Genomic DNA, 288,358 nt, shown 5'->3' with positions numbered 1-288,358 from the left:
TCCATTATTCAAAATACCTTTCTAAGAATAACTCAAAGATAAATATTTACTCATTAAACTGATCATCATTGACCCTTAATTAACTTGTTCTCTTAACTATGATCCATGTTACTAATTGAATAACTCTTCCTTTTCGTTACTTAATCTTAACATAATCAAAGGATCATTATTCATTAAATTATAAGAGAGTTAATTATCAATCTTCGAATAAGAAGATTATAACTTTATTAAAATGATCAATTTAATCAATCAATTAACATAGGTGCACAATCCATGGTCCTTTATCATTTAATAATTTTCAATTCAATATTACTAAGTCTCACCATTAAACATCTAAGGTCATTATTCAAGTCATCAATATTTTTTTACAATCTCGTTAAAAGAATTATATCAATTAAATCTCTATTACATAACTTAATTATTAATTAAATCTAATTAACTCTTATTAATTGATTTAATTAATAATTGCATAACAATAGCAACGTTCCAATTAATATCAATTGACTAATAACTAACTAGAATTCTGTAAGATAAAAGTCAACTATAATTCAATACTCAAATAATCATATTAATAATTCAATAATAATAACTTGTTAATATTTAATAACAAGCTATATTGAAAATCTTAATAATAATTCAGTAATGACCACATTCATCATTCTTATATGAATACTGATGTTTCCTTAATTAATCCGTATTATCCATAATCATTTAGATCATTACTCTATTATTTATTAATAATTTGCTAAACCCAACAACATTAATAAATAATAAACTTATCACAACTATAAATAATTGATCTAGAGAACCTTTACATAAAACTTCATTGGCTAACTCTAATTGCCATTAAGGTATATTGGCAAGCTATTTAATAATACATAACATAACAATTCTACTTATAGTAATGTTATAACAATGACTCCATGTCAATTAATCCATTATCATTACAGTCTCTTCATTTAAAATTACCATTTCTTAAATTATTTAATATATATTAAAAAATATTTAATATATATCAAAAAAGTCATCCATTCTCTATTGAATTCAATATCTCTTTCCATCAGCTCTATCTACAATCTTTCCCATTAAAAAATTCATTAATTTATTTAGAACATTCTTATTAGTCTTTAGACTAATTAAATAATTGTTAAGTTCTAACTATATTGCTTTATTGAAATTTCAATAACTTAAATAAAATTTTATTAATATTATATATATATATATATATATAATTACATATACACACACACATATATATATATATATATATAATGATTAATATCCAATACTTCTTTATAATTACAAATTGAATTACAATATTAATTTTATATATATATATATATATACATTTATACACATATATTTATACATATAATATTTAATAAAAATTGAATTTACAATTAACACAACTTAATATATTAAGATGTCGAGCTTTAAAAATTTCTTGGTAGAGTGTTTAGTTTTAAGCAAATTTAAATTCGCTACATGGCACACACAAGCCGTGCAGCACCGCCCTCTAACGCAAGGCCTACGACTGCAGTCGCAGTACCTGTGTTAGCAGGTATAGGCAAGTGCCGATGCCAACTAATGAAGGTAGGTGGGGGCAGGGGGTGGATGAATTTGGCCCTCCCCAAATTCATTTTGCATTATTTTTTTTATAACTTTTTTAACAAATGCGTTTCGGATTCTAACTAAGGTTTTCCCATTGCATTTTTTTTAATCGCAATTATATATGTATATAAATGTATGTATGTATGTATGTATGTATGTATGTATATGTATATGTATATGTATATGTATATGTATATATATATATACACATAGAATTAAAGCATTACAGTATTTCAATCATAATATATAAAATAAGAACATATACTAGTTTCAAATAAAAAGGGTCTTCTAACTCTTTAAATTAAGAATTTTTTTTTAAAAATAATGGTCTCTAAATTACTCATAATAACCGTTCCTCAAATTTACCTATTAATTTTTCTAATAGGTTTTAAAATACAAACCCTTCTCTAATCAAATCTTCGATTCCAATACAATTCGAACCCAAACCTGATTTCTTTCTAAATTGAAGCTAGGGTTTTCTATTGTTTTCTTCTCAACCAATTAAAATATCTAGATTCCAATTTCAAATTATAGATTCAATCATAGAGAAGATTTAGACACATATAATAGACATGATGAAGACAGGAAAAGAAAGAGTGCCAAGGGACTATGAGAATATCAAGAGTGCACCTGGACACTGATGCTAATTTTCTTTGCCTCAGAAGTTCATAGAAAATCCCTTCATTCTCCATCATTCGTAATACCTCCAAGATCCAAGCCAACCAAAAACCTCCAAGTGACTAGAAGTGCTAGAAGAAGCATAGAAGCATGTAGGAACATATGAGCATGTAGAAGCATATGAGCTTCTCAAATGCATGTAAGCTTTGAAGCTTGAAGCTTCCATTTTTGCTTGCCCAAACACACTAGGAGAGCCTCTATTTAAAGGCCTCTAAGATGCATCTAGAATGTGTCTAGAAACAACTAGAAGATAAGCATGACAACTAAACATGAGTCTTCTCCAACCTTCTAGATAAGTCATAAGGTTGTAGACACCATGTGGTCAAATAATATGCTAACTCCTAAGTGTAGACAACTAGTGCATTCGTAGAGTGCAAACTCTTGTGTTGTCTACATGACAAATCTCGAGAATTTGCAAACTCTTAAATATTAAAATAATGCACATTAATTAATATAATATTTACTTTACTCTTTTCAATTTTATTTATTTATTTATTAAATCTCATGCACTAACTTTAATAACTCCACTTGTTTAATGTTAATATATTTATATTTTAATCAAGTGCACACATTATGCAACCTTTAATCTTTTAATAATTTTAAATATATTTTTCACTTTTAAGTTTCATTTTCAAAACTTAATTGCTAAAATATTAATTAGCTTTAATAATAATATTATTTAGTCATTTATTTAAAAATGAACTCCAAATATATTATTATTAAAATAAATATTGTCACATTCCAAATTAAAACTTATAACTTTTATCTTCACATTTAATTATTTAATTTAATTAATTTCTCGATTAATTAAATAAAATAAATATTAAAATACCATATTAATTTTTCATTAAATTAAACCATTAATTAAATCTTTTTAATCAGGCTTAATTAATAGAAAATACTCCAAAGACTCACAAGGTAAAAATATGAAAACTCATCATAGCCAAAATACATACAAAATCAAACCAAGGGTTTATATCATGAATTATGTCATCTGACATATTCAGAGGGTACTCAAACTCAGGTACTTGTCCTAATTTTCAATTAGAAAAAATGGCTTAAAGGGTTGGGATTTGGACTTGAGAATTTATCTCCTCTCTCTTATCATTGAGATGATGTGATAGGGTACGCTCATCCTAGCAATTCAGGGAAGTTGACACCTGGCACCTGCAATCTTCATAAAAACCACACATGTACAAGCACAATATATACTAAACTAAACAGACAATGGCAGGAAGTGGTGCATCATGTAGATCCTGACTAGTAGGTGACTACGACTCCCTTCCTTAACCACATCAGACATGCCAAACATAAGAACAAACACGCACACCATACACATGCAAGTATGGGGTAAGTATCCATAAGAAAACACATATGATAAACCATCTTACTAATCATCATAAATAAATGCAAACACTAAAAATAATCATCATGCATACATAAAATGTAAAGTCTAAGTGATCTCATCACATATCAACTAAATATCTAGCACAAATCTAATAGTTTCAAAATAATGCTGGTAACTATCAACATAAAACTAGTCTAATATAGTCTAACCATGATAGCAAAAATGTGACCTAGGGGCAGGCACTATAGAGATTGACACCACAAAGTTATTTATAGATGGTAACTCCTATAAATTTGATCTAACAATTGTAGATCTCATGGACAAGAATAGATCACAAGTTGAGGAGATTAGAAATCTCAAGTTGGAACAAGAATCACAAGCTATATTACTATGTGAGGTGATTAAACAAAAGAAGAAAGCTATAGAAGACAAGACCATGATTGAAGAAGAAGAAATTTTTTTGTCAAATATATTGTAAGAAAAATTAGTAGAGCTATATAGGATCTCAAATATTCAATTGGACACCTTAAGTCAAATGATGAATACTCATCATGAGTTGAATGCACAGGACATTGAGATAAATTCATTGAAGTTTAAGAATGATTAGTTACAAAATGACCTAAAAAGAGAGGAGTTTGCCAAAAGTTTCAACAAGCCAAATGAAGCCATCAAGTACTTTGAACAACTTCTAAAATCCCATAGATCTAGCAAATTCACATTAGGATTAGGCTACACAAGCACTGAAGAAGGAGAATCATCCAAAGTTGTTGAAGAAAGAAACAATAAAAGTAAGAATTCTAAACCTACTTGTCATCATTGTGGAAAGAAAGGACACACAACTAATGTTTGCAGGAGCAAGAATGCTAGTCAGAATGCCAAGCCAAAGAACATGATTCATTGTCACAAGTGTAACAAGAAAGGTCATCAAGCACATGAATGTAGAACCAAAATCATGCATGCACCAAAATTTGAAGGATGCTACTACAATTGTTTGAAGTTTTTACACAAAGCCTTTGAATATAGATCCAAGTCAACATGGTCATCAAACAAGGGAAGAACCCATGGAAATTCCTATAATTGGGATTACAATACAAGACATAGCTATCAATATTGTCAAGGGTATGGACACATCCTTGAGAATTTCATAAGAACATACTTCAGTGGGAGCTATAACAAGTAGTTGGGTCAAACTACATGCTTTAGTTTTTTGAAGATTGGTCATATTAGCAAGCATTGCCCAACAAGGAAAAAGGCACCTAACTTAGAGTTCAATAAGAGAAAAGGAAAGGTAGATGTTGAGCACATCAGAGGAGAGATGAACAAAACATGAAGGAAGAAAGATGGATACAACACATCAAATGAAGGGATCACTTCACCTGAACGGTCAAGTGATCACATCTCATCAAACTAAGCAAAACAAGGTATGTGGGACTGATATTCAAATACCTCATCATACATTAGTTCCAGGATAAGTTAGTACTAAAAAGGATAAATTAGTATGAATAAATATGCAAGTCAACAAGGAAAGACCAAGGTCAAATCATTAAGTTTTCATCTTACTGTCAAGTGTGAGAAATCTTCTTCAATTGTTGAGTAAAATTCCAATGTGTGCCAAGTTGTCAACCAAAGTTAGTTGAAGCTAAGTTAGTAGCATTTGTTGAGTGATGGAAAACCAATAGATACTGAGTGAAGTAGAAATTGCATAGAAGCTGAATTTATAGCTGTACAAGTACCATGCATTAAATGCTATATTTTGAAAGGGTATAAGGTAGATTTTCACTTATTTTTTCATCATTACAAACACAAAGCAAGAGAAAACAAGAGCAAAGAAGTGATTTTAAAGAAAGAATGAAAAGGACTAAAGTATTTACATGGATTCCAACAATAATCAAGCATCATTCCATCGATCTAAAGGTATTATTCATGTGCTAAATTATGTAGTTATGTAGTTTTATATTTGTTGAAACCCTAGTTTGCAAAATGACCTCTAGCTCTAAGAATTGTAAGGAGAAGAAGCCATTCAAAGTTTAGTTGGTTAATAATGAGGTAAAAAAACCAAATTTTAGGGCTATTCCTAAGGTTGCATACAAAAATGACCTAGTAGGCACTTTATAAGTTATTCCACCTAGGGTCATAATGGTTTAGGATGTAAGAAAGTGTTATAACTACAAGGTTGGAGGAATTGGAGACATGGAAATTCATTAGGAATATGATAAATTATGTGAAAACGGAGTGTTGAAAGAAGAATTCAAATTTTTGGAATGTAAGGGACTACTCTATGCCCTAGATTTCCCCATTGTCTTTAAAACGAAATGGATAAGAATTGTCTTGAGTAGAATCCATGATGAATGCTTATGGCTAGAAGGAGAACCTATGATATTGTCAAAGAGAATTGTGCATAGGGTTACATGATATCCAACCCTAGAATGAACCAAGACCCTAAGGAGTGACTCAAAAGAAGAAACTAAGAAAAAGATAGAGGCAAAGTGGAACAAGAGAGGAATGACCATTGATACTATCAAGGATCTACTTCTTGAATTTACAGTTAGGTTCATATCTGACAAATTCTATTACTTAAACCAATTGAATAGTGTTTAATGTACTGAAGTTGATGTAGGATACAAGATTGTGAAGAAAGATCATACTTATGATCTGGCAGAACTATAGTTGTAGCAAATAATGGAAAATTTAGGAGCAATAAGGAGATCTAAAAGTTCTCAATGTAAGTTTGGTTCCATATTCATATGCATATTCTTTTATGTTCAAAATGAGTTTCCCTCTTTTGGTAAGATAGAATGGAAGACTAATAGGTCTATGGCTATAAAAAACAAATGAGTACATTGAACAAATGGGAGACAATTTTAAGTCTATGATGACTAGGTATTTTGAGGATTTCAAGTAGTCAATGAAACAAAGGTTGAGAATTCTAGTTTCCCTAGTGGAGAAGTACTACAATGATATTTATTTCTTGGTAGACATTAATTATACCTTTATCTAGGCTGTAGTACCTGAAGTGAGGTGGCTAAGGCCTTTGAGCTATGAAATCAACATAGACAAAGCATCAGCTACCATCACTACACTACTCGCACAAGAAGTTGACAAGTCAACAAAAATATTTGGTAATTATGATGTTGTCAAACCTAAGGTTGAAATGGAGTTGAAAATAGCCTCAACTCAAAAGAAGAAGGATAAAATGGAAAAGAAGCTTAAATTGAAGTTTGGCGAAGGAGCTAAAGTCAATGATGATAATGATAACGAAGAGGAGGAAGAACAAGAGTAGGTCCAAGAACCTCTTGCCCTAACCCAAGGTATGGGTGAAGATGAAGAAGGAGAAGGTGTTGAGGATGAACAAGCCAAGGAAGCACTAGTAAAACAAGAGTCCAAGAAAAGAAAGGCTAAGAGATAGCTTGCAACTCAGCCAAAGTGTAAGAAAATTACAAAACCAAGCCCTGCAAAGCCTACTACTCCAGCTACAAGAGCAACCACAAGGGTCGCCACTGAAAAGGCTAAGGAGAAAGTAAAAGAAAAGAAGAAGGCTATTGAACAAAAGGTCTTGTGCAAAATAAATTAAGGAGAAAATATGTTTCAAAACCTAAATCTAATGATGAAAGGAATGAGTCAAAAGATACAAGCCAATTCAGAGTGGTAAATCATGCTCTCAAGTCTAATATTGAAAACATTTGTGATAATGTTAGGGACAATGTAGATTTAACTAGTTTGAAAAACATTGAATTTAATAAATTAAGTAGAGAAGATCAAAATAAGGTTAAGGAATTAGTATATGCCATGATGGAAAAATTCAAGAATACCCCACTTGAATTTGACACTGCAATGCCAAAAGATTTATATTCAATTGTTGAGAATAAATGGCATTATTTCCTAAATATGGAAAAGGAAATAAGAGAGTCTGTACATTGGCACAAGTAGTGCCAGAATTATCAAAAGGGAAAATAGAAAAGGAAAAAAAGAAACATGGTAGCAAGTTTACACCCAAGTATAGGGCATTCAACATACTTCAAAACAAGATTGAAGATGTTGTAAAGAAATCAACTCAAATGTAGAATTTGATATATGGCTTGACTACTATCAAAAAATGAGAGGAGGATCCCTTTGAAGGAAGGAACAATGGATAAGATGATAATGACAAGGAAGGTGAAAATGAGAAAGAAAAGGAAGGTAACATAGTGGAGGAGACACAAAAAAAGGGAGATGAAATGACAATAGTTGAGGAGCAACAAACATAGCAAAGTGTGTAAGACACAAAATTGCCACGAATAAGCCCTCCACATGACACAAACACACCTAAAAACATAATAAAATTAAAAGATGTTCTTGACAACTTAGGTTAAAACATCAATCAATTAACTATAAAGGATCTAAAGAGGATCCTTGACCAATCCACATTGTAGGAAAAAATGTGCCAAAATCAAGTGTTGGTCAATGTGGATGAGTTATAGAAAGCAGTAGCTAAAATAACTAGGGATAAGGTGAATACACAAGAACCACCTTCTACCATCCCTATGGCTACTAGCAGTTAACCTCAAGAGCAAGCATCAAAAGATACATCAACAAAGGCTTACAATGTAGTGATAGTTGTTATGATTCAACAACAAACTAAGACTGCCAAGGAGCCTACAAAGGAAGAAACGGGATAGATAGAGGTATCTATACCTATTGTACAAATACAAGGTGCACCATAAATAATTTTGATTGATCAAGGATGATTAGAAGAAGACAAGGACATTCCAAAGGAAAAGGAGTAGGAATCCATTTAGACATTGGTTAATTTAAAAACAACTGACACTCCTACCAAAGTCCTTCAGAAGTTTAGCACTAATGTAATGCCACTTCAAATTTCAGCACCAGGCTCAAGCTCAAAAAAGGTTGCAAGGGTACTTCACTATGGAGTCCCAACATTAGATGAGGAAATTGTTATACCAAAATATGACTATGCAACCATGAACCTTGAATAGATCAATGAGATGCAAGAGGCATTGGAAAGTAAGAAGCAAGAAATACTCACAAAGGAGTATAAGCAAAGGAAAGCACTACATGAGATGAAAGACATATTTTTAGATGCATTCAACTTGTAGACACCTGATGAAACCAAGCCTATATTGGAAAAATTGGCAGAAATTGTTGAATAGGTGACAAATGAAGACTAGGAAACTAATGAAAAACTCATGGAATGGTCTAAAAATAAGTTTCAAGGAAAAATAAATGAGAAGATATCTAGTGGAATAAGACTTTCACAAGTGGAATTGACTACAAAGATTGAAAAAGTGAAGAAGGTACTTGAGAATATATTCTCACTATACACTAAATTATGTGACCTCACACTCTTCACACAAGAAACAAGCCAGAGGCTTTCAAGTTTGGAAAGAAACTTGAAAATATCTAGTATGAAATTACCACAAAACCTAGCTCAAAGTGAGAAGCACTTTCATTCAATGCTTCACACACAAAAGGAACTAGCTATATTAATAGTAAAAGAGGCTAACACAAGAGCTAAGGTAGTCCAAATTCAAGCTTCCCTAACCCCTCACATGGAAATCCTATAGAAGGAACTAGCCTATGCTAAAATAGTACTCAAGAAAGATCCTAACCTTTCAACATCAGGAAACTTAGTTCACCTTGTAGTAGAGACAACCATCCAAATCCAATCACTAGATGTTGCAACATACAAATGGGATGCTACTCTCAAGATTGTAATGGAAGTAAATAAGAACTTCTTGGATAAATACACACTTATTGTATAGACCCTTTGACATTAGTGTCAAAAAGGGGGAGAAATATTAAAGGGGGGGATATATGCAAGGGGGAGACATGTAAAAGGGGGAGTTACAAAATAAACAGAGAGAAGAAAGGGGGAGTAAACAATAGGAAATCAAAAATAGGGCATATCAAAACATATTAGATAAAGAGTATTAGAATGATTGAAGAAAAATGGTTATAGCAGAGGCAAATCTACTCAGAGAGATTTTGGATATAGAAAGGACACATAAACTCAGGGGGGGTCACAATTTTTTTGAGGTATATTGTTCATTACAAAATTTTGAACAATTTTGAGGTTTTGTATATATGCTAAATCAAATGTATATTATACTCGAGGAAATTAGATTCATCATGTACAGTTAAGTGTTTTTGCAACTCATGCAAAAGGGGGAGATTGTTGTTCTTAGATTGGTTCAATTGAGTGTCAACACAATTAAGTTTTTTTCCAAGTTCATGCCAAGCTAGTAATACGTGCCAAGCATAATATGTATAGATGCCAAGTTGTAATGAGTGTTGAGTCATTCATATACTGAGTAAGTAGTAAATGCTAAGCAAATAGATAGTGCCAAGCAAGTTTCAAGTACTAGGTGAACAATAGATGTCGAGCAAGTTCAAGTGTTGAGCCAAATAGAATTATAGTATGTGTCAAGCATCAGTATTAACAAGTGCCAAGTAATATAGAATTGACCTAGTTGTTTGTGATGGAACAAACAAATATGTAAACCATTTTTCATCCAACATATGGATAGATCTCAAACCCTAGAAGATAAGATTGAATCTATTTGGATTCCCAATGTGATCAACATGCAACCAATCAAAAAAATGGAAGGAATTGAGTGGGAAAAATGGATGAATATCAATTGTAGATTCATACCTAACCCTAAGACACCAAAGTCTTTAAAGACAGATGAAACCCCATAATTTAGTATGAGAGAGAGAGAGAGAGAGAGAGAGAGAGAGAGAGAGAGAGAGAGAGAGAGAGAAAGAGAGCATTACAGAATGCATGTGAGGAGATGATGCTAGTGAAGATTTGAAGGAAGTGAAAAGGGGTGAATTGATCAGTATATATTTGAGGTGACTTAGAGGAAGGACACAATTGCAGAATCAGTTATCAAAACAAAGGATGGAGGATACAACAATTTCATATAAGACTAGAAAGGATCAAGAAGGACTAAATTGAGATCTAAAATCAACAATACTAGATTGTAAGTGTATCAAGTCAAACATTCTACTATATTTTCTAACATCTATATCAGCAGGATGAAATCCTTTGTATTAAGGTTGATTTAATAGTCATAGTTAAATCCTTTAATAGGGTGACATTTCAAGTGAGTGTTCTAAAGTATTTTAGCCAAGCACACTTTTAATAGGGTGTTAAAATCATTTAATAGGGTAGGATCTAAAAATCCTTGTAAGCCTTTAATAGGGAAAATCATGAGAATGGTCAAATTATGTTACCTTAATAGGTGAACTTTATTGCTGCAGTACTAAAGAATTTTGGGTGTCATCCCCACCCCAATTTTACCTTCTACTTGGAGGGTTTCTAGATAATCATATTTAGTGTCAAGTTTTTATTTGGATGCATTTACTTTACATTTTATTTTAGTATGTTTATGCATGCATTGTTTTAAAGTTAGAAGTTTTAGTGGTTCAAGGTTAGTACTTTTAATTCACCCCACCACCACCCTCTTAGAAGTACATGTTTCTCATTATATTTCCAACAACATCCTCCCAGTTGAAAATATTTAATTTGTTCTTTTCCTCTGTACCTAACCAAAGAAAATTCCTCTGTATTTTCTCAATTCTATCTACCATGTTCTAGTTTATTTTAAAAAGGGATTGAAAGTAGATTGGAATACCCTAGAGAGCCATAAAGATTAGTTGTAGTTTTCTAGCATTACTAAGGATTTTCCCCTTCCATCCTACTAGATTCTTCTAGATTCTTTCAACAATGGTATTCCAGAAATTATTTTTCATCTCCTTAGTGGTTAATGGGAGGCCAAGATAAGTATCATGGAGGTTGGCTAACTGACAGCATAACATACTCCTAATATTCCATTGCATACAAGCATCAACATTAAAGAAATATAATTTACTTTTAGAGTAGTTTATTTTTTGACCTGAGTTGTCTTCATAGTTTGTAAGAATATTCTTCCATACCTTAGTTTCCATAATAGAGGATTCTCCAAAAAGAAAGGTGTCATCAGTAAATTGTTGTAACACTTCAGTTTTAGCAGTAGCAGTAGGTTTAATTCCTTTGACACACCTTGTATTTACTAGTTTGGAAAATGATCTCCCTAGCACTTCTTCCACCATAATAAAGAGGTAGGGAGATAGTAGGTCACCTTGCCTTAATCCTCTCTCTACTTCAAAATTACCCCAAGGAAAGCCATTTAGTAGAATTGCATATTGGATAGTACTCACCATCATCCTAATAACGTTAATGAATTTTTCATTAAACCCCACTCTTTCCAAAATATCATAAAGGAAGTCCCACTTTACCTTATCAAATGCCTTGGAGATATCCAACTTGAAGGCCATACTAGGTATTTTACTTCTCTCCATTGTATGTATGATCTCATGGGTAGTTATTGCAGCATCCGAAATTTTTCTTTTGAGCCAAACCCCTTTTATGGTGTTCCTATGATGTTCTCAATGAAGGGCTTAATCCTATTTACCATTACTTTGTCAAAAACCTTATAAACTATGTTACAAAGGCTTATAGGTCTAAAATCCAATAAACTTGTGCGTGTCTAAGTCTTAGGGACTAAAGAAATAAAAGTCTTATTTATCCTTTTTAGCATCTTCCCTATTTTAAAGAAATCCCTAGTAGCCCAAATCAGCTCCTTCTTGATGACCTCCCAGAATTGTTGAAAAAATGTTGGGGGGAAACCATCTAGTCCTGGGGCTTTAAATTCTTTCATAAAAAACACAACACTTTTCACTTCATTCTCCATGATGTTTCCTAGAATGCTATTATTTTCCACTTCTCCAAGCACTTGTAGGGTCATATTAATGAAACTTCTTATTACTTGGTTTCCTATTCTATTTTCCTTTTTATAAGCCTTCCTAAAGTATTCCATAGTATGTCTTCCCATCTCCTTCTAGTCCTTATATTGTCTTCCCCCTTCACCTTCTAATGTATTGATTGTGTTTCTTCTCTTATGATTTGAAGCTGACCTATGGAAAAAAGTAGTGTACCTATCTTCCTTTGTTAACCATTGAACCCTTGATCTTTGCTTCCAAAATATTTCCTCCCTCAAAATGATGTCCTTCCATTTTTTTTCTATACTCTTCTTCTTCTTAAGTAGCTTCATCCAAATTATTACCCTTGGCAGTCTCCTCTTGCAACTTTTTAATTTTTTCCTCCACTTCTCTTTTGACTTTGAAAAAATCTCCAAAGGAAATCTTAGCCCAACCCTTGACATTTCTTCTTATATTATCTAACTGTTGAGTTAGTTTACACATAGCAGTACCATCTATCCTTATATTCCACCATTCTTGTATTTGATCTTTGAATTTTGGGTGGGAATGCCACATTATTTCATACCTGAAAGGTTTTAGACCTCCTTTTATATCATCCTCCTAATGAAATATTAAAGGGGAATGGTCTAGAGTAGTTCTTGTGAGTTTCTTCAAAAGGGAATTACTCAACCAATTCTAGTTCCTTGTCACCATCAGTCTATCTATATCATGGTTTTGAAGGAAAAAAATCTACCCACAACACATAGTTTGAGGCCAAATGTAATGCTATCCACCAAGGTATCTGGAGGAAAATTACTGGTCCATTAGTATTGTGTGCAATCTTGGGATCCTCATGTGATCTCTAGCCGCCTAGGTACCCACAAGTGCATTCTTCCAACCTCTAAGGGTCCCATTTGTTAGCTTTTTACTACCTTCCATAGGATCAGCATTAGGTTTTCCATTTCAAAAGGGGGTAAGGCTAGAGAAAGTCTTCCTCTCCCCCTCAATAGCCCCACACTAGTCTATTATGACTTCCAAATCTATGTGCAAGGTTAATACCATCTGCAGATGGGCAGTAGAGTTACAGAGCTAAATGTTGAATATCAAAGTTTGAAAATATTATTACTAGTGTTATTTATATGGTTTTTATTATAATTATTTATATAAATGTTATTTACAAACTTGTTTATTGTCTATATGAAATTAAAGGAGAAGCTATATATTAAATCTAAAATGATTTTATTTTATATTAGTGAACCAAATTATATATAATATATTGGTTATGGCTCATGAAAATCCACCCCTTCCAAATTTACTTCTCCTCAAGCAACTAATAGTAGAAATTGGAAGCTACACTCATTTCCTCATGTATCAAGAAATGATTCTTTGTTAATCTTATATGGTGCTAATTAAATTTTCGATTTGTCATGCTTTGAATCCTCTCATTATAATTAATCTAGAGTACACTTGAAAACATGTATAAATATATGAAGACATGAAGCATACATATTGATTGAAGAAGACACATAGCATACGTGATGTATACACATTGATGTATGAAGACACATAGTATACACAAAGCATACACATAATACACATATTGTTGGAATCCTTTTTATTTTATTATAATTTTTCCATGTTTAATATCTTATTCCAAAAGGTGGTAGGATTGTGCTATGATATCACCAGTAATGACGTTTAATAGGGTTTTACTTAATTTTCTCTAAAATTATCAAGCAAGGTTTAGATTAAATTTTTTTCATACTATTAGTACTTATAGTTTTAACTCACACCTTGGTATGTCATGGTCCCATTTTTTTTTTCATTGAAGTTGAAGTTGAAGTTGTGTTTAGTTCTACTTCAACTTCAAGTTCGGTGTCAGTTATCATCTGTGAACCTAGTTCCTTTCCTCGAGTCTGCCTTAGCAAAGCTGAAGTAGAAGGTGAAACCTGACCACCCAAAACTTCAACTTCAGGTTTGGTGTTGATATTATGCACTAAAAAAAGTTGTATGCAGGTTTCAATTCTTGGAATCAAATCAAGGTGGGTCCCAGTGCAACATTTCCCATATGTGTGAAGATTATGAGTAAAAGGGTTTAAGGCAGTATGTGTTTGGTTGTGGTGAGATTTGATTGAGGGATAAAAGTGTCATGTCATGATCACCTAGTATAGCAGCACACATGCAGATTCGATGTAGTATTTAAAACAAAGCACACGATGCATCTCTTCAAATCCATGCCACATGAGTGGGTAGTTATTGAACTTACTTGAGAATCTATCCCTACAATTTTCCACACAAATCATTCCTTAAATGTATTCATTTTGGCCCCTTTCCCACTCTTTCCATTTTCTCCATAGAAATTTCAGCGTTAACCAGTAGGAAGGGCGAATTGCAGGCTTTGTCTCTATCAAACTGTAAGTGGATTTTTTCATTCCCTTCTGTATTTCAAGTTGTGTTTGCTTTGTTTTGGGATATCTCAACCCTTTTTATTTTCGATAATCATGACACTTTTTTGCCCAAAATTGCCCAAGTTTGAAAAACCACCTTTGCTCAGTTCAGTTCCTGAGATTTGTGACACTTTCATGGTAAATATAAATTTATCTGAAGTAATAGAACAAACTAAGAACACCTCATTGAGTCCTATTTACTAGAGATTAGTGAATAGTGGGTTAATAGAAGCCACTACTTTTCTTGAGAATTTGTCCTTAAGTGCGCAATCATTTCGACCCTGTTTCTGGGTGTATTAAGAAAACCTCAGGGGAAGTAATTGTCAAAATCAATAGAACCAATGTCAATTCTACCCTCAGGATCCCTCATAAAGAACCCTACAAGCCATGGATGTTCAAAGAAGCTAAATTCATGTACGCTACAAAAAAAAGTAGCTATGATACCAAGATTGTTCAGTCCTAGCTTTTAAAGCCTGCAGATGGAGGTTCTAGGCTGCCTAAACCCTTGACTATTGAGCACTTTATCAAAGAAATCATAGACATTGTCCTCCTGCTGAATAGAATTAAGGGAAATGAACATGCTTTCCACTGGGAGTCTTGGATGTACTTTTTCATATAGAAGATAGTTGAGGGAGCCAAATTCATTGATTGGTCAGACCTAATAGCAAAGAACTTGCATAAGGGTTTGATAAATGTCAATATGGTTCATTTTTCTTGTCTTCCTATTTGATTTACATCCTAGCGACATCTAAAGATTGGGACTATCTTCCACATACACCTTGGGTCGATGATATGCCTATCTATCAATACTATAGGGATCTCTAAGAAGACACAATATGCAAAGAGTTTAAGAAAGTCAATGATGTCTTTTTAGGAAAATTGGTATTTGAACTACAAGATCAAGAGAATGATAAAATGTCTGAAGAAGCTACGCAAGTTGTGCAAATTTATGGTTGTTATTTTATTCAATTTCCCAGATTTACATATATCAAAGTGGGTGGTTTTCTTGGCAAACCTTTGAAATTGTCATGCTATTGTTCAGACTCTATAATGTTATCTGAGATGTGTAGACAATTTGTCTCTCTTGTTGAGTCCTTTCAAATTTCAAAGAAATCTTCTTCAATATTCTTCCCTATTGAAATTGGACATTATAGATGCCCTAGTTTAAAAGAAGCCATATTGTTAGTAAAATTATTAACCCATTTATGTTTTAAGCCTTTCTCCTCTCAATTAGATTTTGACTAAACTGGTTTTATCAGAAACAATGTCAAAAATGCAGTCCCTCTATTTCATTCCCCACAATTAGAGGATTTTTGAGCAAACTGCCATAATGAATTTGAAGTAAGAAAGAGGTTGTGGTCATGTTTGACCATTAAACAGGTCATTATGTTTATTGTGGAGTTAGATACTTATGGGTTGAAAGATGATGATTCTGAGAAAGTACTTGATCAATTTTACATGGATCAAATCGAATACATGCCTATCCCTGAGATTGACTGGGAGAAAAGGGAAGAAAATGATGTATATGCCTACAACAAAGATGTAATAGCTAGAACTGCTAAATGGATGAAAATAAAGGCAACAGTTACTCCAAGCTTTTCTGAGAAGTCTTCAAGAAGCAGAGATAAAAAGACTACCCAAAAGAAAACTAATCGAAGTTTCCCTGATTACGTTGCAGGTCCACTTGAAGTTGAACTTGAAGTAGTTTTGAAAACACTTCAACTTTAGGTTCAAGAGGAGACTCCGAAAAGCAGAAGGATAACTCGCTCGAGCACAAAAAAGTCATCGATCGCTAGAAGCAAGACCACCATAACTGTTGATCTCAAGGTAGTGGAAGATTTACCTATGGTAGACAATTTACCAGAATCTCAGAGCATGTCAGTAACTATCAAGAATTAGTAGAGTAATCTCTTTCTAGTCAAACATTCCTCCACTATAGAAAAAGATCAGGCAACACCTAAGTGGCTAGAGACATCAATGGAGAAGAAAAGGAGCATAATCCCAATATCCATGCCAATCGATGATCTAGTTAGTAAGTGTCTTGGTAAAATTCCTAAGATAAAGAAAGTGAGAATAGAGGTGAGGATCAATTTTGATATATCTTCAGGACGATGGGCAGCAGAGATAGCTACACCACCAGAATTAAGCTCTCATGATTCTGTAGCTCCTCAAGACTATTAGATAACCAAGGTTGACCTGGGAAAAGGGAATCGTGAGATGGACATGGAGTTCTTTGAGGTGTCCAATTAGAATATTGTGCAAAGAGTATGGAAAGATGGGCAGGATAAGTAGGAAATGAAAGAAATGATCAAAAACATGGCTCAGTATATTAATGCTATCCTTCACCCTAAGGCTAACCCAATCAGTGAAATGTCAAAAATCATTGATGTGTCCTCTGCAACCAATTAGCGATCACTAAAAAATTTGCACAAGTGTAAAGTGGTGGCAAAAATAGCAGGCGAATGGGTTCTGGATGTTTTGCACAACACTGTAAAACACATAGGTCACTTGGACTTCAAAAGAAATATCGAACATTTCAAAAAAAGTGGAAACAAGCAATGAGGGATATAAAAAGGAAAGGAAAAACAAGGCCAAGGTAGCTATGTGGCTAGAAGACGTATAGGAGCTCAGCTTGCAAAAATTTCAAGCTGAATACCTCATGGCTGGTCTTGATGAAAAGGCCCTGTATGTCATCAAAGACTATATTGAATGGAGAAATGAAGTATTGACATAGGGGATATCCAAAATCAAAGAGGCTCTACAAGAACTTAAAGTCATTCATCAAATTATCTAGAATGATCTCAAATGGTTTGCCAAACAATTCATGGAAAAGGAAGATGACTCCGTTGCCCAATCAGATGAAATAATCAAAGAACTCCAAAAGAAATTTTAGGAATAGCAAGACAAAAACACACTAGTGAGGCATGACTTCTCCAATGTGGCACATATCATCAACTTAAAGCACATAGAGATGCATGCAGAAAAGGTCACTGAGCTAAAGAAGATAAAGGATATCTAGAAGTAAAGATTCACCTACATTGGCTTGCCACACTAGTCAATTATCTCGGCCTTTTCAGTTGCTTATGAGATGTGGAAAATGGTGAAAGGTGTGGCTAGTGGAGAAAGTGCTACATGATCAAGACAAGTAGTTACGCTTGCAAGTTTTTCAGTTATAGCTTCTTGATCATTTTCTTTTCAGTTACTTTTTCAAGATTAACGGTTGCTTTGCAAAGGGACACTTAACTCCTAGCAGGGTAATTTTGGCTTAAGTCTAGCCCCATGCCTATATAAATGTAATAATTAGTATTGTTAGGGGGTTAGAATTCTCCAGTAGATCAATAGACAAAACTATTTTTGTTTGTGGTTTTCCAAGTTAGAAGTAACATTTCAAAATTTCTGTAGATGCAATGAAACTCTACAGTTTGATTTAAGGTTGAAATCTTTGTAAGTGGATACTATTATCTACCTATTTAAATCAATGTTTCTAAAGATACTAGTTAAGCTTTTAGCTGTGTCTATTATTTGTTTTGAAATTACCAATTCATACTTGGACGCTATGAGAGATCAGTTTTATCAATTTTCCTACTCGGTGGTTTTAATTTTCAAATATGTGGATCATCTTGATAATTAAAATCGAGTGGTTCTTTTGAATTAAAGTTTATTTTGTATTGATGAGATAAAAATAAGTTGATTCAACATTTTCAGTAGATTGTTTTCTCGAAAAGGTCTTTTTGTTGAGTTATTAGATCAAAATATCATTGCAATAAAGGTAGATGCACCTGTTTTCATTGAAGAAATCTTAAGCAGAGAATTCCTAAGCCTCTCGGATAGGAATTCATTTGTTAGTTTACATGCATTTTTGAAGTGTTCTGTCGCATTATGAAGTGTTCCCAGTACTTCAACAAGTCTTAGGGTTTGATAATACACAAGAGGATATCATTTCCAATTTAAGTGCACAAGCCTAGAAACTTAGAACAAGCCTAGAAAAATTTACAAAAGTTAACCAAGCGCTTGAAAGAGAAGAAGAAAGAGCTGAACTCATTAGAGATGTACCCATTAATTACAAAGAAGAAATAGTTGATAGACTATTCCCAAGGACTTTCTGAGTGTTGAATGTTGGCATATTCAGTAATAAACTAGCTAGTAGAAGATATTCTCAAAGTGAAGAAAGAAAGGGGTTCATTGATGAGTCTTATGAATTTATAGAAAACCTCAACTTTGCCCCTGATCTCTCCTAGAAACGGAAGAAGCTAATCAAGAGTAAAAGTAGGTCAACTTCTCCTAAGAAGTCTACCGCAATAGCTGTGAACCTTCAAGCCTTAATATTACCAAGGACATTAATACCTTCTCATTTAAATATCCAACCTTTGAATTTTGCCCTCCCTAGAATGGTTGCTAATCCATGGGGTGCGCAAGTAGGTCCCTTGGCTCTTGGAGGTAATCTAAAGTCACTTTCTAAAGGTGTTAGAGAAGTGTTGCCCAAATTCTATGGCGATGGAAAGAAGTCCACTGACGAGCACCTCAATGCCTTTAATACTACATGTGTCATCCTAGCTATTGCACATGAAGATGTAGCTGTGAGGTTATTTGTGCAAACTTTGAATGATGATGTAGCAGACTGGTTTCATCATCTTCCTCAAGGGTCCATTACTGACTGGAATCATATGCATACTACTTTTGAGGATAGATTTAAATCCTTTGAAGATGAACATACCTTACTACTGTAGTTAACTCAGTTGAAGAAATAAGTACATGAACCTATGAGAGATTTTGTACCAAAATTCAATAAAATAATTCATAAAATTCTCGCTACCAAGAGACCTAATGATGAAAATTGTAAAGGGTTCTTTGTTAATGCAATGCCCTCAAACATCAGTTTTCACTTAACAAGGAATAGAGTAGCAGATGTTGAAGCCACCTAGAGACTGGCAATTGAACTAGAAGATGCAAAATTCTAAAACTCAATCACCTTCATCCAAAAAATCAGACCCATTGGTTCAAAAACTCATTAATGATGTGATGACTATTAAGAAGCAACTTCCTAAAATGAACACTCACTATCAAGATATTCCAAGGAAATTCCTAGGCCAAAGTAGTTTGTATGGAAAACAACTGAGCTTACCCTCAAGTCAACAAAGATTACAGATTGAAGCCCCACCTAGCAAAAACAACATGGTGTTTTTCATCTGACAAATGATCATGAGGGAACTTCTTGTCCTAAAAATATTAGATATCAACAGCTTGAAGCAGAAAAAGTGGCTTCCACTAATGTAATAATAGAAGAAGAATCTCCTGAGGAGCTCAGTGGTTTTAATTTTCAAATATGTGGATCATCTTGATAATTAAAATTGAGTAGTTCTTTTCAATTAAAATTTATTTTGTATTGATGAGATAAAATTAGTTGATTCAACATTTTCAGTAGATTATTTTCTTGAAAAGGTCTTTCTGTTGAGTTATTAGATCAAAATCTCATTGCAATAAAGGTAGCTGCACCTATTTTCATTGAAGAAGTCTTAAGTAGAGAATTCCTAAGCCTCTCGGATAGGAATTCATTTGTTAGTTTACATGTGTTTTCTCTATTTTTTACATATGAATATATGTGGGAAAAATTGTTCACTAACACATACTAAGAGAATCCTAAATCTCTATCATTGCCATAATTAAAAACATTAATTGATTTTATTTTTATTTTTATCAGTAATAGGTTTTTTTGTATTAATTTATAAAGCATCACAACAAGTTCAAATCTAAATAACATCTACCATTGCCTCTCTACCTCCCCACAAACCTTTCTCCCCCATAATTTCTTATCATCCTTATAAGCTAATCCTCTATACTACATATTAACTATTAAAGCAATGAAATTTTATACATTTTACATTGATGCATAATCAAAAAACCTTATGAGCAATTATGTTTCACAAAATTAAGCTCAGTAGCTTTGTTGATCATGGCTTCTTCCATTCTCCATACTTTTGCTAGACAATGCCAACAAAAAAAATCTTTCACTTTAGATCTCCTCCATTCCAAAGCCCCTAAAAAATTACTTTTATCTATCACCTAGCCGTTACACTCAATCACTGCTTGAGATAGATCAAGACCCAACATTGCTTCTTCATTGGTAAGAGAAATTTCTCTAGGGTCCCAATATAGCTACATTTTATACTTGTTCCACTATTTGCAATTCTCTGATAACCCTCAACCATGCCTCCTTGACTTTATGAAATAGTAATGATTTATTTGCTTGTGCTTTCTAATATAAGAAGGGCACATATCCATAATAGTGAGCATAATCTTCATACTCAAAGAACTCACTTATATCTTGACCTATTCTAGGGATTGACCACTCCATAATTGATCCCATCCCATCTAGCATATCATCTACAAATAGCGAACATGTCATAGATTCCACCTCAAAGGTACTTTTATTTAGCTCTAGACCCTACAGGATGAATATTGAAATCACATCCAAATTTTTCCTCCTCTTAATGGATGTTTCCTAGAATTGATCTCCAATCACCCCTCACACTACCAAAACCATCTTATTAGTCTTTATTTTTGTTGTGGTTTCATAATGCACACCCCATTTTGACTAGAAATGGGGACAAACTACTTTATTTTTTGGCTTTCTAGAACCCTAATCTAGGGTTTGAGTCTTTTTAGGGTTTTATTTATTATTTCTAGTTAGATAAAGGTCCTATTTCAAAAACCTAAATCTTAAGAATCAAATTTCAGAGTGCTAATTCATTGTTTTGCAAAAAAGAGACACACGAATGCACCTCATCAAGTGCACTAGTGTGCTAAATCACTTAGAAAGAATCATCATCACTTGGTGATCCATATTAGTTTAACGATGTATCTATGTAGTACCAAGTGGTGCACTTGTTCCCTAGGTTTATATAACCTAGGGATCCCCCACCCTCATCTTCATCGGTCTTCATTTTCTTCTATGAGTTCTCCAAATCCATAGTGCTGCACTTATTAAGGTGCACATCTCCATTCTTCTCCTTGCCATTTGTAAAGATATACACATAATAATAAAAAAATACATTAATAACACTCTAAAAGGTGTGCATTGGTGCACCTACTCGGGTGCATTAATGTGCACTTTTTTACTTCAATGAAAAATAAAACAAAACAAAAACACAAAAACATTTCCTATTTGTGCTTAAGTTCATAAGGTGTGCATCAACACACCTCATGAGGTGCACTAATGTGTCCCATAAATTAAATTTTACTAAGGAAGTAGTGCACTAGGTGTGCCCTTTCTTGCACAAAAGAGTTATAAATTAGCTTTTTTTTGTGTTTTTGAGTAGTCAATTTTTTTGGGTTTTGTTTGAGTCAATTTTAGGGTTTGAATTTATCCATTTTTTCTTTGACACTAGACTAATAGGAATTATTTTTGTGTAGATTAAATGGCTACTTCATCATCCTCCCTCACCATAAAGATGGTACAAAAGCTCATAGTATTCAAGTTTCAAGGTGTTTTGAGTAGGTCACAATTTTAGGATGATTGCTTAGAGATCTAGGACACCAAACTAGGTCACACAAATTTGAATGTATTCCTAGAATTGTGCAAAAAAACCTATAGAAAGGTCTCTGATAATATCTGCATTGATCTAATTAGGACTTCTCAGTATAATCCTTAGAGCTAATTATGACACTCATAGAGAATTACGTTCTTGAAGAAAGAATTGTGAAGAGTATAAATAGAGAGATCATCCTATATCTTTGACCCAAGAACACTAAGAAGGTGTTTCATCTCATGTGGGTAGATCAATTCATTAGATTGACCTATCAACAAGGAAAGAGGTGGTATAGGGAATATATTGATGAAGCTTATGAGATCATCCAGTCTTCATAACTTATTAAGAAGACTCCTCTAGGGTAGAAAGTAGGAAAAGTAGATATGACACAAGGATATATAAATAAGATATTGGATATTTAATTATACTCTTGAGCATAGTTATGGGTTTTCCAATAGCTGGACACTTGAACATTTTTATAATGCATTTTATTAAGATAATCAAAACCATAGAGATACTAATTGATTGGTCTTCTATTCTTAGTGAGAACTTGGGTAAGTAGCTGCTGGTGGTTAAGAATAACCAAAAATTCTATATGACATCATATTTGGGCTACTTGCTAGCTACTAGGGTGAAAAACTATCCAGGGTTGTATAAAAGGGGCAGTATGCAAGATACAAATGCATGGCCATATATAGTATATCCTTAGCTAGTAAAGAACAAGCCTCAAGATCATAATAAGGAGTATAGGATAGTAAATAATGCTTTTATATTCACAATAATCTAGTTCATCAAAGGAGATTATGCAAAGAGGATGTCAGAAGAGGCAGTGACTAATATTTTAGAAGTTGGAACCTACTACATATAATACCAAACATTTGCATATTTGGGGGTAGTAGGTACAACTATCAATCCTAAGAAGCTCCCTAGGTATCCTAGTGACAAGCTTATAATATTAGAGATTGCTTGACAACTCTTGTCTACATACGATAGAGTACAAAGACAATATAAAATGACTTGGTTGTGGCCTATTGTTATAGGACCATTCAGTGTGGATCAGAGATAAGATATTCCATCTTTTGAGTGTTAATGGGATCAATATCCCTTAGAAGAATATAATTCTCCTTGGCCCTACTTTGATAATATCAAAAGAGTGCAACATCTATTTGGTAAGACATTTTAGCATGAGGATGCGATTGAGGATCAATGGATGAATGTAGTGGATGACTATGATATTTGCATGATGGATTATTGTAGGATGGCTCTATATTTGGAAGAAAGTTCTTGAAAGATGAAGTTTCCATTGAAGATTGTGCAATAAGATATAGAGGATATACTCAATCCTTTGCTCAATAGGGACAATATTGGTGACTGAACTATCATGAATGCCAAGGTTGATAAGGAAGAAAATACAAACATCAATTAAAGAGTGATGCATGTCATCAAATGGACAAAGGATTGGATCAAGAGACCTTTAAAACATGATCCAATTCCTCAAATGGTGGTCTTTCACACTCAAGCCTACCTAGCTAAAGGTCAAGAAGCTAAGGTCATAATGCCTACATTTATAGCGCAATCACTAGTAAGATCAAATAGTACACCAACTTGATAGGTTAGTTGGATATTATAGGGCTTAGAATGGTAAAGGAAAATGAAAGGGGAAGATGACTTCTCCTCAACAAGTTGAGCTAGAACAAGAAACAACCCAAGCACCTCCATAGATAGGAAAAGAAGATGTGCAAGGATTAAAGAATGTAGAAGTTGCACAAGCTTAAGATAACCCTCAAGTGCCACTAGTAGAATAAGGCCACTTAGGAGAAGTTGATATTGAAATAAAAGAAGTGCCTTCACAAGATGTACAAGCCTCCCCATCTACTCCTAAGAAAAGAAATATCAAGACTTTTATTAATTGAAGATAAAAGGTCATCAAGAGAGTGATTCCTTTCCCATTAGTCCTTGAACCTATCCCAAAAGAAGTGAAATAAGAGGATGATGAGGATGAAGAGGATAATCTACCTTTGAAATAGAGGACTCATCTTGCAAGATCCACAAAATTTGAATGGAGAAGAAGCTCCACAATCACACTACCACCCATTCCTAAGTAGGCTATTTAGACTAGAACATCAGAAGATGAATAGGATGTAGAGGGCACTAATTTCTTTTAAATATAAGATTTTGATTTCATGCCCATGGGTACTGAATTAGTTGGGGATAAGATAAGAGAAACTCCAACCAATCAACCTCAATAGGAGGATTGAAGTTAACTATCACCAAAACCATAATGACTTGAGGTAGTTCCATCATCCCTAGTACAAGTCACATTTTTTGTAAATAAGGAATCAACTACCCCTCTACCTCCAAGCACCAAAGGAGAACATGTTTAGGTAGAAAAAGAGGAAGATCCACGACAAGAATCTACTGAGGAAGTGTAAGAAGAAGGATAGATAACTAAACAAGCTTAGAAAACTTCCCAATACACTAAGGTAAGGATTGTGGACTCTATAGACACAAAGACTCCTAATATTGATCTCACACAAAAGGAGAGGACTCCAAAAAAGGGAGATAAGGGAAAAAGCATTGCTGAGAAAACTCCTTCATCCTCAAAAAGGAAAATCTTAGTGGGAACATATCCCAAGGTGGCTAAGGAAAGAAGTAATAAGAAATAAGAAGCCACAATTTACCATACAGGAAGAGGATATGATGGAATTGATTAAAGTCCTAAGGAGGCATAAATCACCCCCAAAAGTTCCATAAGTATTAGCCTTCATCATGAGTGATCAAAGCCAGGACTTATTTTCTCACATGGCTATCCCTCCTCCACATTCAAACATTGAAGAATTGATTCCACAAGATTATCAGATCAAGGAGGTTATGCTTGGGAAACCTACCATAGATGCTACTAAGCTTATGGCTACAATAGGAATTAATGAAGTGTTCAGGAGCTTAGAGTAGGAGCAGGTGGAATTGATAACACTTCAAAGGCAAAATGAGATCCTAAAAGGATATCTAAGTGAATTTGTTGGTCCCTTAGACCTTGAACACCCTATGGAGACCTTGAACATGACATTGGAAAGAAGAGATAAGGGTACAATACAGTTGCACCCATTTTTGAGAGCTTGTCAGCAGTGGAGAGAGAGTTTTGAGGAAAATAGTGTACAAATTATACAAGAGAATTTAGAGATTTTACATGTTATGCTAGAAAATGCGGATAGGCTAGTCACCATTTTGAATCAATATTTTGGTTTAATGGATGAAGTACATACCTAGGGAAAACATTTGTAGACATTATAATCTATCAAAGGACAAAGGCATCTGATATTGATGGAGGTATATACAGCTAAGGAATTAGACAAGATTGATGATTGGACTGAAAATATTGTAGATGGTAATAAAGTAATGGAGACATTACATGTAGAGATTCATAGGCTCAAGGATCAAACCCAAGAGAAAATTTTGGAAGTTGAGAAGCATTATAGTGATGTGTGTTTAGACATTTTTGAGATGATGCATGGGAGAAATTAATAAAGGTAGAAGTAGTAGTAGTAAAATTTTGGAAATAACTTGAGGAAGCTACTAATGATGGTGATATTAGGAAAGCATTTAGAATAGAAGCATTATTAGAGCTAGATGTAAAACTTGAAGATTTTGTAGAGACTCAAATCGAGGTGGGCAACTACAAGAAGAATGTAAAAGAAAAATATGAAGCCTTAGATTTTCTAGATGTGGCTCAAGAACTTTAGATCATTGAGAAATTCAAGGTAAAATAACCAGAGATGACTCAGGTATAAAAGGGAACAAAACCTAGAAGTTAGAATTTCAATTTTGACACTTACTAAAATTTTGTATTTTTTGGAACCTGCTTTCAAGGTGCACTAGTGTGCTAGTGTGCTAGGTGTGTAGGTGTACTTTTTTAGAGGCTTGCCACAAGTTTTGAAGAATTCAAAGGTGTGCTAATAGTTAACATCCAGTTCTAAACTTAGAGCTTTCCATGAATCAAAAATACATTCTGACAATAGTTTAATGTCGACAGACACCTAGTGAAGATGGAGCTTCTATTTTTGGCACTTTTAGACACACCTACATCAACTAAAGGATTTATCTTTCTTTTTTTCTTATGATTTCCTTTTTCTATGACATGTAAAGGCTAATGCATCCAATTAATGATATAAATATGGATGGAGTCCTACTTAACACCAGTTAGATAATTAGTTTATACATAAATAGATTTGTTTTATTAGTTTAGAAGCATATGATTGCATAAAGATATCTCTCACTTTCAACACAAATTGAGGAGAATATTTCCTATAAATTTAGGAATATAATATGTATTCAAGCCCACTATTATTCTAATGCAATAGTATATGTTGTTGGTGCTCGCATTTAGAGTGTAGTGATTTTTTCCTAAGTGTGTTATATTTTTGTGAATGTATGTTCATGGGATATAATTGAGCCAAAAGTTTTATTGTGTTGTTTTGTTTGTGTGATCTTTTAATTTTGGTGTTTACTATAGGCCTAAAAATTCCACTCTAATACATAGTTCAAGAAGAGATCATGATATTGTTCCTGCATAGCTTTCCATCTCGCATGAGCATACTTTATGAGGCCTTGCAGTCTGATGAAAAGTGAAACATCTTATGGTTACTAAATTCTCATCAATGATTGCATCAATGGAATAAAGGAAGTGCTACTCTTATTTTCATTGTTAGATTTTTAGATTGCATTGTTAGATTGTTAGATTGCATTCATGATCAAAACAAAAAATATATTCCTTTTGTGTGGTTATTCTTTTGAGACAGCAAGCAGATTCAAAATTTTATCCAAATTATTTAGAACTACCAAAGTCATCCTTGTGAACATTCACATTTCTCTTCAACTAAGTGGATTCCAATAGGTCACAAGATCACCTAGAACCTTGGAGTTGATCTATAGGTTAACTTTTCAAGAGAGGATTTCAAAAGGATTCATACCATTAAGCATCATTTAAAATGACAACTCAACAATTTTTAACAACACTTTCACTCTTTCCTTTCTAGTTGGTCCTTTAAACACCTTCATTTGTCTCTTTGAGTCTAGATGCTATTTTTATTGTTTCGTTACATATTCCTCCCTACAAATAGTTAATTTATAAAAGAATTCAAAGTGACTTACACTTCACTCCACCCTTCACATGCTTCTATTGGTGTTTTGAAATGCTACAGGTTTGAAATTACCCCAATGAGAACAAGACACATCTAGGGGCAGCTAACTCCCATCCTTAATGTATCATTTTAGACATCAGGCCAACTATAAGGCTAGACCCTTCTTCTACTTCAGGCTCTGCAAAACCTAGGCGGGTTGACCTTAGATTCAATTAATATGATACCAATTCTAAAAACATTTTCCTGAATCTAATAGAGAAAATAAAACCCTTAATCTCCTATTGACTCATGCAGTAACATAGATCTACAATAGCTAAATGAAAATCTATGAAATTCACAAGTTGAGTGAGAGCATCCTTTTCAATTCTATAACATGAAAGGGAAAAATATTTGATTAATGATGTTGATCTCAGAAAAACATGACATGAACAACATAACCCTATGATCCTTCAAAATGATCAGTTCCTTATCTATTGGGTATTCACACAAATCCCTAACACACATCCCTGAAAGTCATTGACATATGCCATACATTAGGACTTTCTGATTGACATATGCCATACATCAGGACTTTCTGATCTATCTATCCAATTTGTGAATTAGACATCTACATCTTTTTGAATCTCATACTTGACCTATCCCTTCATGAAATCTACAATCCTATGATGATGAATCAAGCATTTACATAACACTTTGAGTCATAAGTAAAATAAATCAACATATAAAACCATCAAATTGTAATAAATTTCATACTCTTTGTTTAAAAGAAACAAAATATCAAAACAATGTTAATGGGAGACAAGATATTAAAAATGAAGACTAACTTGCTGCTAAATTTTATTTATTTCTTTGAAACAAATACAAGAGATGCATGAAATTGAAATGCCAAACTACCTAATAGGTCAAAACTATCTACAAAAAACTCAAATGTTGCTCAATAGAAGAGAAATTGCTGAAGTTAATTGGTTTCATAGTGGTGAGAACACATCAAGACTGGAACCATGGTTTCATAGATCTAACTAACCTCTAGATTAAAACACACATGGTATTACAACAATGAGTCATCTTTTCTCCAAAACTGGAAACTATTACAATGAAAAAGAAAGAGAATGATATAGAGGAAATAATTCTTAGATCTGTTCTACATCTAACATTTGTCCACTTGAGAAACCTCCTCAAGAAGTGAAAAGAATCTCTCTAATCCCTTTGTGTAACTACATATCAAATCCTTGATCATTTCGGCTCCTAAAAGAATAAAGTATCTCAAAATATTTGATGAAAAGTGAAAAATTAGTTAAATGGTCTCTAGAGGCACAATAAAATTATTAGAATTGATTTTTTACACAATCAAGCTTTAACAAGCTTTTATATGTGCCTCCTAATTGAACTTGACACTCAATGGTGAAATCTACCTATTCTATAGAGAATGCCCAAGAAAACATAAATATACTTGAAGCAAAAACTGATGAATATCTATGCAAAATCTAACCTCATATTCGAAAAGTTCATTTCCTCCTAGTTCCAATGATATATTGAAGTGTCTATTTAAGGAAAAAATACCCCCTTGGCAACCATTTAAAAATTTAGTTCCCCAACTATACCCTTGCATAGCATTATTGCATAAATTTGTCTTTTTCAAAAGTTTGAACTATATTATAAATTCAAACTTTATTTAAAATTTAATCCATAATTTTCTCATTAAAATTTATGCCTTTTGAAATTCCTTCAATTTTTCAATTTATATCATAGCTATTTTGACTTGAGGTATCACAAACACATCACTCAAATGCCACATCACCAATACATCTCAGCTACCACATTAGCACCATGTCACCATCACCTAGCTAGTCACTAAATGACCATGTTGATCATTGAGTAACTTTATCTTGGTGACATGGTGAGTACCGTCAAATCTACCACATGTCACCATCTTGTGCACCATTGAAATCTAATTACCACACAATGCCACTTTTCATCATATAGTTGGTCAAAAAACCACACAAGAATCCAATCACTACACACCTTGTTCTTGTCAGATTTCAAGGTTTTTCCATAAGTTGCTATATCACTACTAGAAAACCTCATCATTTTCTAGTGGTGACATAATGTCTACTAGAATATGGTGATGATGTCAACACATTTGTCCAAAAATTATCTCGTTGTTTCCTCCAAATATGAACGACTGGGTTGGGACCCACAACATAGCTTGTGGCTTACAAAAGCCTCTTTTTCTTGTTGACAACATGTGATGTGAGTAGAATAGTATTTAAATACATAAGAAGGATGACCCATAATAGATGTGGGATAAAAAAACAAAAAGTTTTCCTATCGCCAATGCCCTATTTTTGTGTGTGAAACTCCATGTTTGTCACTAGCTTTATCCCTTTCAATTCTTTCAGCGTGTGGCTTTAAATGCTTGCAAATTAATTTTTTAATGCTCCCGTGCATCCTCTCTTTTCTACAAATTTCTAACTTGTGGCTTCATATTTTTCTGTGGCTTATCTTTTAACATGCTACTCCACTTCAGTGTGGAACTCATCTTTATTTGGCATGAGGTGCTCTATCTTTCATGTGTGGGTTCCTCTCCTTCTCAAAATTTGGCACATTCCTTCTTTTAAATCTTCTATATGTTGAAGATTTCCTTCTGACCTTGCATGTGGGTTTTTTGATCTAGCTTCTTCAAAAAATGTTTTGAATTTGGTGAATTGAGAGGTTAATGTGAGAATTTCAATTTTGTATACATGCCCATAGCCTTAGCCATTTGAGACCTCTTTCTATACATTTCCTTTGCAAAAATCTATTCAATTGTAAGTTTGCGTTGTTGCTGAGTCAAGTTATTTTCCATCTGCCTTTTCCTCCTAGTTGGCTACCCCTACCTTCAAAGTGGATTGACCCATCACTTTCATTCCATTGTGGGAGCTCTTTTTTTGATCCCTAGCTGTGTTCTTGTCCTGCAGATGACATGAGCTCCTTGACTCAGCGATTTATCATTGACCCTGCTCACAACTTCTAGAATGGGGAACCCTTGCAAGGAGAGGTGTTAATACCTTCCTGTGTTCCCTCTTGGGCCATGGTTATTAAAGTGGACCTAAGTAAATGATAACTCCAAGCTCTCCTTGCCTATGTTGACCTGCAACTTCCCTCTTATTTGTTGGTTGCTCTATTTCATCAGCTTCTTCTTTGGTGTCAGTTACCTTTGCTCAATGTGGACTATCTTCCTTCCCCTAGTAGCTTCCCTCTTGGAACCTACCTCTACCTCTCTTGTTTTCTTTTTGACATGGGATCCATTTGTAGATTTTGTTTGACTCTTGCAATTTGGGAGAGAAAGGAATTAAAAGTTTTTTCTACCATGACATTTTCTTTCAAATTGTTGGAACTATTTCTTTGAGCTTTCTCCCTTTTGACATTTGAGTTTTCTTTGAGCCAAGCCATTTTGGATGTCACTATCTTACAAAAGTTTACTTAAGTGATATGAAACTTCAAGATGAAAGGGTGATTGCTATTGCCTACAACCTCAAGAATATAGCTCCATCTTTAATTCCAATAATGTTTACAGTCCCATTCAATTCTGGAGAGATTTATCAGTGAAGGACTATAGATCATGTTTCTTTCAAGCAAGGAAATAGTTGGTGTAGTGTTTTTCTTCAAGACAAGGAGCTCAGGCTATGTTAGGAAATGATCATTTTAATGCTAAAAAATATTCATCCAAGACATAACCATAGTTCAAAATGATGAGGGTTATCAAAAGCTCAAAGCTATTTTCAATACTCGGGCAACAAAATACAATAATAGACCTTATTAAGTAAAAAAGAGACAAAACATTTCATATCTATTGAATTGAGCACTCTAGCTACCATACCCTTAAGTTTTTCCAAGTATCTATTGTTACTATTAATTTGAGCATTATTGTTTGATCCATTATATTATAATGTCATGAAGCTACAACACTTACATCCTTATATTTCTCTATAAGGAAAAAATCAAACATTTCAATAGCCTTACAAATACCACTTAAAACTATTTCACATTTTAAATAATCTAGATGCCATAACAAATTGGTGAATTTAGTTAGGCCCCAAGTAGTAGGTCTGACTAAAATAATTTTTGTTCTCAAAAAATTGACATCTCAAATTTATTTGATAAGCACCTAGTACTAGTCAAGATTGGATTTGATCATTGAAACAATAGGTAAAACTCAACCTATCATTTTCTACAAACTGTTAATTTAATGCTAGAAGGTCCTTTGACTAGCCTAAGAAATTAATAAAAACACCTAGCCAAGCTCTAAAATCTAGCACATTGGTTCTCTATTCTAAAAACTTCAACCCTATCAAATTTCATGCCATGATGAATTTAGAGTTAGAAGATATTAACTATTAAAGTTGTCCTCTTAGAACTACCTACAAGAAAACAAGTCAGAAAACCATAAAATGCTTTCAGATTCGGCTTCAAAAATTGGGTTAACTGACACTTGGGAAAATGAAAACCAAGGCATTGGTTCACCATTAGAAGGACAATATAAATTATTATTAGGGCTCATGATTAATAATAGGGAAAATTTGGCAAATGGTCAAAGTAGGCTACTCAAATTTGTAGACTAAAAGCACTGGCATAAAATCATTTTTTGCAAAGAAATTGACCTGGGAAAGTGTCCAGATAGATTCATCAAGACTTAAAAATTGGAACACTTAAAATATTTTTAGTATGGAATACAATGGTACAATCCATTTGATCTCAGCTATTATGGATTCATAGATATGACATCACAAACATGGGTTCTAACAAATTTGCAGTTCTTGACACCAGTAAAAGTTACAAGTTACATTTGGAATCACATTTGAAAACTAATTATAAGGATTTTTCATAGGCTCAAAATTGAAATATAGCAAGTCCTTGACCTCTAAAATGAAACTCAGAAGGAATTTTTTCATTTTAGTCAATTGGATAAAAATATAACAAGTCAAACATGACCTAGAATTCAGAACAATTCACAACAACATGACATCAATAAATGACCAACTTTGAGGGATTCAAAACCTAGAAAAATGTATTTAAAATGGGCTGAAAATTGGAACGCATGTTCTTTGATATGCATACTAAACATCCCCAAAGTGGTAGGTCATGAAACATTACTGCATGTGAGATATTCAATTGCAAACAAGGCCTCCTATCACTATTTAACACTTGGGGAAAAAGTTGGACATTTTCTCAAAATAGGATGTCAAAAAATAGCTTAGAATGTCAATTTATCTTCATGAAATATATAGATGCATTGAATAAATGGTTTTACAAACATGAAACACCCCATGGGTTTCAAATGGATAGTCAGGTACATATGCATTAAAGAGTACTTATAGGGCCTAATTTCATCAATGGTACTTAAAATTGGGGCTTCAATTTTGAGCCCCAATAGTGGCTATATTTGTGGATGCATGCCCCTTGTAGGTATGGAAAGGATTTAGATCTATGGAAGAAGCAGACCATTCCAAAAACAACAAAAACTTCTCTCGAAAAACTTTATTGAAAGCAAGAAAAAACTACTCCTACTATGTACAAACGATGGCCTTGGGCCATCAAACTTCAACAAAGTTCTCTACCTCTATCACAAACCTAATTTTCATCTGAATGTGCATGAGATAAGAGAGAAATATTTATTGTATCAATTTCACCAATCAGATTAGCATCTTGAAACAACTCACTTGGCAAAACAAAGTCTACACCTCCTCCATTTTCATAACGCATATGAAAACTAGCTTCATTTTCTACAATTTACTCATTATGAAAGTTCTAATCAGCATGCTCAAAAATATTATACCTAAATTGAAACCCTTCTTCACTTAATGAACCATGCATGCTATTAGTCTTGAATATGAAGGCTTCATACTCAACATGGGGAAAAAGGTCACATACCTTGAAAATATGCATCCTTATGTATAGCTAGATTGTATTCAAATGAAAAATCAGATTTGTACTCACACATATCAGCAATGTCAAAATCTAAAAATAATCTGGAATCTTCAAATGGCTCTTTGAAATTGGCAAATGGATTAGTTTTTATATTAGAGCATTCATCATAAAACTTAGTACAAGGTGCATGCCAATTTTCAACAACTTCATCAAACACCTTGTCATCCATCTCATAAGATGCAACATCATCATCTTTACCATCATGCTCAGAAGAAGAACAATTTGACCTCTTACAATAGTAGGATAATGTATCATCATTAAAATTATCCTCAACTAAATCTAAATATTCGATGTCTTCTTCAAACAATGGATTGATAATTCCATATAATGATCCTTTTTGAACATCTTGACAAAATATAGTCTGATCATCATCAATATTTTGATGCAGGAGCATCCAGAGGTATAAGGACAATCCTATGTCACCCAAAAAAAAAAGTACTTAGACTTAGTTTCTGTTTCATGTCTTTACATTTTTGGATACCCATTTGGCTCAAATAAAGGTTCCAACTCTCATAGTTCAACTATCAGTGCATTGGAAAATCCTGAAAAAATAGGAGCATGCAATTTGGCCATCATTTTGGTGACCTAGAAGGTGCGACTTGGCCAGATGAATGTAATTGAGATTTAGAGCATTCCAAAAAAAGAATCAGGTCAAAAGGCCCCACAGTTTGAAAGTTATTGTAGTTTTTTGGGTTTTGGAGACCTCCTAAGAATGCTTCAAAGTCAGGTTTGGGGCATTAAATGACCTCAAAAAGGGTCAAAAAATGGGGGACGAGTGCAGATTGTCCATAGGGCTATAGAGTGCTTTGAGAGCTTTCCGAAAATGTAAACGGTTCGTCAATCGGAGCTACGGTTCAAAAGTTATGCCTCCCGGAAGTTCGGCTACCGTTTCTGGATTCTTCTAGATTTGCACCGACTTCTAATGCGGCTTCTGGAACCTTCTATTTTGTCAGTAGATGCCTACTAGCACTTTCTAGAATGTACTCCTAGTCCTTAACCCTCCGGGGTCTATTTAAGGAGATTTTGGCATTGTAAAAGGCAGTTCGGGGTGGAGTTTGAGAGGAGGTGCTATAAGGAGAAATATTCTCCAAATTTATGCTATTGTAAGCCCGTAGGGCATGTTTTGAAGTTTGTTTTCTCTGCACTGTTTGTACTAGCATATTTTCTCAGTTAATATAATTCCTCTTTCTATTGCATCTATTCTGTTGTTGGGTCCTATCCCCATCAAGTGGTATCAGAGCGGGTTTTCCTGAGTGTGTAGATAGAACGCCGACTGTGAGGCAGTTTGCACCAAGACTGTGTGGTTGTGGGTTTGAGTTAGAAGATGCCTCCACGAAGAGAGCATGGTGGAAGGGCCAGAGCTATTGATCCTGAGGAGGTTAGAGCCCTCCAGAGACAGGTACAAGAATTGCAAGAGGAGCTTCGTAGAGGAGAAAATATTGCCGCAGATGACAATAGTGAGGATGACAATGAAGAGGAAGTAATGGAAGTTGACGGGGAAGTTCTGAATCTTGTAGAGGAAAGGATCTTTAGGGCCATTACTAGGTTTGGGAAAAGACCTACAATTGAAGTGGGTATATTTTTGGGAAATTTGAAACCAGATGAGTTGATCGACTGGATCAATGAACTGGATGAATACTTTGAGTATGAGGATATAAGGGACCCAGATAGGGTTAAGTTTGCAAAGGCCAAACTAAAAGGCCATGCCAAAATCTGGTGGCAAGAGGTTCAACTGGAAAGACTTAGAAGAGGAAAGGAGAAGATCACAAGATGGGATCGCATGGTGGACAAATTGAAGAAGCAGTTTATTCCTGTGGACGACGAGCTTGATCTGTTTAAGAAGGTGCATGGGTTAAAACAAGCAGGAAGATCAGTCCAAGAATATACAGAGGAGTTTTACCGACTCCTAATTAGAGCGGGGCATGCAGAAGCAAATAAGGAGAAGGTGGCACGTTATATCAGTGGGTTGCGACCTAGCATCCAGGAGTAATTAAGTCTGGTAAGAATGACCAGCGTTGAAGAAGCATACCAGTTTGCCCTACGAGTTGAAGAGAAGCTGAGTAAAAGGTTTGAAGGAAGACAAAGAGGGCGTGGTCAAGGAGGAAGGGGAAGCGGTAGATCATCTGGAGGCCACAATGAAACTCAAAAGAAAAATGAAGATGAGGGTACTAGCAGGAACCAGAGGAATGAGGGTTTCAATCGCTCCCATGATCAAGATTTTGGAAATCAAAGAGGAAGAGGTAGAGGACGTGGGCAAGGAAGAGGAGGCTTCCATGGTACTTGTTTCCATTGCAATGAAGAAGGTCATCGTGCCTTTGAATGCCCTCAACGACAAGGAAGGACAGATAGGAGAGCTGAGGGCCAAGCTAGGGTTGCTCATGTGGATGAGGATGCACAATCATCACATTTAGAGGATGCAGAAAGAGGAGAGGCCTTGGTAAATGAAAGAGTCCTACTAAGTGGTGAGAATGAACGAGGGCAATGCAGGAGTTTGTTCCGTACCAGATGCAAGTGTGAGGATAAATGTTGTGATGTGATCGTTGATGGTGGTAGCACTGATAACTTGGTATCTGAAGAGATGGTCTCTAAGCTAAAGCTCAAGAGGGAGAAACATCCCCAATCCTATCGGATTTCTTGGGTAAAAGATGATCATAAGGTCCTGGTAAGTGAAAAATGTTTAGTAAAATTCAAAATTGGGAATTACCATGATGAAGTTCTCTGTGATGTTATTTCGATGGATGTTTGCCATCTATTGTTGGGTAGACCATTGCAGTTTGATAGACATGCAATACATGATGGACATGCAAACACATACTCTCTGACAAAGGATGGTGTTCACCACAAATTGAAGCCCATGAAAAAGGAAGGTGAAAAGGTATGTAGCAGTGCTAGGATTTGTCGTGTTGATGGAAGGAAGTTTTTAGATGGCATGAAACATCAGCGTATGTGCTATGCTTTGATTCCTAGGAAAGATAAAGAAGTTAGTAGTGAAATACCATTTGAAGTTTCAGATTTACGAGGAGAATTTCGAGATATTATCTTTGATAATGTTCCAGATGGATTGCCACCAGTAAGGCAAATCAATCATCAAATAGATCTGATTCCAGGAGCTAGTTTGCCTAACAAGGCTGCTCACAGGATGACTCCTACTGAAATAGAGGAGCTAAATAGACAGGTTCAGGAGCTGTTGAGGAAGGGCTTGATTCGAGAAAGCCTGAGTCCATGTGCAGTACCTACAGTACTCGCACCAAAAAAGGATGGAGAGTGGAGGATGTGTACAGATTCTCGAGCTATAAATAGGATAACCATCAAGTACCGATTTCCTTTGCCAAGGATGGATGATCTTATGGACTGCTTGAGTGGAGCTGAGTACTTCACAAAGATAGATCTGAAGAGTGGCTATCATCAAATACAGATTCGAGAAGGAGATGAGTGGAAAATAGCCTTCAAGACCAAGGAGGGTCTTTATGAGTGGTTAGTCATGCCCTTTGGATTGACGAACGCAGCAAGAACCTTCATGCGGCTCATAAATGAGGTACTTAAGAAGTTCTTGGAAAAATTTGTTATTGTCTATTTGGAAGATATTTTAATTTTCAGCAAGACTTTGGAAGAACATTTACTGCATATTCGTAGTGTCTTTGAAAGGCTAAGGGAAGAGAAACTGTTAATTAATCTAAAGAAGTGTGTCTTTGCAAAAAGGGAGTTAGTCTATTTGGGATTTGTTATATCACCAGAAGGTCTCAAAATGGATCCAGAGAAGGTAAAAGCCATCTTGGAATGGCCTACTCCAAGGTCTGCTACTGAGGTAAGATCATTTCATGGTCTGGTTAGTTTTTATAGGAAGTTTATTAAGAATTTCAATGGCATATGTGCACCCCTAACTGATACAATAAGAGGGGATAGAAAAGAGTTCAAATGGACTGCAGCAGCTGCGAGAAGTTTTGAATTGCTGAAGAAGAAGGTGACTGAACAGCCTGTGTTGGCACTTCCAGATTTCAGAAAAGTATTCCAGGTGGATTGTGATGCTAGTGGTAGCGCTATTGGGGCTGTATTAAGCCAAGAAGGTAAGCCTATTGCATATTTTAGTGAAAAATTGAATGATGCAAAGAAGAAGTATTCTGTCTATGATCAAGAGTTCTATGCAATAGTTCAGGCCTTAAAGAAATGGAGACATTATTTATTGCCAAAGGAATTTTTTTTATATACTGATCATCAGGCATTACAGTACCTAAATAGCCAAGGTAAATTGAATCAGAGGCATATGAAGTGGGTAGAATTCTTGCAGAGTTATACATTTGTGTTGAAGCATAGAAGTGGAAAATCTAACAGGGTTGCAGATGCATTAAGTAGGAGACAGTTGTTGCATACAACAATGCAAGTTGAAGTAGTTGGGTTTGATGAAATCAAGAATTTATACCCTGAGGATCCTGATTTTGCTGAAGCATGGAAATCTTGTAAAGAACCTGTTGCTGTAGATAGAACCAAGTGGTTAGACTATTTGATTCAGGATGGCATGTTGTTCAAAGGTAGTCAATTGTGCATTCCAAGGAGTTCCATGAGGGAAAATCTGATTAAGGAGAAACATAGTGGAGGGATGGCAGGACATTTTGGTCGGGATAAGACCATTGCCATTCTTAGAGAACATTATTTTTGGCCTCAAATTACACAGGATGTGAAAAAGTTTGTACAGAGTTGCTAGGTTTGTCAAGTTGCCAAGGGGTTTAGTCAAAATACTGGCCTATATCAACCATTTCCTGTTCCATCAAGGCCATGGGAGGACATAAGTATGGATTTTGTTCTTGGATTGCCAAGGACACAAAGGGGTAATGACTCAGTATTCGTGGTGGTTGATAGGTTCTCCAAAATGGCACATTTCATTCCATGCCTCGAAACTCATGATGTTGTCCATATTGTAGACTTGTTTTTCAAAGAGGTGGTAAGACTACATGGTCTTCCAAGAAGTATAGTTTCTAACCGAGATACTAAATTTGTGGGGTATTTCTGGAGGACATTGTGGAAGAAGTTGAGAACAGACTTGAAATTCAGTTCCACGCATCACCCACAGATTGATGGCCAAACAGAAGTGGTAAATAGAAGTCTGGGCAATTTGCTGAGATGTTTAGTTGGAGATAAGCCCAAGGTATGGGATTTGATTCTACCATAGGCAGAGTTTGCTTATAATAACTCTATAAATAGGAGTACTAGAAAATCACCATTTCAAATTGTATATGGAAATAGCACAAGGACTGCACCAGAATTGAGGAAGATAGAACAAGTGCTGAAGCTAAAGAATTTGCTGAACACATCAAGCGTCTACATGAGGAGGTTCAAGCACACATTATCAAGATGAATCAAGAGTATAAAGCTAGGGCTGATGCAAGGAGAAGACATAAGGAATTCCAAGTAGGGGATCTAGTCATGGTGCACTTACGAAAAGAAAGATTTCCCATTGGTACTTACAACAAGCTGAAAATGAAGAAATTTGGCCCCTGCAAAGTTTTGAAGAAACATAACTCAGGAAATGCATATGAGGTGGAGCTGCCAAATGGTATTCACATTTCTCCCATTTTCAACATTGCAGATTTGACAGAGTATCATGATGATGGTGCAAATGAAGAGCTAGTTTTAGAGCCATGTCCAATTCCTGCTTCTAAGAAGGAGGAGATAGAAGACATTCTAGATCATCGTGTGGGTAGGAGTACCAGAAACAGGCAGTATGAAGAGTATTTGGTCAAATGGAAAGGATGACCGATTGAGGACTCAACTTGGATTTCAGCAGCTGAGGTTTCCCATTTGGGATTTCCTCTACCATCCATAAAGTGACAGGGTCACTTTTCAATCTACCCTAGGTGTCTGATGTAGGAGCATCCAGAGGTATAAGGGCAATCCTGTGTCACCCAAAAAAAAAATGTACTTAGACTTAGTTTCTGTTTCATGTCTTTACATTTTTGGATACCCATTTGGCTCAAATAAAGGTTCCAACTCTCATAGTTCAACTATCAGTGCATTGGAAAATCCCGAAAAAATAGGAGCATGCAATTTGGCCATCATTTTGGTGACCTAGAAGGTGCAACTTGGCCAAATGAATGTAATTGAGATTTAGAGCATTCCAAAAAAAGAATCAGGTCAAAAGGCCCCACGGTTTGAAAGTTATTGCAGTTTTTCAGGTTTTGGAGACCTCCTAAGAATGCTTCAAAGTCAGGTTTGGGGCATTAAATGACCTTGAAAAGGGTCGAAAATGGGGGATGAGCAAAGCTTGTCCATAGGGCTATAGAGCGCTTCGAGAGCTTTCTGAAAATGTAAACAGTTCGTCAATCGAAGCTACGGTTCAAAAGTTATGCCTCCCAAAAGTTCGGCTACCGTTTCTGGATTCTTCTAGATTTGCACCGACTTCTAACGCGGCTTCTAGAACCTTCTATTTTGTCGGTGGATGCCTACTAGCACTTTCTAGAATGTACTCCTAGTCCTTAACCCTCCGAGGTCTATTTAAGGAGATTTTGGCATTGTAAAAGGCAGTTTGGGGTGGAGTTTGAGAGGAGGTGCTATAAGGAGAAATATTCTCCAGATTTATGCTATTGTAAGCCCGTAGGGCATGTTTTGAAGTTTGTTTTCTCTGCACTGTTTGTACTAGCATATTTTCTCAGTTAATATAATTCCCCTTTCTATTGCATCTATTCTGTTGTTGGGTCCTGTCCCCATCATATTTTCATCATATAAAGTGTTAGTATATAATTTAAACTCACTACCCATTTCATTATCACAAAAACTTGCAGCATATGACAAAAAATCAGAATTATATGAAGACTTGCTTTCTTCTTCATCTACCACACATATAGTATCAATGATTACATCACTTTCATTATTGTGCTTAAGATGACCTCTATGGATAGAGTATGACTCATCACTAAAACCATTACCATATGTTGCAACCTCATTGTCTAACATAAAACCTTTTAATAATCTTTCACTTAAAACTTCATGTTCAAACCCATTAGCATCAATTTGATCAACCATTTCTTTATCTTGAAACTTTGAGGACAATCCACTCTCAAGCTCTTCATATCCAAACTGATTTGTATGACATAATGACTAAGATGCATTATAATTTTTAGACTTAGAACAAGAAATCATACATTCATATTCATGAGAAACTACACTCTAATCATTGCTCTCTTCTTCCCATGTCACATCCAATTCATAGGAAGATGGATCAACATCACTTCTTCGTCACTTGAGTACTCACTTTCAGCATTCAACCCATTGGACAATGATTTAAACAAATGTGAATTACATTCATTTTGATATATTTTTGCATCTTGAAACTTTAGATTAGCAACATTAAATTCATCACATGAGAGAGAACTTTCAGCCACTCCAATTGCACAAGACCAAGATAAAGATGCAACAACCTCACATTTTGAAGCATTAGTTATGCCATCATACATATAATTACTATGAGAAGAACTAACTATTGTAACTAAACCTTGATTCATAAAATCAACATAGTTCTCAACCCTATCAAAGTCTAAAATGTTTCTTACTGATGTAGCATCAAGAACATGTGTAACTTCATTTGTAACTAAACTAACCTTCCTTATACACACAATCTGATCTAAATTTTCCACTTGATTAAAACTTATAGTTGAGGTATTAATAAGCTGATATGAAATTAAAGCATCAACACCATATTCATCCTTTCTTTTAAACATATTATACTGACACACATTTCTAACAAAATGACTTCTAGTTAATCCATATTTTAGATTATTTTTAATCTCTATAACAGTCATAAAAGCTTGATATAATGTCCTAGATAGTTTATCCCTCAATAAATAACTCATTTTCTTGTCAAATTCATTGAAACAAAGAACTAAACACATTTGATCATCTAGTCTATAATTCTTAGTGATATCATCCAAAACTTTTACAAATTTGATATTGAATTGAGGCACAAGTTCATCACACTTAACATGAATCTTCAAAAATTTATCATAAGAATCAAATATGCTTACTCTTTCTCCAAATTGCTCCATGAAGGTGGAATGCAACTCACCCCAAGATGAAATAGAACATGCTAATAGAAAAGAAAACTAGTCTCTAGCATCACCTTCCAAAGTTTGAACAAATAACTTCATGTCTGAATCCTCATGAGCAATCTCATAGTCACCCATCAAATTACTGAACAACTCAACATGATGACTAGCTAAAACAAGATAGTTCCCACTAAAATTAGGCAATTTATTTCTAACATCATTAGGAATGACCTGCTAGAAACCATGAATACCATCAAAACATAATGGCATATACCTCTTGGTAGAAATAGATCTAGAAATTTTATTGACGGGTTGCATACTAGATGAAAGGAAACTTGACATTCTTCAAAGATTTGAAACTCATTCACCAAGAATAAACCTTAGATTCACAACTTGCAGAGGATCTATACAAACTTCTACCAAATAAATCTCTTCAAATACACTTCACATACTTTATACAACAAGCTAAAACTCAATCCAATGAAGTGTATGAAACTTGTCAAACTATTCTCCTCCTCCTAGAGCTGAAAGTTACTTGATCGAGAAAATTGCCTTTTAACAATCAATTTTCATGAAAAGATAATACATGAAAATAAAAATACCTCAAGATCCAAATGGATGAAAGTTATTTGTCCACTATTTACATTAGTCGACCTAAAATCTCAACAATTCTTTACTAAACTATTTGAACTAGCACATCACAAATCTGAGCAAGCATTTGAATCTTTCAACCTCTTCGAATCTGCTCTTCTCCTATAACAACTAATCACAATTCATGTATAGAACTACACTGGTATAGAAATTAACTTCAAGCCACCACTCACATTAAGTGAGACATGAATTGCATTAGTCTTGAAGATACCACAAACTGATTTGAAACAACAATAGATAGAAGACACCTCTTCAGATTTATCTTGAATTTGAAACATCTACACAAAGCTGAAACATAACTTTCTTAACCCTAAAATTATAACAAAAACCCACACCAAATTGAACTGATTGAAGGCATACTCATTTCTCAATAGAATTTGCATCCAATTTAAGAACTACTACTATAAGAGAATAAAGATTACTAGGGAACATAAAACCTTGCATACAAAACTAAATATGCAAAATATATCAAAGGTTTCCAAGTCCATAATTTATTCATTTACAACCTTTGTCCCTAGTAGAGTCACCATTTTTTTGGCTTCTGATTTAATAGATTTTGAATAACCAAGTATGTAAGGAAAGAATGCATCTATGGGTAGCTATCTCCAATAATGGACACAATTTTTAAAGAACTCAAGCCAACTATAAGGCTACACTCCTTCACTTCAGGCTTTGTAAAACCTAGGTGGGTAGACCTCTTAAGATCTAATTATGTGACTAGTGTAATGAGCATAATCAAGATCTATAATAATAGATGAAATCCCTAAATCTTCTATACTTAACCAAGAAATCACAAGCATGACATAGCTAATGGCATGATTCATGAAACTAGTACGCTAAGTGAGGGTTAAACTTTGAATAAATTTTGACATAAAAAGATAAAAATGATTTAATATGTTGACATCAGCAAGATCTAGGTATGAACAACAAAATTGAATGACCCTATTATTGACCAGTGCATTATCCATTGGAAAATTACATGAATTACAAGCATACTATTGGTGTTTTAAAATGCACAAAAACTAATAAGCAACAACATGCTTAATACCAAGATGACAATACATACACAATCTAAAGACTAGCCAATTCTTATTAACAATTGCATATGCAAAGTACTTGGACCCAACTTCAACAAAACCACAGATGGTTTTCTACTCTTTTGGCTCTGTAAAACTAGGGTGGGTATACCCAGGGATGATTCAAAACTAAAATAACTGTATGAGGTTTATTCTTAGTTTCATTCTAATTCTCATTTCAAAATCCTTAGACATATACATAATTCCCACTAACTTGATAAACACATCCCATAAAATAGATATGCCCAAGAATTCTTCTATAGATCTGTAGATGTTCTTAACAATAGTGGGTAACTGGAGCTAAAACATTCCATATAGACAAGTACTAGCCAGCTTTGAAGATCTACAGGAAATAAAAATATAATTTGATTTGATGCTGCATTTTGATAATCATTTATGATATATTTCTCCTTTAGCTGAATCAATTTGATCAGTGCCTAATCCATTGGGGTTCAGAGTCTATAACGAGTTCTTAGATCTAGTTTGTTGCCTTACAACAAATTCTATCAGTAATTCTTATTAAAATTTATCATTCAAAATCCTTTCCATTACCAAAGAAACCTCATCACATTCATCAAAGCTTTTATTTAATCCATTGAATTAACTACAATGATAAATAGATATACAACCTAATTGGATTGCATTCAATTGCACGACCCTTTACTCATACAATATCAAGGTAGCCAAGTACTTAAAAGGAGATAAGATTCAGAAAGAACTGATATGGGGATAGTTCACAATTGTATTTATTTTCTTTGAAAATTTCATACCATTTACAATAGACTCATAATACCTTCAAAAAGAAACATAGCTCATTCTATATTCATGTGTTCTTAGAGCATTAATAGAGAAAATACATCACAAACTTGTTTTCTAAAAAAAAAAACTTGGACCAAAAACAGACTAAGGATATTCCTCTTGAAAAATAAAATTTGGACCCTTCTTTTTCCTTGGAATCTCACTTAAATGGTGTGAGATGCAACAAGCTTTAGGCTAAAAGAAAGTGACTGGTATCCTTTACAAATAATATTTACATACACCTACCACAAAAAGACAAAATGCGGGTAACAGAAGATGTCTAGATCAAAACATTCTTTTAAGCGAGTCAGCTTTTGTTATACGATTTTGTGTTGTGTATTGGTTATTGATCTATTTTCCCTACATAAGTAACTACCAAATTAGCCAATGATGAAGATTGTTCTGAAGATGGCACATTAACTTCAACCTGTAGGCTTTCTTTATCTTTATCTTGGGCAACAGGAACAACTTCTATCTTGTCCTTTTCTCTAGCCATATCAGCATCTTGTGGTCCTAGGTTTGTAACTAAAAATGACAGGTTTTTCTTGTCTTCTTCTTCTAATTGGGTTTGAGAAATGATAGTATCAGTGATTTGAATTTCTTCATCTTGCACGTTATCACTGCTAGTTTCATCTACATCCAACTGTTCACTAGAAACCATTTCTGCCATCCACCTGTCAAATAATGCATCATCTGGCTAGTTGAATTGCAAAATGTCCTTCTATGTTTTTATTAGATAATTATTCACATTATTAGTATCAATGAAATCTTTTTTTAAATAATCAAAGAATATTTTGTCTTTCACCATCTCCTCTGTTGTGGTGGCCCACCATGCATGCCCAATTTCATATACTACTTGATTCATTCTTAAACAGAATGCATCATCAAGTTCTTTTGTCCATTCCTCTTTGCTTTTTAAATTATTTTTCTCATCTAGGGCATGAGGAAACAATTTGAAATTTTGACTCTTATATTTGTCTAAGTGGTTTATTGTTAGCTTCTATAAATGTGTCCTTTTATTATCAAAGTCAGCAAGGTCAGAAACAATATCAAAGATTTTTTCAATCTGATCATGGGAATTATCTATAATAGATAAACACAAAAAGGTTATTGATTTTTCCCTTCTTACCCACTTGTTCACAATAGGCTTTAGAGCCTCATCATTTCCTTTTAATTCCTCCCAAATGTTAATCACCCTGACCAATTGATGATGGATTAATGGCCATTCAACTTTGTCTCCCAGATATGTAAGAGCTTTTCTTAGTTTATCTTCATACTTAGATTCCAACTCTATATGTAAGTCCCATAGTTTAGCCTTTTCTTCTTCAAATTCCTCATCAGTGTAATATCATGGCCCCTGGGGTGTATCTGGCATTTCAATGAGGGGGGTAGACTTAAAAGGTTCTACTAGGGGATGAGGGTAGGTTATTCTAGGCTTGGTGGATTGTTCCAATAGCTTATTTTCAAGCTCAATCCTCCTCTTTACCTCTTTGTTGTATGCATCTACCACTGTCTCATACTTGCTTTGTAATTCAAACATGGCCTATTCCTCCTTCTTAGTAGTGGCCAAAAGAAACTGGGAAGACTCCACATTGTAATAGGCTGCCTATACATGGGAGGTGTCAGCAACCCTTCTTACAAGTATGTTGCCCATCAGTCCAGACTCATCTGGTTGTGATGATGTGGCTCTAGATCCTCTTTTCAACGACCAACTGACCAAAGTAGCTTGATCCTTAATAAATGTAGTTCCTTGGAAATCATTTTTATTTGGGTCTTGCAATTCCAATTTACTTGAAACAAAATTAATAATTAAGGCATCTGCAATATCCCAATTTGGCAACAATAATATGTTAGAGGTCTTTACCATTTGCCTTCCTTCTTCAAGAGTAATGTTCTGGAATTCCTTCATCATTTCTTCTTTAATCTGGTTTTGTATGGAAGTTTCATCCATTTTTGGATGCTCTGTCTTCATCCTTTTACATTTCTCCTCGAAGATGTCATGTTTGTCCTCGATGCAAATTGCTGAAAAGCTCTTGATTTTACAAAATTGTCATCAGTCAAAAATTGATGACTTGCTTGTTCTAATACAGGGTCCAATTCCCTACCTCTATAATCAGCTCTTGTTAGATCCAAACTTGGGAGAGGAGGCTCTAGAGGGTTACCTTCATCGAATTTTTCTTGGGTAATAAAAACACCTCCCTATGATCCAATTGTCATGCCCAAACTACGAGAGCAAAAACACACACAATTTTTTTTTAAAAATATAATTATTAAATAAAGTGCTTAAAGATGAAATGATTGAGATAAAATTTTACGTACAGGTTCTCTACATTATGAATTAAGATTTTAATATGACGACGATTATATCTTATGTGATAAGATTGATATCGATCATTAATTTAAACAAAATGTTAATTAGTCTACTAAAATATGATACAAGGGACTAACCATCTTAATTAAACCCATTAATATTTACATCTGATGCTAACTATCTTTTACAAAGTTAATTTAATAAATCAATTTATTTAAAACCAAATTAACTAGATTCTATTCAATACTAACATCTCTAAAATCTAAGATTTAACTTAAATCTAAATAGAATTTAACTTAAATTAAATACCATATTCAGTTTTACATATATCTAAATTGAAACTAAAAATATTAAAAAACTAAATAAATTAACATTAATATATAAACAACTAATTTACTCTAAAAAATAAAGCTAACTAAATCTAATATAATTGACTAGTCATAGTTCTAAACTTAATTACATTTAAGTAACTTTAATGATTTTTTTCTAAAACATGCTAAAAAAAAGATACTACTACAATATATATATATATTATAACAAGCATAAATAACTAACAAAAAAATTAAATCTAACATTAACTAATCTGAACTTAAACTAATTCTAACAAACATAAAAATTAACAAACTAACTCTATAAAACAACCTTAATATAAACTAACCCATACTACCCTAACCCCTCCTCCCTACACCTACCCCAACCCTACACCTACCCCCTACCCACCTCTATGGGCAGTGTTTCCCAAGGAAGCACTTCCCAAGCGTTGTCCTTGGGACAGCGCTCTCCCCAAAATAGACTTAGCGCAGACCCAAGTCAGGTGAGAAAAAGGGCACGCAAGGAAAGAAACAAGTTTAAAACAAAGTTAATTCCCCCCTCAATAAATTGCAAGCACATTAATGGTGAAGCCATAACCATGGAAGGGATAGGGTGACATCACCCTCCAACACAATTTGATTTGCAAAATTAACACAAATCTATCAAATCTCCAGCAAAGAGGGCTACGCTCCAAAAAGGAAAAGAGGTAGCATTAAAGACATAACGTTATATGGGTAGACTAGGATATTTAGGAGAGTAAGATAGATAGTTATTAGTTTATGCAAGTGTGTATTATCATAAATATATATTTATTATTATTTATTCTTAAAATTCAATTTCAAATTTGGGAATATTCTCTGTTCATAAAATTTTAAATCTCAAGCCCATACAAAAGGCAGAGAGTTTTTACTCTCTTGGAGCACATTTTTGCTTGTCATAAAATTTTCTAAGTATATATATATATATATATATATATATATATATATTTTAAATTTATTATTATTATTTTTTTTAAGGTGTATATATTTTTTGACAAGCTTTAAACATTGATACAATGGTTTATGTTTTTCAAAAAAATACATGATTAAATTTGATCTCCTAACATCTTGAATATAACTATTAACTATAATCCTCTCTTCTTTTCTTAACATAAATTTTCATTTTAATCATATAATGAACATATAAAGAACTTGAAAATTTGCTCAAATAAACTGAATCTACATCCATGGTATAAGTTTTGTTTCAACATAAAGGAAAACTTAAAATTTTATCAAATTGACATCCTCAATTCCATCCTATTTTTGAGATTCATCCATCTAAATTTAAACCACGAATAAATCACATGACAAAAAAATTATTCTCAACACCAATTTTATTGGAAAACCTGATTCAAAGGCTCAGCCGGGAAAGAATCAGGAAGAAAACCCAGCTTCATTGCCATTTACAATAAGTTTAAAATACAATTTACAATAGGATCTCAATCCCAAATTTCAAAAATTTAATATAATTTTCTCCACGATCCTCATCAAGGGATTATAATGTTTTCTGCAATACATTTCTAGAACCAAGGAGGAAGCAAATTTTGATCAGGTGACCCAAAAGCATGACTAAGAACACTTCAAACACATGCATGCTCATACAAGTTTTTCACAAAAAGAGCCACAATGAATCAACACTAGGGAAAGGTGGATTCTTCCAACTAGGAGAAGTCAAGCACAACACCAAATCAGATGCGCAATCGGGGCTATTAATCAAGAACTTCTGTTCTATCATTTAAACATGCCATACTCATACCAAGTTTGTGCTGATGGGTAGGGGCCCATAACACCCTATCCTTTCTCCCTCTTCTCATCCTGAGAAGAGACTCTACACTAGTTGGAGTCCAACTAAACAGACCTTTCCTAAAATTGGTCACTTTTTCCCTCTCCAAGGGTGAGTAATACCAAAACACCCATGCAAGGAAGACTCAAAAAAATTGTGAACATAAACATGAAAGGAAAACAACCAAAATAACATAGTTTTCAAATCTTCCCAACATACCCACAACCATACAAATAGTGAAAAAACAACAAGGTAACATGAACATGAAACAAAACATAAAAATTGAATAAGGGAGATGAGAATTTCCTACCTTCACAAAGAGGTAATGGCAATGAACAAGTTTGAGTAGAGTATCCCTTTTCCTTCCTTCAACCTTCAAGAATTCCTCGCTAAATGTAGAGATTGGGTAACAACCTCCACAAGTCCAAGAAGGGCCTCCAAATAAGCCTCCAACTCAACCACCCAAAAGGAGCAATAACTATTTCCACCCACTAGCAATTCTAGAAACTCCTAACTCAACCTACACTATGGTTAAACCCTAAGTGGAGATGAGGTGAGGCAACACAAGATACCCATGGTCAACTTTCGCACAAAGGAAAAAAGAGACTTTTTGAGTGACCTCAAAAGTCAATAAAAGGGGCTTAGGGGTTGGAAAAGACCCCTAACCCATACCCATACCCTTTGGGTAGAATAATTTCATGTTTTAAGCCTTAGGAAAAAGGTTTAGAGCCAAATAAAATCTAGGAATAAAATAGCACCTTCTAACTACTCTAACATGCAAATAAGCACTAATCCAAATTAGGGATGACTAACCTCAATTTAAGAACCTAATAGTAATCTGACACTAACTTAAACCAACTTGGTCCAAAGGTTAAACAATTAAACCTAAATAGCACACCAAAGCACATAAACATTTTACGAGTGTCAAGCGACACTGAAAGAACATAATTATGAACATTAACATTCATTGAACAAAGAAGATACATACATATATCTCACAATACAATACATCAATTACAAACAACAAGGCTTCCAAAATTAGCACAAAGAGATTAGTTTTGTTCCTCTGTAGGGTTTCTTGGCTAAATATCTACACACTCATTGCACACATCAGTAGTCCCATAAAATCACATGTACATAAATGTATACATATTCAAAAATTCACATAAATTAAAACATACATCAATAAGGGTTTCGTCATCCTACATAATTCTTAACCATTTAAAATATCTTAAATCAAAGTCTCAATCCTACATTTACTGATTTCATCAACATACATATACATGAAACATTAAAAGACAATCATCAAATATATTTGAAAGTAACATGACACCACACGAAATAATAAATTATGTTCTAAGCATCAGATAATGTCTTGACATCTCGAGCCATGAATATCAAAAAATAATAGTAATGCATCACTATGCTATGATGGGTCAAGTTGAGGCCTCACATCCTCCCCCACTAGGCATGAACTTCCTCCTAGAGTTCATCAAAAAGGTACGGATACTGAGATTGCATCTGCGCTGCATCCTCCCATGAAGCCGTGACCTCATCGTAACAATCCCATTGGACCTGAACCTAGTCCAGCTCTCAGCCTTGAAGTGCTAGGGTCCGTCAGCCAATAATGCGGATAGGCTCTAGTGCTAGCTATCCATCTGATTCCACCTGTAAAGCATCCCAATATATAATATGAGACTCATCATAAATGTATCCTCTAAGTACTAAAATATGAAACACATCGTGGATGCGTGATAGGCTAGGTGGCAAAGCTAAATGGTATGCAACAGGTCCTATCCTCTCAAGGATCTTGAATGGCCCAAAAAACTAGGGTGCCAACTTAGAGCCCTTTCCAAAATGAATCAGACTCTTGTGTGGTCGCTCCCTTAGGAACACTCTATCACCAACTTGATACTCTCGATCTATCCTCCTTGCATCATCATACTTCTTCTACCTATCCTGTGCCTCTCTCAAGCACTATCTAATCAGAGTCACCTATTGTTCCATCTCCTTTACTAACTGGGGACTAATAGATACTCGATCCTGATTCTATCCCAACTCAAGGGTGTCCTGCACGGTCTCCCGTATAAAGCCTCATAAGGCGGCATACCTATGGACGAATGATGCCCATTGTTATAGGAAAAATCAACAAGGTGAAGGTATTCCTCCCATTTTACCTGATGATCCATCACGTACATACATAGCATGTCCTCCAAAACCTGATTCACTTGCTTGATCTGACCATCAGTCTGAGGATGATACGATGTACTAAAATTGAACCTAGTGCCCAATGCTAACAACAACTCTCTCCAAAATGAAGAAGTGAACAAAGATTCTCTATCGGAGATGATCTTATGGGGAACACCATGAAGTCTAAAAATGTCCTACAACAACACCTAAGCTATGTCTCGTGTTGTGTATGTAGTACGCATGGGTGAAAAATGGGCAACCTTGGTCAATGTGTCAACTATCACCAAAATGGTATCATGGTGACGAGATGACATAGGAAGACCAACAATAAAATCCATAGATATAGTGTCCCATTTCCACACTGCAATCTCATGCGGCTGAAGAAGTCTGCCAGGATGACGGTGCTCCGCCTTCACCCTTTGGCACTCAAGGAATCTCGCAACTATGCTAGCAATCTGCACGCTCATGCCTAGCCAATGATACAACTGCCTCAAATCTACATGTAACTTCTTAACATCGGGGTGTGCTGCATAAGGTGCTTTGTGAGCCTCAAGTACAATGAGCTCACGCAAACCCCTAATGGAAAGTACATACATACATCCCCTATGCCACAAAAGTCTATCAAACTCCAAAGAATACTCTGCAAACTTCCCTTCCAAGGGTCTCTAAGAATGTACTAACTGACTAACTTCTGCATAAAGCTCATCAACTAGTAAGTGCTGCAAGATCCATTCTCTCAAGTCAGTGCAAGTAGTCACAGATGAAAGCTCATGGCACCTTCTACTTAAGGCATCTGCAATCACATTCTCCTTTCCCTTGATATAATGAACATCAAAATCATACTCACACAGAAACTCCATCCACCTTCTTTGCCTAGCATTAAGGTTAGGCTGAGAAAATATGTACTGCAAGCTCTGGTGATCGGAATGAAGCTCGAATCTATGACCCAGAAGGAAATGTCACCATCTCACCAAGGCATGAACCACTGCCACTATTTCTAGGTCATGAGTAGGGTAATTGAGTTCATGAGTCTTCAACTTCCTAGACTCAAAAGAAATAGGTCATCCTTCCTACATAAGGACTGCCCCTAAACCATCTAAAGATGCATCGGTGTACACCACAAAATCTGCAATAGGATCTGGTACTGCAAGAATTGGTGCACTCATGAGGGCTCTCTTGAGCTCTTCAAAAGCTCTACCACACTTCTCTGTCCACTCATACTTCTTCCCCTTTCTTTGAAGAGAAGTGATGGGGTGTGCCAATCTAGAGAATCCTGAAATGAAGCGTCGGTAATATCCTACTAGTCCCATAAAGCTCCTCACTTCAGTAACACTGGTGGGTGCTGGCCAATCCATGATAGCCCTAATCTTTGATGGGTCTACTAAGACACCATCACCTGATATGACATGAACCAAATAATGTATCTCGGGTCTAAAGAATGCACACTTCGATAAGCTGCCAAACAACTAATTCTCTTTTAGCTTCTGCAATACCTGTCTTAGGTGCTCTTCATGCTCTCTCTCATCATGAGAATAAATTAGAATGTCATCAAGAAACACAACCACAAACTTATCCAAAAAGGTATGAAATACTCCATTCATGAGGCTCATGAATACAATTGGAGCATTCGTAAGGCCAAAAGGTACCACGGTGAATTCATAGTGGCCATACCTAGTACGAAAAGCTGTCTTGGGGATATCACTATCCACAATCCTCAATTGATGGTAACCCAACTTTAGGTCAATCTTTGAAAATACTCAGGCACCCTGCAACTGATCAAAGAGGTCATCGATTCTAGGAAGAGGATATCAGTTCTTGATGGTCACCTTGTTCAATTGTCGATAATCAATACACAACTTAAGTGATCCATCCTTCTTCTTGATGAAGATCACCGGTGCACCCCAAGGTGACACACTAGGTTGAATATGCCCCTTCTCTAAGAGTTCCTCCAACTGAGCCTTTAGCTCACTAAGCTCATGAGTAGTCATCCTGTATGGTGCTCTCGAAACTAGCTCAGCTCCTGGCACTAGGTCTATGTGAAAATCCACTACTCGCGGTGGAGGCATACCAGGAAGCTCTAAAGGAAACACATCTGCAAACTCCTGAAGGATTGGAAAATCATCAAGGGATGGCTCCCTTTCTGAATCTTCCTCTCTGTCACTAATAGTTATAGCAAACAACTGACAACCCTTTCGCATGCACCATCTAAGCTACAAAGCAGAAATCATACAAAGGGACACTGGTCTCTTCACTCCGAAGATCTCCCTAGAGATACCCTCATCATCCACACATTCCACCCTCTTCTATCGACAATCCATCTTGGCACTGTGGGCATAAAACCAATCCATGCCAAGAACAACATCATAAGAACCTAAAGAGGTAATGCGTAGATTAGTCCTAGTGGACATGTCTCCAATCTGCATCTGACAACTTCGCACCATGGAACTAACTGACACTCTAGCTCCCGAGGCTAACACTACCTCCCAACTAACATCCTGTCTAACTGCCACTAGCCAGCAATGCTCCACCAAAAATGGAGATATAAAAGAGTAAGTAGCCCCAGAATCAAATAAAATTACAACCATATGGCCCTATATAATACCTGTAGCCTCGATAACTGTGGCTTGATGCTCAGCCTAGTAGTTGTCAACCACTACAAAAACTCTATGGGATCTACCCATGTCACCAACTGTCAGCTCTGAAAAAGCCCTGCTCTGACCACTGGATGCCTGTCCCTGCGAACACTCCCTAGCTATATGACCCATGCCACCACAAGTGTAGCATGGTCTGCGAGTATAAGATCATGCAACCTATGACCCAGACTATTGTGTGCCTCCTTACCTACTAGATCTACTGAATCCACCCCTAGAAGACTACTGAGTCTTTACTGACTGAGACTATGGGGCCTGTACTTTCTGATCCTGCCTAGGACCCTATGACTGCCACTACTTGGGCTTGGAGCCCTGATAACCTTGAGAAGGTTTCTACTACTACTGTTGCTAGGGTTTTGGCTGCAGAGACTGCTAGCCCTTAGAGGACCCTGCTATATAGTTTTGATTCCCTTTCCAAGGGGATTTTTGCTAGGAAGAGTTTTGGTTCTGAGACCGATCCCGTGACTCCTGCCTACCTCGAGTATCCTCAACAACTAGTGCTATTGCCACTACCTATCTAAAGGTGGTAGGGAATGCCATCCTAACTGGGCCCTGAAGTGAGAAATTTAGACCCATGATAAAGAGATGTACCCTAAGTTTCTCGTCCTTCATGTATTCCACATAAGGAAGGAGCTCAAGAAACCTACTCTTGTACTGAGCCACTGAAAGGCCTCTCTAATAAAGAGAATGGAACTCCTCAATCTATTTCTGTCGAAAATACTCTGACAAGTACCTCTCCCAAAATCTTTCTAGGAAAGATTCCCATGTGAGGGTGTCCATCCTCACTCCACCTATGATCTCCTCCTGATGCCACCAGTTGTGGCATCCCCTCTCAACTGATGAACTACTAGGTGTGCTTTTAGATTAATCCCATAAGGGCATAATCCAAAGCACCACCGTAGGCTCTGCAACCATGCCTCTGCTACTGAACCCTCAGTGGTACCGGTAAACAATGGTGGTCCGAGTCGAATCAATTCCCTGATGTCATCTCCTACATGTCTAGGAGGTCTGTTAAAAGGGGGTCCTCTCTGGTTTATGGACTCTTCCTCATGTTCACCCTGACCCTCTAATTGCCTTGGTGGGGGACTCCTAGTCCTCTCTTTGACTTTGGGCTCGCCTCCTCTGAGTCCCTCTACTTCTACTGCTGGAATCTGCTGAACTGGCTAAACTACAGGTACTACTCTCTACTGAACTACATTGATCAAAGTCTGAAGTGCATCTATAATATCTTGGTTTAGGTTTGGTGGTGGTGGAGGTGGAGGTGGTCCATCCTCCTGTCTCGCTCTACCACCCCTAGCCCTATGACCTCTGCCTCGCCAGCTATGAGTAACAAGCAGCATCTACACAATTAAAAGTTTGAGTTAAGTTTAGGAATCACAATGGTTTAAGGTTCCTAGTGTTGAAACATGGGCTCTAATACCAAACTATCATGCCCAAACTACAAGGGCAAAAATGCACACAATTTTTTTTTTTTAAAATATAATTATTAAATAAAGTGCTTAAAGATGAAATGATTGACATAACATTTTACATACAGGTTCTCTACATTATGCCTTAAGATTTTAACATGAAGACGATTATATCTTATGTGATAAGATTGATATCGATCATTAATTTAAATAGATTGTTAATTACTCTACTAAAATATGATACAAGGGACTAACCATCTTAATTAAACCCATTAATATTTACATCTGATGCTAACTATCTTTTACAAAGTTAATTTAATAAATCAATTTATTTAAAACCAAATTAACCAAATTCTATTCAATACTAACATCTCTAAAATCTAAGATTTAACTTAAATCTAACCAGAATTTAACCTAAATTAAATACCATTTTCAGTTTTACATATATCTAAATCGAAACTAAAAATATTAAAAAACTAAATAAATTAACATTAATATATAAACAACTAATTTACTCTAAAAAAATAAAGCTAACTAAATCTAATATAATTGACTATTCATAGTTCTAAACTTAATTACATTTAACTAACTTTAATGACTTTTTTTCTAAAACATGCTAAAAAAAAGATACTACTACAAAACAAATATATATATATTAAAATTTTAACAAGCATAAATAACCAACAAAAAAATTAAATGTAACATTAACTAATCTAAACTTAAACTAATTCTAACAAACATAAAAATTAACAAACTAACTCTATAAAACAACCTTAATATAAACTAACCCATACTACCCTAACCCCTCCTCCCTACACCTACCCCCACCCTACACCTACCCCCTACCCACCTCTATGGGCAGCGCTTCCCAAGCACTGTCCTTGGGACAACGCTCTGCCAAAAATAGACTTAGCACAGACCCAAGTCAAGTGAGAAAAAGGGCATGCAAGGAAAGAAACAAGTTTAAAACAAAGTAAATTCCCCCCTCAATAAATTGCAAGCACGTTAATGGTAAAGCCATAACCATGGAGGGGACAGGGTGATGTCACCAATTTGATTTAAAAAATTAACACAAATCTATCAAATCTCCAGCAAAGAGGGTTGTGCTCCAAAAAGGAAAAGAGGTAGCATTAAAGACATAAAGTTATATGGGTAGACTAGGATATTTAGGAGAGTAAGATAGATAGTTATTAGTGTATATGAGCAATGTTAGTATGCTAATAGAAACCAAATTTAAATAAAGCTTTTACAAACTAAACAAAATTCATAAACTTCAAGATAGACTAAGATGAGCTCTCAATTGAGAATATGAGCCATTAATGGGCTCTCTCAATAAGAAGCTCTCTTGTTGAGTAGCTTTATCTAAATGGATAGGATGTATGCTCAATATGCTTCCAAAGGCTTCAATGGATGATTGTGGATTTTTGGTGTGGATAGATGGCTTTAGTATGGATTTGGCTCTCAAAATAGCATTATAACTTTACTTCATAGATTGTGTTATTTTGCAAAGGGGAAGGATCCAATTTATAGGCAAGAGGCTTGAGGGATTGAGGGCTAAGATGCAAGGATGGGAAAAAGCTTATGGAGGGCTCAGATTGCATGAGAGGAGAGCACATGGATTGTACTTCCTTACAACCAATCAAGGAGTGACACATGTCACATGGTGAGAGGATGGAGGAAAGGGGAAAGATGAGTCAAAAAAGGATGCTCAAGGGATAAAATCTTCATAAAGACCCTCATAATGACTTGTAAGAGCAATAAAAGGGCTTGTAAGAGTCATTTATGACCTAGTGGACTTCATAAAGTTTTATGGTTGAGATATTTTGAGGGTGATGAGAGAAATTTTGACTTGGACTTGATTAGGAGGGTTTTAAGCTTGTTTAGGCTTGTGCAAATGATTAGAGGATGGATTAGGATGGTTTAGGATTAGCTTAGGGATAGGCAAGTGGATGGCATTTAATGAGGGTGGGTGAAGGAGGAGATATTTGTTAACTTTTGCTTGGGTTAGTAAGTTTTAACCCATGTTTAGGGAATGTGACAAGGTTAGGAGGGGATTAGGATTAGGTTTAAAGACATCTTCTAGAAGAGTCTAGATTTTGGATGAGGATAAAGACTTTCTAGAATAGTCTAGAATTTCCTAGGATGAGGATGAAGACTTTCTAGAAGAGTCTAGAACTTCTTAGGATAAGGATAAATTAGATTTTTAGGAAATAAATAAAGTTTTATTTATTTCAAGGGTTTGGGTTGAGGAGATATTTATTAAAACTTTTTTAATAAACATGAGGATTAATATTTAATCTTAATTAAATATTTTGAGTTGGGATTAGGGGTAGGAAATGATAGGATTAGCCTTTAACCGAAATTAAAGAAGGATTAGAAGATTTTGGAAGAGGTTATTGGTCATAAGGAAATTGGTCAAGTTTTGGGAAAAAAATAAATTTTTTATTTATTTTGGGTTTTTTGGTCAATTTATTAATTAAATAATTAATAAATAAGGAAATAATGTTTAAATAAGATTTAAACATTTTTGGGAGGGATTCCTTAATTAAATATTTTTAATTAAGATAAAGGGATTTAATGGCATCAAAATTAATTAATTAATTAATTAATAAATGATGATGTCATTAGGACTTTTTCAGAAAATAAAAATACTTTATTTTCTAAAGGTTTTTAGGTGTCTACATTTTTCCCCTCTTTGATGTGATGCCACAAGTGGCATGGCATCAAAGATAAGAAAGTAAGATGCCCAAGGCTAGAGCAGAAGAGGAGAGAATGGAGTGCAAGATGCCCCCTCAAGAAGGTGACAGGGAGGGAAAGTGAGGCTCAACGACTTCTTGAAAAGTACAAGAATCTGAGATGAGCAAGAAGACTCAGATGGGCAAAGAGAAGGGGCTAAATTAGCTCAAACTCTCACTATGGGAGAATGATAAAGGAGAATCAGATGCACAAGAGGAAGCAAGCTTAAGACTTTAGGGAAGGTGGAGGATGAAGGAGCGGAGTGCTATAAAAAGGAATCTAGGATAGCGAGATGGATGAGGGGATTATAAAGCTGATGCAATAGGATTTCAAAGAGTTAGATTGGCGGAAGATGGGTTTTGGAGATCTCTAGGACTAGGATTGTGGATCTCGAAAGATGAGGCTTGGTGGATTGATTTGGATTGGTGGATCCCTAAGACTAGGATTGTGGATCCCTAAAGCTAAGAGTGATGAGTGATTCAAAGAGATACTGATGCATCAGATGGGGTAGGAGAGACAGATGTTGGATATGGATGGGGGATAATGGAGATGAAGGAAAACCATTGAAGCTTTTTGAGCAGGGGGATACTTCAAAGAGAAGTACCACCATGTAGTTGAGCACTAGATTTGCTATTGGTTAATTGCCAAGGTTACCAAGAACATCAAGGCCTTTTCACCAACCGTCCAAAGGACTGATAAACTAACTCAAAAAAAACACACAAAGATTGCCCCAACATCACACATGAATCCTAGAGGAAGTAGTGTGGAACCAACACTGGGTAACCCACAAGCAAAAAAGAAACAAACGAAAGACTTGATCAAAACTGTACACTCTGATTGCCCCATTCGCAGTATACCATGATACGAAAGATCATGGAAACCTTGAGGAGGGAACAAGGAGATTGCTTGGAAAAGATATTTCAAGACCCAACAGGGAAGAGTCCAAATCAAAAGAAAGCGAAAATCCAAAAGAGAACCGTTTGCCAACGAGATGGGTAGGATGAGGTACTAACGGACCAAGTTCAGACATGAGGAAAACTATATCCTGCAAGGACCTATCGGAGAGCACCTAAGCTGGTAGATTTGGATGAGTGATGCATCTAGCAAGCTGAACTAAGAAAGATAACACTTTGGTGATAGGAGATCTAGCTAAAGGATGCATTGGAATAGCTAACCAAGATGTGTGATGTGTGCAAGATGTTGATCAAGGAGGAACTGACACAAACATTGGATAGATACAATGGTACTAAGCTAAAGAGGATGTACAAGCTGATGGACTAAGATATTTACAAGCTGAAGCTGACCAAGATAGTTACAAGCAGGCAAAAGCTCAGGATGATAGGATAGCGGGATGGTTCGATGTTGTACAATATGCAAAAGCTAAGGGTGGGGTGATAGTGAAAGATATGGATTTGGCAGGATGCATCCAATGATGATGAGAGATTTTGTGACCAAGGATAGCTAGAGGAGCAGGATGAGATGGCTAGATAGGATGGTAGATAGCTAGGATTATGATGGATATAAAGAGATGACATGGGGTTTGCATGAGGATAGCCTAGAGCTAGATACCAATGACAAGGGAGGATGGACAAGACAAGATCTCCAAGGAATATAGTGCCCCCAATCAGAAGATAACATGTGGAAAGAGGTATTATGATGGATGTGATAGGATTGAAGCTAGGATGGAAAAAGCTGAAGGGGCTAGGGAGATGGATGATAGCTGAGATGATTGGCTGAAGCTGCATAAGATTAGTGGATGGTGTGAGATGGAAGCTGGAGGATGGAGAATAGGTGGATAGATTGGAATATGGAGTTGGATGTCAAGAGATGACCAAAAGCATGAGGGTGATAGGCTAAGCTTGGGATGGCGGGATTATGCATGACGCTTGCTTGTCAAGTTTTCGTCATGGTACTTGTCCAAGGCGCTTGAATTGCCAAGTTTTCACCAGTGGACGCTTTATTTTTCTTTTCTTTTTTGACTTTTTGACATTGGACTTAGCTAGAATGATTTTGGCTTTCTTCAGCTATTTTGGATTTTTTGGGATTTTTCACTAGTTGTTGGAATGTTCAATTTTGTTCCTAGCTAGTGGTACACCAAATGTGTGATTTATGCAATAGATTGGATTAGATGGGATTGATGGTAGGAGATGGAGGGATGAAAAAGCTGGAAAGGAGCATGAGATGGGGATGCTTGCAAGAGCAACATTGGCACATGTTGGAACGGGTGTGAAAAGAGCATATGGGGGATAGATGGTAGATGCGGGCATGATGGAGGATTTGTGGAAGCGTGCTTGGGGATATAGGCACCCAAGATGGAGTTAGGAGATGGGGGACATGAGTCACTAGATGGGGGATTAGCAATGGTGGATGCCATTATGCATTGGGTTTCAACTTTTTTCTTTGGGATCCACATGGTTTTGGATTTTCTTTTCATAGGCTTTTGCATTGTTTTGCATTCTTTGATTTGATTTTGCCTTTTTGGAGTATGTCTTTTAGAATAGACATATGATGCCTAGGATGTGGATTTTTAGCTTTATGAATTTTGAAGTTGGCATTCACATTGCTGTGGTAAGCTTTGGGAAGATGGTTAGGAGAAGCTTTGTGAGATGGAGAGGATATGAAAGAGCATGTAGGGGGATGATGATGGATGATGTGCCCCGATATGTGCCTTTGTTGATCTTGCATAGGAATGGATGGAATAGGATTTTTATGATGGCTAATAGGAGGATGGAGGATGGTAGATTTTGGGACATAGGGACCCAAAATCGATTTAGCAGATGAAGGGGGGATATGGTAGGTTGTTTTGGGTTGCAAAGATGGTGGAGGGGGGATGACATAAGATTTCTTGAAGGAGTGATGGGAGGCTGGCGTGGTGGGCTTGGAGATAGGCTTGGTTTGGGGGTGTGGTGTAGCAACACCTTTAGATGGTGAGCCTTTGGATACATATCCAAGACCATGAAATCCTAGATTTTTTTGTGCAATAATAGGCTCTCTGATTCCTTTCTCTTGTGGTCCTAAACCTTCACCTTGATAATGCCATCAATTGAGCATTTGAACAAGCTGAGGAAAATTTTTGCTTGCAGAAAATGGTAGAAGTGATTTATTAGGTGTATTGCAATGGGGAGATATTGTTCTTAATTCTTCTGCTGAGAGAGGGCCACTGTGGATGAATGTAAGTGAACCAAGAGGGTAGATTATAGATGGTGGAATAGCTTGGATAGGTGGTAAGATGGAAGCATGGAGTGGGGGAGATGGAAGGATAGGATCTTGATGTAGCTGGTGGGATGACAAGATATCTTGTAGTGGAGGAGATATGGCTTGAGGTTTTAGAGATGGAGGAGATGGTGACTGCACTATGGATGGAAGACATGGTATGATGATATCTTCATTTATGCTTTGGGGGATGTCAACATGCTTTTGGGCAGGATCTTGATAGGATTGGTTTGGAGTGGATGGTGCGATAGGAGGTGAAGGGATGGATTCTTCAAAGGCAGCAGATGTATAGATGGGAGATTCAGTAGTGGAGATGGGTGAGTATAAGATGGATGCATAAGGGTCATTACGAGAGATTTGGGAAATGCTTGGAGGCGACGTGGATAGGATTTGGAGGGATTTGATAGGTGGTGGGATTTTGATGCTTGCGAGAAGTGGAAGGATTTTAAGCAATTTGATGGATGGTATGGGGATGATATCTATGGGAGATTTAGGTGATATTATAGATGGGGAAGCTTCATCACTGACTACTTCACATGGTTGGATTAGATGACATGGCTTATCGACTGTTGGAGGTGACTTTTCTTGTATTTCCTCTAGGAGATTCCTTGGAGACTCATGTGTCGAAGGTGGAGGTGGATTGACAGGAATAGCTAGTGTGATGGGGGTGGAAGATTGGAAGCTTGGTTGATGGGGTGATGGAGGGGAAGCTGGAATATCGGATGGCATGACTAGATAGTTTGGAATAACTCTTGGATTTTGGGGGATGCTTGGGGGAATTTTTCTAAGGCTTTCAATATACTCGTCATAGTCAACAAGATTTTCATCATCATTGGAATAGGAGGTGGCGGGAGCAAGGACAATGCGACCAAACACATCATGATAGGATTGGTACTTCATGCTTTGATGATGAGTTTGATGGGGATGGGGTCTTTCATATGGATGAACACGGAAGCTCATGGCTGGATTTAGATTAAGCACAGATTTTGGATTGGCTGATGAAATATTTCCTAGGGAGAGTCAAAGTTGCATGACAGACCTAAGGAGGATTGGCTAGAGATTTTTGGTTTTCCTGTGGATGGAAGAAATCAAGGGCATGCTATCAAAAAGTGAGAGTTTTGCTTTCCTATGCATTGGATTGGTGGAGATTGTGTCAAATTAAGGATAGACTAATGATCCTATGGGCATGATAGGAGATTGACCACTTGTGGATCCCAACCTTTAGCTCAAGGTGATGAGGGATAATAGGTGACAAAGCTAGATTACCCTAGACAAAGCTCTGTCAAAAGGATAACCGTGGTGAGGCTGGTGGATTGGTCGGATTGATTGGATAACAAATTCTAGCAGAATGACAACAACTCTCTAAAGGCATGGGTGTGATTTTGTATTGGGTTTCTAGCTGGCTAGGGGGGAAGGATTTGGAGAGACTTTGGATTTGGGATTGTTCTAAAGCAAGGAACTAGATAGATTTGGTTGTAGCGGGGGAGCTTGGATGATTTTTTGATGAGGCAGTGACTATGCTAAGTATGCCTTGAGATAGGAGAATTTTTCTTTTTTGGGATTTTGACCAAAGTTGGCAAAACATTCATTCAAAAGCTATGAACAAATAAGAAGACAAAAGTTTTGAGCAAGCACGTCAAACACACCAACATCCTAGGAAGCTTTCTACAAGGATGAAATTTGTTATAGCTAGGGAGTCCTCGATATATGCAAGCTACATGAGGCCGAAATCCGTAGATGAAACCAAAAAGATGTCACACAGCCAAGAGGAGCGGTAATCCACTTCTCCTCTTTCACTTCTCAAGGGTATAAAGTTTCGTGAGGCTTAGCTTGAGTGACAAAATTTTGATCCCAAGAGAGGTGTCTTTGGATTCACCTCCTGATCTTTATACTCCACCAGAACGCTGGAGTTGAGGTCGTCTCAAGTGGTGATAAAATCCCCAAGCAGGCCTCCTAAAAAGCTAAGACAAGATTTTGGATCCTAATCTTATGCACCCAAGATGGCCTCGAAAGACGACAAGTGGAGAGAAGACTTGGATGATCTTGGGCTAAAAAACATGCTTGTTCATTTACCCACTGATGCTTAAGTTTTCTGATCTAGACTTTGCAAGCACTAATGTTTAAGATACAATGTTTATTCCAACTTTGAAGCATTGACAAAAATAAAATTGATCGAAGAATGTGAACAAGAAGAAGAGTTAGGGTCAACAAGAAGGTAAACCCGTGCGCTCGGAGGCCCTCCATGTCAAGTATCGATTGATTTTTCTTTAAGGTATTCAAGATTGAGTGTGAGTTTATTTTAAGCCCAAAACAAAGGTGTGTGAGATTAAATTTCAAGCGCGCGCCCGGAGGCCCTCCATGTCAAGATTTGTCCAATTTTTATGCCCAAATGAAGTTTGAGCGAGATTAATGCACATTCAAGGAATTTTCTAACTTAGAAAAACCACTAAAAACCCAAGTGAGTGGAGTTTGATTTGCATGGAGCACTTAACACCCTCTTAGGTGGACCCATCCCCATAGATGGCACTGATATTGCAACCAATAGTTAAATTGATGGGTGATTAAAGAGGGTGAGTCCAATGACAAACTCACTCAAAGCATTTTTATAACTTAAAAGATTACAAAAATGTAGATTCTTTTTATGCTCCAAAAGATGATTATTTGATCTATGGCATTCAAGATTGGATTTATTGTTTTAATCATGCATTCATAAAAAAACAAACTTTGATTTTAATCCATGGCACTCAAGAGTGATTTTAGCAACATGCATTCAAAGACAGGTGATTAAACATTCAATTTTTTTCCTTTGAGAATTCAAGATTAAGATTTTGTATGTTGTTTTAAGAACTTTGAAGTGCTTTGTTTTAACCTTAGATCATTCAAGATTGTTTTTGGACTCAAAAGTGAAAATGACTCTTTGGACTTTGCTTTTCATTCAAGATTTTGTATTCTAGTTTGCATGTTTTAAGCCCAAAAATGATATTCCTAGATTGTTTTGATGCATAAAAAATCTAAGAAACATTCAAGATTTTGCAACAAGACATTTGTTTGGAACAAATAACAAAGCTTTCTAAGACAATTTTGGCAACCATTTAGGACTCTTAGTTTTCATGAGATTTTTAAAAGAACTTTAACATATTTGCAAATGAGGTTCATTTTATCCTTGATTGATGCTTTGAGTTTGATTTAGATTTTAGTGTGCACTTAGTGTTGATTTTGAACCTTTTGAAATGGAAACTTGAAGTTCTTTTTAAATTCCCAAAAATGAAGTGTTCCTAACTTTGCATGAATACATCTAAAACCTTGATGTTGCAAAGATGCAAATGATTAGATTGGTTTAGTTTCACTTGTTAAAAGATTTTTTCTTTTTTGCAAATTTTTAATTTTTTAATGGATTTAAGTATGATTTAGGGGTTCATTTTAAGCACTAAAAAGAAGTGTGTATGATTTTTCTTCTTTTAAAAAAAAATGGCCAAGATCTCCCACAAGAAGAAGAAGAAGAAGTAGATGGAATAAGAAGAATATAGACAAGAAGAGGAAGAAGAATTCCAAGTGCTTTGTCCACCTATAAGCTTGAAAAATCTGCAAATACTATGAGATAGACTATGAGTTCCTTTGTCTTCTTCATGCTCATGTGGACCTACAAAACGAATTTATACAATCCTACCAATCACAAAAATAAGAAAAATTAGCCAAAATCAGCAAATGACATACAAAACTTGACTAAAAAAGCTAATGAAGATGACCCATGCGGGGTCCCACCGGGTGTGCCAAAATTTATATGAGCAATGTTAGTATGCTAATAGAAACCAAATTTAAATAAAGCTTCTACAAACTAAAAAAAATTCATAAACTTCAAGATAGACTAAGATGAGCTCTCAATTGAGAATATGAGCCATTAATGGACTCTCTCAATAAGAAGCTCTCTTGTTGAGTAGCTATATCTAAATGGATAGGATGTATGCTCAATATGCTTCCAAAGGCTTCAATGGATGATTGTGGATTTTTGGTGTAGATAGATGGCTTTAGTATGGATTTGGCTCTCAAAATAGCATTATAACTTTACTTCATGGATTGTGTTATTTTGCAAAGGGGAAGGATCCAATTTATAGGCAAGAGGCTTGAGGGATTGAGGGCTAAGATGCAAGGATGAGAAAAAGCTTATGGAGGGCTCAGATTGCATGAGAGGAGAGCACATGGATTGTGCTTCCTTACAACCAATAAAGAAGTGACACATGTCACATGGTGAGAGGATGGAGGAAAGGGGAAGGATGAGTCAACAAAGGAGGCTCAAGGGATTAAATCTTCATAAAGACCCTCATAATGACTTGTAAGAGCAATAAAAGGGCTTGTAAGAGTCATTTATGACCTAGTGGACTTCATAAAGTTTTATGGTTGAGATATTTTGAGGACGATGAGAGCAATTTCGACTTGGACTTGATTAGGAAGGTTTTAAGTTTTTTTAGGCTTGTGAAAATGATTAGAGGATGGATTAGGATGGTTTAGGATTAGCTTAGGGATAGGCAAGTGGATGGCATTTAATGAGGGTGGGTGAAGAAGGAGATATTTGTTAACTTTGGCTTGGGTTAGTAAGTTTTAACCCATGTTTAGGGAATGTGACAAGGTTAGGAGGAGATTAGGATTAGGTTTAAAGACATCTTCTAGAAGAGTCTAGATTTTGGATGAGGATAAAGACTTTCTAGAATAGTCTAGAATTTCCTAGGATGAGGATGAAGACTTTCTAGAAGAGTCTAGAACTTCTTAGGATGAGGATAAATTAGATTTTTAGGAAATAAATAAAGTTTTATTTATTTCAAGGGTTTGGGTTGAGGAGATATTTATTAAAACTTTTTTAATAAACATGAGGATTAATATTTAATCTTAATTAAATATTTTGAGTTGGGATTAGGGGTAGGAAATGATAGGATTAGCCTTTAATCGAAATTAAAGAAGGATTAGAAGATTTTGGAAGAGGTTATTGGTCATAAGGAAATTGGCCATGTTTTGGGCAAAAAAAAATTTTTTTATTTATTTTGGGTTTTTTGGTCAATTTATTAATTAAATAATTAATAAATAAGGAAATAATGTTTAAATAAGATTTAAACATTTTTGGGAGGGATTCCTTAATTAAATATTTTTAATTAAGATAAAGGGATTTAATGGCATAAAAATTAATTAATTAATTAATTAATTAATGATGATGTCATCAGGACTTTTTCAGAAAATAAAAATACTTTATTTTCTAAAGGTTTTTAGGTGTCTACACCAATAGCTTCAACATTCACTCTTTCTTAATTCCTCTTTATGTTATTCTACTTCTGAAAACCTCTTTGTGTAATTTACATCTTCCACATTTAATGAATCATATCATTGCATTTTTTCGACACATCTCTTGCCTTCTTATGAGTGTTGTTAACATTCAAGCATCCCTCATTAGGTTGATCACTAAATATATCCATCAATATATCACCAAAATTAGGTTAATATATTGCATAGTTTTCTAATTTATTAGCTTCTAGGTTCGCCTCTCTATAAGTCTAACTTCTTCCATCAATACAATTATTTCTTCCATTTTTCTCTCTAAAAATGAACTATGTGATTGTATTTTTTCCAGCATATTTAGTAATATTTCTAAGTCCCTTTCCAAATGAATATTATTTACCTTCAAGTTTGCTCCTAATTGTATAGCTAGAAGAGTTGCATATGCTTCCACTACATTGCCGGATCCATCTGATAGTCTTATTGCTGCTATAGCTAAAATTTCTCTATTAACCATTCAAGAATTTTCCCTTGCACTAGAAACTCCTGTGTACCCTTTCAAAGAACCATCAAAATTAATTTTCATCTAATCTTTGTTCGGCGGTTTCCATAAGGTAGTCTCCCTTCTTAAATTTTTGTCTACTCTCTTAATTCCATTTGTAAAACAATTGATTCTAATCTCTGGCCAATATTTGTGAATAAAGCAATCCCAAGAAGAAAAAATCCTATTCACCTACCTTGTAGAAGTGATAACTTGTAGAGTTTTACCTATTTATCTATGAATTTGATTCCAAAATCTCTCCATTGATTCTATTTTATCATGAAATTTTTTCATATTTCTCTTATTCTACACCTCCCATATAACTATTGATGGGCTTATAATCCAAACCTTTTAAAAGGAATACTTTTTGAATTCTTTTGGCCATCCTTTGAATAGAGGCCATAGCTTATTTGGTAGTGGGCTAGACCAATTTAGATGTTATCTTAATTTTTTCTAGCACTCCTTTGCAAATTCACACTAGATTAATAAATGATCTATATCTTGCTCCTCCTTCTGACATAAGATACATCAAGTTGATCTAATGAACCCATATTTCTTTCTTCCTTTACAAGTTAAAATCCTTTCTTGAATTGCTAACAAAGAAAAGTCCCCTACCTTTCGCAAATAGTCTTTATCCCAACATTATGTTAATTCCCATTCTTTTATACATTCAACTCTACTAAGCATATGATATCCCACTTTTGCTAAGTAAGCTCACTTTTTGTTACACACCAAATGATCCTATCATATGTCTCTCTACGAATCACACATCTATCACTAAAGATCCTTTGCATCACTCTATTCTAATATACTATTAGTCCCAAGGCAGTCTAGTCTTTCCAGCCCCAATAAGAGCCTACAAGAGATTCCTTTCCTTCCATATAGTCTATAGCTTTACCCCCTAAGATCTAACTAAAATATCTTTCACTCCTAAAACCTCATATGAGTCTATGATAACTGGTGCTCCATTCCTAGAGTCATCCAAAAAGGAGGCCATTTTACAATCCCCTATCTGCTAGGATAAGTAATATGTACTAACTATCTATAATATAGAATGAAATTCCAAACAACAAAGCCTTTTGGTGGATTTCTAATTGTTAAAATTCTTGATTCCTCTCTAAAATCAAGATGCTTAGCCTATAAAATTTGCACCCACAATTGAGAAGGGTTAGTATACATCTCCCACACCAATTTAGCTTGAACTTATTTGTTTATCATGTGTCATTTTTTGAGGCCTACTCCCCCTTGCTTCTTTGGGTTACAAATCCTATCCTAAGCTATGAGTGGAATTTTTTCCTCCTCCTAAGCTCCATTCCAAAAAAAAATTGTCATTCTTTGTTCAATATACCTCAACACTTTAAGGGGGATCTTTAAGCAACTCATTGCAAAGACTAGGGTTGCCAAGGTAACTGATTGTAACATGAAGATTCTACCAGCATATGTTAACCTTTTTTACTTTCTAGCTATCCAATCTTTTAACTTAGGAATCTATCAGATATTTCTGTAGATAAACTCTATTAGCTCCATTGAAAAGATTAATCTCAAGATATTTATTTGGTAATGAACCCTGCTTCATACCCAAAATTCTACTAATATTTTCTTGGGTGGGATAGGGGTGTTAAAGAAAAAGATTTCAGATTTAGTCCAATTAATGAACCATCCTTGTGCTTTACTATACTTCTCCAAAACTAATTTAATACACCTTTCTTCCAAAACATAAGCTTACCCCAACAAAAAAAGTAGCATCAACAAATTGCAAATGTGTAATTGAGTGAAGCCCCTTGCCTATCTTTAAGCCTTTCCACATGCTATTCAGATTAGCACTTTTGGTAGACCACAACAAAACCTCTACCCTAATAATAAAGAGAAAAGGGGAGAGAGGGTCTTGTTATCTAATACTAGTAGTAGTCTCAAAAAACCTCATGGACTACCATTGATCAATATAGATAGCCTTGGTGTAGAAATATAGCTACATATCCAATTACACAAAATAGGAGTAAACGCAAACCAATTAAAAATTTGAAGAAGGAAGGCTCTATCTATATTTTCATATGCTTTCTTGATGTACAATTTGATCATCATTCCCATATCTCTAGAAAATTTTAGAGAATGGATTGCTTCATGCACCACAATAATCCCTTCACAGATAGATCTACATGGAGAAAACCCACTTTTCTCCCCTGATATAATAGTTGGTAGTACTTTTTTCAATCTCTTCATAATCACCTTGGCTATGAGATTATGTGTAGTATTGTAGAGGGAAATTGGTTTGAAATCCTCAAATGAATCCTTGGCACCTTTTTTTGAAATCAAATTAAAGAAGAGGTTATTAAATTTTCTGAAAATAAATCCTCCTCTTCAAGATTCTTCCACCACCTCCCAAAGGTCATTTCTAATCACATTCCAAGCCTTTTGAAAAAAAAGATTTGAGAACTCATTTGGCTCTAGGGATTTATCACTTCCCATACTAAAAACAACATTTTTAACCTACTCCTCCAAAATGGGTTTCATTAACATAGAATTTTTTTCCTCACTTATTATTTTGGGGATTCCATTCAACAAATATACCATTTTACTATGCTCCTGAGTGTTTTTAGAAAATATCTCCAAGAAAAAATTATATATTCTTTATTAATATCATCGTTCTCCTCTAACAATCTACCTTGTTTGTCCTTGATAGTAATTTTTTTATTGAATTCTCTTCTCCCTTTAATTGATCTATGAAAAAAATTTGTGCTTCTATCACCTTCTCTAAGCCAGAGCTCTTACCTCTTCATTTTAAAGGGATTCATCAACGCCCCCCCCCCCCCTACCCAAGTGAAAATGCTAAGCAGTAACTTAATGAAGAAAGGCTACAAGTTCCCTATGAAGGTGGGAACTTTCAGTTACAAATCCCATTCTAATATGAAGAACATGATCAAGGTGTTTAAGATGAAGAAGAAGTTGGAATCTATCAACTACACACTTATAGAGGCTTCCTTACATAAGATACATAGGCCTTCAAAGGCATCCTCTACCTCAACAAATAAACTTCCCCACATCCTAAATATTTTAGCAAAGGATTGAATTTTTTCCCCATTTAACTTTGTTTCTTGAAGAAAGATCAAGTTTGGTTGGGTTTGATCAAGGCCTCATTCGATCAAACACCTTTTGTTAGAGGCATTGCAACCTCTAACATTCTATAAAAGGGTCTTCATTTCTACTAGGAAGAGGTATATCCTCTTCCTGATCTCAACAACTTTGACTAGTTTTCGTATTACCAGCTAAGGCTAATTTAACTTTAGCTAATTTAGGGCCTCTTCTTCTTCTCCTTAAACTTTGGTTTTAAATTTGGGAGAGTGTTTGAGAATTAGTTCTATTTACCTCTATATCTACTTGATCCTCCATTCCACATTCATCTTGATTATGCTTCTCTTCATTTGAATAATAGTTTGACTCTGAAACTAAGCTATCACCCTCACTATCTCTATCTCCTTACAAGGCCATTCCCAAATTTCTAATAGGTGAGATTTGTGTATCTTTAAATCCATCTACATATTCCTCCCTATTTCCTTTCAGAGTAGACACATTTCTTGTTACTATATCTAGTCCTGATTTGAAATCTAGTTTCTACACTCTATCCTCTTCAATAACTTCTAGCATGGGAGGACCTATTCCACTTATTTTAATGTATTTGACACAATACAAGAAAATTGGTTAAAATTAGATTTATAGTTGATGAAATGGATTTCAATCCATTAGTCCTCCCAAGACTATAGGGTGTCACCTTGACCGCTTGAGTTGATCCCTAGGGATTAGCTATAGCAATTATCTACTCTTGATGTGGATTATTACTAGTTCTAATCACTTCATACACTATTTCCTCAAAATTGTGTCAATTTTAAATCATTTCCTCTTCAAAAGAGACAAACTAGTGAGGAATGATTTCCATTTGTTCCTCAATACTTTTGATATTATCCACACAAAAGTTTTTGTCAATGCCTTTACCTTTTTGGCTATGGATACCTTTGCTAAATTTCACATCAGCACAATCCACTTCTAATTTAAGCCTACATTCCCCTTCAGATGTAATAAGCATTACAAAATGTGGAACCATATAACAGTCTCGCATTCTTATCAGAATTCTTGCATATTGATAAAAATGATAGAATCCACCATCTTCTCATATAAATGATATGATCCAAAGAAATACCATATTTATTTAGGGATTCATCATCCTTAAAATCCCATGGTAAATTTTGTTTATCCATATAACCATCACATCCTTAACCTACTCTAAATCTGGGTTAAAATTAGGGTACTAGTCACAGATGTAAACACCTCTACCATCTATCATGTAAGGCCCTCCCTTCAATATGTCTTCCTTTTCCAATTTTGAGGGGAACATGATCATCATGAAATAATTTCAAAGTAGTTTCAAGGTCATATTCTATCCCCAGTTTTAATCAATCCATGCCTGAATTTTTGTTATAGTTGACCATGCTCCAAACCATTTCATAAAGAAAGCTTGATTTCTTAATCTACTCATTGAATCCTCCCATGCATAGTTATTAATAAATAAATTAGAGCCTCTTTGAATCTCTTTAAAATTTGACTCATTACCTACCTTATCCATCAGTGTGTTCCTCTCCTCTTTGGATGTGATCTTTGCCCACTCCTTTCTCCATAATTTTTGTTCAATATTTTTGAATTTAATGTTGTTGGGCACTGAGTAGATGTAACAAAAACATGTCCCAACATTTCAGCCATGGTTTTCTTCCCTTCCATACCCACAAAATCCTATCCAACTTAGTGCTTTAACTTTTGGAGCATTTTTACTTGTCCTTCCTAGTAATCTATAGCTAGTATCAAAGTATCCCCATTTGGGCCTTTGAAAGAACCTGACAACTACTTTTTCATTAGGTTTGTTCCAAGCCTCATTTTGATTGAAATATTTATAAAGAAACCCGCTCTAAGACTAAAGAAAGAGGTTCCCCCATGGTACTTGCCGCTTGCTTGGGTTTATTCTTCTATCACCTTCTTGATCATTGTTGCCAAATCTCCTTCCAAAACCCTGATCACCAAGGTCTCCATTTTTAGTTGCCATGATTCCACTATTATTCTTTAAATAAAAATTGAATTATAATACATACTTAACCTTTAATTATTTATTTCTCATATAACCACCAACCCTAAGTCAAATGGTAGAATTATTGTTGCTTGAGTATGAAAAAAGGTTTACTTGAGGTTTCCTCATGAACATAGCCCATTTTGAAAGGCTTTGCCTTAATGTGACCAAATTACTCCTTTCTTACTGCAAACTCTCTATCCACTTGGTTGTGTTAATGAATGATTAAATAATTAATTTAGTACATATTATTATAAATATATGTTAGATGTAATGCATCTGATCAATTTTCATAATTCATAATGCATTTAGTAATTAATATTTTTAAGTTTCGATGCCTTATTCATTTCCTAAACACAACCCTTAAGAGAGGATGAATTTACTTGTCATATGATGCTTGACACTAGAAGACTCTCTAGATTTACTCTACCTTTCTATACACACCACCAACTATCAACTCTCGAGACTACAACAAGAGAATAAGGAGATAAACTCAAAATATTCTAATTCCATTACTTTACAAAATATTCTCACTTTAATTAATTAGCAAATTTCTCATCATTATAATTACTTATTAATTAATTTATATTATTACAATTACTTATTAGTAGTCAGCCTATCATCATTTTTTGAGTTCTTAAATTTAACTGGTGATTAAAATTATTTACTTCCACCAATTAAAATCAATTATTTTTATGTTTTCTTATCAAATTAATATATTATATAGCATAGATGTAATTTTTTTATGGTTAAAAATGAACAAAAATAATTTATAGCTATCTCATTGGCTAAAATATTTAGCCTCTTATACATGCTTTTCTAGAAACACTACAAAGTGCAGTTTTTGAGGCACTTTTGTCAAAGGGGTTGCATCACATTTATAAAATTATTGTAATTATATGCCAAATACCATCTATGATACACATTTATAATGTTGGCATATAACATTAACAATTATAGTATAATACAATATTATAATCTACATACAATTTTAAAAATTATTTCTATATAAAATATAATATAATAGTATATCAAATAAAGTATTAATGATGATATATTATTAAAAATTTCAATACTAAATTATAATTAACATTACTAAATAATACAACTAAAATATGTTTAATTAAAATTAGAATTTTGTTTTAAAGGAACACATGTAAACTTTTACCATTATCATTAGGTTTTTGTTCTAGAAATTTCAACTATCTACTATAATTTTAAATAATATCATAATAATTAATTAATTAATATATGTAATACTCATGATAATAATTATTTAAGTATAAGTTTATAAATAGAATTAAAACTATAATTTATTACAACTAAAGGAAAGTACTTAGCCGATACATGACACTTGGTTATAATTATTTATCAATTATATACATGTGTGACTGTATGAATACATATATTTATAGATATGTATTATGTATATAATGTATTTCACTAAAATAATATATCTCATTTTGGATTTAATGTATAGTTCTTCCTTTGATTTTATATAAACAATGGTCCAATATAATCTACAGTGCACACATGCACCGACTATAGTGCAATCATGCTATTATTTAAACTGGAGGAAACAAAATTGGAAATTTTTTGGCTCCCCATCTTTGTTCACTTACCTAAAAGATAAATCTACAATTTAGTACATTCACTCATGTTACTCTAAACCAAGATATGCTTTTGTGATAGAGGGATTGGGTAGAGGATGCACTTCAGTTGACTTTTGAGATCTTGGTAATATTTATTTAGAGTGATTAGACCATATTAAGATGCATTCTCTTGAGATTAGAAAATTTTAGTAGTCAGAGGACTATGATTCATGAGATGAATGTGTGATATTGCTACTAGGATTTAGCCAAGTAGTTTTTGAGTGAAACTCACTGACCCATATTTCATGAGTAGTGATTCATAAAAATCTATCTTTCATGAGAATAAATGGGATCTTAACACTCATTGTATCTAGGTGATGTTTATAAATGTGAAGCACTAGGACCTCTTATGAGGTCACCCATCCCAATCCTACTCTGAATTAAGAACTCTTAACTACATAATTTTCTCTATGGTTAAACCCACTCTTCTTGCAACCCCATTTCAAAAACCTTCACCATGGGATGTATTTATAAGTGTGTAGATTGAAAGGCCTTTATGTGAATGCCTAAAACATGGATACTTGGTATACTATTCATTGAGAGTACACTATCACTAAAGATCTAACAACTTATACTTTCTCCAAGCCTTCCATCCAAGTAAAGTTTCTAGATTATTGAAGTCATGCTTGGAGTTATCAATCAGATCCCTTATTGTGAGGGAGTGTTAGCATCAATGATTATTTGATGTATTTAATATGTCCTTTGTAAGAGGGAAGTTTGAGGCACAAAAACCCTTGTTCCAGCCTCTAGGAATATCCACATAGTGGATCCATCTACTAGTATGGGTCATGGTGGATGTCTTGTGAGTTACTACATGATTTTGTAGAAATTTCATGAAAGGTGATGATCTTTTGTTGACATCTAATTATGGTTACTATTATAAGGTGACAATCTTAAAAATAGTTTAAGTTGCTATCATGATAGATTCCATATGGATGATGTCTATGGAGATCATGATAGTGCATATCTCTTATGTAACCAAGTAGTGTTCATGCTACTATAAATTATATTATTGAGATATGACATGGTGAATACTATGAGATGTAGTATTAGTGAAGACACTATGAGTATTTATCTTCTCTGGTAGGCATCATGACATGTGATGTCACTGCATATACTATGAAAAGATATGAGTATGGTAAAATATCATATGGTTGATATTCTTGGGTAATACCATATTTGTGATATAACTATGAGGTAAGAGTAGTAAATTATGTTGTTTATTTGGATATAAATCATCTTCCCTAGCTAAGAGGGATTGTTAATAATTTTAGCTTCAATCAGATAATTTTAATTGATCAAAAGAAATGTTTCAATGACCTATCAATCTTAAAAATTTGATATATATCGTATAGAGGTTGATGAAAACTAACTTCACAGCTCACCAAGATCACCTACATGCAAATAACCTACTGAAGGGAAACCAAAGAAGGAAGAGGTGGAGCTTGGAAAAACTAAATGGACTGAGAGAGAAGATATTGCAAACAAAGAAAAATGTATTGCTATACAATATGCCTTGAAAGTGAGTTATGAGTTACAATGAGAGAGTTTGAATATAAAGGTCTCAAGGAGCCTTCTAGAACAAGCTAGAAGGTGGTAGGAGATAAGTATGACAACTAAGCATATGTCCACAAAAGGTGAGATATCCTCAATCAAGGTGAGAGGATAAGTATGACTTAGATAGGAACAAACTCTCATGTTGTCAACAACTCATCAACTACAACTATTAAATAAATGCATTAACCTTGGCAAACTTAAGTAAAAGCATAAATAACAATTATTTACTCTAACATATCCTTCTCTATTATTATCATGGAAAATTATTATTATTGATAACAAATTATTAACTATATATATATATATACAAAAAATATCAATGAGTAATATTACAAATTACAATAGAAATATATTATACCATCTTAAATAAAAAGCATTACACTATGTATTTAAAAGATAGAAACTAAAATTGAAAATTTCTTAAATCTAAAATTGACCTAATCTAGCCTAGCTTTAACATGAAAGACTCACCGACATGGACTTTAAATTGAAAAAGAAAACATTATCAATAATGAAAAGGTTTTCATTTAGTTTGGGGATGGGAAATTTTCGTAGAAATATTCACACTCAGTTGTAGAGACATTGAGGAACATGGAAAAGAAATAGATATTACGAATTATCAAGATTCTTCTAAATTTTTTTACCAAAATTTATTTATAGTTGTACATGTATTATTATTATTTATATTCTTTTTTATAGATAGAAGATATCCATGAAATGAAGGAAAGAATTTGATATAGATGGTTAAAATCTCAATATTGAAGATGTTATAGTATCATAAGGTTGGTGCAAGTTTTCCTTGTATTTTTGAAGTGGTTTTTTGTTAAGATAAGGAATTTTTTGGAATGTGTAATTTCCCCTCAAATGAAATATAAAGCCATAATAGATGTTTCTAGATTATTAGGTTGTGTCAGCTGAAGTATTCTCCAGAAGCTTGAGCTAGCTATAGTATTTTCTAGAAATATGTAGATATTTTGTCTTATCAGCTAATGCTAGATTTCTCTTGAATATTGTACACTTTCCTATAAAAAGGCACTATGTATTCATTTGAAATCATAGTGAATAGAATATTGTACAGTTTTATTGTGCCACAACATATTGTGTTTGGTGTTTTGTATTTTCCTATGCCTCTCCCATCTATTAGATTGTTATTAGAGCCTAGTTGGATAGAAGGTTAGACAAAATTTCAAATTGTGATAAAAGAGTAAGTGGTATGTTGGTGCTGCTAAATGGAGGAGGATTTTTTATGTTATGAGAAAGATAATTGTTTTGAAGAAGACCACATAGGAAGTGTTGAGTAGGAAAGAGGGCAAGTCGGCAAAAAAGGTATGGTGTGAAATCTTATAATTATTTAATTACATTTGAGAAATTATAAAATTAGAAAAATATTGTGAGGAGTCTAGTTGTCTAAAGGTTTTTTTCAAGTTGTTTGAAGATTTAATTCTAGAAGTAACAAGATATTTAGAATTTTCTAAAAGATAGAGTAAAGTGTGTTAACTTGTTGATTTCAATGGGAGAAGTTGGTAGAGTTCAAAAAAAAGAAGACAAATAAGTTAGAAGAAGAATTAGTGACAGAAGAAAGAAAATGCAAAATTATTGTGTGAAAAAGATATTTTGTAATTTTTTTTAGAAAAAGTAAGAAATGAAATGGGAGAAGAAAAGTCTAAATTGTTAAATGAAATTAGTGTCCATGTAGAGGAAATTGAAGAGCTAGAGGATAGGATAAAATTTGTGGAAGAAGTACATAATTGGTAGGTGAAGGAAACATGTAAGCTTAGAGAGAAAAATAAAGAATTAGAAGAAAAGTTAATTTTTTTTTATGATGCTGAGAAAAAAAAAGTTTTAGAAGAATATGTGACGAATTGGAAGAGAAAAATAATATGTTAAAGAAGGAATTGTTTACTTTGAAATAAGCGAAAGAAAATTTGAATGTGAAACCATTTGTATGTGATGAAAAAAATGATTTGAGTGATTATGGGATTGAGAAATGTGATTTTACTAAAGTTGTTTGCAAAAAGGAGTGTAATGATGAACATGAAAATTGTATTGATAAAACTTCTGCCTGTGAAAATATTGGTTTGAAGATTATGGAAAGAATGGGTTTTAAAGGTAAAGGTTTAGGAAAGGATGAATGGGAATTAAGGAATCTGATTGAGACTATAGTGAAGCCAAAATATGAAAATCGTGGATATGATGCAGGCAGTGGAAATATGAACAAAGGTTCAAGAGAATAAATTGAAAGCATAATGATTGTGCAATGTTCACATTGTAATAGGAAAGGGCATACAAAGGATAGATGTTGAGATATACATCCTTTTAATATTTGTGTCTTGAAAATCATTGTGATAAGACATGTTAGAATAGAGAGTGCAATAAAGATTTTATGGTAGGTTGCATCAAAATGGATTGTGGATGGAGCTATGGATCTAATTGGCAAAGAATTACAGGAATGATCAAAGGTTTATTCAAGTACAAATGTTCAAGTGTAAGAAAAAATGCAGTAGCAATGGGAAATAGATTAGAGAAAGGCATCAAATATGCAAAAGGTTATTGACATTTATGACAAATGAGGAAATATTATTAGTGGATCTAGTGAAAAGAGGAAATTGTTGGCGGCCAATTGCTTACAAAATTTTTGTAGAAATTAGAGGCTGCAACCTTGGGAGATACCATTAATGAAGACATTAATAGATATGAAGATTGTTAAATAATAGCATTTTGGCATCAGGCAAAAGAAAGGATTTGGAATTTGTATGCAACAAAATTTGAGGTTGAAATTAGTAGGGAGTGTGGGAATGTGTAATTTCCCCTCAAATGAGATTTAAAGGCATTATAAATGTTTCTAGATTATTAGGTTTAGGTTTAGGTTATGTCAGCTGAAGTATTCTCCAAAAGCTTGAGTTGGTTATATTTTGTCTTGTCAGCTAATGCTAGATTTCTCTAGAATATTGTACACTTGCCTATAGAAAGGCACTATGTATTCATCTGAAATCATAGTGAATGGAATACAAAATATTTTTATTGTGCCACAACACATTGTGTTTGGTGTTTTGTATTTTCCTATGCCTCTACCCATCTATCAAAATTTTGTGTCTGAGCCTACATGTGGATGTTCTATCCCCTCACCTTTTTAAATAAAGACACACTAGTATAATATTTTCAAAACTATAGTTTGATATATCTCATAAAATGATTGGCATTTCCATTTTATTAGTCTTCTTAATGTACCAAGTTATTTTTAATCTACTTTTTCTCTTCACTATATTGTTGAGCAAGTGAGGAATTTGTATGAATAATATTTCTCAAAAGCTAACCATCTCATGTATACAATGTCACGTGGAATAGTGTCATGCCCAAACTATGGGCAAAAACACAAACAACAATTGAATTGATTTTCTTCATGACCCTCATCAAGGGATTTATAATTTTTTTTGCAACACATTCTAGAACCATGGATGGAACAAAATTTTGATCAGGTGACAACAAGCATGACCAAGAACCATTCAACCATACATATTCACAAAAAGGTTACCACTATATGATTCACAATGAATCAACACTAGGGAAAGGTGGATTCTTGCAATTAGGAGAAGTCAAGCACAACACCAAAAAGATGCCCAATCGGGGCTATATACCAAGAACTTCCGTTCTTCCATTTCAACATACCATAATCATACAAGGTTTGTGCTAACAGGTAGGGGCCCATAACACCCTACCCTTTCTCACTCTTCTCATCATGAAAAGAGACTCTACACTGTTTGGAGTCTGACTAAACAGACCTTTCCCAAAATTGGTCACTTCTGCCCTCTCCAAGGGTGAGTAATACCAAAACACCCATGCAAGAAAAATCTCAAAATTGCAAACATAAACATGAAAGCAAATCATCCAAAAATAACATGGTTTTCAAATCTTCCCAACATACCCACAATCATACAAACATTCAAACAACAACAAGGTAGCATAAGCATGAAACAATAATGAAATCTAAACAAGGGACATGAGAATTCCAACCTTCACAAAGAGGTAATGGCAATGAACAAGTTTGAGTAGAGTTTCCCCTTCCTTCCTTCAATCTTCAAAAATCCTCTCTAAATATAGAGATTGGGTAACCATCTCCACTAGTCCAAGAAGGGCCTCTAAATAAGCTTCAAACACAACCACCAAAGGGATCAATAACTTCTCCCACACACTAAAAATTCTAGAAACTCCTAACTCAACCCACACTATGGTTAAACACTAAGTGGAGGTGAGGTAAGACAACTCATGGTAACCACTTGCAATTTTAGGTAAAATGAGACTTTTTGAGAGATCTCAAAAGTCAACAAAAGGGGCTTAGGGGTTGGAAAAGACCCCCAACCCATACCCATACCCCTTGGATATAAATATTTCAAGTTTTAAAGCCTTAGGAATAGGTTTAGAGCCAAACAAAGGTTAGGAAATTAAAATAGGACCATCTAACTACTCTAACATTGGAGATTAAGCACTAATTTGAATTAAGGATGACTAAACTCGATTAAGAATCCAATTAGCAAACTGACACTAACTTAAACCAACTTGGGTCCAAAGGTTACACAACTAACCCTAATCAGCATACTGAAGAACATAAACAACTTACGAGTGTCAAGCGACACCAAAAGAACATAGTTACGAACATGTACATTCACTGAACACAGAAAGAAAATACATACATCTCACTGTTAAAATACTTGAATTATGAACAACAAGGTTTCCAAATTTACCACATAGAGATCAGTTCTATTCCTTTGTCAATTTTCTTGGCCAAAATATCTGCACACTCATTACACACATCAGTAGTAACAAAATTCACATGTACATATTTATATATGTATCAAAATTTCACATAAATTGGAACATACATCACTCAGGGTTTCTTTCATCCTACTTAATTCTTAACCATTATAAATCTCTTAAATCAAAGTATCAATCCTACATTTATCGATTTCATCAACATACATATACATAAAACATTAAATGAAAAACATCAATATATCTGAAAGTAACATCACACAACATGAAATAATATAATATGTTCTAAGTATCAGATAATGTCTCGACATCTCGAGTCGTGAGTATCAAAATGATAAAGTAAGATCTAAGGCTACGAAGGTTTAGGGTGAGGCATCACATCCTCCCCCACTAGGCATGAACTTCCTCCTAGAGTTCATCAAAAGACAAGGGTATTGAGATCGCATCCATGCTGCATCCTCCCAAGAAATCATGACCTCATCGCAACATTCCCACTAGACCCTTAACTTTGTCCAGCTTTCAACCTCAAGGAGCTAGGGTCTGTCAAGCAATAATATGGATAGTTTATAGAGCTAACTGGCTGACCAATTCAACCTGTAGCCTCAATAACTATACCCTAATGCTCAATCTAGTGGTTGTCAACCACCATAAAAGCTCAATGGGACCTTCCCATGTCTCCAACTATTGGCTCTAAAAAAGCCCCTCTCTGACCACTGGATGACTGTCCCTGTGAACACTCTCTAGCTATATGACCCATGCCACCACAAGCGTAGCATGGCCCTTGAGTATAAGATCATGTATCCTATGATCCTAACTGTTGTGGGCCCCCTAACTTGCTAGACCCACTATATCCACCCCTCGAAGAATGTTGAGTCTACACTGACTATGACTGTGGGGTATGCACTTTCTAATCTTGCTGTAACTACCACTACTTGGGCTTGGAGCCCTGGTAACCATGTGAGAGTTCCTGCTGCTACTGAGACTATTGGCCCTTAGAGGACCCTAGTGTATATTTTTTATTCCCTTTCCAAGGGGGTTTCTGGTGGGTAGAGTTTCAATTCTGAGATTGATCCCATGATTCCTATCTACCCTGAGTATCCTCTACCACTAGTGCTATCTCCACTACCTATCTGAAGGTAGTAGGGAAGGCCATCCAAACTGGACCTTGAAGTGAGAAATTTAAACCCATGATAAAATGATGTACCTATAGTTTCTCATCCTTCATGTATTCCACATAAGGAAGGAGCTCGAGAAACCTACTGTCATACTATGCCACTGTAAGACCTCTCTGATAAAGAGAATGGAACTCCTTTATCATTTCTATCGAAAATGCTCTGACAAGTACCTCTCTCAAAATCTTTCTAGGAATGATTCCCATGTGAGGGTATCCATCCTCACTCCACCTATGATCTCCTCCTGATGCCATCAATTGGAGACATCCTCTCTCAATTAATGAACTGCTAGGTGTGCCTTTAGATTACTCCCATAAGGGCATAACCCAAAGCACCGATGTAGGCTCTGCAAACATGCCTCTGCTACTGTCTGAAATGTCCCTTTACTGATTTTTATTGATATTTCTAGCCTCAAATCAGAACTTTAAAATCAAACAACCAATATTACAAAGATCTGCCAATTTTCCAATAAAACCCAAATCGGGTATGTCCAAATTAGTGCCAAAAACTTCACAACTTCACAAATTATTAATAAATTTGAAAATGAGCATTTTTACAGAAATTTCAGCAGCATAACAGCCTACAAAATGAAATTTCTAGATTTTTATAGCCTTTACACAACAGCTCACAAATGTAGGGCAAAACTATGCTCAATCGGGCTCCCGAAATTAACACAAAAATGCCCGGAAACACCACAAAACACTCATAAACTATCTCAGAAGTTTAATCATGACCCAATACATATATTCAAATCTATTTTAACATCATAAAGTCTGAAATACAGTAGCAAACCAAACTGATATGAAACACTCAACTGAAAAGCCAAACTCAAACCAAAAACAACCCCGAAAACACCCAAATCGACACTATTCAGCACAAAGGCAAACTCTGTATGAGGATGCACATGGAATGGATTCAAAATCCCATCCTTAGCCTTCTTGGAAACCTACAAACTCCCATTCTTGGGTCTCCTTCTCCACAGGTTTGGCAGCCTCTGAAGAACAACAAGAAAATTAGCAAGAATCAAGATGTAGAATGAGCCCAAAATGCCTCCAAGCCCCTTTTAAAGAGGGCATAACCCTAACTCACATCCAAGAGGGGTTAATAAAATATAATTTAATAATAATTTTTATTTATTAGTCCATTGTTTTCCAAAGATTAACCCCTTTTTCCAAAATTTCACCTTTTTGGAGCCTGCCTGCCTTAACAAAGTTTTTTTTTTTTTTAATAATTTGAATAGGGGACATGACAAGTCCTCCCCTCCCAAATATTTCTTGTCCTCAAGAAATTAAGGTTGGAATTCTCAAGAATATGTTCTCCTTCCCAAGTTGCATCCTCTAGTGGTAATCCTTTCCATTTGACCAAATGCTCTATGATGCTCCTATTTCTCAACCTTTTCTCTCTTGTATCCAAAATCTCTTCTGGTATCAAAACTAATTTCCCTTCATCATCAAGAGGTGGTAATTTTGTAGATACTATGGTTTTCTGGCCTAGAACCTTCTTTAAGCAAGATACATGAAAAATATTATGTATTTTGCTGTTTCGTGGGAGCTCCAATTCATAAGCTACCTCTCCTACCTTCTTGATGATTTTATAAGGCCCATAGAACCTTGGCTTGAGTTTCTCTACCCCACTTCTCTTCAAGGTGCTTTTCTTATATGGATGCAACCTAAAAAATACCAAATCTCCCACCTCAAAAGATCTTTCAATCCTTTTCCTGTCAGCATATATCTTTTGTTGGTTTTGTGCATGTTGTAGATTATCCTTGAGGGACCTTATTATGTCTTGGCTTTGCTTGATGAAATCACTTGCTGCGGGTACTCTGCTATCGAAAAGTATTAGATCAACAAAGGAAAGGGCATCATAACCATAAAGAGCATGAAAAGGAGGCATACCAATAGACATGTGATGAGATGTATTGTAACAATACTCCCCTAGGTGTAACCATTTCACCCAAGCATGTTGTTGATTTGAAACATAGTTCCTCAAATATCCTTCTATCCATTTATTAACTATCTCTTTTTGTCCATCTATTTGAGGGTGATAGCTAGTACTGGGAGTGAGTTCAGTTCCTACCAAATGAAAGAGCTCCTTCCAAAAAGAGCTGAGGAATCTACTGTCTCGGTCACTAACAATGTTTCTAGGCAAACCATGTAATCTAAAAATTTCCTTGAAGAACAATTCGGCCACTTGTGATGCCTTGAAATCAGATGTGATAGGAAAGAAATGTGCATACTTAGTTAGTCTATCTACCACCACATATATGCAATCCTTAACTTGAACCTTGGGTAACCCAGTGATGAAATTCATGGAAATACTTTCCCATTTTTGTTCGGGAATAGGAAGTGGCTGCAACAACCCTGCAGAAAAATTTTGCTCACTCTTGCTTTGTTGGCATACCATACATTCCTTAATGTGTTTAAGGACATCCTCCTTCATACCCTTCCATGAAAACCACTCTCGAATTTTCCTATATGTCTTGAAGTATCCCTGGTGACCAGCCAAAGGTTATTCATGAAAGGCCCTCAATATCCTCTCCTTAGTTTTTGACCCTGGCACTAAGAAGATCCTATTCTTGTAATAAATCAATTCATCAAAAGCCTTGTACCTGTTATCATCCACTAACTTATCCAAAATCTTGGTGGCAAATGAATCTTTAGCATACTCTAAAATTATGGAGACTTTCCAATCAGCAGAGATAGATGATAAGGAACACAAAGTGGGCTTTCTTGAGAGAGCATCAGCAACCACATTATTCTTTCCTTTCATGTATTCAATATCAAAATCATAAGCTTGCAATTTGCTTACCCATTTTTGTTGATGATCATTCAAATCCCTTTGGTTCAAGAAGAACTTGAGGCTATTATGGTCTGTCTTTACAATGAATCTCCCACATACCAAATATTGTCTAAACTTACGAAGTGCATGCATGATTGCCAACATTTCCTTATCATAGATGGAGTACCCTTTCTCTGATTGATTTAATTTTTGACTCTCAAATGCTATTGGATGTCCCCTTTGAGTTAGGACAGCCCCTATACCTTCTCCCGAAGCATCACATTCAACAACAAAAGGTAAAGAGAAATCTGGAATTGCAAGCACAGGGCATGAACTCATTACCTCCTTAAGCTTATCAAATATTTTTTGTGCCTCTTCTATCCAAACAAAAGCTCCTTTCTTTGTCAAATAAGTCAAGGGGGCAGCAAGCTGAGAAAATCCCTTGGCAAATCTCCTATAGTAGCTACACAACCCGAAGAAACCTCTCAACTGTGTAAGATTAGTGGGTGGAGGCCAATCCAAAATTGCCTGGATTTTTTGTTGATCAACTTGTACTCCTTTAGAGCTTATAATATGTCCCAAATATAGGATCTCTGTCAAACCAAACTCACATTTAGGTAGCTTAGCATAGAAGGATTGCTGCTCCAAGATTCCCAAAATAGTGTCTATGTGCTTTAGATGCTCTTCCCATGTTTTACTGTATATCAAGATATCATCAAAAAATACCAAAACAAATTTTCGAAGATGCTGACTGAATACCTTATTCATACAAGATTAGAATGTTACAGGTGCATTAGTGAGTCCAAATGGCATAACAAAAAATTCAAAGTGCCCATAGTGACATCTAAAAGCAGTATTTTCCACATCTTCACTCCTCATTCGGATTTGATGGTAGCCTGATCTTAAGTCAATTTTTGAGAAGTATACAGCACCATGTAACTCATCAATGAGTTCATCTATGCGTGGTATGGGATACCTATTTTTTATGGTCTTCTTGTTTAGATCCCTGTAGTCTATACACATTCTCATTGTACCATCCTTTTTCTTGACAAGTACCACAGATGATGCAAATGGACTAGAGCTAGGCCTTATGAATCCCATGTCTAGGAGTTCTTTAATAGTTTTTTCAATTTCTTCCTTATAACCTCTTGGATGGCGGTATGGGGTTGTTATAACTGGTTTGGCACCCTGTTCTAACTCTATAACATGCTCAAAACCTCTATCTGGTGGTAATCCTGGAGGCAAATCATTGAAAACTATACTATGCTTATCAAGAATATTTTGAATTTCAAAATGAAAATTACCTTGATTCTTTGGAGAGCTTGTTGGTTGGATTATGACTCCTGCTGCCCATGTTACTTGTCCTCTTCGAAAAGTCCTCTCCATCCTCTTTGCAGAGACTACCTTAGGTGCTCCATTCGATAACCCTCTCAATATGAATTCTCTCCCATTGGAATGAAATTTAAACTCCATAGTTTGATGGTTCATGTAATAGCCTCTGATAGAGTGCAACCATTGAACACCCAATACAAGATCTGTCTCCCCAATACCAACCACATAGAAGTCATCACATAACTCATAATCTCCTAAGGTCATCTTGAGTTGTTTCACCACCCGTGTGCAAGGCATAGTGAATCCATTAGCTACAGTAACATTGAATCCCTCAAAATCTTCTACTTTAAGCCCTCTTTTCATGACAAATCCCTCATCAATAAAATTGTGAGTTGCCCCACTATCAAGAAGAATAGTCAACCTTTGCCCTGCTAGTACCCCTCGAATTCGGAAGGGATGGTATCTTGGGACTCCTAATAATGCTGCTAAAGTGTCATCCTTGCTAATTTCTTTTACTTTCTCTTCTTCTACCTCCTCCTTAGTATCATGAAATTCCTCATGCTCATTTGAATTAGATTCTGAAGCAAGTTCAATATAGTGCACTTGACCTTTCCCCAAACATCTGTGTCCTGGAACCCATGGTTCTCTACAAGTAAAACAATGCTTTTTCCTTCATAATTCACTCCTAGTCTCTTCATCTACCTTCTTTTTTGCCACATTTGTCACATCTTTTGGTGGTAGTGTTGGGAAAGTCTTTTTCTGAAAATTTCCCTTATGTTGCCAAAGATTTGGGGGTTTTTGATTAGTGATTGATTTCATAGGCACACAAGTTTCAAGTTGCAAGCTTCTTTTGATAGCTTCCTGTAAGGTTGAGAGTGAGAAAGCCTTAACCAAACCCTTAACAGAATCTTCTAAACCATCAAGAAAAAGATAAACGATCCTCTTTTCACTCATATCAGGTACCATAACAGCCACTTTTTGAAATTCTTCTATATACTCATTAACTGATTTGGTTTGCTTCAACTTTGACAATTCTTTAAAGTACTCTTCATCATCCTTGAGGTCAAATCTATCTATCACCCTTTGACTGAAATCTTCAAATGTAGTTACCTGATCATGACCTTGAGTAGTCATTCCATGATACCACCAATCATAGGCTGCATCTTCCAAGTGTAGACTTGCAAATTGAATAGCATCACTCTCTTTCATGGGGTTAAGTGTGAAGAAAGTTTGTAATTTTTGTAGCCATGCTCTAGCTGAAATTTTATTTGTTCCATCAAAAGTAGGTGCTGTAAACTTGCTTATTTTATTTTTGAGCTCTCTTCCACTTGTGTCATGCTCCCTCCTGTTCTCTTTCTTGGGCATCAAAGCGTTCATCATATCCACATGTTCTCTAAAAGGAACTGAACTATGAAATTCATCATCTAAGCCATTGTAAGTAGCTCTTAATGTAATCAAATTACCTGTAACCTCTTCCACTAAATTAATGGTTGGATTTGGTGCTGGTGGCTCATCTGCAAGTAAGAAAATAGATTTGGTTGATTTAGATGGTGTGGATCTCCCATTTCTCGGCTCCTCTGAACTGCTCCCTTTCTCATTAATAGATGCAATTCCTTGTAATTTTTCTGTCAATATTCGCAAAGCCTCTCTAGTTTCCGCCAAACCATCCACTATTTGCTTCTAAGTATTTTGAATGTCTTGGAAGAATTTCTTTGCCATCTCATCTGGATCAGCCATACTTTTTTTTTCCTTGGATTTTGTATTTTTGCTTTCAACTGGGGGTTTGATCAAAATTTCTTTATTCTTTTCTCACTGCAAATATCTTTTTTCTCTTTCACTTAGTTGCATGCAATCATAAAATATGACATGCAAGATCTGGGTAGTTATCAAAACTTGACATGCAAGATCTGGGTAGTTGTTAAAACTGACATGCAACTTCTACAAACCCTCAGGCTGGCAAGATCACGGCTTTGATACCATTGAAATGTCCCTTTACTGATTTTTATTGATATTTCTAGCCTCAAATCAGAACTTTAAAATCAAACAACCAATATTACAAAGATCTGCCAATTTCCCAATAAAACCCAAATCGGGTATGTCCAAATTAGTGCCAAAAATTTCACAACTTCACAAATTATTAATAAATCTGAAAATGGAAATTTTTACAAAAATTTCAGCAGCATAACAGCCTACAAAATGACATTTCCAAATTTTTATAGCCTTTACACAACAGCTCACAAATGTAGGGCAAAACTATGCTCAATCGGGCTCCCGAAATTAACACAAAAATGCCCGGAAATACCACAAAACACTCATAAACTATCTCAGAAGTTTAATCATGACCCAATACATATATTAAGCTCTATTTTAACATCATAAAGTCTGAAATACAGCAGCAAACCAAATTGATATTAAACACTCAACTGAAAACCCAAACTCAAACAAAAAACAACCCCGAAAACACCCAAATCGGCACTATTCAGCACAAAGGAAAACTCTGTATGAGCATGCACATGGAATGGCTTAAAACTCCTATCCTTAGCCTTCCTATAAACCTACAAACTCCCATTCTTGGGTCTCCTTCTCCACAGGTTTGGCAGCCTCTGAAGAACAACAAGAAAATTAGCAAGAATCAAGATGTAGAATGAGCCCAAAATGCCTCCAAACCCCTTTTAAAGAGGGCATAACCCTAACTCACGTCCAAGAGGGGTTAATAAAATATAATTTAATAATAATTTTTATTTATTAGTCCATTGGTTTCCAAAGATTAACCCCTTTTTCCAAAATTTCACTTTTTTGGAGCCTGCCTGCCTTAACAAAGTTTTTTTTTTTTTTTTAATTATTTGAATAGGGGACCTGACACTGTCCCCTTAGTGGAACCCATAAATAATGGTGGTCCAAGTTGAATCAATTCCCTGATATCATCTCCTACATGTCTAGGAGGTCTATCAAGTGATGGTCTTCTCTGGTGTATTGACTCACCTTCATGCTCATCCTACCCCTCTAACTGTCTCGATGGGAGACTCCTTTTCCTCTCTTTGCCTCTGGGCTTGCCTCCTATGGGTCCCTCTACTTCCACTAATGGAATCTGCTGAACTGGCTGAACTATTGGTACTACCCTCTGTTGAACCACATCGATCAAAGTCTAAAGTGCATCTATAATGTCCTAGTTTGGGTTTGATGGTGGTGGAGGTGGAGGTGGTCCATCCTCCTGTCCCGCTCTACCACCTCTCGCCCTATGACCTCTACCTCATTGGTTGCTCTGAGTAATAGGAGGCATCCTACACAATTTAATATTTTGTTTTAAGTTTTCAGAAGCGTAAGGGTTTAAGATTCCTAGTGTTGAAACACGAGCTCTGATACCAAAATTTCATGCCCAAACTACGGGCAAAAACACACACAACAATTGAATTGAATTTTCTTCATGACCCTCATCAAGGGATTTATAATGTTTTCTGCAACACATTCTAGAACCATGGGTGGAACAAAATTCTGATCAGGTGACAACAAGCATGACCAAGAACCATTCAGCCATGCATATTTACAAAAAGGTTATCACTATATGATTCACAATGAATCAACACTAGGGAAAGGTGGATTCTTCCAACCAGGAGAAGTCAAGCACAACACCAAACAGATGCCTAATCGAGGCTATATACCAAGAACTTTTGTTCTTCCATTTCAACATACCATAATCATACAAAGTTTGTGCTGACAGGTAGGGGCCCATAACACCCTACCCTTTCTCCCTCTTCTCATCCTGAGAAGAGACTCTACACTGGTTGGAGTTCGGCTAAATAGCCCTTTCCCAAAATTGGTCACTTCTGCCCTCTTCAGGGGTGAGTAATACCAAAACACCCATGCAAGAAAAATCTCAAAATTGCAAACATAAACATGAAAGGAAATCATCCAAAAATAACATGGTTTTCAAATCTTCCCAACATACCCACAATCATACAAACATTCAAACAACAACAAGGTAGCATAAGCATGAAACAAGAATGAAATTTGAACAAGGGACATGTGAATTCCAACCTTCACAAAGAGGTAATGGCAATGAACAAGTTTGAGTAGAGTTTCCCCTTCCTTCCTTCAATCTTCAAAAATCCTCTCTAAATGTAAAGATTGGGTAACCACCTCCACTAGTCCAAGGAGGGCCTCTAAATAAGCTTCAAAATCAACCACTAAAGTGATCAATAACTTCTCCCACCCACTAACAATTTTAGAAACTCCTAACTCAACCCACACTATGGTTAAACACTAAGTGGAGGTGAGGTAAGACAACTCATGGTAACCACTTGCAATTTTTGCACAAAGGTAAAATGAGACTTTTGAGTGATCTCAAAAGTCAACAAAAGGGGCTTAGGGGTTGAAAAAGACCCCCAACCCATACCCATACCCCGTGGGTATAAATATTTTAAGTTTTAAAGCCTTAGGAATAGGTTTAGAGCCAAACAAAGGTTAGGAAATTAAAATAGGACCATCTAACTACTCTAACATCGGAGATTAAGCACTAATTCAAATTAAGGATGACTAAACTCGATTAAGAACACAATTAGCAAACTAACACTAACTTAAACCAACTTGGGTCCAAAGGTTACACAACTAACCCTAATCAACATACTGAAGAACATAAACAACTTACGAGTGTCAAGCGACACCAAAAGAACATAGTTACAAACATGTATATTCACAGAACACAGAATGAAAATACATACATCTCATCATTAAAATACTTGAATTACGAACAACAAGGTTTTCAAATTTAGCACATAGAGATCAGTTATGTTCCTCCATCAATTTTCTCGGCCAAAATATCTGCACACTCATTGCACACATCAGTAGTCCCGAAATTCACATGTACATATGTATATACGTATCAGAATTTCACATAAATTGGAACTACTTAATTCTTAACCATTAGAAATTTCTTAAATCAAAGTATCAATCCTACATTTACCGATTTCATCAACATGCATATACATAAAGCATTAAATGACAAACATCAATATATCTAAAAGTAACATCACATAACATGAAATAATATAATATGTTGTAAGCATCAGATAATGTCTTGACATCTCAAGTTGTGAGTATCAAAATGATAAAGTAAGATCTAAGGCTATGAAGGGTCAGGGTGAGGCCTCACAAATAGTACACATATTATGTATTTACACAATTGTATTTATTTTTCTAACAATCATGTGTTTGTGGAAGATCTCGACAGAAAAAAATTGTCTCATAAATATTTTCGTCTACATGTAATTCTCTTTTTCTCATAAGTATTTAATCTTCTTTTAGAAGTAATTAAAAATGTTTTTTCTAGTGATAGTGAAATTAGGCATATGTGTTGTCTTTTGTTGAGATTGAAAGCTAATGTAAATGTTTAATATGCAGTTAAGTATTGTAATCAGATTAGATATTTGAATAATAAAGATTTCCTTGCAAGATTGTTGATGTAGGCAAGTTTTGCCAAACAACTATAAACAATATGTTCTTATGTTTTATTTTTAAGTTTTCATTTTCACTTATCTCTCTCCTTGTTTCTATTTATAATTGGTATTAGAGCCAAGGTGAGGCTAGAGTAGAGATGGAAGAAGAAGCTAATTTTATCATTAATGAATTTCTTGGAAATTTGGGGTAGGTAGAAAATGAGGTTATTCTTGCAAAGAGAAAACAATCCACAATGTGCACTAGTAGGATGGTTGGAAAATTAAACATGACACTATATTAGAAGATTTAAAAGCCCTTAAATTTGGGGCTTAATGCAATTCTTGAGCACATGGGTACTCTTAAGAAATTTTTCATGGAAGAATTGTGAAAAAGGACAAGGGTCTAGACAAGACTTTAACATGCATGTTATTGGCATATTATAAAATTACTTCTCTTATTTTTGGTTTCAACCTTGATGACCCAAATGATTTTTCTTCCAAAATTTATAAGATGCTACAACTAGAGTACTTTTTAGACCAAGCAATGTTCTTAGTAGAAGAGGATGAAAGGGAAAAAAGTTTATTGTGGAATAATATGGAGGGTAAAAAGACGTGTCTAGCATGATAAAGGTTATAGTTGAATGAAAAATCTTGTATAGAAACCAAGAAGAAGATTAGGAGGCCAAATTTGTTCCTTATTTTATAGATGAGGAGGCACATAGTATGTTGATCTTCATCTTTTGAATATGAAAGAAGTCAAAGAGAACAAAGTGTGGGATCTCACAAGCAATTGAGCAATGTTGAACAATACTATAGTCTTCATGTTGACACATCAATGTTTTATTCACCCAATGTTGAATTAGGAGGACATGGTCACTCTTCTCAAGGGTTTGAAATTTGTGGTGGGCTTTAATCACAAAGTAGTGCTCTACCAAGTGTGTAACTCCTAGCTACAAATTGTGGCAACAAAATACACACCCATGATGATTTTGGTGGCTCAAAAATTCCCATGCTCAAATCTTGTGAAATTGAATTTTTAAATCTAATGGGCTCATGGTTGAGTGTGTGATTAGGGGAATTGATTGGGGCCTTATGCATAAGTTTTTACCTTTAAATTTTGAAGATGAGAATGATTATTTTCCATATATTGATACATATTCTTGTGATGAAGGCTAGGATAATATCTCTACAGATTCCAAAAAAGTGAGCAAGCTAAGAAAGAACAAAAATGTAAGATATCATGAAGGATGTTCAATATGCATAGCCAAGGACACACTACAACTCTTGTATATGGATGATGAGAATGCTAGTGAAGACCTTGAGATGAGGGTATTGTTGACTAGAGGAAGTTTGTTTCATTGGCATAAGTGAGAAAATTTAGAAAGTATATAACTCGTGGTGGTCTTAGATCAAAAAACCATAGGTCAAAGTTAACTCCTACAAATGGCTTTAGTTTGGACCATTCTCTCTACATAGAGGTTGTGGTGTCAAGAAAAATGGAATAAAATTTGATGTCTCTATTGTTATGTGGAGCCTAAATAGACTCAGAGGTTAATTTTTCCCTACTTAATTTGGCATGTTTCCCCACCAAATTTTACTATGGGGGTAGCAACCCCAAGATAGATTCAAGAGGTAACACCCCTTGCAAGGTTCTAGGGTAGAGCTCCAGGCATGCTTCCTATCATGATACAAGGTGGGGTCAAGGGGTAATGCCCAATAAGGGTTTTTAGGGGCAGCACCCTTGAAAGCTCAACTAACTTTATTATTGTACAAAAGGCATCAGTTACTATTTCTATATTGGACGGCTTATTCTAGCCCTAATTTTGTAAACAACAAAAAAATTGTATAAAATAGCTTAGGTATTATGATTTTGTAGCTTCTTGTAGTGGTATTGAGCTATAAGGGATTGCATATTATAATCAAGTTGTACTCACTAGATAATAAGATTATTACATTTTTTGTTTGATGGATGTATCCTAGGGATTGGGTGAACCACATTAAATATTTGTGTCATGTTTTCTCTTCTATATGCTTTATTATTTTTTAATATTGGATATGTTTGCATATAATTGCTATATATGCCACATTAATCCTATCAGTTTCATTTAAAGACATGAATTTTTAGAGAAGAAGTTTTATATAATTTTGACGTAACTTGGAGAAGATTCATTCAAAGTGTGTTGAAATGTAGTCTAGCAACTTTTAGATCTTCTCAAGGTCTCATTATTCTCTAAGATTTGAAATAGGAAGCAAGGGGATGCTAACGTACATGACTACACTAGTTAGACTTCATCAGAGAGATTCTTAGGATATGATGCCTAATAGTCATACTAATTGTTCATCTTCTTATGTATCTTTTGTTGAAGGCTAATGTGAATGTATAATATGTAGTCATGTACTATAATAATGTTATATATTTGAATAATAAAGAATACCTTACTAGAAACACATTTTGGGGTGAGTGGGGCAAAACTAGTCCTCCTTGGGGCACGCGCACACACACACACACACACACACCCATAACACATGTATATCAAGTAGATAGACTTGGGATGATCTCAATATCAAGACCATGGGGGTAACCCACAACCTCAAGCTTGACCAATACACCAAACATGATGGGCTATTCACGTATTATTATATTATAAATAGCTCAGTTTACTTTTGTTTGTATATATATCTTTGATATTATGGAATTGTGTTAAAATCTAAAGGAAACTATGAATATTTTGTTGGATGAACAATAAATCTTAAAGTTTTTTTCAATTTTATTTGTATTTGAAATCAAAGTAAGGAATCAGACATCACTATTTTTTTATTTAAAATTATTTAGTTTTGTATTTTAAAGTCTAGACAAGTTTTTGTATCACCAACTTGGGTGTATCTTTTTTAACATTTTGATCACATAATTAATTTTTATTTTTATCTAAGAAGCATGTATTTATAAAATATTCTAAATTTAATTTCTATAGAAATTAATGAAAGTGATTTTAATATTTAGTGTGATTAAATAATAGCTCTCTTGTAAATGGTTGCCTACAGTAACTTTTTTTCTTATAGGTAACCTACAATAAAATAACTTAGAATCCATCTTATTTGACAACAAAGATCCTAAGTAGGTAATTCTTCTTATATCATTTGTGATTCTTTAAGTTTTAACTTCTAATTTTAATTTCTATATTGAAGGCTTTACTTTTTTCAATATCAAGTTGTACATATTTTGCAACTTAAAAATAATAAGATCAAATTGTTAGAGAAATAAATCAAGAATATAACCATAAACTTTAATTGACTGTCTTTAAAAAAAAGGTACCATTTCATGATTTATGATTAAGATGCCTTTTTACGTGAAGCTATCAATATTTGAGTAAGATCTAAAATTATTTTGATTTTATTTTTGAACATAGAAAGTTGACAAGGATTTTATTCAAACTTCTTTTACATTAGAGAATGAGAAGATAGTAATTAGATTATTCAGTATTGGACTCTAAATTAGATATTTCATCATAGGGATTGTCAAGCTTAATATATTTAAGGTTGGTTTTTTCAATGTCTTCCCACAAGCCAACATGGTCCTCCTTCATAAATTGATCTATCCATTCATGTCCAAAGGGATATCCATCATGCAAAAAATACATCAGGAAGTCCATTTTTCTTCTAACAACAAATTTCCATTTGTTGAAATTCCTATACTCTTTGATAAATACAATAGGAAAGAGGGGAACATTATTTATTCCCAATGTATTAATATCATAATTAAATGGCCTAGAGATTATACAATATTCATTTATGTTGATCAATGCCCTTTCTAGATCACCTAAATACATGTTCTTGAAGATTGTTCTACACAAAAGATCTATACTAAACTATTTTGCTTCTACTGAATAGACCATAGCTATGAATATTGATGTGATATTAGTAGGAAATCTATATATAACTAAATTGAAGATGAAATCTTTACTTAATATATGGTAAACCACCATTGTAACAAGAAAATGGGTTGATAGTAACATATCTTTGATATTACTTGTTATAGGCCAATCGAAGGCAGTTTGAATTGGTAGCCCACGAAGCTTGATTATGGTTTTCATAAGTTATCCTAATATACTATGAGGTTATACACATGTATCTAGTTTCCAACTACCCTTCATATAATATTAAAACCAAAATTGATGGAATGTGAAGGGACAAAAACTCAAATGGTCTTGATTGATTGTGACTCCAAAATATGAAGAGTTAATGAGTATTATAATGATGAAATTGATAATATAAAATTCTAGTAGATTTACTCAAATTGATTTTATAGTTAGATTATCAAAGAGATAAATCATCTTCATACTTCCATACTAGGAACAATTAATGTATCTTGGAAATATAGTGTTACCATTTATATGTCAAATGCATGAAACTTAAGCAACATAAAAGGTATTAAAGAAAACCAATTTGAGATACCTAGAGCCAAACTTATTTTTACACTATATCAATCTAAAATCATTCCTGAAAAATTCTACATATTAAATATTAAAAATAGAAAGAATGAAAAAGCTTAAGCACACTCATTTTCTGAATAGGAAAAGCTCAAGAATGAGAGAGAAAAAGCCATACACAAGAAATATTTTAGTGGATATCATTATGTTTGGGAAAAAATTTCTCAAACATATTATGCCCCTTGAAATGTTATTCCTAGAATACAGATCGAAGAAGAAAGACCAAAGAAACAAAAATGACTAGTCAAGGGAGAAAAACAAGGGGGGAGCTAGATACTTACTATTCAGAATCTGTAGAAGAGACAAAGATAAAGAGATTTTAACCATTAGATGAGTTAAAATAAATACTAAATCAAGAAATTACATTCTCTATAAAAAAATGAAGATAACATAAGGATGAACACATAAGACCACCAAAAAATTGGAAAAAAGCCAAAATAGAAAGGATAATAGGTTGAAAAAGAAGGCAATAGGAGAAATAAAATCATGGAAAGAAGAAGAATCCAAATTTAAGATTAGCTAATAGGTTTTAAAGATAGATCACTAGAAAGCCTAAAAATATTCTATGATAGGTCATGATGACTATTCATTTGAGGAAATAAAATTTTGAGCCTATAGATACTAATAACTAAAGTGATCAACATGAATAATTGTCAATGAATACTTATTTTAACCCAATTTATATAGTGCTAAAATCTATTAAGTGATTCAAATAAGGTCCAATAAAATATTCTACAAATTTCCAAGATTAAAGAACTGAATAATCTATTCCTCACACTTAGATAATTAAGTTAATTGGAAGGCAAAAGCCCTAATTATATAATTTTAGAATACACTTATATTCAAAATTATTACCATATTTATTTTCTTTCTTTATATCTGCTGATAAAGAGTTGAAAGCCACTAGACCCTAAATTTATAAATTAGGATATCACATATAATTTTTTTAATTTGGTAATCGAAAATTGAATCAATCTTAATCTTACCCTATTAGAACTAGATTATTTTTCACAAACCTAAGGAAATGTAACTTCAAAATTATTTTTGAAAATGAAGATCAGACCAATTTCTATCAATCAAATCTTATTGATTTATTCTATCAAATAATAAATTCCTATTTAATACATTAATTCACTCAAGAAAATTTCTAAATTTCTAAAATGAAGAACATGGCCATTAAAATTTTTCATATCATGGAAAAACTGAAGCCTCGTTATAGAAGTTATATGAGAATTAAACTCAAAGTTATATTATAACTATATTTATATTCAATTATACTTTCAATAGAGAATACAAACTAGTTTTCATATACAAAATATCTAACCAAAACAATAAAGCTTCCTTATAAACACTCTTAAAGATATTGTTCTTATAAAAGGAAAAGAACATTATAAAACCTAGAAACCCTAATATTTATAGTATCTAACCTCCTAGGACCTACTCTTAGAAACCTACCAAGATAATTGCATAATATAGACTAAGAACTAACTTTACATTACTGAGTTAGATTAGTTTATAAGTCCAAATATATAATTTGTAATTTGAAACTATCAAAGTCCCTTTGAAATTTAGGAAAACCAAAAAAACCTAATGTAAAGAATCCTTCACATGTCCTTTTGTCACAAAAATAAAATCTTCATCAGTATCTTCACTATTGACCACTTTCCCTGAACCATATGTTGCTTCTTCCTTAGCCTTCTTCAGATTGCTTGATGTTTTCAATCTTTAAAGAATGAAAGGGAAAGCATTATGATCATCATCCATTAATAATGGAGGGTCAAATTTAGCCTTGTTGAAGATTGGAAGAAGCCGAAAATTCTTTATTTCTTTGACTATATTACACCATCACAACAAAAAGTAAACATTTGGTTCTATTTCAGGACAAACCCTATCAAATAAATTTTGGTCTCTTATAGTTAAAACTAGACATTTAGGAACCTTTACCCATTTAATATTCCCTATAGGATAGTCCATATACTCCTCATGATATGGAATTTCCATCTTATGGTTGGTATTAAAGACAACTTGATGTAAACCTTTCATCCATGTAGGATTAAAAATAGTTTCACAGAGCTTCACCATATCCGATTAGGTAGCTCCAAATCTCAAGGAAATTGATATAAAGTACCCAATGATTTCAATATTTTTCCTTCATGAATTAATATAGTTGAATTCCTTTTACCCTAATGTTTTTCCTACCATAAACTGAACTATATCATCTTAGAGTTGGTGAATTCTACTTCATCTTTTTGGTTTCATTGAACCTAGAAAGGCCATAGTTCAACTATCATACTAATGGAAGAGAAAAATACTAGTTTCCATGGCTCAAAACTATAGTTATAGATAATATAAAAAAATTCCAAAATACAGTTTTTACTCCACCAAACATCAAGATACCATTAAAGTAGGACACTTAAAGGAGGAGACAATTTAGTAAGAAGGACATCTAATAACTAATAATATTTTATTATACTAAAAAAATACCTCAAATTGATCATAGGATTTGGAAATATGTATTTGATATTGATAGGTGTTATTTATTACACATAAAGAGAATAATATTTAATAATGAATGACTCTAAATGAGTTAAAAAAATATTACAGTGAAAGGCTGATGATTTCCAAAATGAACTGTAATTATTCTCATCCTAGATATTTTATCGAGCTTTGTTTGGTATTAATGAAACCCTACTCTCTTATGATTATCTGGGCATGTGTAAGATCATAGTAAGCCAAACTATACCCTTTAGTGGTAGTGTAAAATCAACAAATCAAGTTTATGTCAACTTGACACGTAATTTTGTACTAGATATGAAGATTACACTAAAAAAATTTAGAAATAGAATCTGTAGGAAATTGAATGCAGTTTCTAAACTACTAGGTATTATCTATAAATAATTTAATTTGATTGGTAAGTATTCATATTTTAATATAGTCTTACAAAAATTTTAGGACAAAAAAAAGAAGTGTATGCCTAACCTCCTTAATCATAATTAAATGATAATATTACTTTTATTAGATATTAGATATCACAAGTAGACTCTTTCATAGATGTGACACATATTTTTGGGTATTTTTATTTTAAAGAAATAATTAATTATGATTTTTTTGCTACAAGATTATTAGGGAAAAAAACGTTTGTGTCTAACCACCTTAACTAATTCAAAGCATTTCCAAATTTGATTATTATTTTTAATTTTGTTAGGCAAAACATAGAATGTGACACATCTTTCAGATTACAAAAATGTTTTATGATTTTAAAGTTATAGCTATTTTTCAATAAGTATGTAAATCAGCATCTTATAGATCTTCATTTAAAAATAAGTAATAAATAATTATCGAACTAATATCTTGACAACAATTATATCACTGTAAAGTTGAGAACATCCTTTACATACCCTTTTTGGTCTCAATGAATTCCATTAGATTATAAGTCATTAGATACCTCATAGAAGTCTAGAACACCCCTAAACATTACAAATTCATTTTTTTTAGTTGACCAAGGAGGCTTGGATTATTACCAAGCCTAATCAGATACTTGATATATTGGGTGTACGATATATCGGTATATTGGATACTTGATAGCCTCCTACCCAAATATGTCAAAGAACATGAAAAATGGATGATGTGGATTTAAAGCTAAGGAGTGGTCCTGATTATCTCCTCCATGATCCATGTGATTTCAATGTTGTGTATCTTTTATTGTTACAAATGAGGCCCCAATCAAAAAATAATATATACTCTTTTTAAATACAAACTGTGATATTTAATAAATATAGTTTAAATAAGGTATATATTGATAATATATTATATTATACATAGTATAGTATATTATAGTATAATATATTTTATTATACATAGTATACCATTATATGATATGATATGATATATATAGGATATTCAACCCATATTATATAAAGGGGCATATGTTGTCATAAAATGTGTTGAAATGGGTCATAGGTTATCCTATAATCCCTTTTGACCCATATGAACAAATCAAATAGGTCCCTACATGTCCTAGGACTCGTAGGATGTATGTTTTCATGAAATGTGTCGAAAGGCATCATATGCTTTTCTATGAACCCTTTTGACCCATATGAACAAATGAAATAGGTCCCTAGGGGACCTAGGACCCTTAGGGACATATGTTGTCATGAAATATATCAAAAGAGGTCATAGAGTATCCTTTGATCCCTTTCAACCCATATGAACAAATGAAATATCCCTATAGGGGTCATAGGACCCCTAGGGACATATTTTATCATGACATGTGTTGAAAGGGATCATAGGGTATCTATGACCCCTTTTGACCTATATGAACAATTATAATATGTAACTAGGGGTCCTAGGATCCTTAAGGACATATGTTATAATTAAATGTGTTGAAAAGGGTCATAGGGTATCCTATGACCCCTTTTTACCCATATGAACAATTGTAATATGTCCCTAGGGATATATGTTTTCATGAAATGTGTCAAAAGGGATCATAGCTTATCATATGGCCCCTTTTGACCCATAAGAACAAATAAAATATATCTCCCTATGGATCCTAGGAACCCGAGGGACATACATTGCCATCAAATATATCAAAAGGGGTCATAGGGTATGCTATGACACCTTTTGACCCACATGACTAGGATCCCTGTAGACATATTTTGTCATGAAATGTGTCAAAAGAATCGATGATCCCTTTTGACCAATATGAACAAATAAAATATTTCCCTTGGGGTCCTAGGACCCCTAGGGACATGTTATTATGAAATGTGTCAAAAGGGGTCATAAAGAATATTATGACCCATTTCAACCCATATGAAAAAATGAAATATGTCCCTAGGGATCCTTGGCCCCCTAGGAAAATATGTCATCATGAAATGTGTTAAAAGAGGTCATAGGTTATGCTATGACCCCTTTTGACAAATATGATAAAATTAAATATGTCCCTAGGGGTCCTAGGACCCCTAAGAACATATTTTGTCATGAAATATGCCAAAAGGAGTCATAGGATATCCTACGACCCCTTTCAACCCATATGAACAATTATAATATGTCCCTAGGGGTTTGAGGACACCTAGAAACAATTTGTGCTTGAAGATAGAAGGAGGTAAAGGCATTTTACTAGCTAAATTTTTTGTTGATGATATCATATTTGGAGGTCAAAATACATTATGTAAGACATTTGCAAATGAAATGAAGAAAGAATTTGAGATGTCTATGTTTGGAGAAATCAAGTTCTTTGTTGGTTTGCAAGTATATCAGATGAAATATGGTATATACATTACTTAGTCTAAGTATCTGAAGGAAATATTGAAAACATTTGGTTTGGAGGATTCAAGACCAGTTAGCACTCCTATAGTGATAAAACATAAACTATCAAAGACTGATAGTTCTACTAAAGTGAATCAAACATTGTATAGGTCTATGATTGGCAAGTTACAATATGTAGTACATACAAGACCTAACAATGCATTAGCTATTGGGATTATTGCAAGATTTTCTACAAATCCTAAGGAAAACTATTTGATGGTTGATAAGAGAATTATGAGATATCTAAAAGAAAAAAAAAGATTATAGTCTATACTACAAGAAAAATGACAAATTTGAGTTAAGAGCCTATAAAAATGATGATTGGGCTAGAAACATTGATAACAAAAAGAGTACAAGCAGTGGAGGATTTTTCTTAGGAAAGATATTGGTCAGTTGGACTGGTAAGAAACAAATATGTATATCTTAGTCTATTGTTTAAGCTGAATTTTTGGTTGCTGAAGTAAATTGTACAAATGTGGTATGGATCAAACAACTACTTAAAGGAATGAAGGAGGAAATTATTGAACCTCTAGTATTTTATTGTGATAATACAAGTGCTATAAACATATCAAAGAACCTTGTGATGCACACAAAGACAAAGAACATTGCAATCAAGTATAATTACTTGAGAGAGTTGGTTCAAGACAAAGAAGTGAGAATGGAATATGTGAATACAAAAGAACATATAGCTGATATATTCACAAAATATTTACCTAAGGATGCACATGAATATCTTAGAAGTAAACTAGGGGTGATACCCCTATCCAAAGCTACTTAAGAAGCATCAGTAGTGCCCTACATCAACTAAGATGAATGTTGTGTTTTACAACTTGATGTAGTGGATCTTACTTTAGGAGCTGCCTAAAGTAATGAAGGAGTTGAATTAGAAGATTTATAGTCACATACAAGGTGATAGAGGGAGAACCTAAATTGACTATATTTGCCTATAAATATCACAAGTCTTTGGCATTGTTTTCAAAGAGGGTTATATAAGTGTTGTCTAGGGTGGAGTTTGATTAGTCCCCAAGTGGGAGATTGTTATTTTTTGGTGACTAATCAAAGAAGTATTTTGCAATTTTTTTTTTGATCATATTCTATTAATCCTTATTTAGATAGGTATATTGTAACCCTAAAGTGGGAATATATTATATAAGATAGCTTAGGGTTAAGAATTATTAAGAATGTGATGTATAATGAGATAGGTCATTCTTGTGGTGATGTTGAGCTATAAGGGTTTGTACTATAATCAATGGATAATTAGAAAGGTCAGATGGCTATGTAAGTAGATGTAGCCCAAGTTTTGGGTGAACCATGTTAAATCTGTGTGTTAGTTGTGTTTTATGGTTTTCTTCTTTTGTTTCTACATTTAAATGTTTATTCATAGATTATTCTAGATTTTTTGAATCCAAACAATAAGTAGAGGGAAATTTAAGCATAAATAACCTACAAGTGGGAGATATAGAGAGAGATACACTAAAGAGTGAGATAATTATCTAATAAGGGAGATTGATAAAGGTTACATTACCTAATAGAGAGGAGGGATATGTACTTTAATAGACGGAGAAATTTCAAAGATATTATTCTCTTTTTGGTATTGTTATTGGTATTGGTTTTCTATCAATGCCAAAAAGGGATATTGTTGAAAAGAGATTGTTTTGAAGTGTAGAACATGTAGTGGAACAATCATTATTTTGTCAATAATGTCAAACATACTACCTACTAGTGAGATAATTTATTTTTGGTCTATATCCTAACATGTGGTTGGTTGATGAAGAGGATTTGAAAAGATGTGATAACAAGAGAACCTAGAGAAAGGTTGAGTTATGTCGTGTATAAAAGGTACACTAAGACCAAGTAAGACATTGATAGTATAGTGTGTTTCTTATCTACTTATAGTCTAAAATGAAAGATTACTCAAACAAAGACTGGAAGAAGATCAAGTAATAAAAGTGTTTTCTAAGCCTTGTCAAGCAGTTAGTGAAAGCCAAGTAGAAAATAGTAGAAGTCAAGTGAAAATCAAGAGTTGTCAAGAAAATATGACAAACAATGCAAGCTGAGTGAAAGTTAGTATATGTCAAGTAAAGTTTAGTTGGTGTTAAACATAAGTAAACTTTAGTGTTTTTCAAGTGAACTAGTGTTGGTTGAGTGACAGAACAATATGGATGTCGAGTGACACCAAATAGTGTTAAATCAAAGATTTTCCAAATCCAAACTAACTAATTTGATTTCTTGAATTATGTGAAGCATATGAAAGATGACTATGATGAGTTGGTGGCATGGAATTTGAGATAAAAAATTTTGAGGTGAATTCGAGGAACATTGTAGAGGAAGTTTCTAGAGAAACTACAATGGAAAAGTGGATAGATTCATTGAATCTTACCTAACCCTAAAATGGACAATTGTGGTTAAGCACCAAAAGATCTAAATTCTCTATTTACAAAGAGAGTTGGCTAGAATAAAATATTTTCATGTGTGAGAACCTAAGGAAGACAATGAGTCTAGGTTATTTCTTCATCTAGTGGCTGAATAGAAGAGACTGCAAATGGCATACAAAGAAAGAAGGTTTAAGGGGAAGAATGCTTGAAGGGTGACCAAGCTATCAAAGCTAAAGACTATGAATGCCAAGTAGAATGGAGGAATGAACTAGAGATCTATAATCTACAAGTGAGTTGTAAGTTTTTATCAAATCAATTCCTACTGTTGCTTTCTAACAACTGTACTAGTGTGGATAAAATCCTTTGGATTAAGGTTGACCTAACAATAATTTGTAAATCCTCTAACTGGGTGATGTTCTAAAGTCCTCTAACAAGGCTCACTCCTAACAAGGTGATTGAAACCCTCTAACTAGGCCACATTTAATAGTGTGTATTGTAACCCTAAACAGGGTTGGCTTTTCATAGGGCATCACTTCAAAAGAGTGAAATTGGGTAGCATGTTGGTGGTGGTTTTTCCCAAATTGGGTTTCCATGTTTAAAATCCTTATGTCAAATTGTATGAATCTACTTATGGTATTTCATGTTTATATTTCCACGTAGTTATTCTAACCTAGGATAGTAACCTACTTAGTTAAGGTATTGTATGATCTAATGGATGCACGCATGTTATGGTTTTATGGATATGGATTTGTTAAGCACTAAAAAGTTTCATTTATACATCTAGACTTTGGATAACTAATTCACCCTCATCTCAATTATTCTAAAGAGGTCTAATAGACTCTTCCCTTAGAGCATTTAAAACCATGTCCTCATCCATCTTGGAATCTACCTATCTTGAGAAGATTTACTCTAGTTCTCACATCTTGATGATAAATTATTGTATTCAATAGTTTGATCTTTTCATTAATTGAAATTTTTATAATTTTATTCATGAAATATGCATAATTTTATTCACCATATAGAATGGAAAGATTCCTCTTTGATTTTTGGAATTACAAGTTGGATATCCAAGCTTTTTAGGGCAGGGGGTGAATTAGAAGTTAAAACATGAACCCATAAAACTTTTCACCTGAAATCCACCTTATGCATTCAATAGATAAATTGGAATAATATGAAAAGTAAATTCATCTAAAATATGTAAGCAATTAAGCATGTTGGTCTAAATTTTTGCATAGTAAGTTTCCGTTGTCTAGGTAAATATAATAATTTTAGATTGAGATCTATTAATGGTTAGTAGGGTTCCTAGAGAAGTCATATTTTTGTTAGCCTTGAAAATTTTGTTAAAACCATGTATCCCATTCCATTTAAATTTTTCTTGGCATGAAAATTTTAAAAATAGGAGGATAAGTGAATATTCTTTTCTTGCCCATGTTGAGCTCATTGTTCAATCCTTGTGAAAGAGGTTTTACCCCATCGTCAGATCCTTTTGAATCTATGGTCATTGTTAACTCACTATGGAGAAATGATCGACTGTTACATATGGTGAGTTAGCAAGATTGATGACATGTATCTATGATACTAAAAAGTGAGATCTAGCACCGAGAATTATGTTAACACAAGGTAAATTTTGGCACATGTTGTGTCCTAGGCTTGTAAGTTTAAGAATAAATATATGTGAAGAAAACTATGAATGATTTCACTGGCATCCATGTTTTTTTGGCAATTCGCTAAGTTGCTATCAGAAAAATCCATGCGAATTGCTAGTGGTGACATAGCGAATGCCTAAATTTTGTAAAAAGACAATGTTCTTTTAAAAAATTGATATAACCTCAGAAGTTCCCATGCAGTATTATAAATGTGCATGGCCACCTTCTCTAACACCAGCATTAATTGGTAGGGTTTTCAATTAATGTGTTTTTTGTTTTCTATCACCAGAACTAAGAATTTGTCAAAGGTCTCTATATATCGCTAGCCAGAATAACACCACTTTTCTGGTAGCGACATAGAAAGGGCTTGATCATTGCAAAAATGGCATTCTTTTATAACTAGAAATGATTTTGAGGATCCCAAAGAAAATCTTGTGCAGACTTTACTTTTACTTCTGCGCAAGTGGAGCTTTATTTCTCGGCATCTATTTATCAGGAGGTCACTATATCATTTGATGAATATTTAGTGTTTTGCCGATAGTGATGTAGTGACCCACCCGGAAGACAAAAACATGGCAAGGCCAACAGCATGTGATGTCATTAAAAGATTAAAAAAGGAGTACATGTGTGTGCCAACGTTTTTAGCCATGTCAGCAACAATAGTATATGGACCCACTCCCCATATATAAAGCACACAAATAATTTTGATCATTAGATCAGACCAGTATCCAAGGCCATTATTAATTCGCTATGGGAAAATGCTTGAAAGTTAGGCATAGTGAGTTAGCAAGAGATGGCCCACCACTGTGCAGTAAATTGATGTCCACAAGATCAAGTATTGATCGGCAATTCTCATTAACTCACTATGAAGAGATGTTTGATAAATAAGTATAGAAAGTTAATGAGCAAGAGACCCACCATTGATTTCTTAAAAGTCATTTCAAATATCTACCATATGATCAAAGCAAGATCAGTGGTTATTGCTAGCTCGATATGGAAAGTTGCTCGAAAGATAAGTATAGCGAGTTAGCGATTCAATGACATGTGTCCTTGGTCATCCATGTGCCTAGTTTGAAATGACAGCTTTGAAGGGAAGATATAGATGGAGGCATTTTATTGGTTTGACTGCCAGCATCCTAAAAGGAATAATTAGTCAACCTAGTTTTCATTCCTGGATTGTAAGATTTTTCAAGGATCAACGACACAAATTTAAAAGGGAGTGTGATGCTACTTTATTTTTCTATTATGCACATTTATGATGAATGAAAAATTTGTATGTGAAAAATAGAGTATAATACAGACAATTTTCATTCATTCCAGTCCCACGCCAACAAAGATTTCATATTTTCTGAGCATAAGAACCTATCGATCACATTGTGCTAAGCTTGGTAAAGACCTGAAGCAATCCCACATTTGTTCGCAAGCAACTACAAAAGTTCAAAGAAGGATAATTGTGGCAAATCAAGTAAGTACTCACACATAAGCTCTGTGACATTCCAGTTCCCATTACTACAATCAAGATGCCTCCTAAGAAAGCATTTTCTGAGCAAGTTAACTATATGGATAGGAATATCCATGATGATTTCTTAGAATTACTCCTAGGATCCACTACAGAGCCTACATAGGTTAAAAGATTAATTTCATTAAACCCTAGGCTTAAAATTGTTGATGGCTTATATGACAAGGGGAACTGGGTAAGGGATGCAATAACTACTAGAACTAGCCTTGTTTTATTTAATAAGTGGTTTTCAGAAAGGAAGTTGTTTGCCCTTCACAAAAAATATTTGGAATTTTGATTTGGGAAAGCTAGTAGTTCCAAGTGTTTTCATGGATTATGATTTTTCAGAAGACATTGCCAAAAACTATGATCAAGCCATTAGGCTTGTGAGAAGAAATGATGGTGTGCCTCTGATCTCAATTAGCCCTAAAGAAATTAGAGAATTTTTTCACTTAGACCCATTATCAAATTACCATGTGCCAATAAATTTCCCAAAATTAGAAAAAGAATACAAATCAAAGCGAGATGTAATTAGGGGAGGTGCACTGAGGGCACACAATGGTACTATAGGAACTCTGCCAGTAATTATTGCAGCCTCTAGAGAACCTTTTAAGAAGAGTCTTTTCACTTCCTAGGCTGTAGAGATATACGGGACCCTATGCTATGTTTTTGGTGAGGATGAGTAGCATTTTGTGCCCATTGGCCTAATGTATATGATGGTTCAAATTGCTTCTTTCAGTGTAGATGTTATCTTTGATTTAGCCTCCTTTTTAGTTGAAGAAATTCACATTGGTTTGGTTGGAATTGCGAGAGGCAAAGTGGATAAAACTTTTGGCCACTACTCTTTATTGATGCATATGTTCTTGTTCAAGGGGGTGACATATTTCAATAATAAGATAGAATTGAACAGAGAGGAAAATGGGGAAAGACTGCCAGTCTAGTTGTGGAGCACAAATATGACTTGGGATGCAAATAATGCTAGTTTTGTTAGATTTGATAGATATTTTGCTTCTAAATTGAGATGTCTCATATTGGGTGACAATCCTAGAATCCCTAAGGTACTAATGAGCCTCATTAGGCCTATGGATAGCCCCCACAATTTGAAAGTTTCACATAATTGTGGAGATATTATTCCTTACCCTATTTCTACTATTTTCAAAAGCTATGGTTTTAAGGGGAGTCCTCATGTCTTGCCTTACCAAGTATCTCTAAAGGTAGGAATGGCAGAAGTCTTGTGGCAACTAGGAGGAATAGAAGAAATGTTTTTGTTGAAGAGGCAACTGGGGTCAATTTTCCCTACCTACATAGTTCCTCATCAGTTTGCAATTACCAAAGGGGGTTGACTCTTTTTATATAAAATTTTGGATTAGTATATGATGGTTGTCCCCCATTCCCATTTTTAAGATTCTTAGGGGTTTTTCAATTAGAATTTGAGGCATAGGATAAAGCTGGAACAGGTCAAACATGATTCATATTATCCAAAGGATATTATTAGTAATGAATTCTCATTACAAGAACAAGAAACTAAAAAAGAAAAATGGAGAGTTTACTCTCAGATCCTAGAATTCATTCATTGTTTTGATTAGAATTATAGTTCTTTAGATAGTGCTAATATAAAGGCTGATAGAATAAATAAACTCATGAGTAACTTCCCTATAATAATGGAAGCCATGAATGAGAAGAAATTTTTTTAATTTGATTTTCATCCTGACAAGGCCAAAGACATCATGAGGATGTTGGTCTTCTCTCCTAATAGAGGAGCTGGTCAAATAATTATATAGAGGAAGCCTGGTTACACTGTAATTCAAAATAAAAGGGCTCCTATAGATAAGGGCAAACAAATAATGGGATCGACCAGTACAACCCTAGAGAAGAGACCTGACGAGCCTAGTCCCAAGAGGAAAAAGGTAATAAGAGAAGAGAGGCCTCAAGTGGAGGAACATTCACCCACTCAATCTCCTTTGAGAATTGGAGAAGAACAGCTCACAGGTGAGCAAGTTGACAAGATTGGATCACAGGAAGGTATTTTTATTACTCAAGTAGAATTGGACGAAGGTAACCCTCCAAAGCCTACTCTATTGATTCTGGACCTAAGAATAGCTGATTATAGAGGAAGGCAATTGGATCCTGTATTAGAATAGGCAAGTCATCAATTTTTTGCTGATGATAGTTTTGTGAAATCTAGGGCTTTTCAACAGTTTGCCTGGAAGGAAAATATGAATATATTTGAGGAAAAGTACAAAAAATTGAAAATAGATAATTCAAAAATGGATGAAGCCTCCATCAAAAAAATAATAAAGGAACAAATGATGCAAGAATTCCAAAACATTACCCCTGAAGAGAAAAGGCAAATGCTGAAGACTTCTAACATACTATTGTTGCCTAATTGGGATATTGTGGATGCATTAATTTTCAATAATGTTTCAAATAGATTGGAGTTGCAAGACCCAAATAAAAAGGACTTCCAAGGCATCACATTTATTGAGGATCAAGTTGCATTGGTCAGTTGGTCATTGAAGAGAGGATCTAGACCCACATCATCACAACTAGATGAGTTTGGATTAATGGGGAATATACTTGTGAGAAGGTTTGCTGATGTAGACACCTAAAAACCTTTAGAAAATAAACTATTTTTAGTTTTTGAAAAAAAATTGATGACATCATCATTTATTAATTAATTAATTATTTAATTTATTTATTTATTTTTATGCCATTAAATCCCTTTATCTTAATTAAAAATATTTAATTAAGGAATCCCTCCCAAAAATGTTTAAATCTTATTTAAACATTATTTCCTTATTTATTAATTATTTAATTAATAAATTGACCAAAAAACCCAAAATAAATAAAAATTTTATTTTTTGCCCAAAACTTGGCCAATTTCCTTAAGACCACTAACCTCTTCCAAAATCTTCTAATCCTTCTTTAATTTTAATTAAAGGCTAATCCCATCATTTCCTACCCCTAATCCCAACTAAAAATATTTAATTAAGATTAAATATTAATCCTCATGTTTATTAAAAAAGTTTTAATAAATATCTCCTCAACCCAAACCCTTGAAATAAATAAAACTTTATATATTTCCTAAAAATCTAATTTATCCTCATCCTAAAGAGTTCTAGACTCTTCTAGAAAGTCTTCATCCTCATCCTAGGAAATTCTAGACTATTCTAGAAAGTCTTTATCCTCATCCAAAGTCTAGACTCTTCTAGAAGATGTCTTTAAACCTAATCCTAATCCCCTCCTAACCTTGTCACATTTCCTAAACATGGGTTAAGGCTTACTAACCCAAGCCAAAGTTAAAAAATATCTCCTCCTTCACCCACCCTCATTAAATGCGATCCACTTGCCTATCCCTAAGCTAATCCTAAACCATCATAATCCATCCTCTAATCATTTGCACAAGCCTAAGCAAGCTTAAAACCCTCCTAATCAAGCCCAAGTCGAAATTGCTCTCATCTCCCTCAAAATATCTCAACCATAAAACTTTAAGAAGTCCACTAGGCCATAAATGACTCTTCCAAGCCCTTTTATTGCTCTTACAAGTCATTATGAGGGTCTTTATGAAGATTTTATCCCTTGAGCTTCCTTTGTTGACTCATCCTTCCCCTTTCCTCCATCCTCTCACCATGTGAGATGTGTCACTCTTTGATTGGCTATAAGGAAGCACAATTCATGTGCTCTCCTCTCATGCAATCTGAGCCCTCCATGAGCTTTTTCCCATCCTTGCATCTTAGCCTTTAATCGCTCAAGCCTCTTGCCTATAAATTGAATCCTCTCCCAAGCCATTTTAACACAATCCATGAAGTAAAGTTATAATGCTATTTTGAGAGCCAAATCCATACTAAAGCCATCTATCCACACCAAAAATCCATAATCATTCATTGAAGCCTTTGGAGGCATATTGAGCATACATACTATCCATTTAGATAAAGTCACTCAACAAGAGAGCTTCTCATTGAGAGAGCCCATTAATGGCTCATATTTTCAATTGAGAGCTCATCTTAGTCTATCTTGAAGTTTATGAATTTTGTTTAGTTTGTAGAAGCTTTATTTAAATTTGGTTTCTATTAGCATACTAACATTACTCATATACATTTTGGCATGCCCGGTGGGACCCCGCATGGGTCATCTTCATTAGCTTTTTTAGTCAAGTTTTGTATGTCATTTGCTGATTTTGGCTAATTTTGCTTGTTTTTGTGATTGGTAGGATTGTATAAATTGGTTTTGTAGGTCCACATGAGCATGAAGAAGACAAAGGAACTCATAGTATATCTCATAGTGTTTGCAGATTTTTCAAGCTTATAGGTGGACAAAGCACTTGGAATTCTTTTTCCTCTTCCTGTCTATATTCTTCTTATTCCATCTACTTCTTCTTATTCTTCTTGTGGGAGATCTTGGCCATTTTTTTTAAGGAAGAAAAATCATACACACTTCTTTTTAGTGCTTAAAATGAACCCCCAAATCATACTTAAATCCATTAAAAAATTAAAAATTTGCAAAAAAGAAAAAATCTTTTAGCAAGTGAAACTAAACCAATCCAATCATTTGCATCCTTGGAACATCAAGGTTTTAGATGCATTCATGCAAAGTTAGGAACACTTCACTTTTGGGAATTTAAAAAGAACTTCAAGTTTCCATTTCAAAAGGTTCAAAATCAACACTAAGTGCACACTAAAATCTAAATCAAACTCAAAGCATCAATCAAGGATAAAATGAACCCCATTTGAAAATATTTTAAAGTTCTTTTAAAAATCTCATGAAAACTAAGAGTCCTAAGACTTTTGTTATTTGTTCCAAACAAATGTCTTGTTGCAAAATCTTGAATGTTTCTTAGGTTTTTCATGCATCAAAACAATCTAGGAATATCATTTTTGGGCTTAAAACATGCAAACTAGAACATAAAATCTTGAATTAAAAGCAAAGTCCAAAGAGTCATTTTCACTTTTGAGTCCAAAACAATCTTGAATGATCTAAGCTTAAAACAAAGCACCTCAAAGTTCTTAAAACAACACACAAAATCTCAATCTTGAATGCTCAAAGAAAAAAACTTGAATGTTTAATCACTTGTCTTTGAATGCATATTGCTAAAAACACTCTTGAATGCCATGGATTAAAATAAAATTTTCCTTGAATGCATGATTAAAACAACAAATCCAATCTTGAATGCCAAGGATCAATTAACCATTGCAATATCAAACACTTCATTTGGAGCTTCTAAGATTGAACAAAATAAATCTCTTTTCCACATGCAATTTAGGTAAAGTTTGATTTTTGGATATTTAAGAGACTTTGTTAAGTTAAATAAAAATTTGCAAAAATCAATTTGAGTAGTTCCTTGGACTCACCTCTTTTCTAATCACCCATCAATTCAACCATTGGTTGCAATTGTATATGACCAATGCTAGTATGCTAATAGAAACCAAATTTAAATAAAGCTTCTACAAACTAAAAAAAATTCATAAACTTCAAGATAGACTAAGATGAGCTCTCAATTGAGAATATGAGCCATTAATGGACTCTCTCAATAAGAAGCTCTCTTGTTGAGTAGCTTTTTCTAAATGGATAGGATGTATGCTCAATATGCTTCCAAAGGCTTCAATGGATGATTGTGGATTTTTTGGTGTGGATAGATGGCTTTAGTATGGATTTGGCTCTCAAAATAGCATTATAACTTTACTTCATGGATTGTGTTATTTTGCAAAGGGGAAGGATCCAATTTATAGGCAAGAGGCTTGAGGGATTGAGGGCTAAGATGCAAGGATGGGAAAAAGCTCATGGAGGGCTCAGATTGCATGAGAAGAGAGCACATGGATTGTGCTTCCTTATAGCCAATCAAGGAGTGACACATGTCACATGGTGAGAGGATGGAGAAAAGGGGAAGGATGAGTCAACAAAGGAGGCTCAAGGGATAAAATCTTCATAAAGACCCTCATAATGACTTGTAAGAGCAATAAAAGGGCTTGTAAGAGTCATTTATGACCTAGTGGACTTCATCAAGTTTTATGGTTGAGATATTTTGAGGGTGATGAGAGCAATTTCGAGTTGGACTTGATTAGGAAGGTTTTAAGCTTGCTTAGGATTGTGCAAATGATTAGAGGATGGATTAGGATGGTTTAGGATTAGCTTAGGGATAGGCAAGTGGATGGCATTTAATGAGGGTGGGTGAAGGAGGAGATATTTGTTAACTTTTGGCTTGGGTTAGTAAGTCTTAACCCATTTTAGGGAATGTGACAAGGTTAGGAGGGGATTAGGATTAGGTTTAAAGACATCTTCTAGAAGAGTCTAGACTTTGGATGAGGATAAAGACTTTCTAGAATAGTCTAGAATTTCCTAGGATGAGGATGAAGACTTTCTAGAAGAGTCTAGAATTTCTTAGGATGAGGATAAATTAGATTTTTAGAAAATAAATAAAGTTTTATTTATTTCAAGGGTTTGGGTTGAGGAGATATTTATTAAAATATTTTTAATAAACATGAGGATTAATATTTAATCTTAATTAAATATTTTGAGTTGGGATTAGGGGTAGGAAATGATGGGATTAGCCTTTAATCGAAATTAAAGAAGAATTAGAAGATTTTGGAAGAGGTTATTGGTCATAAGGAAATTGGCCAAGTTTTGAGAAAAAAAAAAAATTTTATTTATTTTGGGTTTTTTGGTCAATTTATTAATTAAATAATTAATAAATAAGGAAATAATGTTTAAATAAGATTTAAACATTTTTGGGAGGGATTCCTTAATTAAATATTTTTAATTAAGATAAAGGGATTTAATGGCATAAAAATTAATTAATTAATTAATTAAATAATTAATTAATAAATGATGATGTCATCAGGACTTTTTCAAAAAATAAAAATACTTTATTTTCTAAAGGTTTTTAGGTGTCTATATTTTGCCCCTCTTTGATGTGATGCCACAAGTGGCATGGCATCAAAGATAAGAAAATAAGATGCCCAAGGCTAGAGCAGAAGAGGAGAGAATGGACTGTGAGATGCCCCCTCAAGAAGGCAGTGGAGAGGGAAAGCGAGGCTCGGTGGCTTCTTGAAATGTACAAGAATCTCGGATAAGCAAGGAAACTCAGATTGGCAAAGAGAAGGGGCTAAATTAGCTCAAACTCTCACTATAGGAGAATGATAAAGGAGAATCAGATGCAGAAGAGGAAGCAAGCTTAAGACCTCAGGGATTGCAGAGGATGAAGGAGCGGAGCGCTATAAAAAGGGATCCTAGATAGGGAGATGGATGAGGGGATTATAAAACTGATGCAACAGGATTTCAAAGAGTCAGATTGGTGGAAGATGGGCTTCAGAGATCCCTAGGACTAGGATTGTGGATCTCGAAAGATGAGGCTTGGTGGATTGATTTGGATTGGTGGATCCCTAAGACTAGGATTGTGGATCCCTAAAGCTAAGAGTGATGAGTGATTCAAAGAGATATTGATGCATAAGCTGGGGTAGGAGAGACAGATGCTGGATATGGATGGGGGATAATGGAGATGAAGGAAAACCATTGAAGCTTTTTGAGCGAGGGGATACTTCAAAGAGAAGTACCACTATGTAGTTGAGAACTAGATTTGCTATAGGTCTGTTGGTTAATTGCCAAGGTTACCAAGAACATCAAGGCCTTTTCACCAACTATCCAGAGGACTGACAAACTGACTCAAAACAAACACGCAAGGATTGCCCCAATATCACACATGAATCCTAGAGGAAGCAGTGTGGAAACGACACTGGGTAACCCACAAGAAAAAAAGAAAAAAAGCAAAAGACATGATCAAGACCTTACGCTCTGATTGCCCCATTCACAGTATACCATGATATGGAAGATCGTGGCAACCTTGAGGAGGGAACAAGGAGATTGCTTGGAAAAGATATTTCAAGACCCAATAGGGAAGAGCCCAAATCAAAAGAAAGTGAAAATCCAAAAGAGAACCGTTTGCCAATGAGAAGGGTAGGACGAGGTACTAACGGACCAAGATCAGACATGAGGAAAGCTATATCTTGCAAGGACCTATCAGAGAGCACCTAAGCAGGTAGATTTGGATGAGTGATGCATCTGGCAAGCTGAACTAAGAAAGATAACACTTTGGTGATAGCAAATCTAGCTAAAGGATGCATTGGAATAGCTAACCAAGATGTGCGATGGGTGCAAGATGCTGATCAAGGACGAATTGACATGAACACTGGATAGATACAATGGTGCTAAGCTAAAGAGGATGTACAAGATAACAGACCAAGATATTTACAAGCAAGCTAATCAAGATATGGTACAAGTAGGCAAAAGCTCAGGATGACAGGATAGCGGGATGGTTCGATGTTGTGCAAGATGCGAAAGCTAAGGGTGGGGTGATAGCGAAAGATATGGATTTGGCAGGATGCATCCAATGATGATGAGAGATTTTGTGACCAAGGATAGCTAGAGGAGCAGGATAAGATGGCTAGATAGGATGGTAGATAGCTAGGATTATGATGGATATAAAGAGATGACATTGGGTTTGCATGAGGATAGCCTAGAGCTAGATACCAATGACAAGGGAGGATGGACAAGAAAAGATCCCCAAGGAATATAGTGCCCCCAATCAGAAGATAACATGCAGAAGGAGGTCTTATGATGGATGTGATAGGATTGAAGCTAGGATGGAAAAAGCTGAAGGGGCTAGGGAGATGGATGATAGCTAGGATGATTGGTTGAAGTTGCAGGAGATTAGTGGATGGTGTGAGATGGAAGATGGAGGGTGGAGGATAGGTGGATAGATTGGAAGATGGAGTTGGATGTCAAGAGATGAACAAAAGCATGAGGGTGATAGGCTAAGCTAGGGATGGTGGGATTACGCATGATGCTTGTTTGCCAAGTTTTCATCATGGTACTTGTCCAAGGTTCTTGAATTGCCAAGTTTTCACCAGTGGACGCTTTATTTTTCTTTAATTTTTTTTGAATTTTTGACTTTGGACTTAGCTGGAATGATTTTGGCTTTCTTCAGCTATTTTGGCTTTTTTGGGATTTTTCACTAGCTGTTGGAATGTTCAATTTTGTTGCTAGTTGTTGGTACACCGGATGTGTGATTTATGCAATAGATCGGATTAGATGGGATTGATGGTAGGAGATGGAGGGATGAAAATGCTGGAAAGGAGCATGAGATGGGGATGCTTGCAAGAGCAACATTAGCACATGTTGGGACAGGTGTGAAAAGAGCATATGGGGGATATATGCTAGATGCGAGCGTGATGGAGGATTTGTGGAAGCGTGCTTGGGGATATAGGCACCCAAGATGGAGTTAGGAGATGGGGGACATGAGTCACTAGATGGGGGATTAGCAATGGCAGATGCCATTATGCATTAGGTTTCAACTTTTTTCTTTGGGATCCACATGGTTTTGGATTTTCTTTTCATAGGCTTTTGCATTGTTTTACATTCTTTGATTGGATTTTGCCTTTTCGGAGTATGTCTTTTAGAATAGCCATATGATTTCCTAGGATGTGGATTTTTAGCTTTATGCATTTTGAAGTTGGCATTCACATTGTTGTGGTAAGCTTTGGGAAGATGGTTAGGAGAAGCTTTGTGAGATGGAGAGGATATGAAAGAGCATGTAGGGGGATTATGATGGATGATGTGCCCTAATATGTGCCTTTCTTGATCTTGCATAGAAATGGATGGAATATGATTTTTATGATGGCTGATAGGAGGATGGAGGATGGTAGATTTTGGGACATAGGGACCCAAAATGGATTTAGCGGATGAAGGGGGGATATGGTAGGTTGTTTTGGGTTGCAAAGATGGTGGAGGGGGGATGACATAAGATTTATTGAAGGAGTGATGGGAGGCTAGCATGGTGGGCTTGGAGATAGGCTTAGTTTGGGGGTGTGGTGTACCAACACCTTTAGATGGTGAGCCTTTGGATACATATCCAAGACCATGAAATCCTAGATTTTTTTGTGCAATAATAGGCTCTCTGATTCCTTGCTCTTGTGGTCCTAAACCTTGACCTTGATAATGCCATCAATTGAGCATTTGAACAAGCTGAGGAAACTTTTTTCTTGCAGAAAATTGTAGAAGTGATTTATTAGGTGTATTGTAATGGGGAGATACTGTTCTTAATTCTTCTGCTGAGAGAGGGCCACTGTGGATGAATGTAAGTGAACCAAGGGGGTATATTATAGATGGTGGAATAGCTTGGATAGGTGGTAAGATGGAAGCATGGAGCAGGGGAGATGGAAGGATAGGATCTTGATGTAGCTGGTGGGATGACAAGATATCTTGTAGTGGAGGAGATATGGCTTGAGGTTTTGGAGATGGAGGAGATGGTGACTGCACTATGGATGGAAGACATGGTATGATGATATCTTCATTTATTCTTTGGGGGATGTCAACATGCTTTTGGGCAGGATCTTGATAGGATTGGTTTGGAATGGATGGTGTGATAGGAGGTGAAGGGATGGATTCTTCAAAGGCAGCGGATGGATAGATGGGGGATTCAGTAGTGGAGATGGGTGAGTAGAAGATGGATGCATAAGGGTCATTACGAGAGATTTGGGAAATGCTTGGAGGCGATGTGGATAGGATTTGGAGGGATTTGATAGGTGGTGGGATTTTGATGCTTGCGGGAAGTGGAAGGATTTTAAGCAATTTGATGGATGGTATGGGGATGATAGCTATGGGAGATGGAGGTGATATTATAGATGGGGAAGCTTCATTACTGACTACTTCACATGGTTGGATTAGATGACATGGCTTATCGACTGTTGGAGGCAACTTTTCTTGTATTTCCTCTATGAGATTCCTTGGAGACTCGTGTGTCAAAGGTGGAGGTGGATTAACAGGAATAGCTAGTGTGATGGTGGTGGAAGATTAGAAGCTTGGTTGATGGGTTGATGGAGGGGAAGCTGGAATATCAGATGGCATGACTAGATAGTTTGGAATAACTCTTTGATTTTGGGGGATGCTTGGGGGAATGTTTCTAAGGCTTTCAATATACCTGTCATAGTCAACAAGATTTTCATCATCATTGGAATAGGAGGTGGTAGGAGCAAGAAAAATGTGATCAAACACATCATGATAGAATTGGTACTTCATGCTTTGATGATGAGTTTGATGGGGATGGGGTCTTGCATATGGATGAAAACGGAAGCTCATGGTTGGATTTGGATTAACCACTAATTTTGGATTGGCTGATGAAAGATTTCCTAGGGAGAGTCAAAGCTGTATGACAGACCTAAGGAGGATTGGCTGGAGATTTTTGGCTTTTTTTTGGGTGGAAGACTTCAAGGGTATGCTATCAAAAAGTGAGATTTTTGGTTTCCTATGTTCAGGATTTGGCGGTGGCTATGTCAACTTGAGGATAGACTAATGATCCTATGGGCATGACACAAGATTGACCACTTGTGGATCCCAACCTTTAGCTCAAGGTGATGAGGGATGCAAGTGACAAAGCTAGATTACCCTAGACAATGCTCTGTCAGAGGGATAACCTTGGTGAGATTGGTTGATTGGTAGGATAGATTGATTGGATAGCAAATTTTGGAAAAGTGACAACAACTCTTTAAAGGCTTGGGTGATTTTGGATTGGGTTGCTAGCTGGCTGGGGGGATGATTTGGATGGACTTTGGATTTGGAATTTTTCTAAGGAAAAGAACTAGATAGATTTGGTTGTAGCGAGGGAGCTTGGATGATTTTCTGATAAGGCAGTGACTACGCTAAGTATGCCTTGAGCTAGGAGACTTCTACTTTTCTGGGATTTCGACCAAAATTAGCAAACATTCATTCAAAAGCAGTGAACAAACAAGCAGACAAAAGTTTTGAGCAAGCACGTCAAATACACCAACATCCTAGGAAGCTTTCTACAAGGATGAAATTTGGTTTAGCTAGGGAGTCCTCGATATACGCAAGGTACGTGAGGCCCAAATCCGTAGATGAAACCAAAAAGATGTCACATAGCCGAGAGGAGCGGTAACCCACTTCTCCTCTTTCACTTCTCAAGGGTATAAAGCTCCTTGAGGCTTAGCTCGAGTGAAAAAATATTGATTCCAAGAGAGGTGTCTTTGGATTCACCTCCCAATCTTTATACTCCATCGGAACACTAGAGTTGAGGTCATCCCAAAGGGTGATGAAATCCCCAAGCAGGCCTCCTAAAAAGCTAAGACAAAATTTTGGATCCTAATCTTATGCACCCAAGATGGCCTCAAAAGAAGACAAGGGGAGAGAAGACTTGGATGATCTTGGGCTAAAAAACATGCTTGTTCTTTTACCAACTGACGCTTAAGTTTTCTGATCTAGACTTTGCAAGCACTCATGTTTGAGATACAATATTTATTCCAACTTTGAAGCGTTGAAAAAAATAAAATTGATCAAAGAATGCGAACAAGAAGAAGAGTTAGGGTCAACAAGAAGGTAAACCCGTGCGCCCGGAGGCCCTCCACGTCAAGTATCGATTGATTTTTCTTTAAGGAATTCAAGATTGAGTGTGAGTTTATTTTAAGCCCAAAACAAAGGTGTGTGAGATTCGATTTCAAGCACGTGCCCGGAGGCTCTCCACGTCAGTTGTTGTTCAATTTTAGTGCCCAAACTTGAAGTGTGATCGATTTAATCTAGAGTTTTGATCATTTAAGAATTTTGATAAAGTTAAAGCAAACATTCAAAGACCAAGTGAGTGAGTTAGATTGTGGAACATTTAACACCTTTTTCAAGTAGACCCATCCCCATAAATGGCACTGAGATTGCAACCAATGGTTAATATTTGATGGGTGATTAGAAAAGAGGTGAGTCCAAGGAACTACTCAAATTGATTTTTGCAAATTTTTATTTTAACTAACAAGGTTTCTTAAATGTCCAAAAATCAAACTTTACCTAGATTGCATGTAGAAAAGAGATTTGTTTTGTTCAATTTTTAGAAGCTCCAAATGAAGTGTTTGATATTGCAATGGTTAATTGGTCCTTAGAATTCAAGATTGGATTTGTTGTTTTAATCATGCATTCAAGGAAAATTTGATTTTAATCCATGGCATTCAAGAGTGATTTTAGCAACATGCATTCAAAGACAAGTGGTTAAACATTCACGTGTTTTCTTTTGAGCATTCAAGATTGAGATTTTGTGTGTTGTTTTAAGAACTTTGAAGTGTTTTGTTTTAACCTTAGATTATTCAAGATTTTTTTGGACTCAAAAGTGAAAATGACTCTTTGGACTTTGGTTTTCATTCAAAATTGTGTGTTCTAGTTTGCATGTTTTAAGCCCAAAAATGATATTCCTAGATTGTTTTGATGCATGAAAAACCTAAGAAACATTCAAGATTTTGCAATAAGACATTTGTTTGGAACAAATAAAAAAGCTTTTAGGACAATTTTTGGCAACCATTTTGGACTCTTAGTTTTCATGAGATTTTTTAAAAGAACTTTAGTGTGCACTTAGTGTTGATTTTGAACCTTTTGAAATGGAAACTTGAAGTTCTTTTTAAATTCCCAAAAATGAAGTGTTCCTAATTTTGCATGAATGCATCTAAAACCTTGATGTTGCAAGGATGCAAATGATTAGATTGGTTTAGTTTCAATTGTTAAAAGATTTTTTCTTTTTTGCAAATTTTTAATTTTTTAATGGATTTAAGTATGATTTGGGGGTTCATTTTAAGCACTAAAAAGAAGTGTGTATGATTTTGCTTCCTTAAAAAAAAAATGGCCAAGATCTCCCACAAGACGAAGAAGAAGAAGTAGATGGAATAAGAAGAATATAGACAAGAAGAGGAAGAAGAATTTCAAGTTCTTTGTCCACCTATAAGCTTGAAAAATATGCAAACACTATGAGATAGATTATGAGTTCCTTTGTCTTCTTCATGCTCATGTGGACTTACAAAACCAATTTATACAATCCTACCAATCACAAAAATAAGCAAAATTAGCCAAAATCAGCAAATGAAATACAAAACTTTACTAAAAAAGCTAATGAAGATGACCCATGCGGGGTCCCACCGGGCGTGCCAAAATGTATATGAACAATGTTAGTATGCTAATAGAAACCAAATTTAAATAAAGCTTCTACAAACTAAAAAAATTCATAAACTTCAAGATAGACTAAGATGAGCTCTCAATTGAGAATATGAGCCATTAATGGACTCTCTCAATAAGAAGCTCTGTTGTTGAGTAGCTTTATCTAAATGGATAGGATGTATGCTCAAAATGCTTCCAAAGGCTTCAATGGATGATTGTGGATTTTTTGGTGTGGATAGATGGCTTTAGTATGGATTTGGCTCTCAAAATAGCATTATAACTTTACTTCATGGATTGTGTTATTTTGCAAAGGGGAAGGATCCAATTTATAGGCAAGTGGCTTGAGGGATTGAGGGCTAAGATGCAAGGATGGGAAAAAGCTCATGGAGGGCTCATATTGCATGAGAAGAGAGCACATGGATTGTGTTTCCTTATAACCAATCAAGGAGTGACACATGTCACATGGTGAGAGGATGGAGGAAAGGGGAAGGATGAGTCAACAAAGGAGGCTCAAGGGATAAAATCTTCATAAAGACCCTCATAATGACTTGTAAGAGCAATAAAAAGGCTTGTAAGAGTCATTTATGACCTAGTGGACTTCATAAAGTTTTATGGTTGAGATATTTTGAGGGTGATGAGAGCAATTTCGACTTGGACTTGATTAGGAAGGTTTTAAGCTTTCTTAGGATTGTGCAAATGATTAGAGGATCGATTAGGATGGTTTAGGATTAGCTTAGGGATAGGCAAGTGGATGGCATTTAATGAGGGTGGGTGAAGGAGGAGATATTTGTTAACTTTTGGCTTGGGTTAGTAAGTCTTAACCCATTTTAGGGAATGTGACAAGGTTAGGAGGGGATTAGGATTAGGTTTAAAGACATCTTCTAGAAGAGTCTAGACTTTGGATGAGGATAAAGACTTTCTAGAATAGTCTAGAATTTCTTAGGATGAGGATGAAGACTTTCTAGAAGAGTCTAGAATTTCTTAGGATGAGGATAAATTAGATTTTAGGAAATAAATAAAGTTTTATTTATTTCAAGGGTTTGGGTTGAGGAGATATTTATTAAAATATTTTTAATAAACATGAGGATTAATATTTAATCTTAATTAAATATTTTGAGTTGGGATTAGGGGTAGGAAATGATGGGATTAGCCTTTAATCGAAATTAAAGAAGGATTAGAAGATTTTGGAAGAGGTTATTGGTCATAAGGAAATTGGCCAAGTTTTGGAAAAAAAAAAAATTTTTTATTTGTTTTGGGTTTTTTGGTCAATTTATTAATTAAATAATTAATAAATAAGAAAATAATGTTTAAATAAGATTTAAACATTTTTGGGAGGGATTCCTTAATTAAATATTTTAAATTAAGATAAAGAGATTTAATGGCATAAAAATTAATTAATTAATTAATTAAATAATTAATTAATAAATGATGATGTCATCAGGACTTTTTCAGAAAATAAAAATACTTTATTTTCTAAAGGTTTTTAGGTGTCTACAACAATCTCAACACCATTTATGGGGATGGGTATACTTGAAAAAGGTGTTAAATATTCCACAATCTAACTCACTCACTTGGTCTTTGAATGTTTGCTTTAACTTTATCAAAAATTTTAAATGACCAAAACTCTAGATTAAATTGATCACACTTCAAGTTTGGGCACTAAAATTGAACAACTATTGACGTGGAGGGCCTCCGGGCGCACGCTTGACAATCAAGTTTAACACATCTTTGTTTTGGGCTTAAAACAAACTCACACTCAATCTTGAATGCCTAACAATCAATGAAAATTGCATGGTTTGGATGCATTTTCAATGGTGCTCACACTTCTTATGTTGATGATCTCTTGACTTTCATTATGCTGACGACGCTATCAAATTGGAATGAACATTGTATGCCATAATCACAAGTGTCTTCAATCATAGCTTACAAAATCTAAATCATCAATTGTAATAAACGCGTGTCTTTTAAAACCCAAGATCATGTATGTTGTCTTGTTTTACACTTTTTAGGAGGCCTGCTTGGGGATTTCATCACCCCTTGAGACGACCACAACTCCAGTGTTCCGGCAGAGTATAAAAATTGGGAGGTGAATCCAAAGACACCTCTCTTGGAATCAAGATTTTGTCACTCGGGCTAAGCCTCAAGGAACTTTATACCCTTGAGAAGTGAAAGAGGAGAAATGGGTTACCGCTCCTCTCAGCTGTGTGACATATTTTTGGTTTCATTTACGAATTTGGGCCTCACGTACTTTGCATATATCAAGGACTCCCTAGCTAAACCAAATTTCATCCTTGTAGAAAGCTTCCTAGGATGTTGGTTTGTTTGACGTGCTTGCTCCAAACTTGTGTCTGCTTGTTTGTTCATAGCTTTTGAATGAATGCTTGCCAACTTTGGTCAAAATCCCAAAAAAGAAAAAATCTCCCAGCTCAAGGTATACTTAGCGTAGTCACTGCCTCATCAGAAAATCATCCAAGATCCCCCGCTGCAACCAAATCTATCTAGTTCCTTGCTTTAGAACAATCCCAAATCCAAAGTCTCTCCAAATCATCCCCCCCTAGCCAGCTAGAAACCCAATCCAAAATCACACCCAAGCCTTTAGAGAGTTGTTGTCATTCTGGTAGAATTTTTTATCCAATCAATCTGACCAATCCACCAGCCTCACCATGGTTATCCTTTTGACAGAGCTTTGTCTAGGGTAATATAGCTTTGTCGCCTGTTATCCCTCATCACCTTGAGCTAAAGGTTGGGATCCACAAGTGGTCAATCTTGTGTCATGCCCATAGGATCATTAGTCTATCTTTAAGTTGACACAATCTCCACCAATTCAGTGCATAGGAAAGAAAAACTCTCACCTTTTGACAACATGCCCTTGAAGTCTTCCATCCACAAGAAAGCCAAAAATCTCCAGCCAATCCTCCTTAGGTCTGTCATGCAGCTTTGACTCTCCCTAGGAAATCTTTCATCAGCCAATCCAAAATCTGTGCTTAATCCAAATCCAACCATAAGCTTCCGTGTTCATTATATGTAAGACCCCATCCCCATCAAACTCACCATCAAAGCATGAAGTACCAATCCTATCATGATGTGTTTGATCGCATTGTCCTTGCTCTCGCCACCTCCTATTCCAATGATGATGAAAATCTTGTTGACTATGACGGGTATATTGAAAGCCTTAGAAACATTCCCCCAAGCATCCCCCAAAATCCAAGAGTTATTCCAAACTATCTAGTCATGCCATCTGATATTCCAGCTTCCCCTCCATCACCCCATCAACCAAGCTTCCAATCTTCCACCCCCATCACACTAGCTATTCCTGTCAATCCACCTCCACCTTCGACACACGAGTCTCCAAGGAATATCCTAGAGGAAATACAAGAAAAGTTTCTTCTAATAGTCGATAAGCCATGTCATCTAATCCAACCATGTAAAGTAGTCAGTGATGAAGCTTCCCCATCTATAATATCACCTCCATCTCCCATAGCTATCATCCCCATACCATCCATCAAATTTCTTAAAATCCTTCCACTTCCCGCAAGCATCAAAACTCCACCACCTGTCAAATCCCTCCAAATCCTATCCACATCACCTCCAAGCATTTCCCAAATCTCTCATAATGACCCTTATTCATCCATCTTCTACTCACCCATCTCCACTACTGAATCTCCCATCTATCCATCCGCTGCCTTTGAAGAATCCATCCCTTCACCTCCTATCGCACCAATCCTTCAAGATCCTGTCCAAAAGCATGTTTACATCCCCCAAAGCATAAATAAATATATCATCATACCATGTCTTCCATCCATAGTACAGTCACCATCTCCTCCATCTCCAAAACCTCGAGCCATATCTCCTCCACTATAAGATATCTTGTCATCCCACCAGCTACATCAAGATCCTATCCTTCCATCTCCCCGGCTCCATGCTTCCATCTTACCACCTATCCAAGCTATTCCACCATCTTTAATCTACCCTCTTGGTTCACTTACATTCATCCATGGTGGCCCTCTCTCAACAGAAGAATTAAGAATAGTATCTCCCCATTGCAATACACCTAATAAATCACTTCTACCATTTTTTGCAAGCAAAAAGTTTCCTCAGCTTGTTCAAATGCTCAATTGATGGCATTATCAAGGTCAAGGTTTAGGACCAAAAGAGCAAGGAATTAGAGAGCCTATTATTGCACAAAAAAATCTAGGATTTCATGGTCTTGGATATGTATCCAAAGGCTCACCATCTAAAGGTGTTGGTACACCAAACCCCCAAACCAAGCCTATCTCCAAGCCCACCATGCCAACCTCTCATCACTCCTTCAAGAAATCTTATGTCATCCCCCCTCCACCATCTTTGCAACCCAAAACAACCTACCATATCCCCCCTTCATCCGCTAAATCCATTTTGGGTCCCTATGTCCCAAAATCTACCATCCTCCATCCTCCTATTAGCCATCATAAAAATCCTATTCCATCCATTCCTATGCAAGATCAACAAAGGCACATATCAGGGCACATCATCCATCATCATCCCCCTACACGCTCTCCCATATCCTCTCCATCTCACAAAGCTTCTCTTAACCATCTTCCCAAAGCTTACCACAGCAATGTAAATGCCAACTTCAAAATGTATAAAGCTAAAAATCCACATCCTAGGCAATCATATGTATATTCTAAAAGACATACTCCAAAAAGGAAAAATCCAATCAAAGAATGCAAAATAATGCAAACGCCTATGAAAAGAAAAACCAAAACCATGTGGATCCCAAAGAAAAAAGTTGAAACCCAATGCATAATGGCATCCACCATTGCTAATCCCGCATCCAGTGACTCATGTCCCCCATCTCCTAACTCCATCTTGGGTGCCTATATCCCCAAGCATGCTTCCACAAATCCTCCATCACGCCCGCATCTACCATCTATCCCCCATATGCTCTTTTCACACCTGTTCCAACATGTGCCAATGTTGCTCTTGCAAGCATCCCCATCTCATGCTCCTTTCCAGCATTTTCATCCCTCCATCTCCTACCATCAATCCCATCTAATCCGATCTATTGCATAAATCACACATCCGATGTACCAACAACTAGCAACAAAATTGAACATTCCAACAACCAGTGAAAAATCCCAAAAAAGCCAAAATAGCTGAAGAAAGCAAAAATCATTCTAGCTAAGTCCAAAGTCAAAAGGTCAAAAAAGAAAAGAAAAATAAAGCGTCCACTGGTGAAAACTTGGCAATTCAAGCGCCTTGGACAAGTACCATGATGAAAACTTGGCAAATAAGCGTCATGCGTAATCCTGCCATCCCCAGCTTAGCCTATCACCCTCATGCTTTTGGTCATCTCTTGACATCCAACTCCATCTTCCAATCTATCCACCTATCCTCCATCCTCCAGCTTCCATCTCACACCATCTACTAATCTTATGCAGCTTCAGCCAATCATCTCAACTATCATCCATCTCCCTAGCCCCTTCATCTTTTTCCATCCTAGCTTCAATCCTATCACATCCATCATAAGACCTCCTTCTGCATTTTATCTTCTAATTGGGGGCACTATATTCCTTGGAGATCTTGTCTTGTCCATCCTCCCTTGTCATTGGTATCTAGCTCTAGGCTATCCTCATGCAAACCCAATGTCATCTCTTTATATCCATCATAATCCTAGCTATCTACCATCCTATCTAGCCATCTCATCCTACTCCTCTAGCTATCCTTGGTCACAAAATCTCTCATTATCATTGGATGCATCCTACCAAATCCATATCTTTCACTATCACCCCACCCTTAGCTTTCGCATCTTGCACAACATTGAACCATCCTGCTATCCTCTCATCCTGAGCTTTTTATCCATCTGTATCATACCTATCATTAGTCTGTTAGCTTGTACCATATCTTGATTAGCCCACTTGTAAATATCTTGGTCCATTAGCTTGTACATCCTCTTTAGCTTAGTACCATTGTATCTATCCATCTTTCATGTTAGTTCCTCCTTGATCAGCATCTTGCACCCATTGCACATCTTGGTTAGCTATTCCAACACATCCTTTAGCTAGATTTCCTGTCACCAAAGTGTTATCTTTCTTAGTTTAGCTTGCCAGACACATCACTCATCCAAATCCACCAGCTTTGGTGCCCTCCGATAGGTCCTTGCAGGATATAGCTTTCCTCATGTTTGATCTTGGTCCGTTAGTACCTTGTCCTACCCATCTCATTGGCAAATGGCTCTCATTTGGATTTTCACTTTCTTTTGATTCGAGATCTTCCCTTTTGCATCTTGAAGTATCTTTTCCAAGCAACCTCCTTGTTCCCTCCTCAAGGTTGCCATGATCTTCCATATCATGGTATGCTACAAATGAGGCAATTAGAGCATAAGGTCTTGATCAGGTCTTTCATTTGTTTTTCTTTTCTGCTTGTGGGTTCTCCAATGTCGTTTCCACGCTGCTTCCTATAGGATTCATGTGTGATGCTGGGGCAATCCTTGTGTGTTTGTTTTGAGTTAGTTTGTCAGTCCTTTGGATGGTTGGTGAAAAGGCCTTGATGTTCTTGGTAACCTTGGCAATTAACCAATACTCCTATAGCAAATCTAGTGCTCAACTACAAGGTGGTACTTCTCTTTGAAGTATCCCCCCGCTCAAAAAGCTTCAATGGTTTTCCTTCATCTCCATTATCCCCCATCCATATCCAGCATTCGTCTCTCCTACCCCAACTTATGCATCAGTATCTCTTTGAATCACTCATCACTCTTAGCTTTAGGGATCCACAATCCTAGTCTTAGGGATCCACCAATCCAAATCAATCCACCAAGCCTCATCTTTCGAGATCCACAATCCTAGTCCTAGGGATCTCTAAAACCCATCTTTCGCCAATCTAACTCTTTGAAATCCTGTTGCATCAGCTTTTTTATTCCCCTCATCCATCTCCCCATCCTATATTCCTTTTATAGCGCTCCACTCCTTCATCCTCTACAATCCCTAAGATCTTAAGCTTTCTTCCTCTTGTGCCTATGATTCTCCCTTTATCATTCTCCCATAGTGAGAGTTTGGGCTAATTCAGCCCCTTCTCTTTGCCAATCTGAGTCTCCTTGCTCATCCGAGATTCTTGTACTTTTCAAGAAGCCATCGAGCCTCGCTTTCTCTCCCTGCCGCCTTCTTGAGGGGGCATCTCATAGTCCATTCTCTCCTCTTCTGCTCTAGCCTTGGGCATCTTATTTTCTTATCTTTGATGTCATGCCACTTGCGGCATCACATCAAAGAGGGGCAAAATGTAGACACCTAAAAACCTTTAGAAAATAAATTATTTTTATTTTTTGAAAAATTTTTGATGACATTATCATTTATTAATTAATTAATTAATTTTTATGCCATTAAATCCCTTTATCTTAATTAAAAATATTTAATTAAGGAATCCCTCCCAAAAATGTTTAAATCTTATTTAAACATTATTTCTTTATTTATTAATTATTTAATTAATAAATTGACCAAAAAACCCAAAATAAATTAAAAAATTATTTTTTGCCCAAAACTTGGCCAATTTCCTTAAGACCACTAACCTCTTCCAAAATCTTCTAATCCTTCTTTAATTTTAATTAAAGGCTAATCCCATCATTTCCTACCCCCAATCCCAACTCAAAATATTTAATTAAGATTAAATATTAATCCTCATGTTTATTAAAATAGTTTTAATAAATATTTCCTCAACCCAAACCCTTGAAATAAATAAAACTTTATTTATTTCCTAAAAATCTAATTTATCTTCATCCTAAGAAGTTCTAGACTCTTCTAGAAAGTCTTCATCCTCATCCTAGGAAATTCTAGACTATTCTAGAAAGTCTTTATCCTCATCCAAAGTCTAGACTTTTCTAGAAGATGTCTTTAAACCTAATCCTAATCCCCTCCTAACCTTGTCACATTCCCTAAACATGGGTTAAGACTTACTAACCCAAGCCAAAGTTAACAAATATCTCCTCCTTCACCCACCCTCATTAAATGCCATCCACTTGCCTATCCCTAAGCTAATCCTAAACCATCCTAATCCATCCTCTAATCATTTGCACAAGCCTAAGCAAGCTTAAAACCCTCCTAATCAAGCTCAAGTCGAAATTTCTCTCATCTCCCTCAAAATATCTCAACCATAAAACTTTATGAAGTCCACTAGGCCATAAATGGCTCTTCCAAGCCCTTTCATTGCTCTTACAAGTCATTATGAGGGTCTTTATGAAGATTTTATCCTTTGAGCCTCGTTTTTTGACTCATCCTTCCCCTTTCCTCCATCCTCTCACCCTGTGACATGTGTCACTCCTTGATTGGCTATAAGGAAGCACAATCCATGTGCTCTCCTCTCATGCAATCTGAGCCCTCCATGAGCTTTTTTCCATCCTTGCATCTTAGCCCTCAATCCCTCAAGCCTCTTGCCTATAAATTGAATCCTCTCCCAAGCCATTTTAACACAATCCATGAAGTAAAGTTATAATGCTATTTTGAGAGCCAAATCCATACTAAAGCCATCTATCCACACCAAAAATCCACAATCATCCATTGAAGCCTTTGGAAGCATATTGAGCATACATCCTATCCATTTAGATAAAGCCACTCAACAAGAGAGCTTCTCATTGAGAGAGCCCATTAATGGCTCATATTTTCAATTGAGAGCTCATCTTAGTCTATCTTGAAGTGTATGAATTTTGTTTAGTTTGTAGAAGCTTTATTTAAATTTGGTTTCTATTAGCATACTATCATTGCTCATATACAGCTGACACCTCCCATATATAAGCAGCATACTGGAATGTGGATTCTTCCAAGTTTCTTTTGGCCACTACTAAGAAGGAGGAACAAGTCATGTTTGAACCACAGAGAAAGTATGAGAAATTGGTGGATGCTTATAATAAAGAGGCAAAAAAGAGAATTGAGCTTGAGAACAAGCTATTGGGAAGATCCATCAAGCCTAGAATAACATACCCTCATCCCCCAGTTGAACCTTTCAAATCTAGCCCTCTCATAGAATTTCCAGATACACCCCAAATGCCACAATACTAAATTGCTAGAAATTTTGAAGAAGAAAAGAGTAAACTATGGGCCTTACGTGTGGAGCTGGAATCCAAATATGAAGATAAACTAAGAAAAGTTCTCACATATCTGGGGGACAAAGTTGAATGGCTACTCATCCATGATCAATTGGCTAGGGTGATTAATATCTAGGAGGAGTTAAAAGAAAATGATGAGGTTCTAAAGCCTATTGCGAAAAAATGGGTAAGAAGGGAGAAAGTAATGATCTTTTTGTGTTTATCTATTATAAATAATTCTCATGATCAGATTGAAAAAATCTTTGACATTGTTTTTGATCTAGCCGATTTTGTCAATAAAAGGATACATTTATAGAAGAAAATAATATGCTACTTGAACAAATACAAGAGCCAAAAATTTAGTTTATTTTTGAAAAGCAAAGAGGAATGGGCAAAGGAACTTGATGATTTATTTTGGTTAAGAATGAATCAAGTCATAAATGAAACAGGGCATACATGGTGGGCCACCACAATAGAAGAAATGGTGAAAGCCCAAATATTTTTTGATTCCTTAAAATAGGAATTTTTTGATATTAATAATGAGGCTGATTATATAATAAAAGGACATAAGAATATTTTTCATTTTAATTGGTCAGATGACACATTATTTGACAAGTGGATGGAAAAAATGGCTCCTAGTGAACCATTTGATGAAGATGAAACTAACAGTGATAAAGTACAGGGTGGGGAGATCCAAATAATTGACTGTATCTCTACCTAGGCCCAAGTAGAAGAAGAATACAAGAATACTCTATCACTTTTAGTTGCAGACCCAAGACCACAGGATGTCAATACAACCAAAGAAGGGGAAAAGGTAGAAGTTACTCCCACCATATAGGATAAAGATTATGAAAGACCACAGGTGGAGGTTGACATGCCATCATCAAAAAAAGTTTCATCGATGGCTAATTTAGCTATTGCATACAAGGACATATCAGAATGATAGCCAACACAGTAGTGAAGGAAGATGTGACAAAAGCTAACCCACCAAAAAGAATGTTTTGATATCTTCTGTTAGCCACATTTTTGTCATTTTGTGATAGGTGCATGTGAATGTTTCTTGTGAAAGACACTTGTTATTTTCTCTTAGCCTGAAGCTTTTTGCATCTCACACTATATAAGTGAGATTCCAGGGCTAGAGAAAGGGTCCAAATTCTATTTTTCTAAGTAATACTTAGTCTTTTTTTGGTCCATTCTTTTGAGCAAATTGGTGGTGTATTTTCTCTCTCAGATCTTGATGATACATGAATATATATTGATCTGTGTTTCTTCTAAAGGTCATTCTGAGTCTATTGTAAATTGTATACAATTTTAAAGGAAAATGAAAATGAATTATGAACTATTCCCATATCAGTTCTTTTTGAATTTTGTCTCCTTTTGATTACTTGGTTATCTTGGTGTTGTATAGGTAAAGGCTTGTGCAATTGAATGCAACCCAATCAGGTTGTATATCTGTTTATCACTACTATTAATTCAATGGATTAAGTAAAAGCTTTGATGAATGAGATAAGATGGTTGTAGTAGTGGAAAGGATTTTGAATGATGAATTAAAATAATAATTGCTGATAAAAATTTGTTATAAAGCAACAAATTAGATCTAAAAATTTGTAATAGACTCTGAACCCTAATGGATTGGGCACTGATCAAATTAGATCCATCTGAAAGAGAAATGTGTCACAAATGGTTGTCAAAATGCAGAATTAAATCAATCTTACTTTTATTTCCTAAAGATTTTCAAAGTTGGCCTATACTTGTTTGCATGGAATGTTTTAGCTTCAGTTAGCCATTATTGCTAAGAACACCTATAGATCTATAGAAGATTTTTTGCCCTATCGGCTATATGGGATGTGTTTATCAAATTCTTAAGACTTATACATGTATTTGAGGATTTGAGATGAGAATAAAAATGAAACTAAAATAATCCTCATGCAGTGTTTTCCAGCCTTGAATCATCCCTGGGTATACCTACTATAATTCTATAGAGCCAGAAGAGTAGAAAACCACCCGTGGTTTTGTTGAAGTTGGGCCCAAATGATTTTGCACATACAATTGCTAATAAGAATTGGCTAGTCTTTAGATTGTGTTAGTATTATCATCTTGGTATTAAGTATTTTGTTGCTTAGTAGTTTTTAAAACACCAACAAAATGGTAACTCTGTTGGGGAGTTGTCCAACACATCTGTGAAAAGTACTGCAGTTTCTTTGCTCCTTTTATGTACATGTGTGTCAAGTTATCTAATTTTTTCTCATGGTTATAAGGGAATATTTTAGTGACAAACCTTGGGAATTTAAAGAGGGTATAGCCCAAGTACCATAGCTACACACTGATGTATCCAACCTATCCAGGTGTCTTATCTAACAAGCAAGAGTTGCAGTCTTATGATCTCAATGATTAGTCTATCTATGTCAGATATTTCTATTTCTATTTGTTTGCTATTTTCTTTGAGTCAAAAATAATTATCATTGTGTATTTTCCCAAGAATAGGGTGGCGACTTAGTCAAGGTTTTGAAGCTAGTGCTTATTTTAACAAAAGGTGAATATGGCTAACAAGAGAAGGAACACAAGAGCTTAGATGAGAGCCAATCCTGATGTACCAATGTATACTAATTTACCCCAAGGTGGTAGGAAGAACCAAAATAAGAAAAGGACAGATCCAAATCCCACTTGGAAACCCAAAGGTAATGCATCCATCAATTCCTAGTATCAACCTATATTAGGGAGAGAGTCTTCTTCACTCAGTTCTAAATTTGAAACTACAAGACTCTTAGGAGGCATTTTTAGTACCCTGTTACCAAATGAGAGAGTTTTTCAAGACAAAGATGTGTCCATGGTAGGAATTGCTTCATCAAGGCCAAATCCTATAGTAGCTATGAACTATAGGCTAGGATTTAGGAGTTCATTTGATGATCCTTTTAGTCCTAGAGCAGCCCCATACATGGAGCCCAATCTTATTGATCTGGACAATCCTATTGATTTAGAGACTACTTCTATAGATCCTAAAGAAGTGCATTCTGAGATAGGAGTTTTGAAGAAATGGATTGCTAAGGAAGAAGCTAAACACATTCATCATGACAAAGAAAAGGAGCAAGCCACCTTGGATGCCATAATAGAAAGGGATGCTTTGCTAAGAAGGATGGCTACCTTGAAGGAGCAGAATAAAAAGTTAGAAAAAAATACGACAACTCTTCATACTAATGTATTTGGAGATGTAGACAATCTAAGAGCTAAAGTTTAAGAACAAGAAAAACACATGAATCAAAGGCAAGAACCAGTTATTGTTCAAGTCCAAGCCTATAAAACTGTTCAAGTGAACCCTATAGGGCCCACTGCAAAAGCTCTAGATAAAGAGGCAAAGCTATAGGAATCCAAATAAATGAACCTAAAGCTCTACCAAGAAAACCCATATAACCCTCCATGTCAAAATTAGATCTAGATCTGGAGAAGGCTAGAAAAGAGAAGGAAGATCTTGCAAAAGAACTTGAGAAGGTTGAGAATGAAGCTCAAGCTGTAGAAACTAGGAGAAAAATCCAATTCATAAAATTTAATTTTGCATTGACTTCATGGCCCAATTTGTCCATACCACCTACAACTCTTGCACCAGCTAGTGGTCCAATAATCTTGACTCAGGGAATATCCCAATTTTCCTCTGCCTCATCATCCACTATTAGCACCCAAGTCCCCTTTGTCCAACTTCAACAATCCCAAGCTGCTCCTCTAAACCAAGCTAATATAGCAAGTACCTCAAATGTTCCTGGTTTTTAGAAGAAACCTGTATACCTAGAAAAGTATAGACAAATATCATTTGTTGGTATTCTTGGTTCTCCACATCCCATATCATTTGATTTAATAGACAAAGTGCTTAAGTTCTTTGGGAATAATGCTATTACTGGTGAAGAACATTTGAGAATTTTCATTGATATGTTAAATGATTATGAAGTTGAACATGAAGATATGGTAATGAAATTATTTGTGCATTCACTAACTAAGGATGCAAGGGATTGGTTTAGGAGGTTGCCTAATGATAGTATTACCTCATGGAGTGACTTGGAGAAATTATTCAAGGAGAAATATGGAGACAAAACTAATGTAGGATTCATGTTAAATGAATTCAACAACATCAAGAAGAATCCCAATGAGTCTGCATTTGAATTTAATGTAAGATTCCAAAAAGGTATAAATAGACTATTTCAAGTTATGAGGTTAAATGAGGATGTCTATCTTACAACATATTTCAATGCTTTTGATAGAAAAATGACTTATCAATTGAGGGATAAAGATCCCAAGACTTTAAGGGATGCCTATAAAATTGCAGTAAATATAGAGAATAATAGGAAGGCATCTGGAAAACTAGGTAGGAGGGATGATCCAAAGCTTTTTAACCCCAAGAACAATAAAAAAAAAGGAGGGTGATAAAACTCCTATAGGAAAGAAGCCAGAAGAACTCACTATAGGTCAGGTTTTGGAATTGCTCAAGAAGATGAACCCCACTAATTTCAATAAGCCAAATGTTACTAAGAGAACCCCTATGAATAACAATAGTTTCAATAGGCAACCTAGAATGTAAAATTATCCTTACACTACCTGGTGGAAAGATGGTAAGCCAATCCCCAACCAAACAAAAAATGTGAAAGATAAGGGTACCCCAGATCCCCTACAAAGGAACACTATGAATATGAATGATGATATACCATGGTGTATTATATGTCAATCACCTCATTATGTTGATTATTGTGTTGATTCTCAGTCATTTGCCTAAGATCAAGGTGTGCAGCTTGAAGAAGGAAGTGAAGAGAAAAACCATGATGATATAAGTTGCAATATGGTGAGCATGTGTGATGACCTTGTAGATTCTGATTCTGAGGAACTTGAAAATGATATTATTGGTTAGAGAATTGCTTATCATTTACATCATCAGCAAGTACTTTCAGATGATGAAGGTTATGATACAAATAAGGTATGTGTTACATCCTCTGATGTAGGTCACACAAGCTTAAGAATGCCTTCCAAAGAAGAGATTGACAAAATTATAGCATAAATGATTTCCCAAGTTCATATAACTACAATTTGAGATGTAGGATAGTAAATAATGATGCTTGAAAGCCATCCAATGTATTCATCAAAGATATCACCCATAAGATGAATGATTAAAATAAGAAAGTCATTATGGATATGCCTAAGATCAATGACAACAAGGGAAAGAAGTGGGAACCAAAAAAGAAGGTTTAGTTTCAAATAAATGAAACAACGAAAGTAGTTGCACAATCAAAGAAATAAGAACTTGATACTATCAAGCAAAAAGTGGTGCCTACAGTCCAAAAGACCTCAACTTCAGGTACTCTTGTAAAACCCACTATTTTTGAACCTATTGATATGATATCTACGTTGTCCCAAATAACTATAAAAGTGCCCTTGTCTGATCTTCTTAGAATTGAAGAGCATAAGAGAAAGGCTTTATCATGGTTGGGTAGGATAGGAAACAATAATACTATTGTAGATCAAACTGTCAACAAACCCCATTATAGTAGAGGATAGTGGTATCATATCCTAGATTCCCCAAATGTTTTTAGATGATTCCTCAGTAGCATTTATAGAAGATATTGGCCCTTTTTTCCTTAGTCTTATCATAAGAGGGAAGACCCTAAAAATTGTATGATAGACTCAGGAGCTTCCAACACCATAATGCCTTTCAATGTAATGGAAGCCTTAGGATTGAAAGTGGATACCAAGCAGGGAAGATGCAGAGGAATGGATGCTAGGGAAGTCCCAGTCATAGGTACTATAAATGCTTTACCATTCAAATTAGTTGCATATCTTGAATCAGAGTTAACCATGTTTGTCCTTGTAGTGGATATACCCCCACACTATGGAATGTTGCTCTCTCACAAATTGAGTGCTACCATGGGGGGAAGCCTGCAATGTGACTTAACCTATGCTACTTTCCACATTGGGGATAAAGTTGTCAGAGTAAATAGAGAGCCAAGGGTTAATCACATTTTAGGGAAAGAAATTGACAAAGACGCCACTTGTTTCTTAGATATTGGTGTCAATGCTTTTAGAGCTGAATTGATTATTCAAGAAGTTGAAAATTTACCTGCTATCATTGAATATGAAGTTGAATGTTGCACTAACTCACTAGTGTTATGGACAATGTTTTTTGATCGGGAAAGTTCAAAAGAGGGTGCAAGGGCAGGTGTAGTTTTTGTTTCCCCTATGAAAAATACTTTTAGATATTCATTTACTTTGAAGTTTTCTTGCACAAATAATATTGCAAAATATGAGGCATTGTTGCTAGGATTGAAAGTTGCCACACATCATGTAACTAAGAAATTACATATCATAGGGGATTCTAAATTAGTCATCTCCCAGATAAAAGAAACTTATGCATCCAAGAATAGGAGATTAAAGTAGTATACAAATGCAATTTGGGATTAGATAGAATCTTTTGATGAATTTGGTATCTCATGGAGAGATAGAACTCAAAATAAGATGTCTGATTTGTTAGCAAATGTAGCAATCAAGCCTAAGGAGATATCATTTGCAGGAATATCTCAAATTGAGGTACCAAATAGACCTTTCATACCTAATAACATTGAAACTTGGAAAGTCTTTGAATATGACAAAGACATTAAATTTCTTTTGTTAAATGAAGACAAGTACCATGGTTAGGAAATGGATTGCAGTGAAATAATTGAAACCATAGATGGTAAGGAAACCATTTTTTGCCAGGAGATTATGCAATTGAAAACTAATAAGGTGCCTAAGGGGTTAGTGGTCTTGGAAAATATTTTTGATAACTAGGATAGAGCAAAAAAAGGAGTTAAGGACCCTCAACCTCAAGAATTAGAAGAGATAAACCTACGTACTGATGAAGCTCCCAAAAAGGTTTATATTGGCCAAAATTTGCATGCTAAAATTAAAAAAACATTGATTGACTTGCTTAGGAAGTATAGACATGTTTTTGCATGGTCATATGATGACCTTAAGGCTTATAGGAAAGATTTTTTCCAGCATGTCATACCATTAAAAGATAATGTAAAACCTTTTAGACAGAAAAAAAGACCAGTAAACTCTACCCTAGCTCCCAAAATGCAAGAAGAGTTGATGAAACTAAGGGATGGGGGGATAATCAAACCAATTAGGCATTCCACCTAGGTTTCAAATTTGGTACCTATCAGAAAGAAGAATGGAGATATAAGATTATGCGTGGATTTTAGGAATTTGAACATTGCATCTTTGAAAGACAATTATGGGTAACCAAATATGGAATCAATGTTGCAACAAGTGACTAGTTTTGAGCTAATGTCAATGATGAATGGTTTCTTTGGATACAATCAAGTTCTAGTAAAGAAAAGTGAACAACTCAAGAAAGCCTTCACAACCCCATGGGGAACATATGTATATGTAAGGATGTCATTTGGCCTAATTAATGTAGGAGCTACTTTGCAAAGAGCCATGGATGTGGCATTTTATGATTATATTGAAAAATTTATGGTTGTATACCAAGATGATGTTACATCATATTCTAAGAAGGCTGAGGATCACTGTAGGCATTTGGAGAAAATCTTTATCAAAAGCTTTGGAATATGGAGTATCCTTGAACCCAAAGAAATGCACATTTGGGGTGACAGAAGACAAATTACTAGGACATATAGTGTCCAAGGACGGGGTGAAAATAGACCCCGAGAGAGTAGCAGCTATTGTTAAAGACCCCAAGCCAAAAAAAGTGAAAGGAATTCAATCCTTTTTTGGCCAAGTTAATTTTTTTAGAAGGCTTGTTACCAATTTTGCTGAAATCAGTAGACCTATCTCAAAAATGCTCAAGAAGGGAGCTACTATAGATTGGAATGGTGAGCCTTCACAGGCATTCCGGGATATTAAAACTACAATAAAAAATGCTTCAGTACTAAGAACTCCAAATTATTCAAAGCCTATGTATATTTTTTCTTTTGCATCCTTTCACATTGTAGTTGCAATCTTGTTGAAGAAAAATGAAGAAGGATATGAATAGCCCATTGCCTTTTTTAGTAAGTCACTACAACCTGCTGAACTAAAATATGAGATAAATGAAAAATAGGCATATGCTTTAGTGAAGGTTGTAAAGGCTTTTAGATGCTACCTAGTAGGTGCTACTGTCATTGCCTTTGTACCTAGTGCAATAGTAAAATATATATTTTCTCAATAGGAAGTATCAGGTAGAAGATGTAGATGGATCAATAGGATCCAAGAATTTAATATTGAAATGTAGATAACTAAGTTGGTAAGAGGTCAAGGTTTGGCTAAACTCATGGCTGAATCTAATTTAGATGCCAATCAGATAAATGTGGTAGTTGATGACCTTAGACCTAGCTAATGTGACATGGAACATTGTGATTGGTTCACCAATGTTATATATTACCTGCAACACATGGAAGCTCCTCCCCCTTTTCCTAAAAATCAAAGGAGAAGTATTAAATTACAAGCCATCAGATACATAATTGTCCAAGGCATTTTATGGTGGAGAAACTTTGAAGGGGTATTGTTGAAGTGTGTTGACCAAGAAAAAGCAAAAGAAGTTTGGAGGAAATGCATGTTGGAGTGTGTGGAGGGCACTATATGGCCAAGACCACTGCACATAAATTGATGAGGGCTAGATTTTGGTGGCCCTCCCTTTTCAAGGATGCCCAAATTATGATTAAGAAATGTAACCCTTGTCAGAGGTTTGCTAGAAAACTGAAGTTCTCAGGCCATACTCCATTGAAGCCAATGGAGGTTCAAGCACCCTTTCAACAGTGGGGTATGGATTTCATAAGAGAGATTTCCCCCAAGTATAGCACTAGCTATTCTTGGATTCTAGTGGCTATTGACCACTTTACAAAGTGGGTAGAAGCTATTCCCACAAGAAATGCAACAAGTAAAGTTGTCAATAATTTCCTACTAGATAATATTATTTCTAGATTTGGTTGTCCTTTGAAAATTGTAATAGACAATGCAATGTGCTTCAGGTTTGAGGAATTCATTAAATTTTGTGATAAATATGGAATGACAAGATCATCATCCTCTCCTTATCATCCACAAGGAAATGGAAAAGCTGAGTCCGCCAATAAAAGCCTATTAAAAGTCATTAAAAGAATATTGGATGATAACAAGAAAGCATGGGATTCCAAGCTACAATTAGCAATATGGGCTGACAAGGTAATTGTGAAGAAAGCCATTGGTGTAGCTTCATTTGATATGGTGTATGGAATTCAAGCAAGAATGTTGTAGAACAACCTAGTAGGTTTGTATAACTACATACAAATATATGTTGAAGATATCATTGATGGTATGCAAGAAAGGTTGGATGAACTGGTATGACTAACAGAAACTAGAAGAGAAGCATCTCTGAAGAACCAAAAGTTGGAATTGTAAGTTAAGACACTCTATGATAGAAGAAAGGTAATCAAAAAGTTTGAAGATGGAGATCTAGTCTTAATGTGGAATGCCAAAATTGAAGATAAAGGAAAACATGAAAAATTTGATCCTATCTAGTTAGGCCTTTATTTGATCAAAACTACTTGGGGTGAGGATTCTTATGTACTCAAAGATCTATTTGACAATATTCTTGAACTGCTAGTTCATGGATAGTTCTTGAAGAGGTATTTTTCTTGAAAAGATACTTTTTATTTCCATGAATAGTAGTTTAGGGTTTTCTTGTACATATCTATAAGTCCTTTCGCCTATGTATAGTTTCCTGTACATAGTTTTCCCACTTGTATTGTTCTCTTAGGAAGTGGTTGATTTGTTGGGAGCCTGTATGTGGTCTTCTTATCTTAGAAATTATGAGCCCTCAGTTGAATCCACAACATTCAATGTCCCTAGATAGAGCCACTGTTGGTCTGAATTTTTGGATAATAAGTTTTCAATTATCCAAGTAAAAAAAAAATTCAAATTGAGATCCATTAATGGTGAGTAGGGTTCCTAGATAAGTCATATTTTTGTTAGCCTCTAATTTTTTTTTTAAAACCATGTATCCCATTCCATTTAAATTTTCCTTGGAGCAAAAATTTTAAAAATAGGAGGATAAGAGAATATTCTTTTCCCACCCATGTTGAGTTTGTTGTTCAATCCTTGTGAAAGAGGTTTTACCCCATCGTCAGATCCTTTTGAATCTATGATCATTGTTAACTCACTATGGAGAAATGCTCATTTGTTACATATAGCGAGTTAGCAAGATTGATGACACATGTCTATGATACTGAAAAGTGAAATCTGATGTCAAGAATTATGTTAACACAAGGTAAATTTTGGCAATTGCGATGTCCCAGGCTTGTCAATTTAAGAATGAATGCATGTGAAGAAAATTGAAAATGATGTCATTGACGTCCATGTTTTTCTAGCAATTAGCTATGTCGCTATCAAAAAAATCCATGCAACTTGCCAGTGGTGATGTAAAGAATGCCCAAATTTTGTAAAAAGGCAGTGTTCTTTTGAAAAGTTGATAAACCATGGAAGTTCCCATGCAGTATTATAACTGTGCACATCCACCTTCTTTGACACCATCATTAATTGGTAAGGTTTTCAATCAATGTATGTTTTTTTTTCCTGTCACCAAAATTGAGAATCCATCAAAGTTCACTATATCACTAGTCAAAATAACACCACTTTTCTGGTAGCGACATAGTGAGGGCCCAATTATTGTAAAACACAGCATTCTTTTATAACTAGAAATGATTTTGAGGATCCCAAAGAAAATCTTGTGCAGACTTTGCTTTTACTTCTGCACAAGTGGAGCTTTATTTCCTAGCGTCCGTTTACTAGGAGGTCACTGTATCATTTGATAGATATTTAGTGCTTTTTTGGTAGTGATGTAGTGACCCACCTGGAATACACAAACATGACAAGGACAACAACATGTGATGTCATTAAAAGATAGAAAAGGAGTACACGTGTGTGCCAGCATGTTCAACCATCTTAGCAATAGCAGTATATGGACCCACTCCCCATGTATAAAGCATACAAAGAATTTTGATCATTAGATTAGACTAGGATCAATGGCCATTGTTAATTCACTATGGAAAAATGCTTGAAAGTTAGGCATAGCAAGTTACCGAGTGATGGCCCACCACTGTGCAGTAAATTGCTGTCCACAAGATCAAGTATTCATCAAAAGTGCTTGTTAACTCACTATGAAGAGATGTGTGATGAATAAGTATAGCGAGTTAATGAGCCAGGGACCCACCATTATTTTCTTAAAATTCATTTCAAATATCTTCCATACAATCAAAGAAAGATTAGTTGTTATCACTAGCCCGCTATGGAAAGTTGCTTCAAAGATAAGTATAGCGAGCTAGCGATTCAATGACATGTGTCCTTGGTCATCCGTGGGCCCAGTTTGAAATGTCGACTTTGAAGGGAAGATATGGATGGAGGTAGTTTATTGGTTTGACTACCAATATGTTGAAAGGAACATTGAGTTAGCTTAGTTTTCTTTCTTGGATTGTAGGATTTTTCAAGGATCAATGATGCAAATTTAAAAGGGAGTGTGATGCTACTTTATTTTTCTATTATGCACATTTATGATAAATGAAAGCTTCATGTGTGAAAAATAGAGTATAATATAGATGATTTTCATTCATTCTAGTCCCATGCAAACAAAGATTTCATGTTTTCTGAGCTTAAGAACCTATCGATCATATTGTGCTAAGCTTGGTAAAGACATGAAGTAATCCCACATCTGTTTGCGAGAAACTACAAAAGTTCAAAGAAGGATAATTCTGGTGAATGAAGTAAGTACTCACACATAACCTCTATGACATTCTAGTTCCCATTACTACAATCAAGATGCCTCTTAAGAAAGCATTTTCTAGGCAAGTTAACTATATGGACAGGAATATCCACGATGATTTGTTAGAATTACTCCTAGGATCCACTATAGAGCCTACATAGGTTAAAATATTAATTTCATTAAACCCTAGGCATAAAATTGTTGATGGCTTAAATGAAAAGGGGAACTAAGTTAGGGATGTAGTAACTACTCAAACTGGCCTTGTTTTATTTAAGAAGTGGTTTTCATAAAGGAAGTTGTTTGCCCATCACGCAAATATCTAGAATTTTGATTTGGGAAAGCTAGTAGTTCCAAGTGTTTTCATGGATTATGATTTGTTAGAAGACATCGCCAAAAATTATGATCAAGCCATTAGGGTTGTGAGAAGAAAAGATGGTGTGCCTTTGGTCTCAATTAGCCTTGAATAAATTAGAGAATTTTTTCACTTAGACCCATTATTAGATTACCATGTTCCAATCAATTTCCTAGAATTAGAAAAAGAATACAAAGCAAAGAGAGATGTAATAAGGGGAGGTGCACTAAGGGCACACATTGGTACTAAAGGAACTCTGCAAGTAATTATTGCAACCTCTAGAGAACCTTTTAAGAAGAGTATTTTCACTTACCGGGCTGTAGAGATATATAGTACCTTGTGCCATTTTTTTGTGAGGATGAGTAAGATTCCATGCCCATTGGCCTAATGTATATGATGGTTCAAATTGCCTCTTTTGGTGTAGATGTTATCTTTGATTTTGCCTCCCTTTTAGCTGAAGAAATTCACATTGGTTTGGTTAGAATTGTGAGAGGCAAAGTGGAGAAAACTTTTTGCCACTACTCTCTATTGATGCATATGTTCTTATTCAAGGGGGTGACATATTTCAATAATAAGATGGAATTGAATAGAGAGGAAAATGGGAAAACATTACCAGTCTAGTTGTGGAGCGCATATATGACCTGGGATACAAATAATGTTAGCTTTGTTAGATTTGATAGATATTTTGCTTCTAAATTGAGATGTCTCATATTGAGTGACAATCCCAAAATTCCTATGCTACTGATAAGCCTCATCAGGCCTATGGATAGCCCCCATATTTTGAAATTTTCACATAATTGGGAAGATATTATTCCTTACCCTATTTCTACTAATTTTAGAATCTATGGTTTTAAGGGGAGTCCTCATGTCTTGCCTTACCAAGTACCTCTAAAGGTAGGAATGGAAGAAGTCTTCTGGCAACTAGGAGGAATAGAAGAATTTTTTTTTGTTGAAGAGACAACTAGGCTCAATTCTCCCTACCTACACAGTGGCCCATCAATTCATAATTACCAAAGGGGGTTGTCTCTTTTTATATAAAATTTTGGATCAGTATACAATGGTTGTCTCTCATTCCCATTTTTGTTATTCTGAGAATTTTTTCAATTAGACTTTGAGGCATAAGATTAAGCTAGGACTGGTCAAACATGATTCATATTATCTAGAGAACATTATAAGAAATTAATTCTCATTACAAGAACAAGAAACTAAAAAATAAAAATGGATAGTTTTCTCCCAGGTCCTAGAATTCATTCATTTTTTTGATCAAAATTATAGTCCTTTACATAGTGCTAATACAGAGGCTGATAGAATAAATAAACTCATGAGTAACTTCCCTACAATAATGGAAGCCATGAATGAGAAGAAACAATTTTTATTTGATTCTCATCTTGACAAGGCCAAAGACGTCATGAGGAGGTTGGTCTTCACTCCTAATATAGGAGCTAGTCAAATAATTGTACAAAAGAACCCTGGTTACACTATAATTCAAAATAAAAATGCTCCTGTAGATAAGAGAAAACAAATAATGGGATCCACCAGTACAACCCTAGAGGAGAGACCTGATGAACCTAGTCCCAAGAGGCAAAAGGTAATAAGAGAAGAGAGGCCTCAAGTTGAGGAACATTCACCCACTCAATCTACTTTGAGAATTGGAGAAGAACAACTCATAGGTGAGTAAGTTGAGGAGATTGGATCACAGGGAGGTATTTTTATTACTCAAGCAGAATTGGATGAAGGTAACCCTCCAGAGTCTCCTCCACCAATTCTAGACCTAACAATAGCTGATTATAGAGGAAGGGAATTGGACTGTATATTACAATAGGCAAGTCATCAATTTTTGGCTGATGATAGTTTTGTGAAATCTAGGGCTTTTCAGTAGTTTTCTTGGAGGGCAAATATGAATATATTTGAGGAAAAGTGCAAAAAATTTAAAACAAAGAATTCAGAAATGGATCAAGCCTCCATCCAAAAAATAAATAAAGGAATAAATGATGCAAGAGTTCCAAAACATTACTCCTAAAGAGGGAAGGTAAATGGTAAAGACTTCTAACATACTATTGTTTCCTAATTGGGATATTGCCAATGCATTAATTTTCAATTCTATTTCAAATAGATTGGAGTTGCAAGACCCAAATAAAAAGGACTTCCAAGGCACCACATTTATTGAGGATCAAGTTGCATTGGTTAGTTGGTCATTGAAGAGAGGATCTAGAGACACATCATCACAACCAGATGAGTCTAGATTAATGGGGAATATACTTGTGAGAAGAGTTTCTGACACCTCCCATGTACAGACAACATACTAGAATGTGGATTCTTCCAAGTTTCTTTTGGTCATTGATAAGAAGGAGGAACAAGTCATGTTTGAATTGCAAAGAAAGTATGAGACATTGGTCGATGCTTATAATAAATAGGTAAAAAAGAGAATTGAGCTTGAGAACAAGCTATTGGGAAGATCCATCAGGCCTAGAATAACATACCCTCATCCCCCAGTTGAACCTTTCAAATCTACCCCTCTCATAGAATTTCTAGATACACCCCAAAGGCCATAGTACTACACTGCTGAGGATTTTGAAGAAGAAAAGAGTAAACTATGGGCCTTACATGTGGAGCTAGAATCTAAATATGAAGATAAACTAAGAGAATCTCTCACATATCTGGGGGACAAAGTTGAATGCCCACTCATCCATGATCTATTGGCTAAGGTGATTAATATCTGGGAGGAGTTAAAAGAAAATGATGAGGCTCTAAAGCCTATTGTGAAAAAATGGGTAAGAAGGGAGAAAGTAATGATCTTTTTGAATTTATCTATTATAAATAATTCTCATGAATAGATTGAAAAACCCTTTGACATTGTTTTTGATCTTGCCAATTTTGACAATAAAAGGATACATTTATAGAAGAAAATAATAGGCTACTTAAACAAATACAAGAGCCAAAAATTTAGTTTATTTCCTCATGCCTTAGATAAGAAAAATAATTTGAAAAGAAAAGTGGAATGGGCAAAGGAACTTGATGATTTATTCTATTTAAGAATGAATCAAGTCATAATTTAAACAGGGCATGCATGGCGGGCCACCACAACAGAAGAAATGGTGAAAGCCCAAATATTTTTTGATTCATTAAACCATGAATTTTTTGATATTAATAATGAGGCTGATTATATACTAAAAGGATAGAAGGATATTTTGCATTTTAATTAGCCAGATGACACATTATTTGACAAGTGGATGGTAGAAATGGCTCCTGGTGAACCATTTGATGAAGATGAAACTAATAGTGATGAAGTACAGGGTGAGGAGATCCAAATCATTGACCCTATCACTACCCAGGCCCAACTAGAAGAAGAAGATAAGAATAATCTATTACTTTTAGTTACAGACTCAGGACCACAGGATGTCGATACAACCAAAGAAGGGGAAAAGGTAGAAGTTACTCCCACCGTACATGATAAAGACTATGAAAGACCATAGGTGGAGGTTGACATTCCATCATCAAAACAAGTTTTATCAATGGATAATTTAGTAATTTCATATAAGGAGAGATCAGAATGATAGCCAACTCGAAAACGAAGGAAGATGTGATAGAAGCTAACCCACGAAAAAGAATATTTTGATATCTTTTGTTACCCACATTTTTGTCATTTTGTGATAGGTGTATGTAAATGTTTCTTGTAAAAGACACTTGTCATTTTCTCTTAGCCTGAAGCTTTTTGCATCTCACACTATATAAGTGAGATTCCGAAGCTAGAGAAAGGGTCTGAATTCTATTTTTCGAACTAATACTTAGTCTATTTTTGGTCCATTCTTTTGAGCAAATTGGTGGTGTATTTTCTCTATCATATCTTGATAATACATGAATATAGAATGATCTATGTTTCTTCTGAAGGTCATTCTGAGTCTATTTTAAATTGTATACAATTTTTAAGAAAAATGAATACAAATTATGAATTCTCCCCATATCGGTTCTTTCTAAATTTTGTCTCTTTTTGATTACTTGGTTATCTTGATGTTGTATAAGTAAAGGCTTGTGCAATTGAATGCAATCTAGTCAAGTTGTATATCTGTTTATCACTGCTATTAATTCAATGGATTAAGTAAAAGCTTTGATGAATGAGATAAGATGGTTGTAGTAGTGGAAAGGATTTTTAATGATGAATTCTGATAAGAATCGCTGATAAAATTTGTTGTAAAGCAACAAATTAGATCTAGAAATTTGTAATAGACTCTGAACCCTAATGGATTAGGCACTAATTGAATTATATCCATCTAGAAGAGAAATGTGTCACAAATGGTTGTCAAAATGTAGAATTAAATCAGTCTTACTTTTATTTCCTGAAGATTTTCAAAGTTGGCCTATACTTGTATGCATGGAATGTTTTAGCTTCAGTTAGCCAGTATTGCTGAGAACACTTATAGATCTATATAAGACTTTTGGCCATATCTACTATATGGGATGTCTTTATCAAATTCTTAAGAATTATACATGTATTTGAGGATTCGAGATGAGAATTAGAATGAAACTAAAATAATCCTCATACAGTGTTTCCCAATCTTGAATCATCCTTGGCTATACCCACCCTGGTTCTGCAGAGCCAGAAGAGTAGAAAACCACCCGTGGTTTTGTTGAAGTTGAGCCCGAATGGTTTTGCACATACAATTGCTAATAAGAATTGGCTAGTCTTTAGATTGTGTGAGTGTTGTCATCTTGGATTTAAGCATTTTATTGCTTAGTAGTTTTTAAAACACCAACAAAGCACACACATTTTGACACCAAAATTGATTACCCATAAACCCTCCAAATGAGAAGGTAAAACTTGGGTGGGGATGGCACCCATAAATCTTCATTACTATAGTTGTAAAGTTTAGCCAATTAAGGTTACAATGGTTTGACAATGAAACATGATCTACCCTATGAAAGGCCTACACTATTAAAGGCTTACAAAGATTGTTAAGTCCCACCTTGTTAGAGGATTTCAACACCCTATCAGAAGTGTGCCTAGTTGGAGGATTTTAATCACTCACTTGAAATTTCACCTTGTTAAAGGATTTGATAAGGCCTATTAGGACCATTCTGCTTAGGAGATTTAATTTAAATCACCTATAAAAATGTCTCCGCATAGATCTTGTGATTGGCTCTAAATTGCTTGAGTAAAGATTAAATCTGCATAATATACTTCTTGATCCTTTATGACTAGATGTACCAATGCTATATCTTTATCTATCCTTTGTTCTCTTCTAACTGACTCTAGAATTCAATCTCACTGCTAACTCACCGTGAATGCTCTGCAAAATTTTTGGTTTTCACTTTTGATCATTCACCTGTTCTTGTCATGTCCCCTTTTCAAATAATTAAAAAATAATAATCTTTGCTAAGGCGGGCAGGCCCAAGAAAGTGAAGTTTCGGAAAAAGGGGGTTAATCTTTGGAAACCGTTGGACAAATAAATGAAATTATTATTAAAATATGTTTCATTAACCTCTCTTGGACGTGAGTTATGGTTATGGCCTCTTTTAAGGGGTTTGGAGGCATTTTGGGGAGGGAGGAGAACTTGATTTTTGCTCATTCTTTGTTATTCTTTAGAGGCTGCCAAACCTGTGGAGAAGGAGACCCAAGAACGGGAGTTTGCAGGTTTCCAGGGAGACCCAAGAATGGGAGTTTGCAGGTTTCTAGGAAGGCTAAGGATGGAATTTTGAATCCATTCCATGTGCATGCTCATACAGAGTTTGCCTTTGTGCTGAACAGTGTAGATTTGTGAGTTTTTGGGTGTGTTTTTTGCATGAGTTTGGTGTTTTCAGTTGAGCATTTCATATCAGCTTTGGTTGTTGCTGTATTTCAGAATTTAAGCTATTAAAATAGAGCTGAATATATGTATTGGAACGTGATTAAACTTTTGAGATAGTTTATTAGTGTTGTGTGGTGTTTTCGGGCATTTTTGTGTTAATTTCGGGAGCCCGATGAGCATAGTTTTTGTCCTATATTTGAGAACTGTTGTGTAAAGGTTATACGGATCTGTAAATGTCATTTTGTAGGCTATTATGCTGATGAAATTTCTGCAAAAATTTCCACTTTCAGATTTATTAATAATTGGTGAAGCTGTGAAGCTTTTGGCACAATTTCTGGCATACCTGATTTGGGGTTTCTTGAGAAATTTGGAGGATCTTTGTGATATCAGTTGTTTGATTTTGAAAATCTGATTAGAGGCGTGAAATACCATATCAAATCAGAAAAGGGGACATTTTAGTGGTATCAGAGCCATGATCTTGCTAGCCTGAGAGTTTGTAGAAGTTGCATGCCAGTTTTGACAACTACCCAGATCTTGCATTTCAATTTTTAGAACTACCCAAATCTTGCATGTCATTATTTATGGTTGCATGTTGCTTCTAATCAGCTGCATGTCAAAATTTATGGTTGCATGATACTTCTAATCATTTTCATGTTAGTTCTTGGTCAATTTGGTGGTTGCATGTTGCTTCTAATCAGCTGCATGTCAAAATTTATGGTTGCATGCAACTAAAAGAGAAAAAAGATATTTGCAGCAAGAAAAGAATAAAGAAATTTTAATCAAACCTCCAGTTGAAAGTAAAAGTACAAAATCCAAGGAAGGGAAAAGTATGGCTGATCCAGATGAGATGGCAAAGAAATTCTTCCAAGACATCCAAAATACTCAGAAGCAAACAGTGGATAGTTTGGCAGAAACTAGAGAGGCTTTGCGAATATTGAGAGAAAAACTACAAGGAGTTGCATCTATTAATGAGAAAGGGAGCACTTCAGAGGAGCCAAGAAATCTGAAATCCACACCATCTAAATCAACCAAAACTATTTTCTTGCCTGCAAATGAGCCACCAGTACCAAATCTAGCCATTAATCCTATGGAAGAGGTTACAAGTAACTTGATTACATTAAGAGCTACTTATAATGGCTTAGATGATGACTTTCGTAGTTCAGTTCCTTTTAGAGAATATGTGGATATGATGAGCACTTTGATGCCAAAGAAAGAGTACAGAAGGGAGCATGACATAAGTGGAAGAGAGCTCAAAAATAAAATAAGCAAGTTTATAGCACCTACTTTTGATGGAACAAATAAAATTTCAGCTAGAGCATGGCTACAAAAATTACAGACCTTCTTCACACTTAACCCCATGAAGGAGAGTGATGTTGTTCAAATTGCAAGTCTACACTTGGAAGATGCAGCCTATGATTGGTGGTATCATGGAATGACTACTCAATGTCATGATCAGGTAACTACATTTGATGATTTTAGTCAAAGAGTGATAGATAGATTTGACCTCAAGGATGATGATTATGAGGATGTTGTTGTGCATGATGATGAGATACCTGGTGTAGATGAGCATACATTGAGCATTCATGACTTTTTTGAGAGAGAGTACCAGGCACAGTTAGATTCTTCGTCACATGAGGTTGAGGCTAGTAGTAATTCACATGATTTATCCTGCCAGCTGAAGGTGTGTGAAGACAGTATTGTCACTACATTATCTCATCATGACAGGTATGTGGAGTTAGTTGGTATTGGTCATATTACTCAAGTCAATATTTTTCTTGAGTTACCAGCTAATTCTAGTTTACAAATATGGACTCGAGATTCTTATATTGGAATTTGTGGTTCAGTTGGCTTTAAATCATTAACACTTTTTGGTAGCAGTGATTGTTTGGGTGCTACCATGGATTTGATTAGCAAATTGCATGGTGTTGTCTTTTCTTGTGCCAGGAGCTTATCTGATGTTTGTATTAGTTTTTATACATCGGTGTTGGGCTTTGTTCATATATCTAGTTGACCATACTTGCTGGAATGTGTTGATGATATTTCATATTTGGCACTGTGTACAGATGAGTCCCAGGATCATATTGGCATTGATGACATCTAGGAGGATATAGTGGGCAGTTTTGAAGACTTAGTTTCCTTGGGTACAGAGGAGTTGGACAGCAGTGCTAATGTTTTTGATACTCTGTATGTTGATATGAGCTTTAGATTTAATTCACAGGGTATGGATTGTAATACTCTAGAGACTAGTGACTTTGAGGATACTCCTTTACACAGTGCATCAGAGGAGGTTTGTAGGAGACAGTCAAGCCAGTGCCATCATGTGCCTAATCAGTTAAGATTTAGTGATCGAGACATTGCTATCGCTTGCCAGCATTTTGATGTTGCTCGTCAGTTGTTAGCAGTTTATGGATGGGGTTCTCCTACTAGTGATGAGAAGGAAGGCAGTTATCTTTCCTTGACAGAGATCCACTCTTTATGGCAGGCTATTTAGATTTTGAGACAGAATTATATGCAGTTGGTAGTTGATAGAGATTATCTTGTGGAGTGGGGCAGTACAGCATATGATGCATTGTTGGCCAAGGAAGATGAGGTGAGTGAACTTACTGAGAAACTTGAGGTGACTTCTGAGATTCTTGAGAGTACACAGTTGGCTTTCAAGGAGTCAGTTTCATTTGGCTAAGGCGACCATGTAGTTAGAGTGGCTACAGTCTTTACCTAATTCTATACAGTCACAAGCTATGGTGTTTGGTGATCTGAGGATGTCCATGGCTGAGATTTTTAGAGACAATGGAGATGGGGATGCATCCATCCTTGATACTAACATTGTCATATCAGGTTCATTCCCACTAGAGTCAGGTTCAGTTGAGTTGGGTTTTGTAGCAGATTGTTGTATGCCTGACATGGTGGTGGCCTCTAGTACTGATGGCACAGAGACTAGAGATGTATCAAAGATCGTGTGTGATGTTGGAGAGTCGACAGTTGGCATGGTTCCTGCTAGTAATACTACTCCCTTGGTGATATCTTTGGAGGTAGTAGTCAGTTCCAACATGGTTAATGATCAATTACAGTTGGTTTCATCTGGATTATAGTCTGAGCCACTGACTGAGATTGGCGCATTCTATCAGCATTATACTGTGAGTTTGATGCCTCAGAATGAGAGTTGTGATGGGCATGACATGGCGATAGGTCCTGCAGTTGATAGCTTGATAATACATGACTTAGAGCAGGAGTTTTGGAGTGATGCTTCAGCAGGGTATGTACATCAGTTAGCAATTGATCCTTGTGTTGAGGAGTTGATGGCAGGAAAATTTGCTTTGGGTTCCATTTCTTGTTGTTTATATTGTGATGGCTTTTCACCATCAAGGGTGCATGGGAGTTATGGTTATGAGACAGTGGTCAATGATCTACAGAGTTGTGTTGACTACAGGAGTTGTAGAGTGTGTGGATTCTCCATACTTGGTATAGTTTCATTTGAGAGCATTCACCATTGTTGCAGAGTTGGATTGTACATTCCGTATAGGCCAGTAGAATGCATTGATGGTATTTACTATGTTGGTAGTCCACTTTACTTGGGTTTTGATATTCTGAGAGTTTGTCTCTTGTGAGTTTCTGATTATGGAAGTTGTGATTTTGGAGTTTGGTTGAGCTATAATTGTCAGTTTGATTATGGATTTGTCTTGGTCATATTGCAGAGGATATTGCAGGAGCCTATGTTAATTGGTAGTAGTATAGTTCATGACTACATTTGGGATCCAGGTGGATTGATTGGTTTATTGTTCAGCCATTGCTTGAGGAAAAGCAATTTTTGAGAGGGGAGGACTTGTCGTGACCCCTTTTCAAATAATTAAAAAATAATAATCTTTGCTAAGGCAGGCAGGCCCAAGAAAGTGAAGTTTCGGAAAAAGGGGGTTAATCTTTGGAAACCATTGGACTAATAAATGAAATTATTATTAAAATATGTTTCATTAACCTATCTTGGACGTGAGTTACAGTTATGGCCTCTTTTAAGGGGTTTGGAGGCATTTTGGGCAGGGAGGAGAACTTGATTTTTGCTCATTCTTTGTTATTCTTTAGAGGCTGCCAAACCTGTGGAGAAGGAGACCCAAGAACGAGAGTTTGCAGGTTTTCAGGGAGACCCAAGAATGGGAGTTTGCAGGTTTCCAAGAAGGCTAAGGATGGGATTTTGAAGCCATTCCATGTGCATGCTCATACAGAGTTTGCCTTTGTGCTGAACAGTGTAGATTTGTGAGTTTTTTGGTGTGTTTTTTGCATGAGTTTGGTGTTTTTAGTTGAGCATTTCATATCAGTTTTGGTTGCTGCTGTATTTCAGAATTTAAGCTGTTAAAATAGAGCTGAATATATTTATTGGGACGTGATTAAACTTCTAAGATATTTTATTAGTGTTGTGTGGTGTTTTCGGGCATTTTTGTGTTAATTTTGGGAGCCCGATGAGCATAGTTTTTGTCCTATATTTGAGAACTGTTGTGTAAAGGTTATATGGATCTGTAAATGTAATTTTGTAGGCTATTATGCTGCTGAAATTTCTGTAAAAATTTCCACTTTCAGATTTATTAATAATTGGTGAACCTTTGAAGCTTTTGGCACAATTTCTGGCATACCCGATTTGGGGTTTCTTGAGAAATTTGGAGGATCTTTGTGATATCAGTTGTTTGATTTTGAAAATCTGATTAGAGGCATGAAATACCATATCAAATCAGAAAAGGGGACATTTCATGTTACCTTCCTATAACTTGATCTCTCTTGCTAAAACCTTTGGGGATTCATCTGACTTATAAATACTTTGGTGGCTTAGGGTTAGGTATGAATATATAGCTAAGATACATTCTTTTTGCCACTTAATCCTATCTATTTTCTGATTCGCTACATGAAAATACATAGGGATTCTACAAAAAAATTAGTTCTTATCTCCAAAGAATCAAAATCTAACCTTAGGTCAACTTGAAAATGGTTTACATAGTTCTTTGTGTAATCACAAACAAATATGTCCAATCTATGTTACTCGACACTCAAAGTTATTGATGCTCAACACATACTATAATTCTATTTTAGACCTAGCACTTGAACTACTTGGCACCTAATATTTACTCAGCACTTGAACCACTCGGTACTTGAGTGACTCAACACTCATTTGAACTTGGCATAGTCTTTAATTTACATATTATATTCAGCACGAATTACTATTTTGGCATAAACTAAGTAAATATCTTGAGTCTATTAACACTCAATTATCAAAACCAATCTAAAATAACAATCTCCCCCTTTGACATGAGTGTCAAAAACACTTTAATATATGCGAAGAATATATTCTTCTTGAATATAACATAACCATGACTTGACTTATATATAGAACTTCAAAATTTTCAAAATTTTGCAATAACTTATGTACCTAAAAAGTGTGTAATTCCCTCTAAGTTAATGTGTCTATTGTGTATCCAAAATCTATTCTCCATTCTGAGTAGATTTGTCTCTATTGTCTAATACTCTTTGTCTTTAATGCATGTATACTCTTTATGCTCTATCTTTAGCTGATATCTGCTCTACTCTATGTCTATTTCTACATTGTATTCCTCAAAATGTATATCACTGGGGTTAAAATTTGATTAGATTCCCCTTTTTACATGCTTCCTTTTTTTTATTGATCTCTCTATTTGTTTAAATTGTATCTCTCCCCCTTTCATTATTCTCCCCCTTTCTCCTTGCATATTTATTCCTATGATTTATTTCCCTTGCTTTTTAAAAAAATCTCCTCCTTGCTTATTTATCTCCTCATTTTTAACACTTATGTTAAAGGGTTTATATGCTTAGGATGTATTTGTTAGAAGATGATTTATGGACTTCCATGATTATTTTTAGAGTAGCATCCCACTTGTCACATGCAACATCCAATGACTTTATTTGGATGGCTAGCCCTACTACAATATGTACTAGGTCATCTAAGGTAGAAAGATTGGGATCTTTCTTCAAAAAGGTTTTTGCATAGTCTAATTCTTTATGAAGTATTTCCATATGTGGGTTAAGAGAGGATTGAATGTGTGCCTATTTGGCTTGTATATTAGCCTATTCTACTATTAACACAACTAGTTGACTCTGTGACTAAAGAAATATGCGGAAATGCTTTTCACTCTAAGATAGGTTCTAAGCTAGTTGCATGCTTGAGATGTTTAGATTCCTCTCTAGACTCAAAATTCTATGTCTGGCATCTTGGGTGAAGAGTGTGGTATCAAAAAATTTGGTGTATTTTGAGAAAATTTTCCCAAGTACCTTCTTCACATCCTCAACCTTATTTGCCAAAGAAAATTGTGACAGTGTTATATCATCAGATATCTTTTCATTCACTTTTCCTTGAAACTTTCTTTTAGACCATTCCAAATATTTGGCATTTGTATCTAGGTCTTCATTATTAACCTTTTCCACAATATATAAAAACTATTCCATTAGTGGCTTAGTTTCTTCTAGAGTATGCAAGCTAAATGCATCTAAAATGATGTCTTTAATCTCTTATAATGCTTTCTTTTGTTTGTACTCCTTTCTAAGAATTTCTTGGTGTTTCTTCTTCTCTAATGCTTGTTGAAAAATACTTATTTCTTCTAGTGTGATTGTTGTATAATCAAATTGAGGTATCACTATTTCTTCATCTAAAGTTACATCTCCATAGTGAATTACCTTTTAAATCTTAGAGGAGCTTGATCCTAGTGCTAAAATTTGTAGGGGTATAGCTTCCATGCTCGACTTTCGAAGGACTTTTGTAGGAGTGCCTAATGTTTGTAAGGTTACCAATGCTTGTATGGTTTCTTGCTCCTTTTCCCTCAACGCATCCTTACTTTCTTTCAATATACTTTGGTCAATCACAATGATTGGACTTGTACCTTGTGGTTGTGCATTAGGTTGATCATTGGTTATTTCTTTCTCTTCTATTGTAATTTATCTCTATTCAACCAAATCAATTTTAACAGTTTTGTCAACCTTTGTGGATGTGTCTACTAATGTTTGAATCAGAGGTTGATCACTACTAGTTGAAGAGATGGTAGAAGGTGGTTCTTGTGCATTCACCTTATCCCTTGTGATGTCAGCTACTATCTTTTGAAGTTCACCCACACTAACCAATATTGGCCTTTCACACAATCTTAACTAAAGTGTAGATTACTCCAATATCTTTTTTTAGATCTTGTATAGTTAAAAGATTGATGTTCTGAGTTGAAATCTCAAGAACACAATTGACAATTACAATTTTTGTAGTTAAATTTGTATCATGTGGAGGGTTGACACTTGGCATTTGTGTTTCTTGCACACTTTGTTCTTCTTATTGCTCTTTAGCTATTGCCATGTGTTCATCTTTCTTTTGTGTTTCCTTTTCAAAAATATTTTCTTTTTCCTTGTCATCCTCCTATCATCCTCCTTAACATCATTAACATCACCATTATTTCTTCCCTCAAAGGGATCTTTTTCTCCTTATTTGACTATTGTTAACCCATAAATCAATTTCCACATTTGGGTGAATTTCTTCACAACATCTTCAATGTTTTTCTAAAGAATGCTAAAAGCTTTGTATTTAGATGCAAATCTTCCACCATATTTCTTGTTTGCCTTGGTAATCTATCTTTTTTTCAATTTTGGCATAACTTGTGCTAATGTAGATTCTCTGTTTTGTTTCTCCAAGTTTAAACAATAATGTCATTTTTGTTCAACAATGTCATATGGACCTTTTGTTAGAGTATTGTCAAACTCAAGTGGAGTATTCTTGAATTTGGACATCATTACATATATTGATTCTTCAACTAAAGTCTTTTCTTCCCTTCCAAGTTTTTCAAAAACAATATTTATCAAACTAGATAAATCTACATTATCTCAAACATTCTCATAGATGTTTTCAAGATCAAATTTAGGTGTATGAATTACCACTTTAAATTGGCTTGTATGCTCATATTTTGTTCTCTCATCATTAGTATCTGGTTGTGTAGTGTATTTCCTTTTTTATTTCTTCTACTCTTGACCTCATTGTTTTGTAGCCTTGGCCTTTTCTTTGGCTTTCTCCTTAGCCTTTGTGTGGTGGCTTATGTACTTGCTTTGGTTTTTTGTGCTATTGGCTTTTTTGAGCTTGGCTTAGCAATTTTCTTTGCCTTTTTCTTTGCCATAGGCTATGCCTTAGCCTTTCTCTTCTTAGGCTCAACATGTGCCAGTGTTTCCTCTACTTCCTCTTCCTCAACACCCTCTTCTTCTTCTTTATCCTCACCCATGACTTAGGTCCATGCAAGAGGTTCTTTAGTTTTCTCTTGTTCTTCCTATTCATCCTCTTCATCTACTTCTTCTTTAGCATCATCACCAAATTTGGCCTTTAATTTCTTCACCACTTTATCTTTCTTCTTTAATGTGGAGGTTTTCTTCAAGTCCATTTCTACTTGGAAATTCATCACACCATAATTTCCAAATATTTTTTCTATTTTATCAACTTCTTTAGTAAGAAGTGCAGTGATGGCAGTTGAGGCTTCATCAACATTATTCTCATATCCTAAGGGTCTTAGTCATCTTACCCTAGGTTTGCAAGCCTATAAAAATGTATAATCAATATCAAAAAGAAAGCATATGTCATTGTAATACTATTTAACCAGTGAAATAGGTATTCTCATCCTCTACTTCATAGACTTCTTAAAGTCTTCAAAATAATTTTTCATGATAGTTTCAAAGTTTTCACCCATTTGCTCAATGTATTCATTGATTTACATAGCTACTGACCTATTCATCTTCAAACTAGCCTTGCCAAAAGATAGAATTGTATTCTATACATAGAAAAATATGCAAATTAGGATTGATCCAAATTTTCACTGAGCACTATTGGTTTTGCTAATGGCACCTAGGTTCTCCATTATTTGTTGCAATTGAAGTTAAGCTAGATCATAGGTATGATCCCTCTTCAAAATTTTGTAGCCCACATCTACTCCAATATAGGGTACACTGTTCAATCTACTTAACTGATAAAACTTGTGATAAATTACCCTTGTGGAAAAGTCCAATAGAGGATATGTGATGGTATCAATTGTCATTTGACATTTGTTCCATTTAGCTCCTATGTTTTTCTCTATAACCTCTTTTGAGACACTTCACATAATCTTTGGTCAATCTAGGGTTGGAAAACTAGTCACCCTAGGAATTATTCTCATTGAGATTTTGATTAATTCATCTTATAACCATAGGGATCCATCATGTATTTTACTTAATATGATCTTTTTTTTGCAATCTAATTGAAAGGATCATTGATGAAGGTCAAAGAGGGAGATGTTGATTAAAAGAATGTTTTCGATCATTGTTTTGTCATTATTGTCAAACCTACTATTTGTCAGAATGACAATTGCTTATAAGATCCAAGGACTATCACTTAGTTGATTGATGGAGAGGATTTAGTCAAGAAGATGTAACAAATTTACCTAAGGGAAAGGCTGAGTTATCATTTTGTAATGAAGTGCAAGGATTAGTTAAGATAATGGTTAAATAATGTATTGATAACACACTTGCAAAGACAAATGTTGGTCACACCTAGAAAAACTAGAGGATTAAGTTGTAACAAAGCTTGACTGCAAAGCTTAAACTAAGTTCATCAGTGAGTGTCAAGCAAGCTAGTTCAAGCTGAGAAAATTCTTAGTTTGAGCCAAGCAAAAGCAAAATCTAGTGTGTACCAAGTAAACTTTAGGTGCCGAGTGAAGTTCAAGTGCTGAGTGATATAGAAGAAGCTGAAAAAATAGAAAACATAGTAGATGCCAAGTGTATTCACAATACGTGCTAAGCATTAGTAAAATGTAGTTGGTGTCGAGTAACATAGTATGCGTCAAGCACTAGAATTTTAATAGCACAAAGTTGCTGCATTATTGAAAATGTCAAAGATTTGCCAAATCTGAGCCAACCAGTTTGTTACCTTGAATTTTGTGAACTAGTTGGAGGATAAGGATGATGAGTTGGTGGTACCAAATTCTATGTAAACCATTTTTGAAAAAATTCTAGAGGTTTATTCATGATTTTTCTAGAAGGAACAAACTATGGCTTAGATTCAATGGATCCTACCTAATCCATATGAATTAAAATTAAAGGAGGGAAGAATCAAGCAAGAAAAGAAGTTCTAGATTTCTACTTAAGGAGTCATAGAGCAAGAAGCTACAGCTGCTAGTGTGCCAAACTATGAATTGGTTGAAGGGTGTCAAGGAGAATACATCTAGGAGAAGGATGAACAAAGCACATAAACTCTACTATGATTAGTGGTTAGAGAGAGATGATTGCAATGGTACATTGAGAATGAAGACTCCAGGATATCAATCTTGAAAAGACCAAAAGCTATCAAGAGTTGTAGAGACTGAAAGTCAAGCAATATTATGAGTTGAATGGTGATCTAAAATCTATAGGTTAAGTTGTATGTTATAATCAGGCCAAAACCCCATATTGTTACTCTATACCAATTGTACAAGTTAGGGTAAAATAAAATCCTATGGAATTAGGTTGGTTTAATAGCCATTTGTAAATCATTTAATAGGGTGACATTCCAAGTGAATGTTCTAAAGTCCTCTAACTAGGCCCACTTCTAATAGAGTGGTTAAATCCTTTAACTAGGTCACATTTACTAGTGTGTTGTAGCCTTTAATAGGGCAAACCTTTCACAGGGCATCATTTAGAAGAGTGAGAATTGAGTAGCATGTTATTGGTGGTTTTTACCAAATTGTATTTCGACATAAATCACTATGTTATGTGTTGATATTTTCATGTGTTATGCTTGCATGTTGATTTACAGTAACTTATTGAATACGAATGAGTAAGCTTCGATGAATGAATAGTTTAATGGGCACACTTTACTTGTTGAAAAATTTGAAGTAGGAAATTTGGACCTTGAATAACTAATTCACCCCCCCCCCCCCCCCCCCCCCCCCCACCTTAGTTATTCTAAAATTATTTCTAACAATTGGTATCAAAGCCATCTATTGACTTAGTTTCAAGGTGCTAGAAGCAGGAAGATCAAGATGTCCAAGATAGAAGTTTCCAAGCTCAACAAAGACAACTTTGTTGCATGAAAAAGTCTAATGAAATTACACCTTGGACCAATAGGTGACTATGAAAAAACTTGAATTAGAAAAAAGCATCTAGATCTAGTTGGACCCCTCTCTATAGATGATTTGAACAAAAGGAAGAAGCACAATCAGACAATGATGGGAATTGCCTCTACACTTAGCTATGTTGAATTTGATGACATCAAAGGATGTGAAAATTCATTCAAAATGTGGAAAGTCCTATTAGATATCTATGGAGGAGATCAGAATGTTCAAAGAGAAAAAAGAGAAAGCCTTATAGGAAAGTTTGATGACATGAAAATGGAGAAAGGTGAAAATGCTGCTTAATATGCTTCTAGAATGAAAGAAATGGTAAGTGCAATAAGAAGTCTAGGTGGTCAGTTGGAAGAAGAGACTTTCAATAGAAAATAGTTGAGAACCTTGCTCACTATCTATGTTATTAGAGTTTCATCCATCTAAGAGGTAAGGTGTGTACAAGGAAACACACTAACCTTTGAAGGAATAGTGGGAAGACTTATTACATTTGAATTGTCCAAATTTGATAACTAAAAACTTGAGAATCTTAAATTTTCTTTCAAGGCCAAGCTAACAATAAAAGACACTAAGGAGGTGAAGTAAAAGACAAAGAGTAGAAAAGGAAAACATGCATCTAGTGACATTAGTATAGATGAAGAAGATGTGGAACAATTGGAAGCACTATACGCAAGAAGATTTCTGTTGTCACTTAGGTTTGCACCCTTGTCCAGAGCCTATGCATGAGGATAACCTAGTTAAACATGGAAACAACCTGTAAGCTATGGGACTTGAACTATGAGGTTGAGTTGCTGGAGAAGGCTAGCTTCCTCTTACTATAAAGATGCACCTAACTACTCTTGGAGAGGAAAAGGGAGAAAGAGAACATGAAAGAAAATCTACCTAACCTAATCTAAAGAGGTGATGCACCAAAATAGAGTGTTTAGACCAAACTCTGCCCATATATGCACTGTTGAACCAGAATGAAACTAAGGATATATACATTCAGACTTTCGTTAATCAAATAATTACATGCAAATTAGAAGGCCAAGATGAATAACACAAGGAAAGGAATAATCACTTATATTATCATTCATGGGTCAAAAGAGATACAACCATGCAGATTACAGACTTCCACAAAGCATCAATGAGAGGCAAGGGATTTGTGCACTTTCACACCAATGGCTGAAGGAGATACAATAGAATGTCATATGGTTTAGAGGTAGGGGAATTTTACACAGGAGTTATAGAGCAACAGAAAAAAACAACAAAGAATGTTTCGACCGCAACAAAATCTACAAAATTTTCCTTTATAGTGCAGGCATAATTGAGATTTTCCCTCCAAAAAATATCATGCAACCACTGGCATCAAGTCCTGTAGGGAACAATCATGGGGATTTGAAGAAAATATGATCTAAGTATAGCTCTAGGTACCATGAAATCTGATTCTTAACTAAAAAAAGGCCTTGAGAAGATAGAAGCGGCACCATAACTATGCTTTGATAAGGTAGATGGATCAACTAGGATGGTGGAGTGTTCTTGCTCATTCAACATTCATTTATGGTGGTTGGAAATGATTGCAAAGATCAAATCACATGGAAAAATCTAATCTCCCCTATTTTTGGTTCATGAATCAGCATGATCAGTAGGTCAACATAACCTTGGCACCAGGATGAGCCATGTGGACCAACTAGTTTATTTCATTTTGCCACCCAGCAAAGTCTTCTTGTCTTGACCACTCTCTTTCTTTACTAACCATGCCATCCTGTTAAAACTTAACCATGATAGCTTACAACCGCTAGCCCAATCTAACTGTTACTGCCTCAGCTAGACCCACGAGGACACGTGTCCTCAAATCGCTACCTCACCATGTATATCTCCTGAGCATCTTTCTATAGTGATGTAATGACGGTCAGTGATCTATCATCATCTGACGGCCCTAAAGGTACCATAAAATCTGTCAAATAGCTCACAAGGAAACAAGCCCCATAATCCATGTGTCACTAGGTCATTAACTCACTATACCTAAATAGCATGCATCTTCACATGGCAAGTTAACGAGGACCATTGATTCATGTTGATCGAACGATGGTGAAATATGTACTAAAGGGAGTGGCCCACTTTTTACACCATAACCAACTACCAATGTGTACACTCATCTGTACATTTATTCCTAATGCATCATCAATTTGGGGTCCACCATGTGGCTTATGGAACAAACCTAGCCCCACAAGACACGGGAAAATGAATTTCCAACTCGCTATACATAACCTTCGAGCATCTTTCTATAGCAAGCTAACAAGAGCCATTGATCTAAGGTTGAATCAAAGGTGGGGAAGCTGCACAAAAATTTTTGAAAAATGGTGGGCCCAATTCTTGCTAAGTTTCTATACGTAAACAACATGCAACTCTTCATGGTGAGAAGATGATGGTCATTGATTCCATTTTGATCCAACGGTCAGAATCCCTCCCGAGCACTGTTACCCTTCCATGTCACATGAGGTCCCACCAAACTTATTTCACAATGACTCGCTAAGTCGCTAATGGTGAGATGCTTGAGTTTTCTGATAGTGAGGTAGCAAGCATCAGTGACCTTATCCAAACTTGGTGCCGAAGAAACAAATCAGACCACCACTACCAGACTAGGCCCATCGATCCACATGGCAAAAAATCGCTAAGTCATTATGCATATCTATTGGGCAGCTTTTCTTAGTGACATAACGAGGGTCATAGATCCTTAGGAGATTCAATGATGAGGAACTTGCAGGCCCATCGAAACATATCAAGTTTGATTTTTTTATTTTTTCGATATTTATCAGGCATTAAAATAACATAACTCTAGGAACTAGCTATTGGCGGGTAGGCATTTAAAATTTTAATATTGGTAGGGCACAACAAATGGTAACATTTCTGGCAACTCATAGGGGATGCAAACTAGCTACACATAAGACCAGTGGCCTAAAACATCCATTGGGCTACAGAGTCATAAAATGCATAGATTCTAAGCACTATGAAACCCTAACCCTTCGTCTGAGAGGAAAACCCTAAAACCCCTATCTCTACAACTGGAACCAAAGACCAAAACTTTCATCTGCAACCTTCAAAATTTCAAAAATTGGCTATCTAAGGGAGACAACTGTACCCGTGCACTTCTTGGAAAAAGCAGGGATCAACTGGAAATGAAACTAAGCTAACTATGTACATGGAACCTCAAACCTTGTCAGAAACATGGCTTAAGATAAATCCAATTGACTAGGATGGGCAGAATTTCACCACTAGACCTGCTTAACTAGAAAGCATTGGCCTGTTTACAACTTTCAATCAGGTAGGGACCACTCCATAGTGTGTCAAATTTTGAGTGTCGTCCTATTTTTTCCCTATCTGCATCCTATTTTAGGACCAAATCTCCCTCCCTCAAGATCTTGACCCTAGCCTTTTTGTCAAAGCTCTTTTTTACCTACTGCTAGTGTGTCTCTAGAGTTTGCATAGCCTAATTTCTTTTCTCTTCTAGCTCCATTAGTTCTTCCATTATCACTATCATGGCATCATCTTCAATCAATTCCAACTAATAAGCTAACTCTAGGGCTGGGAACTCCAATGAAATTGGAAGCCTTGCCTCTCTACCATATACCAACATGAATGGAGAATTCCTTATTGATCTTTTAGGTGTTATCCTGTTAGCCCACAGGGCTGTCCATAATATTTCATGCTAACACCTCTAGTTATCCTCTATTTTCCTTTTAAGAATTCTGATCAGGTTCTTATTAGATGATTTGGCTAGGCCATTACCTTGAGGATAGTAATTTGAGGATGTGCTCAAATAGATATTATGATCCACTTCCCATGCACAAATCTAATCTCCAACAAAAGATTTTGCATTATCTAAAATGATGGTTGAAGGGGCACCAAACCTGGTCACAATTCCATCAAGGAACTCAACAACTGAAGATTTAGTGGCATCCTTCAATGCAACTACCTCTATCCATTTGGTGAAGTAATCTATAGCAGCTAAAATCCACTTGTGGCCAGAACTAGAAGGAGGGTTGATAGGGCCTATGAAATCCAATCCCCATAGAGGCCTATGAAATCCAATCCCCATAGAGAAAAAGGTTGATCCACCTGGATAGGATGAAAGGGAAGAGCTACAAGTCTTTGTTTACTAGAGAAGAAGGCACATTTTTCACATTTTCTCACCTGATTATGACAATCATGGAACAAGGATGGCCAAAAATAACCAGCCCTTATGATTTTTGTTGCAGTTGTTCTAGCTGAGAAGTGACCACCATCAAGACAATCATGAAGTTCTTTGATCATTCTTTTAGCCTGATCTGTATCAAGGAATTTTAATAGGGCTCCATTAAAATCTTTTTTGAAAAGGATACAATCAACTATGACATAAGGAATTGATTGTAATATATACTATCTCCTTTTAGTTCTATCTAATCCTTGAGGGTATCTATTGCATGTAATACCCCAAAATTGGCTCATTGCCATTATACCAATTCTGGTCTATTTCTAATAATTTCAAAGTCCAATTCTAATAGGCAATTCTCATTCTACTATTTGCTACTTGACTTAATTGTCAGATGCAGAAAACCTAAATCTACATTCATCATGCTTATTATTTAATTCCTATAGTATTTACTCATATTAGTCACATTAAACCTATTGATTAATACTTAATTTAATTATTAAGTATTTATACTTTAATTAAATTAAATTATAATGGCTAATGTACTATGGAATTAAATTTATTTAATTTAATAAATATGCCTATCTTAATTAATTAAATGTAATTATTTAATTAAATGGAGTACTTACTTCTAAATAATTAAACAAAGTTATTTAATTAAATGGGAAGCCATTCCTAATTAATTAAATGAATTTATTTAATTAAAAAATTTAGTATCTCTAATTAATTAAAGATTATTTAATTAAATAGAAAAAGTAATTATGAGAGCATATCTCATTTTATTAAATTAAATATCTCAACAAAATCTCTCTTCAATTCAAAAAGGGAAATTTCCAGTTCACTATTGATAAAAAATGAGTTAAATCAGTTAACTCCTTTTCCTACTCAAATTAAAATAGTTAACTCCTTAGTTTACTCAAATTAAGTCTGTTAACTCCCTTTAATTTAGGAATCTCCCTTTATGATTGAACCTCATCTTCAATCCTAACCATTGATCTGAATCGATCTCAACCGTTGATGGATTCTAGGAGATTCTATTTAAGAGAATCTCATCTCTTCATTTAGGAGGATGAATTTGGAGAATTTGCATCGAATCGCTGTTGGAATTCATACTCACATTTGCTTACATTTCTTGCATGCATTCTCATTCTTAGTTTAATCTTATTTTAGTTTAATCATGCATATGCTTAATGTAGTTTGATTTATTTGTTCTTAGATTACATTGCATCTTTCATTCTAGATTAATCTACATAATCATATAGATTAGTCACATTTTCTTTCAAATCCTTCATTCTTAGAGGGTCTGGTTGCTTAAACACCTCGGATATGAGGATATCTGATAAGTAATTCCCTCTAGATAGAAGGCAACAGTTTGCTTTGCAGGTCAATTTTTGGATGAACAATCTAATTTTCATTCCAAGATGAATCCACATGCAATGATTGTGTTGAAGTGTGTGTATTAGCATAGGCCACATTTTCACATATACATTTCTGGTGCCCACCGTGGGGCTCGAAAATCAATTTTTCTAGCCTCTTTTTGTATTTTTTAAATCTTTTTTTGGTTCTTTGTCCACACTGTTCCATACAGATTCAAGAATCTTCGCATGAAACTGTTCATTTTCATGCGAGGATCTAGAATCTTTGCGCGAAGATTCTTTTCGCATCGCGTGAGAGAGTTCTTTGGTGCGCAAGACTTGTTTCTTCGCGTAAGCCTAATTTAATTTTGTGTGAGTTGAATTTCATTTCGCACAGGCCGTAAAACTTCTTCGTGTGGACTGTCAAAAATTTCGTGCAAAACTCTGCTGACAGAGGCAAATTTTTTGCATTGAGTTGCGTGTTTTTTGATTTTTCTGCTGACTATTCACGGTTCCTAGCATTTTTGTGTTTTCTGATTTTTTTTTAACAGCATAGCAAAGGTTTGTGGGACAATGGAAAAGTGTGCTAAAATTGACAGAAACAAGTAAAAATATACTAAGCACATTGCAAGGATCATCAGGTAATCTTCTTCAGCTGATAACACTTCATTTGGATCTAAAACAAACATCTTTCGTGTTGAGCTTGTGTGTTTCCTTCTGTATTTTCATTTTACAACACATGCATAAATTGATATTAGGGTGTGATCTCTGTTAGTATTCATTTAGTAGGCTTAGTCTTTAGTGATAGATCTGATTAGCTATCTTGGGTTATTGGACTCGCTAATCTGTCGGCCCCTTGTTGCACCCTGTGGTTGCAAGCTTAGCACCACATTAAATAGGGGAGGGGTCTACAGGACATAAGCATTAAAGGCTCCACAAGGCAACCCTTTTCTGCTTTTTAGAACTCACTAATTTCTGAGTTGTGGACTCATTTTGGCTTGTGTGAGGGGTTAAATGTTCCACATCTTTGGACTCACCTCACATTAGTTAAAGCATTAAGTGTACCACCTTGTGCTTTTTTGATTACTTTTAGATAGATTTGTTTTTAGGAATTAACATCTGTACGCACATAGTAATTAAGCCCCCATGAACACTATTCATGGATCTTGAGGGAGTGGGTTCCTAGTGAAATTCCTCTCTAAGATGGATTCCTTATGGGTGGGGAGGATACTTTGAGCATCTCATAGATAGATGAATCTTTGACTTTTTGATTAAGGCATCCTTTCTCTGAAGAGGTTGATAGATCACGGGGAGATGATATCATAAATCTTTAAGAGATAATCTTAGTTTAGCGTGTCAAATTAATCTGTCTATTTTGATTGGGCTAAAGGTGAAAAGGTGTCAAAACCTTGAATCTGGAAGCTAAGTCCCCTTGTGGTATACTATTGTGAGTTGGTCACCTTTAGAGAGGATTAACCGTAGCAGACAATCCCTCTACAGGGAAAACTGTGATGACAGAAACTCAAGCAGTAATAGTGATTTTTGCCATGGTAGTGACAACTGCTATATAAATGTCCTTGTGGAAGAAATCTCCATGGATGTGGTTCATTGTGGGTTGTCAGATCTCCCTAGCAGCTCTTGAAGATTAAGTTCTTGGACTATGTCAAAACCTCGGTGCACTAGGATTGGAGGTCACCCCTGTGAGTCATAAAAGTTGCAGAGTCAAACCATTACTAAATACCTTAGAGAAGCCAACTTTTATTTTCTAGGAATGTGTGCAATGATTGCAAAACTCTTTGAAAATGTACACAAATAGCTCTCTTAAGGATTAGCACAAACTAAGTCACTTGATTGTTCATGTGCAAGGTTGCTTTTGAACTTGCTCATTGTTTTCAGACATGCTTGAAATTACTTGTTTGTTGTTCTACATGCCTATTTATCTACCTAGTTATTGGAACAATAAATTTTTTTGTCAAAATCAGTCACTATTGTGAAATTGTTCTGTCCTTTCGCGCGAAATAATTTTGGTCTTGCACGAAATCATTTGGCTCTCGCGCGAAGCCATTTTGTCCTCGTGCAAAATTAAAGTTCTATTGCGCATCTTCACACGATCCAAAAATATCCTCGTGTGAAATTAAAAACTATTACTGACCTTCGCGCGAGATAGAAACATCTTTGTGTGGCCCATAAAACTTCTTCACATGACCCGTAAAGGTTTTTTGCGTGAGACTTTGTATCAGCATTTACAATCTGGGTCTGTTCTGGCTATCCATAGCCTGCACGCTATCCTTTTCTATGTCCGTTTATCGCTCTCTGTTTGCAAACAGTCCTAAAACAATGACACTTCACTTATCTAAAAACTTATGTCTTATACCTTGACTAGTCTCGTCTCATATGTAATCTTGGTCCTCATCTTAATGCTTGTCATACTTTGTGCCGCAGTGGTCATAATCTCTGGCTGTTCTAGCCTGTAAATCAAACCATTTGTGCCTTAGTGAACATCATTCTTGCTACTATCTTGTCCTTTTTGAGACTGAATTTTAGTATAGTCCTTGTCCAGGTTCTAGCTTCTTGTCCTTGCCTATGACTATCACAACCAGAAGTGGCAACGTGTTTTATCCTAATAACATTATACATGGTCATGCTAGGGGTCGTAATTGCGACAGAGGTAGCTTACCTTTCACTATGCAATCTATATCTAGTTTGGCTAGTGAGGCATCTTCACGATCTTCCTCACCTGCAAGGTCATCTCAAGTTCAACAAACATTTTCCAATTTGCAAAAAATTAGGAATCCCTTTTACCAAAAGGATACTGAGACAAGTACGAGTCTTGCATTCTCAAACACAATGTATGATCCTTTCTCCATGGACCCTTTTGAAACACAACGTATGAAAACTGAACAAGTTCCTATAATGACTAATCATGAAGCTGAACAGGGTAGTCATAGTCGATATCAAGAACAACCTAGGGATGACAAGGAGAAAGAGAAAGAAAATGACACTAATGAAGAAAAAGAAGAGGTGGAAATCCTTCCTGAACACATAGTGAGATATTGAAGAGACAAAAACTTTCAGAAGGTCATGGGAATCCTAATCAATGAAGAGAAAGAAAAGTACTTTCTCAAACTCACCCAAGAGGGAGCTAAACTACCCACACATTTTGATGTGGAGACCATTATCACACATGAAGAAGAAACTGAGACCACCAAGCTCCTAGAACAATTGAAAATTATGCAAGACCAATTGGCTCAGATGATGCATGAGAAAGAGAAACCTAAAAAGACATACACATTGGACGCTCTTTGTTCATTTCTATTTGAAAAAAGTATAAACATTTCGCCTTTCCCAAGAGGCATAGAACTACCCAAATATGATAAGTACTTTGGTACTACTGATCCCCAAGATCACTTGTAGGAATTTGGTGCTTTTTCTATGGAGTTTATACACAATCAAATGTACCTCATGTGTTTATTCCCTAGAAGCCTAGGTGGTCAAGTTTTGGAGTGGTTCTCACATTTACCTCCTGGTATCAAGATGTTTGACAAAATTGCTAATTCATTTCTTCAGCAATATTCTCATAACATTCAACATCTTGTAAATATCTAAGATCTATGGAACCTTAAACAGAAGGTTGGTGAGCCTTTTCTCACTTTCCTCCAATGGTGGAGACAACTTTATACCAAGTACTCCTGTAAAATCCCAGAAACAAAGAAGCTTGACATTTTCACTGATAACCTCTTACCTAATTTTGGGTATAGAGTCCAACTACAAGGTCCACATACCTTTGAAGAAATGATTACATAGGCTATCTGTATCAAAGAATTTATGGTCAAGAAAGGTGAGCTCACTCTTCAGAGAGACTCAAAACAAGGTTCCACTTGCAACAGGGATAAAACCAAACATGTCAAAAAGAACTGAGAAATTGTACATGATGGGGTTGTTGATAATGTCACACCAAAACCTACTAAAGCAACATTTAATCTCACAGACTTCTTCAAAGAGACCAAAAGTGCTGAGAAGCCTCCTCTTGACAATAAAACATCTGGGAACAAATTGAGAAACTCATGGGCAACATGACCCAAGTGAGAGTATACACCTTTAGGAGAACCTTTGGATGTGGTTTACAAAACATTGCTACAACACAAGCTTATCTCACCAATGGATAACCCTCATCCCTATGATCCACAACCACGTCCACCATGGTGGAATGAGACCTCATTCTATGAGTATCACCAAAACAAGGGACACAAAAACAGCAATTGTATAAACTTGTGTCATAAAGTCCAAGACTTGATTGATGCTGGTGAACTTGTGGTAGATGGGCATAACAAAAACTTGGACCACAAAGCATTCAGAGAGCCTTTCCCAGCTTATGAAAAAGGAGAAACTTCAAAACCAGAACCCTACAATAAGGTCAACTATACATATTCCAATGATGACAATGTCATTCACATGGTTGAACTTGTAGATTCTGAATACTGCAACGTTATTACTATAAAGGGGAAGCAAGATAACGATAAACCCAAGACACCATTTGTCTTGAGAGGCCCTACTTCCAATAACATGGATAATGTGTCTTCACAACATTGTGCTAATGCTATTACTCGCTCTCATGTGAAATTGGTGCTCAAAGCCCCTACACCTCCTACTTCAAATCTTGAACAACACAAGGACAAAGCCCTTGCTGGTCCATCTAATAAAGGTGTAAAACACACAAAGAACTTGACTACAACTAGTTATAGTATTCTAGATCAATTGAAATGAACCAATGCTCACATTTCCATATTTGAGCTGCTTAAAATCTCGCCTACTCATAGGCAAATTTTGGACAAAGCCCTCTTCGAGGCAAATGTTCCTCAAGATCTTGATCTTGAGCGATTTCAATCCATGGTAGGTCACTTGACCTCACCTCATCTTATGACCTTCTTCAAGGAGGATGACAACTCACTGAATCACCCACACAATCAGCCTCTACACATTGAGGTTATGATCCTCCAGACACGTGTTTGTCGAGTACTCATTGACAATGGCGCTAGCCTAAACAACATTTTTACTGCTCTTCTTAGACAATTGGATTATTCTGAGGACTCTGTTGATCCTCGATGAAAGATCACTATTAAAGCGTATGATGAAGTAGAACAAAAGTCACTAGGTCTTGTGACTTTACCAATTCGCATCAGTCCTATCAAAAGGGATGTCACCTGTCAGGTACCTGACATTCCCTTAGCCTACAACATTCTATTGGGATGGCCATGGATACATGAGATGCACACTGTGCCATCCACATACCACCAATGCATTAAATTCCCATTTCATGGCTCCAAAGTTACTATTCCTACTACTACTAGCTACACTTGCAATATGCTCAAAGCTGCTAATTCTTTCGTCCCTACTAACCGTGAGTCTACTGATTGTCATAACAATAAGCTGAAACAAATTGAGTAGTCATTTAAATTGAAAGAAACTGGTATGGGAGAGTACCACATGGAACCAGTGTTGTCATTAACATCTATTCCAGAGTCCTCTTGACATTTTGGGAGACCCTCAGTAGAAAAAAAGCCATTCACATTGACACCTCAGACCAAGTTTAATGGCTCTTTTGTCAAAGCTACAATTCCCTTAGAATATGAAAGTGAAAACGAAGCCATTGTTGCATGGCTTTAAAAAGAAGAGTCTCTAGTAGACCTAATAGAACAAGCTCGAGAAATCACTCCTAAGAAGTGTGGACTTGGTCTTAAGCTTATGAAGTGTTTTGGATACAAGGGAACTGGCCCTACTAGGTGCAATAACAATGGTTTAATAGATCCTATCAAAGCAACAGCTCAAAGCAATAGTGACACAACTAGCCTAGGGTTCAAGAAGGTCCCTTTCCATTTGGGATCCAATAAATTCATACCTGTACCTGAGATTTCATCTGAAAATGAGTCACAATCTAAGTTAGGTACTCAAGAGGAGGAATTTGATGATGAGGATTCTTACCCTCATCCTATTCCTTATGACCTTGCTAAATTCTTTGCTAAGCCAGGTGACTTTGTGCCATGTGTTAGCACTGTGGATGATACTAGTGATTCTTCTGAGGACAATGCTAAGTAACTCAAATATCATTTAGAAAAGGGAGAATCTAGTCAGTCATGCCATATTGAGTATTTGTGTAAGAATCCAAAGGCTGAAGGAGAGTATGTCCCTATCACTATTGGGGAGTTCTATAGTCTCTCACCATGTAGCACCGATTCTCATGAATATGAATTTGATAATCTTTCAAAAGCAACTATTGATAAAGACATTGACCAAGCGCATGTCTATGAAAATCAAATCAAAGTGAGTGAAACATCTAGGGATAGGTTATAGGCGTTTGATCCAACTAGTGTCCTAGAGTCATCAATTACTAATGTTCGTACTCTGAGACATTTGAATACACCTATGGGTGAGGTCGCTGTAGGTCTCAAATTACTGGTCCATGCATTTAATGACTATACTATGAATGCAATTGAACTAGCCACTATTCTCTCACTGACACATCCTGAGCTTATAGACTAGAACCCCAATGCTTCTAATGAAGTCCCCACATTCCAAAATGACTATGCTCTTGCCTATTACTTAAAGACTATCGAACCTGTAACATCTTCCACCAATCAACAAAGCGTCAACATGACTGAGGCCAACATCAAATATCTTAGTCACATAATTAAAAATAAAAAATGCAAGAGGTCTGATGGTGAAAACCACATTGTGGCAGTGTCAGATCCAAAAAAAAGTAAAAACAAAAGACATATCCAAGGGTGAAAACCTCTCTGAGGTGCCCGCGGATGAGATATTTGATGTCCTTCCTAGTCACTTTTAGGAAAGAATATCATTGTTAATAGAGCCGACACAACCAATTAACTTGGGCACAGAAGAACATCCTCATGTGATACATCTGGCGTAGTCATTGTCACTTAACGAGAAGGAACAATTCATTGCCTTTTTCAAGGGAAAGAAAATAAATTTTACCTGGACATATTCTGACATGCCAAGATTAGATCCTGATCTTATTATGCATCACTTGTCCATAACACCAGGCATAAAACTAGTTAAACAGAAGCTTCAAAAAATGCATCCTCATGTTGCATTACTAGTCAAAGCCGAATTGGAGAAACTTCTGAAGGCTGGTTTCATTTGTACAATTGATTATGCTGAATGGATATCCAATATTGTCCTTATGTCCAAGCATGATAAGTCTATCAAAGTTTGTACAGACTTCCGTGATCTTAACTTGGCATGTCCTAAAGACAATTTTTCGCTCCCTAATATTGATATGATTGTGGACATGATGGCTGGTTATGAGATGTACTCACTTATGGATGGTTTTTCTAGATATAATCAAATAAAATTTGTGCCAGAAGATCAAGAGAAAACAGCTTTCACATGTGCATGGGGAACCTTTTGTTGGAATGTGATGCCATTTGGTTTAAAGAATGCTGGTGCTACATATTAGTGGGCTATTACTACAATTTTCCATGACATGATGCATAGAACTATGGAGGACTATGTTGATGATACCTTGGTCAAAAGTGCTAAACACAATACTCATTTGCATGATTTGGGACCAATCCTAGATCGTATGGAAAAGTTTAGTCTTTGGCTCAATCCTAAGAAGTGCGCATTTGGTGTCACATTAGGAAAACTGTTAGGATATATTGTTTCTGCAAAAGGAATTGAAGTAGATCCAAAAAAAGTACAAGCAATAATGGACATGCCACCACCTCAAAACATCAGTCAGATGAGAGGACTACAGGGAAGGCTTCAATCTATTTGCAAGTTTATTTCACAATTGGCGGATAAATCACAACCCTTCACAAAGACCTTACATAAGGGTGTGAAATTCAATTAGATCCAGGATTGTGAGCAAAGCTTAACACAGATTAAAAAATATCTTGTCAATCCACCAATCCTGATGCCTCCTATGCATTTGAAGCCTTTGCTTTTATACATTTCAGCTACTGAAACATCTTTGGGAATCTTGTTGGCTCAGGAAGACAATGACAACAAAGAAAGAGCTATTTATTACTTAAGCCAAACATTGGTCTCTTATGAGAAAAACTACAATATTATTGAGAAAGCTTGCTTGGCAGTTGTCTTTGCTTCCCAAAATTTGATACACTACATGCTTGCCCACACTATATGGCTTGTGGCTAAAATAGATCCATTAAAGTACTTGCTCAGTAAGGCAGCTCTCACAAGAAGATTGGCTAAATGGGTCATGATACTAAGTGAGTTTGACATCCAATATGTTGAACACAAAACCATAAAGGGATAGGCAATTGTAGACCAGCTGGCCAAGGCACCCATACAGAGTCTTCTACCAATAAACATTGATTTTCTAGATGAGTCAATTCTAACACTCACTCACCATACATGGGTTATGTTCTTTGATGGATCCTTCACACAAGGATCAGGTACTAGATTCCTTTTCATCACACCACAGAGATACTAATTGCCCAAAGTATACAAGATTTTATTTCCTTGTACAAATAACATTTCTGAATATGAAGCTTTGATCAATGGTATGAAAATTGCAGATGAATGGAGAGTAGATCAGTTGCATATCTTTGATGACTCTCAGCTTGTTATCAACCAAGTAAATGTTGTGTATCAAACAAAGGAAAAAAAACCAATTCCTTACAAATGCATGATTGATGACTTGAAAAAATATTTTGCACACATCACCTTCCAACAAGTTCCACGTGCAGATAGTAAAGTGGCCGATGCCATGGCCACTCTGGCCTCCCTTCTACAAATTGTAGAAAATGATCTACGACACGAGTTCTTGGTGGAAGCGTTACACTACCCAGCCTATGACACACCTAATTCCAAGATGATCTATTCTATTATAGGACAAGAATCATCTTGCTACCATCACATCTATTCCTACCTTCATAATCAAACCATTCTGGAAGGTCTGACCTAGAATGAGAAACGTTACCTAATATGTAACGCTTCACATTATGTCATTATTGCTGACGATCTATATAGGAGAGGTCTCGACAGAACACTCCTTAGGTGTTTAGAACTCGACGAGTCCAAATGAGCACTAATTGACGTTCACGAAGGTATTTTTGGATCTCATTCCAATGGCATAACACTAGCTCACAAAATCCTTCGTGCTAGTTACTACTGGCCTAAAATGGAGCAAGAAGCTATTAAATATGCTAGGTCTTGCAGACAGTGTCAGCTACACAAGAATCTCATTCATGCTCCAGCCAGAGAGTTGATTCCCTCTACTACAACATGGCCATTTCAACAATGGGCCTTTGACTTGGTGGGACAGATTCACCCAACCTCTTCTAATGGACATAAGTTCATTATCACCGCTACAGATTATTTCACGAAATGGGTAGTGGTAGTCCCTCTCACAATTGCTGATGGAAAAATTGTAGCACTTTTTATCACAAACTACACCATCTGTAGATATGGTATACTATCCTCAATCATTACTGATAATGGAGGACAGTTCAAAAATTAAGACCTTAAGGAACTGTGCAAGAAATTCAAAATTACACAACATTGGTCTTCCATTTATTACCCCCAAGGTAATGGCCCAACTGAGGCATCCAATAAGGCGATCCTCAAAATTCTTCATCACATAGTCAGTAAGTCAGGGAGAGACTGGCATCTCCAGATCAATCCAGCCTTGTGGGCATATAGAACAAGCATTAGAACTCCAATGGGCACGACTCCTTTTGCATTGGTATATGGGGCAGATGTTGTGCTTCTGATAGAGGTCAAGATTCCTACCTTGAGAATCTCTATGAAAGGTCTTATCATAGATGATGACTATAGGATAGCCCAGCTTCAAGAGCTTGTGTTGCTAGATGAATGACGACAAGTGGCCTGTGATCATCTACGAGCATATCAACAAAGAATGGCACGAAGCTACGATAGGAGAATTAGGCCACGTGACTTCTAGCTGGGTGATCTCGTCCTAAGAGAGAATCCTAAGAATCAACAAAAACGAATGCAAAAGGGAAAGTTTGAACCAAACTGGCTAGGTCCTTACATCATTATTGTAGTATATGGATTTGGCACCTATCAACTTTCCACAACTGAAGGAGAAGTGCTTAAAGAGCCTATGAACACTCTCCACCTGAAGCGATTTTACAGTTAATTCAATCTCAGCAAGCTCTCTGTACATATCTAAATGTCTTGAAAAAAATCCTAAAAATCAGAAAAAGTCCTAAAAAAATTGTTACCTTGGTAAAAACCTATCAATAGGTGCCTTCGTAATACCAAAAAAATTGAAAAATCTCAAAAATACCAAAAAAAAAATCAAAAAGAGAAAAATACTAAAAAAAAAGAAAAAAAAAGTGCCATTGATGAAAACCTAGAAATAGGCATCATGGTAGCAAAAAAAGGAAAATCCTTCCAAGAAGGTGAAAACCTGGTAAACAGGCACCTCTTGTTAGTCACTTTCATGCTTTTGCTTTCCTGCTTTTCCTACTCATGTATCCATGGATTGAGTCTTGTCATAGCTCAGGGGCATTCCCCCCTTAGTGTCACTCTTTTTCGAGATTCTCCTCATAGAATCTCCTATGTGACAGTCACCAGTCGTTCTGACTGCGTCTACCTACTATCACCAGTGTCACTCTTTTCGAGATTCTCCTCATAGAATCTCCTACGTGACAGTCACCAGTCATTTTGACTGTGTCTGCCTACTGTCATCAGTGTCACTCTTTTCAAGATTTTCCTCATAGAATCTCCTACACAACAGTCACCAGTCATTCTAACTATGTCTGCCTACTATCGCCAGTGTCACTCTTTTTAGGATTCTCCTCATAGAATCTCTTTTGTAATGGTCACCAGTTGTTTCAGCTGTGTCTGCCTACCGTTGCTCGGGTCATGTCTCAAGATTCCTTTATGGAAGATCTCTTTTGTGTCAGTCACTAGTTGTTCTAGCTGTGTCTATCTACTATCGCTTAGTCCTTCTTAGGTTCTTCATTGTGAAGATTTCTCTTTGACCTCAGTCACCAGTCATTCTGACTGCGTTTGCCTATTGTTGTCACCCTACTAAAGAGATTTCTTTCTTACATATTCTGGACATTGACACTTGGCATCAATCCTAAAAACATTAAACTCAATGATATACTTGTTTGGATATGCTGAGCATTTTTTTTGTTTTCTTTGTTTTGCTTTATCATATCTCCTTGAGCAATTCGATGATGTCATCTTTGACTAGAGAAGTAATGACTGGGGGCATGATCTTTTTCTTTGCTTTTTGTTTGCGGTTTAGTTCTAATAAGTTGATCTATTCCTATAAGAGGGCTATCCACTATAAGAGCCTCCATCTCATATTGGATGGCCGTGTGTACCTCAACTCCTTTTTATATAGATACGTCAATGACATTGGTTCTTCTCCTTATTTGTTGGAGTGAACTCTTCATGCTATAGTGCATACTGATACTCATCCTATTAAGTGAACGTATGGGTCACTGCGAGTATATCTAGTACACTTCTGTCTCAAGTTACAAACACAAGGGTCATTGCGGATAGAATGAATACTAAATACTTAGCATAAGAGGAATCTCCCATGTGTTTGGTGTGCCTGTCATGCAAGCAACATTCAGGCCATCCTAGCATTCATGCTTTGATGCTTATGTTAACTTGCTACATTAAAAGGGACAAATGTTCTGGTCATTCTGGCTTCTTGTGCCTTGAATGCTTACATTTATTCCCGACATCCCAATAACGTATGTTATATTCATATTTTCATGATTACAATGTCAATGGAAATTGTATAAAATATGAGCATTATTTTATATCCAATGATGATAAATCATTGAGGCTTGGTAACCAGAACTAGGGTTGCATTTAACATAGTCTTCCATACTTCATTTGCATTAGCACATGATTTGATGGTAATCCTATTCATACTCCACATGCATTAGATTCTTCCATGACTGCACAAGCATTTGGTTCATCAATTCTCACTCCTCAATGGAATACCTGTGACTATCAAACAAAAACATGCAACACTACGTCAAATGTCAGTTCATACATATACATTTCTATCTATATGTGTTCTATCTAAATACAACATAGATCTCATGTACACAGGAATACTCGGATCAAAATCTCATATATATATATATATATATATATATATATATCAAAGAATGGGTTAGTACAAAAATGAGTGCTATTCGAGTGCAATCGATCAAAAAAATGATACATGTGGTGCTGGCACACCAATCGATACATAGCCAAAGATCAAAATCAAAAATCAGGCACAGAGCATCTAACTCTGTCCTAAACTCTTGCCTCCAAGAGGAGTAGGAGGAGTAGGGACAGAAGGTGACAGAGGCGATGGTGGCATATCCAGCCTAATAGGAGGTCGTGCACCTCCAAACTCTCGTGCATACTACGAAAATTGTTGCACCTGCAATGTCTCATCTGGCATGGCACTAGTGTATGTAGCATAATAATATGCAGCTTGAGTAGACTGGAAGCAGATCTCATCCTATGCCAACTCTAACCTCTCCTCTGTAGTCTCCGAGCACTCTCTCTGACGATCTGTCTCTCGCTGTTGCTCTACCAGCTGTGCATTCCTGACTGCCAATGCAATTTGCAACTCTCCCAACTATCGGGAAGTTGCATGAACCCGCTCTTGATACTACCATACCACATCCTGTACCCCACTTGCCAGCTAATCTGGCATATCCTCATCAACCATCTCTGGTGGAGGTACCTATGGCTGTGGAGGCACCTGCTGCTATGGGACCTCCTGTTGAGGAGCCTGCTCCTCTATCCTCTGCCTCCTCCGTCGACTACGTCCTACCCCACTACCCCCAGCACCTAGGTCTGATCTCATCTAACATAGAGGAATAGGTATCTACTGTACCTAGTACTAGACTTATGGTGGCACCTATGGCTATGCCTACTACTTCTAGGGCACCTGTCCCTACCCCTATACTTGCCCTACCACCCCTAGTGGATCTGTGAAGCGTGGAAATGGATGGCTCATCAAAAATTCCTGATATGCAGGCATCATCCCTACATCTACTACCTCTGGAAGGTAGTCCCACTGAATAGTAGCCAAACTATAGATATCTATCATGGATCATCCTAGATCCATCCATGGAGGCCATCCCCACTCAATATCCTTCTACACCCTAGCATAGGCATAGTACTCAGCTAAAATGTCCTATGGTCAACCATACTACCGCCACACTCATGAGATCATGAATCTCTCTATGATAGATGTCATCTTGCCTACCAATGGTCGAGAACTAAACATCTAGGGTAGCTCTCTCGGGGCATCATCCCCATCCTCTGTCTCTCTCTAGGGTCGCCATATAACGGACACCAAGTCATCGAGATGAGTCCGCCAGTGCTCAGTCTTACCCAGGTGGGCCTGGGTAATATGCCCTCGATATCTATAGATGTAGGGCTCCATGGGCTCCCGAGAATCCTCAAAAATTGGTCTACATACAGGGAGATGCTCCCAGGCCTAGATTTGTAGCACATAAACACCTGCTGCCATGGTCTTCTTCTTGTAGAAGATGACCTCATGCATCTTATGAAAAAGATGGGCCAACATGCACTGACCCCACCCAAAGATCTCAGGTGCCTCAACCATCCTATGGAGCATGACACCCCATCCACACTCCAATCCATGTTGTCCCTTGTCAGGACATAGGAAGCAACTCAAGAAAATACACAACATGGATGCCAACCTGTGTGTGGGTCCATAGGTATGCATCAACTCATCCCAGCTAATGGCTTTGCCTCTCAGTAGCTCTCTCCCAAATATAATGGAAAGTGCCTCTGTCCCTAATCGAGGCACTGTATCATAGATGACTTGAGCACCGTGAAATGTGATCCTCATTATCCTCCAAATATCCTCCAGGGTAATCATCATCTCACCCATCGAAAAATGAAATGTGTTTGTCTTCAAATGGAAATGCTCTACCAATGCAGTGAGAAAGCCATGATTCACCATCATGGCTGGAATCTGGCATAGTGAAGACAAACCCAATCGAGCAATGTGTGCCTGATTTGTGTCATCCAAACTCCGCAATAACTCTCCATATGACAGATAATGAGATCTGAATGAAACATCTCCAAAGACCTCCTACACACACAACAAAAAAAATAACAAACAAACAATCAGTATCAAGTCAAAACGACACATTAAAATGAGATGAAGTACAATTTCTAAGTGCAAAATCAAAAAATTGTCACGAGATTTCACGCGAGATTCGTGAAATCTTGTGTGAAGACATACAATTTCACACAAAATAGTTCTTTCTTCACGTGAAGAATCTAGCTTTCGCACGAAAAAGATCTCCTCGCACGAAGATAGATCTTCTCGTGCGAGAAAAGAGGCTCTCACGCAAAACAAGAATTGTCTCATGCAAAGAATCTCCACCTTCATGCGAAACCAAAATTGCCCAGTGCGAAGAAATAGCTTATACTATTTCTTCATGCAAAGAAAGAAGATCTTCGCATGAGAAGAGATCAGTCTCACACGAAGAAAGATTTCACAAACCTAAAACATGCTAAAAATGTGCATAAATGAACTTGAAATGCATGAAAATGAAAGTATGAAGATAGGAAATTGATGACTCATCGATGGTCCGTACTCTGCTGGCCGACTGTGTCGTCTAGAGCACTCAAAATGATGATATCTCATGTTCATTTCCGTGTCTCTATCAAAGCTCAAACTCACTACAAGACAAAAGCACAAATGAATTGAAAATGACCCTTCGAGCCCTTATATAGGTGTTGACCAAATTTTTCAAAGTGCTTGGATTTGCGCAAAAATTGCACCCCTGGCTAATTGGACCGTTTTGGATCGATTTTTGAGATCAAATTCAAAATTTGACACACCTAGGAGCCTTAAAAATGCATTTTAAAATTTTGGGGGCTGACGTGATCGAATGCTTGTGTAGCCCAAATCTTTCTGATACTTTATGATACTTGGAATCCTTTCAATTTTACATTCTCTATATTTTCAAAATTCATTTTGAAAATAGTCAACTTTTGGTCAAACTTGGTTTTTGCGACTTCACAATCATTTCAAATCATCCTGAATTTTCTTTAGATCGTTATGATCTCTTCTAGCTTCTGCTAAATCTCAAATTTCTTCTATATCTAAAGATGTACTGCTTCAATCATATTTCTAGTGTGTCATCTTTCGATTTTGCTCTCGAGGGGGTAGGATGATTATATCATTAAATACTTATTGCTTGGGGCATCTAGTTCCTATCTTATGTCCTAGTCACTTGCAGCATCTCATCACTTGGGGCTTTTTATTCCCTTCTATTTGGCATCTCTGCCATCTATCTTATCTTTTCATCAATTGATCAACCTTATAACAACTCTTCTTAGAGTTCGATAGACAGGTATTGGGACAGTCTAAACCCCTTCTCCTAAGGATCAAGCCTCATTCTGAGGATGATTCTATGACTCATGATTGAACCTTATTATCTTTCTTTTATCAATTTTTTGGTATTTAGGTGTTCTATCTAGATCCTTGAAGATTACGCTCTATTCTGGAGATAGTCTTCTAAATGCTATTATTCTCAGGTATCTAGGTGTTCTATTTGGATCCTTGAAGATTATGCTCTATTCTAGAAATAATCTTCTAAATGCTATCAATTTCAGGTATCTAGACGTTCTATTTGGATCCTTAAAGATTATGCTTCGTTCTAGAGGTAGTCTTTTAAATTCTATCACTATTAGGTATCTAAGTGTTCTACTTGGATCCCTTAGGATTAAGCTCTATTATAGAGATGGTCCTTAAAAACTTATCGATTGGTCTCTGTGTCATCAACTTCGAAACCAATCTCATCTTTGCATCATGCTTTTTGATTTTCTTTGAATTGAACGTGTTGCTCGCACATTCATTCAAAGAGGGGCAAAATGTAATACCCCAAACTTGGCTCATTGGTATTATACCAATTTTGGTCTATTTCTGATAATTTCAAAGTCCTATTCTAATAGGCAATTCTCATTCTGCTATTCACTACTTGACTTAATTGTCAGATGCAGAAAACCTAAATCTACATTCATCATGCTTATTATTTAATTCCTATAGTATTTACTCATATTAGTCACATTACACCTATTGATTAATATTTAAATTAATTATTAAGTATTTATACTTTAATTAAATTAAATTATAATGGCTAATGTACTATGGAATTAAATTTATTTAATTTAATAAATACGCCTATCTTAATTAATTACATGTAATTATTTAATTAAATGGGAAAGGTATTTCTAATTAATTAAAAGAAATTATTTAATTAAATGGAGTACTTACTTCTAAATAATTAAACAAAGTTATTTAATTAAATGGGAAGCCATTCCTAATTAATTAAATGAAGTTATTTAATTAAACAAAAGTGTCTCTAATTAATTAAAGATTATTTAATTAAATAGAAAAAGTAATTATGAGAGCATATCTCATTTTATTAAATTAAATATCTCAAAAAAAATCTCTCTTCAGTTCAAAAAGGGAAATTTCCAGTTCACTATTGATCAAAAATGAGTTAAATCAGTTAACTCCTTTTTCTACTCAAATTAAAATAGTTAACTCCTTATTTTACTCAAATTAAGTCTGTTAAATCCCTTTAATTTAGGAATCTCCCTTTATGACTGAACCTCATCTTCAATCCTAACCGTTGATCTGAATCGATCTCAACCATTGATGGATTCCAGGAGAGTCTATTTAAGAGACCCTCGTCTCTTCATTTAGGAGGATGTATTTGGAGAATTTGCATCGAATCGCTGCTAGAATTCATACTCACTGTTGCTTACATTTCTTGTATGCATTCTCATTCTTAGTTTAATCTCATTTTAGTTTAATCATGCATATGCTTAATCTAGTTTGCTTTATTTGTTCTTAGATTACATTGCATCTTTCATTCTAGATTAATCTGCATAATCATATAGATTAGTCACATTTTCTTTCAAATCCTTCGTTCTTAGAGGGTCTAGTTGCTTAAACACCTCAGATCTGAGGATATCTGATAAGCAATTCCCTCTAGATAGAAGGCAACAGGTCGCTTTGCAGGTCAATTTTTGGATGAACAATCTAATGTTCATTCTGAGATGAATCTGCATGCAATGACTGTGTTGAAGTGTGTGTGTTAGTATAGGTCGCATTTTCACATATACATTGCCTAGCAAGAAACTCTTCATGTCATCCATCCAACTCCTTGGGTCACGATTTCTCACCTCTTGTTGCTCTGTTAATACCATGGCAACCTCCTCATTAGGTTCCTAAGATGATAGCATCTATTTGCACAACCCCCTCCCTCTTACTAGCTTGGTAATCTGAATGTCAACATCATATTCCATTACCTTAGTAATCTAGCTAGCTCTTTTCTCACTAATATCTTTATTCAAAAGGAAATCCTTCAAACTGGCATGGGGTACTAACAAATTAATCTTGTTATGGGACAGGAGGTGTTTGAATTTCTTCGAAGCTCTGATGACTACAAGGGCTTGCTTCTCTACATAGTTGTACTTATCTTCATACTCTTTAAGCCCTTCACTAAAGAAAGCTATAGGCTGCTCTTCATTCTTGTCATTTGTTTGAGTCAAGATAGCAGAGACACTTGACTCACCACCTAAGGTATAAAGAATGAAATCCTTCTCAAAATTTGGATTCATGAGAGTAGGGGCTGAGGCTATGGCTGTCTTGATCTCTTCAAAAATTTCCTTCCCTTCCTTGGTCTATGCAAAGACCATACCTTTCTTTTGCATAGCTATAAGAGGTTTCACCATGGTAGCAAGATTAGGGATAAATCTTCTCACAAAATTTATCCTACCCAAGAAACTTTTTAGCGCTTTCTTGTGTTTAGGAAGAGGAAGGGCAAGTATTGCTTTTGTTCTCTCTAGATCAATGGTCAAGCCATCCTTAGATACAATGTGTCCTAATAATTTTACTTGATTAGTAGCAAAGACACACTTTCTTCGGTTAAGAGAAACCCCAAACTCTCTACATCTTAAGAATACCTATCTTAGATGATGAAAATGGTCTTCTACATTCTTTAAATACACAATAATATCATCAAGGTAAACTAAGATAAACTTTTCAATCAATATTTTGAAGGCCATCTCCTTTACTTTTTGAAATGTAGCACCTGCATTGGTTAGCCCAAATGGCATCTTAAAATAAGCATAGGTACCCCATTTAGTGGTAAATATAGTCTTGTATCTATCAGACTCCTTAACTAGCACTTGGTTGTAGCCAGAAAATCCATCAAGAAATGAAAATCACTTTGAATCGCTAACCTTGGACAAAATTTGCTCCATAGAAGGGAGAGGATGGTGATCTTTAAGGGAACCTTGGTTAAGGTCCCTAAAGTCCACACACAATATAATTTCTCTTTTCTTCTTCCTAACGATGACAAGGTTTTCTACCCATGATGAGTGTTTGATAGGGAAAATTATATGAGCCTCAATCAATTTGGATAACTCCTTTCTCATTAAGGGTTCAATCTTGGGATTCACTAGCATCTACTTTTGCCTTACTAGTTTTACATTATCAACTAAATCTATGGTATGCTGAAATAACCTTGAGTCAAAGCCCTTTAAGTCATCATATGTCCAAGAAAATACATCATTAAATCCTTGACACAGATTAATAAAATTTTCTTGCTCGATTACAGAACATACATGTCCCATGTTCAAGGACTTTCCATCAGCAACTATGACTGGAGTATGATCATCTTCACCAGCAATTAGGTTCATGCCTCTATTTCTTGCTTGATCATTAGGATTGAAAACACTTTCTAAGGTAATGAGACCCTTAGGTAGCTTATTAGAATTGAGATGGATGATATGATCACCATACTAATCATATAGTCTTGACTTATTTATCTCTAAAAAATCTACCTCATTCTACAAGAGACTCACAATTTGCTCATCAAATTCAAACACTTGCCAATGGGTGTTATATTCAGGGATAGCAGGCCTTACTACCAATCTAATTTTTTCCTTCTTCTCATCCTCAAGATTCCCTAGCACATCATAAGATGTACCTATTGCTGCAAGTCTATCAGCATGTCTATTTTATTTTCTAGTGATGCTTTGAATATTAAATGCATTAAAACCTTCAACCAAATCCCATACCCTATTTTTATAAGACTTGAGAAAACCATTCTTGGTGATATTCTGATTTCTCACTTGATTAACCATCATCTCACTATCTCCATAAACCCTTAAGGTCTAAATTCCTCTTTTTTGAGCAAGTAGGAGGCCTTGGATAAAGGACTCATACTTGGTCACATTACTAGTAAACCTGAATTGGAGCCTAAAGGAGAAGTAGTACCTTACTTGTACAGGAGAAATCAATGTCACACTAGCCCTTGATCCATTCTATTTCTTGATCCATCAAAGTACATATTCCATATCCCACTCGTATCTTCCTTAGTTTCCACAAGATTGGAAACTAGAGCATCCTTTTCCACTATACAATATGTACTGAGGCCTGTCTCAAGGGTTTCTGACATAGGGTCAAATTGATATGCATTAGCCCACTCATTTAAGAAAAAATTAGGTATCTCTTCTAGGGAAGTAGTCGGCTCATTCACTATGTCACCCTCATCTATCTCTAGGATAGGGAAATTCATGTTGATGGGGTTGGGGGTGTAAGATTCAGTATGATGGAGGGCTTGAGGCTCTGCTCTAATTGAAGCATTTGCTCCATATCTCATTTTAAAAGACATATATGACCAATCAAAAGATATTAAACCACCTATTTGGGCAGTAAAGTCTCTTGATAGATAGATGGAAAAATACGGCTTGACCTTAGCAACGAAGATATCTTGGGTTACAATACAACTAGGGCATGCATGTAAGGCCATCTCCACATTCCTAAGGATCCCTATAGTCTTGACAGTACTACCATCTAACTGTAATACATCCCTAACAATGGGCTCATATTTCATTCTTAAAGCATCAGCAACACACTTAGGCATCACTGAACTGCTAGCCCCTGAATCAATCATGCAATTATGGACTAGTTTGCCTCCTATAATTAGAGAAACATAGAATGTAGGAGGTCTAACCTTTTTGCTTGTTTCTAGCTCCCTTGATGGTTGTACTGCACTTTCCATGCTGAGCATTTGGTCCTTTGGTTCAATTCTTTCCAATTCTTGCTGTAGCAACCTCTTCTGTATGGGTATAATAGCAACAACATCCCACATAGAGATATTCATATTTTTATTCTTCATCTGCTCTACCACACTAAATGGCATAGTGGGTGCTTTAGTAGAAGCTTTGGGAGCTGCAATTATATGAGGTTGAGGTGGTATCACCTAGGGATCACTTGTATCTTTTCTGCCATGAATTTGCCTTTGCTGCTGAAAGGTACTTGATGGATTATTTACTTCTTTCTCATAAGATACTACATTTGAAGTTGAGGCCTGGTTGGTAGGAGGAGGGGTAGCATCTTCCATAGCTCTTCTTTTGCTTCTAGTGTTATGAGCAATGGAATCTTGGTTTACATTACAATGCTCCTCCATCTGATGATTCATAAAAGAGAAATCACCTTGCCTTTGCATATACAAAGAATTTTTTAATTGGTCCTCTTTAGATGACTATTTTACTACTAGTTCTTGGACTATCAAGTCCATAAAAGATTTAGCCTTTTGACACATACAATAGGCATAGGAGTAGTTGCAGGATGGACAAAAATCCTGATCTTGAGCCATATTGTTTTGAGGGACTATGGCCCTACTTTGGTTTAAATTTGAGGTTGAAGCATGATCGCCCTGCCTACTCTGATGAAAAGAATTGTTCCAATGATTAGGATTTGGAGGCCTACCACTGCTTGGAGTCTAATGTTGCAATTGATGAGGTTTACTACCTTGAGCTTGTTGTCTTTCTAAAGTCACCACCTTGTTGCTCACTTTCTGCATCATAGAGAAATTATCCTCCAGCCTCTTTCCTTGATCTTTTTACTCCTTCCCATGATCTTGCAATTTTTTCTCTAGGTTCTTTTCTTTTTTATCCATGTTCTACATCAGAGATTGCATCATCTCTTTGATTTCATCTATCCCATTTGAGGATGTGGAAGCTTGAGGGACTGGGACAAGGGATTGAGATGTAGAAGTTGTGGGAAGGGTAGCCACTACTGGTTGATGATTCGGAACATCAAGAAAGAAGGGCATAGGAGGCCTTGGAGCTAACCTACCTCCTTGTATTAGGATGTTCTCTAGTTTTATTTCTATTTCATAAGCATTAGGTAAGGTATCTCCTCCCATAGTTTGGATTGTGGTGGCAATATCACTATTAAAAGCTCTAAGATAATGCAAGAAGGCATTATTAGGGGTACGCTTTACTGAAGTAGATATTCTATCCCATGTCTTTTGAAATATATAATTAAAATTAGTCATACATTCATGGGGTGCTCTTTTTATAGTGGTCAACTACTCTAAAAGCAAAAAGTAGTCACTTTTATCCTCAAAATGTTTGCACAATCATGCTCCTAATCCATCCCAACCTGTTATAGAACCATGAGCTAAACCTCTATACCATTGTAGTGCTTTTCCTTTCAAGGATGAGGCTAAGAGCCTAACTACAACATCATCCTCTATAATACCATGAATATTGCAGACATTTGAAACCTCTTGAATATGTTCTAAAGGAGAGATAGAAGTTTCACTAGTAAACTCTAGTATACTTTTGAGAGCAGCTAACTGTATATCATGTCTTTGGGCTAATAGGAGAGGGCTCCCACCATTAAAGGTGGAAAAATTATGAGCTCTAGGCAATGCCATATAGATAAATGATCTATTGATATGTATTGATGGTAGTCTAGGCTGAGATCTAACAACAAGAGGAGTAGAGATAGATCTTGTAGGGGTATTTGTTACTATTGCACTCCTAACTGGTGATAAAGATATTCTAGTCTTCTTTCTTCTAGGATTTGAAAGTGAAAGTTCTTGATAATGAAACTTACCTCTAGAAGATGCCCTTATTTTAGCTCTGGGCATGAATCACTGCAACTTTGGTCTAGAACCAGCTATGTATTGAAGCTTAGAGTTGTTAAGTACTTGAAGAATGAGCCTCTTGAAGGCTTAAACACCAAAGCCAATACTATCTCCTCGGTATTGATCTTGAAATCTTCCCTTTTGACACTAGTAGGTTTGAAGTTTTAAGATGTGTTGTCCCACCGAGTGTGCCAAAAATTGTTGTCACTTAGGTTTGCACCCTTGTCTAGAGCCTATGCATGAGGACAACCTAGTAAAACATGAAAACAACATCCAAGTTGTGGGACTTAAACTATTAGGTTGAGTATTCAGAGAAGGTTGGCTTCCTCTTACTATCAGGATGCACCTAACTACTCTTGGAGAGGAAAAGGGAGAAAGAGAGCATGAAAGAAAATCTACCTAATCTAATCTAAAGAGGTGATGTACCAAAATAGAGTGTTCAGACCAAACTCTAGCCATATATGCATTGTTGAACCAGAATGAAACTAAGGATATACACATTCAGACTTTCTTTAATCAAATAATCATATGCAGATCAGAAGGCCAAGATGAATAACACAAGGAAAGGGATATTCGATTATATTATCATTCATGGGTCAAAGGAGATACAGCCATGCAAATTATAGACTTCCACAAAGCATCAATGAGAGACAAGGGATTCTTGCACTTTCACACCATTGGCTCAAGGAGATACAACAAAATGTCATACGGTTTAGAGGCAAGGGAATTTTACATTGGAGTTGTAGAGAAACAATAGAGAACAATAGAGAATGTTTTGACCATAACAAAATCTACAAAATTTACCTTTATAGTGCAGGCATAACTAAGATTTTCCCTACAAAAAGTATCTTGCAACCACCGCCATCAAATCTTGTAGGGAACAATCATGGGGATCTAAAGAAAATTAGATCTAAGTATAGCTCTAGGTACCATGAAATCTGATTCTTAACTAAAATAGGGCCTTGAGAAGATAGAAGCAGCACCATAACTATGCTCTGATCAGGTAGATGGATCAACTAGGATGGTGGAGTGTTCCTCCTCATTCAACATTCATTTCTGGTGGTTGGAAACGATCATAGATATCAAATCATGTGGCAAAATCTACTCTCCCCTATTTTTGGTTCATGAATTAGCATGATCAGCAGGTCAACATAACCCTGGCAATAGGATGAGCTACGTGGACCAACCAATTTATTTCATTTTGCCACCTAGAAGATTCTTCTTGTGTTGACCACTCTCTTTCTTTACTAACCATGCCATCCTATTAAAACTTAATCATGAAATCTTACAACCACCAATCCAATCTAACCATTACTGCCTTAGCTAGACCCATGAGGACATGTGTCCTCAAATTGCTACCTCACCATGTATATCTCCTGAGCATCTTTCTATAGCGATGTAACAAGGTTCGTTGATCTGCCATAATCTGACAGCCCTAAAGGTACCATAAAATCTATCAAATAGCTTGCAAGGAAACAGGGCCCACAATCCATGTGTTGCTAGGTTGTTAACTCACTATACCTAAATAGCATGCATCTTCACATGGTGAGTTAATGAGGACAATTGATTCATGTTGATTAGATGATGGTGAAAGATGTACTAAAGGGACTGGCCCACTTTTTACATAGTCATCACCCTAGCCAATGAGAAATCAACCAATTGCCAATATGTAGACTCATCTGTATATACATTCCTGATGCATCATTGGTTCATTATCCACCATGTGGCTTATGGAACAGAACTAGCCCCACAAGACACATGGCAACAAATCACCAACTCACTATACATAACCTTTGAGCATCTTTCTATAGTGAGCTAATGAGAGCCATTGATCTAAGGTCAAACCAAAGGTGGGGAAGCTGCATGAAACTTTCTAAAAAGTGGTGGGCTCCATTCTCACAATGTTGCTATATGTAAACAACATGCAACTCTTCATGGCAAGAAGATGATGACTGTTGATTCCATTTTGATCTGATGGTTAGAATCCCTCCTAAGAACTATTACCCTTCCACATCTCATGAGGTCCCACCAAACTTATTTCATGGTGACTTGCTAAGTCGCTAATAGCGAGATGCTTGAGTTTTTTGATAGCGAGGTAGTGAGCACCGGTGACCTTATCCGAACTTGATGCCAGAGAAACAAATTAGACCACCACTACTAGATTGGGCCCACCGATCCATGTGGAAAAAAATTGCTAAGTTGTTGTGCATATCTATTGAGCAACCTTTCTTGGTGACACAACGAGGGTCATAGATCCTGAGGAGATCCAACGACGTGGAACTTGCAAGCCCACCAAAACATATCAAGTTTGATTTTTTCAGTTTTTTGGTGTTTCTCAGGCATTAAAATAACATAACTTTGGGAACTACCCATTGGCAGGTAGGCATTTAAAATTTGAATATTGGCAATGTGCAACAAATGGTAACATTCCATAGAGGAAAAGGTAAATTCAAAGGTAAGCTACCAATCATTTTTTTCAATTTCAATGAATTAGGTCATATTACTACAAGGTGTACATAGAAGAAGAACTATAAAGAAGGAAAAAAGTACAAGAACAAAAGAGAAGATGATAGCAAAGATTACAAGGACAAAGGTAAAAGATGATACATTGTTGAACAAGATTCTAATGAGAATGGTGATAAAGTAGTCTATGTAGCCATGAAGGGTGAATCTTATCAAGATAAAGCAACAACATTGGTAACTTGTGTAAAAAGGAATGACAAGTGGATCATAGATAGTAGATGCTCACATCACATGATAGGAGATAAAATTAATTTTAGTACCTTTACCCAATATGAAGGAAATAGTGTTAGATTTGGTAATGGTGCTCCATGTCAAATCAAAGGAAAAGGTTCAATTAAACTCATAGAGAAAATCTCATGTGATAATGCATACTATGTTAAAGGATTGAACTACAATTTGTTGAGTGTGTCACAGTTAGGCAATGTAGGTTGCAAAGTAGGATTTGGAAATAAAACTACCAAAATCTATGATACTGATGGAAATCTGATAGGAAGAGGTGAACAAACTAGGAGTAATTTGTTTTAACTAAATATGGAAGATGCAACATCTCTTGTTGTTAGACTTGATGGTGTGTTGTTAATTTTGATAATCTGATTAGCATCAGCAAAAAGAAGAAGGTTAGAGGTTTTCCTAAACTAAAAAAGCCTAAAAATACAATGTGCAAACAATGTCAACTAGGGAAGATGACCAAATCTAGTTTCAAAAGATTAACATACACTTCCAAAGAAGTACTAGAGTTAGTCCATAAAAACTTATGTGGTCTAATAGATGTGCAAAGCTACCTAGGAGACAGATACATAATGCTATTTGTAGATGACTATTCTAGGATGATGATTGCTATGTTCTTAGAGCAAAAATATAATGTATTTCAAATGTTTAAATGATACTTGGCTAGAGTTGAGAAAGAAACAATAAGAGTTTGAAGTGCCTAAGATCAAACATAGGAGAGTTTACATCAAAGGAATTTGAGATATTCTACAATGACAAAGGAATCAAAAGGAAGACATCAACACCAAGAACTCCACCTCAGAATGGGATTGCTAAAAGAAGGAATAGATCAGTAACAAACTATGCTATAACATTAATGATGGAGAAAAATATTTCCCTAAAGTACTAGAGAGAAGCTATAAGAACTACTATTTACACCCTGAATAGAGTCCAAGTCAAGAAAGGAACAAATGCAATAGATTTTGAACAATGGTATGGTCACTCACCTAATGTAAAGCATTTCAAAATATTTGGTTGTAAATGCTATATTCTTTGGGATACTAGAAATGGAACATTTGATGCAAAAAGTGATGAAGGCATATTCCTTAGATACTCCACTAGAAGAAAAGAATATAAGTGTTTGAATACTAACACTAACAAGATTGTGGAGAGTACAAATGTAAATTTTGATGAGAATGCAAAAATTGAAGCTGATGAATCTAAGTAACTAGAAGATTATAGATCTTTTGTATACTTCTATGAATGGATGACTATTGAAGATGGTTTTGTCAATCAAGTTGGAAATCAACAACAAATGTTAGTATCAACTAAGTAACAGCCAATGAATTACAAGCTGCATTCAGAAGCAAAGTTGCTGAAAGAAGAAAATACACATTCTAATTCTAAAAATTGTATAGATGAAAGAGACAATGAAATACTAGAAGGAGAAGAGAAAAATGACTTTGAAGCTAAAGGATCAAATATGGAAAGAAGGAAAAAATGAAAGTTAGTTATGTATGTAAGGAGACATCACCCTACAAATCAAATCATTAGTGACAAGGATGTCAAATGAATGAAAAGGAATAGATTAAGAAATAAATCATGTCTGCTAAGCAAGGTTGTGCCTAAAATTTTAAAAGATGCACTACAAAATGATGACTAGCATAAAGCTATGGAAGAAGAGATAGACCAGATTGAGAAGAACAAAACCTGGATCCTAGCTCCTAGACCAGTTGATAAGAATGTAATTGGTACTAGGGTTATTTAGGAACAAACTTGATGAGAATGGTGAGATAACAAGAAATAAAGCTAGGTTAGTCTGCAAGGGTTATGCACAAGAAGAAGGACTAGATTATGGAGAAACATTTGCCTATGTAGCAAGAATGGAAGGAGTAAGGACATTACTTACATATGCTACCTATAAAGGATTCAAAGTCTACCAAATGGATGTGAAGTCTACTTTTCTAAATGGTATACTCGAAGAGGAAGTCTACATAGAAAAACTAGAGGGATTGGTTGATAAAAGCCACAAGGATATGGTCTACAAACTTCATAAGGTACTCTATGGTTTAAAGCAAGCACCTAGAGCATGGTATGAGAGACCACACAAATATCTTATGAAGATAGGATTTGAGATAATAGATGATAATAGCAATCTATATATCAATGTAGAAAAAGGTAAAGATATGTTGATATCTAAAATCTTTGTTGATGATATAATATTTGGAGAAAAAATATTCTATGCAAAGATTTTGCTGATCAAATGAAACATGAGTTTTAAATGTTAATGTGTGGAGACATCAAATTCTTTGTTTGGATTGAAAGTACATCAATTGAAGCATGGCATATTTGTGACCCAATCCAAATACATCAAGGAGATACTCAAGACATTTGAATTAAAAGACTCAAAATCAGTTAGCACACCAATGGTAATAGGACTTAAATTATCAAAGAATGATGAATCTCTCTTGCTAAAACCTTTGGGGCTTCATCTTCTTTATAAATACTTTGGTGGATTAGAGTTAGGTATGAATCTATAGCTAAGATTCATTCTTTTTGGCACATAATCCTTCCTATTTTCTGATTGGCTACATGCAAATACATAGGGATTCTATAAATAGATTCATTCTTATCTCCAAAGAATCAAAATCTAACCTTAGGTCAACTTGAAAATGGTTTACATAGTTGTTTGTGTAATCACAAAAAAATATGTCCAATCTATGTTACTCGACACTTAAAGTTACTGATGCTCAACACATACTATAATTCTATTTTAGACCTAGTAGTTGAATTGCTTGGCACCTACTATTTACTCAGCACTTGAACCACTCGGTACTTGAGTGACTCAAGACTCATTGCAACTTAGCACAGTCTTGTATTACATATTATATTCAACATGAATTACTAGTTTGGCATAAACTAAGTAAATATCTTGAGTCTATTAACACTCAATTATTAAAACCAATCTAAAATCAACAATCTTCCCCTTTCACATGAGTGTCAAAAACACTTGAATATATACAAACAATCTGTTCTTCTTGAATATAACATAACCATGACTTAACTTATATATACAACTTCAAAATTTTCAAAATTTTGCAATAACTTATGTACCTCAAAAGTGTGTAATTCCCTCTGAGTTAATGTGTCTATTCTATATCCAAAATCTATTCTCCATTCTAAGTAGATTTGTCTTTTTTGTCTAATACTCTTTTTCTTTAATGCATGTATACTCTTTATTCTCTATCTTTAGCTAATATATGTTCTACTCTATGTCTATTTCTACATTGTATTCCTTAAAATGTATATCACAAGGGTTAAAATTTGATTAGCTTCCCTTTTTTCATGATTCCTTTTTTTTAATTGATCTCTTTATTTGATTCAATTTTATCTCTCCCCGTTTCATTATTCTCCCTCCTTCTCCTTGCATATTTATTCCTATTATTTATTTCCCTTGCTTTTAAAAAAAAATCTCCTCCTTGCTTATTTATCTCCTCATTTTTAACACTTATGTTAAAGGGTTTATATGCTTAGGGTGTATTTGTTAGAAGATGATTTATGGACTTCCATGATTATTTTTAGAGTAGCATCCAAGTTGTCAAATGCAACATCCAATGACTTTATTTGGATGGCTAGCCCCACTAGAATGTGTACTAGGTCATCTAATGTAGAAAGATTGGGATCTTTCTTCAACAAGGTTTTTGCATAGTCTAATTCTTTATGAGGTATCTCCATATGTGGGGTAAGAGAGGCCTAAATTTGTTTCAATTTGGCTCATATATTAGCCTCTTCTACTATTAACACAACTAGTTGACTCTATGACTAAAGCAATGTGTGGAAATGCTTCTCACTCTAAGCAAGGTTCTAAGGTAGTTGCATACCTGAGATGTTTAGATTCCTCTCTAGACTCAGAACTCTATGGTTTAAATCTTGGGTGAAAAGTGTGGGATCACAAAATTTGGTGTACAATGAGAAAATTTTCCCAAGTACCTTCTTCAGATCCTCAACCTTATTTGCCAAAGAAAATTGTGACAATGTTATATCATCAGATATCTTTTCATTCACTTTTCCTTGAAACTTTCTTTTAGACCATTCCAAAGTTTTGGCATTTGTATCTAGGCCTTCTTTATTAACCTTTTCCATAATTTCTAAAAACTATTCCATTAGTGGCTTATTTTCTTCTAGAGTATGCAAGCTGAATGCATCTAAAATGATGTCTTTAATTTCTTATAATGCTTGCTTTTGTTAGTACTCCTTTCTAAGAATTTCTTGGTGTTTCTTCTTCTCTAATGCTTGTTGCAAAATACTTATTTCTTCTAGTCTGATTGTTGCATAATCAAATTGAGGTATCACAATTTTTTCATCTAAAGTTACATCTCTGTAGTGAATTGCCTTTTAAATCTTAGAGGAGCTTGAGCCTAGTGCTAAAATTTGTAGGGGTATAGCTTCCATGCTCGACTTCTGAAGAACTTTTGTAGGAGTGCCTAATGTTGGTAAGGTTAAAAATGCTTTTATGGTTTCTTGCTCCTTTTCCTTTAGTGCATCCTTGCTCTCTTTAGATCTACTTTGGTCTATTATAATGATTGTACATGCACCTTGTGGTTGTGCATCAGCTTGATCATTGGTTATTTCTTTCACTTCTATTGTAATCTATCTCTATTCAACATAATGAATTTTGTTTGTATCATAGGTTTATCACTACTAGTTGAAGGGATGGTAGAAGGTGGTTCTTATGCATTCACCTTATCCCTTGTGATGTCAGCTCCTATCTTTTGAAGTTCATCCACACTAACCAATATTGGGCTTTCACATAATCTTGCCTAAAGTGTAGATTAGTCCAATATCTTTTTTAGATCATCTATAGTTAAAGGATTGATGTTCTGAGTTGAAATGTCAACAACATCATTGAAAATTAGAATTTTTGTAGTTAAATTGGTGTCATGTGGAGGGCTGACACTTGGCATTTGTGTGTCTTGAACACTTTGTTCTTCTTATTGCTCTTTAGCTATTGACATGTGTTCTTCTTTCTTTTGTGTTTCCTTTTCAAAAATATTTTCTTTTTTCTTTGTCATCCTCCTTATCATAATTATCATCACCATTATTTCTTCCCTCAAAGGGATCTTCTTCTCCTTATTTGACTATTGTTAACCCATAAATCAATTTCCACATTTGTGTGGATTTCTTCACAACATCTTCAATGGTTGTCTAAAGAATGCTAAAAGCTTTGTATTTAGGTGCAAATCTTCCACCATATTTCTTGTTTGCCTTGGTAATATATCCTTTTTTCAATTTTGGCATAACTTGTGCTAATGTAGATTCTCTATTTTGTTTCTCCAAGTTTAAACAATAATGTCATTTTTGTTAAACAATGTCATATGGACCTTTTGTTAGAGTATTGTCAAACTCAAGTGGAGTATTCTTGAATTTGGACATCATTACATATATTGATTCTTCAACTAAAGTCTTTTCTTCCCTTCCAAGTTTTTCAAAAATAATATTTATCAAACTAGATAAATCTACATTATTTTTAACATTCTTGTAGATGTTTTCAAGATCAAATTCAGGTGTATGAATTACCACATTAAATTGGCTTGTATGTTTAGATTTTGTTCTCTCATAATTAGTATCTAGTTGTGTAGTGTATTTCCTTTTTTGCTTCTTTTACTCCTAACCTCCTTGTTTTGTAGCCTTGTTCTTTTCTATGGCTTTCTCCTTAGCCTTTTTGTGGTAGCTTATGTGCTTGCTTTGGTTGTTGGTGCTACTGGCTTTTTTGAGCTTGGCTTAGCAATTTTCTTTTGCTTTGTCTTTGCCATAGGCTATGCCTTAGCCTTTCTCTTCTTAGGCTCAACATGTGCCAGTGTTTCCTCTACTTCCTCTTCCTCAAAACCCTCCTCTTCTTCTTTATACTCACCCATGACTTAGGTGCATGCAAGAGGTTCTTTATTTTTATCTTGTTCTTCCTCTTCATCCTCTTCATCTCCTTCTTCTTCTTCTTTTTCTTTAGCATCGTCACCAAATTTGGCCTTTAATTTCTTCACCACTTTATCTTTCTTCTTTAGTGTGGAGGTTGTCTTTAAGTCCATTTCTACTTTGGTATTCATTACATTTTAATTTCCAAATATTTTGGCTATTTTATCAACTTCTTCAGCAAGAAGTAAAGTGATGGCAGTTGAGGCTTCATCAACATTAATCTCATATCCTAAGGGTCTTAGCCATCTTACCCTAGGTATGCCAGCCTGTACAAATATATAATCAATATCAAGAAGAAAGCATATGTCATTGTAATACTATTTAACTAGTGAAATAGGTATTCTCATCCTCTACTTCATAAACTTCTTAAAGTCTTAAAAATAACTTGTCATGATAGTTTCAAAGTTTTCACCCATTTGCTCAATGTATTCATTTATTTGCATAGCTATTGACCTATTCATCTTCAAACTCACCTTGCCAAAAGATGGAAATGTATTCTATATATAGAAAAATATGCAAATTAGGATTGATCCAAATTTTTACTTAGCACTCTTGGTTTTCCTAATGGTATCTAGGTTCTCCATTATTTTTTGCAATTGAAGTTTAGCTAGATCATAGGTAAGATCCCTCTTCACAATTTTGTAGCCCACATCTACTCCAATATAGGGTACACTATTCAATCTACTTGACTAATAAAACTTGTGAGAAATTACCCTTATGGAAAATTCCAATAGAGGAGATGTGATGGTATCAATTGTCTTTCCACATTTTTTCCATATAGCTCCTGTGTTTTTCTCTATAACCTCTTTTGAGTCACTTCACAGAATCTTTGGTCAATCTAGGATTGGAAAACTAGTCACCCTATGAATTATTCTCATTGAAATTTTGATTAATTCATCTTATAACCATAGGGATACATCATGTATTCTACTTAATATGATCTTTTGTTTGCAATCTGATTGAAAATATCATTGATGAAAATCAAAGAGGGAGATGTTGATTAAAAGAATGTTTTCAATCATTGTTTTGTCATTATTGTCAAACCTACTATTTTTTAGAATGACAATTGCTTATAAGATCCAAGGACTATCACTTAGATGATTGATGAAGAGGATTTAATCAACAAGATGTAACAAAAGTACCTAAGGGAAAGATTGAGTTATCATTTTGTAATGAAGTACAAGGATTAGTTAAGATAATGGTTAAATGATTTATTGATAACACACTTGCAAAGACAAATGTTGGTCACACCTAGAAAATTTAGAGGATTAAGTTTTAACAAAGGTTGACTTGAAAGCTTAAACTAAGGTCATCAGTGAGTGTCAAGAAAGCTAGTTAAAGCTAAGGAAATTCTTTGTTAGACCCAAGCAGAAGCAAAATCTAGTGTGTACTAAGTAAATTTTAGGTGCCAAGTGAAGTTCAAGTGCTGAGTGATATAGAAGGAGTTGAGAAAATAGAAAACATAGTAGATGCCAAGTGAATTTACAATACATGCCAAGCATCAGTAATATGTAGTTGGTCCCGAGTAACACAATATGTCCTGAGCACTAGAATTTTAATAGCACAGAGTTGTTGCATTATTAAAAATGTCAAAGATTTACCAAATCCGAGCCAACAAGTTTATTACCTTTAATTTTGTGAACTAATTGGAGGATAAGGATGATGAGTTGGTGGCACAAAATTCTACGTAAACCATTTATGAGAAAATTCAAGATGATTCTTCATGATGTTTCTAGAAGTAATAAACTATGGCTTAGATTCAATGGATCCTACCTAATCCATACAAATTAAAATTAAAGGAGGGCAGAATCAAGTGGGAAAAGAAGTTCTAGATTTCTATTTAAGGAGTCATAGGCCAAGAAGCTAGATCTGCTAGTGTGCCAAACTACGAAGTGGTTGAAGGGTGTCAAGGAGAAGACATCTAGGAGAAGGATGAATAGAGCACATAAACTCTACTATGTATAGTGGTCAGAGAGAGATGATTGCAATCGTACATTAAGCATGAAGACTGAAGAAAACCAAGCTTGAAAAGAGGGAAAGCTATCAAGAGATGTAGAGATTGAAAGCCAAGAAATATTATGAGTTGAATGGTGATATAAAATCTGCAAGTTAAGTTGTATTTTATAATCAGGTCAAAATCCCATATTTTTACTCTCTAGCAATTGTATTAGTTAGGGTAAAATAAAATCATATGGAATTAGGTTGGTTTAATAGCCATTTGTAAATATTTTAATAGGGTGACATTCCAAGTGAATGTTCTAATGTCCTCTAACTAGGCTCACTTCTAACAGGGTGATTAAATCTTTTAACTAGGTCACATTTAATAGTGTGTTGAAGCCTTTAATAGGGCAAGCCTTTCAAAGTGCATCATTTAGAAGAGTGAGAATTGAGTAGCATGTTTTTGATGGTTTTTCCCAAATTGGAATTCCACATAAATCACTATGTTATGTGTTGATCTTTTCATGTGTTATGCTTGCATGTTGATTTATAGTAACTTGCTTAATAGGAATGACTAAGCTTGGATGAATGAATAGTTCAATGGGCACACTTTACTTGTTAAAAATTTTGAAGTAGGAAATTTGGACATTGAATAAATAATTCACCGCCCCTCTTAGTTATTCTAAAATAATTTCTAACAATTGGTATCAGAGCCATTTGTTGATTTAGTTTCAAGATACTAGAAGCAGGAAGATCAACACGTCCAAGAGAGAAGTTTCCAAGCTCAACAAAGAAAACTTTGTTGCATGAAAAAGACTAATGAAATTACACCTTGGAATAATAGGTGACTATGAAAAATCCTCAATTAGAAAAAAGCATGTAGATCTAGTTGGACCCCTCTCTATAAATGATTTGAACAAAAGGAAGAAGCACAATCAGAAAATGATGCAGATTGCCTCTGCACTTAGCTATGTTGAATTTGATGACATCAAAGGATGTGAAAATCCATTCAAAATATGGAAATTCCTATTAGATATCTATGGAGGAGATCAGAATGTTCAAAGAGAAAAAAGAGAAAGCCTTATAGGAAAGTTTGATGACATGAAAATGGAGGAAGGTGAAAATGTTGCTTAATATGCTACTAGAATGAAAGAAATGGTAAGTGCAATAAGAAGTCTAGGTGGTCAATTGGAAGAAGAGACTATCAATAGAAAATATTTGATAACCTTTCTCACTATCTACGCTATTAGAGTTTCATCCATCTAAGAACTAAGGTGTGTACAAGGAAACACACTAACCTTTGAAGGAATAGTGGGAAGACTTATTACATTTGAATTGTCCAACTTTGATAACTACAAACCTAAGAATCTTTAATTTTCTTTCAAGGCCAAGCTAACAATAAAAGACACTGAGGAGGTGAAGTCAAAGAAGAAGAGTAGAAAAGGAAAACATGCATCTAGTGACATTAGTACAAATGAAGAAGATGTGGAACAATTAGAAGCACTATAGGCAAGAAGATTCCATAGAGGCAAAGGTAAATTCAAAGGTAAGCTACCTATCATTTGTTTGAATTGAAATGAAGTAGGTCATATTACTACAAGGTGTACATTGAAGAAGAACTACAAAGAAGGAAACAAGTACAAGAACAAAAGAGAAGATGCTAGCAAAGATTACAAGGACAAAGGCAAAATATACTACATTATTGGACAAGATTCTAATGAGAATGGTGATAAAGTAGTCTATGTAGCCATAAAGGATGAATCAAATCAAGATGAAGCAACAACATTGGTAAGCTGTGTAAAAAAGAATGACAAGTGGATCATAGATAGTAAATGCTCACATCACATGATAGGAGATAAAAGTAATTTTAGTACCGTTACCCAATATGATGGAAATAGTGTTAGATTTGGTAATGATGCTCCATGTCAAATCAAAGAAAAAGGTTCAGTTAAAATCATAGACAAAATCTCATGTTATAATACATACAATGTTAAAGGATTGAACTAAAATTTATTGAGTGTATCACAGTTGGGCAATGTACGTTGCAAAGTAGGATTTGGAAATAAAACTACCAAAATCTATGACACTGATGGAAATTTGATAGGAAAAGGTGAACAAAATAGGAGTAATTTTTTTTAACTAAATATGGAAGATGCAACATCTCTTTTTTTTATACTTGATGATGTGTGGTTATGGCATAAAAGGTTGTGTCATGTTAATTTTGATAATCTAATTAGCATCAGCAAAAAAATGAAGGTCAGAGGTTTGCCCAAACTGAAGAAGCCTAAAAATACAATGTGCAAAAAATGTCAACTAGGGAAGATGACCAAATCTAGTTTCAAAAGAAAAACATACACTTCCAAAGAAGTACCAGAGTTAGTCCATACAAACTTATGTGGTCTAATTGATGTGCAAAGCTACCTAGGAGACAGATACATAATGCTATTTGTAGATGACTATTCTAGGATGATGATCGCTATGTTCTTAGAGAAAAAATTTGATGTATTTCAAATGTTTAAATGATATTTGGCCAGAGTTGAGAAGGAAACAAAAATATTTTCTGGTGCCTAAGATCAAACATAGGAGAGTTTACATCAAAGGAATTTGAGATATTCTGCAATGACAAAGGAATCAAAAGGCATACATCAGCACCAAGAACTCCACCTCAGAATGGGATTGCTAAAAGAAGGAATAGATTAGTAATAGACTATGCTAGAACATTAATGATGGCGAAAAATATTTCCTTAAAGTACTAGAGAGAAGCTATAAGCACTGCTATTTACACCTTGAATAGAGTCCAAGTCAAGAAAGGAACAAATGCAACACATTTTGAGCTATTGTATGGTCACTCACCTAATGTAAAGCATTTAAAAATATTTGGTTGTAAATGCTATATTCTTAGAGGCACTAGAAATGGAAAATTTGATGCAAAAAGTGATGAAGACATATTCCTTGGACACTCCACTAGAAGAAAAGCATATAAGTGTTTGAATACTAACACTAACAAGATTATGGAGAGTGCAAATGTAAATTTTGATGAGCATGTAGAAATTCAAGCTGATGAATCTAAGTAACTAGAAGATTATAGATCTTTTGTATACTTCTATAAATGGATGACTGTTGAAGATGGTTTTTTCAATCAAGTTGGAAATCAACAACAAACCTTAGTATCAGCTAAGTCATAGCCAATGAATGTCAAGCTACATTCAAAAGCAAAGTTGTAGAAAGAAGAAAATGCACATTCTAATATTAAAAATTGTATAGATGAAAGAGACAATGAAATACTAGAAGGAGAAGAGAAAAATGACTTTGAAGCTAAAGGATCAAATATGGAAAGAAGGAAAATACCAAAGTTAGTTATGTATGTAAGGAGACATCACCCTATAGATCAAATCATTAGTGACAATGATGTCAGACCAATGAAAATCAATAGATTAAGAAATAAATCATGTCTACTGTGCAAGGTTGTACCTAAAATAGTAAAAGATGAACTAAAAAATGATGACTAACATAAAGCTATGGAAGAAGAGATAGACCAGATTGAGAAGAAAAAAACCTGGATCCTAGTTCCTAGACCAATTGATAAGAATATAATTGGTACTAGGGGTACTTAGGAAAAAACTTGGTGAGAATGGTGAGATAACAAGAAATAAAGCTAGGTTAGTCTACAAGGGTTATGCACAAGAAGAAGGACTAGATTATGGAGAAACTTTTGCCCCTATAGCAAGAATGGAAGGAGTAAGGACATTACTTGCATATGCTACGTATAAAGGATTGAAAGTTTACCAAATGGATGTGAAGTCTACTTTTCTGAATGGTATACTCGAAGAGGAAGTCTACATAGAACAACTAGAGGGATTTTTTGATAAAATCCATAAGGATATGGTCTGCAAACTTCATAAGGTACTCTATGGTTCAAAGCAAGCACCTAGAGCATGGTGTGATAGACTACATAAATATCTTATGAAGATAGGATTTGAGAGAATAGATGATAATAGCAATCTATATATCAATTTTGAAAAAGGTAAAGATATATTGATATCTAAAATCTTTGTTGATGATATAATATTTTGGAGGAAAATATTCTATGCAAAGATTTTGCTGATCAAATGAAACATGAGTTTGAAATGTTAATGTTTGGAGACATCAAATTCTTTGTTAGATTATAAGTACATCAATTGAAGCATGGCATATTTGTGACCCAGTCCAAATATATCAAGGATATACTCAAGACATTTGGATTAGAAGACTCAAAATCAATTAGCACACCAATGGTAATAGGACATAAATTATCAAAGAATGATGAATCTGCTAAAGTGAATTAGACAATGTATAGATCAATAATTAGAAAGTTGTAGTATGTTGTACATAGTAGACCAGACATTGCATTAGCTATTTGAACAGTGACAAGATTTTTTGCAGACCCAAGAGAAAATCATTTGATGGCAGTGAAAAGAATACTAAGGTACTTAAAAGGAACTAATGAGTTTGGCTTGTACTACAAGAGGAGTGAAAAGTTTGAGCTAAGAGCTTGCACTGATGGAGATTGGAGAGGAAATATTGATGATAGAAAAAGAACCAATGGAGGAACACATTTTTAAGGAAAAAGATTGATTACCTAGACTAGCAAAAAGGAAAGTTGTACCTCACAATCCATAGTAGAAGCTGGATATGTTGCAGCTACTATCAATTGCACCAATATTGTATGAATCAAACATCTATTGCAAGTGCCATCAACACATCAAAGAATCCTATGATGCTTTATTTTAATAACATATTATTTGTGATACTTTATTGTAATAACACAAGTACCATCAACATATCAAAGAATCCTATGATGCATGCCAAAATAAAGCATATTGCAATCAAGTATCAATATGTAAGAGAATTGGTAGAAGATAAACAAGTGAAGATGGAATATGTTAGTTCTAAAGAATAGATTGCTGACATCTTCACAAAAGCACAACGTAAAGATGTTTTTGAGTATCTTAGAGGTAAGTTAGGGGTGATACCCCTAGCCAAAGCTACTTAAGAGAAAAAAAAGACTACCCTGCATCAAAGGAGTTGATTGCTGAAATATTACACATTAATGCAGAGGATACTTACCTTAGGATTCATGCTTGAAGTAATTAAAGCGATGAAATTTCAAATTAGACACAAGCAAGGTAATAGAGGGAGAAATTGAAAGAAACTATAAATGCTACACTTGTATGTTAAGATGCTGAGATGATATGTCTTTGGAATTGTTGTCAAAGTGGAAGAAGTTATAAATTGATCAACAGTTGAGGGAGAAGAATGAAAAAGAATGAAGATTGAGGGAGAAATACCAAAAATAATCAACAACTAATTAGAGAATGTTGTAGTTAGAATGGTAGAAGATGAGTAATTCATAAAGAGGGAGAGAATGTAAGGACAAAAAGGAAAGAAAAAGGATACAATAGCTAAGAGGGAGAAGTAGAGCTAACAGGGAGAAGCAAAAGTAAAGCAATTAGGATAATAGATCAAGAAAGGAAGAAATTGTGTAATCCAATCTAATTTTCTTTTGGCATTTGACTTATTGTTCTAACCTAGTTAACAAGGTTGAATAGTTTAGTTTGATGGTTGATTAGTTTGGTTTTCCATCAATACCAAAGAGGGAGATTATTGAAAATATGATTGAAAAGATTATTAATGAAGGTCAAAGAGGGAGATGTTGATTAAAAGAATGTTTTCAATCATTGTTTTTTCTTTGATGTCAAACCTGCTATTTGTAAGAATGACAATTTCTTATAAGATCCAAGTACTATCATTTAGTTGATTGATGAAGAGGATTTAATTAACAAGATGTAATACAAGTACCTAAGGGAAAGGTTGAGTTATGGTTTTGTAATAAAGTACAAGTATTAGTTAAGACAATGGTTAAATGATGTATTGATAACATACTTAAAGAGACAAACATTGGTCACACCTAGAAACACTAGAGGATTAAGTTGTAACAAAGGTTGATTGTAAATCTTAAACTAAGTTCATTAGTAAGTTTTGAGAAAGCTAGTTCAAGTTGAGAAAATTCTTAGTTGGAGCTAGGTAGAAGCAAAATCTAGTGTGTGCCTTGTAAACTTCAGGTGTTGAGTGAATTTCAAGTGCTAAGTGATATAAAAGGAGTTGAGAAAATAGAAAACTTAGTAGATGCCAAGTGAATTCACAAAAAATCCCAAGCATCAGTAAAATGTAGTTGGTGTCAACTAACACAATATATGTCGAGCACCAAAATTTGAATAATGCTGAGCTATTGCATTATTGAAAATGTCAAAGGTTTGCTAAATTTGAGCTGACAAGTTTATTACCTTTAATTGTATGAACCAATTGGAGGATAAGGTTGATGAGCTAGTGGCACAGAGTTCAATGTAAACTATTTTTGAGCGAATCAAAGAGGATTCTTCATGATGTTTCTAGAAGGAACAAAATATGGGTTAGGTTCAATGAATCCTACCTAATCCATACTACTTAAAATTAAAGGAGGGAAGAATCAAGCAGGAAAAGAAGTTCCAAAATTATATTTAAGGAGTCATAGACCAAGAAGCTAGAGCTATTGGTGTGCCAAACTATGAAGTGGTTGAAGGGTGTCAAGAAGAAGACATCTAGGAGAAGGAAGAACATAGAATAGAGACTCTACTTTGATTAGTGGTCAAGGAGTGATGATTGCACTGGTACATTGAGCATGAAGATTCAAGGAGACAAAGCTTGAAAAGAGGTCAAGATGTCAAGAGTTATAGAGATTAAAAGCTAGGAAATATTATGAGTTGAATGGTGATTTGAAATCTACAAGTTAAGTTGTATGTTGTAATTAGGTGAAAACCCCTTATTGTTACTGTCTAGCATTTGTATCAGTTAGGGTAAAAGAAAATCCTATGGACTTAGGTTGATTTAATAGCCATTTGTAAATCCTTTAATAGGGTGACATTTCAAGTGAATGTTCTAAATTCCTCTAACCAGGCCCACTTCTATTAGGGTGGTTAAATCCTTTAACTAGGTCACATTTAATAGTGCGTTGTAGCCTTTAACAAGGTATGCCTTTCACAGGGCATCACTTCAGAAGAGTGAGAATTGAGTAGCATGTTATTGGCAATTTTTTTCAAATTGCGTTTCCATGTAAATCACTATGTTATGTGTTGATCTTTTCATGTGTTATGCTTGCATGTTGATTTATAGTAACTTTTTGAATAGGAATGACTAAGCTTGGATGAATGAATAGTTTAATGGGCACACTTTACTTTTTTCAAAGTTTGAAGTGGGACATTTGGACCTTGAATAACTAATTCACCCCCCCCCCCCCCCTCTCAATTATTCTAACATCTTTATTCATTCTATTTTGAACATTGTGGTGAAATCTAGGGCACGATTCAAACTTTCCTTTCTATAATTTTGAACTCTTCTTATAAGATGTCATTTTTGCAAAATCTATCATATGCTTCCCTTATATCCATATGACCAATTCCACCTATCTTGTAGTTATAACATTTTCTAATGTCTTGAACCATAAAATTTTTTGGGGGAATCATGGATAGCGAGCTTGATGGGTCTTGTTTATAAGCAAAATTTGGAATTACTCCAATTTATGGTTGGTTCACTTAAGTGCTAACTAATTAAACAATTAAAACTTCTTGTCCCTCTATTTTCCTTGAGTTAGATGCCATTTGACAAACTAGGGTTTATACAAATTTCAAACTGCATAGCTCAACTTGTGAATAAATATCTTTGAGATTCGAAGAATGTGAGTGAGATTATCATTGTGATCTTTGTAGTAACTTCAAAAAAAATTCTAAATTTCCTTATGCACTACTTTCTCTAGCTTTGAGTTTGAAATGATGAGAAAATGGGTGAAAAATGACCATATAGCCTACAAAAACCTTTTAATTAATGCTTACTACTTGTATAGCTATAAACTTGGCATTAACATGATTTTTGTTTCACTCAACATCTAATGACATGACCATCACTCAATAGCTACTGCAAGCTTGATGTCGATTGACTTAGTTTCATAGCTTAGCACTAAATAATGTTTCACTCTACATAAATAGAAAACTTTTCATGCTTGACAAAAACATGAAAACTAAAAGATTTAACTTTGAATTTTTTACAACTTCTTGCATCTTTATTCATGTTGATCTATAATTTTAAATGCTATTTTATTTTGGAACTTATGTATGATATAATACTTTAAGTATCACTCCCGCATAGCTCTTTTTTTCTTAGTTTGATGAGGTGTGACCACTTGACCGATTGGGTGAAGTAATCCATACTCCATTTGATGTACTACAACCATCTTTCTTTTTCCATATCTCATTCATCTCATTCTTGATGTGTTTAACATCTACCTTGCCTTTGCCTTTATCAAATTCACAACTTGGTGCCTTGGACCTAGTTGGACAATGTTTACTAATGTGACTAGTCTTCAAATAGCTAAAACATGTAGTTTGACTCAACCACCTCTTGTAATTACCACTAAAGTGAGTCATAATGTAGTTTTTAGTACTAAAATAATAATAGCTATATCTTGTATTATAATCTTAGTTATAAAAACTTTCATATCTTCTTATCCTTTTTGGCATGCTTGATGACCATGTGGACTTGGATCTACTTTCAAAGGCTCTATGTCCATACTTTGATAGTTGTAGCAATATCCTTCAAATGTTAGTGCATGCATGGTTCTAATTCTAAATTCTAATTTGTATTCTTGCTCCTGCACACATTAGTGGTATGCCCTTTCTTTTCACAATTATGACAAGTAGGTTTATAATTCTTACCTTTGTTGTTCCTTTCTTCAGCAACTTTGGATGATTCTCCTTCTTCAGTGCTTTTGTAGTGCAATCCTGATATATTTTTGTTGGATGTAGGGGATTCCAATAATTTCTCAAATTAGTTGATGGATTCATTTGGCTTGTTGAAACCTTTAACAAATTCCTTTTCTCTTTTCAGGTCATTCTTATCTCAATGTCCTTGACATTTAACACATGATGAGCATTCATCATTTTCCTCAAGGTATCTAATTGCATGTTTGAGATCCTAGATAGCTCTATTGACTTTTCTTCCAATTTGTTTGACAAAATTATTTTTTCTTCTTCAATAATGGCCTTGTCTTTTATAGCTTTCTTCTTTTGTTCAATCACCTCACGTAGTAGTATAGCTTTTGATTCTTGCTCCAACTTGAGATTTCTAATTTCTTCAGCTTGTGCTCTATTCTTCTCCATTAGATTTGCAATTTCTACATCAAATTCATTGGAATTACCATCTGTAAATAGTTTTGTGGTGTTAATCTCTTTGTATTGTGTGTCATTTTCTACTATGGCAATATCTTTCCTTCTTTTTAGGTAACTCTTCAAAGCATCTCTAGCTTTATTTTATTTGATGTAGTATGAGATGTATTTCAATCTCTTAGTTCTCAATGGTCTTTCCCAATTTGTAGATTTCCATTTCAAGATCTTTCCTATAAGCTACAAAACCTCTACTTCTGAGAACTTAGCTTTGATACCAATTGTTGGAATTACAAGTGGGCAATGTAAGCTTTTGAGAGTGGAGGGGTGTGAATCAATAGTTAAAACATGAACCCATCTAACTTTTCACCTTACGGGTATGTGTAGGATCATGGTGTGCAAAAAAGTGGTAGCATGAAAAAAATAGAGTTTGAAGACATCTAAAAGTGCTTCAAAATCCACTCTAACTTTTTTTCACCTATCTAGGTACCAAATTTGGAAAGTAAGGTCGAGCCTTATCAGATATTCGATAATTAACATAATAATATCATCATAATATAATAATTATAATTATTGTACTATAATATATTATTATTATTATATTATAATAATATAAAAATATTATATTATAATAATATTTTATATTATAATATAATATATAATAAAAACTTATAATATATTATAAATTATAATAATATAATATAATGTATTATAATAATATAATAATATTTTTTTTTTAATTTTTAAAAGAGGGGTAAACGCTTTGACTTGGAGCTATGAACCAATGAGGCCACAAATGGGGGACCTCATCCCCATTAGATTTGAACCTTGATGGCAAGGATAACAACTCAACAATTTAATCATCACAACATGCCACTATTGGCAATATAATAATATATTATATTATAATAATATAATAATATAATAATATATTTTATATTATAATATATAGTAATGTAATGTAATATATATAAAATAAAATATAATAATAAAAATGTAATATATTATAATATAATATATAATAAAAAAGTAGTATATTATATAATATATTGTGGCAAATATCAGATATTCGATATTATGTTGGATATCTGATACCTGTGACATTACATTAAAAAAATCATAGACCCACAGGCCCTTATTTCACATATTTGGGGGCCAAGATTTGCACCGTGATCGGATATCAGATATATGATTTGATATCGGATATCAAGGCATTTTTTTTTGGTTTTTTCACTCATTTTACACCTAAATTCAATAGATTTTAGAATTATTTTGTTTGTTTTAGTTGAACCTAGGGTTTTTTTTGAAAAAAATTGTTAAAATTAAGGTTTTTTTTAATATATATTATGTTTTGAAATTCAATAGGAATGGTTGATCAAAATGATGACACTGAGGCTAGGAATAATAAGACTCATAACCCCCCACCAAATGATCCAGTACCCCCACAAAAATGTTCACCAAATAATCCTCTACCCCCTCAAAACCCTCTTCAAATCGAGGATTTGATAAATAAAAATCCCACTGAATTGAGAGGTTTGCATAGAACATATAATAATGTACCTACATTGGCTCCTATGTTATCCACGTTAAACACCATAGTGGATAACATTGAAACCCTTACGAACCAACAAAATGTTGCTCTTCATTGGCATGATGAAATGCATGAGATGTTTGATGATGGTTTGGACTATGATGAGGTTGCAGCCTTGAATATAACCAAAGAGGATTTGGCTAGCCTTTTTGCAAACCCAAAAATAGGTATACCAGTCGACCCAAAAAAATCCAAACTATCAATTAAATGGTGCACAAATGATGCCATACATGCAAACTTTTGGGATCATTGGTGGATGGTCTTTGATGTCCCTGCACATGGCAATTTAGACATACCATTTTATTTCCTTAGAAAATTATATGCAGAATTTGTGTTGAAACTTAAAGTGAACTATTGGAGCATGAAGCCCAACATGGACTTAGGAATAGGGGCTCCTTAGGATAGACCCTCTTTCTAGTGGAAGAAAGCTAGAACTTTTGTCCCCCCCACTGATATCTCCCCCTCTTCTCGAGTGCAGCATCTAGATATTATGGCAGAGGCTAGCTCTCAGACCATCAGAGCCGTTCATAGGCTAAGTAGCCTAATGTTATCTCAAGTTAGGTTCATCCTACCTCCTTGTTTTGATGATGCTAGTACCAGTTCATCATCGGTTAGCTCATCACACATTTGTGTGCCTCACACTTGCATTACATGCAAGAATATTTGCTTGGGTCCCATAGGTGATCTTCTTGAGTATCATTTTGTATTAGACGAGGATACACTAAACACATGCGTAGAGGCTATAGATCTTGATGCAAGAGAGTACGAGAGTGCAGGGGCATGGACTCCTTCGGTGTTGGTACGTGTATACATTTTTTTGTTATGACATATGTGATTTAAATTTAATTTTTATAATAAAGTAATATTAATTTTTAAGCCATACTGACTTTTACATGTATGTGATCTTCATTCATGTTTAGTTGATGACTAAGGAGGAGCTCAGAAAGATTAATGATCCCACACTCTCAGCTAGTTCATTTGGCCTTGAGACATCTATGGTACATTATGTTGTGTTCGCATTTTTTTTTCTATTTGATATTGTAGCATATATGGTTGCTAATCTTTCTTTTATCTTGTAGGTACCACCTATCCTAGGGCGAAAAACTGTAGGGGGTGAGCTAGGACACATTGACAAAGGAAAGGTAATTAGGTGCTTTCTATTTCATTAAATATCGAAGCATTCTTTCAAAAAAAATTTGGTAATCCCATTTAATTACATTCTTTATTGTATATAGGGCATGGCTATTGGTGATGAGCCTGTACAGATTTTGCATCGTGTATAGATTTCACGTCGTGAACCATCAGGGATTACCATTCAGACTGAGAGCCCCATTGTGTTGGGTGATGCGACGCGCTCCCCTGCCCACACGTGGTTAATTACATGGTGTTCCATGTTCACTAACAGTCATGGCTTTTGGTGCAACGGAAAATGGGCCCTACAATTGGTATCAGAGCCTGGTTTTGGCTTGGTCATGGGTTCAAATCTCCTCGGTGCCTTCCCGACCTGTGTAAGCACTTGGTATGTGCGTCGAGGGGGAGATTTTTGGGTGATGCGATGCACTCCCCTACCCATAGGTGGTTAATTACGTGGTTTTCCATGTTCACTAACAGTCATGGCTTTTGGTGCAACGGCAAATGGGCCCTACACATTGTATGTATAAGTATCATTTATTTTTAATTTTCCTTATCTTCATAAATAAATTCAAAACTGATTTCTATGATATTAAAAACTACTATTTTGTATCTCATAGGAGACTCTTAGTGCACATGAGGTCTAACAAGAGAGTTATGTAGATTTGATGATCAAGCCATTGTCTCCTGAGGAGGAGCCTACAATAGTAAGTTGTAGTTTGAATTCATGATTAAATATGTTATAAATTTAGCATGCTATGAATTATAATTTTATATTTTAAATTATAGATTCATCTGAAAAACATATTTGAACATATATAGCCCACAATCAGTGAGGTACAAGCATTGTCGAGGGCATACGAGAGGACTCCTGACCAATGTAGGAGGTCAATGAGAGAAGTATTTATTATGAAATTTTGATAGTATAAATATTCATTAAAGAAAATATCATTATGAATTTGAGTAATTCAATGTGAGATATAAAGAATCATATAAATTTAGTACTCTAACTTTGGGTTTTCCTTTTTTGTTTATGTAGGAGGCATCTAATCCACCTAGTGCAGTAAAGAGGCTGCATTTTGATCATCCACCAGCACCCTAGGATAGTATAGTTTTCATAGGATGCATCATGAGACATTTTGAGATGGCATATGCCACATTGTATACAGAAACATTGATATTATACACATTCTAATGACATGATCAGCCACATTTTGTATATGGATCTATGTATTTCGATATATATTTGAGTACTTTGTCTATAGATACATGATCTTTGATATATATTTGTGTAAAAAAAATTTTATGGATACATTTATTTTGATATATATTTTTTTCATTTATGTGCACAATGATATACATATTAATTTAGTATCTATTATTGTTCAATTTATCGTGGATCATGTGTATTGTTCATGTTTATGGAATATCATTAATTTTGATTAGGTTTGTTATATTAGATTCAAATGAAATAATTTTTTAATAACATTTTAACAACCTTTATTATCAAATTTGGATGCAATGTATAATTTGAAGTGCTATCATGACATAAACACACTTGTTAACCTCTTACACAAGGTTTAGATAACCCCAAATCTGATTTTAAACTCCACCTTTAGCCTTAAAACTAACTCTTGGCTTCAAATATAATGTCAAGATAGTTAAGGACTCCACTCCTTAACCATGGATTCTATTCTCAACCACCAAGTCATTCATAGATTCATAATCTTTGATAACTAGCACTTCACATGGTTACTATCGTCATACTACAACTTTTAAATTTCAACATAACCTCAAAATATCTAGAATTAAGAGATTTGATTGGACAGTTCATCGATATCCCTCACAAGCTCTAATTTATTTTAGGCCTTGGCATCACTGTCCTATAGCATTCAATAGTTCATTGATAGCCCCTATGAGCTTCGAGTTATTACCCTCAGAAGATTGACCTTGAAATGCACTTAGAGCAACTTGGACACTCCTTGGTACAGGGTGGCCACGGATGATGGATGGTCTCTATGGCTGAAAGAAGGGTGTTACTAAGGTTCACCCACCCACTCAGAGCTAATGGCACTGATGATTCGATGCCAAGATCAACGGTTTTAAAGTAACACTATGGTGCACCTATGAACTGAGGCACAATGCGAGTTTTGACATTGAGTGAGATCACTGTACCGAATCCAAATGGAATGTGATCTCTTGAAAATGAGATAGGTCATTTTAGGTCTTAGTATCACCGTCCTATAGCATTCAATAACTCATTGATAACCCTCATGAGCTCTGAGTTATGACCCTCAAAAGATAGACCTCAAAATGCACTTAGAGAACCTTGGAGACTCCTTGGTATGAGGTGGCCATGGATGATGGATGGTCTCCATGGAGAGAACAAGAGTGTGACTAGGGTTAACCCCCCATCTAGAGCTAATGGTACCTATGAACTAAGGCACACTACAAGTTTTAACATCGAGTGAGATCGATGTGTTGAATCCAAGTAGAATGTGATCTCTCAAAATTAGATAAGTTATTTTAGGTCTCAACATCACCATCCTATATCATTTTAAAGTTTATCAATAGCCCTCACGACCTTTGAGTTATAACCCTCGAAAGATCGAACTCAAACCACACTTAGAGCACCTTAGAGACTCCTTGTACGAGGTGGCCATAGATGATGGATGGTCTCCATGGCTAGAAAAATGGTGTGACTAGGGTTCAATTGCACACCTAGACCTAATGGCACTGACAATTTGATGCCTAGATCAATGGTTTCAAAGTTATGCTATGGTGCACCTATGAACTGAGGCACACTGTAAGTTTTGGCATGGAGCGAGATCACTGTGTAGAATCCAAACAGGATGTGATCTCTTGAAAATGAGATAGGTTATTTTAGACCTTATAATCACTGTCTTATAGCATTTGACAGTTCATCGATAGTCCTCATGAGCTTTGAGTTATGACCCTTGAAAGATTTACCTTGAAACACATTTACAACACCTTGGAGACTCCTCGGTATGAGGTAGCCATAGATGATGGATGATTTTCATGCTTAGAAAAAGGGTGTCACTAGGGTTCACCTACCCACTTAGAGCTAATGGCACTGATGATTTGATGACAAGATTAGTGGTTTTAAAGTTATGTTGTGGTGCACCTACAAATTGAGGCACACTATGAGTTTTGGCATTGAGTGAGATCATTGCACCAAATCCAAATAAAATGTGATCTCTACAAAATGAGATAGGTTAATTTAGGCCTCAACATCATTGTCCTCTAGCATTTGATAGTTCATTGATAGCCCTCATGAGCTTTGAGTTATGACCCTCGAAAGATCAACCTTGAAACACACTTAGAGCACCTTGGAGACTCCTCAGTACAGGGTGACCGCAAATGATAGATGGTCTCTATGGTTGGAACAAGGGTATCACTAGGGTTCACCTAGCCAGCTAGAGCTAATGGCACTGATAATTTGATGCCAAGATTAGTGGTTTCAAAGTTACACTCTAGTGCACCTATGAACAGAGGCACACTACGAGTTTTGGCATCGAGCAAGATTGTTGTGCTGAATCCAAATAGAATGTGATATCTCAAAAATGAGATAGATTATTGTAGGCCTTAACATCACCATCCTATAACATTTGATAGTTCATCGATAGCCCTCACAAGCTCCAAGTTATGACCCTCAGAATATCAACCTTGAAACACACTTAGAGCACCTTGGAGACTCCTCGATATAGGGTGGCTGTGGATGATGGATGGTCTCTATGCCTCAAAAAAGGGTGTCACTAGGGTTTACCCACCCACCCAAAGCTAATGTGATGATGATTTGATGCCAAGATCAGCAGTTTTAAAGTTATGTTGTGCTGCACCTATGAACTGAGGCACACTATGAGTTTTGGAATCGAGTGAGATCATTGTGCCAAATCCAAACATAATGTGATTTCTTGAAAATGAGATAGTTTATTTTAGGTCTCAACATCACCATCCTATAGCATTTGATAGTTCATCAATATCTCTCATGAGCTCTAAGTTATGACCCTCAAAAGATTGAACTCAAAATGCACATAGAGCACCTTGTAGACTCCTTGGTACGGGGTGGTTGTGGATGATGGATGGTCTCCCTGGCCAGAACAAGGGTGTCACTAGGGTTCACCTACCCAACCAGAGCTAATGGAACTAAAAATTTGAATATTTCTAGCTATTAGGAGTTAGATTTTGAAAAGTTGTTAAGAAAATTGCAAAAGTTGCTAAGCAATTTTTCACAATTTTTGCTCTAAGACAAGTTCTATTGCAAATTTATTTGTGAATGGACGCTACAAACTCCTAGGGACCCTAATAATGTTCTAAACATATATAATTACCTAGAAAACATAGAATTTAACAAAAATCCACTTTATTGGACCAACTGATGGCCAAGGCTTATAGTTGCACCATGGGGTCTTGTGTCCATTACAAATGTGGATGGTCACAAGGAGATCATTAGATCTATACCTAGACCTTATTACATCAAGAAAAGATAAAGGATTAAGTGCTTTGCACTAGTGTTCCATGTATTGATGTGATTAAAAAGTGCATAGAATGGTTAGTGATTATGCATACCTCATGTATGTGTTACTTGATTATTATTTTTTGATGAGATGTGCTTGGTATGTAATCGATTAACAAGCTTTCTTAGCATGAGAATTGTTGGATAACTAATCCATTTTCCTACTAATTCAAATGGGTGTGCCTAAGGGCACAACTTGTTTGGCTGATATTGAATCCACTAAAAAATTAGTTCTTCTAAAGATGCTAAAGGGCGTATGAAAAGGGACTAGCATCCTTTAATATTGTAGAATTTTATTTTTGTGCATTTTAATGGATATGCATTTGGAAACATGTCATGCATTCTTGAAAATTATTTTTATTAAATGTAATAGGTATGTGGATGATAAACAACCTTCTATTTCATTAATGTTATTGGACTAAAAACTAGTTCTCCTCTCAGTTGGAAGGGTGGACCTAAGGGTTCAACACTAATGGGTGATGTTGAACTACCTTGGTAATGACTAGTTCATTTGGGGAGGCTTGAGACTACATGCAAAGGGATTTTTGTCAATTTTACTCTTGTTTCAATGGGTGGGCCTAAGAGCTCAACATGTTTTTCTGATGTTAAATTACCATATTAATGAATAGCTCATTTGGAGATGGTAGCTAACCAAAGCTTAGAAGATTATTTTTATAGTATTGTAAAAAAAATTTGTGAGAACCTTGCAAGATGGGTCCATTTCTCAAAAGCATTTAGTAGGTTGATAGTTGTTATGAACTTTGAGCTACCTTAACAAAAGGAGGGGACTCCTTGACCATGGATGATTTGAAGATAGCACAATGGAAGAAAGGATCAAGCCAACTCCTACATAACCTTCAAGGTTTTCACAAGGATTTAACAAAAGACTTGGTCTACTTCGTTGAATGGATACTTCTCCTAACAAACACTAAAAAAGGTTTCTAAACTTACCTTCCACAAGTACAACCCAAAAACCACATGCAGCTAATTCAATGAAAATATGACAACCTCCCTCAAAATGGGCATAATGAGGATTTTTCTATTAGGAGTTACATTTCGAAAAGTTGTCAAAAAAATTGCAAAATTTGCTAAGCAACTTTTTGCAATTTTTGTGCTAAGACAATTTTTATTGCAAATTTACTTGTAAATGGATTCCACAAACTCCTAGGGACCCTACTACTATTATAAACACCTAGACTACCTAGAAAACATAGAGATAACCAAAAATCCACTTTATTGGACCAATTTATTCCCAAGGCTTATAGTTGCACCATGGGACTTTGTATCCATTACAAAAGTGGATGGTCATAGGGAGATCATTAGATCTATCCTAGACCTTATAGGGGGCAAGTTAATATTAGGGGGCAAATCAATTTGGTAAGAATTGTTGCCACACTAATTACCAATGGAGGAAGAGTTGGCATGATTGTAATAATTCATGGTAACCATGATGAACCAACAAAAAGGAGAAACACTATGAACCATGATGCACTTGAACATGAAGATGATTATGGAGAGGATCAAATGAAACATGTTGCTTTAGTCCCAAATGTCGACAATATACAAGGATTTGACTTTGACAATATACAAGATCACATTATTAGAATAAAATAATAAGTAAAATATACAATGGAAACCTCACACCATAAAAAATAATGAAATGAATTGATAAGACTTGTAGTAAAAGGCTTACACAATATTAGCATCATAAAATCACTTTTTGTTTCAATACCTCATTGTGAATGAGTATTCAAACTTATTGACACATTCCCCAAATTATTTTTTAAGAAATCAAGTATTCTAATTCTTCATCGGTACTTTCTAGATTTTTCTTATTTGATTAGTTTGATAAAAATAGTTTTAATAATCATAATGTCAGATCTATGTCAAATAAGAAAAAAGCCAAACTTGTAATAAGATATCTGCAAGTAATTATCTTTCATATAGTTATAAATGCTCTTAAAATTGTCCTTATAGCCTTGTATCACATGGAAATATGATTTGCAAGAACTTGTTTAATATCTTCCTCTTATAATTCCTTACAAAGAACCTACCAAAATACAAATTAGAATGTGCAACTAATTTAACCTATCTTTTTCATTATTGTAAAAACCATATACAAAAAAAGTTCACATTTTACATCATAATACATCATAAATCTTAGGAATTCTCTCCCCCCCCCACCACCCCCCCAACTCTTCATGATGTACCTACATTCCAATATCATTAAAAAATTAGTAACTTATTGTATTAAAAAAGATAATCATTAGTTCATTGAATCTTTATGAATAAAATAACATAAGAAGTAAATATACCTAGTCAACTATTGTAGTAAGGTCCCCTCTCTATTTTAGGGTCTCCAACAGGGCTTCATGATCAACATTAGTAATAATAAAAAATTCATTTACTTTTGGTCTTACTTTATTCTTCAAAAAATTTACATTTGATGCTATAATAAGATGTGAATAGATGAGAATTATTTTGTGCTTTTGATATACTTTGAATGCAAGAATTCCATTCCTTCTAAGCATGTATGTCCATGACCATGTTCCAGTAACAACCACTAAAATAGTAGGATATGTGAATCCATCATCATCTGTGATTAGTTGTGCAACTTTTTATTTACCTCTTACACAATGTGCCAACCAATAATTAGATTTCTCATCATTCCCCTAGGGTGCAACCAATGCAAAGAAATGTCCTAACTGAAGTAGATCTGATAGATGGTTATGCTCAAGTTGGTCCAAATGGTCCATGTACAAGATCACATTATTAGAATAAAATAATAAGTAAAATATACAATGGAAACCTCACACCATAAAAAATAATGAAATGAATTGATAAGACTTGTAGTAAAAGGCTTACACAATATTAGCATCATAAAATCACTTTTTGTTTCAATACCTCATTGTGAATGAGTATTCAAACTTATTGACACCTTCCCCAAATTATTTTTTAAGAAATCAAGTATTCTAATTGTTCATCTGTACTTTCTAGATTTTTCTTATTTGATTAGTTTGATAAAAATAGTTTTAATAATCATAATGTCAGATCTATGTGAAATAAGAGAAAAGCCAAACTTGTAATAAGATATCTGCAAGTAATTATCTTTCATATAGTTATAAATGCTCTTAAAATTGTCCTTATAGCCTTGTATCACATGGAAATATGATTTGCAAGAACTTGTTTAATATCTTCCTCTTATAATTCCTTACAAAGAACCTACAAAAATACAAATTAGAATGTGCAACTAATTTAACCTATCTTTTTCATTATTGCAAAAACCATATACAGAAAAAGTTCACATTTTACATCATAATACATCATAAATCTTAGGAATTCTCTCCCCCCCCCCCCCACAACCCCCCCAACTCTTCATGATGTACCTACATTCCAATATCATTAAAAAATTAGTAACTTATTGTATTAAAAAAGATAATCATTAGTTCATTGAATCTTTATGAATAAAATAACATAAGAAGTAAATATACCTAGTCAACTATTGTAGTAAGGTCCCCTCTCTATTTTAGGGTCTCCAACAGGGCTTCATGATCAACATTAGTAATAATAAAAAATTCATTTACTTTTGGTCTTACTTTATTCTTCAAAAACTTTACATTTGATGCTATAATAAGATGTGAATAGATGAGAATTATTTTGTGCTTTTGATAGACTTTGAATGTAAGAATTCCATTCCTTCTAAGCATGTATGTCCATGACCATGTTCCAGCAACAACCACTAAACTAGTAGGATATGTGAATCCATCATCATCTGTGATCAGTTGTGCAACTTTTTATTTACCTCTTACACAATGTGCTAACCAATAATTAGATTTCTCATCATTCCCCTAGGGTGCAACCAATGCAAAGAAATGTCCTAACTGAAGTAGAACTGATAGATGGTTATACTCAAGTGAATTTTCCATGTCATCATTTCTAATAGAGGGTATGATAAAAAATAGAGTAAGATAATGTGGAGCCCATGTGTCCACCCACTCGCTTGACTCATAGTGATCCCAATCACACTAAAAACAACTAGGACAAAAGCAAGCTAGTTGTTGTGTCCAAATGGTCCATGTACTAGAATCAGAGCTCCAGAATGAATGCATTTTTGATGAGTCTCTCACTGTAGCACAATATGATCTATCAACTATGGACCCTTCCTCAACCAACCAAAAGAACCTGCATACCATTGAATCAAGAGTCCCCCCTTGTGATAATGCTAAACTACACCAATCGACAATACTACAAGCATCAAGAAGCTTTGCTACTAAAATCTTCAATTGCTCCTTAACTAGAGCTCTCTTCACACATGCCCTTGCTCCATCATGTTCCCCTTTTCCATGGTTAGACTCAAAAAAATTGCAAATATGAGGCACTTCTCTGTCTACATGCATCCTACACAACTAATAAAATATGTGAGCATTCTTGAATTGACCTATATAGTTATCTGACCAAATGATATGTCTATCCATAGCAATTGCATGCTCATGTAAGAAATCAAAATAATTCTTGAAACAATGTTGCACAAACTCGTGAGAGTGAGATCTATCATCACTCATATAAAAATAATACTCTCTAATAATCTTTTGATTATCTTCCACACTACCAGGGGCATGTCTATATATTATGTGAATCAAAATAGCAATCTGAATGGAGTTTTAATACTGAGATTGTGTCTCATTTTGGGGTTGCAATGTGTAGTTTTTAGAAAAATCAACAACTGATATAATAGTGCCAATGGGAAAAGTCTCCTTACACATTCTAAATTTTTGATCCAACCACTGAGACCTGTTGATGCAGAGAGATTTTAGAACCTTTAAAAAATCAAATATATGACTTTAGGCTTCACATGAATGAATGTAGCTTTCAAAAAATGCATATAAATTTAATGAAATGAGGGTCAACACATGAAGATGTTGCCCATTCAAATCTGCATTACAACTGGGTTTTTCTGTAACTAGATATGAGACAACAATACAAAAATAAATAAATGCATGAAATTACAAAGAATCCTCCATTGGCTAACAAAGACCATTGGAGGATCTTTAGAAAACCCCCATGCAAAGACCACTCTCAAAACAATAGAGAGATCTAGCTGATAGGAAATGAACAATAAGAAAATATTAAACTATTAAGATCTAATTTTCAGATTTCTTCCAAATTGTTGATCTAAATACAGACGGAAAAATGTATGTAGAATACTACACAATCACATCTATACAACACTAGAAACTTAAGAAAATTATAGGAAAAATCAAGAACTTCATTCTATTCACTTTCTCCCAAAAAAAAATCTCTCTCCAAAAATCTCTCTTCAAAAATCTCTCTTACAATATGCACTCTTTCTCTTTTTGAAAAACTTTCTAACGTAACTCCCAAAAATCCATCATAGCTTTCTTGTGGCGGTTACATTTTGAATGCCTACACATGGTGCTTTAGGAATATTCACCTTCTAATGTAACTCCCAAAAATCCATCATAGCTTTCTTGTGGCGGTTACATTTTGAATGCCTACACATGGTGCTTTAGGAATATTCATCATTTTCTTCCTTTTGATTTTTCCCATAAACATTTTCAAAAATTAGAAACCTTTAACACACCCAAAATAATCTAAAATAAACTCATACTATATCCTAAGTGGATAATGTTGGGTAGGCTTATAAGAATGCCACCTAAACATTTCCACCACACAAAAAAATGACATTTATTTTAAAACATAAAACTCTAAACTCACACACAAACATTTCAAATTTCAAATTTTAAACTCAAAACTTTTTGATATTTGCTTTGTACCCTACATTTTAGTCATATTGTAGGTTGTCTTCCTGTCACAGACGTGGTCCTGCACCATACTCCCAAATTTCAAAAGTTTCCAAGTCCCTTGGAAACACCTGCAAAACAAAGCATTAGAAAAACATATGGATCCCTTCATCTTGACTTTTGGTTTTTACTTTTCCTACATTAGAAAACTTGGCCTTTCTTGAACTTGTATCATTTGAATTTTCTCTTTCTCCTTCATCTTCACCTTTGTTTTGTTTTCCATTGGTAAGATAAAAATTATTTGCTACTCACTATGCATCCACTTCATCATATTCTGAATTTGTATGCCTACTACATACACTTGTAACTTCATCACATTCTGAATTTTTATTATTGCTGCATACACTTGAATTTTTATTCTGAATTTTATGTCCTAAAAATAATTTGCTGCCCTGTCATAAATATATTCAGCCTCATCTTCTTTGTCCATAATATCATCTGATACCTCTTCTTTGGAAACTTCTTCATGCTAAGTCTCCATACTACCACCATTCCTTTTCCATTCTCCCATGATGGTTGTAAACTCTTCCCATAAATCAGATTCTTCTTTAGAACTTGCTGCTACATAATATTTATCTCCATCCTCATGTCATTGTTCTTGACATTTCACTATACCATGCATTTTGAAGGTTTCATTATTTTCCTCCAAACTCTCTTTCATAGGAGTACCTTTCAGCATTGTACTCATCTCTATTTTCAAAGGACACATTATTGTTCCAACCATAACTTTATCACACTCAAATTCCATAGGACTTTCCTCTTTATTCTTCTCATCAACATTTACTTGCTGCACTACTTCTTGCTGCAATTTATCTTTTTTCTGCTCATGTTCTTTCCCTTCCAAAGGACAACTTACATCTATCATTGTTGAGATTTATGTACCAACTTCACATACATCTGTACTCTTTATGGCTGCCTTCTCTATAGTTTCATTTGCCTCTACCAAAACTTCTTTCACTTCCTCTTTCACTTCATCATGCATTGTAAATGCTATCCTATCAATAAGACCTATACTTCTTGATTCTTTCATTGTTTCATCATCCTTCAATGGAAACAACACCGTCTTCTCTCCATCCTTATTGACGGTATATGTGTTCTCTCTACAATCATATATGGTTGACCTGTCATATTTCCATGCTCTTCCCAAAATCAAGTGACAATCTTTTAAAGGCATAATATCACATTCAATGGTATCAAAATATGGTCCAATATTAAAAGAAACGTATGACTTTTCAAACACATCAATCCATTGTTCATCTCCTAACCCATATGCTCTGTAAGGTAAATCATGAGGTACTCTTGGAAGATTCAATTTCTCAACCATTTCTACTAAGATTATATTTTCAAAGGAACCACTGTCAACTATAACTTTGCATACCTTATTCTTGCACTTGCACTTTGTTCGAAATATAGAATGTCTTTGGCTATAGCTTTGTCTTTCTGCTTCTTCTTCTTCCATTATGATGCAGAGCTACACTTTGGAAACCTTTCATGGATATACTCAACTGGAAGGGTTGCTTCAAAGGCTCAAACTCATCAATCTAGAAACCTTCACAATCTGCACATTGTATTTTGCTACAGTAACATAATCTGCTACATGAACATAGAATGCTTCAGCAACATAGGAAACTTAAATAGAACAAATCTTTTTCCACCCAAAAAATCAATCTTGTTCTTTCACTCATTGAATTCAAGTAGTGATAATTGTGTCTTCACAGTGACAGGAATTTTGTCAAACACTTATCCCCTCAACTAAAAAAAACTAACCATACTTTAACCATAACCAAAACAAATTGTCCAACTCAATGCTGCTGATTTTAGAGCTAGGGATTTATTTCCAAATATTAAAATTGAATTTCTTTCAACCAAATTCCTTCTTGACACCATGAAAATCAAGAAAGAAAAGACTTTCCAAACTGCTGCCTTCCTGTAGCAACAGTGACAGTAAATAGGACAGTTTTCAGAAATGGGTTTGTTTGACCCCTCAAATCATGAGATAAATTTTTCTGCAAAAAATAAAAGTTGTTCAAAACATAATGGAATATCCTCCCACCAATTTTTGGGTCTTTATGAAACCATATGTGACTTCTATAAATTTTTCTTTGGACTGTAAATCTAAAATCTGAATAGACTAGCTTCACAAAATTGTGCATAACTTGCTCATTTCTAAATAAAAATGAACCAAACTTGAACTAGATGAGATTATATTCAATGATATTTCCAAAACTATATCATGCATAACAAGGAGATACTTCATAAAAAAATAAGGAAAATATTTCAACCACACTGCCTGAAATTAGGAAGCTTCAGATTTAAGGAATCTTGACATGCATGCAATAGTTTCAACTTCAAATATTTCTCTTTCAAATGATAGTGATTAACTTCTTTTGATTCATCCAAGTGATTTAATAACAAATTAATCCAAAAATCTTTTGGATCCCTTCTCCTTCAGCATTCATAAACAAATATGTGATTTGATTCTTTCCTCCATGGAACCCCATATAGCTTCAAAATCAAATACCAAATCATCTTTCCCTACCCAGATCTTTTTCTGGGCTCTGATACCAAAAATGATGCAGAGGGATTGAAGAACCTTTAAAAAATAAAATATATGACTTTAGGCTTCACATGCATGAATGTAGCTTTCAAAAAATGCATAGAAATTTAATGAAATGAGGGTCAACACATGAAGATGTTGCCCATTCAAATCTGCATTACAACTGGATTTTTCTGTAACTAGATATGAGACAACAATACAGAAATAAATAAATGCATAAAATTATAGAGAATCCTCCAATGGCTGACAAAGACCATTGGAGGATCTTTAGAAAACCCCCATGCAAAGACCACTCTCAAAACAATAGAGAGATCCGGCTGATAGGAAATGAACAATAAGAAAATATTAAACTATTAAGATCTGATTTTCAGATTTCTTCCAAATTGTTGATCTAAATATAGATAGAAAAATGTATGTAGAATACTACACAATCACATCTATGCAACACTAGGAACTTAAGAAAATTACAAGAAAACTCAAGAACTTCATTCTATTCACTTTCTCCCAAAAAAAAATCTCTCTCCAAAACTCTCTTACAATATGCACTCTTTCTCTTTTTGAAAAACCTTCTAATGTAAATCCCAAAAATCCATCATAGCTTTCTTGTGGCGGTTACATTTTGAATGCCTACACGTGGTGCTTTAGGAATATTCACCTTCTAATGTAACTCCCAAAAATCCATCATAGCTTTCTTGTGGTGGTTAGATTTTGAATGCCTACACATGGTGCTTTAGGAATATTCATCATTTTCTTCCTTTTAATTTTTCCCACAAACATTTTCAAAAATTAGAAACCTTTAACACACCCAAAATAATCTAAAATAAACTCATACTAAGTCCTAAGTGGATAATGTTGGGTAGGCTTATAAGAATGCCACCTAAACATTTCCACCACACAAAAAAAGGACATTTATTTTAAAACATAAAACTCTAAACTCACACACAAATATTTCAAATTTCAGATTTTAAACTCAAAACTTTTTGATATTTGCTTTGTGCCTGCATTTTAGTCATATTGTAGGTTGTCGTCCTATCGCAAACGTGCTACTGCACCACCTGTGACTATGTCTTGTATACTTGTAGAAAATATTTTCCTTGAAATCTGAAATAAAACTAGCCACATTGATATCTTTTCCAACCAATTCACATCTAGAGCTCTCACCCCCACTCTTCAAAGTGTATTTCACTATTTCATATACCTTTTTTTTCACTATTATCTTTCCAAGATCTTGTTTGCATCCCTCATGCAAACATGTGTCAAACTTGGATAAGCCACCACATTTTGAACACTTCTCATTTAAGAAAGCATTTCTATAAAAGAAACAACCATCAACTCTACAACATAAAAGTTGATCTAGCAAGTCTCTCAATAATTTTTAAAGCCCACTAGCACCACAATCCTCCAACATTTCTTTACTATGCAAAGTAGAACAGATGGAGTGTAATAGTTCATGGTGCATAGAAAACTCAACATGATATTTGCAACAACATGTATTTCAAATTTTGAGTGGCACAGAATAAAATGGCTTGAAAGATTCAAAAGCCTTTTGTGATATATGAAGACTTGAATGAATCTCTCTTAATTGTTTGAAAAAAATAGTTTGACTTACCTCCAAATAGTGTTTAGGATATGGCATGCAGTCTCTAATGCAAATTCTCAACTTTAATACATCTTTAGCATTGGGTGATACTCGTGAGCTAGAGTGCCAAAATTGTGTAATTTCTTTCTTCACATCATCGGATAGCTTCTTATCAAAACATGGAAGTCTCCAACCAAATGCCCATGTTTCATTTTGAAAAGGATCATCAATTTTCTATTGTTGACTAAGTGCTCTTCTTAAAGTAGTACAATTTAGATTCAAATCAATACAAGTTTCTCTCATATATCTACCCTTTATTAAATGATGACTTACCAAAGAGGTAATAACCCTTCGAGTAGCTTTTTTATCCTTCTCCCTGCTATTTTTCCCAATGCTATTGAGAACATTAAAAAGATTCTTCACAATAATGGCATTTCTTTCCAAATTTTTATTGACATGAGTCTTCAATTTGGAAAGCATAGGTGTAATCTTTTGCATCTTTAATAAGTGCATCAAAATTTGACATTGCTCCACCACTATCATGTTGCTAAAACATATCTTATATAGTCTTGAAGCCCATAATCGAATGGTTCTTTCTAATTTTTTCCCTTCCAAACTAGTAATAATTATTTCATCAATTTCAATTATCCATTTTGGTGTTCTAGAACCTTCATTTCAATTATAATTAGGAGATATGTAAGGTTCTTGTGCATTAGGTTCCTGTGCATTATCATGTTTGACATGGTCAATTATGCAATTTGCATTATGACCTAGTAGCATTTCACCCTTGAAATTTTCATTCTCTAAATTTTCAATTCTAGAATTATCATTTTCAATAGGTACATTTTCATTCCCCAACTATACATATTCATTATCTGACTCTATGATTTCACCTTTGACTAATTCATCATCAACTTGACTGATAATTAACATACCTTGTCTTTCTCTTCAGTGTTCCATTTTGTCCCTTTCCCTATATGCTGCAATTTTTTCACTAGATACCTTCCTTTTGCATTTAGCCTTTCAACGACTGGTACTCCCCATTCAAATGACAATATCAGAGACCTAGGATGATAGTTTCAAACTTTTTTTGATTGGTTGGGTCACAATACATGACTTTTGTAAAACTCATGAAAAAAACCTCAAAAAGTGATGTCGTCGGGTCTGGAGGGATAGAGAATATGTTGGAAAATGTTGCCAGTTATATCAGATATCCTATATGCCCTAAGAAGATTTTGGAGGGAAAAATGAATATGGGTTATAGTTTGTGAGTTATCAATTATTTGAGTTATATTACTATGTAAAGATGTATTATAACATATTATATATATATATATATATATATATATATATAATAACGTAACGTAAAGATATAACATATAATCTATTAATATATAATAATATATTATGTTATTCTTATTATAATATATAAATATAATATACATAGGGTGACCTATGACCCCCTTTGACCCATTACATGATGACATATGTCCCTAGGGGTCCTAGGACCCTTAGGGACATATCACAATCCTTGATATGGGTTGAAGGGGATCATAGGGTGACCTATGACCCCTTTTGACCCATTACATAATGACATATGTGCCTAGGGACATATCACAATCCTTCATATGGGTCAAAGGGGGTCATAGGTCAGCCTATGAACCCCTTCGATCCATTACATGATGACATATGTCCCTAGGGGTCCTAGGACTCCTAGGGACATATCACAATCTTTCATATGGGTCGAAAGGGGTCATAGGATGACCTATGACCCCCTTTAACCCATTACATGATAACTTATGTCCTAGGGGTTCTAGGACCCCTAGGGACGTATATTAATCCTTCATATAGGTCGAAGGGGGTCATAGGTTGACCTATGATCCCCTTCGACCAATTACATGATAGCATATGTTTCCTTCATATGGGTCAAAGGGGGTTCGACTCATTACATGATGAAATATGTCCCTAGGGGTCCTAGGACCCCTAAGGACATATCACAATTCTTCATATGGGTCAAAGGGGGTCATAAGCTGACCTACAACCCCCTTTGACCCATTACATGATGAAATATGTCCCTAGGGGTCCTAGGACCCCTAGGGACATATTACAATTCTTCATATGGGTCAAAGGGGGTCATAGGGTTACCTACTACCCCCTTTGACCCATTACATTATGACATATGTCCCTAGGGGTCCTAGGACCCCTAGGGACATATCACAATTCTTCATATGGGTCGAAGGCAGTCATAGGGTGACCTACGAACCCCTTCGACCCATTACATGACAACCTATGTCTCTAGGGGTCCTAGACCTATTACCCCCTTCAACAAATTACATGACAACATATGTCTCTAGGTGTCCTATGACCCCTAGGGACAGGTCGAAGGGGGTCATATGGTGACCTATGACCCCCTTTGACCCATTAAATGATGACATATGTCCCTAGGAGTCTTAGGACCCCTAGGGACATATCATAATCTTTCCTTTGGGTCGAAAGGGGTCATAGGGTGGCCTATGACCCCCTTCAACCCATTGCATGATGACATATGTCCCTAGGGGTCCTAGGATCCCTAGTGACATATCACAATCCTTCATATGGGTCAAAGGGGGTCATAGGGTGACCTATGACCTCCTTTGACCCATTACATGATGGTATATATCCCTAGGGGTCTTAGGACCCCTAGGGACATATCAAATTTTTTTATATGGGTTGAAAGGGGTCATAGGGTGACCTATGACCCCCTTCGACCAATTACATGATGACATATGTCCCTAGGGGTCCTAAGACCCTTAGGGACATATCAAAATCCTTCATATGTGTCAAAGGGCCCTATGACCCCCTTTGACCCATTACGTGATGACATATGTCTTTAGAGGTCCTAGGACCCCTATGGACATATCACAATCTTTCATATGCATTGATGGGGGTCATAGGGCCCCTTCAACCCATTATATGATGACATATGTCCCGAGGGGTCTTAGGACCCCTAGGGACATATTAGAATCCTTAATATGGGTTGAAGAGACAATAGTATATTTAATAATTATATTATATTGTATATTTTAATATAATAATAATATAATAATTAGATTATAGATTTAATAATAATAATAACCATATATATTATTATATAGAATAATTTTGTGATATAATACTTCTATATATATTTAACAATAATAATATATATCATATATATCACTATATTATATTTAATAATAATAATAATAATAATATTGTCCACACTTTCACGAAATAAATTTCCTCTAAAACTGTCTAAAGTTACCCTTTTAAGTTTATTTCCTTTTAAATTTATCACCCTCCAAATTTAAAATTCAAAAAAATCTCCTTTTTAAATTTCCGTCCAAATATGGGTGTAAAGTTACTGGGCCTAATCGTATATCTAATTTGGAATTAGATATTTGATTAGGCCTGGTATTTACCAAGCCTATTCAGTCAACCCAAAAAATGTGTTTGAGAAGGGTTTCAATGACACTTAGACTTCGAGTAGCCATCTGACAATATTATTTTGATCGAAATTGAATGAAATGAAAAGGGTTTTTTAATATCACTCTCAAGATTTCGTCGATATAATTGTTGTCAAATTTTATAGTTTGATAAATATTTATTAGTTAATTTTCAATGAAGATTTTTGTAAAGTGTTGATTGACATACTGATTGAGAAATTGCTATAAATTTCAAATAGTATAACATTTTTTAAATCTAAAAGTTGCATCACATTTTATGCTTTGCTTAGTATAAGAAAAAATTTTGAAAATGAAATTTGGTAAAATTTTCTTTTAGTTAAGGTGGTTAGGCATAGGATTTTTTTTTTCCAAAAAGGTTTTGGTAGAAAATTCATATTTAATTATTTATTTGGAATAAAAATACCCAAAAATATGCATCACATCCGAGCATGAGTCTTCCTTTTATATCTATAATTATATTAAAAAAATATTATCAGTTGATTTTGATTAAGGTGGTCAGACATACACCTACTTTTTTATTTTGCCCTAAAATTTTTGTAGTACTGCATTAAAATCCAAACTTTTGACCAGTCAAATTTTTTTCTCCAGATAAGGCCTAGTAGTTTAGAAAATACATTCAATTTCCTACAGATTTCATACAAATTTTTGATATAATGTCCATAACCACTTTAAAATTATGTGTCAAGTTGACATAACCTTGATTTGTTGATTTTTCACTGCCACTTAAGGCCATAGTTTGGTACACCATGATCTTGCACATACCCTTACATCCACCTTATGCATTCAGTAGATAAATTAAAATAATATGAAAAGTAAATGCATCTAAAACATGTAAGCAATTAAACACATAGACATTTTGAAACTAGATATGATTACCCAAAAACCCTCCAAATAAGAAGGTAAGATTGAGGTGGGGATGACACTACTATAGTTGTGAAGTGTAGCCAATTAAGGTTATAATGGTTTGACCATGAAACATGATCTTCCTTGTGAAAGGCTTACCCTATTAAAGGATTACAAAGACTATTAAGTCTTATCTTGTTAGAGGATTTCAATACCTTATTAGAAGTGTGCCTGGTTGAAGAACTTCTAAACACTCACTTGGAATGTCACCCTGTTAAAAGATTTGATAAGGCTTGTTAGGACCACTCCACTTAGGAGATTTAATTGAAATCATCTATAAAAATGTCTCACCATATATCTTGTGATTGGCTATGAATTTCCTAATTAAAGATCAAATCCACACAATATACTTCTTGATCTTGTTGTGGTCTCACAACACATGCCCCATTCCTAGTCAGGAATGGGGACCCCTACTTTTTTTAGACTCCCGAAATCATAGTTTGAGATTCGAGAAAAGTTATTAGAGTAAAAAAATTTAAAAATACAAAAAAATGAAAATTTAGAAAAGGAAAAAAAATTATAAAGTTAAATTTTTTTTTTAAAGTATAAAAATTATTAAAAATTTCAAAAAAACTGACATGGAAATGCGCGTGCACAGGCGAGGTCTATGCTATGCACTCATGTAGGGGCACATCACACACCCCACCTAGTAGAGGGGTTATAAAACCCCCTTTCCCTCACTTTACACTTCATTTTCTCATTTGCATTTTGGAGCTTCTACCTACACAACGTACATCTTCATTTTATTTATGTCACACACACCCACATACAATGGTGCCAGGTGCTTTAACCCAATGGTACCCACATTCACCCAACACCACCCACATGTATTCAGAACTACCCACATACAATGGCACTACACACCTTAATTTAGCATCACCCACATCCACTCAGTGTCGCCCACATGCATTTGGCATTGCCTACATACAATGGTGTCATGCACCTTAACCTAGTGTCGCCCACATTCACCTGGCACCACATGCATTGAGACACAGTACCATGCACTAAACTTGGCATCGTGTGCATTGATCCTCAACATCGCATGCTAAACTTGGTACTATGCATGTTATGCCTTGGCACCACATGCTTGAGTCTAGTCTTTGGATTGCGCACTTGAGTCTATGTGTCAGACACTTGAATCTTTGTGTGGCCCTTTGGTCATCGCACACCGAGTGACCTTTTGGCCACCATGTACCCCATAATATGGCACCAAGTGCTGCACCTACCATGTAACTGTTGCTTTGCCATGACCAATACCTCTGCACGTGCACACCACTAAGCCACACCACACATAATTTTACAAAAATATATATATACAAAAAGAAAAAATATATATAAAATGATAAAAAAATTTAAAAATAATAATAAATAATAAATAATAAATGCCCAAATTGGGCATTTCATTTTTTGTTCATTTAAAATTTAAAGCTTTTATGGTTTATTTTTAAGTTTTATCATTGACCTAACAAGTGCTTTTTCTTATAATTTGAAGGTAATAAAATGGCATCCACATCTAGAGTAGCACCCAAATCCATTGTATTCAAGTTCCAAGGTGTACCATCTAAGTTGAGATTATATAATGATTACACAGAAATCAGATATACTAACCTAGGGCACATGAATCTAGGAGAATTCCTTAGGATTTGTAACAAACCAAAGGAGAGATCTACATTAGTATCCTCATTGATCCATTCTGGGTTGGTGAATGCAGCTTCACATCCTATGTTAGTACAAATAGCTGAACTAATTATGGCCCTGGCACAATGTTTTATTCCTAAAGAAATGGTCATCAAGAGCATTGTAGATGAGGTTGTGTTGGACCTATGACCTAAGAATATTGAGAGGGTCTTCCATCTTTCGAGAGCAAACTAGTTTATTAGACTCTCATATGAAGCGATAGAGAACTGGTACATGGAGCACTAGCAAGAGGTGATAGACATCATACAATCCTCTTACCTTATAAAGAAGCCTCTTTGGGAAAATATAATAGGTAAAGTCAATATGATTTGGGGGTATAAGAAGGATGACATTGGAAATTCCATCATTCTCTTGAGCAGAGTTATGGGTTTACTTGCAATAAGCCACCTCAACAATTTTATGGTCAACTTCATTGAGACCATTAGAGCAATGAATATACCACTAGATTGGGCCGCCACACTAATTAAAAACTTGTTTGAGAAACTAAGGAGAGTAAAGAATAAGAAAAACTTTTATATGACTTCTTACATGGTATACCTACTTGTAGCAAGGGCAACAAATTATCCTGGTTTATATAGGAAAAGTAGTATGTAGGATCCTAATGCCCAGCCATACATAGAATACCCTTAGCTGGTTAAAAAGAAGCTCTCAAAATAGAGCAAGGAGTATAAAATCATCAATGACATGTTCATTTTTACAATCATCTAATTCATTGAGGAAGATTATGAGAAGAGACTATCTGATGAAGCCAAAGCATAGATTACTGTTCTTGGAGCCTATTTTATCCAGTTTGAAATGTTCACATATCTTTAGGTAATTGGTGCCTCCATCAATCCTAAGAAGCTTCTGAGATACATAAGTGACAAACTAGTGTTATTAGAGATTGCTTGATAAATTGATTCAGCCTATGAGAAGATAAAGAGATAATGAGGACCTTGTTGGGTATGGCCATTGGTCATTAGACCATATCAGTGAAATGAAAGGAAGAAATTCTGTCCTTTGAGTGGGAGTGGGAGAATTATCCCCTTTAGGAATATAACTCTCCCTAGCCCTATTTTGACAATGTTGGGAGAGTGAAAAGTCTAACAGGAAAAGAATTCCATCATGTTGATGCTATTAAAGATCACCAGATGAATGAAAAAAATGATTATGATGTCCATATAAGGGACTATTGTAGGATGCCTTTGTATCTAGTAGAGAAGGCACTCCAATTGAACATCCCATAGGAGATAAGGCAATAGGATTCTAAGGAGTTACTAGACCCCCTATTCAGCTCAGACAAAATTTGTAAAAGACCCATTATGAATGTTGAGGTTGACAAGTAGGAGGCCAGCGATATTAATCATCGAGCAAGGCATGTAATTAGAATGATGAAGGATTGGATCAAGAAATCTTTTCTACTTGATCCAATTCTTGATACAGTAATCTTCCATGCACATGCCCACCCAAAAAGAGGTATAGGGAAGAAAGTAACAATTCCTACCTTTGTAGCTCAGTCTCTTATTAGGCTAGAGATAGTGTACTAGCTTGATCACCTAGTTGGATACTATCACCCTCTAAAAATGAAGGGAAAGAACAAAAGAAAGAGGATCTCCCCTTAGAGGATTCAAACAGAACAACCTAAAGAACATAGGCCTTCCCAGTAGCAAGAAAAAAGTACACAATGGTTTGAAGATACTAGAGCTACTCATGTCCAGGATGAACCTCAATTTCCTCCTATTGTACCTAGCCAACTAGAAGAGGGAAAGATTCTACAGGGCTCCATTATTCCTACACAAGATGAGCCAGCTTCTCCTTCTACCTCCAAGAAACAAAATAAGAGGATTAAGATCTACACAAGATGAGCCAACTTCTACTTCTACCTCCACTGCTTCATCCTAATAGGTGAATCAGTTTGTAAATCCTTTAACAGGGTAGACTTAACAATCTTTTGTAAATCTCCTAACAGAGTGCATACTTCATTGTATGTTTATAAATCCTTTAACAAGGTGGATCTAGCAATCCTACTTGCTCCTGATAGGGTAGATCATCAGAAGTGATCATTGTAAGCCTTAACTGGCCAACTTTATATTGCAGTATTGAATTTTTGTGGGTATCATCCCCACCCCAGTTTTACTTTCTAATTGGAAAGTTTCTGGGTCACCAAATCTGCGTGTTCATGTGTTACAAATGTTTATGTTTTCATGCATTTAGTAGATTAGCTAGATGAATGGTAGATATGTTATTATGCAAAATTGAATTAAATTTTTAGAGTTACTGATTCACCCCTCCCCTCTTAGTAACCTTGTTAGTCTTGATTATTTCCAACAATTGGTATTAGAGCATTGTGGTTCTCAGGATAAAGTTTGATAGCTTGAGCAAAGATCAAGGACAATGGAGATATTCAGACTTGACAAATCTATTGAGAATGAAAAGCTAGATCTGGAAATGGCCATGACTCAACTCAAAAAAGAAAAGGAACATCTTTCTCAATCTCTGAAAAGAAGGAAGGAACTTGCAAGACAAATGAATGATCATCAGTATATTGAAGAAAGGATTGAAGACCTTTTACCATCAAGCAGTTCAAATGAAGCTAATGAAGCAATCAAGGAACTCCTAGCAAAAAATGGTTCTCTGCAGGAAGAAGTAAGAAAGCTCAAAAGAGAACAAGAAATCCAATCCATCTGGCTATGTGAAGTTTTGGAACAGAGAAACAAAGCAAATGAAGACTTAGAAGTAAGAAATAAGCAATCCCTTTAGCATAAAGATCTTGTAGGGCAACTATCTGATGCAAATGAAGAAATTATGAATCTATGATCTGAGAATGAAAGTTTGAGAAATGATTTAATGACTGAAAGAAAAATCAATTCAAGCTTACAAAGTGATCTGAGATTTGAAAGAAAAATCACTAAAAGTTTGGAAAATGACTTAAATGTTGAAAAACAAGTCAATGAAAGGATGGTAAAATCTCAAGTAGATATGGATCAATTGAATCAACAAAATGAGCAGAATCTTCATAGACAAAAAGGTAAAGCAAGCCTTGGATACAATAAAGAAGGTGAATCTTCCAAACAGGGTACCCAAAAGAATCAAAAACCTACTTGCAATCACTATGGTAAGTTAGGTCATACATCTAACAGATGTTGGAGCAATGGTAAAGGAAAATGCAATGGCAAATGCTACAATTGCAATCAACATGGTCACAAAGCAAATGAATGCAAAGAGAAACCAAAATTTGTAGGAAAATGTCACAAATGCAAGAAACAAGGTCACAAGGCATCTGAATGTAGATCTAAATCATTCAATCCAGTACAACAAATTGTCAATGCATTATTTGGTTGGGACTACAATACTTGGTGCAGATATCACTATTGTGGAGAATATGGACACATTGGAATAAACTGTGCAAGGCATCACCTAAGGAAGAAAGATACTACTATAAGATATTATACATGTACCAAACTTGGTCATATATCCAAGAATTGCATGAACATAGGAAGAGTTGAAGATGAAAAGAAATCCAGAGCTGACAACATTCGAAAATAGATGAGACAACAGTGGATTCCTAAGTCTACTAAGCTAGAAAGTTCAAATGATGGTAATGTCACTCAAGAAATGGGTGACTCCACCATTACTAATTAGACCCATCAAGAAGGACCAAGGATTGCATTTTCAAGAAAAATCCTAAGCAATTCCAGAATGTAAAAGTGCAAATGACAAATTAGTATTTCAGATACAAGACTTATTTCACTATGGTGCTTTTACTAAGCAAGGTTGGTTTCAGACTTAATCGAGCTAGGTTGGTAATATGAAAGGTTTTGTTTGTTTGTTGAGTTGCAAGGCTTATCAAGTAAGTCGGTGACTATTTGACAAACCCTAGGTCATCTCAACTACCTTCATACCCAAGCATTAATAGTAGATTTTTCATCAAAAAGGAAGAATTTGATTTCATTTTTCATTGCAAATTTAGAGTATACAGAGCGAAGAAGTTTCCAAGAGTGCGAAAGTGAGTTCAAGCGATTTTGAAGAAATTTTCAAGAAAAGAATTTTTTTATCGAAATAATTTCACTCACCGAGCAGCAATGGCATCTACAAGCACTAGTAGTAGCAAGCCAAAGAGAGGTTCTAAAATTCTTGTGAAGGGAGTAGAATGGAAAGCACCTAGCTTCAAGCTCGTTCCCGCATAGTTGAATCACTTGACCCACATGGAGCCCAATTGAAGATTCCACCAAAGGTACTACTTATAAACAAAATTCATACTCACTTCAAATGCACTATTCAAGAGATAGGAGCACTAGATATGGATAATGCCCTAGCTGAGTTATGCATGGATGGAACCCTCAAACCCAAGTTCAAACATCTAGAAACCAAAGGTTTGACCCATATCCTGCACCTACAAAGGAAATTTCAAATGAAATGGATAAGATACATTTTGAGCCATGTGCATAATGGTCAAATGTGGTTAGAGCAACCCATCCTAATAATGAAGAAGATGATTCATAAGATCACGGGTTTTCCAATGTTAAGCAAATCAAAAACCACTAAAACCCTAAGTTAGGATGAACTTCAGAAGTTAACTCTAGTTGAATGGGATGGAAGAGGATTAAAACCTAACAATGTATCTTATGTAGAGTTAAGATTCAGAATTTATTTAATTGCATATAAGATGTATAGTTCCAACAGATTGAATAGCATGCCCTATGAGGCTGTAGACTTAGCCTATAAGGTTGTAAAGAAAAACATGGAGTTTGACCTAGCAGCTGTGCTGCTGAAACAACTTAATAAAAACATGGATAGTATAAGGACCTCAAAAACCAACTCTTGTAAATTTGGTTCTTTGTTAGTTTGTCTATTTTTCTATGTACAAAAGTTTTTCCCTTCAAAAGGTATAGTTGTATGGAGTAAAGACATTCCATTTTTGTATCAAATAAATGAATTTATAGCAGAGATGGGAAAAAATTTTGATAGTATTATGGATAATTATTTTGAAGACTTCAAAGAAAGAATGAATAACATATTCAAAATTCTTCCTAATCTTGTTGAGGACTAAAAAGATGATGTATGCTTCATGGTTGACTGTGACAAGGTATATATTCAGGCAGTCAGACCTCGAGTTGCATGGGTAAAACCTCTTTCTTCTGAGGTAAATATTGATGAAGCTAGAGATATCATAGAGGCACTAGTAAATGAGCCTGTAGACCCAAGCCAACAAATTTTTGGAACCTATGAAGAAGCTAAGGCCAGAACTGAGCTTGAAATCAAGCTACCACAGGCCATAAGCAAGGGGAAGAGGAATATAGCCAAGTTGAAAACTTCTACTGGTCCTCTTATGCTCACCGAGGGAAAAGGTGAAGATGAAGAAGGAGAAGAAGAAGGAGAAGAAGAAACTGCAAAAGAATAGCCAAAGAAGAAAGGTAAGGTAATCATTACCAAACTTAAAAAGAAGCCTACTACAGTATTCACCAGAAGAACCAAGAAAGGTAAGCAGGAACCTATACTAGTTAGTCCTGCACCCACATTCGAGCAAAGGATCAAACGATTGGAGGAAGGAGCTGGCATCACAAATTTCAAAGCATTAAAATTTGAAACTAGAACTGATGCTTAGAAAATGCAGATTAAGGAACTGGTACTCGGCAAAATGGGTAAATGGAAATACTCCCCAGACCAAATTGCCCCTCAAATCTCAAAAGAACTACTAGAGAGATTGGAACTGAGATGGGAATAAGCCACCCAAATGGTAAAAGATATTTATGAGCAATCTCTGAAAAATCTCTGACCAAATCTCACTGGAGTAGAAGTAAAAACTAAAATGAAAAGCCATGAAGTTAAAATGATGATTAGATTCCACACCTATTTGATTTTGATCAAAGACATTGAGCATGTTGTAAATGATGATACAAACATGTGGAAAAATATCTATCATCTACATAAGCCCAGTGAAGACCCAGTAGAAATCAAAGATGATGACAACAACAATGATAATGAGCCTAATAGCACTCCATCTGTCACAGTCTCACCAGGAGAGCTGCATGCATTGATGGAAGATAAAGAGGAAGAAGACAAGGAGGAAGAAGCTAAAGAGGCAGATAAGGAGGAAGATGATCCGGTGAAAATTGTAGTAGCAGTTATTGCATCCCTTCCTCACTCTCCACCTAAAACTATGACATCATCAAGGTTGGAGTCAGCTTCAGTAGGTTTGGTCACATCTACATCAAATATATCATCTACACCTACCACATCTCAGCTCTATATATCATCAATGGAAGTGTTTACCACTTCATCTACCGAGCTGCATCCCTCCACTTCATCTACCGAGCTGGATTCCTCTTCTTTAGCTACCGAGCAAGCCTTCTTAGCTCCATCATCACCAATCGGAATAGTAGTAAGTTCTACAATTTTGTCAGCATTATCTACGTCTACTTCAAACCCAGTTAGTTCAGATATTGCATTACCGAGTGTATCACCATTTTTGGCAAGTAATTCTGTTTTTGACCCGGTATATACTCCTATTGGCACTCCACCCTCAAGTATCCCAATTTTTGTTGCTAGTCCTTCCATCTCTACTATTGTGTCTATTCCCAAGGTCAAACTAGTCATCACAAAATTCAAACAAAAGAAACCATTATGACTTATGATCACTAGAAAGGAAATTCCCGAAGACATTGACCTAGACACAAAGATAGTAATTCCAAAGATTGACTATGAAAATGTTACCATTGAAGAAATGAGGTATGCTAGTCAACTAATTGAGATGAAGGCTACATAGAAGCAGCTAAGGTCTGAAAGGGATAAGGAATATAGAATAATTGAGAATGCCCAGAATATAATTACAGAAGCCATAGGTGTTGAAGTAGATTCTACTCAACATATTTTGATCCAGTTAGAAGAGGCTATAAATAAATTCAATGAGGATACCTCCAATCAAGAAAATTTGATGGAGAAGGAAGAAAAGAAGTTTGATAATAAGATGCTTGAGCACATTTCTCAGCACATAGCAATAAAACAGGTTGAATTAACCATAGTTTTGGCCAATATTGAAAATTCTTTTAATAATGTAACATCTCTTTTTGCTAAGCTTTGTGATGTTACCGAGTATACTAAGGAGATAAGAGAGCAATTGAATAAGATAGATGAGGATCTGAAGGCAAGCACACAAAACCTGAAGCTTGACCCCAGTTCAACCTCATCTGATCACCTTAGGATCAATTTTTTGTCAAAAAAAAAGCATAATTGCTGAGAGAAGAGTCAAGGATCCGATCTACATTGTTAGGCATTCAAAATATGATCCTTCCCATCATGGAAACAATGCAGAAGCACATTACCCATTCAAAAACATTGATCCATGACAAAAATTTCTCCGTTGCAGACCATGTGATTGAACTATTTGCAAAAGTTCAAATAGCTCTATCCACATACAAAATCCTGCAAGAGAATTGGGAAAAGACTCTGCAACTCTATGTAAATACATTATTTTTTTATTCTTTGGCATTATTGTCAAAAAGGGGGAGAATAGAGATACTCAAAAAAAGTTATTGGTGAGATAAATGTACAAAAAGGGACAAAGAAATACCCGTAAATAAAATTCATATAACTCATGTAAATACCTTGTGTATATTCTATCGAGGAGTCATATGTAAGGAAGCCATGTATATTTAGTAGAATCAGTTGTCAGTATGTCAGATATTTTATATAAGTTTTGGCTCATAAGTGTTTTTGTTACTAATGCCAAAGGGGGAGATTGTTGGAATTATGATATACTTGTCATTAGTTACAAAAATTATTCAATTCTGAATGCTTATCGAGCTCATTACCTAGTCTACAGTTCACACCGAGCATTCAACGATTACCTTATAAGTTTCGCAGGTAAATAGTTGATACAGAGAATTCCTTTGGAAACCAAGCATATGGGTAGTTCAATAGTATTTACCAAGTTCACAGTGGTTATCAAGAAGAAAAATGGTTATCATGTAGAATAATGGTTACTGAGTAGAACAATATTCTCCAAGCAGTTAGTGGTTACCGAGCTTCGCAGTGTTTACCAAGCAGTCAGTGCTCACTGAGTCATTAGTAGAACTTAGTGTTTATCAAGTGATCAAGGTAAACAAAGAACTTAGTGTTTATTGAGTGATCAAGGTAAAAAAAGGAATCAGTTTTTATCGAGTAAGCAAGGTAAATGAAGGAATTAGTGTTTACAAAGAGAAGAAGGTTATCAATGGATTCAATTTTTATCGAGTGACACAATATTTACTGAGTCACCAATGGTTATCGAGTTCCAATCTGATTAGAATGATTAGTATGGACCATGCCTCTACTCTTACTGAGTGCATGATGATACAAAGTATTATAGTGGATGCCGAGTATCAAAAGGTCACTGAGTCAGTGTGTGGAACCCGAGTTTTCTACCATCTGGCTGACTTAGTAATGTTTGTTCACTTGTGTTTGGCAGACCTTGCCAGTGTAAATATTGGAATGGTATATATCATTTGAAATAATAAGATGTTGAATATAGTTGGTTGTATTGTATTGCAATATTTTGAGAAGAGGGAAAGCAAATCACCAGTAGAATAGAAGAATACAACAAGGTCAACATTGATAGAGAAAAGCTATATCCATCACAGTAGGTGATCAGAGCACAAAGGATCTTATCAGCAATCAGTTGTAACCAGATCCACTACTTCATCCTAATAGGTGAATCAATTTGTAAATCATTTAACAGCGTAGACTTAACAATCTTTTGTAAATCTCCTAACAGAGTGCATACTTCATTGTATGTTTATAAATCCTTTAACAAGGTGGATCTAGCAATCCTACTTGCTCCTGATAGGGCAGATCATTAGAAGTGATCATTGTAAGCCTTAACCAGCCAACTTTATACTACAGTATTGAAGTTTTGTGGATATCATCCCCACCCCAGTTTTACTTTCTAATTGGAAGGTTTTTGGGTCACCAAATCTATGTGTTCATGTGTTACAAATGTTTATCTTTTCATGCATACAGTAGATTAGCTGGATGAATGGTAAATATGTTATTATGCAGAATTGAATTAAAGTTTTAGAGTTACTGATTCACCCCTCCCCTCTCAGTAACCTTGTTAGTCTTGATTATTTCCAACTTGGATATTTTTGAAGATCTGGAATGAAATAAGTTGTTACCTGTAGATTTAGTAGTGGAGAATTTTAGGAAGATTTTTGTGGATGTTGCTAATGATGAGGACTAGTGACAAGCCTTCAAAATTGAAGAAATATTATTAGAATTGGATACCAAACTTGGGGATTTTGTTGATACCTGAATTGAGGTAGACAATTATAGACAAGAGGTTAAGGATAAATACAAGGGTTTGGATTTACTAGGTGCAACCAAAATTACTGAGATGATAGATAAATTCAAGGGAAAACATCTAAACGTAGCTTTGGGATGAAGAAGAACAAATCCCAGATGCCAGAATTTCAATTTTGACACTTGGTAAAATTTTGAGATTTTGACCTTGTCGAGCTTCATAGATCCACAAGTGTGTAGGTGTGTAGGTGCATAGGTCCATTGTTCCATAATTTGGAGCTACACCAATAGTTAATTACTAGTTCCAAAAATAATGCTTTCCATGCATCAAAAATGCATTTTGACGATAGTTTAACTTTGACACATGCCTAGTGAAGGATAAACTTTTATTTTTTGCACTTCTAGATGCTTCCACTTCAACTTAGAGCTTCCTCATGCTTTCTCTCTCATAATTTCTTTTTTTTTTCACATGTAAAGGGCTCATGCATCCAATTAATGAATAAAATATACATGGAGTCCCTTTAAGCACTAGTTTAATTGTTAGATTGTATATATTTAGTTTTTTTTATTGTTTAAAAACATATTGTTGCATGAAGAATATATCTCTCTCTCAACAAAAATCAAGGAGATAATTTCTTATCAATACCCCATTGTAATATGTAACAAGGGAAGCCATTATTATGCAATAAAATTATGCTTTTGGTACTCGCATTTGGAGTGTAGTCATTCTTGCTTGAATGTGTCATTATTTTATGAATTTTGTTCATGAGATTTTGATTGAGCCAAAGGTTTATTATGTTGTTTGTGGTTTTGTGATCTTTTAGTTCTGGTGTTTTCTATAGATTTATGAATTTTGCTGACGTATCAAGTTTGAGAAGAAATCACAAAATTTTGCCTACATAACTATTTGTCTTGCATGAGTGCACATTTCATGGCCTTGCAATTTGATCAAGAGTGAAACATTATTTAGTTAATGAAATTTCCCATCGATGATTACATCAGTAGAATCTAGGAAGCACTGCTCTTGTTTTCATTGGTTACCTACCAGTCTCTCCAAAATCTTAACTTGTAGTGTGTTGTTTTCTATAGCTTATGTCCGTTAGGATTTTAATTTCATATTTTTGCCTTTAATTTCATGTTATTTTCTTCCAAGTTTTGTTATTTTCTTTTCTAACCCCTTATTAGAATAAGAAATCATATTACTTTCATTCTTAGATTGCATTCATAAACAAACATAAAATACAAAAATATAGTTCTTTGTGTGCTATTTTTGAAATAGTGTTCAAATTCTACAGTCCATCTAAAATCAAAATGAACCAGCAAAGCCCTCCTCATGAACATTTACATTTATCTTCAATTGGGTGGGTTCTAGTAGGTCACAAGATGACCCAAAATCTTGGAGTCAATTTACAAAATCACATTTTTAAGGGAGGAGTTAGCAATAATTCCTACCATTTAGCATCATGTAAAATGATAGCTCAATAGAAGTGGTGCTAGAAGGAGGGCTACACTTAAAGATTTTGGAGAAAAGTGGAAAATTTGCCAAAGTTTTGAAATTCTACACTTTTTGCAAAAATATGTGCTTCACACAAGTTCAAAAAAAATTCTAAGATTTTGAGAAATTCAGATGTGTAGCTCTATAGTTTTGTAGGGACACAGGTCCATAGATCCATAGGTATGCAGTTATGTAGATCTAAAACTTTGCAAGTCCGCAAGAGTGCAAAACTCTATGGTGTGCAAAATTCAAAGAGGTGAGAAAGTGTACTTCTATAGAGGTGCACTTTTTTTTGAATTGATGAAATTTGGAGCATATTGATCCAAAATCCCCATTTTAGTTAACATTAAGGTCTACACCAAATTCACACAAGTTTCTTAAGTTTACCCACTTCCTCAAACCACATAGTGATAGGGGAATACCCCACATTCAACCACTTCCATTCAAACTTTCATCATCTTCTTCAACTCCAACTCCACTCTAACCACCTGGTGGACCACCATATATTCCAATAGTTACTCCTCAACAACCACCTTTAGGTTTTCCAAACCCTCCAACGACCTTTTTTACAAACACTATGGACTCACCAATAAACTTGAGAGGTGCACTCCATGACCTCCTTAAGAATCCCGAGAGGTTTTGCCCTAGATTCATCTATGGTGAAACAAGAAATGCCAAGTATCATGTCAAGGTATTCAAGTAAATTTTCAACTACAATTAGGTTGCTAATGAGGATGTGGTTCTTCAATTATTCCCCTACTCTTTGGGGGAAATTGCCTTCAATTGGTACATCAATTTACCACCTAGATGCATTGGAGATTGGGACACTTTCAAAAAATTGTTCTTGGAACAATTCAAAACATTTGTCAACCCAACTATGTGGTGCAGGGCACCTAAGGCTCTTAGGGATGAATTCAAGGTGTTTAGTATGTTAGAGTTGTTAGGAATGAAGTTGGTCCTTATTTGTAATTAAGATTCAATTGTAAGGTACAATGGCACATTGGTGTGGTTATAAGCCAAGTGACCATTTGTAACCAAGGAGTCATTATTTATGCATTTTTGAGTATTTTACTATTTTTAGGATGTTTTAGGGGGATTTGAGTCATTAGGACACGTTTGAATTGAAGGTGTGTAAAAAAAGTGCAAAGGTGCAAGAAAGTTGCAAAATGCAAAAAGTTGCTAAAGAGCAATTTTTGCAAATTTGTTGTCAAACTTAAAAAAAGGAAGTTGTATGATCTTCCAACCATCCAAATAGAAGTTATAACTATTTGAATACACTTATTTAAGGTCTCCACATGTGGGGAAGGCCATGGTAGGGATGGGTGGACAACATTTAGTGAATAAAACTCATAAATTTTGTGATTTTCTCTATTTTTTCAATTCCGTACGGCCTGTACCAACTTTAGTGGTACAAATCTTATATTTTTTGAAAGAGGACTAAGTCAGAATTCTAATACAATTGGTTTGAAGTTTTTATCTATTATGGGTTAAAAGTTATACCTGTTTTAGCAGAGGTAGGTCTGAAATTGCTGCACATTGAGGCTTTCAACAAGATGGCCTCCTAACTTGTAAATCCACTGTAGGATTTCAATGCCACTTTGTGGAATGCAAGTTAGGAGAGTTTAATTGAAGATGGCATAGTATCATGGCTGTAGGATTTGGGTACCTATTTTTACCAGCAAGCCCTAGGTTGAACATAGTCTTATGTCTAGTCTAGCTTTGAAGAAAAATGAAAGATCATGTTCCCAAGTTGATTGATTTGACCCAAGTGAAGGGTTTAGAAGGATAAATAAAATGTGTAGAAGAGATCCAAGGGGTTGAACCAAGTCTTTGAACCCATTTATTTATGCTTTCCTTGTAATCCAAACTAAACTGGCCATTTAGGACTATGAAACAATACGGGTATAACTTGATGCTGGAGTAGAGTTGGTAATTGATATTTTGAAATCTTGTAGGAGTAGTTGAAGGGTGTTTGGTGATGTGAAAATATTGGATGGTTCTTTGTATTATTTGGGAGTTTGACCATTGAAACTAGGAATTGTCCTAATACAAGTGCTGGTAACAATTTGTAATTTTCAGTGTTCGGTGTTGAGAAAATTCAAAGTGGGGATTTTCTTATTTTTTTGAGTCAGTAAGAACCATTTCTATAATGGGTATGGAGTTCTAACCCAATTTATGAAGTATTTTCCATTTTAGGCCTACTTGGTGTTAGGGAGTCCCTAATAGGTGTGATTGTCCCAAGTTGTTTGTGAACCCTAGGTTTGAGGGTTGGGCTTTTGAAGTGGAATTCACTTTGAGGTAGATTCTACCTTTGTTAGAAGCCCATTGGGTCAGTCATTAACCTTGGAAGAAACCTAGTTGCTGTTTGGAGGTTGGAAGCAAGTTAAAGTGTTGATTGGAGTTGGAAGGGTAGTTGGTGCTTTTGCTGCATACTCTGCATCAGAGTGGTATTAGAGCCACTAAGAGCTTGATTAGAGAGGAAAGATTTCAAATAATGAGGAAGGAGAGAGGGAGATACCTCTTAGGATCACAAATGTGGAATTGGCCAAGTTGGTCAAAGAACAAATGGCAGAAAGTAGAGTAGTAAGGGAAGAAAATAGAAGCATGAAAAGAGAATTGGAAAAATTGAAGGGCAAGATGGCTAGAGGAGTCATGGAAGACTCTGAAGGAGAAGAAGAAAGGACTGAAGTTAGAGAGCCTAGGAAGGTTAGAGATGAAATGCCTACAGATCAAAGAGCCATGTTGGAGGCCCTAGAAAGGGTAGGAAGAAAGGATCAAAGATCAGACCTGCCTATGTTCAGTGGTAAGTTGAATCCAAAAGAATGCATGGAGTGGATTGAAGCATTTGACAATCACTTTGAATGTGATAATGTACTGGAAAACCAAAAGATAAAGATGGCTAATTCTAAGATGAAAGGATCTGCCCTTAGTTGGTGGAATTTTCTTCAAAATGAGAGAATAGAGGAAGAGAAGGCACCCATAGCCACATGGAGGAGAATGAAATCAGAGATCAAGAAACAATTTGTACCTAAAGACTATGAGGTCCTAATGCATCAAAAGTTTCAAAGTCTTAGGCAAAAGGACTTGGATGTAGGATCATATAGAGAGGAGTTTCATAAACTCACTCTATGGGCTCAAGTTCTTGAAAGTGAAAAGCAAAAGTTGGCAAGATACTTGAATGGACTCAAGTACTCCATCAAGGATGAACTAGTTTTGTTCAATCCTAAGACCGTCCACCAATGTTATCAAATGGGCCTCAAGATTGAGGAAACTCAAGAGGAGAAGTGATTCCCATGGAAGAGGGAGAGGAGTAAGTAACAGAGGTGGAGGAAGATTTGGGGGTAGAGGTTCATCTAATAGGTCTCAAGGTGAACCTAGTAGCAGTCAAGAAAAATTAGATGGAGAATCCAATCCTAGAGGAGGATTTAGAGGTAGGAGACCTCATGGGAGAGGAAGATTTGGAGGAAGGAATCTAGGGGTATTCACTGGAAGGTGTTTTACTTGCAATCAAACAGGGCATAGATCCTGTAGGTGTCCAGAGAAAGGGGGCAACAACAGTCAAGAAGGAGATAGAAGAATCCACTTGGCTCAAGAAGAGGATGCACAAAGTGACCAAGGAGCAAGAGGGAATGCTGATCTAGAGTGAGGGGAATCTTTAATGTTCAATAGAACCCTGCTAAAGATAGTTGCAGAACAAGAACCTCTCCAAAGGAAGACCTTATTCAAGACCTTGTGCAAGGTAAAAGGTAAAGTTTGTAAGGTAATTGTTGATTCTGGTTCAACTGATAATATTGCATCAATGGAGATGGTAAATAAGATTGGATTGAAGAGGTCACCTCATCCCAACCCTTACAAAGTTTTGTGGTCAAGTAAGGAGCAGCAAGTTGTAGTTAATGAACAAGTTAATGTTGAATTTCAAATTGGGGAGTACAAGGACCAAATTGTTTCTGATGTTGCAAATATGGATGCTTGTCAATTGTTGTTAGGCAGGCCATGGCAATATGATGTCAATTCCAAGCATGATGGGAGGAATAATGTCTACATCATCACCAAAAATGGGAAGGAATACACTATGACACCATTGCTAGTAGATGGAAAGGAGACTAAACATGCATCTAGTGTGATGGTGGTTGGGGAGAAGAAGTTTTTGAAGACTCTCAAGGTGAAGAAAACACCATGCTTTGCCATTGTAGTAAAGCCAAGACAAGAAGATAAAAAGGAGGAAGTCAGATTAGGAATAAAGAATGTGGAACCCAAGGAAGTGAGGCAACTTTTGGATAGATACAAGGAAGTTATTTTATACCCTGCTACTGATACCTTGCCACCATTTAGAGAGGTAAGTCATTGTATTGACGTTATTCTAGGTTCTACATTGCCTAATAAGCCTGCCTATAGGTTGACACCAAAAAAAAATAAAGAATTGGCAAGACAAGTTGAGGAGTTTCTTGCAAAAGGGTTCATAAGAAAGAGCATCAGCCCTTGTGCAGTCCCTACTTTGTTGGCACCCAAAAAGGAGGGTACATGGAGGTTGTGTATGGACTCAAGAGCCATAAACAAGATAACCATCAGATATAGGTTCCCAATGCCTAAGATGGAGGATTTGATGGATCACCTAGGAGGGGCAAGGTACGATTCCAAGATTGATTTGAAAAGCGGTTACCACCAAATCAGAATAAGGGAAGGAGATGAATGGAAAACTACCTTCAAAACTAATGAGGGACTTTATGAATGGATGGTGATGCCCTTTGGCCTTTCTAATGCCCCTAGTACATTCATGAGACTCTTGAATGAAGTTTTGGAACCTTTCATCAATCATTTTGTTGTTTTTTTATTTTGATGATATATTGATTTTTAGCAAATCTAAAGAGGAACATCTAACACACTTGGAATTGGTTTTGAAGAAACTCAAGGAGAAGGAATTGAAGATAAATTTGAATAAATGTGTTTTCATGAAAGAAGAGTTGGTGTTCCTAGGTTTTGTCATCTCCAAGGGCAACCTCAAGATGGATCCAGAAAAAGTGGAAGCAATCCTCAACTGGTCTACACTAAGGTATGCAAGTGAGGTAAAGAGTTTTCATGGTTTGGCAAGCTTTTATAGAAATTTCATTAGAGGTTTCAGTATTGTGTGTGCCCCTATGATTGACACAATCAAGGGTGGAAGAAAATGTAAATTTGCATGGACAAGAGACACTGATCAGTCCTTTGAGTACTTGAAGAAAAGGGTTGTAGAGGCACCCATCCTTGCTCTACCTAATTTCAAGAAGGTATTTACTATTGAATGTGATGCAAGTAATAGGGCCATAGGAGGAGTCCTAAGTCAAGAAGGTAAACCATTAGCCTTCTTTAGTGAAAAGTTAAATGAAGCAAAACAAAGATATTCTACATATGATTTAGAATTGTATGCTATGGTTCAGTCTCTAAGAAAATGGAGACATTATTTATTGCCCAAGGATTTTATTATCTATACAGATAACCATGCATTGATTTTCTTGAATAGACAGGAAAAGTTGAACCATAGGCATGTGAAATGGATGGAGTACCTTCAATCATATACCTTCACTATTAAGCATAAAAAAGGGGAGGAAAAAAAGGTTGTTGATGCCCTTAGTAGAAGAAATTTGACCATTCAAGAAATGAGGTTGGAGAATGTGGGATTCCACTCCATAAAAGACATGTATGAAAGTGATGAAGACTTCAAAGAAGCTTATCAAGTTTGTAGGGTAGTACCACAACATTTATGTAGATTTCATGATGTAAGAAGGATTACTCTTCAAAGGCAGCTAGCTATGCATCCCTAGAGGATCCTTGAGGGAAAAAATTATAAAGGAGAAGCACTGTGGGGGTCTAGCTGGTCATTTTGGATTGGACAAGACCCTTGAACTAGTAAGAAGATTTTATTACTGGCCTAGGATGCCTACTGATGTAAGGAAGTTTGTAGAGACTTGTGTGATTTGTCAAAAGGGAAAGGGGAAGACTTCCAATGTAGGACTGTACACACCATTACCTATACCAAATAGGCCTTGGGATGCTATAAGTTTAGACTTTGTACTTGGATTGCCAAGGACCAAGCAGGGCTATGATAGTATTTGTGTTGTAGTAGACTAGTTTTCCAAGATGGCACACTTTTTGCCATGTAAAACCAGTCATGATGCATCTTATATTGCAGGTATCTTTTTCAAGGAAGTAGTAAGACTACATGGATTACCATTATCCATAGTCTTTGATAGAGATTCTAAGTTTCTTGGGCATTTTTGGAGGACTTTGTGGAGGAAACTTGGTACAAACCTCTCATTTTCATCAGCATACCATCCACAATTGGATGGCCAAACAGAGGTGGTTAATAGATCATTGGGCAACCTATTAAGATGTCTTACTAAGGAACATGGATCATCTTGGGACTCAGCCATAGCACAAGCAGAGTTTTCTTATAATGATTCAGTGAATAGGACAACCAGATTGAGCCCATTTCAAATTGTTTATGACACTCATCCTAGAGGAGTAATGGAGGTCAGAGATGTCAAATCTATGGAAAGAACTAGTGCTTAAGCATGTGATTTTTCTAAGGTGATGAAGGAAATTCATCAAGAGGTCAAAGATAGGCTAGGAAAAGTGGCAATGAAGTATAAGGAAGCAATAGATACTAAGAGGAGAGATCTTCAATTTGAAATAGGAGATCTGGTTATGGTGAACCTTAAAAAGGAGAGGCTTCCTAAAGGTAAGTTTACTAAGTTGATGATGAGGAAAATAGGTCCTTTTAGGATCTTGCCAAAATATGGACACAATGCCTATAAGGTGGAGTTGCCACCAGACATTAGGCTCTCCAATACATTTAATGTCTTTGATTTATATCCTTATACAAGTTCTTAGACTAAAAATAGTGGCATTGAATCAACCATAGTAGATAAAGAGATCATGGACTCTCTTCCCAAGGCAGGGTTAGTCACTATAGAAAGAATTTTGGATAAAAGAGAAGGGAAAAGGACTAGGAGGAAGTTGTACATGGACTACCTCATCAAATGGACAGGTAGACCAGTTGAAGATGCAAGTTGGTTGCCTAAATCAGCTATAAAGAGGATGGGATACAATGTTTCCACATTACCAACTCTAGAGACTTGAGTTTTTTCAGCCTAAGGAATATGGTGCAGGGCACCTAAGGCTCTTAGGCATGAATTCAAGGTGTTTAGTATGTTAGAGTTGTTAGGAATGAAGTTGGTCCTTATTTGTAATGAAGACTCAATTGTAAGGTACAATGGCACATTGGCATGGTTATAAGCCAAGTGACCATTTCTAACCAAGGAGTCATTATTTATGAATTCTTGATTATTTTACTATTTTTAGTATGTTTTAGGTAGATTTGAGTCATTAGGAAACATTTGAATTGGAGGTGTGTAAAAAAAGTGCAAAGGTGCAAGAAAGTTGCAAAATGCAAAAGGTTGCTAAAGAGCAATTTTTGCAAATTTGTTGTCAAACTTAAAAAAAAGAAGTTGTATGGTCTTCCAACCATCCAAATGGAAGTTATAACTATTGGAAGACACTTATTTAATGCCTCCACACATGGGGAAGGCCATGGTATGGATGGGTGGACAACATTTAGTGAATAAAACTAAGAAATTCTACAATTTTCTTCTTCTTCTTTTCAATTCCGTACGGCCTGTATGGAATTTTAGTGGTACAAATCTCATATTTTTGGAAATAAGACTAAGTCATCATTATAATGCAATTGGTTTGAAGTTTTTATCTATTCTAGGTTAAAAGTTATACTTGTTTTAGCAGAGGTAGGTCTAAAATTGCTGCACATTGAGGGTTTCAACAAGATGGCCTCCTAACTTGCAAATCCACTGTGGGATTTCAATGCTGCTTTGTGGAATGCAATTTAGGAGATTTTACTTGAATATGGCAGAGTATCATGGCTGTAGGAGTTGGGTACCTATTTTTACCAGCAAGCCCTAGGATAAACATAGTCTTATGTCTAGTCTAGCTTTGAAAAATGAAGGATCATGCTCCCAAGTTGATTGATTTGACCCAAGTGAAGGGTGTAGAAGGATAAATAAAAGGTGTAGAAGATATCCAAGGGGTTGAACCAAGTCTTTGAACCCATTTATTTATGCTTTCCTTGTAACCCAGACTAAACTGGCCATTTAGGACTGTGACACAATGCGGGTATAACTTGATGTTGGAGTAGAGTTGGTAATTGATATTTTGAAATCTCGTAGGAGTAGTTGAAGGGTTTTTGGTGATGTGAAAATATTAGATGTTTCTTTGTATTTTTTGGGATTTTGACCATTGAAACTAGGAATTTTCCTAATACAAGTGCTGGTAACAACTTGTAATGGGTATGGAGTTCTAACCATTTCTATCATGGGTATGGAGTTCTAACCCAATTTAAGAATTATTTTCCATTTTAGGCCTACTTGGTGTTAGGGAGTCCCTAATAGGTATGATTGTCCCAAGTTGTTTGTGAACCCTAGGTTTGAGGGTTGGGCTTGTGAAGTGGAATCTGCTTTGAGGTAGAGTCTACCTTTGTTAGAAGCCCATTGGGTTAGTCATTAACCTTGGAAGAAACCTAGTTACTATTTGGAGGTTGGAAACAAGTTAAAGTGCTGATTGGAGTTGGAAGGGTAGTTGGTGCTTTTGCTACATACTCTGCATCACTATGATACATCAATAATTCATATCAGTTAAAAGAGACCCAGTTGAGATAGTTTCTCATTTCAACCATCGCTTTCATATGGGTATATGCACTAAGTTATGGTGCCAAAAAAGTGACAACTTTTTTTTTTCCATTTTTGAATAGTGCATATGTACTATAGCATGTACACGCTTTAAAAAAAGTGAAATTATATAAATAGGTTGCATACTCACATCCCATTTATTTTATCTCAATTTTGTAGCTTCTTCCAACAGCAATGTGTACGCGAGTTGGATAAAACAAAACTTTTCACCACACACCTTGCTGATATGCCTCCTTGTCAATGAAATTCAAGATCACAAGCATGCCCACACCCATGCCGTATGTGATCTAAACTTCATTTTTCATTGTTTGATACATTTTTCATATTGCTTTGTAGGTTTTTTATATTTTTTTGTAGGGTTTTTACAATTTTAATTTAGATTTCAATTAATTTTTTATTAGGAAATGTCAATAATCAACTGAAAAATCCACAAGAACCTCAAAACCCTCAAGAACCTCAAAACCAAAACCCTCCCCAAGAAGAAAAAATTCCACAACTTGAACCAATTGCAAGACCTCCACTTGGCACAAAAGAAAATATAATAAATGAAATAGAAAGAGGCAAAACTGAATTAGAAGGACTCATTGGTTAGTTGAAACAATTTGGACAAACCAATCCAATGAGGGCTTAATTGGCATCATCCCTCGAATCCATTAAGACCTAGATAGCCTTAGTTAGTCATTAGTTAGATATTTGGCAAGTTAAGAGGGATTAACAAAAAAGATTTTATGAAAATAAATTGTCATATGAAGATGTTAAAAAAAGAAATACCAAAAGGTAGAATATGTGCATTATCTAGAAAACCCAGTGAGCAAGATACTATTAGAGAGGATACTAAATGGTTCCCCATACAATGGTGCATACACAATGCTATTAGAAATAATTTTTTGGATAGGTGGTGGATGGTTTTTGATGTTCCTCCTTGCAACAACCATGAGGTCCCTATGTATTTTTTGAAGAAATTGTATTGTGAGTTTGTCCTTGGGGAGATCCCCAATTATTTTGATATATTAGACTCCTAGGGTAGAGGTGGGAGGTTAGCATTTGAGAGGCTGGGAACACGTCATGACCCTAATGTAGTTAGGGCACCTATGGTCAAGCCACAACATGAGCATGTGACTATTCCTTCAATTATGAAGGAATGTGTAGAGGCCAACACTCTAGGGACCATCAATGCTTTGACATAGACACTCATCCATTGCATGATCCCATGAGTTGATGGGGAGCCTTCCACATGTTGCAGTCACATGTGCACTTCATGTAGATCCTTATGCACATTTCGCACTCATACTGGAGATGGCACAGATGATGGGCTTGTCACTGATCAGTTCCTAAATGAGACATTTGGCATTGAAACATAGGTAAATTACAATTATAATTTACTAATTGGATCACATTTCATATCAATAGTGAATGATTAATTAATTAGCATCTATTGACATTGTTCAAAATTCAAGGTTAGAGTGTTGGCAAGCCTAGCAGCAATCCTCTAGCCCAATTTTTTTTCTCGTCCATGAGTCCAGAGGTATGAATCTAATTAATCATTTAAATTAATAGCTATATTTATTAATTAATCATATTTAATATTGACAAAAAAAATTATGCATGTGCATCAGTTCTCTATAGGACTGCCAACCTTTACTAAGGACTTAGAGCATAGACATCATACAAGCTACGTATAGGTACATTTGTTTCATGTTAATTTAATTCATTTTATTATATTTGTTTCATGATTCATGTTACATGTCATGTTTATTGTATGACATGCAGCTCATGACATCAAACACTCCTCCTCATCTCCAACAATCCATCGATCATGGAGTAGCCATAGCTATGGCTAGCTCATAGCCATTGACTAAGGTATGAAAGAATTTTCTTGGTTTTAGTTTTGTTTATAATAGTTAGTATCAAAATTTATAATGTTATTTATAAGTGATTATATTGATTTAATTGTTGTAGGGTCTCGTTATGCCTGATCTTCCATGAGCCTTCGAGGTGGACTTACATAGTGACTATTTGATGGCGGTCAAAAAATAATTAATTTTGTGTGTACATATATTTTATTTCAACATATAATAAATATTGATTCATATCTACTTTATTTTTATCAGCTCGAGTTAGAGAAGAGCCTCAACAAGAGGATGAGTGAACATGTTAGGAGGACCCCATCATCTCCATCATCTCCCTCTTCACGATGACAAAAGACCTCAAGAGATTTGTTTCCTTCCCCTCACAGGAAGGAAAATATAAAGTTGATCTAGACATGTGTATATATAGGCATTAGTGGACATATTCAATACACATTTGATGTATATGACATTCTATATTTGATGTATGACATTTATCTAATATATGACATTATTGATTATCATTTTATATTATATGTTTATTCATGTATGACATTAAATTCAATACCTAATATTTTTGAAACTTTGATAGAATATTGATTAACAATAAACTTTATCACTATTTAAGCATAAGTTAATCATTTCCAATATGTCATCATCATATGATTTATGATCTTGTTCATGTTTAAAGTTTTCCTTCTCTATCATTTGTTTATCAAGTTTAATTCAATACCTAATTAGTTTGAATTTTTGATACAATATTGATTGGCAATAAACTTTATCATTCAAGATCAATCTCACAAAGTTTAAGAGGAACTACTTGATAGCTTGACTTGTTTCCAAGGTAGTCACAAAAGGATCAAATGCCTTGGAAAGAAATCTATTACTGTAATATACCTAACACTTCCCTTAACAAAAATAATATCTGCTACTAGTTTATTCCAAATCAAAGCAATTAAATTCAAAATACACTGAGTGTTAGATAAAATAGCTAATAGTATAATATAGGCCCCAATAAGCATAGTAACAATGCAAGATCTCTAATGGTATTACCTAAAAATTGACATTGCACCAATTGCACCCTTTATAGTATTAACCCAATGCACAAAGTGATATGATAACTATGCTCCTACCCTCTATTTCACCCATATATTTTATGTCTTAAGTTTTTTTTCAAGATTAGTGGTATGGAAAATACCTTGGGAGTGATCACTAGATCACAAGAGTTGTGTTATCTTGTGTTATCTAAGGTCAAATTATTTAACTATGCCAACATTGTATTCGTACAAACAATAATCAACCATGCAAGTGTCCTAGATTAATGTGTAGATTAGATTCATTTTGGTACAATGTAATGGTTATAAATGGTTCTTTCTATGTAAAATTTTTGTAAATTTAATTATTCAAGTTAATCTTAAATATTGTTACATAAGAAGAAGATCAAGTTTTACAATTGCTAATAATCATTAATGTATGCACATACACTTCAACTTAAAAAGGATGACCTAAAGAAGACAAATTAAGTATGAAGTCAATACATAATCAATAAGAGAGTTCTAACATAATATCTTTAGTATTTTTTGAATTAGAGAAAATTATGTATTAATATGATGATCTCTATGAATCTATATCACCATCTAGATGTCTCTGTGTGTCTCCCTAACTCTCTCTATTTTATCTCACATTCATCCTCTTCTTATATCTCTATTCATTTATCACTATCTTTTTATTTCCTTTAATCTTCATGTCTACCTACACCTTCTTTTGTTTCCCTCTATCTCTATGCATATTTCCGTCTCTCCCTCTCTCCTTCACCCTTTATAATTATATTTCCCTACTTTTCTATCTTTATCTCTCTATATAAGAAAAATTTCATATCTCTCTATCCTTGTATCTCACTCTCTCTTATTCCCCCCCTCTTTATATTTCTATTTTTTCCATATCTATGTATCCATCTATCCTCTTTATCTCCCCCTCACTAATGTAGAGATGTTGAGAAAGAAGTGAGGTTTAAGCACTTTCTTCCTCCTAATCTACCAAACTAAACTTGTGGCCTTCCTAACATCTTACTCCTTTGGGATATGATTTTTGTGGCCTATCCAAAGTGATAGGGTCATTTGTGAACTCCTCCAAGGTGAGTACTTCTCCAATCAAGATCTTGCACCTTTTTGTTTTAGGGACACTAGCCCTATTGTAAGCCAATAACTATAAATATTCACCAATGGCTTCACCAAACCCAAGTTTCTATTGGGACACCTTCCTTATGTTGAATTTATCAAGAATAAAATCTTCATTTAACCCTCCAATTGTCATACAATACAAAATGTTGACTATCACATAATTCCTTGTAGGTCTCCTACTCTGATTTTATGGAATTAAATTCCTCTTAGGTTGAAATCTAACTATTCTATGGGTATATTCAGACACCCTTTGGAATTTATTTAAGACTCCAAAACCTAGATTCCCAATTCCATTCCTGTAGCACCTAACCCATGAAAAGTACATAGACCTAATATGGTCACACTAGGTTTGGTTTTCAAAGTAATTACTGGATAATTGGTGCATGAATTGGTGCATGGCCTTAGACCTCCTCTACTAACCAAAAATAACTCAAATCCACCACTACACTACACCCATCAATTCAATTCAACATTTTAAAATCTTTTTGGTCTCATTCCTACGTAAATACACTAAGCTATTAAACTTAGGGACTAATGCAAACATGGTTTTTCCATTGAGACACTTCTTGAGCTCTAGGAATCTATAATTATACCCTCCTTGAATTTTCTAAAATCTTAGAGAATTCCATTGGTTCAAATACAAGTTAGGGCTTCATTTGTGGAATGAGCTCTTAATAAGCCTTTTTCTAGATTGTTTCTAGAAAACTTTCCTTAAACACTTTAAATCAAAACTAAACTATCTCAAACCAATTTAAAATATCACAATAACACAAAGGATCTTCAAAAAATCAACTTAGTTTGTAAGAATCACCATAGATATGATCACACAACTAAAAAAATACTCCCTAAGACCAAATAACTTAAGTCCCTTTAGTTAGGAGTTATTCTAAATTGAAAGTAGTATTCTTAATGTTTTTAAGTGTCAACCAAGTAGCATCCTCCAATAAATGGTGTTTCCATTTTACTAGGTATTCATAGTAAATAGACCTCTTGGTTTGTTTGGCTATCCTCTTGTCTAGAATGCATTAAATTTCTTTTATTGGTGGTTGAGGGAGGTCTTGTAGCTCCTTGTCTTATGGTAGATCTTCATTATGTGCAATGGTGATACTAGTAATAGGACCTTTATATGCATATAGGTTAGCTATATCATATAATAAGTTGAAATTAGATAACCATTAAACACTTTGTAAAGTATTGCCTACATATCATTACAACCACGTCAACTGAGTTCAAAATAATATTTAGAATCTAGAAACACATCAAGAAAGACATACATTTACCTAGCCACCCAGAGCTAACAAAGTAGATAGTTTGATCCCACAATGAAAGGTGAGAGAGATTTGGTAGTTGAAAACTTTGTACTTGCCAACACTGCAAGTTTCAACATCACTCGAGATGGTGTCATAAAATGAAAATAGAGTGTTATTTCCAAAAAGTGAGAGAGTTTATTGTAGGTCTCCATAGCATGGTCTTGTAGGAACTAGAATCACATCCATACCTCACACGAGCTCTGAGATATGCCCCATCAAAGATCACAGCCCTATGGCATTTAGTGACCCTTAGGGATGTTCTGGTTCAGTGTGCCTGAGAATGTTTGAGCACTGAAGGGGATAGGATGAGGTTGGGGATAGGGTTTACCTAGTCACCTAGAGCCAATGGAGTAGACAGTTTGATCCCATAATGAAAGGTGAGAGAGATTTGGATGTTGGTAACTTTGTACTCGCCAACACTACAAGCTTTGGAATCACTCGAGATGGCATCATTAAATCAAAATGGAGAATGATCTCCAAAAAGTGAGAGAGGTTATTGTAAGCCTCTGAAACATGGTCTTGTAGGAACTAGAATTGCATCCATACCTCAAACAAGCTCTAAGATATGCCCTGTCAAAGATTGTAGCCCTATGGTATTTAGTGACCCTTAGGGACATTCTAGTTTAGTGTGCTTGAGATCGTTCGAGCACTGAAGGGGATAGGGTTTAATCATTCACCCAAATCTAATGGTGTAGATACTTTGATCCCATAATGAAAGGTGAGAGAGATTTGGCAGTTAGCAACTTTGTAATAGAAACACTACAAGTTTCAGCATCACCTGAGATGGCATCATAAAATAAAAATGGAGTGTGATCTCCAAAAAGTGAGAGAGGTTATTGTAGATCTCCAAAACATGATCTTGTCAGAACTAGAATCACATCTATACCTTGCATGAGCTCTGAGATATGCTCTATCAAAGATCATAGCCTTATGGCATTTAGTAACCCTTAGGGATGTTTTGGTTCAGCGTGCTCGAGAACATTTGAGCACTAAAGGGAATAGGATAAGGTTGGAATTAGGGTTTACCCAACCACCCATAGCTAACAAAGTAGATAGTTTGATCCCACGATGAAAGGTGAGAGAGATTTGGTAGTTGGCAACTTTGTACTAGCCAACACTGTAAGTTTTAGAATCATTCGAGATGGCATCGTTAAAGGAAAATGGAGTGTGATCTCCAAAAAGTGAGAAATGTTATTGTAGGTCTCTGAAATACAATCCTGTAGGAATTGGAATTGCATCCATACCTCACATGAGCTCCGAGATATGCCCTGTCAAAGATTACAGCCCTATGGCATTTAGTGACCCTTAGGGATGTTCTAGTTCAGCATGCCCTAGAATGTTTTATCACTAAAGAGGATAGGATGAGGTTGGGGATAGGGTTTACTTGGCTACCCATAGCTAACAGATTAGATAGTTTGATCCCATGATGAAAGGTGAGAGAGATTTGGCAGCTGGCAACTTTGTACTGGCCAACACTACAAGCTTCAACATCACCCAAGATGGCATCGTAAAATGAAAATAGAGTGTGTTCTTCAAAAAGTGAGAGAGAGGTTATTGTAAGTCTCTGCAACATGGTCTTGTAGGAACTAGAATCACATCCATACCTTGCATGAGCTTTGAGATATTCTTTGTCAAAGATCATAGCCTTATGGCATTTGGTGACCCTTAGGGATGTTCCAGTTTGATGTTCCCAAGAATGTTCAAGCATTGAAGGGGATAGAACAAGGTTGAGGATAGTGTTTACTTAGCTACCTAGAGCTAATGGAGCAGATAGTTTGATCCCATAACCCTTTTTCCTCTAAGTTGCAAATTTGAGCAACTTTTACAGCTTTCAACAATGCAACTTTGCACAAAAAGTGCAATTTTTACATTTTTCACTTGATTCCAATTCCTTAGAAAAGGTTTCGCAATAGTAAAATAACTTATATCCAAATGGTCATCCCTATACCTATTCCCAAAATCTTGCAAAGTTGTCAACATTTTTGCAATTTTGCTTTGACAACTTTTGCAATTTTTTGCATTTTTTGACATCTTAACTCCTAGATGCCTAAAACTTAACCTAATGACCCTAAGGGAATTTATAACCTTCTAAGAAACATAAAATTCTTTTTTGCCTTGAAAAGTCACTATATTGCTCATTTTTATACCTAAAAAATGGCCCATAGGTATATTTGACACAAAACTCCACAAATGAAAATAATGACTAGGGTTGACTTCCAAGCATGGAAAGGGTCTATTTAGGTTCAAAATAACATGAATCCAACATTAAATTCAAACTATGCAACTTTCATTAGCTACTTGCTTCACAAACTCAAGACTAGGCTTCTAGCCTTGAACATGGAAAATTGCAAACATCTCCTCACAAACCAAAGAAAAGAATCACGGATTTGGATAAACTTTTGAGTTTTATACAACATACTAAAGCCTTGGGATCTCAAGATAAGTATTCATCAACTAAGTTTTTTAAGGCTCACTTAGGAATGTAGGCAATTAGGCATCCATTAACAAAGGAAGTACCCTACCCATTGAGAAAAAATTAAAACCAAAAATTGGAACATGAGGGTGATCATGTAAGATAATCACATACTAACTTTCAAGCCTTGAAACCTTCTTTGTAGTGAGTTATGGAAGATGTTGCTACGAATTTCTAGCATGCACATACATCTTGCATGCCTAGGGCATCAAGTTTTTCTCTCTAGCCTTATTCTTTTGACCTAAAACCAAAAAGGAACATAAAAAAAAATTTCTAACTTAGATTCCACCAAGGGTCATTAATATCCCATGGTTGAATCTCAAGATATGAGGGAAAATAGATGAAACCCTAGGTATTGGCACAAAATGGGGACATTGGTTAGTAAAATGGGAATATCTTGAGTTGTAGAGTGAATTAGAACCTCATTTCAAGTGCAATAGAAAGAAGATTCACAAAGCTATCCGACCATACTAGATATCCATACTTATATGTAATCAACTTGACCAATGAGTAGAAAGCATTGAATAAAACTTAGAACTTTTGCCTTTTTCTTTGTTGTTTCAAATTTGTATGGCTTGTACGAATTGGTAGTAGTGAAATTTTGGTATGGTTGGTATGTATGGATTGGTAGTACTCATATTTCCTTTGTAACCTAGCCTAATCTGGCCAATTAGGTCTATGACTCAAAGTGGGTGTTACTTGGTGCTGAAACAGAGTCAGAGTTTGATCTTTTGAAATCTCTAAGAAGTGGTTAAAGGGTGCCTAAAGAGGTGAAAAGATAGTGTGGCCCTTTGCTAAGTGTCTAGTTGTATGAATTAATGCTGATCCATTAGCATTGTCTTAGAGAAATATGGAGTAGGAGGATGGACCTTATTCATCATGGATAGCTTAAATTTCCTCAACAAATAGTGACATGTATTCTAGAGATAAGCACAATTCATTATGATGCATGTAAAGGATGTTTTTGGGGAAGTTTACAAAAGCATCTTTTCTAATGAGTGACACTAGATTTTAGGTTATTCTTTATCTAGTACAAAGGGAACACCAAGGAAGGAATAAAAAATGATTGAAATATTCCTTATAATATATAGTAGAATGCAGTTGTTGAGAGAAAGAATCATTCTATATATAAGGTAGAAAGTGTTATATGCTACATGACCAAGACATGCCTTGTTACCTATGGGAAGAGACATGTAGTACAATAGTATAAACATACAACAAATCTCCACACAAGATGCTAAGGAAGATGACACTAGAGGAAGCTTTCATAGGGAAGAAGCTAGGTGTTAGTTGCTTCAATATATTTGGAAGTTTGGTATATTTCCATATTCCAAGTGATACACATGTACTAAGTAAGATCTGACTATAGATATGGGGTACTTTGTTTGGTATAGTAAAACCTCAAAGGAATATAGGAATTTTCTTCCAAACACTAGAAGAGTTATACTTAGATGTGATGTTAAGCTCATGGAGGAAAAGGCATTTAGAAAGTATAAATATTTTCTACTGGATGATCAAAGTGAGTGGCTGATAAAAGCTACAAGGATAAATCGACCAAGTCAAAGGCATCAAATCTTAAGTATAGTTACTAGTACAAAGTAGGATCATGTGGTGAGGATTCAAAAAATATGGAAAATTTGGTGCAACATGAAATGCATCAAGAATATATAGACTTAAATGGATATGTTTCAATAGGTTTTATAACCCCCAAACTCAAGTTCATGCATAAACCAAGTTACCCCCCTTGACTAGGCTGCTCTCTCTATTAGGTCAGCAAACACTATTTTTTGGACTTATCTCACAAACTTTCCAAAATACCAAGAAAATAAACACTTGTTTTAGATACCATTTTCAAATTTGTATAACATATCTAAAAACAAGATATCACTCCTTTGTAAAGATTGTACAAAATAGGGCAATTTGTCTTAGAATTAAGCCTAATTAGGCCACTTTTACAAAGCCAGTGTGCTTTAAACTTAGCTCTAGACTTCCAAACTTTCTATAGTATGGTATTTTGATGCTAAAATAAGGATTCCATGGTCCTTTTTCCAAGTTGACTCTTCTAGGCATGCTTTCCAACAAACCCTCTCATTAAATGGTGCAAAACAAGGGTTTTATGGTTCTCCCACTTCCAATCACTTCTAACACTTGTTCAAAGACTAAACACCATATTTATGACATGGCCTCACTCATCCAAACATAAAATCATACCCTCATTAAGGTAAATGTTCTACTGGTGTACTTGTAGTCATGGTATTTTTTAGTGGCTAATATTCGCTAATTGGCTAATTTTAGGAAATTTTGGCTAATATTTTAGTTCTTAAAAATATTTAAAATCACCACATTTTTATTAAATTTAGTTATAAAAAATATTTAAATGTTTAAATATTCTCCAATTAATAATATAAATTATTTTCATTTTTCAAAATAATGTAAGATTCACCAATATTTTTATATCTCATTTTTGACGGGGGTTTCTTAAAGTTTACCTTGCTTGTAGTAGCATTTTCCTCTCTTTTTCCCACTATTAGTCATAGTGAGCACCCCTTAAAGGTTTCTTCCTACACCCAAATCGGTTAGTAGCATTTGAAACATGTTATAATAGATCCATAACCTAGGAAAAAATAAGAAAATAGCCAAAGAATGGATCAAATCATCATAAAACCCCTCAAAATAGTTTTTTTTTGGGACTATTACAGCACTATTAGTGTAAATAACAAGACAATGAGCCTTTTAATGCTTCAAGATCACTTTAAAAAACCATGAAATGACTATGTGAAAGTCTTAATTCATCCCTACAAGAGTTGAATGCTATAGTCAATGAAGATATAATGAAATAATTCAAAGAAATAATCTTCCAAATATTCCAATTTATTGGCTTTGTTGTCAAGATCTCCTTCTTAGTCCTTGGTGTCTTCAATGAATGTATCTTCATAGAATGACCTTGGTTCCCCTACAGAATTAAGTGATGATCATGAACATGAGTGAAATTATGAGATCTTTGCCTACATGTTACAATGAAAAATTTGTATCTATTTTGAAATTAAGAACTATAAAAAAAGTTTCAAGAAAAGCTTAGGCTGAAAGACTTTTTTTCTACTAGATGACTACTCTTGTAATAAGCTACTAAATATTAAAACTACACTAAAATCCAATATTTATAAGGATAAGGAAGAACTTTTGAAAGATAGTAGCTATGTTAAGTGTAAGAATTTTTTCAAGGCAAAAAATGAAAATGACGAGATCTAGTAGCTCAATCGATAGCACAAATTTTCCAATTGTTCGCCAACATTGGTGTAGGAGCACCAAGGTCACAAGTAGGAGGCAAGATGAGCAGTTGGGACATTGATGGATCATTAGGTGGATTGGAAGAAAAATGGCCTTCTAAGGTCATTAAATTTTTTAATTAGTTTAATCATGGACATGTGATCTTGTTTTGATCATAGATTGATCATATTGTAATGAAAGCTTTAATGTAAGCCTTAATGGCATTATTGAGCCTACAAGGTACCTAGGGGTCACTAGGAATGGATTTGGATTGATCCTAGGTTAGGGGTGGATAGAAAAGACCTATAAAGGTCTTGAATAATGTAATAAGGCTATCAAAGCCTCTAAAAGATGTAAAAGGCACTAAAAGTGCAATATTTTGTAAAATTGCCAACATTGGCAATATAAGCCAAAATGGGCTTAATGGAGTCATGTAAGGGGTTCAAAGGGTAGATATGAGTTTTGTTTAATTTTTTGTTTTTAATAAGGTATCAAATTACCATATTAATTTAATGGGATAGTCATGTGTCAAGGAAGATCAAAAACCTTGTCAATTGACAACTAAAAGTGTCAATTTGACAACAAAATAAGGTGATTAATGCACAAAGGTGGTTAGAGGGGTAGTTAGAGAGGTTTCATTTGGTTTTGAGAGTTTAAATGAGTTTAAAACCTCATTCCTATGTGTGGGATACAATTTTGGATGGTCAAAATTGATTGCTAATGTAAGAGTTTTGAAGTTTAAGCAATGAATGCATAATTTTCCTTCAAATTTTGATAAAAAATCTAAACTTATAACTATTGTAATTTCATTTTTACAATACCTTTTGATCTAATTATTTTTGGATGTGATAGGGAAATGTTTTAATTTTTATTTAGCATTGGTATGAAGGTTTAATCAATCATTTTTTATTTTTCATATTGACTGGCCTAAAATCTAGTGTAGGTGACAGTTTAAGAGGGGTTTAAAAGTCATTTTGTGAATCTGACCCATTCTACTTTATGTGATTATTGGGGCTTGTGGAATGGGTCAAGAATATTTTAAAATATGTTCTTTAATCATTCATGTGCAGGGAAGAACTTGGAGTTGAATTTTTGATGCCCAAGGGTATGGGGTTGAGTGAGAAAGAGTGCATAAAAAGGGGTACGTGACTACTCCAAATGTGGATTTAGTGTTTTCTTCAAAAAAGAGTTGCATTTTATGTTTGAATTCATCTAATATAACAAAATTAAAGGTTTTTGAAGCATTTTGGGGTTTTAGAGACATTGCAAAGTAAGATTTCTAGGAAGCCATAGGGTAAAGGGGCTAGAAAAGAGGGTTTTGTTAAAACCATTGTAAAGTTGATCATGAGACTAAAAAAATAGAATAATCCTTGCATTTGAGTCATTTATTAAGAAATTTTTGGATCATGGGAGTTCTAGGATTCAATGGATTTTGAGTTTCTTTGTAAGTGGCCTCAAACTAGGCCTAGTTGGCATACTAAAATAGCCAATTTTGAGTGATATTTTACAAAACAAGTGTAGTTGGTTTTGGAGTATATTTTAGAGTGAGGAAAAGGGTATTTTAATCACCCAATATTTTATGAAGTTCTATGGAAAATTTTGGAGAAAACAACAAATTAGTGACTGGCAAGGGCTAGTTGGAACAAGCCTAGAAGAGGCAAAATTTAGAAAGTGTAAGAGATGAGTTGTTGAGAGTGTATAGGGAGTTGGAACATGTTATATGGGATGTGTTGAGATGATCTGAGGTTTTTGGGTCATGGTATGAAGCAAAGGATGAGTTTTGGTATGTTGGACGCACCAAGGTACATTAGGTGCATGGTGAACAGTGTGAGTGTTTAGAAGACAAACTAAAGATTTGGGTTATAACCTTTTAGACATGGCTGTAGGAAGATGTTACCAATTAAGAGACCTCCTATTGAACCCTAGTAGAGTTTTATTGCTAGGGTATAGTCACAAATATTGTGATCATTCATATACTTGAACAACTAACACCATGTTAGAAATAGTGTTGTGAAAAAGGACTACAAAATAGAGGAAAATGGTCATCAAATATGCATGATTTAAATAGAAACATTAAATAGCCCTTTACTTCATAAATCACTTCAACTTAATCATTAAATTGTATAGATAACCTCATCATATGTTACTTGAACAAACCTATCATAAGATTTACATATAAAAATGAATTTAGAAAGGAATCTATTGATGAACTTATTTGGACCCTTCACCTGCACAACATTTTGGAAATTTTTAATCAATTTTCCATGTATCTTCATATATTTAGTTTGAAATATAGAAAAACAAACATTACAAAATGCAAGAAAAATTGAAGAAAGTCTTATTTGATAGATTGTCAAAGAACAAATAATAGTGGTGGAAAATATTTAATGTAGTGATAGTAATAGATCAATCTAAAGAATGATCTACAATAATTACAATAACCATAGAAATCCTATATTGTTCTTCGATATAAAATAACATGGGTTACATAGAAAAAATATGCCAACAATATCTAATATGGTTTCTTAGATATATGCAAAATGCATAGTCAGTTTTCAAATCATAATGTTAAGTTTATGGTTTTTTTGATGAGATACAATTTGCTTTACTCAAACCTTGGAATGAAATGTTTGAAATCTACATAATAACTAGGTTTAATATTCACTATATAAAATCTTAGAATGACTTGTTTCAAAAAATATATATTCACTTCATAATGTATCCCTCCCATCATTAGGTTGTGTAGAAGAAAAAAATTATGGAATTGTTTGTCTCCATCATTGATCTGGCACAAGATCTTTTGATCAAGTTGTATATACTCTTAGTCAATTTTTCTCTAGCTTGATCATTGTTTTAATATTCTAAATAGGGTTCTTGAAGAATGTTTTAGGAATTTTGTTCATGACTAGATTGACCATATTAGGTCATTTTTTATTTATATTTTGTCTTCTACTTAATGAGGAGTTACAATGTTTGATTTATTCAAACAATATTTAAAAAAAAGGATGTAGCTTTGGCATATAATGAGTGGCTTTTTCCCTCAAATTTATTTTCTTACAGTTCCAAGCTTTAGTTACTGGAGTCTCCATCTAATAGCTCAAGTATGCCTTAATTGACTTCCTATAGTTTTGGATTTATGTCTAAATATTCTAAAAATGTGTCCTCCACTTGTTCATTCCTCTACCCACACTATCCATTTTCTTCTCTTATGACAATTTTTTCCATCACAGTGGCAAATTCTTAAGATAAGTATACATAAGAGTAATTAGATCTATATCATGACATATATTATTTAGTGTCAAAATAATCATATTTGTATCTCTAGAATATGTAACTAATCTCTATTTCACCGTGTTGGCTATTCATTAGATATTTTATTCACACCAGGAAAATTAGGGTATTAGAAGGGTATAGTTTGTATGATGGGAGATAGTTATGCAACCATCATGAATGTAAATCTTATGGAGAACCATTTGAAACAAGAGAACATGACTTTGTTAGTCATTTTTCTAAGATCATTTCTTCAAAAAATAAAATCTTAAACATGTGATTCTTCAAGCACATAGTTTATACAAGTAAATGGGGGAGCTAGGCGAACAAAGTTGAACCTAAGAATATATAACAATTACCAATTAAACACATCTCCTTTTTATACCTAAATCCTCTACAATTCCAAGAATAAGATGATTAACACACAATGGTACTTGAACAAAAATCACTCATAAATATTGAGGATTTGAATTGATAATACCATTTCGCAGATGATTTTGGCATCTCAACCTTTATCACTAGTGCTTTGACTTTATTAGCCCTCTTCTTTGGTGACTTGCAAATGAAGAATTAGCATAGTAAAAAATCTAGGATAAGACTAATCCACTAAAATTAGAGAATGAAAAAACTTGAATTTGGCTTGTGATTAAGAATTATCCATTTGTACAAATCCTTGCTTTCTAAGTTGTATGATAACCCATGCTTGACGAGTATTGAAAACTTCTCCCATTGTATCCTTGCTTTCTCCAATTTGAAGTTTCTGGTTACATGCACACAATCATCACTTTACATCACAAAGCATTCACATTCTAACAATTTTCATGTTCTTTCATTACATTTTGATTTAAACAACAAATTCTAAACTTTCACTTATTCAATGACTAATTTAAAAATGGCTCCTATTAAATAATCTAACATAAATTCAAATAATGTATATAGATTCTAAACAAATCAAAATATAAAATCTATGATTTAAACTAAATCTCATCACTTACACATCATAACAATATGGTCCACCTTAGTCATGTGGAAAATTCTTGGGGAAGAGGTTGCGATATTGTATTTGGATCCAATTGATCACTCTTTCTCTCTCTCCCTCTCTCCCTATTCGATCTAATGAGCCAACTAGATCTACTCAACATTTTAATGTCTCAAGTATTGCCTCGTGGTCTAACTCACAAACTTTCCAAAGAATCTTATTATGTGGTTTTCCACCATATTTTATCAAGTGGACATTTGATGTGTCAACAAGGTTTAAATAATGAAGAATCTTCCTCTCTATTTTCCAATCCTCGAATAACCACAAGTTAGGGTTCTTCATAGAATATCATCTAAGCCATGTGCCGGTTACGACCACCACACCAATATGGTACTCTAAACCTTCACTATTTATAACCGAGTGATCCAATTTTTGTTTAGCTTGGAAAAAATGAAACAAATAATAATATGTCCCTTCTTCATTGCCTTTAAGTGAAATAACAGCAAAAACATGGCTTGTAGTGACAAATGTACAAAATGCAGTCATTAATTTAGAAAATACTTAGGTAAAAGTTAAAAAGTTACATATTGAAATTACAAAGATATATAAATATATATATTACCAGGTTGCACTAGATCTAACAAGTGGTTAAAGTCAATAGATGAATCCATCTCTACCATTTCCATTACTTGTGGTGGACGATAGGTGTCAATTGGGTCCAAAACCCATGTATCCCATTTGTCCACCCATTCAATTGACTCACAATCATCCCAATTTTCCTCTACACATCATGGACAATAGCATGCCATTTTTTGTGCATCAGAGCTTCTAAAATAATGCAACTCACTAGATCTTGTTAGTGTGCAACAATTTTGATATGGTGCAATGTTAGTATTATCTATCAACCAAAAAAATCTATGAACCATAGACTCACCTTCCTTACCTAGACCCATTGTAGCATTACACCACTGGATGATAGATTTTACATCTATCAATATTGCTCCATTTTTGTGCTTGAGTTCTTCACAAGCTAAGGCTCTTTTGATGCATGTTCCTACACCATTGTGCTCTTCCTTTCAATGAATAGCCTTTATGAAATTCTACATATATTGAATTCTACACAACCTGTGCATCCTGCTTAACCAATAGAACATCTGTGCATTCTTGAATTGAGATGTGCAATTGTCTGACTAAATAATGTTTTGATGATACATGATGCCCCTATTAGCCAAATATCCATAACATAATTGAAAACAACCTTGTACAAACTTTGTAGAATGTGTTTGATCATTGTAATGTAAAAATTGTACTCTCTCAAAATCTTCCTATCATCCTTTGTACTTGTAGTTGAATGCATGAATGTTATATGAACAAATATGGAAACATGTTGAGAGGTATAATACTTTGCTTGCACTTCATTTTGTGGTTGTAGTGTGTAGTTCTCTGCGAAGTCTACAACTAAAACAATGGTATCCAATGAAAATGTATCATTGCACAACTTGAATTGCAAATCTAGCCATCAAGCTCTATGTGTACATCTTGCATACTCGTAAATAATATTTTCATGAAAAATCTTCATGAACTCATACACTGGAATATTTTCAATGATTAAATCACATATTTTTCCCTATTTCCCATCTTTCAGAGGATATGTCACTGTCTTAAATTTTCCATAATCTACAATTTCATTTCTAATTGCATGTGTACTATCCATATATTGACGAATTGATAAAAGTTGCAAAGAACCAAAAAATAAGCATGTACCATCCAACCATGATGTATTGTAAAATTTTTGGCCATCCCCTATTTCACATAAAATGTTGGATATGAATTTCTTTGATGATCTTGGTGGCTCATTCATGTCACAATCCTGTAAAACAAACTTAGAATGCAAAAAAACACATATATGCCTAAAGACATCAAAATGGTTAGAAAATTCAATATGTATCCTACAAAAACAAGTTGTGTGTGTGTGATTTATCTTGACATAAAAAGGTTTATCCATCTCAAAAAATATTTTACTTATTCTAATTTGAGGATACATAACAATAAATTTTGCAAAAAAATTGTGTCTTAGTTGAGTCCAAAAAAAATTTCCCATGTGGGTAATGATTTTGGCTACCAATCCTCCTTCTTACAACATCTCTTTGATTAGGGAAAAAATGTGTGTTATTTTTTCCAAAAATCTTTGATCAATGATTTCAAAGCTTCACTAATTTCTTTATCCTTTCACGGTAGTCTACCACTAAATTTCCATAACTCAATTTTTGTTGGATCTTCCAATCTCTTACACCTTAGCATGGCTCTCCTTAGAGTACCTCTATCAATTTTTAATATTTTTCTTTTCTTTCTAATGATTTGAGCTTTCTTCATTTGGATACTTACTATTGTCAATGTAAGTACTCATCTTTGATATTACTATCTTTGGTGTGTGATTTAGAACCCACATTGTCATAAGCACTCATTAGATTTTTTACAATACTTTTTTCATTTGAATCATCCATCATTCTTAGCCCAAGAATCTTCATGATAGGCCTAAATTTAAAATTCTTCATCATTTCAACAAATAATTGGAATTGACCTATAATATTTAATTCTTCAAAAAATAATCTCCACATATGATTCACTTTTCTTTGACAAGTACACTTTCTAATCTTGTCAAGCATTGATTTCAAAATGTTAGTATCAATATCAATCAAATATTTGGGTCTTCTAAAACAAATTCTAGAAGGTGTTATAATCTCTTCAATTCCCTCAACATTTTGAACATCAACATAAGGTTGAGTGTATTGCATACCTTGAACCGAAGATGATGTGCCTTGACAATAAGATGAAAAATATGGAATATCACCTACTTGATGTGTTGATGTTGTGCCTTCAACATGACATGATGGAGTGTGTATATCGTTGGATCTACAAATTAGTGTCTCTTCAACATGAGAGGATGATATGACTTCAACATTGGAAGATGGTGTAGTGGATGATATGACTCCAACATTGGAAGATGATGTAGCTTCACAATTCAATTATCTTCTTGAGTGTAATAGTCTCATTCGTTCTACTTGTCTTTCCAATTCTTCATCTTTGTTTCTTTGTACCAGTGGTTCTTGATCCTCTTCGAAAGTCAATTCTTCATTATTGCATTAAAATTTTCTTTGTTCATGTAGTAATTTCATTTTATCTCATTTAATTTCTAAATCTCTCTCCCTATCTCCATTTATTTGAGTTTTTGGTTTCTTCCTTGGCATGATGATCATTTATACATGTCAAATTATTCAAACATCTGAATTACTTAAAATGTGTAAATTATAAATTATTGAAATACATATAAAAATTATAATTGTTTCAATGAATACACAATATATATCAAAAGACTTGTCAAATTTCTAACCATTTTGAGATAACATTTCATTCCAACTTACAATTTTCAATGAATTCACTATATATTAAACAACATGTCAAATTATAATCAAATTTGTATATATATATCAACAAACAATATTTAAAATGGATTGCACTAACCTTTTATATACAAGGAATTTTCAAAAAGTCATCAAATCATGTATCCAATGATTGAATTTGGTGTTTGCTAGCTTCAAAAAGTGTTGAAATAGTATTTTCTATGTTGAAAGCCATGATTTATGTTAGAATAATAGAGTGCACAACAGACCAAAATTAGAGAATGGATCAAATGGGCCCAAAGTTTCTTTTTTGACCATTTTTAGGTGATTTCACATAGTGTGTATGCACCATAGCATGTATGCACTATAAAGGACATACACACTATAGTGCATATGCCCTATGTGAAAACACATCACTCTCCATCCTCCCTACTCTCTCTCTCCCTATACTCTCTCCCCTCTCCCATACTCTACTCTCTCTCTCTCTCTCACTCTCCCTCTCCCACCACCTACTCTCTCACCCTCTCTCCTCTCCTATCCCCTAGTCTTTGGATCTCTCACACACACTCCCATCCTCCCTCTCCCAATTCCTACTATCTCTCTCTATCCCCCATCCCCCTACTCACTCCCATCCCCTACTCTTTCTCACACTCTCTCACATCTACTACTCTCTCTCTCTCCCCCCCCTCTCCCATCCCCTAAACTCTCTCTTTTATAGATACACAATCCCATCCCCCCCTCTCTCTCCTCTCCCATTCCATACTCTCTAGATCTCTCACACACTCGCATCCCCCCTCTCTCTCCCCCTCTCCCACTCCCTTTCCCACTACCTACTATCTCTCTCTCAAGTTCTCTCTCTCCCCCCATCCCCTACTCTTTCTCTCTCTCTCCAATCCCCAACTCTCTCTTACACTCTCTCCCATCCCCTACTATCTCCCACACTCTCTCCCATATTCTTACTCTATCTCTCTCATCCTGTACTCTCTCTCTGCCACCTCCTACTCTCTCACACTCTTTCCCATCCTTTTTATCTATCTCTCCCATCCTGTACTCTCTCTGCCACCCCCTACTCTCTTTAACACTCTTACACTCTCTCTCATCCCCTACTCTCTCTCTTTCACAGACACATGAACACACACTCCCATCCCCCCTCTCTTCTCTCTCATCCCCTACTCTCTAAATTTTGTTGTCACTTAGGTTTTCACCCTTGTCAAAAGCCTATGTGTTGCAGGAGCATCCAGAGGTATAAGGGCAATCCTGTGTCACCCAAAAAAAATGTACTTAGACTTAGTTTCCATTTTATGTCTTTGCATTTTTGGATACCCATTTGGCTCAAATAAAGGTTCCAACTCTCATAGTTCAACTATCAGTACATTTAAAAATCCCGAAAAAATAGGAGCATGCAATTTGACCATCATTTTGGTGACCTAGAAGGTGTGACTTGGCCAGATGAATGTAATCGAGATTTAGAGCATTCCAAAAAAAGAATCAGGACAAAAGGCCCCACGATTTGAAAGTTATTGCAATTTTTCGGGTTTTGGAGACCCCCTAAGAATGCTTCAAAGTCAGGTTTGGGGCATTAAATGACCTCAAAAAGGGTCAAAAAATGGGGGACGAGAAAAGCTGGTCCATAGGGCTATAGAGCGCTTCGAGAGCTTTCCGAAAATGTAAACGGTTCATCAATCGGAGCTACAGTTCAAAAGTTATGCCTCCCAGAAGTTCGGCTACCGTTTCTGGATTCTTCTAGAATTGCACCGACTTCTAATGCAGCTTCCGAAACCTTCTATTTTGTCGGTGGATGCCTACTAGCACTTTCTAGAATGTACTCCTAGTCCTTAACCTTGCGGGGTCTATTTAAGGAGATTTCTGGCATTGTAAAAGGCAGTTCGGATTGGAGCTTGAGAGGAGGTGCTAAAAGGAGAAATATTCTCCAGATTTATGCTATTGTAAGCCCGCAGGGCACGTTTTGAGTTTATTTTCTCTGCACTGTTTGTACCAGCTTATTTTCTCAGTTAATATAATTTCCCCTTTCTATTGTGTCTATTCTAGTTGTTGGGTTGTGTCACCCATCAAGTGGTATCAGAGCCGATTTTCCTGAGTGTGTAGACAGAGCACCGACTGTGAGGCAGTTTGCACCAGGACTGTGTGGTTGTGGGTTTGAGTTAGAAGATGCCTCCATGAAGAGAGCATGGTGGAAGGGCCAGAGCTATTGATCCTGAGGAGGTTAGAGCCCTCCAAAGACAGGTACAATCATTGCAAGAGGAGCTTCGTAGAGGAGCAAATATTGCCGCAGATGACAATAGTGAAGATGACAATGAAGAGGAAGTAATGGAAGTTGACGGGGAAGTTCTGAATCCTGTAGAGGAAAGGCTTTTTAGGGCCATTTCTAGGTTTGGGAAAAGACCTACAATTGAAGTGGGTATATTTTCGGGAAATTTGAAACCAGATGAGTTGATCGACTGGATCAATGAACTGGACGAATACTTTGAATATGAGGATATAAGGGACCCAGATAGGGTTAAGTTTGCAAAGGCCAAACTAAAAGGCCATGCCAAAATCTGGTGGCAAGAGATTCAACTAGAAAGACTTAGAAGAGGAAAGGAGAAGATCATAAGATGGGATCGCATGGTGGACAAATTGAAGAAGCAGTTCATTCCTATGGACTACGAGCTAGATCTGTTTAAGAAGATGCATGGGTTAAAGAAAGCAGGAAGATCAGTCCAAGAATATACAGAGGAGTTTTATCGACTCCTGATTAGAGCGAGGCATGCAGAAGCAAATAAGGAGAAGGTTGCTCATTATATCAGTGGGTTACGACCTAGCATCCAGGAAGAACTAAGTCTGGTAAGAATGACCAGCATTGAAGAAGCATACCAGTTTGCCCTACGAGTTGAAGAGAAGCTGAGTAAAAGGTTTGAAGGAAGACAAAGAGGGCACGGTCAAAGAGGAAGGGGAAGCGGTAGATCATCTAGAGGCCGTAAACTCAAAAGAAAAATGAAGATGATGGTACTAGCAGGAACCAGAGGAATGAGGGTTTCAATCACTCCCATGATCAAGATTTTGGAAATCAAAGAGGAAGAGGTAGAGGACGTGGGAAAGGAAGAGGAGGCTTCCGTGGTACCTGTTTCCATTGCAATGAAGAAGGTCATCGTGCCTTTGAATGCCCTCAATGAAAAGGAAGGACAGATAGGAGAGCTAAGGGCCAAGCTAGGGTTGCTCATGTGGATGAGGATGCACAATCATCACATTCAGAGGATGTAGAAAGAGGAGAGACCTTGGTAAATGAAAGAGTCCTACTAAGTGGTGAAAATGAACCAGGACAACGGAGGAGTTTGTTCCATACCAGATGCAAGTGTGAGGATAAATGTTGTGATGTGATCATTGATGGTGGTAGCACTGATAACTTGGTATCCGAAGAGATGGTCTCTAAGCTGAAGCTCAAGAGGGAGAAACATCCCCAGCCCTATCAGATTTCTTGGGTAAAAGATGATCATAAGGTCCTGGTAAGTGAACAATGTTTAGTAAAATTCAAAATTGGGAGTTACCATGATGAAGTTCTTTGTGATGTTATTTCGATGGATGTTTGCCATCTATTGTTGGGTAGACCATGGCAGTTTGATAGACATGCAATACATGATGGGCATGCAAACACATACTCTCTGACAAAGGATGGAGTTTGCCAGAAATTGAAGCCCATGAAAAAGGAAGGTGAAAAGGTATGTAGCAGTGCTAGGATTTGTCTTGTTGATGGAAGGAAGTTTTTAGATGGCATGAAACATCAGCGTATGTGCTATGCTTTGATTCCTAGAAAAGATAAAGAAGGTAGTAGTGAAATACCATTTGAAGTTTCTGATTTACTAGGAGAATTTGGAGATATTATCTTCGATAATGTTCCAGATGGATTGCCACAAGTAAGGCAAATCAGTCATCAAATAGATCTGATTCCAAGAGCTAGTTTGCCTAACAAGGCTGCTCACAGGATGACTCCTACTGAAACAGAGGAGCTAAATAGACAGGTTCAGGAGCTGTTGAGGAAGGGCTTGATTCGAGAGAGCCTTAGTCCATGTGTAGTACCTGCAGTACTCGCACCAAAAAAGGATGGAGAGTGGAGGATGTGTACAGATTCCCGAGCTATAAATAGGATAACCATCAAGTACCGATTCCCTTTGCCAAGGATGGATGATCTTATGGACTGCTTGAGTGGAGCTGAGTACTTCACAAAGATAGATCTGAAGAGTGGCTATCATCAGATACGGATTCGAGAAGGAGATGAGTGGAAAATAGCCTTCAAGACCAAGGAGGGTCTTTATGAGTGGTTAGTCATGCCCTTTGGATTGACGAACGCCCCAAGCACCTTCATGCGGCTCATGAATGAGGTACTTAAGAAGTTCTTGGGAAAATTTGTTATTGTCTATTTGGATGATATTTTAATTTTCAGCAAGACTTTGGAAGAACATTTACTGCACATTCGTAGTGTCCTTGAAAGGCTAAGGGAAGAGAAACTGTTAATTAATCTAAAGAAGTGTGTCTTTGCAAAAAGGGAGTTAGTCTATTTGGGATTTGTTATATCACCTGAAGGTCTCAAAATGGATCCAGAGAAGGTAAAAGCCATCTTGGAATGGCCTACTCCAAGGTCTGCTACTGAGGTAAGATCATTTCATGGTCTGGTTAGTTTTTACAGAAAGTTTATTAATAATTTCAGTTGCATATGTGCACCTCTAACTGATACAATAAGAGGGGATAGAAAAGAGTTCAAATGGACTACAGCAGCTGCGAGAAGTTTTGAATTGCTGAAGAAGAAGGTGACTGAACAGCCTGTGTTGGCACTTCCAGATTTCAGAAAAGTATTCCAGGTGGACTATGATGCTAGTGGTAGCAATATTGGGGCTGTATTAAGCCAAGAAGGTAAGCCTATTGCATATTTTAGTGAAAAATTGAATGATGCAAAGAAGAAGTATTCTGTTTATGATCAAGAATTCTATGCAATAGTTCAGGCCTTAAAGAAATGGAGGCATTATTTATTGCCAAAGTAATTTGTTTTGTATACTGATCATCAGGCATTATATTACCTAAATAGCCAAGGTAAATTGAATCAGAGGCATATGAAGTGGGTAGAATTCTTGCAGAGTTATACATTTGTGTTAAAGCATAGAAGTGGAAAATCTAACAGGGTTGCAGATGCATTAAGTAGGAGACAATTGTTGCTTACAACAATGCAGGTTGAAGTAGTTGGGTTTGATGAACTCAAGAATTTGTACCCTGAGGATCCTGATTTTGCTGAAGCATGGAAAGCTTGTAAAGAACCTATTGCTGTAGATAGAACCAAGTGGTTAGACTATTTGATTCAGGATGGCATGTTGTTCAAAGGTAGTCAATTGTGCATTCCAAGGAGTTCCATGAGGGAAAATCTGATTAAGGAGAAACACAGTGGAGGGATGGTAGGACATTTTGGTTAGGATAAGACCATTGCCATTCTTAAAGAACATTATTTTTGGCCTCAAATTACACAGGATGTGAAGAAGTTTGTACAGAGTTGCCAGGTTTGTCAAGTTGCCAAGGGTTTTAGTCAAAATACTGGCCTATATCAGCCATTGCCTATTCCATCAAGGCCATGGGAGGACATAAGTATGGATTTTGTTCTTGGATTGCCAAGGACACAAAGGGGTAATGACTCAGTATTCATGGTGGTTGATAGGTTCTCCAAAATGGAACATTTCATTCCATGCCACTAAACTCATGATGCTATCCATATTGCAGACTTGTTTTTCAAAGAGGTGGTAAGACTACATGGTCTTCCAAGGAGTATAGTTTCTGACCGAGATACTAAATTTGTGGGGTATTTCTGGAGGACATTGTGGAAGAAGTTGAGAACAGATTTGAAATTCAGTTCCACGCATCACCCACAGACTGATGGCCAAACAGAAGTGGTAAATAGAAGTCTGGGAAATTTGCTCAGATGTTTAGTTGGAGATAAGCCCAAGGGATGGGATTTGATTCTACCACAGGCAGAGTTTGCTTATAATAACTCTGTAAATAGGAGTACTGGAAAATCACCATTTCAAATTGTATATGGAAATAGCCCAAGGACTGTACCAAAATTGAGGAAGATAGAACAAGGGGAGAGAACAAGTGCTGAAGCTGAGGATTTTGCTGAACACATCAAGCGTCTACATGAGGAGGTCCAAGCACACATTATCAAGATGAATCAAGAGTATAAAGCTAGGGCTGATCAAAGGAGAAGACATAAGGAATTCCAAGTAGGGGATCTTGTCATGGTGCACTTACGAAAAGAAATATTTCTCGTTGGTACTTACAACAAGCTGAAAATGAAGAAATTTGGCCCCTGCAAGGTTTTGAAGAAACATAACTCAAGAAATGCATATGAGGTGGAGCTGCCAGATGGTATTCACATTTCTCCCATTTTCAACATTGCAGATTTAACAGAGTATCATGATGATGGTGCAGATGAGGAGCTGGTTTTAGAGCCATGCCCAATTCCTGCTTCTAAGAAGGAGGAGATAGAAGACATTCTAGATCATCGTGTGGGTAGGAGTACCAGAAACAGGCAGTATGAAGAGTATTTGGTCAAATGGAAAGGACGATCGATCGAAGACTCAACTTGGATTTCAGCAGCTGAGGTTTCCCATTTGGGATTCCCTCTACCATCCATAAAGTGACAGGGTCACTTTTCAATCTACCCTGGGTGTCTGATGCAGGAGCATCCAGAGGTATAAGGGCAATCCTGTGTCACCCAAAAAAAAATGTACTTAGACTTAGTTTCTATTTTATGTCTTTGCATTTTTGGATACCCATTTGGCTCAAATAAAGGTTCCAACTCTCATAGTTCAACTATCAGTACATTTAAAAATCCCAAAAAAATAGGAGCATGCAATTTGACCATCGTTTTGGTGACCTAGAAGGTGTGACTTGGCCAGATGAATGTAATCAAGATTTAGAACATTCCAAAAAAAGAATCAGGACAAAAGGCCCCACGGTTTGAAAGTTATTGCAGTTTTTTGAGTTTTGGAGACCCCCTAAGAATGCTTCAAAGTCAGGTTTGGGGCATTAAATGACCTTGAAAAGGGTCAAAAAATGGGGGACGAGCAAAGCTGGTCCATAGGGCTATAGAGCGCTTCGAGAGCTTTCCAAAAACATAAACGGTTCATCAATCGGAGCTACGGTTCAAAAGTTATGCCTCCCAGAAGTTCGGCTACCGTTTCTGGATTCTTCTAGAATTGCACCGACTTCTAATGCAGCTTTCGAAACCTTCTATTTTGTCGGTGAATGCCTACTAGCACTTTCTAGAATGTACTCCTAGTCCTTAACCTTGTGGGGTCTATTTAAGGAGATTTCTGGCATTGTAAAAGGCAGTTCGGATTGGAGCTTGAGAGGAGGTGCTAAAAGGAGAAATATTCTCCAGATTTATGCTATTGTAAGCCCGCAGGGCATGTTTTGAGTTTATTTTCTCTGCACTGTTTGTACCAGCTTATTTTCTCAATTAATATAATTTCCCCTTTCTATTGTGTCTATTTTGGTTGTTGGGTTGTGTCACCCATCACTATGCATGAGGAAAACCTAGTGAAACATGAAAACAACCTCCAAGCTGTAGGACTTGAACTATTAGGTTTAATCTTCAGAGGAGGTTGGCTTCCTCTTACTATAAGGATGCACATAACTACTCTTGGAGAGGAAAAGGGAGAAAGAGAGCATGAAAGAAAATCTACCTAATCTAATGAGGTGATGCACCAAAATAGAGTGTTCAAACAATCTCTACCCATATATGCACTATTGAACCAAAATGAAACTAAGGATATACAAATTCAGACATGCTTTAATCTAATAATCATAGGTAGATTAGAGAACCAAGAGGAATGATACAAGGAAAGAGATATTCACTTATATTATCATTCATAGGCCAAGGAGATATAGTCATGCAGATTGCAGATATCCACAAAAACATTAGTGAGAGGCAAGAGTTCTTACACTTTCATACCAATGGCTAAAAGAGATAAGATAGAATCTAATCTGGTTTAGAGGCAAAGGGAGTTTTACACTGAAATTGCAAAAAAAATATCAAAGAACAATAGAGAGTGGTTTGACCATTACAAAATCCACAAAAATTGCCTTTATAGTTCAGGCATAATTGGGATGTCCTCTTCCTGCAATTACTTCGCAACAACTTGCCATCAACTTCTGCAGAGAATAATCATGAAGAAAATCTAATCTGGATGTAATCATATCTAATATTTTGTGTCAATAATTCTTTGAGAAGATAGGAATGACACCATAACTATCCTGATCAGGTAGATGGATCAACTGGGGGGCTGATGGAGTGCTTTTCCTTATTTCACATTTACTTCTGGTGGTTGGAAATGATCACAGAGATCAAATCGCATGGCAAAACCTGATTTCTTATCATTTTCTAGTGCATGAATCAACGGTGTCAACAATTCAACCAAACTCTACATCCAGAACGGGCCATGTGGACCAGAAAGCTTATTTCTTTATGCCACCTTGTGGGTCTCCCCGAGTTGACCATGCCCTTCTCTAACTAAGCGCACTAGCTCCTCAAATTCTAACCACGATGTTATACTAACTACTAGTGTATCTTAACTATTAGGGCTTTAACTGGACCCACTGACACACATGAAAAAAAGGTGCTATGTCGCTATGGTAAAAAATGAGCAACTCTTAATAGCACGATAATGTCAACCATGGATCAGACTACATCAGAAGGTGAGGGCTTACTGAGTGTCTAGCTATGAGGATGGTGGGATGATGACATCATTTGGGACACATGCCTACCACCTGCTTTCCTACAATATTTAATCTCCTTTCATCTTGATAATGTGGGGAAGCACCAGCCTTTGATTTGGGAAGATCCATAGGTGCTTGAAATTTGTACTTTTGGACCTCTATGACCATCCACTGTGACATCACCTAGGACACGCATCAATAGCACACTTTCCCACATTGTTAAAAGGTTTGACAAAAGCCTAGAATGTGGGAAAGCAGGCACCAATGGATTTTCTAGCTCAGCCAACCACCCTGTACAACCTGCGGCCCACAAAAGAAACACGGACCCACCTACCACATGTTGCAAAAGGGCTTTCCTGCATTATTTAAAAATCATGCATCTTGATAATGCAAGGAAGTAGGGAATCATAGATTTGGGAAGATCTAAAGGTGAGGAAAAGCATTAAATACCTTGGGCATTAAAATATTATAAATTTGGAAGCTAGCCGTTGGGTGGGGTTGAGCATACAAATTTGAAATTTTGGCGAGGGGGGGGCAAAAATGGGTAACATTTCTGGTGACTCAGAGGGGATGCAAGCCTGCTATGCATAAGACTAGTGGCCTAAAGCATCCATTGGGTGATAGAGTCAAAAAGAGGTAGATATTGTGCATACTATGAAACCCTACACTACCTCAGAGAGGAAAACCTTGAAACCTCTGTCTCTGCAACTGGAACCAGAGACTAGAACTTCTTTTTGTGACCTTCAAAACTTCAAACTTGTCATCTCATGGAGACAAAACCTATGCCCATAGGCTTCTTGGAAAAGTAGGGAACAAGCAAAGAATAGGACAACACTAATATGTACAAAGAATCTCCAACCCTATCAGAAACATGGCTTAAGATAAATCCCATTGACTGGGATAGGAAGAATCTTACCATCAAGCTTGCTCAATTGAAAAGCATTGGCCTATTTACAACTTTCAATCAGATAGGGACCACTCCATAAGGCATCAAAATTTGAGGGCCTTCCTAGTTTTTCCCTATCTACATCCCATTTCAAAACCAAATCTCCCTCCCTAAAAATCTTGACCCTGGCCTTCCTATCAAAGCTCTTCTTCATTTTTTGTTGATGTGTCTCTAGGGTTTGCATGGCTTTACTTCTCTTCTCTTCCAGCTCCATCAATTCTGCCACTCCTACTGTCATGGCATCATCTTCAATCAATTCCAACTAATGTGCTAACTCTAGGGCTAGGAACTCCAATGAAAATGGAAGCTTTTCTTTTCTGCCATAGACTAACATAAATGGTGAATTCCCTATTGACCTTTTAGGCATTATTCTATCATCCCATAGTGCATTCTACAATTTTCTATGCCAACCCCTTTGGTTATCCTCTACTGTCCTTTTCATGATCCTGATTAGGTTCTTGTTGGAGGACTCAGCCAAACCATTACCATGAGGATAGTAATTTGAGGATGTGCTCAAATAAATATTATGATCCACTGCCCATGCAAAAATCTAAGGTCCAACAAAAGACTTTACATTATTTGAAATAATAGTTGAAGGGGCACCAAATTTGGTCACAATTCCATCAAGGAACTCAACAACTGAAGATTCAGTGGCATCCTTCAATGCAACTACCTCTATCCATCTGGTGAAGTAATCTATAGCAGCCAAAATCCATTTGTGACCTGAACTAAAAAGAGGATTGATAGGGCCTATGAAATCCAATCCCCACTGAGAAAAGGGTTGGTCCACCTAAATAGGACAAAGGGGAAGAGCTGCAAGCCTTTGTTTGCCAGAGACAAAGGCACATTTTTCATACTTCCTCACATACTTATGACAATCATGAAATAGAGATGGCCAATAATAACTGGCCCTCATGATCTTCATTGTAGTTGCTCTTGCTGAGAAGTGACCACCATCAGGACCATCATGAAGTTCTTTGATCATTCTTTCAACCTGGTCTGTATCAAGGCATCTTAATAGGGCTCCATTAAAATCTCTCCTGAATAGGATACCATCAACTATGACATAAGGAATTGACTATAATCTATATTGTCTCCTTTTAGTTCTATCTAACCCCTGAGGGTGTCCATTTCCTAGCAAGAAAATCTTTATGTCATCCATCTAACTCCTTGGGTCACCATTTCTCACCTCTTGTTGCTCTATTAATACCATGGAATCTTCCTCATCAGGTTCCTAAGATGATAGCATCTATTTACACAACCTCCTCCCTCTTACCAACTTGGTAATCTGAATGTCAACATCATATTCCATTACCTTAGTAATCCAACCAACTCTTTTCTCACTAATATCTTTGTTCAAAAGGAAAACCTTCACACTGGCATGTGGTACTAACAAATGAATCTTGTTATGGGATAGGACGTGTCTGAATTTCTTCAAAGCTCTAATGACTACAAGGGCTTGCTTCTCAACATAACTATACTTATCTTCATACTCTTTAAACCCTTCACTAAAGAAAGCTATGGGCTGCTCTTCATTCTTATCATTTGTTTGAGTCAAGATAGCAAAGATACTTGATTCACCACCTAAGGTATAAATAATGAAATCTTTCTCAAAATTTGGATTCATGAGATTAGGGGCTGAGGCTATGGCTGCCTTGATCTCTTCAAAACTTTCCTTCCCTTCCTTGGTCCATGTAAATACCATACCTTTATTTAGCATAGCTGTAAGAGGTTTTACCATGATAGCAAGATTAGGGATAAACCTTCTCAAAAAAATTATCCTATGAAGGAAACTTTGCAGCCCTTTCTTGTGTTTAGGGAGAGGGAGAGCAAGTATTCCTTTTGTTCTCTTTGGATCAATGGTTAAACCATCCTTAGATACAATGTGTCCTAATAATTTTCCTTCATTAGTAGCAAAGACACTTTCTTAGGTTAAGGGAAACTTCAAACTTTCTACATCTTAAGAATACCTGTCTTAGATGATCAAAATGATCTTCTACATTCTTTGAATACACATTGATATCATCAAGGTAAACTAAGACAAACTTGTCAATTAGTATTTTGAAGACCATCTCCATTGCTTTCTAAAATGTAGCACCTACATTGGTTAGTCCAAATGGCATTTTACAATAAGCATAGGTGCCCCATTTAGTGGTAAATCCAATCGTGTACCTATCAGACTCTTTCACCAACACTTGATTGTAGCCAAAAAATCCATCAAGAAATGAATATCTCCTTAAACCACTAACCTTGCACCAAATCTTCTCCAAAGAAGGGAGAGGATGGTGATCTTTAAGTGAAGCTTGGTTAAGGTCCCTAAAGTCCACACACAATCTAATTTCTCTATTTTTCTTCCTAACAGGGACAAGGTTTGCTACCCATGATGAGTGCTTAATAGGGAAAATTATGTGGGCCTCAATCAATTTGGATAACTCCTTTCTCATTAAGGGTTCAATTTTAGGATTCACTAGCCTCTGCTTTTGTCTTACTAGTTTTACATTATCAACTAGATCTATGGTATGCTGAAATAACCTTGGGTCAAAGCCTTTGAAGTCATCATATGTCCAAGAAAATATATCATTAAATTGTTGACATAGATGAATAAAATTTTCTTGCTCAATTTCAGAACATACCTTTCCTGTGTTTAAGGACATTCCATCAGCAACCATGACCGAAATATGATCATCTTCATTAGCAGCTAGGTTCATGCCTCTACCTCTTGTTTGGTCATCAGGGTTGAAAACACTTCCTAAGGTAATGAGACCTTTAGGTAGCTTATTAGAACTGAGATGAATGATCTAATCACCATACTGATCCTACAGTCTTGATTGATTCCTCTCTGAAAACTCTGCCTCATTCTATAAGAAGCTTACAATTTGATCATCAAATTCAAACACTTGCCAATGGGTTTTGTTATTAGGGATAGTAGGCCTTACTACTACTTCGATTTGTTGCTTCTTCTCTTCCTCAAGATTCCCTGGGACATCATAAGATGTACCTATTGTTGCAAGTCTATCAGCATGTCTATTTTCTTTTCTAGGGATGCTTTGAATATTAAATGCATTGAAACCTTCAAGCAAATCCCATACTCTATTTTTATAAGACTTGAGCAAACCATTCTTTCTAGTATTCTAATTTCTCACTTGATTAACCACCAACTCACTATCTCCATACACCCTTAAGGCTTGGATTCTTCTTTTTTGAGCAAGTATGAGACCTTGAATCAAGGATTCATACTCGGCTACATTATTAGTGCAACTAAATTAGAGCCTAAAGGAGAAGTAGTACCTTACTTGTGCAGGAGAAATCAATATCACACCAACCCCTAATCCATTTTTATTTCTTGATCCATCAAAGTACATACTCCATATTCCACTCATATCTTCTTTAGTTTCCACAAGATTGGGAATGAGAGCATCTTTTTTCACTATACAATATGTACTGAGGCCTGCCTCAAAGGTTTTTGACATAGGGTCGAATTGGTATGCATTAGCCCACTCATCCAAGAAAAAATTAGGTATCTCTGCTAGGGAAGTGGTGGACTCATTCACTATGTCATTCTCATCCATCTCTAGGATAGGGAAATTCATGTTGATGGGGTTGGGGGTGTAAGATTCAGTATGGTGGAGCACTTGAGGATCTACTCTAATTGAAGTATTTGCTCCATATCTCATTCTAAAAGATATATATGACCAATCAGAAGATATGAAACCACCTATTTGGGCAGTAAAGTCTCTTGACAGACAGATGGCAAAATATGGTTTGACCTCAGCAACAGAGATATCTTGGGTTACAATACAACTAGGGCATGCATGTAAGGCCATCTCCACATAAGTAAGGATCCCTATAGTCTTGATAGTACTACCATCCAACTGTAATACATCCCTAACAATGGGCTCATATTTCATTCCCAAAGCATTAGCAACACACCTAGAAATCACTGAACTGCTAGCCCTTGAATCAATCATGCAATTATGGACTAGTTTGCCTCCTCTAATTAGAGAAACATAGAATGGAGGAGGTCTAACCTTTTTACTTGTTTCTACCTCCCTTGATGGTTGTACTAGGCTTGTGGCACTTTTCGTGCTGAGTGTCTGATCCTTTGGTTCAATCTTTTCCAATTCTTGTTGTAGCAACCTCTTTTGCATGGGTATAGTAGCAACAACATCCCACATAGAGATATTCACATTCATCTTCTTCATTCTACCACACTGAATGGCATAGGAGGTGCTTTGGTAGAAGCTTTTGGAGCTGTAAATTGTATGAGGTTGAGATGGAATCATCTGAGGATCACTTGTATCTTTTCTGCCTTGATTTTCCATTTATTGTTGGAAGGTACTTGATTGATTATTTGCTGCTTGTTCATGAGATATAGTATTTGAAGTTGAGGTCCGATGAGGGGAGGATGGAAAACATCTTCCATAGATCTTATTTTATTTCTAGTGTTATGAGCAATGGAATCCTGGTTTACATTACAATGCTCCTCCATCTGATGATTCATAAAAGAGCAATCACCCTGTCTTTGCATATCTAAGGAATCTTTAAATTGGTTCCCCTTGTATGATTGTTTTGCTACAGGTTCTTGGATTGTCAAGGCCATAAAAGATACAAACTTCTAACACATGCAATAGGCATAGGAGTAATTGCAGGATGGACAAAAATCTTGATCTTGAGCAATATTGTTTTCAGGGACTAAGGCCCTACTTTGGTTTACATTTGAGGTTGAAGCATGGCCACCCTACCTACTTTGATCAAAAGAATTGTTCAAATGATTAGGATTTGGAGGCCTACCACTATTTGGAGTTTGATATTGCAATTGATGAGGCTTACTACTTTGAGTTTTTTGTCTCTCTAAAGTCACTACCTTGTTGCTTAATTTTTGCATCATAGAGGAGTTATCCTCCAACCTCCTTCCTTGATCTTCTAACTTCATCCCTTGATCTTGCAATCTTTTATCAAGGTTCTTCTCTCTTTTATCCATGTTTTGCATTAGAGATTGCATCATCTCCCTGATTCCATCTATCCCATTTGAGGATGTGGAAGCTTGAGGGACTAGAGTAAGGAATTGTGATGTAGAAGTTGTGGGAAGGAGAGCCATTGCTGGTTGATGGTTTTGAACATTAGGGAAGAAAGGCATAGGAGGCCTTAGAGCTAGTTTACCTCCTTCTATCAATATATTTTTTGCCCTTATCACTATATCATGAGCATTAGGAATGGTATCTCCTCTAATAGTTTGTATTGTAATGGAAATATCACTATTAAAAGCTCTAAGGTAATGCAAGAAAGCATTACCACAGGTAGGCTTCACTGAAGTAGGTATTCTATCCCATGTCTTTTGAAATCTATAATTAAAATTAGTCATACATTCATAGGGAGCTCTTTTTATAGTAGTCAATTGCTCTAAAAGTGACAAATAGTCACTTTTGTCCTCAAAATGTTTGCACAATCCTGATCCTAATTCATCCCAATCTATTACAGAACCATGAGCTAAACCTCTATACCATTGTAGTGATTTTCCTTTCAAGGATGAGGCTAGTAGCCTAACTACAACATCATCCTCTGTAACACCATGAATATTACAGACATGTGCAACCTCTTGAATGTGTTTTGAGGGAGAGATAGAAGTTTCACCAGTAAACTCTAGTATACTTTTGAGGGCAGCTACTAGTATGTCATGTCTTTGGGCTAATAGGAGAGGGCTCCCACCATTAAAGGTGGAAAAGGTATGAGCTCTAGGAAATTCCATTTAAATAAGTGATCTATTGATATGTATTGATGGTAGTCTAGGCTAAGATCTAATAGAGGGAGGAGTAGAGATAGACCTTGTAGGTGTATTTGTTACTAGTGCACTCCTAATTGGTGTTAAAGATATTCTAGTTTTCTTTCTTCTAGGGTTTGAAAGTGAGAGCTCTTGATAATGAAACTTACCTCTAGAAGACACCCTTGTTTCAGCTCTAGGCATGAATCACTACAAATTTGGTCTGGAACTAGACATGTATTGAAGCTCAGAGTTGCCAAGTACTTTGAAGAATGAGCCTCTTGAAGGCTTAAACACTTAAGCTAGTACTATCTCCTTAGTATTGATCTTGAAATCTTCCCTTTTGAAACCAGTAGGCTTGAAGTTTTCTATGATTTTTTTCCTACCGAGTGTGCCAAAAATTGTTGTCACTTAGGTTGCACCCTTGTCCAAAGCCTATGCATGAGGACAGCCTAGTGAAACATTGAAACAACCTCCAAGTTGTGGGACTTGAACTGTGAGGTTGAATCTCTAGAGGAGGCTGACTTCCTCTTACTATTAGGATGCACTTAACTACTCTTGGAGAGGAAAAGGGAGAAAGAGAGCATGAAATAAAATCTACCTAATCTAATCTAATGAGGTGATGCACCAAAATAGAGTGTTCAAACCAATCTAATAATCACATGCAAATTAGAAAACCAAGAGGAATGACACAAGGAAAGAGATATTCACTTATATTATCATTCATAGGCCAAGGAGATATAGTCATGCAAATTGTAGATATCCACAAAAACATTAGTGAGAGGCAAGATTTCTTACACTTTCATACCAATGGCTGAAGGAGATAAGGTAGAATCTCATTTGGTTCAAAGGCAAAGGGAGTTTTACACTAAAATTGTAAAAAAAATAGTAGAGAACAATAGAGAGTGGTCTAACCATTAAAAAATCTACAAAAATTTCCTTTATAGGATCTAGGATGTCCTCTTCCTGCAATTACTTCGCAATAACCTGCTATCAAGTTCTGCAGAGAATAATCATGAAGAAAATCTGATCTGGATGCAATGATATCTAATATTTTGTGTCAATAATTCTTTGAGAAGATAGGAATGGAACCATAACTATCCTGGTCAGGTAGATGGATCAATTGGATAGGTGATGGAGTGCTTTTCCTTGTTTCGCATTTACTTCTACTGGTTGGAAATGATCACAGAGATCAAATAGCACAACAAAACTTGATTTCTTATCAATTTTTGGTGCATGAATTAGCTACGTTAGCAAGTCAACCAAACTCTGCGTCCAGAATGGGCCACATGGACCAAAAACCTTATTTCTTTATGCCACCTTGTGGGTCTCCCCGAGTTGACCATGCCCTTCTCTAACTAACTATGCCAACTCCTCAAACTCTAATCACGACATTATACTAACTGTCGACACATATTAACTATTAAGGCTTTAACTAGACCCATCGGGACACATGACGAAAAGGTGCTAAGTCACTATGGTAAAAAATGAGCAACTTTCAGTAGCATGATAATGCCAACCATGGATCAGACTACATCAAATGGCAAGGGCTTACTTAGTGTCTAGCTACAAGGAGGGCAGGCTGATGATGTCATTTGGGACACATTTCTACCACCCACTTTCTTATAATATTTAATCTCCTTTCATCTTGATAATGTAGGGAAGTGCTAGCCTTTGATCTAGGAAGATCCAATGGTGCCTAAAATATGTACTTTTTGACCTACATGACCATCTACTGTGACATCACCTAGGACATGCATCAACAACCCACTTTCTCGCATTGTCAAAAGGTCTGATAAAGCCCAAAATGTGGGAAAGCAGGCCCCAATGGATTTTCTAGCTCAACTAGCTACCTTGTACAACTTGCAGCCCACAGAAGAAACATTGACCCACCTACCACACGTTGCAAAAGGGCTTTCTCGCATTACTTAAAAATTATGCATCTTGATAATGTAGGGAAGTGAGGAACCGTAGATCTGGGAAGATTTGAAGGTGAGGCAAAACATCAAATACCTTGGGAATTAAAATATTATAAATTTGGAAACTAGCTGTTGGGTAGGGTTGACCATACAATTTTGAAATTTTGGCAGGGGCGGGGGGGGCAAAAATGGGTAACATATTTGTCACATACACTCGCATCCCCCTCTCTTTATATCCCTCTCCCTACTCTCTCTGACACTCTCACCCATCCCCTACTCTCTCCCTCACATTCTCTCCCATCCACTACTCTCACTCTCTCTCTCCCATCTCATTCTCTCTCTGTGCCACCTCCTACTCTCTCTCACACTCTCTCCCATCTGCTACTCTCTCTTACACACACTCCCATCCCTAGGTAAAAGCACAAACCTATGTCACCTTTTATAAAGAAAAGTGATATCAGAATGTGACAGTTCAACATTAATGACAAAAAAAATGGTATTTGTGTTTAAAATATGAAGATGATGTAAAATGATGAAATGTGTAGAATTGTATGAATTTTATGCCTATAATTTTTATTATTTTTTTGACTAAGAATTTATTCATTTTATTTTATTTTGAAGTCCCTTTTTTAACTGTAAAAAATATAGGATGTAGTTCCCGTCAAACAAGTATGTGCAAATCATCCTTTTTTGTTATGATTTGAAAATATTTTATAGATGACATGTATAGCTAGTGCACAAAAAAAGAAATAATTATTTTTGATGTATATTTTCTTTTTTATAAGTACTCAAGTTCGACCTTGTTAGAATCCAACATTTTTTTCCTCCCGTCAAAACTTCCCTATCAAATCTATACCTGCTTGAAAAAAAATTACATATTCATGAAGATGATTCTCTCCTCTAGTGATAAATATATATTTTTTATTTTTTTATATGATTTACTATTTTTTTTCATTTTTTGAGAGAGCATCTTCTGAAATGTTGAAATATCGACTTATAATATTTTTAGATTATAGCATATTATAACTAATCAAAACACTCAAAAATTTATATAATCATGATATTGAATCTGAAATCTATAAAAGGGTATTTTTAGTTTTTTTTTAAAATTGAGTTTTGATAGAGAAATGAGATTTGACCAAAACAAGTTTTTGTATCACAAACGGTGACACAGATCTATGCTTTTACCCCCCTCCTTTCTCTCTCTCCCTCTCCCTCTCCCACCACCTAGTCTCTCTCTACCATTCACTTCTCTCTCTCTCTCTCTCTCTCTCTCTCTCTCTCTCTCTCAGGATACTCTCTCTCCCCATTCTCTCATCCCCTAAACTCTCTCTTTTATAGATACACACCCCCATCCCCCCCTGTCTCTCCCCTCTCCCATTCCTTACTATCTAGATCTCTCACATGCACTCCCATCCCTCTCTCTCCTCCTCTCCCACTTCCTCTCCCACCACATACTCTCTCTCTCTCTCTCTATCTCAAGTTCTCTCTCTCCCTCTCTACTCTCTCTCTCTCTCCCATACCCTACTCTTACTCTCTCTCTCTCTCCCATTCCCAACTCTCCCTCAAACTCTCTCTCATCCCCTACTCTCTCTTACACTCTCTCCCATCCTTTCACTTTGTCTCTCCCACCCTGTACTCTCTCTCTACCACACCATACTCTTTCTCACTCTCTCCCATTCTTTGACTCTGTCTCTCCCATCCCATACTTTCTCTTTACCACCCCCTACTCTCTCTCTTGCTCTCTCCCATCCTTTCAGTCTATCTCTCCCATCCTATACTCTCTCTTTCTGCCACCCCCTACTCTCTCTCATACTCTCACACTCTCTCCCATCACCTACTCTCTCTCTTTCACAAACACACACACACTCCCATCCCCTATTCTCTATATCTATTACACACACTCCCATCCCCCTCTCTCTATCTCCCTCTCCCTACTCTCTCTCACTCTCTCCCATCCCCTACTCTCTCTCACACTCTCTCCCATCCTTTACTCTAACTCTCACCCTCTCCCACCACCTACTCTCTATCCTCCATCCTCTACTCTTTCTCTCCTCTCTCCCATGACCTACTCTCTCTCTTTCATAGACACACACACTCTTGTCCCTCCACTCTCTTCTCTCCCATCCCCTACTCTCTAGATCTGTCACACATAATCCCATACCCCTATCACTCTCCATCTCCCTCTCCCACTCCCTCTCCTCCCACCTACTATCTCTCTCTCTCTCAAGTTCTCTCTCTCCCTCTCTACTCTCTCTCTCTCTCTCCTATCCCTTACTCTCACTCTCTCTCTCCCATACCCTACTCTCTCTCACACTCTCCCATCTTGTACGAGCTCTCTCTACCACCACCTACTATTTCTCACACTCTCTCCCATCCGCTACTTTGTCTCTCTTACACACATTCCCATTCCACCTCTCTCTCCCTCTCTTGCTCCCTCTCCCACCACCTACTCTCTCTCCCCCATCCCCTACTCTCTCTCTTTCATAGACACACACACTCCCATCCCTCTTCTCTCTCTCTCCTCTCCCATCCCCTACTCTCTAGATTTGTCACACACACTCCCATCCCCTTTCTCTCTCCATCTCCCACTCCCTCTTGCACTGCCTACTATCTCTCTCTCTCCTTCTCTATTTTCTCTCTCCCATCCCCTACTCTCTCTCTTTCCCCCATCCCATACAAGCTCTCTCTACCAGCCCCTACTCTCTCTCAAACTCTCACACTCTCTCCCATCCCCTACTCTATCTCTCTTATACACATTCCCATTCCCCCTCTCTCTCTCTTGCACTCCCTCTCCCATTGCCTACTCTCTCCCATCACCTACTCTATCTCTCTTACACACTTACATCCCCCCTCTCTCTCACTCCCAGTCCCTCTCCCACTACTTCTCTCTCTCTCTCTCTCTCTCTCTCTCTCTCTCTCGCTCTCTCTCTCTCTCTCTCTCTCTCTCACTCCCTCTCTCTCTCCCATCCCTTACTCTCACTCTCTCTCTACCACCCCTACTCTCTCTCACACTCTCACACTCTCTCCCATCCCCTACTTTCTCTCTTACACACATCCCACCCCCCCTCTCTCTCCCTCTCCCACTCCCTCTGCCATTGCCTACTCTCTTTCTCTCCTATCCCCTACTCTCTCTATCTCTCTCCCCCCTCTGTTATTCCCTACTCTCTCTTTCACACACACACACCCATCCCCCCTCTCTTCTCTCCACTGCCTACTCTCTCTCTCTCTCTCTCTCTCTCTCTCTCTCTCTCTCTCTCTCTCTCTCTCTCTCTCACTCTCTCTCTCTCTCTCTCTCTCTCTCTCACACACACACACACACACACACACTTTATCTCACTCTCACTCTCTCTCTCACTCTCACTCTCTCCCTCTCTACTCTCTCTCTGCTACCCCCTAAACTCTCTCTCTTTCTCTCTTTCTCTCTTACACACATTTCCATCCCCCCTCTTTTTCCCTCTCCCACTCGCTCTCCCATTGCCTACTCTCTCTCCCATCTACTACTCTCTCTAAAGCTACTCTATCTCCCCCCTCTCCCATTACCTACTCTCTCTATTTTACACACATGCACTCCCATCCTCCTCTCTCTCACTCTCCCTCTCCCACTCTGTCTCCCACTGCCTACTCTCTCTCTCTCCCAATCTATACTCTCTCTCATACTTCCTCTCTCTCCCATCCCCTACTTTCAATCTCTCTCCCCCATCCCATACTCTCTCTTTGTCAGCCCTACTCTCTCTCTTACTTCTTCTCTCTCCCATCTTGTACTCTCTCTGCCACCCCTACTATCTTGCACTTCCTCTCTCTCCCATCTTGTACTCTCTTTACCATCCCTACTCTTTCTCACTCCCTCTCTCCCATCCTTTACTCTCTCCCCTCTCCCATCCCCTACTTTATCTCTATCTCTTTCTTCCTCTCTCTCACACACACATAGCGATTCCCCTACCCCCTATTTCTCTCTTGCAATTACATTACAATTTAGGCCTCAATAGTGCATGTGCCCTATAACACACATGCACTACTGAGAATTCAAACTATTCTAATAGTGTGTGCATGCTATAGGGCACACATGCTACTAAAATCTTTGCATTAAAACCAAGCATTAGGCTTGGTTTTTCCTTGGATATCCAACCTAAAGGTTTGGAGTTTATAAATAGGTCTGAGATATGTTTTCCAACAAACATATAAAAATTGATTGATTTTTCTTGTGTGTTCTCCTTCAAGATTCCTCATGGTTGGATATCGATAAGATTAGGTTCCATGGCATTATAGGTCTCTGTGTTAGCTATCTAACCATATAATTTATTTTTAATTTTAACTATTTCAAGTTTTTCATCTATAATTTCTTTTGAATGTATGCTCATTTTTTGTCAAAAACCACCATGTACTATTAGGGCTATAGATTTTTGCTCGTTCATCGAATTTTGCAACAACTTAGTTTTTTAGAAACTAGACTCCATTCTACACACTTTTAAAAAATAAAAAAATTTAGATTAATTTTCAATTATTTCTAGCGGGAGCACATAGATATTTCAT

This window comes from Cupressus sempervirens, chromosome 5, assembly GCF_028749045.1.
Source record: "Cupressus sempervirens isolate cs-2001-9-10 chromosome 5, ASM2874904v1, whole genome shotgun sequence".
Lineage (NCBI taxonomy): Eukaryota > Viridiplantae > Streptophyta > Pinopsida > Cupressales > Cupressaceae > Cupressus > Cupressus sempervirens.
This window is presented reverse-complemented; position numbering follows the sequence as displayed.